Source organism: Biomphalaria glabrata, chromosome 2, assembly GCF_947242115.1.
Source record: "Biomphalaria glabrata chromosome 2, xgBioGlab47.1, whole genome shotgun sequence".
NCBI lineage: Eukaryota > Metazoa > Mollusca > Gastropoda > Planorbidae > Biomphalaria > Biomphalaria glabrata.
In genome coordinates, this window is record NC_074712.1 from 25,218,679 (window position 1) to 25,481,954 (window position 263,276).

At 37.6% G+C, this 263,276-nt stretch overlaps 4 protein-coding genes and 1 long non-coding RNA gene across 22 annotated transcripts; 3 read left to right on the forward strand and 2 right to left on the reverse strand.

Moving 5' to 3' along the window:
• Nucleotides 1-2,982: 2,982 nt before the first annotated feature.
• On the reverse strand, nucleotides 2,983-37,736 carry LOC106072836 (uncharacterized). 8 transcript variants are annotated; one of them, XM_056022077.1, is made up of 7 exons: nucleotides 32,001-32,117; nucleotides 10,678-10,847; nucleotides 10,387-10,505; nucleotides 6,748-7,021; nucleotides 6,573-6,634; nucleotides 5,742-5,867; nucleotides 2,983-5,564 (listed from the first exon to the last, which is right to left on the reverse strand). In XM_056022077.1, the coding sequence occupies exons 4-7, from the start codon at nucleotides 6,998-7,000 to the stop codon at nucleotides 4,305-4,307; spliced, it is 1,701 nt and encodes a 566-aa protein (XP_055878052.1). In that variant the 5' UTR covers nucleotides 7,001-7,021; nucleotides 10,387-10,505; nucleotides 10,678-10,847; nucleotides 32,001-32,117; the 3' UTR covers nucleotides 2,983-4,304. The 8 variants fall into 8 exon arrangements, with proteins under 8 accessions (XP_055878052.1, XP_055878054.1, XP_055878053.1 ...); XM_056022079.1 differs by lacking the exon at nucleotides 32,001-32,117 and adding an exon at nucleotides 28,834-29,266 and having other exon boundaries at nucleotides 10,678-10,842; XM_056022078.1 differs by lacking the exon at nucleotides 10,387-10,505.
• A 30,867-nt stretch (nucleotides 37,737-68,603) lies between these two features.
• Nucleotides 68,604-185,142, forward strand: LOC106072285 (RYamide receptor-like). 3 transcript variants are annotated; one of them, XM_056022093.1, is made up of 7 exons: nucleotides 68,604-72,520; nucleotides 72,851-72,912; nucleotides 73,182-73,307; nucleotides 89,415-90,115; nucleotides 135,523-135,770; nucleotides 151,383-151,530; nucleotides 173,736-185,142. In XM_056022093.1, the coding sequence occupies exons 4-7, from the start codon at nucleotides 89,681-89,683 to the stop codon at nucleotides 174,201-174,203; spliced, it is 1,299 nt and encodes a 432-aa protein (XP_055878068.1). In that variant the 5' UTR covers nucleotides 68,604-72,520; nucleotides 72,851-72,912; nucleotides 73,182-73,307; nucleotides 89,415-89,680; the 3' UTR covers nucleotides 174,204-185,142. The 3 variants fall into 3 exon arrangements, with proteins under 3 accessions (XP_055878068.1, XP_055878067.1, XP_055878069.1); XM_056022092.1 differs by lacking the exon at nucleotides 73,182-73,307; XM_056022094.1 differs by lacking the exons at nucleotides 68,604-72,520; nucleotides 73,182-73,307 and having other exon boundaries at nucleotides 72,554-72,912; nucleotides 173,736-174,116; nucleotides 184,019-185,142.
• LOC129924813 (uncharacterized) lies at nucleotides 157,172-159,608 on the forward strand. Of its 2 annotated transcripts, XR_008776750.1 has the most exons (5): nucleotides 157,172-157,598; nucleotides 158,415-158,558; nucleotides 158,799-158,942; nucleotides 159,039-159,182; nucleotides 159,423-159,608. It is a non-coding gene; the product is annotated as an uncharacterized LOC129924813 (long non-coding RNA). The 2 variants fall into 2 exon arrangements; XR_008776749.1 differs by lacking the exon at nucleotides 157,172-157,598 and having other exon boundaries at nucleotides 158,376-158,558.
• A 2,497-nt stretch (nucleotides 185,143-187,639) lies between the features above and the next one.
• On the forward strand, nucleotides 187,640-191,199 carry LOC129924660 (craniofacial development protein 2-like). The gene is made up of 3 exons (XM_056021131.1): nucleotides 187,640-187,716; nucleotides 189,216-189,298; nucleotides 190,415-191,199. Exons 1-3 carry the CDS (start codon nucleotides 187,640-187,642, stop codon nucleotides 191,197-191,199), a joined length of 945 nt encoding a protein of 314 aa, XP_055877106.1.
• A 4,530-nt stretch (nucleotides 191,200-195,729) lies between these two features.
• Nucleotides 195,730-259,236, reverse strand: LOC106078121 (myosin heavy chain, striated muscle-like). Of its 8 annotated transcripts, none has more exons than XM_056022075.1 (20): nucleotides 259,157-259,236; nucleotides 236,696-236,842; nucleotides 219,713-219,980; nucleotides 218,973-219,187; nucleotides 217,727-217,919; nucleotides 217,519-217,601; nucleotides 216,903-216,998; nucleotides 213,486-213,711; nucleotides 213,100-213,216; nucleotides 212,852-212,976; nucleotides 212,595-212,721; nucleotides 212,141-212,281; nucleotides 210,298-210,324; nucleotides 208,436-208,453; nucleotides 208,186-208,305; nucleotides 207,803-207,879; nucleotides 207,389-207,479; nucleotides 207,131-207,217; nucleotides 202,479-202,621; nucleotides 195,730-195,903 (listed from the first exon to the last, which is right to left on the reverse strand). In XM_056022075.1, the coding sequence occupies exons 2-20, from the start codon at nucleotides 236,770-236,772 to the stop codon at nucleotides 195,855-195,857; spliced, it is 2,280 nt and encodes a 759-aa protein (XP_055878050.1). In that variant the 5' UTR covers nucleotides 236,773-236,842; nucleotides 259,157-259,236; the 3' UTR covers nucleotides 195,730-195,854. The 8 variants fall into 8 exon arrangements, with proteins under 8 accessions (XP_055878050.1, XP_055878043.1, XP_055878044.1 ...); XM_056022068.1 differs by lacking the exon at nucleotides 195,730-195,903 and adding an exon at nucleotides 205,554-206,107 and having other exon boundaries at nucleotides 202,484-202,621; XM_056022069.1 differs by lacking the exons at nucleotides 195,730-195,903; nucleotides 208,436-208,453 and adding an exon at nucleotides 205,554-206,107 and having other exon boundaries at nucleotides 202,484-202,621.
• Between the last annotated feature and the right edge of the window lie 4,040 nt (nucleotides 259,237-263,276).

Here is a 263,276-nt window from a genome sequence, read left to right on the forward strand (position 1 = left end):
ATTTAACAAGTAAAAAAACATTATTCAAAAGGTTCCTGTAAATTAACATTTTAATATGTATCCGCCTAACCAATACTACCCAATTTGCGCACGTTAAAACGTTCAAATACCGCATTGGAAGAGCGTTTAAACATTGTTCTGTTAACTTCTTAAGCTGACCAAAACATGCCTATTACAAGAAGTCTCGTCTAACATGCAGATAATCTTAGGATGACCACGCCAAATAAAGACATAATTACGTCACTCACACTTCAGTATCGCCCGTGCCCCCACCTTACTTTAACTTAAATTGACATGCCTAGTTTTAGTTGGAAGAAGAATGCGTTTGTGCATAATGCAAGTAAACGGTTGGCGTAGGGTACGCCGCTCCCCCAGATCGCCAAGCTGACAAAAAGGATGGACTTAAGCTGTATTTTTAATATTGACCCCTTTTGTTGTTGTGTGTCTTGTATATACTTTTATACACAGGGTTGGGATAGGGTTTACTGGGGTAAGGGTTTAGGAAAAAATCGCCCTCTCCCCCACTCAAAAGTTCTGGATCCGCTACTCATAGAAACCAGTTGGAGGAAGTTAACTTGGTTAGATCTAGACACAATATTCAAAGTAACCTGCGCGAAGTGTTGGCATGTCTGATACACATTAAAATTAAAATTTGCTTTATCTAGAAACATGATTATAGGTAATCTCATTTATCATAATTACAAGATATGATACCAAAAACATGGCGGGACAACGCGTCATATGTCATGGCCAAGAATATGATTGGTGTACTAGGTAATGGATAATCAGACAATCCAAATGTTTAATACCTTGATAAACCCACAGTTTCATTTCAAACTACCCAATTCCCCTGTAGTAGGCCTAAGAGAGAAGACTATGAAAACTATTTGGCCTCAGCCAGAGAGATGTCCGTCAAGGTCTATGAACTATTTCTTTCTTTCTGGAAACGGTTTAGTATCTCGATAATTTGTACAACTACTGGTAGTTAACATTTTGGATGTACAAAGAACATTAACTCTTTCTGATCAATATGAGCTCTCGCCAACAAGAAGGAGGTTAGTGTCGTGCGCACGAGAAGTTTTCTTTTTGTATTTAATATTTGTGTTTTAGTGTATAGGAAGTAGTTTGCATTAGGTGGATTTTGTTGTCTAGACTACTGTGTATGTTTACGTCATCCTTAGTTTCCGCAGTGGAGAGAGCTTCTTTGGTTAGCTGGTTTTCTATTTCCCCGTTTTAACGGTACGTAAGTACATAGTTTTAGTAAGTAGGCTAATCTTTCGGTACGGGTATCGTTAATGAAAAGTTCTTTATTGTGCGGCATCGCTAGATCTAGGTTTTATTTCGTTTAACGGGTGTTAGGCTTGGGGCTATGGGAAAAAGTGTCGCCTTTCCGCCCTTGGAGCCGTATCGTTAACTATCGTTGTTGGAGGTGTACGAAGTTAATGTTCTGTAGGGCGCCGAGATGAAGTGTGCGTGTGAAAGGTGTGTTATTGCTATTTGAATATTTTTTAATGGAATGCTAACCACAGTGATTATTGATATACATGTAAATAGATTTTTAATTTGCAATTAAGTATTATTAAATATTGTTCACGTTGACAATTGTTATTTAATCAGTAACAGGTTCGGTTGGATAATGTTTATTCGTTTTTCAATTTAGTTTGTGGTTCAAATGCTAGTATTCTTTGTTCTCGGTTCACACTGTTCAGGAGCGGAAGACCGGGCCAGTATATCATACCCTAGATGAACCCGGAAAAAAGCCCATTCCTGACAGAAATAACTGATATTCGACGCAACACAAAAAAATAGGAAAGTATCTCAGTTCTCACATCAATGGCTTGAAGGAAAGATTTAAAAAACAAGATTACAAAGACAGTTTGTGTGGAAACACAAACTCAAAATCGGCCCCCGAAGTGGTACACCCACGCAGGCTTCGGACGGACAGACATTTCGCACAAAACTAATAGCGTCTTTTCCCCTTTCGGGGGCCGCTAAAAAAGAACTAATAAGCTAATAAGCAAAAGAACAACAATCTAAACATATATATAGGACCTATATTTATATATTTAAAACTTGTTATATCACAATCATTTGTAAAAAAAATATACAAGTATATAAATGGGAAAGTATCTCAGTTCTCACATCAATGGCTTGATGGAAAGATTTAAAAAACAAGATTGCAAAGACAGTTTGTGTGGAAACACAAACTCAAAATCGGCCCCCGAAGTGGTCCACCCACGCAGGCTTCAATATTTTCAGAAAGAACATCCAAATGAAGTTATATCAAAGACAAATGAGAGATAAGAATGGAGAAAGAAGGTTGACAGATCTTGTGTAGTGCCCCATTTGTTTTTGTAGCCTACGGTTAACGAGGTTGTCATGTAGCCAGCACAACGACCAACTGACTTTACTTTTCCCCAACTAATATCAGGTACCCATTGAAGCTGGGTGGACTCAGAGGCGCCTAAGGATTCCGAAGTTGAAAATCCCAGTCTTCAACCCCGGTTCGGAAGCCAAGCGCTTTATCGCTCAGCTACTGCGCCTCTCCTGGCCTAACTGAAGTCTTATAATTGATATAATTGTTTTGAAAAGGCTCAATCTCTTATTCGAATGCTCCAAAAAAAAAATTAAAAAATTTCGCAATAAAAAAAGTGCACGAAAATGACGTTTACAAGATTACTATTAGTGTTAGTTTAGGTCTAACTTATAATGCATACTAATTAGCTTTTTCTCTTTAAAAAACTGCTTGCATAACTGATTTTAAAAGTTAGATTTTTCGCTTTCAGAAAAAAAAAGTAGCCGTTGCATCAGAACTTTGAATGGTCTAAAATATTGTGATGTCGGATTTTCAATATCTTTTCTAGTTTACGAGATCTAAACGGGACGGACGGACAGACATTTCGCACAAAACTAATAGCGTCTTTTCCCCTTTCGCGGGCCGCTAAAAAAGAGCTAATAAGCAAAAGAACAACAATCTAAACATATATATAGGACCTATATTTATATATTTAAAACTTGTTATATAACAATCATTTGTAAAAAAAAGGAAAATATACAAGTATATAATTATACAAACAGTATTATTATACATTTTCTTTGCATAAAAATGGGTGCTATTAGGCAACATATGCATGACATTTCATGTTTTATATACAAAGCTCCCAGTTAGGAATATATACTACTTCATTTGTGGCCGCAAATTCAGTGGATTTTTTTTTATACAAGGTGAATAATCAATGAAATGTCAAACACATAATCGCGTTATAAGTTGGGTGCCACATTTGTGAACGAAACTGCAGGAAACAATCAAAATAAAATAAAAATATTTAAAAAGAAGGCTTATATTAAGTGTATCAATTAGTTTAGATCATTCATGTAATTAAATTTGTACTAGATCTAGAGTCTAGACTAACAATAATAGATCTCAGCCTTTAGAATTATTTTTTATCAAATGTTTTTGTTTAGTGCAATATTAACTCTTTTATTTTTCTCAATTCGATTTGATCCTATCACGTGTCTGGATCAGTAGGAAAAAATGGGGGGGGGGGGAGATAGAAGGGGGTATCTGGTTGATTGCATTTTAAATGCATTTATATAAAAAAAGTGAGCGACCTGAATTCGAACTCGAGTGCTAAGGCCTTTTCAGCTTCTCAAGCAGATACAGTAAACTCTGTGCCAGGAAGCTGCTAATGAAAATAGGTTTTATTTATAGTTTCTTTATAGTTATTTACAAACTTTCTACAAATCATAAAGGAGAATAGTTCAACTTAGACCATCTTCTCAGTCAAGTAAAATTTCTTTCCCTTGTTCAATATACCAAACAAAATAATTAATTAGTTAATTAACTAATGTTTTAAAAATTGCTTCTTGTGTTGGCATGTAAAATAAATAATTGTGCAAAATGTCAGCTTGAACAAATATTTTTACCTGACAGACAGACAAACAGAGAGAGTTGTAAAAAACAACAAAAAAACAACAATTTAAAAAATACTATTTTTGAACAGTTAAATTTTGTAACAACTGACAATCATACAAAGTTAGACTCATTTCTAAAGTACAAAAGTTGACTCCAAAACACAACAGATAATCAATCATACATATCATATGTGCTTTTTTGTAGCATTGACAATATGGGGTCGGAAGTCACATTGTTGTCCTTTTTTGTTTCTGCAATGATGACTAAAATGAGTACGGAAAGTGTTTGCGTGAAAGTGGGGGGTAAAGAGGGGTTGGCAGTAGGCAAGCAAGGAATTCTTTCCAGCCCATAGATTAGAAAATACAAGAATATCATCATGATAAAATGGTCATATATTATGTTTATCTACATAATCAATAGAAATATATTCTAAAAGTTTATCTACCCAATCTCTCTTCCGTTGATGCCATCCTGTTCTACCGCCAAGTAAATTATTGTCAAAATGCACTTTTTCAATATCAGCACTTCTATAGGCATTTGAAATGGTTTTCAGTATGTTTTTCTCTATGACTGTGTGCAACTGTTTTGGGGTATACCCATCTCTTACTGATCTGCATAATGTAATTATATCAGGTTTCCTAAAGACAGAAGATAGAATCCTTCTTAAAGTGACATTCTGAGAAAATATTTCTGTTGTTGATGGGTAATGAAAAGAAACTTCTGATCTCTCTGGTGTATTTTCACCATGGCAAACATGTAAATTCCCATTGTTTTCAAAATACACTGAAGATGGTGACACTTGAAAGCAGATACCAATGTCAGATAAAATTTGAAGCTCTTTTATAGAAAAGTTAAAGAGCAGCTGCACCATACTTTGCAAAGACAGTCCTTGAAGCTTTGGTTCTTCATGACAGAGTAGATGCCCTTCACCTTGATCACTAAGGAAACCAATTAACATGGGAATACTCTCAATTAGAAAATTGTTGATCTCAATGTTTTTTTTACAAGGTTTGCCCAATTTGTTCGTGTGTGCAGTACTTAAGTCACAGCTCTGAGATTTTAAAACAATCACCAAGTTAACTAAAGATGTGTAGAACTTGTCAGCTGTTTGTTCATCAATAACAGACTCAGCACAGAGCACATCAGCTACCAACTCTGAGAGAAGATCAATACTTTTTTGTAGTGTTCCAAGTTTTTGAAAAGCAAACATATCACTCCAACAACCAAAAAAATCTTCATCAATATCCAATATGACACCAGCAGACACAAAAGCTGGATACATTTTTAGCAGCTGAGTTGATGCTTTAGTTTCACTCATGACTTCAAAGACTGCAGTAGCCTGAATCATGCATTCATTATAACTTATCATAGGCCCATCCTGTGCTTCAATTTCCGTAAAGTTTCTTCTGTGACATGACCATGTTTCCTTTTTTGATGTGTCCATCCTAGTTTTTAGAGAATCATTTAGAACTTTCCAACATGCACACAAGTCATTCTTATAAATGTCTATTCCTGGGTCACCTTTAACTTTTAAGTAACCAAATTGAATATCAAATATAATATGACTCCAGTCTGATTCATGATTAGTAGCATCCCATCCAGGCCAGACCCAAACTACATGATCTACTAACCCTGTCAAAGTTGCAGCCTGCAAAAGAAAAATGGCCATCAATAAATACATTAAGACTATTGTATACAATTTTATCACATAATAACTTTCAGTTAAAAAAAATTAATTAGAATTGAATAAAAATGTTTTTCTTTAATAAACTAAATTTTAAAAAAGTTAAAAAAGGTACTAGTCTAAAAGTTGACATGTACTAACCACAATAAACATATCATTTCTCTGCATCATATTATGGACTTCCTTTCTATTGACAGGGAAACGAAACCATGGAATATGTTCAGTGTCATATGGGATGGCTCCATCAACATGACTATCTATGTGAATCTATGTTGACAAATTAAATAATTGATTTTTATTATGGACAAACCTAATAAAAAAATCTTGTAAAGCTTTTCTGATATATGGGTAAAGTTTGACATTATTGTTTTTCCTTCAGCTATTTTGAAAAATGGTTATTATTATTACATTAATAGACATAGGATAAAGAGGACAGTATGTTGTGGCATAGATAATATATTAAAAAAAAAAACATTTTGAATTAAGGTGTTTTAATACTACCCATATTTACATTTTCTACTGCCTCCCATAAAAATAATAAATAAAACTTGTGCAGATACAACGAATGATGTATACATATTGCATGCAGAATGAAAGCACTAGGTTTACAAACCAACATACCCTCTGGTTCATCAACTAACAAAACACACTAACACTGATTAATCGATAGTGCTGGCGTGTTCCAGAGTTATCATGTCAGTGATTTGTGCTCTGGCATTATTTTGCTATATTTAATTTACCATTTTCTCAAATAAACAATATTGTATCTAGTGCTGCCATTACAATGTGTAATATATAAATATTATTTCTGCACTTTGCTTAACATTTGTATGGTACAACTTATTTCATCCTTGGTCCACTTGTTAAGTATTTAGCTGAATGATTATTCGTGGATTTAGAAATCCAACCAAAGATGCATTTTATAGATTACAGTAAATAAGACTGAATATGTTATTTGTTTACAATACCTACCAGTATATTTCTTGATTTCGAAATCAAGCCAATTTCTGCAGCCTGAAACCAGTACTTCAAAACTTAAAAAAAAAATAATTATTACTTGAAGATTATATTGACAAAAGTTCAACTGTAACATTCTAACCATTACAAATTAATACAACAGGATTCTAAATCTAAAATTTAAGCTCACCTTCATAATGTTCCTCTACTACAACAATAGGTAACACATCTGACTTAGATTTCATGATATTAGGTAGCCATTCAAAATCCGCATTATTCAGACTCCAGTGATCAAGATCTACTTTATCATTTTGACTGTAACTGTTATAACTATTACCAGAAGCTATCTTTAAAAAATGCTGGACAATGTGCCAAAGAAGGAAAATTGTTATGAGAAACAGTAGCCATTTAACGAAGAGTTGCCATTTTTTTATGAAAATCATTTTCTTTTCTTCATGATAATGCTGAAAGCACACAAAAATGAAAAATCATGATGCAATCCAACAATATGATACAATCTATTTATTTGATAAAAGAATCTAAGTGATACTATTTATATGTATTAATATTATACTTTATAAATATATATCTCTATATGATAATGTTTATATGTAAATATATGATACTGGCAAAAAAAATATTATGAATGTTATAGATGTTCAGTAAATATTCATCTAAGTATTCACAATGCATTCATCATCATCATCATCAAACTCCATTAGAGTGAGGGCTTGAGAGGCTCAAATCCTCTCTTGCAAAAGCCCTGGACAGAAAGCCTGCTGTCTTGCGTAGTGCATAAATGTCGCCATACAGGTCGAGAATTTTTGGTTTCCCAGACATGTCCAGACGGAGATCAGCAAGTCTGAGGCAGTCAAACAGAATATGAGGCATGGTTTCCTCTTCTTCCCCGCAGTGGGGGCACCGTGAATCAAAATTTGGCCATGGCCGTGAGAAATATGAGCCAACAGGACAGTGGCCTGTCCTGCACTGCGCTATAATAGCTTGCTCAGGCCTGGACAGCCTCCATCACGGGAAGTGCGTTCAGGGCGCCTCATGCGCTCCCAGACTCCACGGGCTTTTTGGGACTTGTTCCAGCACTCAAACTACTTTTCCATTTCTGTTTTTTGTATTATAGCCAGGGCTTGATGAAAGCTTGCAGCCTGTTCAGTGGGTGGAATTAGCCCTCCCTGGGGGGCCAAAGAGTCTGCAGTTGTGTTGCTAGTCACACCTATGTGACTCGGTACCCACTGCATTATTACAGGGGTGCCATAGCGTTGTTTAATGTTATGTGAAGCCATGATGACAGTGTTGATATTGGGGGGGGGGGCATGGTCCGGGGCTTTGCAAAGCCTGTAGTACAGATTTTGAGTCAGTGACCACAACAATCTGTGTTGCCCTCAAATGTCCCTCACCGAGTTGAGAGTCAATGACTTTTAAGGCTTCACAGACTGCCATGGTCTCCGCATCAAAACTGCAAACACTACCACATGGTCCAAAGATTTTTACTGAGTAAGAGCCAAGAAAGTCGATGTAGGCTCCATAGCCTGCTCTTCCAGAATCTATTGATGCCGACCCATCAGTGTATGCAAAAATAGCACTGGGCTTGAAGGTATTAATGGTCTCCAAAGCTAGGATTTGAAGGTCGTTAGATGAACGACTTTGCTTAGTGGCTTTAGGGTCTACTAATTTCAAGCGTATGTCTGGGGTCGCAAATTTGCATAGGTAGGCTGTAGTCTATCTGTGATCGGACTGCTCCTAAATACAGTGATCGGAGCATGTTTGCTCGGGCTCCCCACTTCGTGGATGCCAGCTTCCGCACAATGCAAAGTTTCCCTGAGGCCTTTCTACAAAATACTGGATGTGCTCACACATTTTTAGTTTGCGATCTAAAGTTACACCAAGGTACTTGGGTAGCTTTTCCATGCTGAGAGCCATTCCGTTGAGGGAGAGCTGGAAAGGTTGCCCGAGAATGCCAGTCCCGAGCGTGAACAGAGAATAGACCGTCTTGGAAGTGTTTATTTCTAGCCTCCATTTTTGTGTGTATGAGCAGAGCGTATGGAGATCTTCTTATAACACTTTTTATATACAGGTTGCGCTCCTTCCGGATTTTCAAAGGACAATATCATCAGCATATAGCAGCTTTTTGGCATTTTAGCTGAGCCGGTAGGTCATTTATAAAGGCCGTGAAAAGGGCGCATGACAGGAAAAAGCCCTGGGGGAGGCCGTGCTCGAGGGTCATTTCCCCTGAGACTTCTCCGTACATCCTTGTTCTTATTGTACGCTCTTGTAGGAAGTCTCTAATCCAGTAATATATCCGTCCCCGCACCCCAAGGCTCTTATCTTATGAAGCAAACCAGGCCGCCATACTTTATCATATGCCTGTTTTAAGTCAATAAAGACTGCGTATGTACTTTCGGTCCTTTGGAATCCATCTGCTAAGCTCTGCACAAAGATGTTGACTTGGTCTATAGCGGACATTCCAGCCCTAAAACCAGCCTGTTCTGGAGCTATAAGACGGGCACTCTCAAGGTACCAAACCAGACGCTCATTTACCATTTTTTTAGCCATCTTTCCCACACAAGATGTGAGTGAGATGGGCCTGTAGCCCTCATCAGTGGAAGTATCTTTTCCCTTTTTTGGTATAGGAATAATGGTGGCACGTTTCCAGGCCCTTGGCAGATGACCATCTGCCCAGGTTCTATTTACAAATGCCAAGAGCACGGCCCTTCCTTTTCCCCCTACATGCTTAAGCATTTCGGGGGTGATACCATCCGGCCCGGGAGCCTTTTTAAGCTGGCATTTCCTTATGGCAGCATTAAGCTCGCCTATCGAGAAGGTGGAGTTCATCGTTCCCTCAGCACTTTCGGTCTGTGGTTCCTTTCGGTCTTTTTTTTTTATCAGCTTTGCGAGCTTTATCAATGGCTTTGGACAATGGGGACTTCTTGGCAGCCTTGTTGATCTTAGCAAAATATTTGTTCAAAGTGGCTATTTTCTTCTTCGATGAAATGGTTACCCCACTGGGTGAAGATAATGGGGTTGCTGTTTTCGTACACCCAGCATTTTCGAGATTTCTCAGAAGACTCTAAGCCTTAGAGCTATCCCTTAGGTTTAACCTTGCACAGGTGTTGGTCCAACGTTCTCGTTTTTCCCTGTTAACAGACGTTTTGACTAGTAGGCTGAGTCTGTTGTATTTCTGCCTGAGTGTTGGATTGTTTGGGTTCTTTTGGATCTTTTTGTATGTGAGCAGGTCAGGCAGGAACGAGTGGGAGACCTTTTCTTACTGCTCAACATTAAAATTTACCTAACAGTAGGCAGATGTAAGCGCTACTGGGTGGGCTCAATCTGTGACACCTCAGTCTACTAACTAAGAAGAAGCAATAACGAAACTTTACTTCAAATTAAATAAAACAAAAAGATACTTTATTTACATAAAAATAAATCAATAGTAAAATATAATATATACACTACAATGAAAACAACTAATACTAACCCTCTAAATCTACGACACTACAAACACCAACAAACTAACCAAACCAACTATCTAACACAAACTGATCAAACCAACTATCTAACTAAATCACTACAAGTACTACACTAGACCTAGATCTACACAAACACACTACAATAAACTAGTCTAGATCTACAATATTCTACCACTATAACCAACCCATAACTAAAACCAAAACAAGAATACCTTAGCGTTAGTACCTTACTATTAGTATTCACTAAGAACAGAAACAGACTATAAATATATAACTATCTTCCTAAGCCACTAAGGCAACACTACACTACACTACAGAAACAAAATAAATCTACATCTACAGCAGACCAGAGTAATAGCAGTTATAGCACAGCAGAGTAATAGCAGCGTGTATTTCAGCAGTAACACAGCAGCTAGATCTATATCCGGCAGTTACATTCACCAGTTAAAACAGCAGTAATAATAGCCTGCAATACATAAATGCAAAACTATATTATATTCTATTAGGACTGATGGACGCCGCCATCTTTAATAGAGCATGTTGCCAACTATTATCACAAATAGTCCAAGTAGAAAATAAAATAACTACCATACACATAGTGTGACATAGATCTAGTAAAAAAAATATAAAATACTTACAAACTTACAGGCCGTCCCAGGTACAGAATAATAAAATAATTAGACGACAGACCACAAAGATCTTCAGCTGTCACATAGACAGAGATATGGTACTGACCACTGGTCAAATGTACACTCAACTGTTTTAAGAAAGCATGTAGTACATCACTTTTATACTATCCCGCACTAACCTATATAAATATGCGGAAGTACAATTATAAAATCTGACACTAACCTATAAACATAAAATATATAAAAATAGCTCTAACCTATACAACAAAAATACATTGAAAAATAGCTAAAATTGCATATAAAACTAGCTCTGGTTTAATTTGATTTTAGGCACATCGGCACAATTTGGGCCATGTCGTGCCTGCTTGATTTGATTTGATTTGATTTGTTGATTTGAGGCACATCGGCACAATTTAGGCCATGTCGTGCCTGCAGTCCCTTAAGGACTACTCTCTCTCTAAACAACAAGGGCCAGATTCTATACAGTAATATAATTAAAATTAAGGTCTATTCACAGTTAAAATAGTAAAGGTAGTAAAAATTTAAATATTTGGTAAAAATCTAATGTAAATAGTGCATGTTCACAAATTCATAAATCAGATCTACGTAGATAGCCCCACTTCCCGAATAAAGCCCAGTACCTTCCCAGGGTCGACATTATCAAATAGTGTTTTTAAATTAGTGGCTCTAAAATTTTCTCCCTGACATCCTGGTATCTGGGGCAATCAATGAGGATATGTTCCACGGTGAGGCGAGAGTCACAGTACTCACAAAGTGGGGGCTCCTCTCTCTTCAGCACAAAAGAGTGCGTGATGTAGGTGTGGCCAATCCTAAGTCTGGACATGGTCGTGCTACCACGCCTTGTCAGACCCTTAGATGTGGGCCGCCACCTGACATCCGCCACAATCTGCCTGAGTTTACTGTGAGTCTCAGCCTCCAATCGGTTCTGCCACTCTCGATAGGTGGCAGAGGCAATACTTTGTCTTAGGTCCGAGCAGAGAATTTGGGTTCCTGACACCGCATGATTTAGGGCTCTCTTTGCTTCTCTGTCTGCGGCTTCGTTTCTCTCAATGCCAACATGGGAGGGGACCCAGATGAAAATGACATCACTACGGTCGGCTGTTATTTGGTCCAACAGCTTCAGGCTCTTATGTACCAATGGGATGTCAGTCTTCATCCGCCCCAAAGCTTGCAATGCAGATTTGGAGTCGGAGCAGATTATAAATTTCCTCCTTTCTGATGCTTTAACGGCCATAAGTGCAAGCGATATGGCATGCAATTCGGCCGTAAAGATGGAGCAGCCATCGGGGAGTCTACGGGAGATTGTTTTGTTCCGAAAGGAGCAGGCACACGCGACCATTCCCTCCTGGGTCAGAGCTGTCTCTTCCCGGTTTAGGTATCGGTATAACTATGGCTTTCCTCCAGCTGTTTGGGAAAGCGCCTGTTTGCCACACACAGTTATAGACCCCTAGCAGGACTGCCAATGAGGGTTCGGGAAGGTGATTGAGGAACTGGTAATGGATTTCATCTTCTCCAGGCGCTGTGTCATGTGACTTGTCCAGCGATTCCCTCAGTTCCTCAAGCGAGAACGGTTTGTTGTAGTCTTCATTGTTCTCTGACCTGAAATCAATAGGGTGTCTTTCCTCCCTGGTTTTGACTTTTTGGAACTCTGTAGTGTGCAGTGGATGACTTTTCTGCTATTGAGGTTGCAAGGCAGTCAGCTATTTCTCTGGGGGACGTGACAGTTCGCCCTTTGGTTTTTCAGATGCCCTATTGCATTTGATTCTTTCCCTTTGATTCGCCTTACTGCCTTCCAAACCGCTCTAGCAGAAGTTTTGGCATCCAGACTGCCGACAAAACTTCTCCAGGAATTCCTTTTGGCTGACCGTATGGTTTGTCAAGCCTTTGCTCTAGCTATCCTGAATAGCTTTAGGTTTTCCTGGGAAGGATTCTTTATAAATGCAGCCAGTCGTTTTTTCCTATCGCCAATAGCACTTTTGCAAGCTGTATCAAACCATCGTTTGCTAGGCCGTTTTGGATTTGCGGATGTTAGGGGTACAACTTTCCTGGCTATACTTAGTAGCTTGCTAGCAAAGGTATCAGCTGGGTTCTGCTCATCGAGGATATTTTCTGTGATATACTCGGAGCATCTTTTTTGGAATTGTTCCCAATCGGCATTATTCAGTTTCCACCGCTGAGGTCGTCCCAATGAGGGGAGATTGTTAGTAATGATGATTGGGAAGTGATCACTTCCCCGTAGATCATTGCTAACTGACCATTTAAAGTCGTCCAGAAGTCCGGGGACGCATACGGTGAGGTCAATGCATGTGAATGATCCAGTTCCTGGGTGCAAGTAGGTCGGTGATTCATCATTAACTATGCATAAATCATGTTGGAGGAAATATCCTCCAGCATACGACCTCTTGTGTCGGTATTGTTGGATCCCCACATGGTGTTATGGGCATTGAAATTCCCAAGGATTAAATAAGGCCGGGGGAGTTGTTTCAATAGGTCCTCCGTGTCTGTTGGGTTGAATGGAGCGCCTGGTGGTAGATACAGGCTGCAGCAAGTGATAACTTTGTGAAGGGTTATCCTAGCTGCTACGGCCTAAAGTGTGGTCTGTAGTTCTACCTTCTCATGGGGGATGCTATCCTTCACAAGGATACAGACTCCACCTGATGCTCTCTCTGCATCCTCAACATTCTTGCTGTAAGCACTGTAGCTTCGGAAGCTGATGCTATCTTTCAGAAATGTTTCCTGTAAGCAGACAGCTACAGGAGTCTCAGAGTCCATCAGTAGCTGCATTTCCTCATAATTGGCCTTGAGGCCTCTACAATTCCACTGTACAATTCTGGAATCCATGGCTTATTCTAGATGACCTACTTGGAGCTATTTGGCCTTAGGAGGCCCCCGGAGGGGTTTCCCTTTATTCCAGTGACCTTGGTATTTTTATTCTTGGGTTTGGATGGAGAGGAGGACAACCCCCTTTTGGGGGAAATCTTTCTCTCTGGAGAGGGGAGATCCCTCTGGTTAGAGCGGAGGTTATTTCCTCCTCTAGGGAGTTGGTCAACCTCTAATTCGGTAGAGGTTGGGGTGTCTGGCTGGGTTCTCTGAGGAGAACCTGTGTCAGACATGATGTCTCCGGGTTCTCCCGGAGTGATTGTTTTGACATGCTGCTCAGTCTCCATGCTCTCATCAGCGAGCAAAGAGAACCTGTTCTTTAGCATGACAACAGGGCTTTCCTTTTTCTTCGGAGGTGTGTTCTTTGGCGGTGTTTTTTTCTGAGTTGGAGGAGGAGGAGGGGGTGGTGGGGTCAATATGTCCGTCTGTGTGGCTATGGATCTTCCTATCTTAGCAACAGCCTGGGCGTAGGTCTTTGTCAAGCCGAATTGGCCCTTGGGTAGGGCCAATACAGCCGATTTCGCCTGGCTGAAGGTACATCCATTTCTTGCCTTGTACTCCTGTACGGCAACCTTCTGTTTCCACACAGGGCAGTCCTTGGAGTAGGCTGAGTGGCCAGCGTGACAGTTTGGGCATTTGAACTTGGCTGTGCAGCCCTTGTCCTCATGACCCTTCCAGCACATCTGGCACACACAGTGTTCCTCTTGCAGACTGCCGCGCCGTGTCCATAAACCTGGCACTTGAAGGACATCATGGGGTTAGGTATGTAGCGCCGGGCATGGGTGACTCCTTCAATGCCCTCCACCATTTACTTTTCGGAACATTCAAGTAGGTCCCTAGAGCTGATTACACCTCTGCTGGTGTTCAGACTCTTGTGTGGCATGACTTCCACTTGGAGATCACAGAGTTGATTGTTGTTGTTGATTTGAGGCACATCGGCACAATTTAGGCCATGTCGTGCCTGCAGTCCCTCAAGGACCACTCTCTCTCTAAACAACAAGGGCCAGATTCTATACAGTCATATAATTAAAATCAAGGTCTATTCACAGTTAAAATAGTAAAGGTAGTAAAAATTTAAATATTTGGTAAAAATCTAATGTAAATAGTGCATGTTCACAAATTCAGAAATCAGATCTTCGTAGATAGCCCCACTTCCTGAATAAAGCCCAGTACCTTCCCAGGGTCGACATTATTAAATAGTGTTTTTAGATTAGTGGCTCTAAAATATTTCGCCCTGACATCCTGGTATCTGGGGCAATCAACGAGGATATGTTCCACGGTGAGGCGAGAGTCACAGTACTCGCAAAGTGGGGGCTCCTCTCTCTTCAGTACAAAAGAGTGCGTGATGTAGGTGTGGCCAATCCTAAGTCTGGACATGGTTGTGCTACCACGCCTTGTCAGACCCTTAGATGTGGGCCGCCACCTGACATCCGCCACAATCTGCCTGAGTTTACTGTGAGTCTCAGCCTCCCATCGGTTCTGCCACTCTCGATAGGTGGCAGAGGCAATACTTTGTCTCAGGTCCGAGTAGGGAATTTGGGTTCCTGACACCGCATGATTTAGGGCTCTCTTTGCTTCTCTGTCTGCGGCTTCGTTTCCCTCAATGCCAACATGGGAGGGGACCCAGATGAAGGTGACATCCCTACGGTCGGCTGTTATTAGGTCCAACAGCTTCAGGCTCTTATGTACCAATGGGATGTCAGTCTTCATCCGCCCCAAAGCTTGCAATGCAGATTTGGAGTCGGAGCAGATTATAAATTTACTCCTTTCTGATGCTTTTACGGCCATAAGTGCAAGCAATATTGCGTGCAATTCGGCCGTAAAGATGGAGCAGCCATCGGGGAGTCTACGGGAGATTGTTTTGTTCCGAAAGGAGCAGGCACACGCGACCTTTCCCTCCATTTTGGATCCGTCTGTGTAGATGGTGCCACAATCTCCGTAGCTCTCCTGCAGTTCCCTAAAGTGGACTTGTAGTATGCTTGGGTCTGTATTTTCTTTTTTGAAATTAAGGAGGGATGGAGATCACAGAGTCTTCTGCATCTTGCCTTCTACTTCTACAAGAAGTTCCATTGATTTGTGTAGCTTAGACACACTCTTGGGCTCTCATACTACTGACTTGAGTCCCTTATAGATAAGGAAAGGGCTCAGCTTTGTCAGGCTTTTCCCCTTCTCTGTGCACCTGACCACAAAAATTATGGCCAGGTAGTACAGTTTTTTGTGGCCTCCTCCTTTTTTGCCTCAATACGGCGTCTCTTGCCCAGACTTAAATCTGGGGCAAGTAGTTTATTGGGGTTTTTTTTAATCCATATATATTTTCTTGTTAGTTCGGCACCTGTGCTCCCCACCCGCCATGGAGTCCAACAAGGGGACGGGCCATTCGGATGTCCAGAATGAGCCCGCCAGGGCTACACAGGTGCTATACTCAGTCCGATACAGCAGCTCCATGATTGACCCTCCAGCCACCGTCGACGACCTATGCTGGTAGCTCGGCATGACCAGCCGGTTGGCCCAGAGCGGGCCATCTGGGCCTCGGGGAACTTGGAGCCGAAGTATTGTGTTGTTGTGGTTTATCCTCAGATAGCCACCACTCAAACACCAGGATCTCTTTATCCCCCCTTACCCGTCGCAGTCCACGGCAAACGGACTGGTCTAGGACGTAGTGAGAATTTAAAGTTAAGGAGACAGTGTGATGATCAATGAAGGAAGACTTAGGAAAAGAGGAGGCAGACACAATGATAGAAAAGAAGTAGGGCACTTTTGAGCTCCAAAAGTGCTAAGGAAAGAGGAGCGCAGTTTAACGTCATGTCTCGGGACGCAAAACTAGCTCTGGGAGCGCAAAATCACATGTATGCCCTTCTCCGATCCATAACAAGTTTGTTGATTTCAGCCTTAGATGTGGGCCGCATGATTTAGGGCTCTCTTTGCTTCTCTGTCTGCGGCTTCGTTTCCATCAATGCCAACATGGGAGGGGACCCAGATGAAGGTGACATCCCTATGGTCGGCTGTTATTTGGTCCAACAGCTTCAGGCTCTTATGTACCAATGGGATGTCAGTCTTCATCCGCCCCAAAGCTTGCAATGCAGATTTGGAGTCGGAGCAGATTATAAATTTCCTCCTTTCTGATGCTTTAACGGCCATAAGTGCAAGCGATATGGCATGCAATTCGGCCGTAAAGATGGAGCAGCCATCGGGGAGTCTACGGGAGATTGTTTTGTTCCGAAAGGAGCAGGCACACGCGACCTTTCCCTCCATTTTGGATCCGTCTGTGTAGATGGTGCCACAATCTCCGTAGCTCTCCTGCAGTTCCCTAAAGTGGACTTGTAGTATGCTTGGGTCTGTATTTTCTTTTTTGAAATTAAGGAGGGATGGAGATCACAGAGTCTTCTGCATCTTGCCTTCTACTTCTACAAGAAGTTCCATTGATTTGTGTAGCTTAGACACACTCTTGGGCTCTCATACTACTGACTTGAGTCCCTTATAGATAAGGAAAGGGCTCAGCTTTGTCAGGCTTTTCCCCTTCTCTGTGCACCTGACCACAAAAATTATGGCCAGGTAGTACAGTTTTTTGTGGCCTCCTCCTTTTTTGCCTCAATACGGCGTCTCTTGCCCAGACTTAAATCTGGGGCAAGTAGTTTATTGGGGTTTTTTTTAATCCATATATATTTTCTTGTTAGTTCGGCACCTGTGCTCCCCACCCGCCATGGAGTCCAACAAGGGGACGGGCCATTCGGATGTCCAGAATGAGCCCGCCAGGGCTACACAGGTGCTATACTCAGTCCGATACAGCAGCTCCATGATTGACCCTCCAGCCACCGTCGACGACCTATGCTGGTAGCTCGGCATGACCAGCCGGTTGGCCCAGAGCGGGCCATCTGGGCCTCGGGGAACTTGGAGCCGAAGTATTGTGTTGTTGTGGTTTATCCTCAGATAGCCACCACTCAAACACCAGGATCTCTTTATCCCCCCTTACCCGTCGCAGTCCACGGCAAACGGACTGGTCTAGGACGTAGTGAGAATTTAAAGTTAAGGAGACAGTGTGATGATCAATGAAGGAAGACTTAGGAAAAGAGGAGGCAGACACAATGATAGAAAAGAAGTAGGGCACTTTTGAGCTCCAAAAGTGCTAAGGAAAGAGGAGCGCAGTTTAACGTCATGTCTCGGGACGCAAAACTAGCTCTGGGAGCGCAAAATCACATGTATGCCCTTCTCCGATCCATAACAAGTTTGTTGATTTCAGCCTTAGATGTGGGCCGCATGATTTAGGGCTCTCTTTGCTTCTCTGTCTGCGGCTTCGTTTCCATCAATGCCAACATGGGAGGGGACCCAGATGAAGGTGACATCCCTATGGTCGGCTGTTATTTGGTCCAACAGCTTCAGGCTCTTATGTACCAATGGGATGTCAGTCTTCATCCGCCCCAAAGCTTGCAATGCAGATTTGGAGTCGGAGCAGATTATAAATTTCCTCCTTTCTGATGCTTTAACGGCCATAAGTGCAAGCGATATGGCATGCAATTCGGCCGTAAAGATGGAGCAGCCATCGGGGAGTCTACGGGAGAAGATCTGGTCGTGATAGTGAACCATTGCTAGCATGCAGAAGAGTAGGAGGAGAGTGTTTATTTTGCAAAACAAAAAGGTTCGTAGAATTGCACAGGTCATGAACTTTTTTACCAGATTGATCAGTGTCATCATAGCCCCAGGAAGGTGAATGGGCATTTAGATCTCCAGTGTCTACAGTTATTGTCTCTCTGACATCTAAAGCCAGTTCTTGTTTTGGTGGATTATAAACATTGATACACTTGAAGCGTCTATTATTTTTCCAAATTTCTAATACCAAAGTGTCCGTCCTCCCCTGAATCAAGTCTGTGGACACTTTCTTGGCGACTAGAGCATTAGCCACCAATGTAACCAGGCCTCGGCAATCCCCACAGGAGCAGCGGAAAACAGAGTACCCGGGTATTGAGACACTTCTTTTTTCACCTGTCAGACATTCTTGTAGTAAGGCAACATCCACACACTTTTTGTGGAGCAGGTTAGTTATTTCAAGTATCTTTGGAATAAGTCCTCGGACGTTACATTGAAGGACTTTGAAAGTTTTAGTATCAGATTTGGAAATTTGTTTCCACCTAAATTAGTGTGAGGGATACTTACTTTCCCAGTATGAGGTGTTGGTGTTGGGTTACTTTTTTCTGAGACTTGGTTTTTTAATTATGTTTGTTTGGGGGGAAAGGGATGTTATCAGGTTTTGTGTGTTGGGAAGAATGGTAGCTCTTTTTTCACAACGTGGCCAGTTCTCCCTATGTACCAACGTTGCGAGGCAATTAGTAGCAAATTTTTCGATGCCAGGCCTAATGCCCTTTACCTGGCCAGCGGAGCCTGTTAGGGTCTGCTCAGACCCGCTTTTCTTTGTAATTTTACTCGACATTGGTATGGGTTCCTCCAGGGGGAGGAGATTTGGGTTGCCCCTTAGAGCGAGCAGTGAAAAACAGTCCAGACAGGAACATTGGACTATGAATCGATCGAAAGATCAGTTAATTCAACCACTCGCTCGTATGGGCAGGGTTTAATCCACGAAAGTGGAGTGAGGCAGGAGACCTTTTTTTAAAGCCACCAGTTTAGGGCCCGCAAATTTTGATGGCTTGACCCTCCACTAGTCTCCAGGGCGGCGGCTGGTCAGTTCAGCATTAGCTAAAGCCCCGACAGACACAAATCCCTACACCAGACGTGCGTGCAGGGGTTATTTCGATCAGAGCTTAGCATTACCCAGACCTCACCAGCAGAACTCTTCACCAGGAGAGCATGAGTTGGGGCTCCCACAACGTTAGCCTTTTTCAGAGCACCCTGAGAGCAAGGGTGGACTTACTCCAGTTACCAGGGGACACCACGAGTAGGTCGGCGGGCACTGTCCCCATCACAATGCATTAAATCCCAGTGTTGTATTGAAGTCTTGGAATGGCCAGGTATATAAACCACATGAAAAATTGAATCACTATTAGGTTAAGTTTTTTTATTGATTTATGTGTTGTCATCAATAATAAATAATTGTGCAAAGTTTCAAGAGAATGGGAATTGGGAGAAAAAAATCAACAATTATGACAAGAATGACAGAATGACTTGATATAATCTTGGTAAAAATTAATATATAACTTCGTTGACAGTTTTTTTTTTTTATATTTAAATTGCTTAAATTGCTCAAAGATGTACACAAATTTCAACAGTGATATTAATTTGTTTCCATGAGCTTAATCAATGGCCTTAGTATGATCATGCAAATTAAGTTATTTTACTTAAGATACTAGCAAACGAGATTAGGTCATATTAGATGTAGTTTAAATTATAATCTTAACTTCATTTGGTTTTTAAAAGAAAAGAGATTAGGCACTCAAGAGTAGATAAATTACATTTAACTTTCTAAATCATTTCTTTCAGAAAAAGACATTAACCAAACACACTGGAACTGTATTAATAACAAATTAAAGAAACTTTGCAAACAGAATGAAACCTTTTTAATAATAATAATAATAATACAAGCAGAGAGTAAATAAATTTCTCAACACAAAACCTTTTGACAGTAACCTCATCACGGCAATAAATAGCTGGGCCGTCCCAGTGCTCCTTTAAAATCCAAAAATAATCAAATGGACAGATACCGACCTACATGACATTGACAGACTCACGAGGAAATTATTAACCAAATTCCGATGTTTACACCCCAAGTCCTCCACCATAAGGCTATACCTGCCCCGGAAGGAGGGAGGCGTGGATTGCAGAACATCTTCAAACTGTGTAAGACGCAAGTTTCCAAAATACGATCAAAACTGCACGCCTCCAGCAATGAACTAGTTTCCTTCCTACGCTAATACGACTATGATGCAACCCCTCTGAACCTAAACAATGTTGATGTTAATGTCGGTTTGGACGACGTCGGGCATGAGATTCGCCAATGGGAAGAAAAAACACTCCACGGAAAATTCCCGGCTTTATTACATGGGGACAACATTGACAAGGCTGCTTCCTTAGCATGGCTAAAAGCAGGTCATCTCTACCCTGAAACGGAAGGCTTTGTCACAGCAATACAGGACAGAGTAATTAGAACAAAAAATTACGAGAAACATATCCTAAAACTCAATATTGTTGACAAATGCCGAAAATGTGGAAATGTGGGTGAGTCAATTGAAAACATAATGGGATGTTCAGCCCTATCGGAATCTGCCTACCTAGGTCGCCATAACTAAGTTGCAAAGCTAATACACCAACACTTGGCTTTGACACACAATTTGATCGGTAAGGATACTCCTCCATACTACAAATACTCACCACAAGAGGTTCTCGAGTCTACGGATCATCTACTGTACTGGGATAGGCCTATTTTGACTGACAAAACGGTAGATTTTAATCGCCCTGATTTGCTGCTCATCGATAAAAAAGAAAAGGCCGCTACCATTATTGACATCGCCGTACCACTATCTCATAATTTAAAAAAAAAACTGAGCTGGAAAAACAACGGAAATATGGGAGCCTTGGCTTGGAGATTAAGCGTTTATGGAAATTATCTAAAATAACAATATACCCCATTGTCGTATCAACCGAGGGAATAATAACAACTGACCTCACAGATACCTTCAAGGCCCTTGTCATTCCTAGGAACATTCTCGTTGCCTGTCAGAGGGCGGTACTTCTGCAGACCTGCCACATCACCAGAAAATTCCTCGGTGGAAACTGATAAAGGGACTACGATGAATTTTGTTTCCCTTTAACGAAACTCGACCCTGGCTTCGCCAGAGAATGAATACTCGCTCTTTTATAATAATAATAATAATAATAATCCAAACTAAAAACAACCTAATACCAGAAATGCCTGATGACGATTTCACAGCCGAAGAAGTCTCAGAAAGCTATATCAAAAACTCACAACTGGACTGCTCCTGGGCCGGACAATATACACAACTTTTGGCTGAAAAAACATGTACCACTAACATCATGTTTTAACGAGTTAATATCAGAACCGTCTTCAATGCTGTTAGAACTCACTGAAGGGAGAACATCTCTCCTCTCCAAAAAAAGGCGATCCGAATCAACCATCAAACTATGGCCATATCATTGTCTGTCAGTTGTGTATAAACTATTAACCTCACTTTTAAAAAATAAATTTTGCTATGGCCATAAGCTACGGTACTAGCAGTGGAACAACAAGGTTGCATTGAAGAGTCGATGGGCTGTAAATTACAGCTAACTATAGATGGTATTATATTGCACCAAGCTAATAGAAATTTACACATGTGTTACATCGACTACAAAAAAGCTTTCGATTCAGTTCCGCGTGATTGGCTATTAAAAACCCTGGATATTTATAGAATCAACCCAAGAATAAAACAACTATTGAAAGTCTGTATGAATAATTGGAAGATAAATCTGCACCTTAATCGTGATAAACTAGGTTCTGTGCACATAAGAAGAGGTATATACCAGGGTGACTCACTATCTCCACTCAGGTTCTGCCTAGCGATTAATCCTCTATCTACATTACTCCAAGACTCTACAAATGGTTTTAGGGTTGACACTAAATGTACAAAATGTGTGTCCCACTTATTATACATGGATGATCTAAAGCTCTATGCAGAAACCGAACAAAAGTTACACACCTTAATCAAAATGGTAAAATGCTTTAGTGACGATATCTGTATGTCTTTTGGCCTGGATAAGTGTGGCATCATAAGCATTAAAAAGGGCAAGGCAACGAACACCAACATTACATTTGAAGGTATCGAGGAATTGAACTCTGCCTCTCTTTATAAATATCTTGGAATAAACCAGAATGCCAAGATAAACCATAAGAAATTAAAAGAGGACTTTCTTAGTAAATATTAGCAAAGAGTTAATAAAATCCTCAACACCAAACTGTCTGGCAGTAATCTCATCACTGCAATAAACAGCTGGGCCGTCCCAGTGCTTCTTTACACGTTCGGTGTGATCAAATGGACTGACAGACTCACTAGAAAATTACTAACCAAATTTCGATGCCTACACCCAAGTCCTCCACCATAAGGTTATACCTGCCCAGGAAGGATGGGGGTCGTGGATTGCAGAACATCTTCAAATTGTGTAACATGCAAGTTTGAAAAATACGATAAAAACTGCTCACCTCCAGCAATCAATTAGTTTCTTTTCTACGCAAATATGACTCCGAAGCAACCCCTCTGAACCTACACAATGCTGATGTCAATGCACTGGCGGAACCGCGGGGGGGGGGGGGGGGGGGTAGGGGCGATCGACCCCCCCCCCGGGGGCGGACGAATTTTAATATAGAATTCACACAATTTGTATACGAATGTATTACTTATGTTAATAATATATACTAATTATTTATATTTCAACCTATTTTTAGATTATTTCGCCCCCCCCCCTCAAGTATGGTGACCGATTCGGTTGGGTCGGGAGGGGGTGATGGTATTAATCCCCCCCCCCATACACTTTCGGGTGGGGGGGACGGTCCAATTTATTTGTACAAATCAATGCTTGCTAACAGAATATATTAAATATCTATATGATTAAAACTTGTTATTTATATTTTAACCAATCTTTATATTATGTCGTTCCCTGTTTGCCGATTGGGGGGGGGGCGAATACCTCTACTGCCCTTCCCAAATAAGCCCTTTGAGTGGGGGTGGGGCGGTCCTATTTTTATGGAGAATCATAGTTTGTGAACAAAATTAGTTGAATATCTATATAATGTAAACTACGTATTGATATGTGAACCCATTGTATATTATATCGTACCACACCCTAATCTCAAATTTTATCATTAATAAATTTAAATGAAAAAGGGTTGTACCAGGTGGGAGAAGCGATACATGCAATCGCATTTCCCCCATCGGACAAACCAATACTTTTTCTTTTTGTATTAAAGTTAAGAAATTACAAAATTTAAAAAAATCTGTCAATAATATAATTTATATATACTATAAATTAAATTCTTATATCGAGTCGCCCCACCCCTATTCTTTAATGCCAATTGCAATCTTTAGCAGAAATTATTAAAGGAGCGAGGATTAATCGTTTTCATTCTACCGCCCCTACCATTTCCAGACAGAGTTTATGTAATTTCACATGAATTTATCATAATTATTTTAAGAAAGTTAGAATTCAAACCAATTTTTTCAGTATAAGAGTCATGATTGAGATGAGTTCTAAACTCAAATATCATCTACAGTCGCCTTTTCCCAACCTTTACTAAATCTGAACTTTTTGTAGTAAAATAAATTTGGGACTATAACTCAAAATTTGTACACATATGTCATTGAATATTATTTATCGAATAATTTTTTTTTCGGCGGCGATCCTCAAAGCCAAAATCTAAATATGTGGGGTATCTTATCTTTTCAAGGAACAAATCGGTTTTATTTGCAATGTATTAAGGGCCTATAAATTCATATTGGAATATTTTTCAAGTACATTATTCAAAAGGTCCTTTTTTAATAGTATGAATAATGAGCTTTAGGTCAGGAGAAGGCGTTTCTGCAGTGAAGAATGCAAGCAAACACTTTTGGCGTCGGGGCTTCGCCCCGAACTCCATTGATGAATAATGAGCTGTAGATGTCAGGAGAATGCGTTTCTGCTGTGAAAAAAGCAAGAAAACGCGTTTGGCGTCGGGGCCTTACCCCGAACTCCACTAAGGAACCTTATAGCGCTGCCCCAGTCGTTTTGTTTTTCGCTGAAGATTGAGAAATGCTGCTTTTTTTTAAATTCTCATATATATATATATATATATATATATATATATCATGGGCGTAGCCAGGATTTTTTTTCGGGGGGGGGGGGGTTTGGGGGAGTGAATTTTTTTCTCCCCCCCCCGACCCCCCCCCCCCCCCCGCGAAAAAAAAATTATATGTATTTATGTATGTGTGTGTGTGTACATAATCTTTATTAGATTCTGACCCTTCATTCTTTCGGAAGACGTTTATTGTGCCCTAGATTAGGTTCTTCCATGAGTTAGTGAAAAAATTGTAGATTCCCCGACATTACTAGCCCCGCCGCCAAGCACTATTTCTGATATTGAAAACCAACAAAATGCATATTCTGAGGTATCTACAGTGCATTTTCCTGCTATTAAAAAGTTCTATTTCAAAAACCTAATGTGCTATTCTTACTGACTTAGACCCTCCCTCGTCGTTCGGCGCATTTGCCATCAAGCTGTTTCCATAAAATTGTGGACTCCCCGCCATTAATATCAAGGGGGTCTGGGGGAGCGCCAGGAGCTCCCCAGCGCGGGGCGAAGCCCCGCCGCCAAGCACTATTTCTGGTATTGAAAGCCAACAAAATGCATATTCTGAGGTATCTACAGTCCATTTTAATGCTATTAAAAAGTTGTATTTCAAAAACCTAATGTGCTATTCTTACTGACTTAGACCCTCCCACGCCGTTGGGAGCATTTGCCATCAAGCAGTTTCCATAAAAATCTGTCACTGGTAATGTCTGAAGCCTCTTCCCACCTACCATGAGGACCTCCATGAATGAGTGGCGTCAAGTTGTACTAGGATATCATTGCAACTCTTCTTATGCGTAATTCATTTTGTCGGAGAACATGTCCCGCAAACCTTATGCGTCGTTCTCTCACAATCTTACTAAGGGGTCGACTCCCAGTTCGGCATAGGATTTCCTTGATTTAGATCCGATCTCTATAACTGACTCCTAAAATCTGTCTTAGCCATCTTTGTTGAGCTACATTTAGTGTTTTTCGATTTCGGCAGATGACTATTCACTGCAGTTTATTAATGGAGCCCTGCCACTGGTAAAAATGTGTAACCTCTCTTGAATACGCTCTTGGAATTAAGTGACTAGTTTGCTTTAGATTTTATATCGAAAAGAGAAGTTTTATCGTCAAAATCTTCTGTTGGGGGTTTTCCACCTCAAAATGCTCTGTAGGGGGATTTTAGACTCAAAACCATCTGGAGGGGTTTTAAACTTCAAAAAAAAAAGCCATCTGTAGAAGAAACTCAAAACCCCCGATTGGCTTGGCTACGCTCAAATAATTTTAGTGTGTAATTTGCTTTTTTTTTATATTGAAGATGTATTTTTAGCACCATACCCCTCTGAATGGGGGTTTAAACTCAAAACCCCTTTCGGCAACGCTCATAGCATTTTGAGTGCATAATTTGCTTTTTTCTTACACTGAAGATGGCGGGGGGTTTAAACCCAAAACCCCTTTGACTACGCTCATAGATTTTAGAGTGAGTAATTTTCTTTTATTTATATTGAAGAGGTACTTTTTAGCTTCAAACTCCACTGGAGGGGAGTTTAAACTCAAAACCCCATAGACTACACTTATAACATTTTTAGTGTATAATTTGCTTTTTTTTTTTTATTATTAAAGAGGTATTTTTTACCTTCAAACCTTTTACCTTTAAACTCAATACTGAGTCAAAACCCATTTAGCTACGCTCATAACATTTTGAGTGCGTAATTAGCTATTTTTTTATATTAAAGAGGGGGGTTTATCGTAAATTTTAGACGGGGTTTTAAAATCAAAATCTTCCTTAACTGTGATCTTGGAATTAGGGGATTTTCGTTTGTATTTTTTTTGTTTTGTTATATAAAAGAGGGGGAGATAACTGCAAAAACCCCAGGTAGGGGGTTTAAAACTCAAAACCCCTGGTAGGGGGTTTAAAACTCAAAAACCCTAGAAGGGGTTTTTAAACTCGAACCGCTCTGGTAGGGGTTTTAAACTCGAACCCCCCTGGTAGGGGTTTTTAAACTCGAACCCCCCTGGTAGGGTGTTTTAAACTCGAACCCCCCTGGTAGGAGTTTTTAAAATCAAAACCCCTTTGGTTGTGCTAGGGTAAGTGATGGTTTAGTATTAAAATCTCACCTAAAATAAACAAAATCAAAGCAAAAAATCAGTCACTAAATTCCGACTCCCCCCCCCCCCAAGGGGGAAGATTTCATTTCGGGGGGGGGGGGGTTTGAACCCCAAGAACCACCCCCCTGGCTACGCCCATGATATATATATATATATATATATGTGTGTGTATATGTGTGTGCTGTAAGCACGTTTATGCATAGGGTTAGGGTTTGGTAAAAAATCGCCCCCCCCCCCACTCCAAAGTTCTGGATCCGCTAGTGTGTCAATGTCGGTTTGGACGAAGTAGGGCATGAGATTCGCCAATGGGAAGAAAAAAACCTCCACGGAAAATTCCCGGCCTTATTACATGGGGACAACATCGACAAGGCTGCTTCCTTAACATGGCTCAAAGCAGGTCATCTTTACCCTGAAACAGAAGGCTTTGTTACAGCAATACAGGACAGAGTAATCAGGACAAAAAATTACGAGAAGCATATACTGTAACTCAATGTTATCGACAAATGTGGAAATGTGGGCGAGTCGATTGAACACATTATGGCAGGATGCCCAGCCCTATCAGAATCAGCCTACCTAGGTCGCCATAAACAAGTTGCAAAGTTAATACACCAACACGCACAATTTGATCGGTAAGGACACTCCTCTTTATTATAAATACTCGCCACAAGAGGTTCTCGAGTTTACTGAACATCTGCTGTAGGGATAGGCCTATTCCGACCGACAAAACGGTAGATTTCAATCGCCCGGATCTTCTGTTCGTTGATAAAAAAGAAAAAACCGCTACCACTGTCTCATAACTTAAGAAAAACTGAGATAGAAAAACAAAGAAAATATGGGAACCTAGGCTTGGAGATTAAGCGTATATGGAAATTGTCCAAAATAACAATATACCCCATTGTTATATCAACCGAGGGGATAATAACAACTGACCTCACAGACACCTTCAAGACCCTTAGCATTCCTATGAACATCCTCGTTGCTTGTCAGAGGGCGGTACAGCTGCAGACCTGCCACATCACCAGAAAATTCCTCAGTGGAAACTGTTAAAGGGACTACCGGTACGATGAATTTGTTTCTCTTTAGCGAAACTCGACCCTGGCAGCGCCAGAGAATGACTACTCGTTCATTTCTAACATAATAATAATCTTTATTGTCCGTATGGAAATATGTCTTACATTTGCGCATTACACCAAACAAAAAAACATTATAACTATAAGAAACCAAAATATACATTCACACCAGACTCACTCATAATTTACATGTGATAAAGTTTATATCAGATTGTTCCTATTTAATGATTTGATTACCATGAATACAAGAGTTTTTGTGTCAGTTTGTCTTTGCTATCGGTGTCTTGTATCTCTTTTGTGATGGTAAAATCACAAATTCCTGACACAAAAGGTGATTCTTTATTTCTAGGATCTTGTAAGCTTTTTTTTATAGATGTTTGTCTCAAACAGCTGCCCAAATGGGGTTTGTTTTTTGCCAATGATTTTACCAGCAGCATTTAGGATTCTATAAAGACAGTTTTCTTAGTAATCGTAATCTTTGTTGCCCTTTTTTGCTGATATAATCAGTATTTGCAGCAATATTTAGTTTATTGCCTAGGATAGTACCTAAGAATTTAAAAGTTTGCACAATTACTTTGTGTAAAAAAAAAGTAAAAAAAAATTTTGGGTGTTTTTTTTACTGTGAATAGTTGTAAAAATGGTGTATTTTTTATGAAAAAACTGCTTGCATAGTTGATTTTAAAAATTAAATTTTCGCTTTCCGAAAAGAAAAAAGTAGCCGTTGCATCAGCACTTTGAAAGGCTTTTAAATGATGTCGCATTATCAATATCTTTTCTAGTTTACAAGATCTAAACGGGGATGGAAAGACAGACCACACAAAACTAATAGAGTCTATTCCCCTTTCGGGGGTGCGCTAAAAATGGAAACAGCAGGAGTTATAGTATCTCCATTAAAAAGTGAAGATAACTTAACACATAATGATAACAAAATTAAAGCTTAAAATAGATACTTTGCATCTGCATTTACAGCCCAATTAGACAAAGACATATTGCTTATTTTAAACAAAGTTGAAAACTTGATTTATTTATAAAACTTAATAAAACTTATATTTATTTTATTTTTTTTATATTATTTTATTGTTTCTGGAAAACAAGGGCTGTCAATAAGGTACTGGACACCAGTTATGCTCCTTTGGCTGGGACCACTTGCAGAGGTGAGAAATGATTCAAAATAAAGCATTATTCAAACTCCAGTGATTAGGATTTGCTTTATCATATTGACTGCAATATCTAATACCAGAATACCCCTATAAAGATTTCAGTGCCAAAGAAAAAATTAATTTGATCAATGTTCAAAAGAATGTGATCCTTCATATATATATGATATTATATCACCTTCACCTAACCTTTAGTCCCTTGAACTGCTAAAGATCTATCAACCATCTTTCTCCATTCCTTTCTGTCCTTTGCCTTGGATAGACTTTCTTCAATGACAGGAATGTCCATTCTTTTACGTTGTCTTCCCATCGCTTCCACTGTCTTCCTCTTCTTCTTTTTCCTGGTACTGTTCCCTAAAGGAAGGTCTTTGTGAGCCCAGAGGACCTAGTGATATGGCCAAAGAGTTTGATTTTACATTTTTTTGACAGTGGTTAGCAGGTCATCATGGGGGTCCAATAGCTGTATAAATCTTGTTTCTAATATCTTCATTCGTGATGCAGTCTTTGTAAGTGATCTTTCTGTAGCATCTTAGCCAATAAAACCTTCTCAGCCCCAAAGATCACAGTAAATGGACAGCCCTTTAAAAAAAATAGTTTTTTTTCAAAGAATTATTTAAAAACATTACAAATGGTTACTTTTCCATTTTTTTAAAATAAGAAACATTCTTAGAGATGCCTTATACATGATGTATATTCTCTGTAATGGAAATGTACATTTTGAGTTCCTATGTGTATCCTATAGATACTAGAGTCATGGTGTGCATTTGAGGTAATGTTTTATTCTTCTATTAGTTAACTTAAATCCTTTTCATAAACAGAGCCAGTAATATATCGGGCAATATTGGCCTATTTGAATGTTTAGTTGACATTTGCTTACTAAAAAATGGCTTTTGGATTTGGGGGGGGGGGGGGTGTGAATCAACTGTCTGTGAGCCAGTTGTTGGTGGGCAATATGTCTGGTGAATGAATTGTTGGGGGAATGAATTGTTATGAACCATTTGTCATGGCACCTAAGCATCTAGGCAAAAGTGCGGAATAAAAAAACGACCGATAATTTAGATATCGCTTTTTTTAAATGTTTTTTCACATAGGCTTCACTTGGAATTTATTATTCTTTTTAATGAAATGTGAGAGGTTTTAAAGAAGTGTTATCAACTACCTAAAACAATGGCCTATTTAATGCTTAATTAGGAGTTTTTTTTACAGTTAATTATAATTTTTAAATTTATTATGAAAAATACCTCTTTTTTATTTTTACCATTACAGGGTCCAGGAAAATAATCAAACATTATTGTTTTTTCATGGTATCATGTCTGGCTATAATTCTACCAAGTTTTATCACGCTATCTTATACACATCATATCGCGAGTTGAAAATATGATTAGCATTGTACCCTATGGGATTTACCATTTCTGATAAAGAAATTTCTTAAAAAACATAAAAACCAATTCAGGCCGTGTAATCTGCATATATTCAAATAGTTTTTGTCTACTAAAAATAGGCGCATGAGTTTAAAAGTGCATTTGAAAAAAAATTGTTTTAGACTATTTTGATTACAATTTTTTAAATATTTTGTTATTTTCTGCCATCACTACGCTGCCATTTTTCACACACCACTCTGACATTTCTTGTAGCACAAGACCTCATAATCTATTATTTCTTTCAATATTTAGGTACATTCTAAACAAGTCAGGTTCATAACTTTATAAATGAAATAAGCTTTGTGAGCTAGAAATTTACTACTAAAACTAGATCTCTACTATTAAATTTCTTATTTAATAAGTAGATTATCGTCTACGAAACTCAACTTCAACTTTTGACCTGGGGGTGTGTCTCGCCGTGACCTCCGTGACCCCAGGCCGTAAGGCTGGTTTGTGACGTAGTAGGTCAGCGACCATTGTTTCTGATCGTAACCAGGGCCTGGCTGTGTGTTAGCGTTTAGGCGAAGTGTTGTAAACTGTAACACAGCCAACTTGTAGTTATCCTGTTGACTATACACAGTCGTATTATTTAACTAGACTAATCACTGGATCTAGACTTTATGTATTTACTTAATATACACACTAAGTGATTGTGTTAGCATTAGCGCTTAGGCGAAGTGTTGTAAAATGTAACACAACCAACATGTAGTTGTTGTCCTCATAACTATAAACAGACGTATTATTAAAGTAGACAAATTACTAGGTCTAGACTTAGATGCTCATAACTATAAACAGACGTATTATTAAAGTAGACAAATTACTAGGTCTAGACTTAGATTTAGATGCTCATAACTATAAACAGACGTATTAAAGTAGACAAATTACTAGGTCTAGACTTAGATTCTCATAACTATAAACAGACGTATTATTAAACTAGACAAATTACTAGGTCTAGACTTAGATGCTCATAACTATAAACAGACGTATTATTAAAGTAGACAAATTACTAGATCTAGACTTAGATTCTCATAACTATAAACAGACGTATTATTAAACTAGACAAATTACTAGGTCTAGACTTAGATTCTCATAATTATAAACAGACGTATTATTAAACTAGACAAATTACTAGGTCTAGAATTAGATCCTCATAACTATAAACAGACGTATTAAAGTAGATTAAGTACTAGATCAGACTTAGATCCTCATAACTATAAACAGACGTATTATTAAAGTAGACTAATTACTAGGTCTAGACTTTATGTATTTACTTAATATACACACTAAGTGATTGAAGACTGCTTTGTGTGTGTTGTAAACTTAACTGTAGCACACCTGGCTGAATGTTTGCATTAGTGCTTAGGCTAAGTGATATAGTCTGTAACTCATTAACGTGTAGTCATGTATGTTATGACTTTTCTATAAACAGTATTACACCTACATATGTTAATAGAATATAAAATTGATCAGTTGCTTTACAACTTAATGTACACACTAATGATAACAAGCATCACAACAGAAATAACATGTCGAAGGCGCTGGTCTCGCCCAGCCAAGCCCGGCTTAGCCAGCGACAAGCTCTCTTCTAATAACTTGCTCCATTGTTAGATCAAAATGCCAAAAAAAAAAAAAAATTCGTTACATTGATACATACACCATTTGGAAAGTTCTGTTTATTTTATTTTAATGATGTACTAAAAATTTTTTTTTTGTTTTTTCAAAGATTATTTTTTTTAATTCACCTCCCAATAATGTAGATCTATCAACTAATGAACTATCATCTGTAGACTTACTTAGTTACTCTTAGTACTATCTAGTCAATAGTCTAGAATCAGTATATTATATCTAATTCTAATCTTAGTTATAAATCTAGTCATTCTAGTAGATCTATTCTAAATCTAGATCTATAATCTATATTAGTGTCACGTACGCTTTGTATATATTTAGCTCAAGGTTTGTCGGCAAGATTTCAGCTAGCTCGGGGATATCCAAGTAGACAGAAACCTTTTATTAGAATAAATGTGATTGGTTAGAAATATTAATTATTGTACGTTAATCTGTATTTTATTAGTCAATTGTTTAACCAAGCGATAAAGAGATATTAGTCACGTGGTAACGCCTGATGATCTGGAAGCTTGGAGATATTACCGCCAGTGTCGAGCGGAATGTGTTAGAGATAAGATGTAATAAAGTTTCGTGTTGGAACTCAAAGGAAGATGACATAATTATTATATAGTGTAGATCATTTAATTTAGTAGAAATATATATTGTATGTTTTATTCAATTACAGTTAACCATTGTAATTATTGTGAATAGCTTTTCCAAGTTTTGAATTAAAGTATTTGTATTTGACGAGGAGAAGTTTCTTCATTGAAAATAATAATAATATACTTAGATCGCCTTATCGACTAGCAACTTCTAGATGATCCTCTTATCAACTAGCAACTTCTAGATGATCATCTCATCAACTAGCAACTTCCAAAAGGATCATTATATCACCTTAGATTTCCTAGACTCTCGACATATCAGTCATATGAACGGACATTCTGAACCACCGACATTCGATAAAGATCATCAAAAAGATCATCAAATTTTTGTTTTCAAGATCTAAGGAAAAAATTTCAAAACTTGGTCAATTAGAACTTCGATTTTTTTCAACTTGAGAATAGTTCTACTGTGTTCAAAGGTCAGTTTGGTTATCGATATCTTATCTTATTATAGATCTACGATCGAGTTTTCACTTTAACTCTGGAGATCTAATTATCATTTTATATTGGCAAAGGCAATAAGACCAATATCATTTAACTGGCACGATACATAAGCCCAGTACTACTTAACTGGCATAACAGATAAGCCCAGTATTATTTAACTGACACAGTAGAAAGCCCAGTATCATTTAACTGGAATTATTATTATAGATAAGCCCAGTAGCAATTACCTGGCACTATAATTTATCAAGTAGACATTTTTCTACTATAGTATACATCACATATCAAGTCAATCGTACAAAATGACGACGTTACTACAATTTCTACTAGATCTACAATCTCAAGTGAGAAAAAGTCCATAGCCTAGTACGGCTCAGCAATATTTTATATTTCATTAACCTGATACGGTTCAATAAATCTACACTTCCCTCGACGACTCCAGTAGTAGATATAATCCTACTGTCCAAAGATTATTAGTAATACTAGCCAGTGACGGCATAAATAACATTGTTATATTCAACCCGTACTATATTTCTACATTCCAAGTTAGTATATATTTTTCAACATGTGGTCAAAAGCACTTAAACTGTCAAAACTACTTGAGGCAGCAAAAGTGTTGGAATTACCTCAACATGAACAACAAACATGGGCAGAACAGCAACTAGAACTAGACGAAAGATTGAATATGACAGAAAGAAACAAAAATACCTAAAAGAGGAATTACTGGAATGGAATGATACTGAATTCAAAGCTGAACAAAGCTATGATACTACAATAGAAAGAATGTACCAGAAGGCTCAATCTGATAACATTCCAGAAAACTTAGCATATATCGAAGATGGATTTCTCAAGAAGATTACTTTTCGTAAGGACAAAGCAATTGAACAAATATATGTACCAGAGAAGTACAGAAAGCAAATAATTAAAGTCAAGCATGTGTTTTATCTCAAAATACATCTGAGTGTAACAAGTACTAAGAAGAGAATAGCTAAAGAATATTATTGGCCAAGAAATACATTAATAATTGTTTACATTGTCAATGGGATCATAGTAGAAAGAAACACACTCAAAAGAAAAGCAACATAATTAAAACAAAGAATAAACCAGACTACAAAGTCAGAACCGACAGCAATGAATCTATGCATCATGACTCAAGCAAATCTACAGGGACATCACTGCCTACTACATGTCCATCCCTACCCACTACATGTCCATCCCTACCTTACACTACAAGCCCACCCCTACCAGGTACATGCCCATCCCTAACCACTGATGATGACTTCATACATCAAGACTTGAACAAGACTGCATCTGCATCAATATTTACCAATACTATGGTATGTATTGAAAATTCCTGCCTCAATCAAGACAAGTTTCATGAACAAGAACCAGAAGCAAATACCAAAGAAACTTATCTTCAATCAACGTTAGATATACCAGTCAAAAGGAAAACTATTCAATCTGACTCTATCACTTATACAAGTATTACTCTTTTGAAAGAATGTGAGTCATCTAAAGAAGCCATTACTACCATGAACATTGAAAGTCAAAGAATATTACATGAACACATGAAATCAAGATATTTTGCTCAAGGAGATCAAGTCAAATTACTGTTACCAGACTTGAGCAACAAGTTGTTCTACCAATGGCAAGGTCCATTTACCATCACCAGAAAGATTTCAAACTTGCTTTATGAAATCAATGTCAACAAAGTTACCAAAGTATTTCATGTTCATATGTTTGAAAATTACCATAATCAGATAATGAAGACATCAAAGCAGAAGTTGAACATTTTACAAGCTCAGCAACTATCACTGAAGAAGAAGAAGAAACGTCATCAACACCCATTCCTGAGATAGATGTTTCATTACCAGCATCAAATCAAATTGACACTCCAAAGGTCATCACTCTGGATGACATAGCACTACAGAAAGTGAGGAACATTGATGCTTTCAAGGACCATGCTGAATTCTTTACTAGTGTTTCTGAATCATTTCCAATCCTGCACTTTGAAAGCAACTCAGAAAGCAACAACATTGACAACACAAAGTTTCATCCTCCATCCATTCAAAGGACAAATTTTTTTCAGAAAGGAACAAATGAACTTCAACATTGCTTTATAGACCAATTGAACTCAGATCTGTTCAGTCATTGCTCTATTGAACATTCTAATGCAAGACATTCTGCTACCATTGTTCTACAGCGTCAATGTTCATCAAACAGAAAATTGAGTTTTGGTATCAGACAGTTCTTATTTTCACCATACTGAAACGTGGTTAAATCAGGCATTATTTGTAAGATCAATATGACATGAAGACAACAGCTTCGTAAACTGGAAGACCTTTTCTTCAAGTTTAGAAAACGCACACGCACATCCATGAAGGCAACTCAGAAGGGTTCCGAACTTTACACTTCCATTATACATATGTACTATAGCATATTTAGTATCACTTGATCCACTATCATTCATACTCGTCAAGGAAGAACAATATCCAGTTATATCTAATCAATTACTTAGTTTTGTTTTTTCATTTTTTCCACAGGTGTTCTATATTATATCAGATTATGTTACATTTGTTTTTAGCACCAAGCAACCCACCGAGAAAGGTCACTCATCCAAGATATATTTAATCGATTACTTTGTTTATTATGTTTCAGCATCATTGCATATGACATGCATTAGTCATCTTAATTTTTATATCATGTGCATTTTATTTCAGGTCTAATATTATTACATATATTTTTTATCCTATTATAATAGTACAGATACACGACTTACAATTGTAATTTTTCATTGCTTCACACATATTGAAATTTGTATTACATTTAGTATCATTATTCAGAAGATTGTCATGTACTATCAATCATTTTTCTATGTCAATTTTTCATATGTAATATATATTTGTTCATGTACACATTTTCACATGAGTATTATTACCCAAATGAGTTTCAGATGTAATTAACATTTATCTTGTATTATTGAATACACATTTATATTACCATACAAATGCTTAATAAAACGGGGGGGGGGGGGGGGGGGTAATATGTCACTTATGCTTTGTATATATTTAGTTCAAGGTTTGTCTGCAAGATTTCAACTAGCTCGGGGATATCCAAGTAGACAGAAACCTTTTATTAGAATAAATGTGATTGGTTAGAAATATTAATTATTGTACGTTAATCTGTATTTTATTGGTCAAATGTTTAACCAAGCGACAGATATTAGTCACGTGGTAACGCCTGATGATCTGGAAGCTTGGAGATATTACCGCCAGTGTCGAGCGGAATGTGTCAGAGATAAGATGTACTAAAGTCTCGTGTTGGAACTCAAAGGAAGAGATGACATAATTATTATATAGTGTAGATCATTTAATTTAGTAGAAATATATATTATATGTTTTATTCAATTACAGTTAACCATTGTAATTATTATGAATAGCTTTTCCAAGTTTTGAATTAAAGTATTTGTATTTGACGAGGAGAAGTTTCCTCATTGAATATAATAATAATATAATTAGATCATCTTATCAACTAGCAACGTCTAGATGATCCTCTGATCAACTAGTAACTTTTAGATGATCATCTTATCAACTAGCAACTTCTAAATGATCATCTTATCACCTGACGATTTCTAGATCCTCAGCAATCACGATCATTGATGATCACGACAATTAGTATATATTATATCTAATATATAATTTATAAATATTACTCTATAATTCTATACATAATATCTGGTTAATTAAGTCATTTAAGTCTTATGAACTGAATTAATTAATAAAAAAGTTAATTAGATTAGACTTTAGACTAGCTAGAGTCTAGAATATTATACATCTAGATTATAAATTTATTCTAGATCTATTTAATAATATTTAGAATTTAGATCTAATATGATCTATATTGATAATATGATAGGGACTAGGCTATACTTATACTATATCATAGACATTAAATAGAAGATAGATTCATAGATAGATCTAGATGGATCTAGAAATACTAGAATCTAGATCTATAGTGACTATAGTCTACTAGATTATCTAGACCTAGATTAGCCTAGATGATACTCATACTAGATCAAAAGTAGATCCAGATCTAGATCTATATCAAATTAAGTTTAATTTACAATATCAAGATGATATAATTTATAAATATAGATCTACTAGTAGATCTAGAATTATAAAATAAATAATACAATAAAATGAACAATACTAATAACTAATATTTAATAATCTAATAGTTAGTTAAGTTAGTATTATTTAAAATTATTATTAAAATTAAGTATAGCCTCAGGCATAGGGCCTAGGACTAGTGACTAGGGCATATATTGCTGATAAATATATTATATATGATATATACTTATATTAAATTATATAAATTATATCTAGATCTACTGATCTAGTTATATACACTTTATTTTTATATTAATTTATATAGATCTAGTATTTTATAGTATAATAATAATATACAGATACATTATAGATAGTCTGATAGTATAGTAATATATTTATTATAATAATTATATAGTCTAGTATAATATATAAATATACTATAAATATTTACTATATATATACATCTGGTTACAGTATATATATTATTATATTAGTTATTTAGATCTAGTATAATTTATATAAATTATACTTATATTATAATTATCATGTAGTGTAGTAAAGTGTAGTAGGTAACTAGGTAGGCTTAAAAAAATATATGCTACATCAATGATGATCAAGATTATTCAAGATCTAACAAATCATAATAATGTATAGATCTAGGGATAATAATTGTTTCATTATATGGATCTAGATTTAGAATCTAAGAATTAGATCCAGATTCATTGTATATATATAGATCTAGATGTAGATATTATAGTATTAGATCTCTAGATTTAATGATTACCGATTTAAAGATTTGTTTTGTTTACATTTTTTACAAATAATTAATTAGCGCATGCGCAGTACATTTCAGAAAAAAACTTCCTGTGTTTGTTTTAATAAGCCCATTGATTTATTCTCAGTATCAATGGCGTCACTATGGGGGTGCGGGCCTTCCCCAAACATTTAATCTGATTAGTTGAGTGGCGAACGTAACATTTGTTTAGGGCTGCAAGTTCTCTCCACAGAAATCAGTCTTTGGCAACTTTTACAACAACTTTCCTTCTAAAAAGGTCACATTTTAAGGTGTGACGGCCATGTTTTTGCGTTCCTCTTTTCGGCTTTCATGTTAGGCTGAATCTAATGATATGTTGTCTTACAAATGTCAATCGACGTTCAGTCGCCACTTTCTTTAGACGGTATATGCATGTGTGGGAGAAGATGTCTCTATTGGTAACATTATCTCGGTACATTATTCGTAGGATACTTCTCAGCCATTATTGCTCAGCCTCTTTTCAACCTTACACGTCTCGAAGCGTAGGTGGCCTTTGGGACTATGATTGTATTTGTTAATTATGATCTAGGTTCACAGTCAGCAATAAACAAACAACAACCATTAGTGTCATGGCGGAGAATGATACTTTATTATATTGAACGCGTTCACCTTTTCTTTAAAAAAAAAAAAAAACATTTCGGGGAGTATCATAGAAAAAAAAAACAAAAAAAAAAAAACACAACATAAACAACTAAACATAACATACATGTATACGCTTCAATCAATATGAAACATATCACATTTAAAAATCAGCATTCAATAGTTCATTAAGACACATAGTCATTGAATCTTGGCGGTTTCTTCAACTGATCCCTTGGTCGCAGGGAATGATGAGTTGATGAGTGGCGAACGTGTTGATCCTGAGTTCTATTGTCCTGTATGTTGTTATCAGTATCGGGAAATATATCTTCTTCTGTTTCTCTGTTCGGGTTAATATGCACTCTGTTTCTTTGGTACACTGCACCATTGTCACCTCGAATAATGTAAGCTCTCTGATTGACTTGAGACTGGATTCTTCCACGTCTCCATGTAGGGTCATTAGGAGATTGGAAATAGACCATCTGTCCAGTTTTCAGCTGACTTAAATTTCTTGACCTCTTATCATAAGATGTTTTTACACTCATCTGACGTTTTTCTTTCCTTCTCATAATGTTCTCTTGACATGTAGAAATCTTAATGTTACTCCTTTTGTTTGGTATCAGTGTTCGAGTCATCCGACCAAAAAACATCTGAACTGGGCTTAGATTTGTGTCTTGCCTTGGAGTATTTCTAAATTCCAGAAAGAGCTTCATAAGCATCTGAGTTTGATTCTCTAGATTTCTTCATTATGTTCTTCAAAATTTTAACTGCTGACTCAGCATTTCCATTGGATTGATGGTGTCCTGGAGAAGATTTCAAATGAGTCACTCCCCATTCCATCATAAATTTGGAAAAATATTCCGATGTGAACTGAGGTCCGCTATCAGATATACAAACTTTGGGCACCCCATATCTTGCAAATAAAACTTTCAGTTTCTTTATAATTGCGTGTGTTGTTGTCAACTGCATGTTTTCTACCTCTATGAAATTTGAATAATAGTCCACTATGGCTAGATATTGTTGGTCACACATTTGAAATAAATCAATTCCAATCTTGTCCCACGGATTAGAACCTATTTCGTGCTGTATTAATTCTTCTCTCTGATTTGCTGGTTTATTTTTCTGACAAATGTAGCATGAGTTGGCTATTTCCTGTATTCGAGCTGATAATCCAGGCCAGAAAACTGTTTCTTTTGCTCTTCTTTTCATTGAGTCTACTCCCAGATGTGCTGCATGGAGTTTTTCTTCTATTTCCTTGCGAAGTGATATCGGTATGATTATTTGTTCTCCTTTCAACAAGAGTCCGTCTTCGTATGTTAACATGTCTCTTAGTGAAAAATATTGTTTGAGTTCAGGTAAACTATTATGTTTGTCTGGCCATCCATTTAGGATATACTGAATAAGTGTTTGCATTGTTCTATCTTTCTCTGTCTCGATTCTGACTTTCTCCAGCATTGCATCTGGTATTGCCAGTCCCACTGTATTGACACAAACATCAGGGATATCACTCTTTTCCTCTGATGGGTCTCTACTCAAAGTATCAGCTATGAAAAAATTTTCGCCTTTGACATATTGAAACTGGATATCGTAACGATAAAGGAACATCATTAGATTTTGTAGCCTTCTCGGAGCAGAACTGAGTGGTTTTTGAAGGATGTTTTCCAGTGGTTTATGGTCATTCTGAACTATAACTGTCCTGCCATACGTATACTGGTCAAAACGTTCCAAACCAACAACCACTGCTAACAATTCTTTTTCAATCTGTGCCCATCTTTTCTGAGTATCAGTTAATGATCTAGAAGCATATGCTATTGGACTGCCATCTTGTAATAACGCTGCTCCTAACCCATTTTGGCTACTATCTGCTTGTAATGTAAGCTCTCGATATTTTCTGTTTTATCTTGTTGAAAGTTCGTGTGCATTGATCAGACCAAACAAATGGTGTGTTCTTTCTGATCAACTCTGTTATGGGCTGTAAATCTGTCGACAAGTCTGGAACAAATCTTGCAAGATATTGAACCATGCCACAGAATCTTCGGACTGATGAAATATCTTTTGGAGCATTCAAACTCAAAATCGCAGATACTTTGTTCGGGTCTGGTTTTATTCTTGCTTCTGTAATAATATGACCCAAAAAATTAATCTCAGCTGTTCTAAAAACAGACTTTTCGTGGTTCAGTTTAATCTTCTTTTCTTGACATCTCTTCATCAGCTCTCTTAGGTTAATATCATGATTTCTGAGTGCTTCTTCTTTCGTTCTTCCTCTTCCTACCACTATAATATCATCAACGTAATTGAAACAGCCTTTCTGTCCTTCTAGTGCTAGATTTAATCGTCTCTGAAAAATTTCTGAACTCACTTTCAGTCCAAATGGTAATCGTTTCCATTTGTATCTACCAAAAGGGGTTATCATTGCTGTCAAATTAGATGACGCTGTGTCTAGTCTGACATGCCAGAAAGCTTCTTGCACATCCAATTTGCTGAATATTTTGGCATCGTTCAAATCTGCCAATATGTCATCTAAAGTAGCAAGATTATAGAATTCCCTTAGTAAAACTTTATTCAGGGCTTGTGGATCTATGCAGATCCTAATTTTTCCATTAGCTTTTTCCACAATTGCCATCTGACTCACCCACTCTGTAGGCTCTATCACTGGTTCTATGATTCCTCTCTGCACTAGGGTCTTTAACTCCTCCTCAACTCTTTCCTGTAAAGCAATAGGGATCTTTCTACACGGCAGAACCTTGGGCTTAATGCTGCTATCAATCTTTAAAGACACTTCTCCTAAGTCACCCAAATCACCAGTATACTTTGGACTACAGTCTTCTTCTTGGTTATTCACTACTGATGCTATGAACCTATCTTTATTGACTTTGATTAACTTCATTCTTGTTAAAGTTTCATGACCTAGAAGGCATGCTAGATTATTTGGTACAACTATATATTCCACCTCAAATGTTTCGTTAGTTTTCTCATTTCTCGTCGTTAGAGTGGCTTTCCCTATGGGTCTCATTTCAGTCTTATTCCACATTAGTAATCTTTGCGTTGCCTTTTCTATCTGATTCTTATTTATGTATTTTTCCTGGATGGTATTTACATCAGCTCCACTATTCATTTAAAACCTTACACGGTGACCATTTACTGTCATAACTGCTGTCATCCTTTTCGTTTTGTGGTTCTCCAAAGACATCACCCATTCATTTTTTACAATCATGACATCATCTCTTGTGTCCGACTGTAGCTGTCTTTCATCGTTAGACATATCATCTGACACCTGCTGAATTTTCTTTTTGCACATCACAGCAAAATGATGTCTCCCCTTGCATGCTAGGCACATTTTACCCCATGCAGGGCACTTTTCCTTAATGTATTCGTGAATCCTTCCACAATACCTTCATTTACCTTTCTGAATGTTTGTTCTTGAAGGTGTTGATACTTTCTCAATGATTGGAGGGTCGGCTTGTATTTGTCTCAACTGTTTGTTGGCGGTCTCGTATGCTCTGCAAATATCTCTGCACCTTTCCAATGTGAGACTGCTATCTTGTAGCAATTTCATTTTGAGGCATTCATGTCTAATACCAAGAACTACTCTGTCTCTAATCAAGCTATCTTCCAGGCGTTCGAAACTACACGTTTTTGCTAGTCTTCTCAGATTTGTTATGTACTTTTCAATGTCCTCGCCTTCTTGCTGTTCACGCGTATTGAACACATAGCGCTCATAAGTTTCATTCGTTTTTCCAATGCAAAAACTTTCAAATTTGTTCACTATTTCTTCCATCTTTCTTTCTTTTCCCTTCTCAATTTCAAGACCTTCATATATGTCCATCGCTTTTGTTCCTATAATTGTTAGAAAGGTGGCCACTCTGACCTCCTCTGATTCTTCCGACAATTTAATGGCTAACTCATAGTTTCGCCAGCTCCGGTGAAACTTTTGCCAATTAGCGGCCATGTTTCCTTCTACCTCGAGCGGCTCGGGTACAGGAAGGAGATTTCTAGCTGCCATTGCACGGCGTAGCCTTGAATTGTTGCCTATTTATTATTGCAAACAATAAACCTTTATATACTGATTAATGATTACCTCTGATCATTAATATACCGCTGCCACCATTTTAATTATGATCTAGGTTCACAGTCAGCAATAAACAAACAACAACCATTAGTGTCATGGCGGAGAATGATACTTTATTATATTGAACGCGTGCACCTTTGCGCACCATATCAACAGTATTGATTTGGTGGATTTTAATCTCAGGCTAATTGATTTGTTTGATCAGATAGGCCGTTCTTTTTGATAGACGTTCCTGCTTTCCAATCCAACATGCAACACCATGATAACACTGCTTGTAATAACACTGCCTAAATAGGATAACATTTCTATTTGTTCTAGATCTGTATGACCAGTGTTGATGGGGGTTTTGGGTAACCTGGACCCAATATGCATAACTTTAAAATATCAATAACTAGTATATATTATTAACACAAGGAAAGAATTTGTATACAAATTGACTGACTTCTCTACTAAAATTCAGAGGGGGGGGGGGGAGAGAGATCCGGACGATCTCGGGATCCGCCAGTGAGCTTACATAGCCTCTTAAAACAACTTCCTTTATTGAATGTCGTAATGATCTTACTTTCATACTGCAGTGTTAAACAGAGCATAAAAAGTATGAGACAGACTTTTCAAGCCCAACCTGCCAATGATACCCTTATGTTAAACACAGTAACTTATCCAATTGAACATATTTTTAGATATGACTCCATTTGGGAATAGGCCCTCTAATTTTTTACTGATAGATCAAACACTAGACTGATAGGTTTTCTTAAAACAGACTGTATGTTACAAGATTAACACTTAAATAACAGACGCGACGTAGACAAGTCATGCATAAAACACACATATATTTTAATATGTTTAAATTGATATATAATCTATTTTATTTATATTAAACCATTTCCAATAAGCAGATTAATTGCTATATTTTACTTATTACTATCTACGTTTATACATTCTTTATACATTACTAAATCGTTATATTTAATATTACATTGTTTTGTTTTGGTGTATCTATATATACTTCTCTTCATGGCTCAAGAGTTTGGATGGTTTGGACAAGAATTAAAGGAAAGATCACTTTTTTTTTCTGCAAGTCAGACTAGAGTTACCATTAGAAAAAAAAAAGGGGGGGGGGGAGAATAAGTAGTATTCACCCGTAACTAAAAAGCAGGGCCGGACTTAACCGTTGTGACCAAGAAGTCATGGAAAGATCACTCTTTTTTTTTCATTTCTACTCCACGTTTTAGCGGCGTAAAAAAGAAGGAGGGGGGAGAGGAGAACAAGTAATCTACTCTGTATTCACCCGTCACTAAATAGCAGGGCCGGACTCAACCGTTGTGGGGCTCTATGCGAAACGGATTTCGCGGGGCCAAGTTTGGTTAGGGACACATATTATAAGTGAAAATATTTAGTTTATATTAGAAAAAAAACAACTCTTCTTTGCTTTTTATTCATTCTTTACTACGTACAGAATTACTTTACGATCCTTGCTTGTAGTGAAGTCATAAAGCATATCATACAATTTTATTTCCTACACAGATCACGCATGTTTTAATCTGTCTACGAGAATTGTTGACCTCAATTAATTCTTCATTAGTTTGAGGCGCGAGAAGCTTCTTCCGAAAATTAAGGATATCGCGCTTAGGATTGTTGTTTTCCGTATTGAATGACACCCCAAAATGACAATTTTTTGTCTTTATATTTCCCGAGATTTGTATGAGTTTTCAAAAGATTTTAATAATTTCCTGATATTTCCAGGACTTTTTCGTATATTTTGCAATTTCAGGACATTTGCAGGAGCTCCTGGTAAATCGTCAGGAGGCGTGGGAAATCTGTTATAAGTAATAAAATGGTTTAATTTAATAATTTAGCGCGGGTCCTATGAAAGTGCGGCGCCCACTAAGGTCGCATAGGTTGCAGTGGCCTGACGCCGGTCCTGCAAAATAGCTGCGTATGCTACGCCATCGATCGACTAGTAGGTTATATTTTACTATAATGCTTTTGTTTTACTGACTGCTAATAAATTCCAATGCAGCGCAGCCCAGAGGGTTTTCAGTTTAAAACCCCCTACCAGGGGGTCTTGCAGTTAAATCCCACTCTTCTATAAAACAAAACAAAAAGAAAATTGCAAACGAAAATCCCCAAATTCCAAAAACACTGGTAAGGAAGTGTGACAGGTGGGGAAATGTGATGTGTGTTTGGCACGTTTTTTGTCTAGGGGATGATTATTTTTAAGGCTATCACACACCAACCTATCAGCATATGAATCGGGAGCAGACACGCAACGAGACAAAGCAATGAAAGATAGATACAAAAGTTAAAATAAAGGATATTTATTTACATAAATATACATATAATAATAAAAAGGGGGAGGGTTTGCATCTATCTCTAGTATATTCTATGTTTAATCATCACTCTTGCACATAATAAGAGAGTATGTCACTTTGTCCTCTGACTTAGCTGGTTGTCCTGTTGATGTCGCAGCTGGCTGTGTCCTGGCTTGAGGTTCTGCAGCTGGAGGTGGCGCTCTAGCGGATAGAGGGACGCCGGTGATATAGTTCTTGTGGAGTCTCAATCCCCAAAATCTAATATCTGTAGTGGGCACAGTAGGGCGGGTGGCCGGCTACCGTGGGCACAAGGTTACTGCGGGCAGAGCTGATCTGCCGTGTGCAGCGTAGTTGACAGGATATGTCCAGTGAGTTGCAGATGGTTGGCGTAGATATGACGTCTCACACAGCTCTGGTCTATAGGGACGTCGCACCTAATAGCTTGACAGGTGGGCTGTCGAATAGGCGGGCAATGCCGATAGCGCCAAGTGGTAGAGTTGAGTAGATCTCAGTAGGCAATTGCAGTGCTGAATAGCACTAAGCACAGATGCAGGTAAATAGATCGTTGATCCAATGGATAAATAGGCAGGTAAATAGATCGTTGATCCAATAACTAGGCAATAGTTGATTGGCGTCGAGTAGACACTGAACAGCAAATAGCAAATAAATAGGCAGGTAACTCTTGATAGCAAATAGGTGATTAATCCAATAGATAAAAGGGCAGACACCTGAGGGAGGCTGCGGATAAATAAAGACAAGTTAGGACATGTCTCTCATGCATCTTATCGATGCCCTCGACTGAGGTGCATTCGTCAGATTGGTAAAATTGCTATAGAGCATAAAGGGGAGATGATGACAAATGGGATTTGGAAAATAGATGGCAGATAGTGGCAATATAGACATGTACATAAAAGGGGAAATAATAATATAAGAATGTACATAGAAGGGGAAATAATAGTCTCAAATAAACAACACAGGTGGATAGAGAAAGAAGGGGGGGGGTTGAATTGGGCGGTGGTCAGCGATCCTGACGGTATGTTTACATATGACCGTCGATCGAGAACAATGGAACGCACTTGAATGGAGAGGGCGCAACTCTCGTGAGAGTGGAATGACTACAGGGGAGACAAATCCTTACACACAAAGGGGGGGGGGATAATTCATATCTCTTCACTAGACGCAGTATCAGTGCGCTATTAAAATTATCAAGGCGACCAGCCGAGATAAAGGAAATAAAATAAGATGTACAAATATATACATGGTTGCATCAACGATCAATTGAGCAACGTAGCATTAATAGATTAATGCAATACATAAATAAATACATAGGGCACGTTTATGTTTTCTACTTACGCCAGTGAGAAATACACAATGCACTAATTAAATATAAATGAAATAATAAAATACACATGATAAAATCCAATGGAAATATACACATAGTAATTAAGATGGAACTTGTGATTAAGTTCGGCTTACCACCAGGTGTTCCTCTAGGAGAGAGAATAAGTGATATAGTCCAGACTCGATAGCTCAGCTCGAATGAGAAATGAAAGAGAGTCTGATTTGAGTTGGTTTACTTTATATATGCCTGGGAAGTGCGGGCGGACACAGGAAATGCCCTAGGCTAAGATTTGTCTTACACGTGGGTGGATTTGACTCGAGGTGGGAGCCGCACCTTGGAATATCACGCGGTGTGTTGACCAGGGTAATCTCTAAGATCAAAGAGAGATGTGAGAGAAGGGGGGGGAGAAGGATTAGCTTGCATTCAAACCAAGGTGGTGTCAACCGCGACCGTCAGTCAGACATCCGGCGGATAAGACAAAGGAGATAGTGTGATTATCTTTCCCCGATCAAGGGCAGATAAATGAAAGGACTGGCCTAGTTTTCTCCAAGGTGGTGGACTAAGTCTAGCCTGGTATAGAGGAAAAGGTGGGGCGGGTGGAGAATTTGGGGGTAGGATGGGGAAATAATTAAAATAAAATAAATAAATAAGGAAAAATAATAATTAATGCTGTGATAATTTAGAGTGACTCTGACAGCGAGTTTTTGACTTGTCACATACGCCGCCGCCAAGATGGATCTATCGCAGAAAGATCCATAAAGTGCGAGCAGACTGATGTCACTCTAACTTTAAGATCAGTTGTTATCACAGCATTAGAAAAAAAAAATCTGGAAAAATAAAGGGATAGCCATGCCAGGAGGAGAGTCGGTCCAAGTCTGTCCGTGGTCTACTTCCCGTCCCTGAGTACGGAATCACCTGGGTGAAACCTTTGGGGTTGCTTGGGAGAGTAGATTGGGCGATTGGGTGAGTAATCAGTCCTTCCTGGGGCGGATTGGGGAGTGTGATTGGGGCTTAGGCGGGGTGCCCAAGGCACGTGTTCTCGTTGGGGCTTACCTCCGAAGCCGCTGTGAGGCGCTTCTTCACGAGAGTAAGTGGTCAGCTTACCTCGGTATCGTCTGACACGATCAATGTCAGAGAAGAGTGGCCTGATAAAGAATGTGGAGTTCTGCCTGAGAACGTCCCCACGAGTGCGATAATCTGGCTTACATCGTGGCTTCCTGACACGGTCAATGCCAGGGGAAGGTTGATATTGGGTGGTGGCTGAGGAGCCATAGGGAGATGTGTTTCCACGAGCGCGGGGGTTCGCCTTACCTCGTGACTTCCTGACACTATGAATGCCAGGGGGAGCTTGATTCGGAATGGTGGCTGAGGAGCCATGAAGAGGAGTGAGTCCGCGAGAGCAAGGGTTCATCTTACCTCGGGGCATTCTGACACTGTCAATGTCAGAGGAATGTCGTTTTATTTTGGCTGAGTAGCCTGGGTCAGGTTGACCCTCACGAGCGCGGGTATACGACTTAACTCGTGACTTCCTGGCAGTGTCAATGCCAAGGCGGAGGAGTTTGAGATTCGCTGATGAGTCGGGACTATGCGTGTTAGCGTGGCGACCAGGGCTTCCAACCTGCTGGTTGCTGCCACGTTTCTGCTTTGTCGATCTACCGACGGGCAGAGAGAAGTATGGCTTGTTGACTACTCCAAGAGGGACATATTTGGAGCCTAGAATAAAGTCATACACTGGCGTGTCCATGACGGCGGCGTCAATGGTGCCATGTACGTATCTGCACTCCACGTGTACCCTCGCGACAGGTAGAACCTGCGGAGGAGTGCCACGGTCTATGGACTGGATTGTCACTGTTCCACCAGTGAGATCCGATGGGTCAATCAGCGTTCTATTTATAACCGCGCCGAACGAACAGCCTGAGTCGTAAAGGCCCAAGACTTCAACACCGTTGGCCAGAATGTTCTCTACTCCCGGAGGAGAAGAGGTGGGGTGAGGTGGCACGGGTGGGAGTTCTGGTTGGCCGAGTTCAGTGGCAGTGGGTTGAGGAGCCACGGCCATCGTGGAGACGAAGTATGTGTCCTCCTCCGGTTGGTCAGAAAGATCGATCGCGGAGGGTTGAGAGACTGGCGTCACCGTAGATAGGGTCCGTGGGGTCTGCTGCTGCCGTTGTGGAGTGGGTCTACTGTCACGCGCGCTATGACGTGAGTCACGCTGAGAGTAGTTAGCCTGGTTATAGCGAGACAGGTGGTTGGGGCGGTTACTGTGGTTATTAGGGGCTGATTGCCGGCCTGGTGCCTGGTTGTGCTGGGGAGTTTTAGGAGCAAGGTTTGACGGAGCAGGAGAAGTTGGTTGGTCTGTTTGCTGGTCTGTCGCGGTTGCTTTACCTTTTAAGTCCTTTCGGGCGTTCAAGTACCGGTCAGCGGAGGAAGCTATGTCAGCGGGTGCAGTTGCTTGTTGCTCCTTGACATAAACTCTGACCTCTGGGGACATGCATTCTAACAGCTGCTCAGAGAGTACGAGGCACGCTAGGCCATCAAAAGTCTCTGGCAATTGGCTGAGAGCGTGCCACCTGATAAGGTACTTGTCCAGCCTTTCGCAGAGGTTACCGTAGGTCTCTCTGCGTTCGAGGCGGGACCCTCTGAACTTTTTGTGGTAGGCCTCGGCGGTCAGCTCGAACTGGACGAGTAGCGCCTGTTTGAGGGCTGGGTAGTCCTCTCGCCGGCCGGAGGGAAGTTTGGAGTAAACCTCGTAGGCTTTGCCTCGGAGGCATTGGGATAGCCGGAAGCACCATTTCTCCTCTGGCAGGCCGTAAAAGCGCGCAACTTCCTCAAAACGGACAAGATAAACTTCGATGTTCTCTCTCTTGTCGTCGAAGTGCTCCATTGGCATGTGGGGTAGACCGTTCAAGGAACTCTGAAAGGATGCTAAGCTAGCCGGGCGGGACTCGGAAGAAGCCTGGCGGGCGGCCTCGTTCTCTTTGTCCGCGGCTATCTTCTCTCTCGCTGTTATTTCTTTCTCCTTCTCCCTCAGAGTTATTTCCTTTTCCCGCTCGGTGACTTCTCTTTCTTTAGCAATAGCTATTTCAGCTTCCTTTCTTTCTCTTTCTTTAGCTATTTCATTATCCTTTTCCTTCATCGCTAGTTCATGCTCCCTTGCTAATCTTCTTTCTTCCTTTTCGTCTTCCTTTCTTTCATGCTCCCTTGCTAATCTCCTTTCTTCCTTTTCGTCTTCCTGTCTTCTCAAAGCCTCAAATTGTGCTTTCACATATTCTTTCCGTTCTGCCTCATCGTCAAATATGGTGGCTGCGAAGTCCTTCAATTCAGCTAGTTTCTGCCTCATGTCAGAGTCCGCTTTCGAGCGTGTGCCGCTGGCCATAATGATGAGGGGTGGGTAATGAGGGGAATAAAGCAGAATATAGAGTAAGAGGTGGAGACGAGGAAGGAGCTGCTGAAAGCAATTACTTAGAAGTTATAGGGAAGAGTGCAAAAGGAATGAGGTGTCTGCCTACGTTAATCACAAAGTTCCTGCAAGAAAATATTACACATGAAATGCAATAATAATAATAAATAAAATATGACAGAAGTGACACTCTTGATAATGCGAAGTGATGATACTTATAAATATTTTTAGAAAAAATATTGATAGGAAATTTAGTTATTGCTGCCTGTTCGTGCCTGGTTAAATCCAGGACGGGCTCGCCAAAATGTGACAGGTGGGGAAATGTGATGTGTGTTTGGCACGTTTTTTGTCTAGGGGATGATTATTTTTAAGGCTATCACACACCAACCTATCAGCATATGAATCGGGAGCAGACACGCAACGAGACAAAGCAATGAAAGATAGATACAAAAGTTAAAATAAAGGATATTTATTTACATAAATATACATATAATAATAAAAAGGGGGAGGGTTTGCATCTATCTCTAGTATATTCTATGTTTAATCATCACTCTTGCACATAATAAGAGAGTATGTCACTTTGTCCTCTGACTTAGCTGGTTGTCCTGTTGATGTCGCAGCTGGCTGTGTCCTGGCTTGAGGTTCTGCAGCTGGAGGTGGCGCTCTAGCGGATAGAGGGACGCCAGTGATATAGTTCTTGTGGAGTCTCAATCCCCAAAATCTAATATCTGTAGTGGGCACAGTAGGGCGGGTGGCCGGCTACCGTGGGCACAAGGTTACTGCGGGCAGAGCTGATCTGCCGTGTGCAGCGTAGTTGACAGGATATGTCCAGTGAGTTGCAGATGGTTGGCGTAGATATGACGTCTCACACAGCTCTGGTCTATAGGGACGTCGCACCTAATAGCTTGACAGGTGGGCTGTCGAATAGGCGGGCAATGCCGATAGCGCCAAGTGGTAGAGTTGAGTAGATCTCAGTAGGCAATTGCAGTGCTGAATAGCACTAAGCACAGATGCAGGTAAATAGATCGTTGATCCAATGGATAAATAGGCAGGTAAATAGATCGTTGATCCAATAACTAGGCAATAGTTGATTGGCGTCGAGTAGACACTGAACAGCAAATAGCAAATAAATAGGCAGGTAACTCTTGATAGCAAATAGGTGATTAATCCAATAGATAAAAGGGCAGACACCTGAGGGAGGCTGCGGATAAATAAAGACAAGTTAGGACATGTCTCTCATGCATCTTATCGATGCCCTCGACTGAGGTGCATTCGTCAGATTGGTAAAATTGCTATAGAGCATAAAGGGGAGATGATGACAAATGGGATTTGGAAAATAGATGGCAGATAGTGGCAATATAGACATGTACATAAAAGGGGAAATAATAATATAAGAATGTACATAGAAGGGGAAATAATAGTCTCAAATAAACAACACAGGTGGATAGAGAAAGAAGGGGGGGGGGTGAATTGGGCGGTGGTCAGCGATCCTGACGGTATGTTTACATATGACCGTCGATCGAGAACAATGGAACGCACTTGAATGGAGAGGGCGCAACTCTCGTGAGAGTAGAATGACTACAGGGGAGACAAATCCTTACACACAAAGGGGGGGGGGGATAATTCATATCTCTTCACTAGACGCAGTATCAGTGCGCTATTAAAATTATCAAGGCGACCAGCCGAGATAAAGGAAATAAAATAAGATGTACAAATATATACATGGTTGCATCAACGATCAATTGAGCAACGTAGCATTAATAGATTAATGCAATACATAAATAAATACATAGGGCACGTTTATGTTTTCTACTTACGCCAGTGAGAAATACACAATGCACTAATTAAATATAAATGAAATAATAAAATACACATGATAAAATCCAATGGAAATATACACATAGTAATTAAGATGGAACTTGTGATTAAGTTCGGCTTACCACCAGGTGTTCCTCTAGGAGAGAGAATAAGTGATATAGTCCAGACTCGATAGCTCAGCTCGAATGAGAAATGAAAGAGAGTCTGATTTGAGTTGGTTTACTTTATATATGCCTGGGAAGTGCGGGCGGACACAGGAAATGCCCTAGGCTAAGATTTGTCTTACACGTGGGTGGATTTGACTCGAGGTGGGAGCCGCACCTTGGAATATCACGCGGTGTGTTGACCAGGGTAATCTCTAAGATCAAAGAGAGATGTGAGAGAAGGGGGGGGGAGAAGGATTAGCTTGCATTCAAACCAAGGTGGTGTCAACCGCGACCGTCAGTCAGACATCCGGCGGATAAGACAAAGGAGATAGTGTGATTATCTTTCCCCGATCAAGGGCAGATAAATGAAAGGACTGGCCTAGTTTTCTCCAAGGTGGTGGACTAAGTCTAGCCTGGTATAGAGGAAAAGGTGGGGCGGGTGGAGAATTTGGGGGTAGGATGGGGAAATAATTAAAATAAAATAAATAAATAAGGAAAATAATAATTAATGCTGTGATAATTTAGAGTGACTCTGACAGCGAGTTTTTGACTTGTCACATACGCCGCCGCCAAGATGGATCTATCGCAGAAAGATCCATAAAGTGCGAGCAGACTGATGTCACTCTAACTTTAAGATCAGTTGTTATCACAGCATTAGAAAAAAAAAATCTGGAAAAATAAAGGGATAGCCATGCCAGGAGGAGAGTCGGTCCAAGTCTGTCCGTGGTCTACTTCCCGTCCCTGAGTACGGAATCACCTGGGTGAAACCTTTGGGGTTGCTTGGGAGAGTAGATTGGGCGATTGGGTGAGTAATCAGTCCTTCCTGGGGCGGATTGGGGAGTGTGATTGGGGCTTAGGCGGGGTGCCCAAGGCACGTGTTCTCGTTGGGGCTTACCTCCGAAGCCGCTGTGAGGCGCTTCTTCACGAGAGTAAGTGGTCAGCTTACCTCGGTATCGTCTGACACGATCAATGTCAGAGAAGAGTGGCCTGATAAAGAATGTGGAGTTCTGCCTGAGAACGTCCCCACGAGTGCGATAATCTGGCTTACATCGTGGCTTCCTGACACGGTCAATGCCAGGGGAAGGTTGATATTGGGTGGTGGCTGAGGAGCCATAGGGAGATGTGTTTCCACGAGCGCGGGGGTTCGCCTTACCTCGTGACTTCCTGACACTATGAATGCCAGGGGGAGCTTGATTCGGAATGGTGGCTGAGGAGCCATGAAGAGGAGTGAGTCCGCGAGAGCAAGGGTTCATCTTACCTCGGGGCATTCTGACACTGTCAATGTCAGAGGAATGTCGTTTTATTTTGGCTGAGTAGCCTGGGTCAGGTTGACCCTCACGAGCGCGGGTATACGACTTAACTCGTGACTTCCTGGCAGTGTCAATGCCAAGGCGGAGGAGTTTGAGATTCGCTGATGAGTCGGGACTATGCGTGTTAGCGTGGCGACCAGGGCTTCCAACCTGCTGGTTGCTGCCACGTTTCTGCTTTGTCGATCTACCGACGGGCAGAGAGAAGTATGGCTTGTTGACTACTCCAAGAGGGACATATTTGGAGCCTAGAATAAAGTCATACACTGGCGTGTCCATGACGGCGGCGTCAATGGTGCCATGTACGTATCTGCACTCCACGTGTACCCTCGCGACAGGTAGAACCTGCGGAGGAGTGCCACGGTCTATGGACTGGATTGTCACTGTTCCACCAGTGAGATCCGATGGGTCAATCAGCGTTCTATTTATAACCGCGCCGAACGAACAGCCTGAGTCGTAAAGGCCCAAGACTTCAACACCGTTGGCCAGAATGTTCTCTACTCCCGGAGGAGAAGAGGTGGGGTGAGGTGGCACGGGTGGGAGTTCTGGTTGGCCGAGTTCAGTGGCAGTGGGTTGAGGAGCCACGGCCATCGTGGAGACGAAGTATGTGTCCTCCTCCGGTTGGTCAGAAAGATCGATCGCGGAGGGTTGAGAGACTGGCGTCACCGTAGATAGGGTCCGTGGGGCCTGCTGCTGCCGTTGTGGAGTGGGTCTACTGTCACGCGCGCTATGACGTGAGTCACGCTGAGAGTAGTTAGCCTGGTTATAGCGAGACAGGTGGTTGGGGCGGTTACTGTGGTTATTAGGGGCTGATTGCCGGCCTGGTGCCTGGTTGTGCTGGGGAGTTTTAGGAGCAAGGTTTGACGGAGCAGGAGAAGTTGGTTGGTCTGTTTGCTGGTCTGTCGCGGTTGCTTTACCTTTTAAGTCCTTTCGGGCGTTCAAGTACCGGTCAGCGGAGGAAGCTATGTCAGCGGGTGCAGTTGCTTGTTGCTCCTTGACATAAACTCTGACCTCTGGGGACATGCATTCTAACAGCTGCTCAGAGAGTACGAGGCACGCTAGGCCATCAAAAGTCTCTGGCAATTGGCTGAGAGCGTGCCACCTGATAAGGTACTTGTCCAGCCTTTCGCAGAGGTTACCGTAGGTCTCTCTGCGTTCGAGGCGGGACCCTCTGAACTTTTTGTGGTAGGCCTCGGCGGTCAGCTCGAACTGGACGAGTAGCGCCTGTTTGAGGGCTGGGTAGTCCTCTCGCCGGCCGGAGGGAAGTTTGGAGTAAACCTCGTAGGCTTTGCCTCGGAGGCATTGGGATAGCCGGAAGCACCATTTCTCCTCTGGCAGGCCGTAAAAGCGCGCAACTTCCTCAAAACGGACAAGATAAACTTCGATGTTCTCTGTCTTGTCGTCGAAGTGCTCCATTGGCATGTGGGGTAGACCGTTCAAGGAACTCTGAAAGGATGCTGGGCTAGCCGGGCGGGACTCGGAAGAAGCCTGGCGGGCGGCCTCGTTCTCTTTGTCCGCGGCTATCTTCTCTCTCGCTGTTATTTCTTTCTCCTTCTCCCTCAGAGTTATTTCCTTTTCCCGCTCGGTGACTTCTCTTTCTTTAGCAATAGCTATTTCAGCTTCCTTTCTTTCTCTTTCTTTAGCTATTTCATTATCCTTTTCCTTCATCGCTAGTTCATGCTCCCTTGCTAATCTTCTTTCTTCCTTTTCGTCTTCCTTTCTTTCATGCTCCCTTGCTAATCTCCTTTCTTCCTTTTCGTCTTCCTGTCTTCTCAAAGCCTCAAATTGTGCTTTCACATATTCTTTCCGTTCTGCCTCATCGTCAAATATGGTGGCTGCGAAGTCCTTCAATTCAGATAGTTTCTGCCTCATGTCAGAGTCCGCTTTCGAGCGTGTGCCGCTGGCCATAATGATGAGGGGTGGGTAATGAGGGGGATAAAGCAGAATATAGAGTAAGAGGTGGAGACGAGGAAGGAGCTGCTGAAAGCAATTACTTAGAAGTTATAGGGAAGAGTGCAAAAGGAATGAGGTGTCTGCCTACGTTAATCACAAAGTTCCTGCAAGAAAATATTACACATGAAATGCAATAATAATAATAAATAAAATATGACAGAAGTGACACTCTTGATAATGCGAAGTGATGATACTTATAAATATTTTTAGAAAAAATATTGATAGGAAATTTAGTTATTGCTGCCTGTTCGTGCCTGCTGTACTATGGGTTAAATCCAGGACGGGCTCGCCAAAATGTGACAGGTGGGGAAATGTGATGTGTGTTTGGCACGTTTTTTGTCTAGGGGATGATTATTTTTAAGGCTATCACACACCAACCTATCAGCATATGAATCGGGAGCAGACACGCAACGAGACAAAGCAATGAAAGATAGATACAAAAGTTAAAATAAAGGATATTTATTTACATAAATATACATAAAATAATAAAAAGGGGGAGGGTTTGCATCTATCTCTAGTATATTCTATGTTTAATCATCACTCTTGCGTCCTCTGACTTAGCTGGTTGTCCTGTTGATGTCGCAGCTGGCTGTGTCCTGGCTTGAGGTTCTGCAGCTGGAGGTGGCGCTCTAGCGGATAGAGGGACGCCGGTGATATAGTTCTTGTGGAGTCTCAATCCCCAAAATCTAATATCTGTAGTGGGCACAGTAGGGCGGGTGGCCGGCTACCGTGGGCACAAGGTTACTGCGGGCAGAGCTGATCTGCCGTGTGCAGCGTAGTTGACAGGATATGTCCAGTGAGTTGCAGATGGTTGGCGTAGCTATGACGTCTCACACAGCTCTGGTCTATAGGGACGTCGCACCTAATAGCTTGACAGGTGGGCTGTCGAATAGGCGGGCAATGCCGATAGCGCCAAGTGGTAGAGTTGAGTAGATCTCAGTAGGCAATTGCAGTGCTGAATAGCACTAAGCACAGATGCAGGTAAATAGATCGTTGATCCAATGGATAAATAGGCAGGTAAATAGATCGTTGATCCAATAACTAGGCAATAGTTGATTGGCGTCGAGTAGACACTGAACAGCAAATAGCAAATAAATAGGCAGGTAACTCTTGATAGCAAATAGGTGATTAATCCAATAGATAAAAGGGCAGACACCTGAGGGAGGCTGCGGATAAATAAAGACAAGTTAGGACATGTCTCTCATGCATCTTATCGATGCCCTCGACTGAGGTGCATTCGTCAGATTGGTAAAATTGCTATAGAGCATAAAGGGGAGATGATGACAAATGGGATTTGGAAAATAGATGGCAGATAGTGGCAATATAGACATGTACATAAAAGGGGAAATAATAATATAAGAATGTACATAGAAGGGGAAATAATAGTCTCAAATAAACAACACAGGTGGATAGAGAAAGAAGGGGGGGGTTGAATTGGGCGGTGGTCAGCGATCCTGACGGTATGTTTACATATGACCGTCGATCGAGAACAATGGAACGCACTTGAATGGAGAGGGCGCAACTCTCGTGAGAGTGGAATGACTACAGGGGAGACAAATCCTTACACACAAAGGGGGGGGGATAATTCATATCTCTTCACTAGACGCAGTATCAGTGCGCTATTAAAATTATCAAGGCGACCAGCCGAGATAAAGGAAATAAAATAAGATGTACAAATATATACATGGTTGCATCAACGATCAATTGAGCAACGTAGCATTAATAGATTAATGCAATACATAAATAAATACATAGGGCACGTTTATGTTTTCTACTTACGCCAGTGAGAAATACACAATGCACTAATTAAATATAAATGAAATAATAAAATACACATGATAAAATCCAATGGAAATATACACATAGTAATTAAGATGGAACTTGTGATTAAGTTCGGCTTACCACCAGGTGTTCCTCTAGGAGAGAGAATAAGTGATATAGTCCAGACTCGATAGCTCAGCTCGAATGAGAAATGAAAGAGAGTCTGATTTGAGTTGGTTTACTTTATATATGCCTGGGAAGTGCGGGCGGACACAGGAAATGCCCTAGGCTAAGATTTGTCTTACACGTGGGTGGATTTGACTCGAGGTGGGAGCCGCACCTTGGAATATCACGCGGTGTGTTGACCAGGGTAATCTCTAAGATCAAAGAGAGATGTGAGAGAAGGGGGGGGGAGAAGGATTAGCTTGCATTCAAACCAAGGTGGTGTCAACCGCGACCGTCAGTCAGACATCCGGCGGATAAGACAAAGGAGATAGTGTGATTATCTTTCCCCGATCAAGGGCAGATAAATGAAAGGACTGGCCTAGTTTTCTCCAAGGTGGTGGACTAAGTCTAGCCTGGTATAGAGGAAAAGGTGGGGCGGGTGGAGAATTTGGGGGTAGGATGGGGAAATAATTAAAATAAAATAAATAAATAAGGAAAAATAATAATTAATGCTGTGATAATTTAGAGTGACTCTGACAGCGAGTTTTTGACTTGTCACAGGAAGATTTTGATTTTAAAACCCCCTCCAAAATTTTCGATAAACCCCCTCTTCAATATAAAAAAAAGCAAATTACACACTCAAAATTCTATGAGCGTAGCCAAAGGGGGGTTGAGTTTAACCCCCCCCCCCCTTCAGCGTGTTTGAAGCTAAAAAATACATTTTCAATATAAAAGTAGGTTACAAAGACAGTTTGTGTGGACACACAAACTTAAAATCGACCCCCAAAGTGGTCCACCTAGAGACAGACGGACAGATCTAGACATTGACAGAGGATAGAACATATTAGGCTTTAAAAAAATATACTAAAAAAAATAATTAAACAAGATTACAAAGAGAGTTTGTGTTGCCACACAAACTCAGAGGCGGCCCCCGTGGGATACGGATCCCTGTTGGATCCGCATATTCGCTGGTCGACTGTGGATGGCATCGAGCAGGGTATGAAACCGAGACCGTAGAGATAATCAGTTCTGCGCGCTAACCGCACGACCAGGCATTGCTCTTAATCTAATGACAAACTGGTTACAAACTAATAGCCTACTATTGATAATATACCTACACATAACGAATGGAATGACAACTACCGGATATGTACAATATGTCAGAAGAGCGATTTTAGATAATCTTTTGGTATTGAGCATTTTCATTTAGGCCTAAATGGAACTAGAATAAGGATGTAGATCTACCTAAATTAAATTAAATATATATTTGGGATAATGTACATGTAATTTAGATAAGATTTATATAAAAAGAACACTAGATAATTAATTAATAGACTAATTGCAATATGAAATATTAAAAATAGTAGATTAGTTTTAGTATTTTATAACACTCCAATATTGACATATTGTCAATCTAGACTTTAGAAATAAAAATCTACACTTTAAGCCTAGAAATAAAAATTATAGATCTTGATGTAGTCTAAATCATGGCTGTCTGGTAGTGCGGTTTGCGCGCTGGACTTTCGTTTAAAATTCATCGATGGTCCCAGGTTCAAACCCTGCCCGCTCCCATCTCCCGTCGTCCTACGGGAGGTTTGGACTACAACTCTGAAGGAACATCCGAAACATATAAAACAGTAAACATTCTAAACTAGACCAAGAAATTCTAAATCTAGATTCTATAATGATATTAATTAGAACTTTAATCTAAATCTAGTTTTAAAAATCTAGCTCTAGTGTAAGAAAAAAAATCTAGATCTAGTGTAAAAAATCTAGCTCAAGTATAAACAAAAATCTAGATCTAGTGTAAAAAATCTAGATTAGATCTAAATCTAGCTATTATGTCTTCTTAAAATGCGAGTCACATTACGAGGTTTAATAAACATTACTATACCGAGTTGTTTTAGCATTTAAAGAATTTATTCCATATGACGTCAAAGGGAAAAAAAATTCCATTACGTCACACGGCCTACTTAGACTAAAATATGGCTCATCAATACGAGCAGGATATCGAGGGTTCATAGACATTTATTTCACCGAGTGATTTTTTTAGCATTTCATTTAAAGAATTAACTCCATATGACGTCAAAGGAAAAAAAATCCATTACGTCACACGTTCTAGTTAGACTAAAAAATGTCTTCTATACGAGCAGCTTCTCGAGGGTTCATAGACATTGGTGCACCGAGTGAGTTCTTTTAGCATTTCATTTAAAGAATTAACTCCATATAACGTCAAAGGAAAAAAAATTCCATTACGTCACACGTCCTAGTTAGACTAAAAAATGTCATCTTTACGAGCGATCATAGACCTTGGTGCACCGAGTTTGTTCTTTTAGCATTTCATTTGATGGGCTAGTTAGACTTAATATATATATATATATATATATATATATATATATATATATATATATATATATATATATATATATAAGGATTAAAGACGCTTTTTTTTGTTTTGTCTGTCAGTCTGTCTGTCCGTTATGTTAATAGCGAGAAAAAAAAAGACTAAAATCTATTGAAAATCTGATTAAAATTTAATTTCCCTTCCTAAACATTGCATTAGTTTTATGTTTCTATAGTAGATTGTTCCGGATGTTTATATATTCATAGTGAGAGAAAATAAGAATTCCAGATTAATCAAATGCCGTTAATTAAATTTGTCGGATGGTCTGTTATGAAAATTAGATGTACCATAGCCTTTTGGAGATTTTTTCAAACCATACTTTGGTGTTAGGAAGTTGTTTTCCTTAAAATTCGGAGCATAATATTAACGATAATTAGATTTTCTAATGTTTTAGCTAGAAAGTTAAATATAGTGTAAGAGAGAAGTGCGATTTTACAAAAAATAGAGTTAAACTATTTTTCATAAAAAATCCGGAACAACCAATTTTCGTAAATGAGAAAATTATTTTTTTTATTTATTAGAAGAGGGATTTCAAACATTTATTAGCGTTATTAGATTTTTCGTTATTAGATTTTTCATATAAAATTGGGATCATTTTTGGTAACGATTTGTAAGAAAATTAAGGTAATGTAGGTCGAATTCTTTTTCGAAACAAAATCCGGAACATTATTTACCGATTAAACAACTTTTATTATGTTTCGGCAAGAAAATTAACTGTAAAATAAGTCTAAAAAGTGATTTTCAATAATCGTTTCTAGTAAATTACTTTCTTATTTTAAAATCCTGAATAACCTATTGTCGATATTTTTGAAAAAAATAAAATTATTTGTCATACATTTGTTTTAAATTAAAAATTCGGAACAATTGATATTGATAAATAAACTATAGTGACGTAGTTTCAAAGAATATAAGTTTAATATTAGTCAATTATGCGATTTCAAACAATCATTTGACATAATTTATTTTTTTATAAAACAATATCCGGAACAACTTTATAGTTAATGAAATATAAATCAGTATAGATATTTTTATTTAGCATTTATATGCTATTTACATTAAAAAACCGGAACAATATATTAAAGATCATGTGTTTCTTGCAACGTTTAAGCATGGAAATAAAATCTAATATAAGTTAGAAGAAAAAAAAAATATTCATTGGCATTGATTTGTTTTTCACAAAACATCCGGAACAATCTATTATAGACACTTAAAACTATTGCAATATTTCTGAATAAAAAATTAAAGGTTAAATGAGAATTACAATAGCCTCTAGTGTTATTTGTTAATCTAATCGTGACAGACAGACCGACCAACAGACAAAACGCACAAAAATAATCTTCTTTTATTCGGTTGGGGGCACTAAACAAAAAATAAATAAAATCTGATTTTTTAAAAAAGTTAAGGAATTGGTTTAGCACCAGCACATGTTGCGACGTTACGCTACTGCACGAAATTCGCTGCATAAAAAGTCCATTTTCAAAAATGTGCGTGATATTTACATAAAAAGTGCATTAATAGCCTTTATAAACAAACAGAAATGTTTTCTTTTAATTTTAGCAGCTAGTTCACCAGAAAAAAACATCTTTAACTATTATTTATATTTGTTGTAAATATTTCCTGTACATTTTATAAATATATTTGACTTAGTGATACTGAAAATACACAAAAATTGTCCATCTTTGTTAGCATATTGTAACATTGCCTCCCTTACATTTACGTAATTGTTTTAGAATTGGTGTATTTTTATGAAAAAATCGCTTGCATAATTAATTTAAAAATTAAACGGTTTGCTTTTAGAAAACCAAAAGTAGCCGTTGCACCTAAACTTTTAAAGCCGCATTTAATGATGAAATAATATTTTTCATATCTCTTCTAGTTTTCGAGATCTGAGTGTGACAGACGGACAGAAAGACAGACGGACAGACGGACATTTTGCACAAACCTAATAGCGGCTTTTTCCCCTTACGGGGCAGCTAAAAATGCACATTTATTTTACATGATGTGACTCATTAAAAAATGTAGAAATATTTATTAGCTAAAGATAAAAAAAAAAGTTTAAACTGGGTTTTCGAACCCATGCTTCTGCATATTAGAGAGATGTGATAACCACTACACTACGCAAACCAGTGGCGTAGCTAGAGTATATGGTGCCTGGTGCGGTACCTCATCTTGATGCCCCCCCGCCCAAAAAAAAAAACAACAACTAATCAATAACATTGCAAAACCTTACTTTTTTGGACAAAATAATATGTATTCATTAATCAAATATTGTTAATTCAAAAAAAAATCGCTTTTACATAAACATACTACAAATGAATTTTAAGCGCTTTCTTGCTGGCAAAAGTATCAATAATTTTATCAATTTTTTCCACCAGCTCTTGTTTAATGGACAAAATGGACAAATTAGTGAGTCGTAAATTTGTCATCGTTGATCGCAAGTAATTCTTGATCAGTTTAAGTTTGGAAAAACTTCTCACGCATGTAGCGACGTTTACCGCAATAGTAAAAAATATGCGAATCATGATGACGATATTCGGGACTGAATCATCTAGCTGATCTTTTTTATAAAATTCAAGAGCTCAACAGGTTCTTGTTTTGGAAGTTCGGAGGCTTCTGGTGAAACAGACAAACCGTTGAAGCCTCTTTCGCTCCAGCAGAAATTCGTTTTTATCAATGTCGCTAGGAGTACTATCGAGATTGATTTCGACCTGAGGATTTAATAGCTGGGAAGGCGACAAAAATTCATATCTATCTACTACATCATAAAGTTGCTCGAATCGGGTGATTATTTCTTGAACAATTCTGTCCAAGGTAGAATAAATTTCCGTTCGTAGCTCTTCTTTGTGTGTAAGTACAGAGTCGTCACTTTTCTCACCAGGCATCTTTTTCTTATGGCCAATACGTTCTTGAGGTTCTGTACTGATTCTCAGATCTGAACACACGCTTTCGGCAAAGGTAATGCTGGCTTCAGCGATATCCTCTCGATTACTACTTAAAAATGTCTCTAATGTTTTTAGTTTATTGTGAGCAGTCTTGAATAGACAATCCTTCATTTTTGAAGGTAGACTTGCGCATCATTAACTTCCGTTAATACAGGAGCCCAAAATCCAAAATAGGTGAGAAAACTAAAGACTGAATAGCAACCAATAATCCACCTGCTTCAGATGTAGTCGAGGAATTTTCATCTCTGCTAGTTAATGTCTCCAGAGTTTCTATAATTTTAGAAAATGTATCCCTAACCATCTTGACGGCTTCTCATCTGGCGCTCCAGCGGGTCTCAACTAAACGTTTAAGGCTAGTTCCGGTTATTTTGATGAGGATATCCCAGCGGTGTATTGAAGTTGAGAAAAAGGCGTGTAAACGGTCCAGTGTACCAAAAAATGTTACCGAATTGACTTCAGCTTCGGCAGCTCGAATTTCTGCTAAATTAAGAGAATGGTTTGAGCAGGCAATGAATAGTGACTTCTGGAATACAATTTTGGACACCGTAGTTTTGACCTTTCATGACCGCAGCATTATCATAGCCTTGACCCCTGCAGTCCATTATGTCTAAGCCACCCGAACGGTGTTTCTCTAGAATCATCTCAGTGATTCCAGCAGCATGCTTGTCCTTTGTGTCGATGAAGTCAACAAAAGACTCACAAACCTGCACCCCGTCATTATCCATGACAGCGTACCGTAAAATTTGGGAAGTTTGATCCAGTTTTCAGATGTCAGGTGTACTGTCAAAAATAATAGAGAAATATTTGGCTTGTTTTACTTGCTGTATGATTTGTTTTTTAGCGTGATCCCCCAATATTGTAATAAATTCATTTTTTATTTGTAGAGACATGTATGTATTCGATCTGGAACAAAGCTTAGTTCGAAGCACATGCTCCCTCAAGAGTGGATCGTACTTTGATAGTAATTTTACTAACTCTCCAGGTTTTCGTCTCTTGTATAATCAAATCTTGGGCCTTGTTGTCAATATTGTTCCCTACTCTCAGGCGAACTTCAAGTTCCCTCCAAGCAAGCGATGACTGAATGTGAGCTCTACTGGTCTCATGTTTTTCTATTTTCGGGGATACCCTCCACCACTCATTGAATCCATCTTTTTAAATGAAGATTTGGTACTTGATCTTGTTGAGAAAAGTATGCAGGGGAAGCAAAATAAGGATTCTTTTTTTTTTTGGCGAATAACACATCCACTTTCTAAGAACTTTCTCGCCGTTTGACATTTGCTGGAAAAAACAAGCCTTTGAAAGCTTTCTAGCCTTTCCTTTTTCTGATTCTTGATGTCTATACGCCTCTCTGAATTGACTGTCCACACGCTGAACTGTTTCAGATCCTTGAATGACAAGGTGTATGCGAATATTATCTGTGATGACATCAGGCCAATCTCCAATGTCGTTCAGTCTAGAGTTTATTATCCTGCTTTCTGTATTGTTTACACTGTCTGATGGTTCAGCTTCTTCAGTATGAATTTTTGAGGAGTGTGCTAAAGACATGCTTGTGTGCTGTCCTTTACTTTCTAGAACCTGCGGTATTGAAGTATTTTCTTCTTTTTCACCATTCAGGATGTCGGCCTCATCATTTTTTTCTGGATTCAATGATAACCGTCTCATCTTGCTTTGTTGCTTTTAATTGTTCAGTGAATTCATACCCAATAACAGCTCGCCTATAGTCGGTGGACTCTGGCAATGATGTGACTTGAAATTGTCTCGATGCTTCTTTAGACTTTATAGTCTACCCAGACCGGACAGAACCAGAGATGCCGATTTCTCCGTCTGAGTTTAAAATGGTTTTGAGGCGCCAGCCTGACTAGTCGGCCTTGAGCACTGTTCATCATTTTTTTTTTACGTTACAGTATTAACTAGTTAGTTTAAAAAAATGCGTAGAAAGCAAAGGTTAGCTTATTTTAAAATATTGACATTACAATAGAATTATTTCCAAAATTAAACTATAAAGAATCATAAAGAAATGAATATACTAATACAATTGTTTAAAGCTAGAGTTTAGAAATATATTTGTAAACTCAATATCTAGATTAAACCAGTGGACTAAACAATGAAGTAAAAAAAGTTTGGCCTATCTTCTTCTTCTTCTTTATATTACAGAGCTGTTCTATAGCTTACATTGTATTGAAGAAATAGTCAAGGAGATGAAACAAAATAGCGACATGACTAGTTTATAAATCGTTAGTTCATTTTTAAAATACAGTAGTTTATGTTTGTTCATGTCCATACAATTAGTCATTTTTACTGAAAAGCTCAGGGAAATAGGAAATTAATACACACTGGGGGGGGGGGGAGTTTTGGTCACTTTTGTTGCCCCTCTCTACTTGGTGCCCTGTGCGGCCCGCACCACCCGCACATTGGTAGCTACGCCACTGACGCAAACACAAATAAATTTACAATATATTTGAAATCTTTCAGTTTGATACAAACTAGACATTGATCTAGCTAGATCTAGACCTAGTTTTAGATCTAAATCTAGATTCAAGATCTGTCTAAGCCTAGATCTAGAAATAGATCTAGCTAGATCTAGACCTAGTTTATGATCTAAATCTAGATTCAAAATCTATGTCTAAGCCTAGATCTAAAAATAGATCTAAGTCTCTAAGTCTAAGTCTATATCTAGAAATAGATCTCAGTCTCTAAGTCTAAGTCTAAAGTCTAGATCTAGAGTTAGATTTAAGTCATTCTAAGTCTAAGTTTGTCAATATCTATTTTAAGTCTAGATCTAGAATTAGATCTAAGACTCTAAGTCTAGATCTAGATCTATAATCTTGATACAGAATCTACTAAATCTAGACTAGAACTCGTATTTAGATCTAGAATCTAGATTTATGTAGATGAAGTTTGATTTATTAATGAAGAAGCTTGTGAACTTTTTAATAAGACTTACTTCCCCTGAAGTTTTTCATTCAAAAGTGGTGTCATTTTTTGAAAAATCTGCGTACATATATAATTTTAAAAATTAGATGATTCACTTTCGGAAAAGAAAATTGCATCAGAACTTTGAATGATCTAAAATATCATGATGTCCGATTTTCATTTTCTGAGATCTAAACAAGACGGACGGACAGATGAACAGACGGACAGACAGGCCTTACAAAACTAATAGGGGGCCGCTAAAAAAAAAGCAAATTACGCACTCAAAATGCTATGAGCATAGCCAAATGGGTTTTGAGTTTAAACCCCCTTTAGAGGGGTTGGAAGCTAAAGAATAGCTCTTCAATATAAAAAAAAAAACAAATTACGCACACAAAATGCAATAAGGGTAGCAAAATGGGTTTTTAGTTTAAACCCACCTTCAGCGGGGTTTGAAACTAAAAAATACCTCATTGATAAAAAAAAAAAAAATCAAATTATACACTCAAAATTCTATGAGTGTAGCCAAAGGGGTTTTTGAGTTTAAACCCCCATTAGGGGTTTGATGCAAATAAATACCTCTTCAATATAAAAACAAAATTAAATTATACACACTAAAATTCTTTGAGCATAGCCAAGCCAATGGGGGGTTTCGAGTTTAAATCCTCTTTCTCCAGATGGCATTTTTTAAAAGTTTAAAGCCCCTCAAGATGGTTTTGAGTTTAAAATCCCCTTTCAGAGAGTTTTTAGGTTGAAAACCTCTCTTTTCAATATTATTCTAAAGCAAACTACAGTCACAAAATTCTATTCTATTAGGTAAGTGGGGTTTTGAATTAAAACAAACAACTCTAGAGATTTTTTTAGTTTAAAACTTTCCTTTTCGATAAAAAAATTAAAAGCAAACTACAGTCACCTAATTCCAAGAGCGTAGTCAAGAGAGGTTACACATTTCTACCAGTGGCTAGGCTCCATAAAAAAGGTGCAGTGAAAAGTCATCTGCCGAAATCGAAAAACACAAAATGTAGCTCAGACAGATTTTTAAGAGTCAGTTATAGAGATTGGGTCTAAATCAAAGAAATCCTATGCCGAACTGGGAGTCGACCCCATAGTAAGGTTGTGAAAGAGCGTCGCAAGAGGTTTGCGGGACATGTTCTCCGACAAAATGAATTACGCATAATATGAGCATGCCTACTGAGCGATGACATCCTTGTACAACTTGGCGCCACACATTCATGGAGGTTCTGAGAGCAGGTGGGAAGAGGCTTCAGACATTGCCAGTGACAGAACGGCGAGGGTCTAAGTCAGTAAGAATAGCACATTAGGTTTTTGAAATAGAACTTTTTAACAGCAGGATAATGCACTGTAGATACCTCAGAATATGCATTTTGTTGGCTTTCAATACCGGAAATAGTGCTTGGCTGGCAAGGGTGAGGAGTCTACAATTTTTCCACTAACTCCAGGAAGAACATATTCTAGGGCACAATAAACGTCTTCCGAAAGAAGGAAGGGTAAGAATGTAATAAAAATTAATTATGTAAACACTCACACACACACACATACTTACATACATTCCCCCCCCCCCCGAAAAAAAATTCTGGCTACGCCCATGGCCTGAAATATTGCACGACTATCCCAGATCACAAGTGTAGTTCTTTGCTTGTCATGGTTCAGGACACTCGATAACAGTCGTCAACCTGGTGTACTTATGTCCTTAGGTAAATCTCATGAAATGAAATGTTCTATCTAGTCAATAGTTACACTTTCTTGTACAGGCTGGTATCAAACTATAGGAAATAGGATCTTACTCTAATCTTTTTAATAGTTCAAACTTTCTGGCTTATTTTAGATCTATTATCGAATATCTTTAAGTTGTATTTTGTTACTTAAAAAAGAATGCTATATACGTGATATAATTCTTTCCTCTGAGACGCAGTGGTTGAGCGGTAAAGCCCTTGGCTTCCAAACCGGGTTCGAAACCTGTAGAAGACTTTGATTTTTTACTTTCGGGATCTCTAGGCGCCTCTGAGACCACCCAGCTCTAATGGGTACCTGACATTGGGTGGGAAAAAGTTAAGGCGGTTGGTCGTTGTGCTAACCACATGACACCCTCGTTAACCGTAGGCCACATAAACAGATGACCTTTACATCATCTGACCTATAGACCACAAGGTCTGAAAGGGGAACTTTACCTTAGTTTTGTAATTACTTCGTCTAAAAATTTATTATGATAATGTTTGTTTATTAAAGTATGTAAGTATTTCTAGTATCATTATGGCGATTTGCTAAAACGCGTGATAAAGCTTATAAGCTTTTGTCTTCCACATATATCTAGTGGCCTATAGTTCATTCTTTTTCTCGACTGCTTTTAAATAATTATGAAAAATTTTAACTCTATCCTCTTAAAATAGTACAAGAATAAAAAGAAACAAGGTTACAAAGACAGTTTGTGTGGAAAGAAAAACTTAAAATCGGCCCCCGAAGTGGTCCACCCAGGTAGGTAAAAAGGTAGGTTTCAATATTTCCAGAAAGAACATCAGAATGAAATTCTATCAAAGACAAATGACAGAGAAGAATGGAAAAAGAAGGTTGACAGATCTTGTGTGGTGCCCCAGCTGTCCAGCAGACTAAAGGTTAGGTGAAAGTAAATGTAAAGTTAGATGTGAACCTGGCCTAGCTGATGTCTTGTAATATATATCTAACTGATCTAATTGTTTTGTAAAGGGTCAATCTCTTATTCAAATCCTCAAAAAAAAAAAAAAAAATTCGTAAAAAAAAAAAGTTCTGTGTGCTATTATTGTAATCGGACGTAGCAGTTTACGGATAATATGAAAACTACTTATTAATTGTTGTTTTAAATTATGTCCAACTTATATGCATACTATATAGATTTTTCTTTTTAAAAAAAACAACTTTTTTGTGTAAATGTAGTATTTAATATGACAGAACTTAGCAATACAAATGTGATTAAAAAAGTTTTTGACAAAAAATCTAAAACCATTTGCATAAATATGTTAAAAATATGGTGAGTGACTGTCACTCTTTCTAAAGAGCCTCGCGTGTTTGTTACTATTAATAGTGAATAGTTGTAAAAGTGGTGCATTTTTATGAAAAAAACTGCTTGCATAAGTGATTTAAAAAATTAGATTTTTCGCTTTCAGAAAAGAAAAAGTAGCCGTTTCATTAGAACTTTGAATGTTCTAAAATATTATGGTGTCAGATTTTTACTATCTTTTCTAGTTTACGAGATCTAAACGGGACAGACTGACAGAAGAACAGACGTTCCCCACAAAACTCATAATGTCTTTTCCCCTTTCAGGGAATAATAAGCTTAGAAAATTAGTATGTAGTTATTTCAATTTGGCCCGAGTAAATAAATGTATAATATTTGCCTTATCCACCTGCTGCGCCCGTTGATTTGTTCACATGATGTATATTGTTTTGTTTCACCATGGAACCCTCCCTTTTTTTCTTACTTCTAACTATAAATAGAAAGACCTAAACGTTCCCTCATACATTCTCTTTACTTTGGAATTCTAGTATCTATTTCTTTGAACAGGACCGGCTCTCGAGTATCAGAGTATTCTGATGTGTAGCAGCAAAGGGCAACTATCCAGGCGCGAGATAGCTAAGCTGGAACATTCAATCATTTAATGCAATCCTAAAATGTTTGTCAAATTAATTTACATATGAGCATGCCTACTGAGCAATTATATATGCAGGGCCGCCGCTAGGGTTGTGGCCGTCTGCAAGCGAAATTTAAAATGCCCCCCCCCCTTTTTTTTTTCTACAAAAAGAAATGTATAACGACTGATCGGGACACTGTAACAAAAGCGCAAGCATTATATTTTTGTAGATCATTCTTATTTCCAATTTTAACATTGCATTTTCTTCTATCGCATAGTTACAAATTGCTTCTCCAGTTGTATCAGTAATTGGGCAAAACCCCAGAAAATATACATGTATTGCAACATGATGTGTATAAGAAACAGAAGCAATAATAGTAGCGATTAGTTCGGTATGAGACCTTTCTGGTGTAGAATCTAATGTTTTGTGAACGTATTTGTGTGCTTAGGCCTATATCTACATTTTCAAGGATTTTATTTTCTATTTCACTCAAATTTTGAGTTGCCTGTATTAATTGATACAAATATCCTTTTTGTGTGTGTAAAGATATTTGTGAATCTTTTAAAAGCGAGACCTTGCCAATAATTCGTTCTATCAAGGATTGCCAAGAGTGCTTTTCAAAATCATGCATTCTTTAATGCGTTGCATCTATTGTTGTTTTCTTTTAAACATTTTCTTTCGTGTTGTTTCAGAACTAATAGGACCCGAATCATTGAGTCATTCTTGTACCTGTAATGTATGATTTATTTTATTATTCCTAAAACAACCGATATATATAATTAAATGCAGAATAAAGTGAAGATGAAGTGACCGGGGATGAAATGACCGGTCACCAATTTAGAGAGCATATTAGTTTGTACAAAAATATTGTGCATTGTATTTAAAACGGACAGACCAATGTCGTTGCAGAATAGAAGTACACAAGAAGATAATAAGTTTGGACTAGGAGCAAGAAACATGGTATAATAAACTGATAGGAAAAAACTATGGATTTAGAGACATGACCATCAGAGAAAGAAAAGGACTAAAAATTGTATTGGTGGGGAGCGTTGTAATGATGGCCGTTCACTTTAAGGATGAAAAAATGTTCCGGAAATACTGAAGTGTAGCAGGGTATTAGTTAATAATATTGTCTTTCTTTCGGTGCACGTGAATTAAAAGATTAAACATTTACAGACTTAACTCAAGAATTAATAGATAATATTAGAGTGGTATGGTATGCGCTCTGAACTGTCCTTTCGATGAACTTTGGTTCGAACCTTACCCGCCACCATACACCATTCCTGTAGGAGGTTTTGGCTAGGATTTAATAATCTGACGGAACATTTGCAACATGTAAAACAAATAAACAATAATTAAAACTGGAAAGCTAACTTGTATATCAATATTGAAAATGTGCATTCATTTTATTCTATTAGCAAAATATATTTAAGGTTGATTTCATAAAATTAAGTAATTTGACTGAAAATATAGATATAGATAGATATTAAAATAGATGCTAGAAAATGATTGACCGAAACTGAAACATTACTACATACTATAATTATTAAATTCATTTAATACTATACTGATGATATTGTATTTTATTGTATGTCATTAGCCCATTGTCATTTAGAACACAGCTTTGTATATTTAGTATATTTCAATCACTTGAAGAAAATAGAATATTAGTTAGCTAATTGTGTCTAGCTGGGTGTGTCTGAAGAATTAATATTAACTGGATTTTTAATTAGAGATGGCCCAGATACAGAGGTTTCTAATAGTGAACAATAGACATCGAAGGAATGGAATATAGACACAATGGTGACTTACAATAATGGAAGGGGGAATAACTTTGGTTTCAGATAAGTACAAGATTTAATAAATAATAACAAGTTAAAATAATATAGATGAAGTAATTCTTTCTACAACTGCTGCTTATAGTTACACTAAGTGTGACCATATTGACTCTTTCACTTATCCCGATGTTCAGTTCACTTTCTAAGCTGTTGGTTTCTTCTAGAAAGAAATGCCGCGGTAGGCTTGTCAAGAATGTTAGAGTGAATTCAGATGTAGATCTAGAAGTGCTTTCCTCCCGTCACGGATTTGGGAATGGTTTCTTCCAAATGTAAGTTTAAGGAATCAGGCTAGAACTCATGTTAGGAACCTAGAAACCAGGAATCCAGAAATCCACTCTAGTTAAAACCAAGAGTGGTAACAAGGAACTAGGAAGATGAAATATCCCAGTTATACATCCGTATACCGTAAAGTGGACGACCAGCGACAGGTCCTACCTTATGTAGATCACCATACAAAATGTCTTGTGGAAGTCGACCTTCTGGCATTCTATGAACGTAGCCAAGCCAGCAAAAGCCCTGCTGCTGATATCACAGCGGATGTCCTGGCACCCTGATCTTTGTAGCACTTTCTCACTGGTTATTATGTCTTGCCACATTATTTTAGACATCCTAAGTGGAAGATATTTAGCTTTTTTTCCTGCCATGAGTAGGTTGATCATGTTTCACTACAGTATATCAAAGTGCTCATAAAACAGATCCGGTAGACTAAGGCTTTGGTATTGTTCGCAAGATACGTAAAATAAAGTAAACTCTCTCGTATCGAAAAAAAAACAACTAGGTTACAAAAGACAGTTTGTGTGGAAACACAAACTCAAAATCGGCCCCCGAAGTGGTCCACCCAGGCAGGCTTCAATATTTTCAGAAATAACATCCAAATGAAATTATTTCAAAGACAAATGAGAAATAAGAATGGAGAAAGAAGGTTAACAGATCTTGTGTAGTGCCCCAACGGTCCCGCGGATCAAAGAATAGGTGAAAGTGAATGTAAATTTAGATGTGAACCTGGCCTAACTAGTTCCCCTTTTAGACCTTGTGGCAGATGATGTAAAGTTCATCTGTTTTTGTGGCCTACGGTTAACGAGGGTGTCATGTAGCCAGCAAAACGACCAACTGCCTTTACTTTTGCATCAGAACTTTGAATGGTCTAAAATATTGTGATGTCAGATTTTCAATATCCTTTCTAGTTTACGAGATCTGATTGGGACGGACAGACGGACAGACATTTCGCACAAAACTAATAGCGTCTTTTCCCCTTTCCCCTTTCGGGGGCCGCTAAAAAGACTTTTTGAGTGAGTCTTACTAAGCTGAGTGACGTTGTAGAAAGTTTTTTCCTTTTACGTTCCTTGGAATGATTTTATTAAATGAAATGCTAGAACTCGTAAGCCAATGTCTATTAACCTTCGTTAACTCTCTCGTATTTAAAAAGGCATTATTTAGTCTAACTAGTTTAAGAAGCCGTGAAACGTAGTGTAAAATTTTTTGTTTGCTTTAATTGCATATAGAATAAACTCTTTCAACGAAATGCAAAAAACTAGGTGAGCCAATGTCTAGTAACCATCGTCACCTCTCTCGTTTTGAAAAAGACATTTTAGTCTAATTAGGTCGTGTTACGTAGACGAATTTTTTTTCTTTCTGTTAATATCATTCGGAATGAAATCTTTAAATGAAATACTCTAAGAACTCGGTTTACGGGTGTACCAATGTCTAGTAAACCTCGTCAATTCTTACGTAGTGAACAAACAAGAAAAAAAAAGACAATGTTCCACTCTAACTTGGCCATGTAGCCTAACATTGTGGATTTTTTCCTTTAACTTCATTTAGAATAATTTTATTCAATGAAATAATTCTCGTGCCTTAATGTCTAGTAACCCTCGTCAACGTTTTCGTATTAAAAAAGTTGGAGCCGACTCTATTATATATTTATATTATATATTATACTATTATATTTCTATATTTATATTTTTGTATTTTTTTAGATCTATTTTCACTTTAAATATGAGTCTGTTCGTAGTTATTATTTGATTTTAAACTATAGATTGAAATGGGAAGAAATACGATATTACATCAAAACTAAGAAATCAACAAATTCTCCTTGTTCCTGGCACAGTTCCCTCTCTCCCCATGACATTGCTGAACACAAGGCACGCGTGAGCGTGCACGACAGTCTTCAAAATGTGGCTCTCATACTGAGCGCTCCTCTACTTTCCCAATTAGTTCTATGGTGTTTTTCTGAGATGAACACAACTACTAAGGTAACTTTATTTCTAGTAATGAATGTTCCAAAAGACGGTGCAACAAACAAGTAATTAGAACAAAATTGTTCACTGACAAAATCACTCAGGTAGAACCAAAGCAAGACAATACATACAGAAGTTTCGCTTGACTGGATTAAATCTAGGACACTACGAAGCTTAAGAACTAGTGACACTTGAATAGAAAATCTTTAAATGAATATTCCAAGGGCTCTAGATTTTTCAAAAGAAAATTATTAAATTAAATTTATTTTATACATTAAACATCAGAAAAACAATTAATACCTTGAGGGATTATATTATTTTTAAAAAAGATCATTTGAATTTCAGTGTCAAGCCTATTCTACAGATGCATTTCCATGGAAGGAAATGATTATATTCTATTTAATAGGGTAAGCTTATTTGTATTTTCAAGATACATTTCTTATATTATTAAAAACAAGATCTATATATGTTAGAGTAGTTTAATTGCATAGTGGGTACTATACCCGTTGTTATGTATACAAATTCATACTGTGTTAAAAAAAAGTGTAATTGAATTTGTATTATGTTTGTGAATGATGACTGGTCATAAGAAGCTTTTAGATTCACAATTTTGATATTTCTTACAATAGTTTGCGAAAAGATTTAACTCGTTTTTTATCATTTATTTTTTAAAAAGGAAATTCAAATTAAGGCTACAGGGACCAAATGTCAATCACTATTTAAAGGTTGACTGGACAAAAGGACAAACGTACTCATTTTTAAAGAATTGCAACATCAAGCGGGACTCGAACTTAGACCCTAGGTGGGACAGCAATTTGCTTTACCATTTGTCTCTTTCCTTTGCGATGAAATAAATCAGTACATACATCTTTTTTCTCTTCCATAAAATAGTGTCTGGGAGTTTATGTAGCTGGTCGCATTGCCTAACCAATAGCTAGAGAAGGTCTAAACACTGACCTGCGACGTCGCAAACTGCGCGCAGATTAAACCAATAGTTCGTTGCCGTGTCACAAAGACAGCATCAATCAATCAATCTATCTATCTATCTATCTATCTATCTATCTATCTATCTATCTATCTATCTATCTATCTATCTATCTATCTATCTATCTATCTATCTATCTATCTATCTATCTATCTGTCTGTCTCTTTTGTCCGTCTAACTGTATTTCTAAGTATTCACTTGAAACAAATGTGATAGTAACTTAAAATGTATATTATCTCTTATGTTACATGACCAACGTATTGGCTAGATTGTTTTAATGCCCTTACCTACGCAATAGATCTATGTCGTGCTAGATTTCATTCCTGAAACATGTGCACTGAAATAGTCTTACCGTGACGGATAGCTCAAGGTTAAAATGTAAAACACCTGATCTGCATTCTCTTTGAATCACTTTATTACGGTGAAGTGTAGACTTGCAGAGGTTCTAAAAAAAAGCAAAGTAATTTTCAAATTCTAATCGCTCAAGATTTGATTTCACCTACTTACTAGTCACTCAAAGAGCAAAACTTTGAATAACTTTGTTTAATCTCCCGTTTATTCTTTTGCTCTGCCTGCCGGTCGATATTTAAGTAACATTACATGGTGATCAATACACAAGAAGGAAGAGTTGAATAAAAAGAACATGTTTGTCAAGACAGGGAACTAGGCATATATTAAACTGAACGCCTTTAGTGTAGATGTTAAATAGATTTTTGTTTAGACATGACTATTCTACTGCACTAGCGGACGCAAAGCGCTTTTTTTGCATTCTTCACTGCCAGAAACGCATTCTCCTGAAATCTACAGCTCATTATTCATCCTATTAAAAAGCAGGTCAAATTTAGTAAAATAAAGTAACTTCGGGACAATGGCCGATACTGAAGTGTTAGTGACAATGTCTAATTTTTAAGAACCTTTTGCATAATGTTTTAATTTTTAAAAATAGTAATGTAAATTTATAGGCCTTAAGTACATTGCAAATACAACTGATTTGTTCCTTGAAAAGAAAAGATACTCTACAGATTTTGATTAAGGCTTTGAGGGTCGCCACCGAAAAAAAAATGTCTTTGAAAAATAATATTTTAAAGAAAAGCTCATTTATAAGTTATTAATTTTGTTCAATACGCCTTTTTGTAACTTCGTTTTTGTACTAAAATCCAAAGCTCTGAACAAACAAAAATCAGAAGACGGAGGAGAAATTAGATTCTACTATTTTTAGGATTCAAGTATAAATTGTTAATTATAGGGGCCCAAAATCTATACAACAAAAAATCTCAGGTTGGACACGCTAGGATTTCGTTTTAAAAATTGGATCCGCCCCCTTCTCTAGAGTGGGAAAGGTAGTAATGTCATCGTCCTTCCCCCATCCACCATCACAGAAACGGCCAAGATATCAGAAGATGAAAAACATAAAGATCGGTTCGAATATGTATCAATAAGTAGCTTTTATCATATAGATATGTAGCTAATTATGTTAACAAACTATGATTTCTACAATAATATTGATCCGCCCCCACTCGAAAGTTAAGGCTCGAGGATAGGGGCGGGATTTTGCAATCGTTCCCCCACCCCACCAAATCGGCCAACATACCAGAAGTGGGGTGGGGGGGGGCGACATAATAAAAAAAAATAGGTTAAACTATAAATAATTAATATATATTATTGTGAGCAGGTCAGGAGGCTCTGAGTGGAGACCTATTCTCTGCTCAGCATTAAATTCTATGACAGTAGGCAGATGTTAGCGCTACTGGGTGGGCTTAGTCTGTGACACCTCAGTCTACGACCATGGGGCTAGAGTCACATAAGTAACCAGATGTGAGCTTGCGCTCCCAGAGCTAGTTTTATATGCAATTTTAGCTATTTTTTAAATGTATTTTTGTTGTATAGGCTAGAGCTATTTTTATATATTTTATTTTTATAGGTTAGTGTCAGATTTTATAATTGTACTTCCGCATATTTATATAGGTTAGTGCGGGATAGTATAAAAGTAACGTACTACATGCTGTCTTAAAACAGTTGAGTGTACATTTGACCAGTGGTCAGTACCATATCTGTCTGTGTGACAGATGAAGATCTTTGTGGTATATTTTTATTCCTGTACCTGGGACGGCCTGCTATTGTTACTGCTTTTAGCTGCTGCAATTACTCTGCTGAAATAGCTGTTGCTTATAACTGCTGTTGTAGATCTATTTTAATTCTAGGGAATCTAGATCTAGTGTTATTTTGTTTCTGCTATTGATAGTTTTGTTATTGTTTCTGTAGATCTATTCTAGATCTAATTCTAGGGAAGCTAGTATTATTTGGTTTTTGTAGTGTAGATCTAGGTCTAGGGTAGTAGTTTTAGTGACTTAGCTAGATAGTTGGTTTTATCAGTTTGTGTTAGATAGTTGGTTTGGTTAGTTTGTTGGTGTTTGTAGTGTCGTAGATTTATAGGGTTTTAGTTAGTTGATGGGTACAGTTGTAGTGTTTAGTGTATATATTGTTGTAACTCTATTTCCGCACTGAGATACATGGTGCGCACTAGGCACTGTTCCACACGAGCGTGGAACAAGGGAGAGTAGGAAATGGAGACATGATAGTAGATGCCGGCTTATTTCGTTGAATCGTACTAGATCTAGAACAAATTGACATCCTGTGGTTTGTGTGTGTTCTTTATTTAATTATTAAATCTTTATATTATCATTAACCTGTTGAGTGTTTTCCTGGAAATTTATAGCAATATTATATTTTATTATTGATTTATTTTTGTATGTAAATAAAGTTTCTTTTTGTTTTATTTATCGTAACTAAAGTTTGTTATCTTGTTTTCATTTAGTTAAGTCAGTATAGTTAATTGTCTGGTTACTTAGGTGACTCTAGCCTCTTGGTCACCATACCGAGGTGCACAGATTGAGCCCACCCAGTAGCGCAAACATCTGCCTATTGTTGGTAAATTTAAATGTTGAGCAGCAGAGAATAGGTCCTCTCCCACTCGCGCCTGCCTGACCTGCTCACACAGACATACTAACCTAAACTAAATTAAAGCAAGATAACGAAACTTTAGGATAAATAAACAAAACGAAACTTTATTTACATATACAAAAAATAAATCAATAATAAAATATAATATATACACTAACCACTACAACTGACTAAAACCCTCTAAATCTATGCCACTACAAACACCAACAAACTAACCAAACCGACTAACACAAACTGATAAAACCAACTATCTAACTAAATCACTACAACTACTACACTAGACCTAGATCTACACAAACACACTACAATAAACTAGTCTAGATCTACAATATTCTACTACTACAACCAACCCATAACTAAAACTAAAAAAGAACACCTTAGTTAGTACCTTACTATTAGTATTACTTCACTAAGAACAGACTAAGCTACTACGTGACCAAGACACAAGCCGACTAAGGCAACACTACAGAAACAAAATAACAAATAACACTAGTCTAGTCTAAGCTACAGCAGCAATTATTTATAGCAGGGCAGCAATATTAGATACAGCAGCATGTAATAGCAGTTATAGCAGCATGTATTTCAGCAGCTATATCTATATTCACCAGTTAAAACAGCAGTAATAATAGCCTGCAATACATAAATGCAAAACTATAAATACAAAATCATATATTCTATTTGATCTAGAACACTCATAGCGGGACTAATTGACGCCGCCATCTTTAATACAGCATGTTGACAACTATTATGACAAAATAGTCCAAGTAGAAAACAAAACTAAATTAAAATATATCTAGCATATTTACACACAGTGTGACATAGATCTAGTAGAAGAAAATATAAAATATTTCTACACTTACAGGCCGTCCCAGGTACAGAAATATAGCAATGATTAAATAATCATACGCCAGATCACTAAGATCATCAACTGTCACACAGACAGCGATATACTTTACTGACCGCTGGTCAACTGTACAGGATGTAGCCTGGATTTAACTATTTATACTACCCGCCCTAACCCATATAACAAAAAGCGGAAGTACAAATATTAATAGCCTATAAAAAATAGAATACATAAAAATAGCTCTAACCTATACAAGTAGAAAAATAAAATAACATATAAAAATAGCTCTGGGAGCGCAAGCTCACATTATTAACATAAGTAAATAATTCATATAAAAATTGTGTGATTTCTTTACTGAAATTCGCCCTTACCACCCTCCTCTGGATCCGCCCTGTGTGAAAAGAAAGATAATTGAATACTAAATCTCCAATCGATTTGGTAAGCAATACTGGCAAAAAGGCAGGTTTAGATATTTTTAGCACGAATATCAGAAGCTATGAACTAACAGCAACCACAATTCTTTCTCTTGTGGACCAGTTGGTGGGGTGGGGTGGGGTTTGGAAGAAGGTTTCCGTGCTGCCCATGATGCAAGAACTTATAAAAATAGGTTTATAATCTGATCAATTCTATAGTTTAAAATGTTTAGCGAACGACCCAATTTTCTAAACAAGGCTTATTTCCCCTATGCTTAGGTTTATCTCCCCTATGCTTAGTACACTTTCTCTAGAAAACAAAGTTAATTAATTACGACTACTTGTTTTGTTTTTTTAAATTGATTCATGTTTTTTTTTATCGACAATAAATAATTGCGCCAAGTTTCTACTTGATCTGGGAAAGGGAAGTGGGAGAAATAACGTGTACAACATTTCACCCAGACAAAGTGAATTGATATAAGCTTTGGAAACAACAGTCAAATAGTCTTGAAAATTAGTTAGTTGGATAAAAATTATAAATTAACAATAGAGTCCTAAGACCAAAGAAGAGGGATGCGTGGCTGATAGGCTAGAAGTGATTCATTCATAAAGGAGGGCTCGAGTTCGAGTTTTTTTGTTTTTTTTTTTATTTTTTTTTGTAAAAGTAGAACGGAAACCTTCTCTCCCTCCCCCCCCTCCCACTGGTCCACAAGAAACTATGGACCATAAAGCATAAAAGTTACGCTAGACAAAAACAAGTTTTAAAAATATTGTTTTCAAAATTGTACAACTAGATCTAATAGAAGCAAAGATGTGTTTTTTTTCTATAAATGCCAAACTGTATGACCTAGTGGCTCGTGCAATGGCTTGCCTTGCGTGTACATAGGAGTTTCTGTTAGGTTTACAGAAGTCTCATCATTTTTCTACGCCCCTCCCCCATACGATGATAAGTCGCTATTAGTTTTGTGTCGTCTGTCTCAGAAATCTAATTATTGATAATATATTGTTACGTTTCTCTCTCTCCTAATCAGGCCTTCTGTAAACACTGCTAAACACAACACAACACATCAAGAACTTGACAACAAGAGCTCAACAATAATCTGGTACTTTAATAATGAGTGATTAAGTAGATAACAGCCAATATTAGACAATTGGCATCAAACACATCAACAACTAAAATGTCACTCTGTACATCACCGTACAAAACTCTACTGTCTCTCTTTCTGGACTTGTACATCAACACCTGAGGACTCAACCAGGACCGACTTCATGGCCGACTAATAGTCCCGGTCTCGACGCTCTCCGGTTTTGAACTGCCGCTTTCCTACACACTGTGTCCTCGTACACGCAGGCTTTCGATCACATGACCATAACATTGGTCATATTTGCGTGTAATCGTGTAATCGTAGTACTGTCCCTTGTCCATGGCCCCGAGGACCTGAGTGATTCACGTGTGTGTCAGCTGAGCCTATAGTTAACCCTTTTGCGCCGCCAATAGGGTCATAACACTGCCCCCTTCTCAGATTTGTCCGTCCCGGACAAAATCTAGCACACGACATAGGCAGTGGAGGTGAATCGATGCAGGAGGAGGTCTATCGGTGGGGGCGACAATGGGTTTATAGTGCCATCTCGATGGAGCCATCTGCGTTGTATACTGCGTATGTCTCTTTCTCCTTCTGCTCCAGTTGACCTTCACCTGGTTGCACAGACGTCGTGGTTGCATCGCCATCCACTTTGGATTCAGCAACCATCGCCTTCTTCGGTCGCTCACTACTGAAGGCAGCCAGCCAGCACATGGGGAGGGATAAGATGTCAGGACTGGGGTCACCAAGATCGTTGGCCTATCAGGTTGTTTCATAGGCCCTTTCAAGAGATGGGTTTTGGGTATGGGTATCAGGTCCACAGGAGGGGAAATAGTGGCACACATCGTCTTCAGGCTTGTCTGGAGGGCAAACTATTGGAGCAAGTTGACAGCACTCCACTTGTGAAGGTCCCTCATCTTCAGCATCAGGCTCCAGTTCACTTACTTGACCATCATCAGGGCTTCTCACTATGGTCTCGTCAGCAGGAAAAACGTCTGTTGGGTGCAGACCTTGCCGATGGGTTCCTTGGAGTTGGCGTTCTCCCTGCAAAGCTCGACACACAAAGTTCCTGCCAAACATCTGGGTGCATCCATCAGGATTCGAGTTCCTCTCATCAGCACTGACAGATTGACAGATGTCTTTAATGTCCTCAGCTACAGGCTTGGGGTAAGACACAACGTTGTCTTCTTCTGTCTGGCTGACGGAGGCACTCATTTCTGCAGCAAAACCATTGGTTGAGCTATTGGTCTCGGTCTCTTCTCTGGTTTCTTCATCTGTCTCTTTCTGCGAGTCACCATTGATCACATTCTGAAAGCCAGCCAACATCTGCTCTTGAAAGGTGATCAAGAGCTCTACAACATCGGGTTTGAGTTCAAAGAGGTACGTGTTCGGATCTTCCTCTTCATCCACCAGGGCTTGCCGGAGACGTTCTTTAAGAGTTTCGTTGCTCCTTTCGTAGTACTTCAGTCCTCGCCATTTCAGCTCTTGTTTCAGTTCTTTCAGATTCAGTTCATCAAGCAGTTTTACAGAAGCCATAGGAAATCCCACTTCAAGACACCAGTGTTACGTTTCTCTCTCTCCTAATCAGGCCTTCTGTAAACACTGCTAAACACAACACAACACATCAACACATCAAGAACTTGACAACAAGAGCTCAACAATAATCTGGTACTTTAATAATGAGTGATTAAGTAGATAACAGCCAATACTAGACAATTGGCATCAAACACATCAACAACTAAAATGTCACTCTGTACATCACCGTACAAAACTCTACTGTCTCTCTTTCTGGACTTGTACATCAACACCTGAGGACTCAACCAGGACCGACTTCATAGCCGACTAACAGTCCCGGTCTCGACGCTCTCCGGTTTTGAACTGCCACTTTCCTACACACTGTGTCCTCGTACACGCAGGCTTTCGATCACATGACCATAACATTGGTCATATTTGCGTGTAATCGTGTAATCGTAGTACTGTCCCTTGTCCATGGCCCCGCTGACCTGAGTGATTCACGTGTGTGTCAGCTGAGCCTATAGTTAACCCTTTTGCGCCGCCAATAGGGTCATAACAATATTGTTCCGTTTGTTGTCATGTACAAAACAATGTCAAATGATTATCTGAAATCGCTCTTCTGATTCTTTATTACTTTAGACAATCAATGTAAGACCATTGCTTGAATAGTCCTTGCCCAAAGGAGAAATCTGGTGGTGGCCGCCTCTTAGTTTTTTGTGATAACACAAACTCTCTCTATAATCTTTTGAAAAACACCATTTAATATCGCTGCAGAGGCCATCAACCTTATAGATACTTAAATGAAGGGAAAGGCTTCTTCCAAATGCCAAGAGAGATTGGTCGTTCACCAATTCCTTGCCCGAAATTCAACCATACATTTTATGATGACGTCCATTAAAGCCAGGCTTGCAATGAACCATATCGCCATAACAATCAGTTTATTGAAAACTTTGGCTAATCAACAATGTAATACTAATAAAAATAAAGTTGCAGGCCTGACAATACAACCACTTAGGCAACACTTTAACCCGTCTATGGAAAGAGGGAGGATAAGGCTCTTCATTTTTTGTTTATTTGTTTTTTTTACTTCATAGCTGCTATTATACATGCTAACAATTTTGAAACATTTTTACCTGCATTGCATACAAAAACGAATTTTGGTGGAATCTTTTTCCATACGTTATAACTTGCACAAAATTGGCAAGAGGAAATTGTGATCATGTTCTAAATTTTTGTAATAAAATACAATCGAAGAAATGAATGCAAATAAAACAAGTAACATAATTTTTAAAAAATCAATTCCTCAATCAATTGTTTGTGTAGAAATTCAAACTCAGAATCGAAAGAGTTGCCACTAGCGGGTGCTTAAGACATGATATTACCACAGAGTACGGAGATTTGTTATTATTTATTAATGTTATAAAATATTCATATGTATTCAATGAACCGATTTTTTATGAAGATATAGCTCAATGTAATCATTGTCTAACTGAAGTTATTAAATGGTTATTTAATTGATGGATTTGTAGATGGCCAAAGAAAAAAACAACTTTTCCCTTTGGTTAAATGTCTAACATTTTTCAAATATTGCACTTCACATGTATAATATGAAACACTGCTTATTAATTGTTGTTTTCAATCTTATTAGCCTTATATACATACTAAAGCCATTGCTTTTTTGTAATCAAAAGTAAACATTTTATTTTTTTAAAAAAAGTAATTTGAATATCAGAAAACAGATTACTTCGTAATACAAATATTGTTTGGAACATTATTTTAGAAAATAACAAGATTGCAAAGACAGTTTGTGTGGAAACGCAAACTCAAAATCGGCCCCCTAAGTGGTCCGCACAGGCATGTAAAAAGGCAGGTTTCAATATTTTCAGAAAGAATATCAGAAACTCTGAACTACAAGCTATCAACAACATTTTTTGACAAAGAAATTAAAAACGTTAGCATAAATGTGTAATAAATATAGTTAATTGCGATCTTCCTTATTAAATAGTCTCACGTGTTGTTGTTGTTTTTTACTATTAATAGTTTTTAAAAATGGTATATTTTCAAGAAAAAAATGCTTGCGTAGTTCATTTTAAAATTAAATATTTCGCATTCCGAAAAAGTAGCCTTTGTATCAAAACTTTGAAAGGTCTAAAATATCATGATGTTGGATTTTCAATATCTTTTCTAGTTTACGAGATCTAAACGGGATGGACGGACTGACGGACAGACAGACCACACAAAATTAATAGTAGCTATTCCCCTTCGGGGACCGCTAAAAACACACCCATTTATATAAACGTTTTAAAAATATACAGAACAATATTCCTGTCTATCCTCGGCAGCAGATTTTCTTTTGGTCTCAAATGTGTATCCCGCGGCCTTCGTGAGTGACCTCCAGCTGTCTCGTTCTGAGGCCGCATGCAACCAGGTGCTCTCTTCTATGTTAGCCAAGGAAAGTTGACGCCTAAGCTGGTCTTTGAAGCGTTTCCGTGGGGCGCCTCTGTTATGTCGACCACCTTTTAGCTCACCAAAAAAGACTGCCTTTGGCATACGTTCGTCTCCCATATGGGATACGTGCCCTACCCAGTGCAACTGTCGGTTGTTGTTCTAGATCTATTACAAATTTAATTACATGACTGATGAAAACTAACTGATACAATTACACCTCGTATAAGCTTTGTTTTTTTTTAAAGGTTATATCGGCTTAAGATGAAACTTTGCACAATTGTTTCTTTTTCCTGACAATACAGAATCAATTTAAAACAAATTAACCAATTAGTAAATTAACAATTTGTAATTAATAATTTTATATGGTATCTTTAACAAGGGAAAGAGATAGTACTTGACATATGTGGTAATATAAATTGAATTAGTCCACTTGATGACTCCTGAGCCCATAGTGAACATTTTTTTTATGCATTAAAAAAACGATCATGTAAACATTCACAAGATACCTCCATCTTCCCTCCCCTTTTACAACTGGTCTAGACAATTGATAGGATCTTAGCGCATTGAGAAAGATAAAAGCTAAATAAAAGCAATTGGTAATAATATTTCTATCACATAGATTTATTAAGTCTAGGTCGATCGTGCATTTTATTACATGATTGATCCAAACTAATTGATACCATTACACTTAATATAAGCTTTGTATTTTTGAAAGTATTTTTTTAATATGTTTGTCTTGTTATAGATATGAACTATGTATGTTTTTCTGGTTTGTTTTTTCTTTTTACTATTAATAGTGAATAGTTGTACAAATGGTGTATTTTATTAAAAAAAAAACAACTGCTTGCATAGTTAATTTAAAAAAATTAACTTTTCGCTTTCGGAAAAGAAAAAAAAAGTGGCCGTTACACAAAACTTTGATCGGATTTTCAATATCTTTTGTAGTTTCTGAGATCTAAACGAGACGACGGACCACACAAAACTAATAGCGGCTATTCCTCTTTTAAGGGTCTATAAAAATGTTGGTCTTTAATTTCTTATTCTGCTCATTTCTTGTAATGCTTCAATGTTGCTGTCTTTCCAGTGAGCTCTGCACAATCAGTTTCTCTAGTCTAGCTCATGACTTCTACACTTAACCTACATGGAAGTCTTTTTTATTGAATGCAAAGAAACATTCGAGTCAAGTACGGTAATTTCGTCTGAAAGCGTGTTGGAAATAAAAGATGAAAGCCAAATTTATTTTTAAGATTATTTTTTTTTTTAAATTATAACGGTTAAACCACAGTTTTCACTGTACAATTAGTTTTTTTTTCACACTAAGATATACATAAACTTTCAATTTCGTTAGAGCGTTTTCGAACTACTCGTCCAGTGGTCAATTTTTTGAACCCATGAAGAGTTTGCAAACTAATAGGAGGAATAGTAGCAAACGGAGTCTCTAAGTTGACATTCAATTTGGCAATGCCAAGAGAACTAAAAAAAAAAAGCTGAAATATTGTTTGCATGTTGTCTGTTTGACATTTCCCTCTCTGCCTTCACTTCCTGTCTCTTCTCATGAATAATGTCAGTGATCGATTCTCTAAAGATATTCAAAATGTTTCAAGTCCAGAGATGGTGTGAAGAAAGTCAAAGAACAAATCAAGTTACATTTTTGTTTTTGGTTTCTTACTCATTGCATTGATTTCCAAATACACTGCAGTTCTGTGAATAAGGCCATCCGTTTATGCGGACTGAAAGTATCAAAACATTTTTGTACATAATGAAGAATTGGGACGAAACTGCGAATAAAAACTCGTTTTGGGGAAAATTAAGCGCTTCTGTTTCGATCGTGACAGGTGCTTATTTGTTCTAGGCAAATTGGGTTAAATTTTCCTATTTATAAATCCAGCCCAAGTTGGAGAATGAATGATGAGTAAAGTTGAATGAATCAGCTAGGGCTTTGGCGCATATAGATTCATTTAGATGTAGGCTATACAGTTTTTTTCTTCACGTATTTAGTCTGTGCTATTTCATTTCTATAAATAGGTTGTTGGTAGTGTAATGAGTATTTGCAATAAGGACTATAGACATGACCTAAACTCTAAGGAAAGAGATCATGTTTACTTACACAGTTTACTTAATTTCAAATAAAAGGTTGTTGGGTTGTTGTTTTTTTTTGGCGCTCTAACCTGTTAGGTCATTGAAAGGAATGCTAGTCTTCCTCTCTCACTCTCTAGGAAGTGAACAGACTAGAATTGAAGACATGAATCTCTGTCTTAAAGAATGAAATAGTCTTAATGTAACAGTTCTAATATTCAGACAAATGACGCGAGAAGCTCTGGCGATAATTGAATAAAACATTGTATAATTAACATTTTTTTGTTTATACTAGTGTGTGTGTGTGCACAGGATGACATCCTTCCGTTTTAATGAAACAGTTAGTCGTGGACCATCATTGTTTCATTTTGTTTTGTGCACACAATTCTAACCTAAACACACATTTTTGTCCTAACGATCAAAATCTGATAAAACACTAGTAAAATACTTTTAAACAAAATGATTTTATAAAGTGTAATTGTATAATTAGTTTGAATCAGGCATATAATTAATCTGTAATAGATCTAGACTTACAATAATAAACCTGTGCGAGTGGAAATATTTGTACAAAACCTATATCAACTCACTTTGTCTTTCTGTCTGGTAAAAGTTTGATCACGTTATTTCTCCCACACCCATTCTAGGATCAAGTTGAAACTTTACATAATTATTCATACGAGTAGACAATACATGAATCAATAAAAAAAAAACTAGGTTACAAAGACAGTTTGTGTAGAAACACAAACTCAAAATCGGCCCCCGAAGTGGTCCAGCCAGTCAGGTATATTATAAATATATCTAGATCTGGGCTCTATTTAGTCTTATTTAGAATGTGTAGGGCCCTATAACGATGAAATTTCAAAACAGCGCGCCATAAAAGCTGTGTATTATTTTTTAAACTTATAACTACAACTAAGTTCGTATTAAAATTCTCTTTTAAAAACAACATTTGAATCAGTATTCTATTCAACGAGTTAGTTAATAAATGGAAAATATATTTTATAATGATCCATTGACACTTTTACCATTGTGACCTTAGATGAAATTTTTTTTTGTACCAATGCGCTAATCTATGAATGAAGCTTGAGTTATTAATGAAGAAGTCCATGATCTTTAAAAAAAGAGTTACCTCCCCTGAAGTTTTAATAATTATTAAGGCAATAACTTATCTTCTGACAGCTTAGGGGTGCAGATATATTTATTATGTAAACAACAGTATCACATTAAGAAATGAATCGGATACGAACAGCATAGTACACCATTACCCGGTTACAAAAGGCCTGCTATTTATGATCACAACATTGACTTAGGACTAGTGATGAGTAGATTGAACATTTAAATTCATACGAGTTCTAATCTAGATATAGGCTAGTAGATTCTATATGAAGATTCTATATTTAGTTCTAGATCTAGATATAGACTTAGATCTAATTCTAGACCTAGACTTAGATCTTAAATCTAGATTTAGATCTAAAACTAGGTCTAGATCTAGCTAGATCTATGTCTAGTTTGTATGACAAATGACAATGGAGATATTAATTTTTATTTGCGAGGGTAAAGTCTTAAGTCATTTGTACACAATTGTAGCCATAGGCATAAAAATACATTATGTCTATGATTGTAGCTTAAAGTAGGTCAAGAATTTTTTTTTTTCGTGTTGACAATTGATCTATTTTTGTTAGAAGAATAAATCTTTTTTAGTTGCTCTTTATTACATGTAACATGTTATTAATTTAAATGTATGGATAAGGTTGATAATTATTATTTAAAAAAATATAAGTGTGTGCTAAATGAATATATGGAGATGCTGTGGCTGAAGGGTAAAGCACTTGGAACCGGAAGTCCCGTGTTTAAATCCTGGTGAAGACTCTAGACTCTAGATGGACCACTTCGGGGGCGGATTTTGAGTTTGTGTTTCCACACAAACTGTCTTTGTAACCTTGTTTTTTTTTAATTGATTTTGTATATTTTTCTTGTTACCAATTGTTTTTGTTCAGCGCAATTTCATGCATTAGCATACTAAATGCGCAATGGTTCAATCACTTTCTTGGACCAATTTGAGGGGGGGGGGAATGAGGTATTTGGGAGAAGTTTTCTGTGGCGGCTTTTTAAGAACAATTAAAATTAAATTAAAAAGAAGAAAATGTTTGACTTGACTTCGAGCTGAAGGTCTCAAGCTTCCTGAAGCTAAAACATTAGCACCGAGCTCGCCAAGTGCTTCTGAAATGAGATGGTTTTATAGAGTTAGCTAGAGTTACTTTCACATCTTTAGGCGACGACCTTATTCTCTACACAAGACATATCTTCCTTTACTGTCTCTATATAAAAAGAAATTAATTAATTATGGCTAATTGATAAAATATATGGTCAATTTTTCGAATGATTTATGTTTTTTTAAGGGGCAATGAAAAATTGTGCAAAGTGTCAACTGGATCCAAGAATGGGACGTGGGAGAACGAATACAACCAGGCAAACAGAGCGAGTTGATGTGAGCTTTGTGATAAAACTAAATAGTGCTCTTTACACAGAAAACACGTTTGAACACTATCTCATATACAAAACATAGATATGCATCATTATTTTTAAAGACATAATAACAGGAGCATGTGAAATCAGTTGTATCAATAACAGATTAAAATTTATAGTAATGGACCCGACTCCAAACATTTTCTAGCATTTTTCTCTGCAGAAACGCATTCTCCTGAAATCTAAACACATTATTTGTCAAATTAAGTGAAATAAGGTAACGTGGGGGCGAGAGCCGAGAATGAAGTGTGACTGACAATTGAGACTCTAGTACTGTAAGTGTCTCTAAGTATATCTTTATCAGCCTTATTTGTATCTTCATCTCGATTAAGCGAGACCTCTTCGTGTTCAGCAAGACCTATTTTGGTCAGAATAAGACGCCAACTTAACGCTCTTTGGATATTCGACCGTTTCGATGCGCGTAAAATGTCAATTATATGAAATTTTTTAATAATGTTTTTTTTTTTAATTCTTGTATGAATGTATAGGCCCTACCTACATTACAAATACAACCAATTTGTTCATTGAAAAGAAAAGATGCTCCAAATATTTAGATTAGGGATTGAGGGTCGCCGCCGAAAAAAGGCTTCGAAAAATAATATTGAAAAAAATCATTTATAAGTCATTTATTTTATTCAGTACACATGTTTTGTTAGAGAACTATAACTCAAAGCTCTGAACAAAAACAATTCGGAAGACAAATTAAGTAAGCCAATTAGATTCTCCTCTAAATTTTTTTAATTTTCAGGATTTAATTATAAATGTGAGTTATAGTCACAAAGTTATTTATACAATTGAAAAATCTCAGATTGAGCAAGGGTTGGAAAAAGGCGACTAAGGAAAAATTATTTGGGTTCAAATCTCATCTCTTATACTTAAAAAAAATTCTAATGAATTGTACATTTTTTTTAATGTCTTACATATAATTATGAAAAATTCATGCGCAATTATATTTGACTACTTTCGTCGGAAAAGGGTAGTGAGCTGTATCGTAAAAACGATTAATCATGTATGAGTCCTCTCTCCTTTTTAAAATTACATGAACTTTTCAGGATTTCAAACTTGAAAACTTATAAAAAAAAACTTAAAGTCAATATCTTTTGCAATATTGTTTTCAATGGACAGAGTTGCCCGATTTGAAATTCATGTCTCAAAAGTTCTTAATTAAAATTTTGGCAAGAAGTTGTTGAAGACTTAATCAAAGGGCTGGTAAAAGTTCCTTAAGTCTCATCGGTATTACATTTGAATTGTAAAATTCCCAGTTTTGGCTTCTTCAAAATTCATTTTTGCTTCCTGTAGATGTATTCTAGTTTCGGTATTTCTGTTAAAATATATTGTCGTCTGGCTCAATGCTAAAGGAATAAAAACACTCCAGCATTAACCTATGATTAATTAAAACACCCCATCGAATAATAAAAGCGACGAAGAAAGAAAACATTTTTAAGAGTACATAAAATATCATGCAGGAAGTATTATCTGAATTTTGACCACATAGTTTTAATGAACAATGTACACATCCATTAAAATTGCTTTCTGTTTTTTTTTTTTTTTAGTATTGCCTGCACTTCTTCATGAATTACAGATAGTGTAGCTGCATTATCATATCCATGAGCTCAACACATCAATAAGTCAGGCCCATCCCTTTCCATTCTTAACATGTTCACTTATTATCAAAACCACAGAAGTGATAAAACTTATTGCTTTTTAATTTTTACCCATCATGCATAATTTTATATTTAAAAAAATCGAATTGTTTTGAATCTTTTTGCTAAAATTTCTTGTCTTTTTTTTTCAAAAGTGCATTTTTACCACTTGGGTGTCACCCGGTGCAGCCTCACCCTCCTAGTGACGCCACTGATTATATGATCATCATATTATAATCAAATGATTCGCGTACAATTAACATCCATATCGTAGATCTATAAGTTTGATGGTTTCAACCAAACAAAATGAAAGCTTTTCGTCTTCTTCATTGCGACGGACTCAATAAATAGTTGAACCTCTATCAGAGGAATAGTAAAAGTGGGATCATGTTCTAATATAAACTTTTGTTTTTCAGATACTAACATGTCATACACTGCACTAGACTTGATTTAAAATAGGCAGCATAACAAACTGTGTGCCATCTTGTCAAAAATATGCGATTTAAGATGTGTAAAATAATACATCTGACAATCGAGTATTGGAACTATGGAGACATACACGCTTATATCGGCCAGGGATGTGCCATAAAATGGATACCTTCAACTGAAAACATCCTTAGCCAATGAGTTTTCTATCCTAAGTGACTCTCTGATTCAGGGGCAAATACTACTAGTGTTTCTAATGGTTCAACGTGACTGCATGGATTCCTTATTGATTGTAACCCACGCCACAAATGATAATGTGCACAATCTTGGTGCGAACAGGTTGAACACAAGTTGGCCATCCCATGACCTGACAACTTTCACTCACATTATGAACAACAGCAATAAAAGCCAGGCAGGCGTGTCCAACGAACAACCCGTCTACGCACAAGTCATTATTGTTCTTATGTATGTCCTGATTATTTTAGTTGCGGTAGGAGGGAATCTTCTCTTCTCGTACATTATTGTCATGAATCCAAAGATGAGGTCTCTAACCAACTTGTTTCTACTCAATATTGCTATCAGTGATATAGTGAAAGCTGTGATATGTAACCCGTTTACTTTCATCGCCAATTTAATCCTTCTTTACTGGCCCTATGGAGAATTTATGTGCCAAGTGGTGACCTATATTCAGGTAAGACAAGGTCAGCGAAGACTTTCTTCTGTAATCTCTAGTGTTTCATTCTTTTTTGTATTCAACTTTTTTGTTGAATAACTTTTAAATTTAAACTCAATTGCTCACAATCTTTCTTCTTTAATCTCTAAAAGAAAGATTAGTTGTTTTTTTTTATTTTAGTCACATACAGTATGCAGTATACCAAAAAAATGTTTACAAAGACTATAAAAGTATTCATCATCATAAAAAAAAAATTGTAACATAAATTCCTTCCTTCTTTATATCTATATCCATGGGCGTAGCCTGATTTTTTTCCTGAGGAGGGTTGGGGGGATTTATTTCGTATTATGTCTGTGTGTATACTTTATTAGTCTCTATTACATTCCAACCTTTCATTCTTTAGGAAGACTTTTATTGTACCCTAGAAAAAGGTTCGTCCTTGAGTTAGTAGAAAATCTGTAGACACCCCGCCTTTGCCATCGAGTGGGGCTGGGGCCCCTGCGCCAAGCACTTTTTCTGGTATTTAAAACAAAAAAACAAAAAAAACTTTGAGGTATCTACAGTGCATAATATTGCTATAAAAAAAAATTAGCTAAAAAAACAATTATGCTATTTACTGCACTTTATTAATGGAGCCCAGAGACTTGTAGAAATGTATAATCCCAATTGGCTACGTTCATGGAGTTTAGTGACTATTATTTGCTTTAGATTTTATATCGAAAAGGGACGTTTTATCGTCAAAACCATCTTTTTTTTGGGGGGGGGGGGGTAAATAAAAAAATCTTTTTTTTTAAACAAAATCAAAACCCCTTAGCTACGCTCATAGAATTTGGTGACTGTAGTTTGCTTTAATTTTGTATTGAAGAGGTGGCTTTTAGCTTCAAATCTCGCTAGAGGGGGTTTTAAACTCAAAACCCTCTGGATGGGTTTTAAATTAGAGCCCTCTGGAGGGGGTTTTAAACTCAAAACCTCTCTTAGCTACGCTCATAGAAACTAGTGACTGTTGTATGCTTTAGCTTTATATTGAAAAGGGTTTTATCCAAATACAATTTCGGAGGGTGTTTTAAACTCAGTATCCCCGTTGGCTACGCTCATGGAATTTGGTGACTGTCATTTGCATTTTTTTTTTATTTTACAGAAGAGGGGGATTTTAACCACAAACACCCTGAAGGGAGATTTCAAACTCAAAACCCACTTGGCTACCCTGAAGCAAGTGATGGTTTAACATTAAAATCTGCCTTAAATAATAAAAAAAATCCCCCCCCCGGCTACGCTCATGTCTCTCTCTCCCACTCTCTCTATATGTGTGTTTGTATATATATATATATATATATATATATATATATATATATATATATATCATGGGCGTAGCCAGGATTGTTTTTCGGAGGGGATTTTGGGGGGATTTTTTAAAAATATTTTTATATATCTGAGTCTTTCATCAGTTATTTTGACCCGCAACTAGGTTTTGATTAGCCACACTGTGCTCACTGGCGGATCCATGGGAGGGGGTGGTAGAGGCAATCGCCCCCCCCCCCCTCGGAAAAAAAAATATATATTGTACTAATATATATATATTGTTACGATTTTATCAAGCTCTTTGCCAACACTGCATTACACGAAACAAGAAACTCAAGAACTTGACAACACGGACTCCAAATAGCATGATACTTTCGTGAATGTAATAAATAGCAGCCTAATACTGTATTATTGGCGTCACAATACATCTAACTGTAATCATTGTTCTCTACTTGTACTGGACTTTCTGTTTCGACTTGAACTCGGCTAAACTCCTGTCCCGGACTGGCTTCCCTCTGGAATCTCTAGACCAGACTGACTTCCCTGTGAAATCTCTAGACCAGACTGACTTCCCTGTGAAATCTCTAGACGGGACTGACTTCCCTATGGTATCTCTAGACGGGAATGACTTCCTTCTGGAATCTCTATACCACACTGACTTACCTATGGAATCTCTAGACGGGAATGACTTACCTCAGGAATCTCTATACCACTGACTTCCTTCTGGAATCTCTATACCGTACTGACTTAACTGTGCCGGATTTATCGCCTTGACCCTGATACACTCTGGGAAAAACAGAAATGTCGGGTTTTTTTTTTACGCGATCTGACGACCATATCACGTGGAGAGTTCATACCAGCACTGTCCCCCGTCCTTTGACACTGCACGTTGACTTGTGATGCGTCCTACCCTATGAACGCTTATCATGAACAATTCTGAGTCTTTCATCAGTTATTTTGACCCGCAACTAGGTTTTGATTTGCCACACTGTGCTCACTGGCGGATCCATGGGAGGGGGCGTTAGAGGCAATCGCCCCCCCCCTCGGCGAACCCCCCCCCTCGGCGGACCCCCCCCCCCGGCGGACGAGTTTTAATAAAGAAATCACACAATTTGTATACAAATTGGGGGGGGGGCGGTCCAATTTATTTGTAGAAATCACAGCTTGTTAACAGAATCAATTAAATATCTATATAATTAAAACTTGTTATTGGTATTTTAACCGATCTTTATATTATGTTGTTCCCCTGTTAGCCGATTGGGTGGATTGGGGGGGGGGGGAAATACATCTACTGCCCTTCCCACATAAACCTTTTAATTGGGGGGGGGGCGGTCCTACTTTTTTTTAGAAATCATAGTTTGTAAACAAAATTAGTTGAATTAAGATATAATTTTTATATTATATCGCTACACTTCTGGTATCTTGGCCGATTCGGTGAGGTTGGGGGGGGCAATTGCTTCTACTGCCCTCCCCACTCTAGCCCTCTGAGTGTGTGTGGGGGGGATGGCGGTCCTATTTTTATGGAGAAATCATAGTTTGGAACAAAATTAGTTGAATATCTATATAATATGAGGTGCATATTGATGTTTTAACCCATTTGTATATTATGTCGCACACAGACTCTGATCTCAAATTTTATCATTATTAACTAAAGAATGTAAAAGGGTTGTACAAGGTGAGAGGGGCGATACATGCAATCGCCTTCCACCCATCGGACAAACCAATACTTTTTTATTTTGTATTTTAGTTAAGAAATTACACAATTTAAAAAAAATGTCACTAATATAATGTATATATGCTATAAATTAAATTCTTATATCGACTCGCCCCACTCCTTATACTTTAATGCCAAATGCAATCACTAGCAGAAATTATAAAAAGGAGCGAGGATTTTGTTTAGAGCTTTGAATTATGGTTCTGTCAAAAATAAAATAAGTTACAAACATGCCTATTTAACAAAATGTATCACTTACAAATGAAATTTTTAAAAATATTATTTTTCGAATAAATATTTTTTTTGGCGGCGATCCTCAAAGTCTTAATCTAAACATGTGGGGTATCTTATTTTTTCAAGGAACAAATCGGTTGTATTTGTATTTGCAATGTAGAAATTCATGTTTTCATGTTTCATATTTTTCAAGTAAAACATTTTCAAAAGGTCCTTTTTGAATATGATGAATAATGAGCTGTAGATGTCAGGAAAATGAGTGTCTGCAGTGAAGAATGCACGAAAACGCTTTTTGCGTCGGGGCTTAGCCCCGGACCCTACTGGGGAAGATTACAGTGCTCCCCAGACCCCCTAGCTCTCAACAGAAAGGCCTCAACATGGCTGGGTTTTTTATTTGCCTAAAGTTAAGAAACACTGCATTTAAAAAAAAAAATTATATATATATATATATATATATATATATATATATATATGCTGTACGCGCGTTTATACTTAGTGTTAGGGTTTACTGGGCGGTTAGGGTTTGAAAAAATAATTCGCCCCCCCACTCCAAAGTTCTGGATCCGCTAGTGACTGGCAATGTTTGGTATTCCTTTTTTATACTAATTTTTTTTAATTGGTTTAAAATGTAGATTATCCGAGAGAGAGAGAGAAAGAAAGAGAGAGAGAGAGAGAGACGAAGCAATACTATCTGTTCTTACTTGACACTATGATCACTACATCAACTTGATCTTTTCTGAAAGTAAATGAAACTGGTGCCAGTCTAGTTCTTGACTATTCACAGGAGGGACAGAAATACTTCCTCTTTTTATTTCTAACAGTGCAATGTTTTGGTTGCCAAACTTGAAGCTCGATTTTTTGTTTAATATACAGCCTTATATTGCCGGGCTAATAGCTATTACAGTATCGTATTTAGCTTCCTAAGTCTTGATTCTTCTTATCGCCCATTGCAGTCAGTGAGATAATAGAGACAACATTGTAAACTAGGTTCAGTACACACATGATACTCCAATGTCAAACAAACTACTTAGAAAGAAGTAGAAATGGAATCGCAGTGGAAATTTAAGACTTACGGCTGAAGTCAATTTCAAACAATTTAATGGCGAAAGAATAATCTATAAAACTTTACATGTTAGGTTGTTTTTTTTTGTGTAGCCTAAATGATAGTTAACATTTCAAAAGTAATGCATTTATAAGTGAATATTGGCTTAATAAGAAATAACTAATCACTAAAATAGTAACACTACAAAAATAAACTTTAAAAAAAAAGTAGATAGGGGTACAACTGAAAATGAAACATTAACTAAATACTAGTGGCACAATATACAGTTGTACCCCTAACGTAAACGAAACTATCTTAGTGGTAAACAAAGACATCTAAGTGGTACTCAAATATACGCGTAGGACTTCAGTAAGACGTAATTAGTTGCTTTTATAAAGAACGTCTATAATCTATACGCAAGTCATTCACTGACTCAGTACTATTTCTCCCACTTGCCGTGGACAAAACAAAAATAAAAAAAATAAAAATAAAAAAAATAGGACAATTCAACCTGTTATCACTTACCTTGGATCTAGGACATCTAATTGATTTTCATGATCAAAACCGCAGCGGTTAAATTACCAGAAAGATTTTTTATTTGTAATTTCTACTCAATATTTTTTGTTTTAAAGCCGACATATCGATGAGTACAAATTTAAAATTTACATTTCTTCTTGGCCTGAAACTTACTTTTGTAGACATTGCATAAAATAATCTTTTTTTTTGGGTCCTACGAAGCCGACAATGACTAAATACGTGTTTTTGTGTGTCAACATTGATAAGAAATGTAGGTATAGCTATTTATTGGTGTATGTGTTGAAGGTGAAGGCAAACAAAAAAAAAAAGATATAAGAATTCTTGGGTGAGAAGACGACGCCAGAGTGATAACAAAAAAATGGGTCTGACCAAAATCAACTTTCGAATATGAAATACTTTTAATATTGAATTACAAAGCCGAAGAAAAGTTAGTGATTGTATGTAGAATTGTTTTGTTAGATTGATGACGCGGAAAGTTAGAAAAGTGAAACTAGAATTCTAGGCCAAAATTTTATGTGAGCGTTCGATGCGCAGGATGCAAAAAGAAAAAAGGACTCCGTCGAAAAGCATCAGAGAGCCTTCCAAATATTTCACTTTAGAGCTGAAATGTTGATGAATACTATACTCTGAGATTGTATGAAGAACTATTTTCTAAGGCTTATGGTGGGGATAAAATACGTGATACTGGTCATCGAATTCACGGGTGTAGGAGGTGTAGCGCAATAAAGCGGGCTGTGCCAATTAGATTTAACACATACTAAAAATTATTTTTCTTAAAAAGGGGGGGGGGGGCAAAACGGGGCGAAAAGGGTAGGTAGTGAAAATTGTTATAGAATTCACAGCCGGAAATGAGTGTGTTTGGGATGGCGTTTTAAAGCGGACCGTTCAAGTTAAACATATAGTAGAATAAACTATTCAAAGGGGGAGTGATGAAAGTGAAAACAAAAAAAACAAGGAAGAAATACGGCCTAAGTATTATGTGAGCATTACGATTGGCAGAATATTATAAGAAAAAGGACCCAGGCCAAACACCAGGGCCTGTCCTAGCAATTGCGGGGCCCTATGCGAAACGGATTGCGCGGGGCCTATTCTGGGTATGGATCAGGATAATAAGTGAAAATTAAGATTTTGTATTAAAAAATAAATTCGTCTTTGCATTTTATACATTCTTAACTAAGTACAAAATCACGATCAAATAAACTTTACTTTACGAGCCTTGTGTGTAGCGAAGTCATACAGTAGATCATCTAAATTCTGTTTCCTACATAGATCACGCTCAATAGCAAGAATTGCCACATTGTTCAAACTCTCTTCGTGAATTGTTGACCTTGAGTAATTCTTGATTAGTTTAAGACGCGAGAAACTTCTTTCACAAGATGTTACAGTTCAAATCTCAGCTGCTAGGAGTAAATTGCAGTGGTCACAATTCTGCTGAAGCATTTTATCCTGTAGCCATTTTCAGCTTTTCGATGTGTGAAGTTTTCCACAGATTTATCATACTGCCTTTTTCTTTGACTTTTGGCTGGAAAGATTCCAACAACATCCATGTTTCCAGCCAACTTCTTTTTGCTGTCACAAGAAGAAACAACAGGAAGAAACTTAAAACGTTCACACACAACCACAAGCTCTTTCACATTAACCCTTACCTGAGAGATACCGATAACATCTGCTCGTTGTGACTTATGTCTGGAGTACAATCCAATATCACTGCATTCTTGATGTCTCGAAGGATAGAATTCACCACAGCATCAGCTACTACAGTAATAAGTTCGTTTTGAATCTTCTTTCTCAGGTAACGATCATGAATTTCTGCATTGGTAACACGTCGAAGTTGTTCCCCCATTACTGGATCAAACTTTGCGAGTAATTCTATTAGACCAGGAAATTCCATTACTTGGCTCTTTAAGTCTTTCAATGGTCCCTCTGAAAGCTAAATTGCGCTCCGCTAGAAATAGTACAATAGCAACTAGTCCAACGTTTAGTTTCAGAATAAAGCATCTCCTGGTGAACTTTGCCATGCCTGTTTTTTTTTTACTTAGTCTTGCTCCAGCTTCACAGCAACTGGTCATGGCGTCTTTTTTCATTCTCTGCTCACCTTGGGGTACAGCTTTGCCACTGGTCAAATCCTCCAGTTAAAAAGGAACTTTTTTGTTTTCCAGTAGACGACAGTAGAAACAATAGATCTTGTATGCTGACACAGAATATATCAGCCAAGGACGCAAAACACTTTCACCATTACTCAGGTTTGGTTTGCAATGCACTTAAGAGAAATGTCTACCATCCTTATTTTTCGGAAAATTCTCCAAAGTAATCTCAGGTTTGACCTTTTTGTGATAAATAGTCAATATATGATCTTTCCATTTTTTCTAGACACATGGCAGGATAATCCAGATTTCTCAATGAATCGACCACATTTAGCTCATTATCTATAACTACATGTTGATCAGTTATTACATTATTGCCTTCATTTCTTACGACATGTTGATCAGTCGTTAGTGTTACATCATTTTCTTCTTCTATTACGACATTACATTCACCACTGCAGTTTTTTGCATTCTTCATAGAATCTGTTTTAGCTGTCTCACTAGAAGTGATTATGTTCTCATTTTCGGGTTTTGATCGTTTTAAAAAAACGTATTCTAGTTCTATTGGAACCTCATTTTCAGTTAAAATTCGCACTGTTATTATATTTTTATTTAAATATGAAAGCTGACAATGCTTTTTTTTATTCGCGTAAGATTTGTGTTTTCCATATAACAATTTTGTCTAACTTTCAGGAGATTTTAAAAATAATTACCACTACTTTTTCGTATATTTTGCATCATTATGCAATTACAGATATACTTAGCGCAGGGCCTATGAAAGCGCGGGGCCCACTGCGGCCGCATAGGTTGCAGTGGCTTAAGACGGCCCTGCCAAACACATATAGAGATAATCAAATATCTCGAATAAGAACTGAAAAGAAATAGTCAGATAGTTCAGATATATGTTAAGGCGGAGAGTTGGAAGAGGAATGAGAGAAGTGATATGTGAATTTATAGGCCGGTCCAATTCAACGTCATAGAGACTAGAATTCGCTAGCCAAGGGAATGTATGGGGGACCGTTTATTTTATTATTATTCTTGTTATAAGTCAAAAGAAAGGAGGGGGGTCTTTGGGAAAAAAAAAACAATTTATAACCTGGGAAATAATCAACGGGCGTAGCCGGTGGGTAATGCTAGTTGATAAGCTAACAAGAAATAGGGTTTGTCCGAGTTGGCATTGCTAAGCAAAGAGAAGTTGCTGTTGGAAAACATTACTTTTGATGATGTCATCGACAACTTAGGGAGAACTTATCACGAAAAGTACTTCAGTATATAATTGCGAGTGTCCTTACATTTCATTCTTTGTTCACTTCATTAACAGTAGATGTAAGTTTTGTATTGCTTACTGCGGACTGCATATATGAATCATATACTCCAACGCGTCTCCCATGTAGATGTGTTATACCTCTTGATGGGCATCATGCGCTCGGATTATTTTGAACGGACAAATGGAACGTATTTTCACTATACATCTAAATGAATGTTTGAATATTAACCAAGGCAAACATTATTAACTTATCAATAGTTAAATTATTTCATGAAATAGTTTAAGAAAGAGATGTAATTTCAGCGTTTAGGAAGAATTGTTAGAGAGGCGTCTACAACAATATAGAGGAAAAACCTTTTGAATAAGCTTTTCAAAACATCCCCGCTAACGTGACTTTCTTGTGTCTGAACATCCTAATTCCTCCTGACTGTCGTAGATGATTAGTTTGAAGAAGTCAGCAACAATACACCTTCCTTATAAGGAAGGTGCGACAATCACGCCCATTACAGAAGTACGTGCGCATTATATCGAATGTTACTAGCATAATAACATTGGACAGTGAGGCCTCCTTTATTAGACATATTTTAACTTTGTTTTTCTAGGATGAAGAGTGCTCTCTAGACTGCAAGAAGAATGCTTTGCATTTCTCGTCTCTAACTGCAAGAAAACAGTTCAACATCTATGGTCGCATTTACCTTTTTTTAATGACACAAGAAAAATATTTAAAAACAAGATTACAAAGAGAGTTTGTGTTACACAAACTCAGAGGCGGCCCCCGTCGAAGTCGGATCCCTGTCGGATCTGCATATTCGCAAATAATATTCAAGAGGTGATTTAATTTTGATGTAAAATGTTTTACACGTTTCGGATGTTCCTTCAGAGTTGAAGATAATTACTTCCTAGTCCAAACCTCCCGCAGGACGACGGGGGATGGGAGCGGGCAGGGTTTGAACCCTGGGCCATCCATAAATCTGAACGACAGTCCAGCGCGCAAACCGCACGACCAGGCAGCCATCCGATGGTCAAAAGTAATAATGTTTCAAAGATTCATTTGCCGTAAATTTAAATTTAAATTTAATAAAAAAAAATAGTAGATTAGTTTTAATATATTAAAACATTACAATATTGATCAAAACGTTTGGAAATGAAAATCTACACTTTTTTTTTACACTTTAAGTTTAGAAATTGAAATTCAACATCTTAATCTAGTCTATTTTAGTCTAAACTACATCTAGAAATTCTAGATCTAGACTCTAAAATAATTTTAATTAGAATATAAATCCAGATCTAGATATACTGTAATAAAAATCTAGATCTAGTTTAAAAAATCTAGATTAGATCTAAATCAAGATATCATTCCTTTTTTAAACGCGAGTCACATAACGAGGCTTAATAAACATTACTATACCGAGTTCTTTTTTCATTTCATTTGAAGAATTAATTCCATATAACGTCAGAGGGAAAAAAAAAACACTACGTCACACGGCCTAGCTAGACTAAAAATCGCCTTCATCTATAAGAGCCATTTATCGAGTGTTCATATACTTTGGTGCACCGAGTGCGTTCTTTAAGCATTTCATTTAAAGAATTCATTCCATATGACGTCAAAGGAAAAAAAAACACTACGTCACACGGCCTAGCTAGAATAAAAATCGCCTTCATCATTACGAGCCTTTTATCGAGTGTTCATAGACATTGGTGCACCGAGTGCGTTCTTTAAGCATTTCATTTAAAGAATTCATTCCATATGACGTCAAAGGAAAAAAAAACAATACGTCACACGGCCTAGCTAGACTAAAAATCACCTTTATCAACACGAGCCATTTCTCGAGTGTTCATAGACATTGGTGCACCGAGTGCGTTCTTTTAGCATTTCATTTAAAGAATTCATTCCATGTGACGTCAAAGGAAAAAAAAACACTACGTCACACGGCTTAGTTAGACTAAAATATGTTTTCATTAATACAAGCAATTTTTTCGAGGGTTAATAGACATTGGTGCACCGAGTGCGTTCTTTTAACATTACATTTAAAAAGTCCATTCATATGACGTCAAAGAAAAAAAATTCCATTACCTCACAATAGGCTAGTACCGGTACCATAAAAAAAATGTCTTTATTTACACGAGATATTTAACGAGGGTTCATAGACATTGGTGCACTGAGTTCTAATAGATATTATTTAAAAAAGGATCAAAGCCACATTGTTTTTGCGTTTTGTCTGTCAGTCGGTCTGTCCGTTATCTTGATATAAAAAAAACAACTAAAAGTTATTAAAAATTGATTAACCTTTATTTTACGTTTCAAAACATCGCAATAATTTTTAGGTATAAACACAATTGAAAAGTTTATATAATAGATTGTTCCGGATGTTTGTATAAATAGTAAAAGAAAAAGAGAATTTCAGATAAATGTAATACCGTTAATTTAATTTTTTGGATGGTCTCGTATAAAAATTAGATGTACTACAGCCACGTGGAGAGATTTTCATACCTTACTTTGGTGTTTGGATTCTGTTTTCCTTAAAAATCGGAACATAATATTAACGATAATTAGATTTTTTAATGTTTTAGGTAGAAAGTTAAATGTACTGTAAGAGAGTAGTGAGTTAAAATATTTTTCATAAAAATCCGTAAAAACATTATTTCGTAAATGAGAAGATTATTTGTTTATTAATTAGAAGAGGGAGTTCAAACAATTATTTGGCGTTAGTAGATTTTTAAATAAATTCGGAAATTTCTGGGGACGATTTGTAAGAAACAAAATCCGTAACTTTCTTTATCGATTACAAAACTTCTATGTTATGTTTTACAAGAAATTAAATGTATAAAAAGTAATTTTCAGTAATCAATTCTAGTAAATTACTTTTTTTAAAAGCCTTATGCGATTTCAAACAATCATTAGGCATAATTCATGTTTTATAAAACAATATCCGGAACATTTTTACACTTAATGAAATATAAGTCAGTATAGAGATTATGATTTAGCATTAATATGCTATTTACATAAAAAACGGAACAACATATTATTGATAATGTGTTTTTGCAACGTTTAAGCATGGAAATTGAATGTAATATAAGTTAGAAGAGCAAACAAACATTTGTTGGCATTGATTAGTTTTGCACAAAAAAATCCGGAACAATCAATTTTAGATACTTAAAACTATTGAGATGTTATCGGAGGAACATTAAAGGTTAAATCAGATTTTCAATAGCTTTTAGAGTTCTAGTTTTTTAAATCTAATCGTAACGGACAGACCGACCAACAGACAAAACGCACAAAAATAAGCTTCTTTTATTCGGATGGGGGCACTAAACAAAAAATAAATAAAATCTGATTTTTAAAAAAAGTTTAAGGAATTGGTTTAGCACCTGATCATGTTGCGACGTTACGCTACTGCACGAAAATCGCTGCATAAAAAGTCCATTTAAAAAAATGTGCGTGATATTTACATACAAAGTGCATTATTAGCCTTTATAAACAAACAGAAATGTTTTCTTTTAATTTTAGCAGCTAGTTGACCAGAAAAAACGTCTTTAACTATTATTTGTATTTGTTGTAAACATTTCCTGTACATTTTAAAAATATATTTGACTTAGTGATACTGAAAATACACAAAAATTGTCCATCTTTGTTAGCATATTGTAACATTGCCTCCCTTACATTTACGTAATTGTTTTAGAATTGGTGTATTTTTATGAAAAAATCGCTTGCATAATTAATTTTATAAATTAAACGGTTTGCTTTTAGAAAACCAAAAGTAGCCGTTGCACCTAAACTTTTCAAGCTGGATTTAATGATGAAATAATATTTTTCATATCTCTTCTAGTTTTCGAGATCTGAGTGTGACAGACGGACAGACGGACAGACGGACATTTTGCACAAACCTAATAGCGGCTTTTTCCCCTTACGGGGGCCGCTAAAAATACTTTTATAACAAGAAATCACTTCTTTATTAAGCTAATGACTGTTTTGTAAGAGCGAATATCAGGCTCTTAATAACTAATGAATGATACATTTAAACAAATTAAGCGTATGTATAAATATATTATATTTTATAAAATTCTAATAATATCCCCATAAATCTAGAGTTAGGGGACGTTGCGCAAAATGAATAGGGCCTATATGCGGAAATACACGACAAATTATAACGGTTAAACTAGAGCAATGGTTCCCAAACTTTTTTGTCTCGTTTTCTGGTTTTTGGTAGACCCCCTGCTTAACTAGAATTGCATTTTTTGCAAATTCATCAACATATTTTTTAACAAATTTCTAACTGTAGTGAGTTAAAGAGTGAAAAAGTAATTCAAAGCTATACATTAAGTAATAGAGATATCTATCTTTTTTATTGATAAAATTCAAATTTAAACCAATTAAAAAGACACTGGAAATGGTGTTTTTTTTTTTCACTTCTATTATCCGTTGCTGCGGATATTAGGTTTCATGAGGAATTTGTTGTTCTATGAAGTAGTCTTCAAACATTAAATATTAATTAATCAATTAATTAATTTGCCTTATGTATCATTGTAAAGGTTTTATGTTTAGTAGATAAACAAAGTTATGAATCAGCTAATTATACAATCTCATTTATAAACATGAAAAGAAAGACAGAATTTCAAAACCAAATATCACTTTACCCAGTTAGTGGATTAGCCTGAGGCTGAGAACAATTTTCTTTTCTCCTTACATCTTGCTCAAGCTTTCTGGAAGGATTAAAATAGAATAAGATGCTAAAGACTGTATTAAGTAGTTGGTGATGTCACAAATTTAATGTGTTAGCTTAATTATAGCTCCTGGCCAAACTGTAGTCAGCGAATTTCGACAATGGTAGCCATAGCTTCCTGAGAAAATCTTTGAAAATGCCACAAATTTCGGTACAAAGTTTTTATGTATTTGTGTCAAACTACTGACTCGACGAATAACCGAAACCAGAGTGTAAGGGGCCATAACTAAAAGGAAATAAAAACAGAAGAAAAACATAAAGAGAAAGAGAGAGAGAAAGAGAGACAGGGGAAACAAGAATGAGAGAGACAGGGGAAACAAGAAAGAGAGAGACAGGGGAAACAAGAAAGAGAGAGACAGGGGAAACAAGAAAGAGAGAGACAGGGGAAACAAGAAAGAGAGAGACAGGGGAAACAAGAAAGGGAGAGAGACAGGGGAAACAAGAAAGAGAGAGACAGGGGAAACAAGAAAGAGAGAGACAGGGGAAACAAGAAAGAGAGAGACAGGGGAAACAAGAAAGAGAGAGACAGGGGAAACAAGAAAGAGAGAGACAGGGGAAACAAGAAAGGGAGAGAGACAGGGGAAACAAGAAAGAGAGAGACAGGGGAAACAAGAAAGAGAGAGACAGGGGAAACAAGAAAGGGAGAGAGACAGGGGAAACAAGAAAGAGAGAGACAGAGGAAATAAGAATGAGAGAGACAGGGAAAACAAGAAAGAGAGAGACAGGGGAAACAAGAAAGGGAGAGAGACAGGGGAAACAAGAAAGAGAGAGACAGGGAAAACAAGAAAGAGAGAGACAGGGGAAATAAGAAAGAGAGAGACAGGGGAAACAAGAAAGAGAGAGACAGGGGAAATAAGAAAGAGAGAGACAGGGAAAACAAGAAAGAGAGAGACAGGGGAAATAAGAATGAGAGAGACAGGGAAAACAAGAAAGAGAGAGACAGGGGAAATAAGAATGAGAGAGACAGGGAAAACAAGAAAGAGAGAGACAGAGGAAATAAGAATGAGAGAGACAGGGAAAACAAGAAAGAGAGAGACAGGGGAAACAAGAAAGAGAGAGACAGGGAAAACAAGAAAGAGAGAGACAGGGGAAATAAGAAAGAGAGAGACAGGGGAAATAAGAAAGAGAGAGACAGGGGAAACAAGAAAGAGAGAAACAGAGAGAGAGAGAGAGACAGAGACAACAAAAAAGAAGTCATTAGGGAGCCCACTTCAACATAACTTACAAATATAGTTTAAACTATTTTTATTCGAGAATTATTAATCTTGTAATTCTACTGTGATTGCTTACATATGTCACGAGATTATATTTAGTCATATCTATTGTACTGTTCGTGTACCATTAGAATGGTTTTGCTGAATAGCACTTGATCCAAAGAGTTCATAGGTCACTTTGTCATAACACGAGAAACACAAATCTGTCTTCATTTTTCTGTTTGAAGTCTTGTACTGAAATATATTTGTGCATCTTTAGCGACCCCGGAAGGAAAAAGCCAGTATTACCTTAACTTAGTCTATCGATTTTTTTTATCTATTTAGATCTCTAAATTGAAAAACAAACACAAAAAAACAACACAATGCTTACATTAAAATGCACTAAAATGTAAAAAAGATAATGAATTTGATTAACGTTTGGTGTATTATGAGATAAAGTAAAATGCTCACCCAACGCTTTTTCTATTATTTTTTACTTTTTAGTGCGTTTTAATATAAGCGTTTATTTTAGCAGCCACCGTAAGAAAAAAAAGCCGCTATTAGGCTTGTGCAAAATGTTTGTCTGTCACAGTCAGATCTCAAAAACTAGAAGAGAAATGAAAATAATTATTTCACCGTTTGATGTGGCTTGCAAAGTTTATGTGCAATGGCTACTTTTGTTTTCTAAAAGCAACTCATTTACAGTTTGACAGTTCCACCTCTAGACTCTGTAATCCATCTTGTGAATGAGATATGAGTGCCGCATCAAGTGCCTCCATCAAGAGTGGCGTAAAACAAAGAAGTTTTCTGGCTCAAACGCCTGTTTGCCGATGATGTGGCACTCATCACTCATATTACAAGATGGATTACAGAGGCTTGCGAATGCTCTTGCAGCTGCTTGTCAAGATTGTAGCCTACCCTTACAACAAGCCTCTCCAAGACCGAAATCCTGGCACAAGACATCGCAGAAATACCAGCGATTCATATTGAAAATCACACACTTACGGTGGTGTAGGAATTCAGCTACTTGGAAATAATAGCCAGAAACCTAGATTTAGACACTGAGCTGACAAAAAAGAATAGGAAAGACTTCTGCAGCAATGGTAAAAACTCTCAACTCTCCAAGCGTGTCTGGGAAAATACCTAATTCACTAGGGCAACCAAAATCCTAGTCTACATTTTTTAGTTTTAGAGTGTGACAGATAGACGGACGGACGGATAGACCGACAACACTAAACTGATAGCGTTTTTAGCCTTTTCCGGAGCAGATAAAAATAATAGGGTCTACTTTTTAAACAAGTATAATGTTTTTAAAAACACTTAAAAAAAGACATTTCCTCTTTTATGAAACTGACTACTGTTTCTTAAGAGTGACTATTTTAGTCTTAATACATAATGGCTGATAGATTTGTGAGCAGGTCAGGCAGGCGCGAGTGGGAGGACCTATTCTCTTCTGCTCAACATTAAAATTTACCAACAGTAGGCAGATTTTTGCGCTACTGGGTGGGCTCAATCTGTGCACCTCGGTATGGTGACCAAGGGGCTAGAGTCACCTAAGTAACCAGACAACTAACTATACTAGCTTAACTAAATGAAAAACAAGATAACAAACTTTAGTTTACGATAAATAAAACAAAAAGAAACTTTATTTACATACAAAAATAAATCAATAATAAAATATAATATATACACTAACTTGACTAATCACTACTACTAACCCTCTAAATCTACACCACTACAAACACTAACAAACTAACCAAACCAACTATCTAACTAAATCACTACAACTACTACCCTAGATCTAGATCGACAAACAAACTACAATAAACTAGTCTAGATCTACAATATCCTACTACTACAACCATAACACTAACACTAAAACAAGAACACCTTAGTCTTAGTACCTTACTAACTAGACCAAACTAATCACTAACCAGCTAAAGCAAGAAACAGACTATAACTAAGCCACTTAGGCAACACTACATTAGTCACTACAGAAACAAAATAACACTAGCTTTCCTAAAATTAGAATAGATCTACAGAAACAATAACAAAACTTTAAAACTAGATCTATCAATAGCAGAAACAAAATAACACTAGATTCCCTAGAATTAGAATAGATCTACAACAGCAGTTATAAACAGCAGCTATTTCAGCAGAGTAATTGCAGCAGCTAAAAGCAGTAATATTCAGCAGCTAAAAGCAGCTAATAGCAGTAACAATAGCCTGCAATACATAAATGCAAAACTATATTACATTCTATTAGGACTGATGGACGCCGCCATCTTCAATACAGCTTGTTGCCAACTATTATGACAAATAGTCCAAGTAGAAAATAAAATAACTACCTTACACATAGTATAGATCTAGTAAAAAATATAAAATATTTCTACACTTACAGGCCGTCCCAAGTACAGAAATAAAAATATAATTAGACGACAGACCACAAAGATCTTCAGCTGTCACACAGACATATATGGTACTGACCACTGGTCAAATGTTCACTCAACTGTTTTAAGACAGCATGTAGTACATTACTTTTATACTATCCCGCACTAACCTATATAAATATGCGGAAGTACAACTATAAAATCTGACACTAACCTATAAAAATAAAAAATATAAAAATAGATCTAACCTATACATCAAAAATACATATAAAACTAGCTCTGGGAGCGCAAGCTCACAGATTAAAAAAAAAACAACACTTTCGACTCATCTTTATATATATATATATCTCAACGCTTGGTTGAGGAAAATAATTAAACAATTAAAATAGGCGTAAACACAGCCCTTTGATAATAATCAATGTGTTGAAGATAAAATAAAAGGCTACATACATAGACTTATACATACTATATCTAGACTCAGGGGCGGACTGGCTATATGGGATAACGGGCAAATGCCCGGTGGGCCAGTACCAATGCAGACAACGTTTAAAAAAATGTGACAGCAGCAATACACAGATACCCGAACACATTTTTTTTTTAAATTATTATTGCACTTAATTTTTGTTTGAAATTCAACAAGAATATCAACAAATTTACACTATACACTGTAGCCTACGTATTATCATAAGCAAATTGTTACACGTACTTTTTGCTATGCACGAGGGGCATGAACTTCAACAATGCTTTGATGTCTTCGAGGCTGTGTTTGGTCTAATCATTTAGCTGGTCGGCACTGACGTTTGATGGCACTCCCTTTTATTTTTCCTCCTTCCCTCCCCCGTCTTTTGATGGTTCCATTGTCAGTTAACGAAAAAGAGGGATGAGAGGTTAAGTTAGAAAACATTGATATAACGCAGAACTATTCTGACACGATCAACATCTAATCTTACGACTTAAGACCGGACACAATAGAATAAGACAACATGTCCTTCAAAACTCTTCTCTTTTTCCATGAGGCCCGTAAAAGACACTGGCCTCAAAACACCCCAATAGAAAGAAAACTATATGAAGAGCTCTCTGATTTGGAAACCATTTCGCAGTTCATCGCATATATTGGTCTAGTCATCTGAACGCTCCAACATAAAAATGAGAACGAGGAAGAAGAAGCTCTTTAACAATACTTAATTGCAAACCACACAACTTATTCACAACTCAATATGGGTATAGAGTTTTTCTTTCTGAAAAGTAAGTATTCTGTTTTGTTTATTTTTAATAACATAGATCTAAAAATTACTACACTTAAAGCTTAAAAAAAACAACAAATTGTTTAATTAAGAAAAAACAACCTAGATTTAAATCATTTTTTTACTATTATAATTAAAGGCAAACTTATGCTTTTATGAAGCCATTAATGATGGAAATTCTTATAATAATTATAGTAATTTATAGGCCTATAGCGCTGTCACATCCAATAGTTAATGAAGGGAGATTTTTATTTTAAATAATGGGTCCTAATAATCTAATAATATAAAATTTGCCTTTTTGAGAATGCACTTGTAAGTGCCCCTCTAACCGTTCTGCAATCTTTTATCTTTTAATGCAAAGGGTTGCCTGAGTCAGCCAGGAAAACCAATGACTTTGCATATTTTAAGTCACAGATCAACATGCATGACTAGATTGACACATGAAATGCGCAGGACGTGACTATCTTATTTTTTATGAAACGTCTGTAATATATAAGATAAGAAGATAAGTAATACCAAAAAGTTTCAAACTCTTCAAGGCTGCTATTGCTATTGTATTGTTTATATTTTCAGACTAAATACTTGTATAAATAAAATACATTATGTAATCTCACGCAAACATACATCCAGTTTTCGATGCGTTATCACAGCCACATGAGAAAGTGTTCGAGATGAACTACAGTCGTTCTACGACTGAAGAAGGCCAACAAAAAAATCAAACTATATATATTTTGAAGAGAATTAGGCTTACATCTATAATATGACACATGGGCGTAGTCGGGGGGAGGGGGTTCAAATCATCACTTACCTCAGACCTCATTGTCTGAAAAGGAAACTTTACTTAATGCCCCAGTGCAGCCAACTTAAGCAAACTACAGTCACCGAATTTCCTAAGCTTAGCTAAAAGGGGATATGTGGTTATCCCCCCCCCCTCCAATACAAAAACTAAAGCAAAACTATAGTTACCATTTTCTACCGGTCGCTGGACTCCATTAATTAAGTGCAGTGAATAGTAGATTTGGTTTTCGAATTTTTTAGCGAAGAGTAGCAAGCTAATTGCACTGTAGATACCTCAGAACATGCATTTTTAAAGCTTAAAAAAACGGAAATAATACTTGGATCCGGGGCTTGACCTGTCCTTGGTGGTGAGTACTGTCTTTCCACTAATTAAAAGAAGAACATATTCTAGGCTAAAAAAAAACGTCCGAAAGAATGAAAGGTCAGAATGTAAAGAAGATTTATTACATATATATACATTGCATAGAGGGGTAGAATTAAAAAAAATCCCCCCCACCGAAAAAATCCTGGCTACGCCCATGATACGACATGCCATTCATTTGTGGGCCGGTTTATATGGTAATGCCCGGGCCGATTTTGATACCCAGTCCGCCCCTGTCTAGACTGGACATGGAGATTTTTTAACACTACAAAAAATGTCTTGAAAATTTTGTAGAAAGTTGGATCAAGGCGTTGTTTTGTAAAGTAGTGAAAATAAGTCAAGTTGTTTTTTTTTTCCAACCCTAAGCTATAATTTAATTTTTAGATCTAGATACAGGCTACAGCTTTGATTGACTTAAAGAACCCCTTTTAGATACTAATAGCCATATCAATCAATTGATAAACAAATTTTAAATACATTTTATATGTTTACGTTGCCAATGTAAATTACTATTTTACTTTTTAAAATAGATTAAAAATCATGCCTTGTGACATACTTTACGAACAACTTATGAAATACATAGACATAAATAAATATAGACTGGAAAAAGGAAGTAGCTTCATGTAACTTGAAAACATGTATATCTATTGTATTCGGATTTCCGAATTATGAAAAATTGCATGATCTTCACGCTGAGAGATTAAAAAAAAACACTAGTGAAAATATTGTAATACTTATATAGGTTACGGCTGAAATAGATATGAATACTTAACTTTTATACTGCTCATAAATGCTGTATAATAAAGTACACAAAATTGCAATTCACAAATTTTCGTTTCATAAAACTCTTTAATCGGCCAGTCTATATTTATTTATGTCTATGATGAAATATAATTCTCATAGGTTGGATTAATAATTTTATTGACCAATTATTCAACTAATGAACACACCAAAATTCCTGAATATATATATCAGTGTTGTTTTTTTTTGAAGGAGAAAGCGCGATGAAACGAGTTTGTCATTGATTTGTTCTGTTCTCTGTCCTCGAACGACAAGAAGCCTACTGCTAATCAAGTCACATTCCTTGAGGGTAGAGATTAATTTAATGTCCAGCTATCTTCTAACAAGGAATTGATTTCGTATTTAGTAGAGCGTCCAGCGCTATTGGGATAATGGATTCAGCCATAGAGGTGCCTACAGCAGTCGTCATAGGATAGAGTGTGACGACTTTTAAGTATCCTTCACTGTCAATAACGTATTTAGTTGGCTGTCGCGAAATGCAAAAGATAATTACTGTTGCGAATTTAGGTATAACGGATTTACGAAGGGAATTCAGGTCATGAAAATGTTCATTTACCAGATCATCTTAGAGACAATACGAATCTTTCAAATAGTAACCACTTTAACTAATTGTTCTTAATAGACTTAACTAGCATTTAGTTCATTTTATAATACTATGTTATCCTAAATGACTAGTGTCTCAAATATCATTCTAGAATAAAGTCCAGCTTCTTGCCTGTTCGTTGAGCTAAGCCAGGTGAAAATACTCTGACATGTGAATGGCAGGGAGCAGTGTGAGCTGGTCAGATTTGAAAGATAATGTATCTAGAAAAAACGACGATTTCAAGATAGCTCTTTATGTCCTTATTGTCCTTATAGTATAAAATTTAAAACTAAAAAACTAATTATTTCAAAACAATTATTAATTAACTTTTTAAAAGCCTAAAACTCTTAAATAGTTAGAGACCTTACTAATGTTCATCAAATGGGCTTTGTTGCTGCAAGTAAATATTAAACAAGTCAGTCGCATTTAGCTCAATTTTTTTTGCAAAAGAATTTACGAAATTTAATTTGCTATAAAAAGGTTGCAGTATTTCCTGTGGATACGCAGCCCCAGCAGTGACCAGCGCAAGCATAACCATTGTCCACCGGTGTTTGATTTAGATTTTCTTTTCGCCGTCTACATCTGTCATCGGCAGTAGATTTTCTTTTGGTCTCAAATGTGTATCCGGCGGGCTTTGTAAGTGACCTCCAACTGTTTCGTTCTAAATAAACTATCATTTTGAGTCATAGCCTGTTGTAGCGAAGTCAGATGCGGAGACCGACTAGGGATTACTTCTTATTCCCACAATGTATTGCAACAAAACACGAGAAAGCCTTCATAACAGCATACGACTCCCGTAAGTAACGGCGGGGCAGATTTATCAAGGGTTAGCAAGCTTTTGTTTACTACTTGCCATGTACTAAATGCTTTGGAAGCAAATGTAGCTAATGATTCTTTTTTTTTTTTTGCACGGACATTTTTTTAATTATGGATGTTTCCCTAATGAGTGCCACGGTGAGGGGGTGAAAATACTACATAATTCAAATGTTGCCAGCTCTTTGTCTCAAACTCGAATACATGTACATTGGTTACATTTATTATGTAAATACAATTTTCTATGAAAGGTGTAACATGTTGTTTGTTGAAATTTTGTAACTTCCTACATTTTTTGCTGAAAATATCGAAGCCTACCTTTTTATATTCATTTCGTAACAAATAGAGGAAGTGAATAGACCCATAGTGTGCCTTGTCTAAATATGTGCTAAAACAAACTTTCTTTGTAATCTTGCAAGTTGGACTTTCAAACAGATTACAAAAAAATACATAGGCATTATTTTTCCTGCATAATTCTAGAAGAGTGGAAAAGATTATCATGTAAAAGGCCTGTCTCCTTATAATAATTATTACTAATGATTGCATTTGGACTTGAAGAATAAGGGATGGGGCGACTCGATATAAGAATGTAATTTATAGCATACACAACTTATATTAGTGACAGATTTTTTTTTTTAATTTTAATTTTTAAAACTATAATACACAAGAAAAAGTATTGGTCCGCCCGGAGGTGGGAGAGCGATTGCATCTATGGCCCCTACCACCTGCTACAACCCTTTTTCCTTTTATATTTACTAATGATTTAATTTGAGATTACAGTATGGTGCGACATAATATACAAATTTGTTCAAATATCAATAAGTGGCTTATTCAACTAATTTTGTTCACGTGTTCACACACTACGATTTCTGCTATAAATTGGACCCCCCCCCCCACTTCTCCACTTTTCAAAAGTCTAGATTGGGAAGGGCAGTAGATTTAGCCCCCCCCCCCACTTCTCCACTTTTCAAAAGTCTAGATTGGGAAGGGCAGTAGATTTAGCCCCCCCCCCCACTTCTCCACTTTTCAAAAGTCTAGATTGGGAAGGTCAGTAGATTTAGCCCCCCACCCCACTTCTCCACTTTTCAAAAGTCTAGATTGGGAAGGGCAGTAGATTTAGCCCCCTCCCACCTTCACAGAAGCGACCACGATACCAGAAGGGAAACGATATAATATAAAGATTATTTAAAATATATATCAATCAGTAGCTTATATCATAAAGATATATAAATAATTATATCAACAAACTGTGATTTCTACAAACAATTGGACCGCCCTCTCCAAGCTAAAATTAAAGGTTGGAGGTGCGGGATTAAAGTCATCTCCCCTCCCGTACCCACTCCACCAAATCGGCCAAAATACCAGAAGGGGAAAGACATAATATAAAGATTAGTTAAATTATCAAATAGTAGCTTTTATCAGATATATATATATATATATGTATATATATATTGTTACGAATCTCACTATCCAGGCTCTCTGCAAACTGCACCTTACACCACCAACTTAAAGAACTTGACAACTCAGGGCTCCAAAGTAACGTAACACTTTAATAGTTGAATAAATAATAGACAATACTGTACAATTGGCAACACGTACACTGTACAAATATCTCTCCGATAACACCGTTCCGCCGTATCAACTCTTGCACTGGCCTCTCCGTCTCGTTCCGGGCTTGCACTGGGTTCAACAGTTCAGGACTGACTTCACACACTAGGTTCGTTGTGTCGGACTCGATCGCAGACCAAGATCAAGACGCCAGTCGTCTCAACTGTACTTGACAGTACTCCGCACTGAACCGTCGTAATGCTCCGTACAGGACCACACCGTTGAACTGTGCTGTAGTCGACCGTGTTCTGAACTCCTGTCGTGAACCCGCTTTCTGAACCGTCTTGACTGCGTCTCCTCCGCTCTTATATAGGGTCCCTACTGGCCTTCTCGAACCGGACAGAACGCCGCTCGACGTTTCTAGGTGGTCAGATGACTACAACTCTCGTGACGCTCCTGAGCTCTTGTTCACGACGGCGATCTTTCCCGAACTGTCCTGTTGACACTCGACTCGGCTGACCGTCGTAGCTCGTCACGGTTGACCGCTCGTCTAGCGCTGGCCTGGGGCGATTTGCGTCGGCTGACTACACACACACCACTACCCCTCTCTGTGCCACCACCAGGTTTATAACAATATATATATATATATATATATATATATATATATATATATATATATATATATATATATTGTTACGTATTTCTGAATCTTCTGGCTAAATGTACTAGTAGACACACAAATAAAAACACTGTAAAGAACTTGACGACTAAACTTTCAGCTTCATATGACTTTATTGACTATTAACTCTAACAATTTGTTACTGTAACATGTAGCGTAGAAGACTGTACAATATCTGTCAGTTTACAGTTAGCTATACTTCGTTGCAATTCATCTCTTCACTTCGTTGCAATTCATCTCTTCTCAACTTGCATCGAGCCGTATTCCACAGAACAGACCAACGACACACTTCCCAGTGTCGCTCCAGGTCTCCCAAAGCTGAACCAAGTCGTACTCAAGTCTACCGAATCAGAGCCGCACACGTCTTACATCGACTGTATCGACTGAACGGCTCAAGTCCACTGTAGTTCGCTGTATAGACTTTAACGACAGTAGTCCACTCCAGTTAACTCTACCCTAGTTAACTTGCATCGAGTCGTACACATCTCTCTTCTACTGTCTCGCACAGTAGACAACAGTACCGACGACTCACTCACGACTGACTTTCACATTAACTCTCTGGCTTATATAGAGTCCCTAATCGCTTGTCCAAAGTTGCACAAACACGGCTAGTATCCTCTGGAATAACACGTGAGGAAACGTCACATCCTGTCTTTGTTTATACATGTAGATTCCAGAAAACATCGGCTGCAGTGTCATCTTGCCGGGGTCACAAGTTATGACCTCTATCTGTCACTGGACATTGCTAGTACCTTCTGGAATAACACGTAAGGACACGTCACATCCTGTCTTTGTTGATACATGTACATTCCAGAGAACACCCGCTGCTGTGTTATCTCGCCGGGGTCATACGTTGACCTCTACCTATCACTGTCATTTGTAACAATATATATATGACTTATAATGTTAAGAAACTGTCATATGTGCAAAACACTTTGGACACTGTTACAATGTAACATTTTTGTTTCCTCCCACTTCTCATTCTCGGATCAAGTTGAAAATTTGGAAAATTATTCACAGTCGATAACAATACACGAATCAATCCAAAAAATTAATCAGTTAATTAATCATTTATTACTAATTAATTAATTTTGTTTTATATAGCAGAAAGGAAGCTAAATCCTGTAATTTTAGGTAAATGGCAGTAATTAGCGATTATTTTCCATTAGATAGGCTTTGTTTTAAAAAGTTTTCTTTTTTTTTATTTCTTATTTTGTGCTGATTTTTTGTCTCTATCAGTTACACTTATATTCACAGCCTAATAATGACTGATTCATTGAAAAAGAGAACTGAAATCATGCAAAAGAGTTCTAAGGAAAAAATAGGCCCCTACTTAGATTTAGTGTTGAACAAGGAAACGAAAAGTGTGTAGCACTTTCAATGCTCGTCTTCTTAGACTATTTGTCATGATTCCTTCCTATTGATCAACAATGACAAACCATTTTGAAGTCGACGACAATGTAGAATAAAAAAAACTTATGTAAAAAGTATAAATTACAATGTATGATAATTTAATTTATTTTGACCGTATTAAGAAACAAACACATTTTCGGCGGCAGTTCTATGTACACATGTCTACTTCTACGTAGATCAAATGAAGTCGTTTCCGGCATCAATCTAACATCTGTGACGTCAGTGATTTAATTTCTCTGGACCCGGTACTTTTTCTCTTTTGTCTTTTCTTTCGAGAGAAAATTCAATTTGATCCAAGTTTTGTTACAGTAATGGTATTTTATGAGCAGCCTCCTTTTTCTAAGCCTCAGTCTTATGGCCTTATAACGTTCCTAGTATTCTGCCACTCAACAATTAGATACTTTATTTTAGGATAAAAGAACAAACAACTTATTTTTTAATTCAACAATCTCTCTCTCTCTATCTCTCTCTCCACAACGCAACCTGTTCAATAAACATCTCCTTAGATTGATATGTTAGCCACGTTCAAAATAAACCTGTAGCATCGAGAAAGAGGAAGTTTGTGATTTTTCGTCATTTTTGTTTAATGTCACACATTTAATAAGACACATTTAAAAAGACACATTTAATATCACATATTTAAAAAGATACTTTAATAAGACACATTTAAAAAGACACTTTAATAAGACACATTGAAAAAGACACATTTAATAAGACAATTTAAAAATACACATTTAATAAGACACTTTAATAAGACACATTTCACCAAGAATATCTACTCTAAAGCTCAAGTAAGAAGACAGCAATGTCCTCGTGTACGCCTATTCTAACATCTACAAATAGTATCTTTTAGAAGTTAACAGTGTTTGTACAGGCCTAAGAATTTTGTTAAATGTAGCATGGTTGTTTGTACAGGCCTAAGAAGTATGTAATAGATAGTCCAACTGTTTGTACAGGCCCAAACACTATGTTATACATAGTCAAACTGTTTGTAATGGTCTAAGAAGTATGTAATACATAGTCCAGTTGTTGTTTGTACCGGCCTAAGAAGTATGTAATACATGGGTGTAGCTAGGATTTTTTTTCAAGGGGGGTGGGGTGGGGGGGGGATTCACCCCCCCCCTCGCCATATATATATATTGTAGTAACTCTAGTGGCGGACCGAAATGGTTAATGTGTGTGCGGCCTACTGATACAGACGACTCAGGCCAATCACACAGGTCAACGGGTCAACGGCTGTTGAACAAGGGGAATACTGATAGAACACGCAAATATGACCAGTATTCTGGTCATGTGACCGAAAGCCTTCACGGTCGAGAGACAGTGTGTAAGAAAGGACAGTAGAGTCCAAGACAGCAAAGCAGTAAGGACTGTGTCATGTGAGTCCTTGAAAATGTAGCTGTACGAGCTAGAGAGACTTGTAGTAATTAGTTAGTCAGTTCTGTTGTGTAGCAAAGCATTTGAAATTAGTGTAGCCAATTGTGTTTGTTGGCTGTTATTGATGTATATGTAATTAAACCACCACATTGTTTATTGAAACTCTTGTTGTCAAGTTCTTGTATTAGATGTGCTGTGTTGTTGAGCAGTGTTTACAGAAGGCCTGATAGAGAAGATCGTAACAATATATATACATATGTATAATATATGTTTGTGTGTGTATAATTAATCTTTATTACATCCTGACTCTTCATTCTTTCGGAAGACGTTTATTGTACTCTAGAATAGGTTCTTGCCGGAGTTAGTGGAAAAATTGTAGACTCCCGTTAAAAGCAATGCATTATTCTGCTATTAAAAAGTTTTATTTCAAAACCTAATGTACTATTCTTACTGACTTAGATCCTCCCACGCCGTTCGGCTCATTGGGCGGCAATGCAATGTCTGAATTCCCACCTGCTCTGAGGACCTCTATGAAAGTGTGGCGTGAAGTTGTACTAGGATGTTCCTGTTTGCGATTTCCTCGTTATGGCATTGTCACAAGTCAAAAGCTTACTGACAGAGTCACTCAATTTTATCACAGCATTAATTATTATTATTATTATTTATTTATTTTATTACAATTATTTTCCCCTCTTGTCCCCATTTTCATCACGAACCCCACCTTTTCCTCTTCTCGCTAGACTGAGTCCACCACCTTGTCGTCCGTCCAAAGACATGACGTTAAACTGCGCTCCTCTTTCCTTAGCACTTTTGGAGTTCAAAAGTGCCCTACTTCTTTTCTATCATTGTGCCTGCCTCCTCTTTTCCTAAGTTTGTCTTCATTGATCATCACACTGTCTCCTTAACTTTAAATTCTCACTACGTCCTAGACCAGTCCGTTTGCCGTGGACTGCGACGGGTAAGGGGGGATAAAGAGATCCTTGTGTTTGAGTGGTGGATATCTGAGAATAAACTACAACAACACAATACTTTGGCTCCAAGTTCCCCTAGACCTGAGGCCCAGATGACCCGCTCTGGGTCAACCGGCTGGTCATGCCGAGCTAAAGGGCGGTGGCTGGAGGGTCAATCAGGGAGCTGCTGTATCGGACACATGTCCGATGCAGCAGCTGACTGAGTATAGCACCTGTGTAGCCCTGGCGGGCTCATTCTGGACATCCGAATGGCCCGTCCCCTTGTTGGACTCGATGGCGGGTGGAAAGCACAGGTGCCGAACTAACAAGAAAATATATATTTGGTGGTCAGGTGCACAGAGGAGGGGATAAGCCTGACAAAGATGAGCCCTTTCTTTATCTATATGGGACTCAAGTCAGTAGTGGGAGAGCCCAAGAGTGTGTCTAAGCTACACAAATCAATGGAACTTCTTGTAGAAGTAGATGGCAAGACCCAATCTGATGGGCTTTTAAGATGCAGAAGACTCTGTGATCTCCAAGTGGAAGTCATGCCACACAAGAGTTCCAGTGAGGCCCTACATACCTAACCCCATGAGGTGCTTCAAGTGCCAGGGTTATGGACACGGCGCGGCAGTCTGCAAGAGGAACACTGTGTGTGCCAGATGTGCAGGAGAGGGTCTTGAGGACAAGGGCTGCACAGCCCAGTTCAAATGCCGAAACTGTCACGCTGGCCACTCAGCCTACTCCAAGGACGGCCCTGTGTGGAAACTGGAGATTGCCGTGCAGAAGTACAAGGCAAGAAATGGATGTACCTTCAGCCAGGCGAAATCGGCTGTATTGGCCCTACCCAAGGGCCAATTCGGCTTGACAAAGACCTACGCCCAGGCTGTTGCTAAGATAGGAAGATCCATAGCCACACAGACGGACACATTGACCCCACCACCCCCTCCTCCTCCTCCAACTCAGAAGAAAACACCGCCAAAGAACACACCTCCGAAGAAAAAGGAAAGCCCTATTGTCATGCTAAAGAACAGGTTCTCTGTACTCGCTGATGAGAGCATAGAGACTGAGCAGCATGTCAAAACCAACACTCCGGGAGAACCCGGAGACATCATGTCTGACACAGGTTCTCCTCAGAGAACCCAGCCAGACACCCCAACCTCTACCGAATTAGAGGTTGACCAACTGCCTAAGGGGAGAAATCAAAGCGGAGAGGATGCCCGATTTGAGAGAGGAGGAAATAACCTCCGCTCTAACCAGAGGGATCTCCCCTCTCCAGAGAGAAAGACTTCCCCCAAAAGGGGGTTGTCCTCCTCTCCATCCAAACCCAAGAATAAAAAATACCAAGGTCACTGGAATAAAGGGAAACCCTGGGGGCCTACCAAGGCCAAATAGCTCCAAGTAGGTCATCTAGAATAAGTCATGGATTCCAGAATTGTACAGTGGAATAGTAGAGGCCTCAAGGCTAATTATGAGGAAATGCAGCTACTGATGGACTCCGAGACTCCTGTAGCTGTCTGCTTACAGGAAACATTTCTGAAAGATAGCATCAGCTTACGAAGCTACAGTGCTTACAGCAAGAATGTTGAGTATGCAGATAGAGCATCAGGTGGAGTCTGTATCCTTGTGAAGGATAGCATCCCCCATGAGAGGGTAGAACTACAGACCACACTACAGGCCGTAGAAGCTAGGATAACCCTTTACAAGGTTATCACTTGCTGCAGCCTGTATCTACCACCAGGCGCTCCATTAAACCCAACAGACATGGAGGACCTATTGAAACAACTCCCCCGGCCTTATTTAATCCTTGGGAATTTCAATGCCCATAGCACCATGTGGGGATCCAACAATACCGACACAAGAGGTCGTATGCTGGAGGATATCTTACTACAACATGATTTATGCATACTTAATGATGCATCACCGACCTACTTGCACCCAGGAACTGGATCATTCACATGCATTGACCTCACCGTATGCGTCCCCGGACTTCTGGACAACTTTAAATGGTCAGTTAGCAATGATCTACGGGGAAGTGATCACTTCCCAATCATCATTACTAACAATCTCCCCTCATTGGGACGACCTCAGTGGTGGAAACTGAATAATGCCGATTGGGAACAATTCCAAAAAAGATGCTCCGAGGATATCACAGAAAATATCCTCGATGAACAGAACCCAGCTGATACCTTTGCTAGCAAGCTACTAAGTATAGCCAGGAAAGTTGTACCCCTAACCTCCGCAAATCCAAAACGGCCTAGCAAACGATGGTTTGATACAGCTTGCAAAAGTGCTATTGGCGATAGGACAAAACGACTGGCTGCATTTATAAAGAATCCTTCCCAGGAAAACCTAAAGCTATTCAGGATAGCTAGAGCAAAGGCTAGACAAACAATACGGTCAGCAAAAAGGAATTCCTGGAGAAGTTTTATCGGCAGTCTGGATGCCAAAACTTCTGCTAGAGCGGTTTGGAAGGCAGTAAGGCGAATCAAAGGGAAAGAATCAAATGCAATAGGGCATCCGAAAAACCAAGGACGAACTGTCACGTCCCCCCAGAGAAATAGCTGACTGCTTTGAACCTCAATTGCAGAAAAGTCATCCACTGCACACTACACGTCAGAGTTCCAAAAAGTCAAAACCAGGGAGGAAAGACACCCAATTGATTTCAGGTCAGAGAACAATGAAGACTACAACAAACCGTTCTTGCTTGAGGAACTGAGGGAATCGCTGGACAAGTCACATGACACAGCGCCTGGAGAAGATGAAATCCATTACCAGTTACTCAAGCACCTTCCCGAACCCTCATTGGCAGTCCTGCTAGGGGTCTATAACTGTGTGTGGCAAACAGGCGCTTTCCAAACAGCTGGAGGAAAGCCACAGTTATACCGATACCTAAACCGGGAAGAGATGGCTCTGACCCAGGACACTATCGACCAATAGCACTAACAAGCTGCATCTGCAAAACCATGGAAAGAATGATTAACAGAAGGCTGGTATGGTACCTGCAGAGGAATAAAGTGATCTCCAACTACCAGTGTGGATTCCGGCAGGGGCGGACAACAACTTACCACCTGGTAAGGCTGGAAGCTTATATTAGAAAAGCATTACTCATTACTCATTACATCTAGTAGCTGTATTCTTCGATATCGAAAAGGCCTATGACACAAACTGGAAACATGGCATTCTACGTGACCTGGAGCTTATGGGGCTTAAGGGACACCTCCCCCGTTTTGTGGGGGAATTCCTGAAAGACCGAAAATTTCAGGTTCGAGTGGGCAACTCCGCTTCTGACACTCATGACCAGGAAATGGGTGTACCCCAGGGCAGCATTCTGTCAGTCACCCTGTTCAACATTAAAATAAATAGCATCATAAATGCGCTGTCCCCTGGCATAGACTGCTCTTTGTATGTTGATGACTTTGTCATTTTTACTTATGGGAAAAACATGAACACCTCAGAAAGAAAATTACAGTTATGTTTAAACAAAATTCAGGGTTGGGCAAACGATAATGGTTTTAAATTTTCAGACTCCAAAACAGTTAGTATGCATTTTTTGTAACCTAAGGGGACTCCACCCAGACCCTGAACTATTTATACACAAAAAGAAGATCCCTGTCGTGAAAACTACAAAATAAATTTTTAGGCCTCACCTTAGATTCCAAATTTAATTTTCTCCCCCACATTGAGGAACTTAAGAAGAAATGCCAAAAGTCATTAAACATACTTAGAGTACTCAGCCATACGGACTGGTGAGCTGACAGAGATACCTTGCTTCTGCTTTACCGGAGTCTAATTCGATCCAAGCTAGACTACGGATCCATAATATATGGAGCAGCAAGGAAGTCGTACCTAAAAATACTGGAACCAATACAAAATGCTGCCCTGCGTCTCTGTCTCGGCGCGTTTCGTACATCACCTATCCCAAGTCTCCATGTGGAGGCTGGAGAACTCCCCATGGATATAAGAATGAAAAAGCTTGCAATGCAGTATATAGTCAAGCCAAAATCCAACCCCCACGAACCCTGCTTTCGACTCCATATTTAACCCCACAGAGGTAGAATTATACAATCGAAGGCCTAACGTCATACAGCCGTTGGGCCTTCAAATGAGAGAACCCATCCAAAATTTAACCCCACCCATTGACCAGATCTCTAAAATAGAAACCCCTCAGAATCCTCCTTGGCTAATGAATAAACCCAAATTACATTTATCCCTGCTTAATTTCAAAAAAGAAAATACAGACCCAAGCATACTACAAGTTCACTTTAGGGAACTGCAGGAGAGCTACGGAGATTGTGGCACCATCTACACAGACGGATCCAAAATAAATGAAAAGGTCGCGTGTGCTTGCTTTTTTCGGAAAAAAACAATCTCCCGTAGACTCCCCGATGGCTGCTCCATCTTTACGGCCGAATTGCATGCAATATCGCTTGCACTTATGGCCGTTAAAGCATCAGCAAGGAGGAAATTTATAATCTGCTCCGACTCCAAATCTGGATTGCAAGCTTTGGGGCGGATGAAGACTGACATTCCATTGGTACATAAGAGCCTGAAGCTGTTGGACCAAATAACAACCGAGATTGGTACATAAGAGCCTGAAGCTGTTGGACCAAATAACAACCGAGACGTCATAGCTTCGCCAAATCTCCGCAACTCACTGGACTCATCCAGCTAACAACGCTGCCCACGGCAGATCAGCTTTGCCCGCAGCCCACTTGTGCCCACGGTAGCCGGCTACCCGCCCTACTGTGCCCACTACAGATATTACAATTTGGACTAAGACTCCACTAGAAATGTATTACCGGCAACCCTCTACCCGCTAGAGCGCCACCTCCAGCTGCAAGACCTCCAGCCCCCTCCCCTGCCAGCTGCTACACCAGCAGGACAACCAGCTAAGTGCAGAGGACGAAAACGACATACTCTCTAATTAAGTGCTTAGTATGATGCAATATTGCTAATGAGTGTGACAAGTCAAAAACTCGCTGTCAGAGTCACTCTATATTATCACAGCATTAATTATTATTTTTCATTATTTATTTATTTTATTTTAATTATTTCCCCATCCAACCCCTAAATCATTCACCCGCCACACCTTTTCCTCTCTACCAGGCTAGACTTAGTCCACCACCTTGGAGAAAATTAGGCCAGTCCTTTCATTTATCTTCCCTTGACCGGGGCAAAGATACGCTTAGACCTTGATCTTATCGACAGGATGTCTGACAGCCGCGGTTGACACCACCTTGGTTTGAATGCAAGCTAATCCTCCCCCCCCCCTTTCCTCACGTCTCTCTTTGATCTAAGAGATTACCCTGGTCAACACACCGCGTGATACTCCAAGGTGCGGCTCTTGTCGGATTTCACCCACGTGTAAGATAATTCTTAGCCTAGGACATTTCCGGTGTCCGCCCACACTTTTCAGGCATATATATATAGTAAACCAACTCAAATCACCCTCTCTTTCTCATTCGAGCTGAGCTATCGAGTCTGGACTATATCACTCATTCTTTCTCCTAGAGGAATACCTGGTGGTAAGCCGAACTTAATCACAAGTTCCATCTCAATTACTCTGTGTATATTTCCATTGGATTTTATCATGTGTATTTTGCTTAGTTCATTTATATTTAATTAGTGCATTGTGTATTTCTCACTGGCGTAAGTAGAAAACATAAACATGTTCTATGTATTTATTTGTATACTGCATTACCCTGTTAATGCTACGTTGCTCAATTGATAGTTGATGCAACCATGTATATATTTGTACATCTTATTTTATTTCATTTATCTCGGTTGGCCGCCTTGATAATCTTACTAGCGCACTGATACTGCGTCTAGAAGAGAGATACGAGTTATCTCCCCTGTAACGAATTATCTCCCCTTTACTCATGTTACTCTAATGAGAGTTGCGACGCTTGAAGGGACATTCAAGCACGCTCCATTGTTCTCGACCCACGGTCATATGTAAACAAACCATCTGGATCACTGACCACCGCCCAACTCACCCCCCCCCCTTTTCTTTCTTTACCCACCTGTGTTGTTTATTTGAGATTATTATTTCCCCTTCTATGTACATTTTTATATTATTACGTTCTCCTTCCTGTACATTTTTATATTGCTACTATCTGCCATCTATTTTCCCAAATCCCATTTGTCAACATCTCCTCATTGTGCTCTAAAGCAATTTCACCAGTCTGACGAATGTACCTCAGTCGAGGGCATCGATAAGATGCATGAGAGACATGTCCTAACTTGTCTTTATTTATCCGCAGCCTCCCTCAGGTGTCTGCCTATTTATCGGATTACTTACCTGCCTATTTAGGTGCTTAGTGCTATTCAGCACTGTATTTGCTATCAAGAATCACCTACTATCTATGTGCTTAGTGCTATTCAGCACTGCACTTGCCTACTGAGATCTACTCAACTCTACCACTTGGCGCTATCGGCATTGCCCGCCTATTCGACAGCCCACCTGTCAAGCTATTAGGTGCGACGTCCCTATAGACCAGATCTGTGTGAGACGTCATAGCTACGCCAACCCTCTGCAACTCACTGGACATATCCTGTCAACCACGCTGCCTACGGCAGATCAGCTCTGCCTGCAGTAACCTTGTGCCCACGGCATCCGGCCACCCGCCATACTGTGCCCACTACAGATACTAGAACTTGGGACTGAGACTCCACAAGAACTATATCGCCGGCGTCCCTCTATCCGCTAGAGCGCCACCTCCAGCTGCAGAACCTCAAGCCAGGACACAGCCAGCTGCGACATCAACAGGACAACCAGCTAAGTCAGAGGACAAAGTGACATATTCTCTTATTATGTGCAAGAGTGATGATTAAACATAGAATATACTAGAGATAGATGCAAACCCTCCCCCTTTTTATCCTTATATGTATATTTATGTAAATAAATATTCTTTATTTTAACTTTTGTATCTATCTTTCATTGCTTCGTCTCGTTGCGTGTCTGCTCCCGATTCATATGCTGATAAGTGGGGGTGTGATAGCCTTAAAAATAATCATCCCCTAGACATAAAACGTGCCAAACACACGTCACATTTCCCCACCTGTCACAATGAGATAGATGCAAATCCCCTCCCCTATTTTATACTACTTTGTATATTTATGTAAATAAATATTCTTTAATTTTTCAACATTTGTATCTTTCTCCATTGTTTGTCTCGTTGCGTGTCTGCTCCCGATTTATCTCTGATGGACCAGTGTGTGACAACTCAAAAATAATCATCCCCTAGACATCTAACAAGCCACTCACACACGTCACACATGAGGTCCGTCACAGGCATCCATGTCATTGCAACTCTTATTATGCGTAATTCATTTTGTCGGAATACATGTCCAAGAAACCTCATGAGACTCTCTGTCACAACCTTACCAAGGGGTCGACTCCCAGTTTGGCTTAGGATTTCTTTGATTTAGACCCGATCTCTATAACTGACTCCTAAAATCAGTCTTAGCCATCTCAGTTGAGCCACATTTAGTCTTTTTCAATTTCGGCAGACGACTATTCACTGCACTTTATTAATGGAGTCCAACCACTGGTACAAATTTAAATTTTGTAACCTTGGCTACGCTCTTGGAATTAGGTGACTGTAGTTTGCTTTATATTTTATATCGAAATGGGAAGTTTTACCGTCAAAATCATCTATTGTGGGGATTAAGACTAAAAAATCTCCGAGTTGTTTTTTTTTAAGAAATTCAAAACCCCATTTAGCTACGCTCATAGAATTAGGTGACTTTAGTTTGCTTTAGAATAAAATTGAAAAAGGGATTTTCAACCTCAAAACTCTCTGTAGGGGATTTTAAACTCAAAACCATCTGGAGTGCTTTTAAACTAAAAAAAAAAGCCATCTGGAGGATGGGGGTTTAAATTCAAAACCCCCCTTTGGCTTGGCTAAGCTCAAAGAATTTAGTGTGTAATTTACATTTTTTTTTATATTGAAGATGTATTTTTTAGCATCAAAGCCCAATGAAGGGGGGTTTAAACTCAAAACCCTCTTTAGCTACGATCATAGCATTTTGAGTGTGTAATTTGCTTTTTTTATTTGTTTTTAGCTTCAAACCCCGCTGAAATGGGGTTTAAACTTAAAATCCATTTGGTTACGCTAATAGAATTTGGAGTGTGTAATTTGCTTTTTTTTTATATTAAAGAGGTATTTTTTTAGCTTTACGTTACGCTTATAGCATTTTCAGTGTGTAATTTGCTTTTTATTTTGAAGAGTGGGTTTTATAGTAAATTTGGGAGGGGGTTTTAAACTCGAAATCTTCATAAGTATCCTCTTGGAATTTGAGAATTGTCGTTTGCATTATTATTATTTTTTGTTTTATAGAAGAGGGGAATTTAACTGCAACCCCCCCCCCCCCCTGGAAGGTGTTTTAAACTCAAAACCCCCTTGGCTGCGCTCGGGCAAGTGATGGTTTAGTATAAAAATCTCACCTAAAATAAACAAAATCAAAGAAAACAAGATTACAAAGAGAGTTTGTGTTACACAAACTCAGAGGCGGCCCCCGTCGAAGTCGGATCCCTGTCGGATCTGCATATTCGCAAATAATATTCAAGAAGTGATTTAATTTTGATGTAAAATGTTTTACATGTTTCGGATGTTCCTTCAGAGTTGAAGATAATTACTTCCTAGTCCAAACCTCCCGCAGAACGACGGGGGATGGGAGCGGGCAGGGTTTGAACCCTGGACCATCCATAAATCTGAACGACAGTCTAGCGCGAAAACCGCACGACCAGGCAGCCATCCGATGGTCAAAAGTAATAATGTTTCAAAGATTCATTTGCCGTAAATTTAAATTTAAATTAAATAAAAAAAATAGATTAGTTTTAGTATATTAAAACATTACAATATTGATCAAAACGTTTGGAAATGAAAATCTACACTTTTTTTTTACACTTTAAGTTTAGAAATTGAAATTCAACATCTTAATCTAGTCTATTTTAGTCTAAACTAGATCTACAAATTCTAGATATAGACTCTAAAATAATTTTAATTAGAATATAAATCCAGATCTAGATATACTGTAATAAAAATCTAGATCTAGTTTAAAAAATCTAGATTAGATCTAAATCAAGATATCATTCCTTTTTTAAACGCGAGTCACATAACGAGGCTTAATAAACATTACTATACCGAGTTCTTTTTTCATTTCATTTGAAGAATTAATTCCATATAACGTCAGAGGAAAAAAAACCACACTACGTCACACGGCCTAGCTAGACTAAAAATCGCCTTCATCGATACGAGCCATTTATCCGAGTGTTCATTGACTTTGGTGCACCGAGTGCGTTCTTTAAGCATTTCATTTAAAGAATTCATTCCATATGACGTCAAAGGAAAAAAAAACACTACGTCACACGGCCTAGCTAGACTAAAAATCGCCTTCATCGATACGAGCCATTTATACGAGTGTTCATTGACTTTGGTGCACCGAGTGCGTTCTTTAAGCATTTCATTTAAAGAATTCATTCCATATGACGTCAAAGGAAAAAAAAACACTACGTCACACGGCCTAGCTAGAATAAAAATCGCCTTCATCATTACGAGCCATTTATTGAGTGTTCATAGACATTGGTGCACCGAGTGCGTTCTTTTAGCATTTCTTTTAAAGAATTCATTCCATATGACGTCAAAGGAAAAAAAAACACTACGTCACACGGCTTAGTTAGACTAAAATATGTTTTTATTAATACAAGCAATTTTTCGAGGGTTAATAGACAATGGTGCACCGAGTGCGTTCTTTTAACATTACATTTAAAGAGTCCATTCATATGACGTCAAAGAAAAAAAATTCCATTACCTCACAATAGGCTAGTACCGGTATTATAAAAAAATGTCTTTATTTACACGAGATATTTAACGAGGGTTCATAGACATTGGTGCACTGAGTTCTAATAGAATTTATTTAAAAAGGATCAAAGCCGCATTGTTTTTTGCGTTTTGTCTGTCAGTCGGTCTGTCCGTCATCTTGATATAAAAAAACAACAACTAAAAGTTATTAAAAATTGATTAACCTTTATTCTACGTTTCCAAACATCGCAATAATTTTTAGGTATGAACACAATTGAAAAGTTTATATAATAGATTGTTCCGGATGTTTGTATAAGTAGTAAATGAAAAAGAGAATTTCAGATAAATGAAATACCGTTAATTAAATTTTTTGAATGGTCTCGTATAAAAATTAGATGTACTACAGCCATGTGGAGAGATTTTCATACCTTACTTTGGTGTTTGGATTCTGTTTTCCTTAAAAATCGGAACATAATATTAACGATAATTAGATTTTTTAATGTTTTAGGTAGAAAGTTAAATGTACTGTAAGAGAGTAGTGAGTTAAAATATTTTTCATAAAAATCCGTAAAAACATTATTTCGTAAATGAGAAGATTATTTGTTTATTAATTAGAAGAGGGAGTTCAAACAATTATTTGGCGTTAGTAGATTTTAAAATAAATTCGGAAATTTCTGGCGTCGATTTATAAGAAACAAAATCCGGAACTTTCTTTATCGATTACAAAACTTCTATGTTATGTTTTAGGAAAAAAATTAAATGTCTAAAAAGTAATTTTCAGTAATCAATTCTAGTAAATTACTTTTTTTTAAAGCCCTGAACAACCTATTGTCGATATTTTTAAAATTTGTTTAAAGCTGAAAATACGGAACAATTTGATATTGATAACCAAATTATAGTGACGCATTGTCAAATAATATAAGTATAATATTAGTAAATTATGCGATTTCAAACAATCATTAGGCATAATTCATGTTTTATAAAACAATTTCCGGAACATTTTTACACTTAATGAAATATAAGTCAGTATAGAGATTTTGATTTAGCATTAATATGATATTTACATAAAAAACGGAACAACATATTATTGATAATGTGTTTTTGCAACGTTTAAGCATGGAAATTGAATGTAATATAAATTAGAAGAGCAAACAAACATTTGTTGGGGTTGATTAGTTTTGCACAAAAAAATCCGGAACAATCAATTTTTAGATACTTAAAACTATTGAGATGTTACGGGAGGAACATTAAAGTGTAAATCAGATTTTCAATAGCTTTTAGAGTTCTAGTTTTTTTTTAATCTAATCGTGACGGACAGACCGACCAACAGACAAAACGCACAAAAATAATCTTCTTTTATTCGGATGGGGGCACTAAAGAAAAAATAAATAAAATCTGATTTTTTAAAAAAGTTTAAGGAATTGGTTTAGCACCTGGTCATGTAGCGACGTTACGCTACTGCACGAAAATCGCTGCATAAAAAGTCCATTAAAATAAATGTGCGTGATATTTACATACAAAATGCATTATTAGCCTTTATAAACAAACAGATATGTTTTCTTTTAATTTTAGCAGCTAGTTGACCAGAAAAAACATCTTTAACTATTATTTATATTTGTTGTAAACCTTTCCTGTACATTTTAAAAATATATTTGACTTAGTGATACTGAAAATACACACAAATTGTCTAACTTTGTTAGCATATTGTAACATTGCCTCCCTTACATTTACGTAATTGTTTTAGAATTGGTGTATTTTTATGAAAAAATCGCTTGCATAATTAATTTTATAAATTAAACGGTTCGCTTTTAGAAAACCAAAAGAAGCCGTTGCACCTAAACTTTTCAAGCCGCATTTAATGATGAAATAATATTTTTCATATTTCTTCTAGTTTTCGAGATCTGAGTGTGACAGACGGACAGACGGACATTTTGCACAAACCTAATAGCGGCTTTTTCCCCTTACGGGGGCCGCTAAAAATCAGTCACTAAAGTCTGTCTCGCCCTCTGCGGGGGGGATTTCATTTGGGGGGTGGGGTCTGAACCCCCCCCCCCCCGCCTACGCCCATGATGTAATACATTGCGAAGTATGTAATACATAGCCCAGCTGTTTAATGTTAACATCTGCCAGTCTGAGGGAAAACAAATAGAAATGACAAAATGCGTGTTACAAAGGCCAATAACTCATGGGAAACGATTGCTTCTTTTCTACAGGGAAAAAATGTATTTGTCCCTACACTGTGTTGCTTGAAAAGAAATGGTGACAAACATAGAGTCGTAACAGAAACATAATTCAGACTAGAACAATGCATCTAAAAGGCATGGTGGTTAATGGATAAAGCGTTTGACTTCCTTACAGAGTGTGTCTCGTGTTCGAATCCCGCTAAGATTTAGAACTTCTGGATTGTCAGGACGCTCCAAAGTACACCTTTCTCTAATGGGTACCTGACATACGTTGGTCACGTAAAGCAGGTTGGTCGTTGTGCTGGCCACACGACACCCGTGTTAAACATCAGCCATAGAAACGGATGAGCATCTGTCGCTATTGATCGCAAGGGATGTGTAAGTCTTTATTTTCACGAGTGTTGTTCTTTGTATTACGTTGATACCTCTTCTGGTAGGAGGGTGTTCTTTGTATTACGTTGATACCTCTTCTGGTAGGAGGGTGTTCTTTGTATTACGTTGATACCTCTTCTGGTAGGAGGGTGTTCTTTGTATTATGTTGATACCTCTTCTGGTAGGAGGGTGTTCTTTGTATTATGTTGATACCTCTTCTGGTAGGAGGGTGTTCTTTGTATTATGTTGATACCTCTTCTGGTATGAGGATGTTCTTTGTATTATGTTGATACCTCTTCTGGTATGAGGGTGTTCTTTGTATTATGTTGATACCTCTTCTGGTATGAGGGCGTTCTTTGTGTATTAATTAAATATCTTTATTCACGCCAAATTTGTTGTTGCACATGTCTATCATAGTTACTGAGTAATATCACCACAACATATAGACTCAAATAAACTACACACTAGGTAGCAGACGATAGTTTAATTATGATAAAAAAACGGTTCACAATATATTGGCAACATCAGCCATCAATAAATTGAATACATCACATGGAATTAAGTTCACAGAAATAAATTATAATCACAGGAAAATATCAAATACATAATTAGTAAAGCTTTATATTCTACAGACCTAACACTTCTGTCTTCTGTAATACTCAAGGCGTCGACTGATTCTTGACCATGTGGTCAGCTCTCAAAAACGAGAATTTCTTTTTTCCCACACTACAACTGTGGCCCCTTAATTCCCCCGTGCAACATCATACTCTCCATAAACAAGCATATCTTGTGCTCTAACCATTACATGCTAATAACTATCAAACAATGATGTGACAGGCTGGTAGGGATACATTGATTTCTACACAATCACATACACACACATATAGATATATTTATATACATACATAAACATTTACATATTGTTGTAAACCTGGTGGTGACACAGATGGGGGTAGTGCAGGTGTTTTTAGCCTACCCAAATCGCCACAGTCCAGCGCAGGACGAGCGGTCAACCGAGACCAGTGACAGTACACGCCAGTTCGGCAAGGACCAGTGTAGTAAATATTACGCACGCAATTCACGGGCGAAAGTGATCAACTGGAGTGGTCAAGAAGGTTCGAGTAGGCCAGTAGAGACACTATATAAGAGCGAGTGTGTCATAAAGACGAGACTTCACGTGACCTCGCAATGTGACCAGTAGGAGGCGAGAACCAGCACGGTGTGTGAAGTCAGGCGGAGCATGACTAGGTTTTTGTAAAGACAGTGTTAATGTTGTTGCCAATTGCGATGTATTTGAAATTAAACTGACTGATACTTTGGAGCCCTGAGTTGTGAGGTTCTTTAAGTTCGTTGTGTCGTGTGGTGCAGTTTGAAGAGAGCTTGGATAGTAGGAGAGATCGTAACAATATATATATATTTTTTTATCTTCCAACCCGCTGGCGTGGGGTTTAAACTCAAAACCACTTTTCTTCGCTCATAGAATGTAGTGTGTAATTTGTTGTTTTTTTTTTAATTGAAGATGTAATTTTTAGTTTAAACTTAAAACTGAGTCAAAACGCTAAGCTAATAACATTTTGAGTGCATAATTTGCTTTTTTTTTATATTGAAGAGGGAATTTATCGTAAATTTTTGAGGGTGTTTTAAAATCAAAATCTTCCTTAACTATTGGAATTTGGGGATTGTCGCTTGCATTTATTTGTTTTGTTTTATAGAAGAGAGGGGATTTAACTACAAAAACCCCTGGAAGGGGTTTTGAAGGGTTTGGTAGGGGGGTTTAAACTCAAAACCCCCTGGTAGGGGTTTTTAAACTCACCCCCCGTAGGCGTTTTTAAACTCAAAACCCCCTGGTAGGGGTTTTAAACTCAAAACCCTCTTGGCTGCGCTGGGGCAAGTGATGGTTTAGTATTAAAATCTCACCTAAAATAAACAAAATCAAAGCAAAAAATCAGTCACTGAACCCCGACCCCCCCTGGCTACGCCCATGCTCCAGATATATTTTAGTTTAAAACCCCCCAACAGATGATTTTGACGATAAAACTTCCCTTTTCGATATAACATCTAAAGCAAAATAGTCACCTAATTACAAAATCGTAGTCAAGAGAAGTTACACATGTCTACCAGTGGCTGGGGCCCATTAATAAAGTGCAATGAAATTTAAAAGCACTAAATGTGGCTCTACAAAGATGGCTAAGACGGATTTTAGAGATCGGGTCTAACTTAAGGAAATCCTATGCCGAATTGGGAGTTGACCCCTTAGTAATGTTGTAACAGAGCGTCGCATGAGGTTTGCGGGACATGTTCTCCGACAAAATGAATTACGCATAATAAGAGTTGCGATGACATCCTAGTACAATTTGGCGCCACACTTTCATGGAGGTGTTCAGAGCAGGTGGGAAGAGGCTTCGGACATTGCCAGTGACAGATTTTTGTGGAAACAGCTTGCCAGCAAATGCGCCGAACGGCGCGGGAGGGTCTTAGTCAGTAAAATAGCAAATTAGGTTTTTGAAATAAGACTTTTTAATAGCAAAATAATGCACTGTTGGTACCTCAGAATATGCATTTAGTTAGCTTTTAATACCAGAAATAGTGCTTGGCTCCACCCCGCGTTAGGGGCGCTCTCAGCGCTCCCCTAGACCCATTGCTGGCAAGGGCGAGGAGTCTACAATTTTTCCACTAACTCCAGGAAGATCCTATTCTAGGGCACAATAAACGTCTTCCGAAAGAATGAAGGGTCAGAATGTAATAATTAATAATTATGTTTACACACACATCCATCCATAGAAACAATTTTTTATCGGGGGGGGGGGGAGGCGGGGCGGGGGGGGGGGGGAGAATAAATCCCCCCAAACCCCCCCTTAAAAAAATCCTGGCTACGCCCATGATATATATACATCTTGTTAGACGATCTTTTCCTTGTTGATTTGTGATTTAAATAAGTGATTTTATCATATTGGTCTAACTTCATTCATTTGACCTCATTGATTTGACTTCATCAATATCAACTCATTGATTTGTTATTTCTATAAAAAAAAATATCATCCTATGACGTTAAAACAAAATGATGTACAAGTGAGATTTTCATTGAGCCAAGTGAGAATATTACATTGAAAACCATGTCAACTTCTAAAAAAGGCATTAAAATCATAAACACGTAACTAATACAAACATTTTCTTGCAGTCCGAAGGTCTAGATGTAGTATGTCAGTAAGCAGACTTATCTAGAGTTTGTTAAAGACGATCTTTTCTAGGGGATCGATTTTCGCTCTGACATCTGTCTTCAAGCTCTTTTGTCATAATTGAGATTCTCGATCAGGGGTACCCAAACAAAAGCGCGTATCAAAATTACATGTGGCATACCATATCCACCAAGAAAAACAAAGCATGTTTGCTCGCAAAAAAAATCATAATAACCAATTTCTAGAAAAAGTACAACAGGAATTTAACTCACGACGCCAATTAACAATTATACTAGAACATGCATAACTCATGCAGCAGTCTGATTATTCAATAATTCTTTTATTCAAGGAGTAAACAAGTAAAGTATTTTAAAAAAAAATACATTCTAAAAAAGTCATAATAAAAAGTGCTCTGATCAACCAGAGCACTTTTTATTATTTTGCTCCTTATAACTAGAGAATGATAAATTTAAACAAATGAATATTTGTTTACCCCGCCCAGATTCCCCCAACCAAACGAAAAAAAGAATCCTGGTGAAGCGAATGTAGATTCTTATATTAGGCACACCGTATTCGGGAACTAGGTCAAATTTTTATTTTATTTTTTTATTTGGTGACGGTTTAACTTACAAAAAAACTGAAAGCAGATTCTTATTCTGCAACTAAAGGACTATAAAATAGCTGTGATTCTTTGAATTACCACTCATTGTCAAGATTTTATTTTCAAACAAATCAGGTCACTTCATGCTCCTATAATAAACGCAGTTTTTGTGCTTTCTCCTTTAGCGCACGTCGAGCACCGTTAAGAAACACCACTATGTTATTGCTAATAAATTATATGTGTTAATTAAAAATTATATAGATTGTATTAAAAGAAGTAGATTCACTTCTGCAATATGTATTTATAGTATATTCTCTCTCTCTCTCTCTCTCTCTCTCTCTCTCTATATATATATATATATATATATATATATATATATATATATATATATATATATATCGTTTATAGTTTATTTATTTATATATGCCTACCTATATAATCTATGTGTAGAAACAGACAGAAATAAATCTATATAAATTATAGATCTATAAATTAATTATTATAATTAAACAAACATGATATTTTCAACTAGGCTACATGTATTCTCTGTCTCTTTCTTTTAATTCCCATCCAAGGACCCTCTTCTTTTCATATTTAGGATGTTCGTTTTGTTACACCTTAACATCCCCTCCCTCCCATAGATGCTTATAATTCTTTTCATGACTCTCTCCCCCTTCCCTCCACTGCCTGTATGATAGGTTGTGACACTACACGCTTAGTGTATACCTCTCCTCACCACCAGCGCTCGCCTGGCGTGATCACCTGCAGTGGGCATGGTCTCTGGCTTCAAATTAGCAGCCCGCACTTTTTCTTTCATTCATAAATTATATATTCTAGATATCTCGATCTAGGTCACTTTAATTCATTGAAAAAATCATAGATTTATTAATCCCAATAATATTTCTTAATACGATTTTGCCTTGTGCACTATAGAAGAATGTGTTAAATTCATTATTATTGTTGAAACACCTCCTTTTTTAATTTTTTTAAACAGCTAACAGTATGAATGTGATTGGAATGTCTTTCTAAAGATGTTTGAAAGCTTATTTTGATATATTCACCAGCCTACAATTAAACATACTAATAATATAGCCTTCATCCCTTATATGGGTATGAATTGCCGGGGGAGGTTAAAACAATAGCTTTACATACTTGGTAACCGAGAATCTAAAAAACTGCCAGCTGCTTTGGAAAAGCGGAACAAAAATACAGGAACTTATCTAAAATTGGACATGCACTGTCCCAAAACGTTGTTTTTAGCTCCAAACATAAAAACAAATTAATAATACACAAAAATGCGACGTGTTTCTTAAATGAGAATTCGATGAGCTGTGCCTAATATAAGAAGCTACTAGATAGTCCTATAGATCTATACTATGAAGACAGTGCGCAAAATGTTCTAGTCATTTATTGAACATAAAAACAAATTAATAATACACAAAAATGCGACGTGTTTCTTAAATGAGAATTCGATGAGCTGTGCCTAATATAAGAAGCTAATAGATAGTCCTATAGATCTATACTATGAAGACAGTGCGCAAAATGTTCTAGTCATTTATTGAACTAGTACTAAGCGACCGAGCCTCGCTTGGCTGAATGATTTGTTAAGGAAAGCTATTTATCCAACTTATTTTAGAAACAATTTTTAATGACGTAATTGAACGATCGGGAAACGACTACCAATCTACAACATTATAATCATCTACTGTTAGTTCTAAAAGGCAGTGTACATGTAAAATGCGCACTTTTCACGGACACAAAAACATTGAGTTAGTTTTCTAAAGAAGGTTTCATCAATTCTTTTTTTGTTTTAAAAACGTCGCATCAGTAAAGTCTAAAGATAAATTTAAAATTTCTTTTAAAGTTTCGATATATAACTACAGAAGATTTAACACACTAGAGAAGATTGTATATTTTGTTTGTTTTGATTTAGAGCGGCGACCTTATAAATGGGATTAATTCAGCTTATACCACCATTTCAGTCAAGTACAATTTCTTTTCCTTGTTAGAGATACCAAACAAAATAATTATCAATATTTGGTTATTTTTTTTATTGATTATTATATTGTCACGTAAAAGGAATAATTGTGCAATATTTCAGCTTGATATGAGATTGTGTTTACTAACTTTTTACCAGACAGACCTACAGACAGAGTGAGTTTGTATTTTGTAAGTTTTGTAAAAATGAACATTTGTGTATGTATATAAAGGCTCTCTCTATGTGTGTGTGTTTCAGGTTGTTGCTGTGTTTCTGAGTTCTTTCACACTTGTAGCAATGAGTGTTGACAGGTATGTGGCTATTGTAAAACCGATGAGACCCAGGTTGTCCAAGCGTGCTTTTGTGGTAACAATGATCATCATCTGGCTACTGTCTCTTTCCGCTCCGTTACCTACAGCCATTCTATCAAAAATTATAGTTCAGCCATCTGGATTAGGATTATGTCTAGAAGATTTTGAAAATAATCACAACAAATATATCTACAGGTAAGGCATAAAACGTATCAAATATAATTTTCAGATGATTGGTATCTCTTGTCCAGAAAAGAGTTTCATTTTCATTTAGACCCTCATTTATTTGAATTTAAACGCCAGCCTTTTGTTTCTTTATTGCTTTGACAAGTTAAAATGTATATTTCAAGTAGCTTTGCCAAACGGATACATTTGTTGCTTTGTTCCCCGATTTAACAAATCATGTTCTGCTAAAGGTGAAGGAAAAAAGGTTTGGCTTAATGGAAGCGTGTTTTATAACGATTTCCCACTGTCAGGTTTAGGATTCTTTAGGTTGTTCAATAGCTGAACAAAATTAAGGTCCCTAGGTTCAGCCTGACAAGAACATCGTTCCCACCCAGTCGTACATAGAGTAACCAACTAGGTGGATGAAGTTAAGTGACACAATTATGACTTTAATTGTATGATACTGATATATGTATATGTGCAATTAGAATGACAGAATGATGAATAGATAATAAATATAATATATATATATAGATAGATATGTATTCAATAATTACACATAAACACCTTGCTACTGCTACCAAATTGTCACCATGGTTTCATAGAAAACCAGACGCTGACCGATTGACGTCACAATACTGTCAACATCGGCAATGATAGAGTGAGGCCTCAACTGATCCCCAACGGGCACCAACTGCTGTGTAACGGCCACTGACACTCAACGCCGTCAATAATCGCCAATCTGACAAAGACACTCAAGACTGTAATAGATACTTCCGAGAAGATAAACGACGCCGACACTGGCAAAGAATCGAGCTCAGTAAATACAACTCCAACACGGGCACCCTATAAACGAAATAAACACAAAACTCAACTTCTACTTCAAAACTAAAAATAGTGACAACCTCCATATAATAAGAAACATCACAAACGAAGTAATTCACCCTTAACAGGGGTCCAAAAATCCTACAAAATAATAAGTCCAAGGAAATAATACTTGTTTACACAGACTAATGATCTTTTTACGACCCAACACACCGTCCTTTTCAACCAAATTCTGAGGCTGAACTGCCTCATGACAAAAAATGACCAATAAATGTCACCAGACTTTGTAACGTAGCAAACAATTCAAAACAACAATACAAGGCACTCTAGCCCCGTACAAGGATTAGGCCTACGAGTAGCGGAAAAAAAAACTTAACAGAGTTGGAAGAAAGCAAAACACACATGTCTAAACTACGCGACATCCACACATACTCTTTGCCCTTAATTCTAGTAGTCCTCATTTTCATGCCTCGCAGAGTTGAATAACAGGCTGAAGGCTAAATGTTTGGAGGTCAAAACTCTTCTTTTCTTTCTACAACCTGGACAACATAACTCTCCCCTACATACAGTTTTAGTTAATGAATTATAGTATCCATTACAAGTACACGCAATAACTCAGAAAAAAAACAAGTTTACAAATAGAGTTATGATATAACATAAACTCAGAGGGTTACTAGACATTGTCGCTGCGAGTTCTTATAGCATTTCATTCAAAAAAATCAGTCTGAATGATGTTAAGGAAAAAACTTTCCACTACGTCCTGGATTTTAAATACATATATATATATATATATATATATATATATATATATATATATATATATATATATATATATATATATATATATATATGTCGCTATTACATTAAAGGCTTTAGGAACTCGAGTGCAATGATAAGTCACCGTCGTCAACACGCTCGTGTCCAACAAAGACTATTTAATCTTACTAAGCTGAGGGACGTAGTGGAAAGTTTTTTTTCTTAACTAAAACTGTATGTAGGGGAGAGTTATGTTGTCCAGGTTTTAGAAAAAAAAGAAGAGTTTTGACACCTCCAAAAATATAGCCTATCATGGGCGTAGCCAGAATGTTTTTCGGGGGGGGGGGGAACCGCCATATATATATATATATATATATATATATATATATATATATATATATATATATATATATATATATATATATATATATATTATATATATATATATATATAAGTGTGTGTGTGTGTACATAGTTAATCTTTAGTGCATTCTGACCCTTCATCCTTTCGTTTATTGTACCCTAGAATAGGTTCTTCCTGGAGTTAGTGGAAAAATTGTAGATTCACCGCACTTACCAGTAAGGGGATCTGGGGGAGACACCATGTCCGGTATTGAAAGCCAACAAAATGCATATTCTGAGGTATCTACAGTGAATTATCCTGCAAATAAAAAGTTTTATTTCAAAAACCTAATCTACTATTCTTACTTACTTAGATCTTCAGGTGCCGTTCGGCGCATTGGGCGGCAAGCTGAATCTGTCATTGGCAATGTCTAAAGCCTCTTCCCACCTGCTCTGAGGTCTTCCATGAAAGTGTGGCGACAAGTTATACTAGAATTTCCCTGTTTGCGCTTTCCTAGTAATAACCTCTATGTCATCGCAACTCTTATTATGCGTAATTTATTTTGTCGGAGAACATGTCCCGCAAACCTCATGCGACGCTCTGTCACGACCTTACTAAGGGGTCGACTCCCAGTTCGGCATAGGATTTCTTTGATTGAGACCCGATCTCTATAACTGACTCCTAAAATCCGTCTTAGCCATCTTTGTTGAGCCGAATTGAGTCTTTTTTAATTTCGTCAGATGACTATTCACTGCACTTTATTAATGGAGTTCAGTCACTGGTAGAAATTTGTAACCTCTCTTGGCTACGCTTTGAAATTAGGTGACTAAGACTAAGACTAAGACTGTTTTATTGATCCTTACGGAAATTTATTGTGATTACAAGGACTCTTTTGTCATATAAAGACAACACAACAGAAAAATATACATAAATACAACAGACACAACAGAAAGAGTTCATTCAGCGACTACACACAGGTATCTTTGTGCATTTCACGTTCCCTGATGAATGAGTGGTGTTGATATAGTCTGACCGAGTGAGGTACGAACGAGTTTTTGTACCGATCCGTTCTTGTTTTGATTGACAGCAGTCGCCCACTTCGCGACGACCTGACGTAGTTCTGATGGAGCGGGTGGCCGTTGTCTTCCAAGATTTTTTCGATTTTTCTTAGGCACTTTTGTTCCTTTAAATGTGGTAATGTTGTGAGTGTAATTTTTGATGCTTTTTTATGATGTTTTCTAGACATCGCAACAGTTTAGATGAGGCGTTGCCTTGCCAACAAGTTATTCCGTATATTAGTAGATTTTGTATAGTCGCGCCGTAAAAAGTCTCAAGGATCTTCTTGTTTAGTTTAAAGCTATTGAGTTTGTATAGAAAAAAAAAGTTTGCTTTAGATTTTATATCGAAAAGGGAAGTTTTATCGTCAAAATCATCTTTTGGGGGGTTTTAAACTAAAAAATCTCTGTAATTTTTTTTAACAAATTTAAACCCTCCTTAGCTACGCTCATATAATTTGGTGAATTAAGTTTGCTTTAGAATAATATTGAAGAGACAGGTTTTCAGCCTCAAAACTCTCTGTAGGGGGATTTAAAACTCAAAACCATCTGAAGGGGTTTTAAACTTTAAAAAAAAGCCCTCTGGAGGAAAGGATTTTAAACTCAAACCTCCCCCCCCCCCTTTGCTTGGCTTCGCTCATAGAATTTTGAGTGAGTAATTTGTTTGTTTTTTTGGTTTTAAAGAGCTTTTTTTAGCTTCAAACCCCGCTGAAGGGGGATTTAAACACAAAACGCCCTTTGACTACTCTCAGAATTTTATGTGTGTAATTTTTTTTTTTTATATTGAAGAGGTATTTTTTTTAGCTTCAAACCCCGCTGGAGGAGGGGGGTTTAAAGTCAAAACCCTCTTTGGCTACACTCATATAATTTTGACTTTTATTTGCTCTTTTTAGCGGCCCCCGTAAGGGAAAAAACCGCTATTAGGTTTGTGCAAAATGTCCGCCTGTCTGTCTGTCTGTCCGTCTGTCTGTCTGTCTGTCCGTCTGTCACACTCAGATCTCGAAAACTAGAAGAGATATGAAAAATATTATTTCACCATTAAATGCGGCTTGAAAAGTTTAGGTGCAACGGCTACTTTTGGTTTTCTAAAAGCAAACCCTTTAATTTATAAAATTAATTATGCAAGCGATTTTTTCATAAAAATACACCAATTCTAAAACAATTACGTAAATGTAAGGGAGGCAATGTTACAATATGCTAACAAAGATCGACTATTTGTGTGTATTTTCAGTATCACTAAATCAAATATTTTTATAAAATGTATAAGAAATGTTTACAACAAATATAAATAATAGTTAAAGGTGTTTTTTCTGGTCAACTAGCTGCTAACATTAATAGAAAACATTTCTGTTTGTTTATAAAGGCTAATAATGCACTTTGTATGTAAATGTCACGCACATTTTTTAAATAGACTTTTTATGCAGCGACTTTCGTGCAGTAGCGTAACGTCGCAACACCCACAAGTGGCGTACAAATTCCTTAAACTTTTTTAAAAACTCAGATTTTATTTATTTTTATTTTAGTGCCCCTCATCCGAATAAAAGAAGCTTATTTTTGTGCGTTTTGTCTGTTGGTCGGTGTGTCCGTCACGATTAGATTAACAAATAACACTAAAGTAAGGCTATTGCAAATCTGATTTAACCATTAATTTTTCATTCAGGAATATTGCAATATTTTAAAGTATCTTTAATAGATTGTTCCGGATGTTTTGTGAAAAACAAATCAATGCCAGCGAATATTTTTTTTGCTCTTCTAACTTATATTAGATTTCATTTCCATGCTTAAACGTTGCAATAAACACATGATCTTTAATACATTGTTCCGGTTTTTTTAAATGTAAATAGCATATAAATGCTAAATAAAATATCTATACCGATTTATATTTCAATAATTATAAAGTTGTTCCGGATATTGTTTTATAAAAAATAAATTATGTTAAATGATTGTTTTAAATCGCATAATTGACTAATATATTACACTTATATTCTTTGACACTATGTCACTGTAGTTTATTTATCCATATCAACTGTTCCGAATTTTCAACTTAAAATAAATTTACGTCAAATGACTATTTTTTTCAAAAATATCGACAATAGGTTGTTCAGGATTTTAAAATAAGAAAGTAATTTACTAGAAACGATTATTGAAAATCACTTTTTATTTTATTTTACAGTTAATTTTCTTGCCGAAACATAATAAAAGTTGTTTAATCGGTAAGGAATGTTCCGGATTTTGTTTCGAAATGTTTGAAATCCCTCTTCTAATAAATAAAGAAATAAATTTCTCTTTTACGAAAATTGGTTGTTCCGGATTATGAAAAATATTGTAACTCTATTTATGTAAAATCGCACTTCTCTCTGACACTACATTTAACTTTCTAGCTAAAACGTTAGAACATCTTATTATCGTTAATATTATGTTCCGATTTTTAAGGAAAACAACTTCCTAACACCAAAGTATGGTTTGAAAATCTCTCCATAAGGCTATGGTACATCTAATTTTTATAACAGACCATCCCACAAATTTAATTAACGGTATCTCACTATAAATACATAAACATCCGGAACAATCTATTATAGAAACTTAAAACTAATGCAATGTTTCGGAAGGGAAATTAAATGTTCATCAGATTTTCATTAACTTTTAGTCTTTTTTTTCTCGCTATTAACATGACGGACAGACAGACTGACAGACAAAACAAAAAAAGCGTCTTTAATCCCTTTATATATATGTTATATACATATTTAGTTTAACTAACCATCAAATGAAATTCTAAAAGAAATCACTCGGTGCACCAATGTCTATGAGCACTCGACAAGCTTCTCGTATAAATGACATTTTTTTGTCTAACTAGGACGTGTGACGTAATGGAATTTTTTTCCTTTGACGTCATATGGAGTTAATTCTTTAAAATGAAATGCTAAAAGAAATCACTCGGTGCACCAATGTCTATGAACCCTCAACAAGCTGCTCGTATAGATGATATTTTTTAGTCTAACTAGGCCGTGTGACGTATAGGATTTTTTTCCTCTGACGTCATTTGGAATAAATTCTTTAAATGAAATGCTAAAACAACTCGGTATAGTAATGTTTATTAAACCTCGTAATGTGACTCGCATTTTAAAAATACAATAGCTAGATTTAGATCTAATCTAGATTTGTTATACTAGATCTAGATTTTTTACACTAGATCTATTTTTTTTTTACACTAGAGCTAGATTTTTTTAAAACTAGATTTAGATTTAAGTTCTAATTAAAATCATTGTAGAATCTAGATCTAGAATTTCTTGGTCTAGTTTAGAATGTTTGTTGTTTTACATGTTTCGGATGTTCCTTCAGAGTTGTAGTCCAAACCTCCCTCAGGACGCCGGGGATGGGAGCGGGTAGGGTTTGAACCTGGGACCATCGATGAATCCAAACGACAGTCCAGCGCGCAAACCCTACCCGACAGCCATGATTTAGACTAAAAAAAATTTTTACAACGTCAAATGAATCTTTGAAACATTATTACTTTTAACAATCAAAACAAAATCACGTCTTGGATATTTCTTGCGAATATGCGGATCCGACAGGGATCTGTCTCCCAGGGGGGCCGCCTCCGAGTTTGTGTGTCAACACAAACTCTCTTTGTAATCTTTTTTTATATTAAAGTTATTTTTTTAAACTTCAAGCCCGCTTAATGGGGGATTTAAAATAAAAACAAACCCTTTGTCTACTCTCATTAAATTTTGAGTTTGTAATTTGCTTTTTTATATTGAAGAGGTGGTTTTTAGCTGCAAACCCCGCTGGAGGGGGGTTTTAAACATAATACAACTCTTGACTACGCTCATAGATTCTGGTGACTGATGTATGGACAGTCTTATATAGAATTAAAAGAAGGGGTTTTATCGTAAATTAGTTATGCTCTTAAAATTTAGAAATTGTCGTTTACATTTTTTTTTGTTTTATAGCTAAGGGGGATTTAACTGCAAAGCCCCCTGGTAGGGTGTTTTAAACTCAAAATCCCCTTGGCTGCGCTGGGGCAAGTGATGGGTTAGTATTAAAATCTCTCCTAAAATAAAGAAAATTAGCAAAAAATTTCGTTTGAACCCCAAACCCTCCTGGCTATATATATCATGGGCGTAGCCAGGGGGGGGTTTATGGTTCAACCCCCCCCCCCCGAAATGAAATTCCCCCCCGAAGGGGGGGGGGATCGGAATTTAGTGACTGATTTTTTGCTTTGATTTTGTTTATTTCAGGTGAGATTTTAATACTAAACCATCACTTGCCCCAGCACAACCAAAGAGTTTTGAGTTTAAAACCCCCTACCAGGGGGTTTTGAATTTAAAACCCCCTACCAGGGGGGTTTGAGTTTAAAAACTCCTACCAGGGGGGTTCGAGTTTAAAACCCCTACCAGAGGGGTTCGAGTTTAAAAAACCCTACCAGGGGTTTGAGTTTAAAACCCCCTATCAGTTTTTTTTTTCAGTTAACTCCCCCTCTTCTATAAAACAAAACAAAAAAAAATGCAAACGAAAATCCCCTAATTCCAAGAGCACAGTTAAGGAAGATTTTGATTTTAAAACCCCCTATAAAATTTACGATAAACCCCCTCTTCAACATAAAAAAAGCTAATTACGCACTCAAAATGTTATGAGCGTAGCTAAATGGGTTTTGACTCAGTTTTGAGTTTAAATCCCACTTCAGCGGGGTTTGAAGGTAAAAAATACCTCTTAAATAATAAAAACAAAGCAAATTATACACTCAAAATGTTATGAGTGTAGTCAAAGAGGTTTTGAGTTTAAACTCCCCTCCAGTGGAGTTTGAAGCTAAAAAGTACCTCTTTAATATAAATAAAAGCAAATTACTCACTCTAACATTTATGAGCGTAGCCTAAAGGGTTTTGAGTTTAAACCCCCCGCCAGGTAGCCAAAGGGGTTTTGAGATTAAACCCCCCCCCCAGGAGGGTTTGAGGCTAACAAATACATCTTCAGTGTAAGAAAAAAAGCAAATTACGCACTCAAAATGCTATGAACGTTGCTAAAAGGGGTTTTAAGTTTAAACCCCCATTCAGAGTGGTTTGATGCTAAAAATACCTCTTCAATATAAAAAAAAGCAAATTACTCACTAAAATTATTTGAGAGTAGCCAATCCAATCGGGGGTTTTGAGTTTAAACCCCTCTTCTGCAGATGGCTTTTTTTAAAGTTTAAAACCCCTCCAGATGGTTTTGAGTTTAAGATTCCCCTACAGAGCATTTTGAGGTGGAAAACCCCCAACAGATTATTTTGACGATAAAACTTCTCTTTTCGATATAAAATCTAAAGTAAACTACTGTCACTTAATTCCAAGAGCGTATTCAAGAGAGGTTACACATTTTTACCAGTGGCAGGGCTCCATTAATAAACTGCAGTGAACAGTCATCTGCCGAAATTGAAAAACACTAAATGTGGCTCAACAAAGATGGCTAAGACAGATTTTAGGAGTCAGTCATAGAGATCGGGTCTAAATCAAGGAAATCCTATGCCGAACTGGGAGTCGATCCCTTAGTAAGATTGTGTGAGAGCGACGCATGAGGTTTGCGGGACATGTTCTCCGACCAAATGAATTATGCATAAGAACAGTTGCAATGATATCCTAGTACAACTTGACGACACTCATTCCTGGAGGTCCTCATGGCAGGTGGGAAGAGGCTTCAGACATTACCAGTGACAGATTTTTATGGAAACAGCTTGACTGCAAATGCGCCGAACGGCGCGAGAGGGTCTAAGTCAGTAAGAATAGCAAATTAGGTTTTTGAAATAAAAAAATTTAATAGCAGGAAAATGCAGTGTAGATACCTCAGAATATGCATTTTGTTGGCTTTCAATGCCAGAAATAGTGCTTGGCGACGAGGCTCCGCCCCGCGCTGGAGGAGCTCCTAGCGCTCCCAAGTAATCTAGTAATGTCGGGGAGTCTACAATTTTATGGAAACAGCTTGAAGGCAAATGCGCCGAACGGCGCAGGAGGATCTAAGTCAGTAAGAATAGCACATTAGGTTTTTGAAATAGAACTTTTTAATAGCAGGAAAATGCACTGTAGATACACCAGAATATGTATTTTGTTTGCTTTCAATATCAGAAATAATGCTTGGCGGCGGGGCTGAGCCCCGCGATGGGGGAGCTCCTAGCGCTCCCCCAGACCCCATTGCTAATAATGGTGGGGAATCTACAATTTTTCCACTAACTCATGGAAGAACCTATTCTAGGGCACAATAAACGTCTTCCGAAAGAATGAAGGGTCAGAATGTAATAAAGATTATGTACACACACACACATAAATACATATAAAAAAAATTCGCGGGGGGGGGGGGGGGTCGTGGGGGGGAGAAAAAAATCCACCCCCCCAAACCCCCCCCCGAAAAGAAATCCTGGCTACGCCCATGATATATATATATATATATATGTATATATATTAGAAGAGCGATCTCAAACAGTCTTTTGGCGTCAGTAGAATTTTTATTGTTTAATTGGGTACAATCTTTTTTTGTTCATTTAATTTTAGCGACGATAGCAAAGAAATTAAAGGGATATAATCATATATGTATATCAATTTACTTATCGAAACAAATTATGGAACATTCTTTAACCGATAAAAAGTATTTTGTAATGAAAATTAAATGCAAAATAAGTCAACAGAGTAATTTTTATGACAAACGATTGTAGTAAATGACTTTCTGCTTTTAAAATCCAGAATGACCCATTGTTGATATTTTTGAAAATAAGTAATTTGGCATACATTTATTTTACGTTGAAAATCGGAAACAATTTTATATTGATAATTGAGCAAAATGTTCCTGAACTCTTTAATGAATAAGACCTACATGTCAAGAGATTGTGTAGTCCTCTAGCCTAATTTGAATATTTTTTTTACTTTAAAAATTTGTAACGGTCAAACTAGATTAGCAAAATAGCTAGTAATTTTCATAAGGATATACATTTCAAATTTCTAGGAATATTGTTGGAGTCGTTTTTTTTTTTTTGAACCATATTCAACTGGATTTTGAGCCCATGAACCCAGGTACTTAAGTTCTCATATTTGTGTCCTAAAGCAAGCGGAGATCAATAACTTCTGAGTGATGGGGCGATTTTTTAACAAATTCTAGCTCTAGCCGTAGTAAAACCAAAGCCACCCATGAAAAATAAATTCGCGTCCCTCTCGCAAAGCTGTGAATTCTCTTAGCAGAGTCTGGGGGCCAAGACTTTCTTGCTACGTTTAAGCAAGAAAATTTAAAAAGGCAGGTATCAATATTTTCAGAAAGAACATCAGAATGAAATTCTATCTAAGACAAATGACAGAGAAGAATGAAGAAAGAAGGTTGACAGATCTTGTGTGGTGCCCCAGCGATCCAGCAGACTAAAGGATAGGTGAAAGAGAATGTGAAGTCAGATGTGAGCCTGGCCTAACTGATGTCTTATAATGAATATCTCATCTATCTTATTGTTTTATAAAGGGTCTCTTTTTCAAATCCTCAAGAAAAAAAAAACTTCTCCAACCAATGGCAAACAAATGGCTAGACAATGTGCTAACAACTTTTGCAGGGATATCTGCAACAGAATCCAAGACAGTCTCTACTCAGGAAGTAGTAAAGCTCTGTTTGATGGCATTAAAGCGGACCTGGGTCCAATAGTGTCTAAGCCTGCCCCCCTTCTATCAAAATCTGGAGAAAAAAATACAGATCGAACCAAGCAGCTAGAACGATGTACAGAACACTACCTTGATGTCTATTCCACACAGAATACAGTAGGCGATGTCACCCTGGCTTCTCTACCAGATCTTCCAGTATTGAAATACCTAGATGAGCTTCCGAGCCTTAGTGATCTCAAAAAAGCAATTAACTGCATGAAAAATAGAAAATCTCCAGGGAGTGATGGTATCCCAGCGGAAGTAGTTAAAGTCAATAAATCACTCCCGCTCCCTAAACTCTATGTTCTCCTCTGCCGCTGCTGGGAAGCAGGTCATGTCCCACAACTATAGTCACAATATACAAGAACAAAGGGGATCGGAGTGACTGCAACAATTACAGAGGTATCTCTCTCCTCAGTAAAGTTGGCAAAATCTTTGCTAGAGTGGCACTATCCAGGCTGCAATTGATAGCTTCTAAGAGTCTCAGTGTGGATTCAGGAGTGGTAGATCCGCTATAGACATGATATTCTCTCTACGACTACTGCAGGAGAAATTCAGAGAGAGAGAGACAGACCCCTTTACATCGTTTTTGTTGATCTTACTAAAGCCTTCGACATGGCCAGCAGAAGTGGCCTTTTCAATAAGGAAAATAGGTTGCCCTCCCAAACTACTGAAGTTCATTGAGTGCTTTCAGGAGGAAACGAAATGTACTATCAAATGCAATGGAGCCCAATCAGCACCTTTTGAGGTTAGCAGTGGTGTCAAGCTGGGATGTGTGCTCGCACCTACTCTGTTTGGCATATTCTTCTCCTGTCTACTGCATCATGCGTACAACGACATAAACGAAGGTGTGTTTCTCCATACAAGATCCTCTGGAAAACTATTTAATGTATCAAGGCTGCGGGCAAAAACCAAGGTTAGGAAGATACTTATCAGGAAACTCCTGTATGCTGATGATGCAGCTATTGTGGCTGATTCTGATATTCAGCTACAGTTCCTGGTTGACAAACTATCTGCTGCTTGCCAGACGTTCGGCTTAAACATTAGTCAAAGCAAGACTAAGATACTAGTCCAGAACAATACTGCACCTCAAGTAAACATTAATGGCTAACCACTAAAAATTGTGGATCACTTTTGCTATCTCGGCTCCATCACTCCCAACAATACTCTACTGGATAATGACATTAACAACAGGATAGCCAAAAGCAATGGCCACCATGTCACGGTTTCAGAAAAGAGTGTGGGACAACATATTGCTGACTAACAATACTTAAGCCCTAGTCTACCGGACCTGTGTGTTGAGCACCTTGCTATATGGAAGTGAAACTTGGTCAACTAACTCATGGCAGGAAAAAAAGCTGAATGTCTTCCACCTCCGATGCCTAAGGCGGATCTTCCAAATAAGGTGGCAAGATAGGATAACCAATGAGGAAATGCTACGAAGAGCAGGATGCCAGGACATCCGCTCTGTTATCAGCAGCAGACGCCTTGGCTGGCTTGGCCACGTTCGTAGAATGACAGTAGGTCGACTTCCACAAGACATTCTGTATGGCGATCTAGTCGAAGGCAGCTGTGTATCAAGGATTGGCCTCTTTAGTTACACAAGAAGTTGCAAAGGGAAAAAATCGTCTTTCGAGACGTAAAATGTCACAGAGAGAGACTTCCTACAAAAGCGTACAATAAGAACAAGAATGTACGGAGAAGTCTCATGGGAAATAACCCTCGAGCAAGGCCTCCCCCAGGGCTCCGTCCTGTCATGCGCCCTTTTCACGGCCTTCATAAATGACCTACCGGCTCAGCTAAAATGCCGAAAGCTGCTAATGATCATGATATTGTCCTTTGGAAATCCGGAAGGAGCGCAACCTCTATACAAAAAGTGTTGTAAGAAGAACTCCATACGCTCTGCTCATACACACAACAAATGGAGGCTAGAAATAAACATCTCCAAGACGGTCTATTCTCTGTTCACGCTCGGGACTGGCATTCTTGGGCAACCTTTCCGGCTCTCCCTCAACGGAGTGTCTCTCAGCATGGAAAAGCAACCCAAGTACCTTTAACTTTAGATCGCAAACTAAAAATATGTGAGCACATCCAGGATGTTGCAAGAAAGGCCTCAGGGAAACTTTGCATTGTGCGGAAGCTGGCATCCACGAAGTGGGGAGCCCGAGCAGACATGCTCCGATCACTGTATTTAGGAGCAGTCCGATCACAGATAGACTACAGCCTACCTGTGCAAATTTATGGCTCTAGGACTGCTCTTGAACAGCTTGATAAAATATAGTCCCAAGCACTAAGATTTGTCAGTGGAATCTTTAGGGCAAGTCAAATAAATGCGGCTGAAATAATGGCTAATGTAGGTCCATTAAACCTTAGGAGGGAAAGGTCAGTACTGACCTGCTTTGAGCGGTATAAAAGGCTGGATGAAAACCTCCCAGCTAGAAAACTATTTCATGGTTGGAAATGCAGAAGACGTATTCAGATGCAGTCTTTTATGCATCATGCCACTAGACTATCTGATAAAGCTGGCCTCTCCACCAACCGACAAAACATTCAACATTTTCATCCCCTTCCTTCTTGGTGTCGCCCAACGACCCCAGACATACGCTTGAAACTAGTAGACCCTAATGCCACTAAGCTAAGTCGTTCATCTAACGACCTTCAAATTCTATCATTGGAGACCATTAATACCTTCAAGCCCAGTGCTATTTTTGCATAGACTGATGGGTCGGCATCGATAGATTCTGGAAGAGCAGGCTATGGAGCCTACGTCGACTTTCTTGGCTCTCACTCAGTCAAAATCTTTGGACCATGTGGTAGTGTTTGCAGTTTCGATGCGGAGACCATGGCAGTCTGTGAAGCCTTAAAAGTAATTGACTCTCAACTCGGCGAGGGACATTTGAGGGCAACACAGATTGTTGTGGTCAATGACTCAAAATCTGTACTACATGCTTTGCGACATTTATGCACTACGCAAGACAGTAGGGTTTCTGTCCAGGGTTTCGCAAGAGAGGATTTTAGCCTCTCAAGCGCTCACTCAAATGGAGTTTGATGATGATGATTATGATGGTATTAACGTAAAATCATTATTTGAAATCGCTCTTTCGACTTATAATACATTTATTTTTGTTGCTCAGACTTACACTTTAATAATTGCATATGGAATACTCGCTGAAGTATGTGTATTCAAGATGTTGATTGCCTATACCTCCAGACCAAATTTAATTTTAAACATAATTATATTTATAAAAATCATAACGGTAAAACCAGAGTTTTCTCTGTCGAGATTGTATTATTTCAGTTAGCTAGTAATTCCTTTAGAAAAAAACAAAAATAAAATACAGAGTTTAATAGAAAGCTTGAAATGTTTCGCGAATTTCTGCACCCAAACCAATTCTTTTATTAGCGAACACCTAGAAGGTAGAGGGAAATTTTAAAAACATTTACACGAATCCGTTGGACAGTTCCACAGATCTCTTGATAGATGAATCAGTGGTATTTCGCTAACATATATATTTTGATTCGCCTATAATGCCATATTTGATGTAGACTCTATGTTTTCTTTTTGCTGTCTGCGCCTGTTAGATAGAAGGACTTTTTTTTGTGGTGGGTCTCAAATGTGTGTACCGCAACATTGAAGAGAACTATCCAGCACTCTATTTTAAAGGCTATCTGCTGCTAGCTGCTTTCCTCTATGACAGTGAGGGCAAAATGGCGCCTGAGTTGATCTTTAAAGTGATCATCCCCATTGCGGGTAAGGTGTCTGATCTAACGCAGCTGTCGAAGGGTAAGTTGTGCCTCTACACTGTCTACATTGGCCTCCAGCAGAATAGAGTTATTATTAAGGAATCATGCCAGCGTATGCCCATTGTGCAGTGCAGGTGTAAGTGTTCGAGTAGCCTTACAGACCTTATGTAAAGAGCTCTGGTCTCAGTGCCTTACTTCTTCTTCTTGAAACTGTCAGGTAGAGTTGAGCCTTCGGCTCTTGGAACTCTAGGCCAGCAAAAGTGAACAAGAGCTCTCTTTCACCGGCCTGAATGAGAACAATGTACACAGTTCTGTCTGGCGGGTGGGTCAGACTCGTGGCAGGAGGCCGCGTACAAACTTACAAAGGTGTGGTGAAAAGCTTTATAGACATTCATTTCGTTAGTAGACGGTGAGACCTATTCTTCCATGTTTTTTAAATAGGTGCAACAGATACTTTTATTCTTCGTTTCTATACGCAATTACTATGTTTTAAATTCGTACGTACTTATATTGTCGCTTAATTTTCAATTGTATTAAGGTAAAAACGGAAATATTAAAACTGTTTGATATTTCATTTATATTATAAGCGCAAAATACCACTCACTGACCGTTTATGTATCAAGATACCTCATCAACTACCAAACGGATTCCTAATAGCACAAACAAAGATTGATCTAGAGTCTAGTTCTTTTTTTTTTCCAGAGAGCAAGGAATGATACCTTGTATCACTGTCATTTGTCTACATTTAAAAGGAATCAAATAAACGATTACAATTAATGATTTTGTAGGGGTTACAATCGAAAAGCAACATAGGGTCTATTAAACATTATAATTGAGAAACCGAAGAAAAGTCCACAGATTTTATGTAGGACTAGCTTTTTTATGTAGAGCGGGAAGGGGGGGGGGGGGGCCAAAGGCATATGTATGTGTGTGTCAGGCGTGGAATTATTTCATCAAGTGAAAAGTCTATGTCGGAGACATTATGAGGCGCAGGTTAAAAAATGAACAGAAATGAGTGTTCCGGAAAGAGAGACAGAGAGAGAGAGAGAAAAGCGGGCCGATACAATAATTCACAGGCTAAAGTTAAAATGTCGTTCATTGATTGAAAAATTGAAAAAAAAAAAAAAACGATTAAGGACGAGATGTTACATTCTCTCTCTGTGCCTGCGTGCGTGCGTTCGTGTGTGTGTGTGTGTGTGTGTGTTGGCATGAGGCTACTTTCTATGTAACATTTTGTTCTCATAATAATTGCAGCACATATTTTAATTTCTTATCCTCAGTATTGCCATCATGATCTTGCAATACTTCGCTCCTTTGGCTGTTATTACTGTCACGAATTCTCACATTGGTTACATTGTCTGGATTAAAAGAACCCCAGGTGAAGCTGAACAAGATAGAGATCGAAGAATGGCTGCTGCTAAGAGAAGGGTAGATATCTTTTATAATTCGTTTAGAACATGTCAGTATACAGTGACATACAGAATCATGCAGACATTTAGGAAGCACCACATGCGATTGTAATATTTTCTAAGTGTTTGCAATATCATCTTGGTATTCCAAGTACCATATAGGCTAGTAGTTTTATTTTCATATTCGTTGTTCTGTGTCGATATTAGTAATTCAATGTGATGTCATAGTTCTGTGTTGATGTTGGTAATTCTATGTAGATGTTTAATTAACATGTAAGTGTTTTTATTGAAGTCCGAGGTCTATTACGAAAACTGTTACATAAAATGCCCACTCGTAATGTTCACTTTATCAATAAAAGAACCATGGCGGCCGTTAAGCTGGGTTATATTGTTACGAATCTTACTATCCAGGCTCTCTGCAAACTGCACCAAACACCACCAACTTAAAGAACTTGACAACTCAGGGCTCCAAAGTAACGTAACACTTTAATAGTTGAATAAATAACAGCCAATACTGTACATTTGGCAACACGTACACTGTACAAATATCTCTCCGATAACACCGTTCCGCAGTATCAACTCTTGCACTGGCCTCTCCGTCTCGCTCCGGGCTTGCACTGGGTTCAACAGTTCAGGACTAACTTCACACACTAGGCTCGTTGTGTCGGACTCGATCGCAGACCAAGATCAAGACGCCAGCCGTCTCAACTGTACTTGACAGTACTCCGCACTGAACCGTCGTAATGCTCCGTACAGAACCACACCGCTGAACTGTGCTGTAGTCGACCGTGTTCTGAACTCCTGTCGTAAACCTCCTTTCTGAACCGTCTTGACTGCGACACCTCCGCTGGCCTTCTAGAACCGGACAGAACGTCGCTCGACCATTCTGGGTGGTCAGATGACTACATCCCTCGTGACGCTCCTGAGCTCAGTTCACGACGTCGAGCCTTCCCGAACCATCATGTTGACACTCGTCTAATCCGACCGGCGTAACTCGTCACGGTTGACCGCTCGTCTAGCGCTGGCCTGGGGTGATTTGCGTCGGCTAACTACACACACACCACTATCCCCATCTGTGCCACCACCAGGTTTATAACAATATGAGTTTGGAGGATGTTAAGAAACTTTTTATTTAGTCGGAGGAAAGGTAAATTCGATTTCATATAGAGAGAAACTTAGGAAATGCTGTCAATACCTAAGGGATAAGATCTTTTAGAGCACCAATTTTTAGCCACCGAAATCGGAAATTGTTATTAGTTCGTCTGTCTGTCCGTTGTTGATGCTTTGATCTAAAAAAAACACATGAACTATTAAAAACCAATTTTAAAATATAAATTGTGAATACTTGTGAAAATAATGTTGAAAAATCAATAGACTCATATAATTAATGCGTTTAGTATTGTATCAGTGTGGCAAGTGATGTTTTGAATAGTATCAGTGTAAATGGTGTTTTGGAATAGTTATAGTTGTTTCACAATCTTTAGGGTATTATTGTTGTTGTTCCCTTTTATACAAAAATAACAATAAAAAGACTTGTGTTCAAGTCCGAAGATAATGAGGAATGCATTATTTCACGTGGCTACGCAGCCCCAGCTGCCACATCCAGGGCAAGCATAATCTTTGTCCGCCGGTGTTCGATTAAGATTTTCTTTTCGCCGTCTGCGTCTGTCCTCGGCAGCGGATTTTCTTTTGGTCTCAAATGTGTATCTCACGGATTTTGTGTGTGACCTCCAGCTGTATCGTTCTGGCCGCATGCAACAAGGTGCTCTCTTCTATGTCAGCTAAGGCTGAATATGATAAAAAAAATCTAATTCACAGATCCTAATGTTATTTTGCATCCCAAATTGCATTGGACTAGTGAGCTAGTGAGCTAGTGAATGTTACTATGATTTTTGCTCCCTTACCTTACCTGGGCATGCTACCCTGCCTCATAGTGGCGTCCGGGTGGAAACGATCGTAGGAGGAAACGATTAGGCTAAAGGGTAGCAAAACAAGACTCCCGTGGAGGTGCGTAAGGGGGTGCGAGAGCATCCTCATTGCACTGTGCGGAGTTGTAAAAAAGCTCCCACAACCGTGTCACAATCAAGGCGCCGTTCCTCAAGAGGCCGTTACATGAATGGCCTGTCCTGCACGGTTAGCCTGGTATAGAAAAGGAAAATGGCAGGGGTCCCTGTGCACGCGGTCTCTGACCGCGAGTCTGACACCCCGCCAGACAGAACCCTAGGCTCAACTCTACCTGACAGTTTCAAGAAGAAGAAGCTCCCTTACCTTATTGAGAGGTAGTTGGCAGGTGAAAACTTGAAGGTGAATTGATGGATTATTAGCGTGACGTTCACTGGTCTGGCTCTCAACTGGTATATAGAGTATGAGTATGCCTGATAAGTAACAGGATTCGTAGCAGGCAGATACCTTTGAGACATACAGGCTCTCAACTCTAAATAGAATTATGTAAAGAAATCATTGAGAAAACATGTACTTTTGTTCACTTCAAAAGCCTAGGGGAAAAAACGGCTGATAGTTCAAGGTAAATCATTCAGGGTAACTCATTCAAGATAACAGCCACTGGAATGGGAAAGGGAAAAAACTTCTTCAAATAAGTTGTCGAAATATGACGTAGAAGGCAGTGGGTGGAGGTAATAGAAGTGTATAGACCTATCTGATTTAGAAGGCAGTGGGTGGAGGTAATAGAAGTGTATAGACCTATCTGATTTAGGAGGCAGTGGGTGGAGGTAATAGAAGTGTATAGACCTATCTGATTTAGGAGGCAGTGGGTGGAGGTAATAGAAGTGTATAGACCTATCTGATTTAGGAGGCAGTGGGTGGAGGTAATAGAAGTGTATAGACCTATCTAATTTAGGAGGCAGTGGGTGTAGGTAATAGAAGTGTATAGACCTATCTGATTTAGGAGGCAGTGGGTGAAGACAATAGAAGTGTATAGACCTATCTGATTTGGAAGGCAGTGGGTGGAGGTAATAGAAGTGTATAGACCTATCTGATTTGGAAGGCAGTGGGTGGAGGTAATAGAAGTGTATAGACCTATCTGATTTGGAAGGCAGTGGGTGGAGGTAATAGAGTGTATAGACCTATCTGATTTAGGAGGCAGTGGGTGGAGGTAATAGAAGTGTATAGACCTATCTGATTTAGGAGGCAGTGGGTGGAGGTAATAGAAGTGTATAGACCTATCTGATTTGGAAGGCAGTGGGTGGAGGTAATAGAAGTGTATAGACCTATCTGATTTAGGAGGCAGTGGGTGTAGGTAATAGAAGTGTATAGACCTATCTAATTTGGAAGGCAGTGGGTGGAGGTAATAGAAGTGTATAGACCTATCTGATTTAGGAGGCAGTGGGTGTAGGTAATAGAAGTGTATAGACCTATCTGATTTAGGAGGCAGTGGGTGGAGGTAATAGAAGTGTATAGACCTATCTGATTTAGGAGGCAGTGGGTGGAGGTAATAGAAGTGTATAGACCTATCTAATTTAGGAGGCAGTGGGTGGAGGTAATAGAAGTGTATAGACCTATCTGATTTAGGAGGCAGTGGGTGTAGGTAATAGAAATGTATAGACCTATCTGATTTAGGAGGCAGTGGGTGTAGGTAATAGAAGTGTATAGACCTATCTGATTTAGGAGGCAGTGGGTGGAGGTAATAGAAGTGTATAGACCTATCTGATTTAGGAGGCAGTGGGTGGAGGTAATAGAAGTGTATAGACCTATCTGATTTGGAAGGCAGTGGGTGGAGGTAATAGAAGTGTATAGACCTATCTGATTTAGGAGGCAGTGGGTGTAGGTAATAGAAGTGTATAAACCTATCTGATTTGGAAGGCAGTGGGTGGAGGTAATAGAAGTGTATAGACCTATCTGATTTAGGAGGCAGTGGGTGTAGGTAATAGAAGTGTATAGACCTATCTGATTTAGGAGGCAGTGGGTGGAGGTAATAGAAGTGTATAGACCTATCTGATTTAGGAGGCAGTGGGTGGAGGTAATAGAAGTGTATAGACCTATCTGATTTAGGAGGCAGTGGGTGGAGGTAATAGAAGTGTATAGACCTATCTGATTTAGGAGGCAGTGGGTGTAGGTAATAGAAGTGTATAGACCTATCTGATTTAGGAGGCAGTGGGTGTAGGTAATAGAAGTGTATAGACCTATCTGATTTAGGAGGCAGTGGGTGTAGGTAATAGAAGTGTATAGACCTATCTGATTTAGGAGGCAGTGGGTGTAGGTAATAGAAGTGTATAGACCTATCTGATTTAGGAGGCAGTGGGTGTAGGTAATAGAAGTGTATAGACCTATCTGATTTAGGAGGCAGTGGGTGTAGGTAATAGAAGTGTATAGACCTATCTGATTTAGGAGGCAGTGGGTGTAGGTAATAGAAGTGTATAGACCTATCTGATTTAGGAGGCAGTGGGTGTTGGTAATAGAAGTGTATAGACCTATCTGATTTAGGAGGCAGTGGGTGTAGGTAATAGAAGTGTATAGACCAATCTGATTTAGGAGGCAGTGGGTGGAGGTAATAGAAGTGTATAGACCTATCTGATTTAGGAGGCAGTGGGTGGAGGTAATAGAAGTGTATAGACCTATCTGATTTAGGAGGCAGTGGGTGGAGGTAATAGAAGTGTATAGACCTATCTGATTTAGGAGGCAGTGGGTTGAGGTAATAGAAGTGTATAGACCTATCTGATTTAGGAGGCAGTGGGTGTAGGTAATAGAAGTGTATAGACCTATCTGATTTAGGAGGCAGTGGGTGGAGGTAATAGAAGTGTATAGACCAATCTGATTTAGGAGGCAGTGGGTGGAGGTAATAGAAGTGTATAGACCTATCTGATTTAGGAGGCAGTGGGTGTAGGTAATAGAAGTGTATAGACCTATCTGATTTGGAAGGCAGTGGGTGGAAGTAATAGAAGTGTATAGACCTATCTGATTTAGGAGGCAGTGGGTGAAGGTAATAGAAGTGTATAGACCTATCTGATTTGGAAGGCAGTGGGTGGAGGTAATAGAAGTGTATAGACCTATCTGATTTAGGAGGCAGTGGGTGAAGGTAATAGAAGTGTATAGACCTATCTGATTTAGGATGCAGTGGGTGGAGGTAATAGAAGTGTATAGACCTATCTGATTTAGGAGGCAGTGGGTGGAGGTAATAGAAGTGTATAGACCTATCTGATTTAGGAGGCAGTGGGTGTAGGTAATAGAAGTGTATAGACCTATCTGATTTAGGAGGCAGTGGGTGAAGGTAATAGAAGTGTATAGACCTATCTGATTTAGGAGGCAGTGGGTGTAGGTAATAGAAGTGTATAGACCTATCTGATTTAGGAGGCAGTGGGTGGAGGTAATAGAAGTGTATAGACCTATCTGATTTGGAAGGCAGTGGGTGGAGGTAATAGAAGTGTATAGACCTATCTGATTTAGGAGGCAGTGGGTGGAGGTAATAGAAGTGTATAGACCTATCTGATTTAGGAGGCAGTGGGTGGAGGTAATAGAAGTGTATAGACCTATCTGATTTAGGAGGCAGTGGGTGGAGGTAATAGAAGTGTATAGACCAATCTGATTTAGGAGGCAGTGGGTGGATAAATAGAAGTGTATAGACCTATCTGATTTAGGAGGCAGTGGGTGGAGGTAATAGAAGTGTATAGACCTATCTGATTTGGAAGGCAGTGGGTGAAGGTAATAGAAGTGTATAGACCTATCTGATTTGGAAGGCAGTGGGTGGAGGTAATAGAAGTGTATAGACCTATCTGATTTAGGAGGCAGTGGGTGGAGGTAATAGAAGTGTATAGACCTATCTGATTTAGGAGGCAGTGGGTGGAGGTAATAGAAGTGTATAGACCTATCTGATTTGGAAGGCAGTGGGTGGAGGTAATAGAAGTGTATAGACCTATCTGATTTAGGAGGCAGTGGGTGGAGGTAATAGAAGTGTATAGACCTATCTGATTTAGGAGGCAGTGGGTGAAGGTAATAGAAGTGTATAGACCTATCTGATTTGGAAGGCAGTGGGTGGAGGTAATAGAAGTGTATAGACCTATCTGATTTAGGAGGCAGTGGGTGGAGGTAATAGAAGTGTATAGACCTATCTGATTTGGAAGGCAGTGGGTGGAGGTAATAGAAGTGTATAGACCTATCTGATTTAGGAGGCAGTGGGTGAAGGTAATAGAAGTGTATAGACCTATCTGATTTAGGAGGCAGTGGGTGGAGGTAATAGAAGTGTATAGACCTATCTGATTTAGGAGGCAGTGGGTGTAGGTAATAGAAGTGTATAGACCTATCTGATTTAGGAGGCAGTGGGTGGAGGTAATAGAAGTGTATAGACCAATCTGATTTAGGAGGCAGTGGGTGAAGGTAATAGAAGTGTATCGACCTATCTGATTTAGGAGGCAGTGGGTGGAGGTAATAGAAGTGTATAGACCTATCTGATTTAGGAGGCAGTGGGTGGAGGTAATAGAAGTGTATAGACCTATCTGATTTGGATGGCAGTGGGTGGAGGTAATAGAAGTGTATAGACCTATCTGATTTAGGAGGCAGTGGGTGTAGGTAATAGAAGTGTATAGACCTATCTGATTTAGGAGGCAGTGGGTGTAGGTAATAGAAGTGTATAGACCTATCTGATTTAGGAGGCAGTGGGTGTAGGTAATAGAAGTGTATAGACCTATCTGATTTAGGAGGCAGTGGGTGAAGGTAATAGAAGTGTATAGACCTATCTGATTTAGGAGGCAGTGGGTGAAGGTAATAGAAGTGTATAGACCTATCTGATTTAGGAGGCAGTTGGTGGAGGTAATAGAAGTGTATAGACCTATCTGATTTAGGAGGCAGTGGGTGGAGGTAATAGAAGTGTATAGACCTATCTGATTTAGGAGGCAGTGGGTGGAGGCGATAGAAGTGTATAGACCTATCTGATTTAGGAGGCAGTGGGTGGAGGTAATAGAAGTGTATAGACCTATCTGATTTAGAAGGCAGTGGGTGGAGGTAATAGAAGTGTATAGACCTATCTGATTTACGAGGCAGTGGGTGGAGGTAATAGAAGTGTATAGACCTATCTGATTTGGAAGGCAGTGGGTGGAGGTAATAGAAGTGTATAGACCTGTCTGATTTAGGAGGCAGTGGGTGGAGGTAATAGAAGTGTATAGACCTATCTGATTTAGGAGGCAGTGGGTGTAGGTAATAGAAGTGTATAGACCTATCTGATTTAGGAGGCAGTGGGTGAAGGTAATAGAAGTGTATAGACCTATCTGATTTAGGAGACAGTGGGTGGAGCTAATGGAAGTGTATAGACCTATCTGATTTAGGAGGCAGTGGGTGGAGGTAATAGAAGTGTATAGACCTATCTGATTTAGAAGGCAGTGGGTGGAGGTAATAGAAGTGTATAGAACTATCTGATTTAGGAGGCAGTGGGTGGAGGTAATAGAAGTGTATAGACCTATCTGATTTGGAAGGCAGTGGGTGGAGGTAATAGAAGTGTATAGACCTGTCTGATTTAGGAGGCAGTGGGTGGAGGCGATAGAAGTGTATAGACCTATCTGATTTAGGAGGCAGTGGGTGGAGGTAATAGAAGTGTATAGACCTATCTGATTTAGAAGGCAGTGGGTGGAGGTAATAGAAGTGTATAGACCTATCTGATTTACGAGGCAGTGGGTGGAGGTAATAGAAGTGTATAGACCTATCTGATTTGGAAGGCAGTGGGTGGAGGTAATAGAAGTGTATAGACCTGTCTGATTTAGGAGGCAGTGGGTGGAGGTAATAGAAGTGTATAGACCTATCTGATTTAGGAGGCAGTGGGTGTAGGTAATAGAAGTGTATAGACCTATCTGATTTAGGAGGCAGTGGGTGAAGGTAATAGAAGTGTATAGACCTATCTGATTTAGGAGACAGTGGGTGGAGCTAATGGAAGTGTATAGACCTATCTGATTTAGGAGGCAGTGGGTGGAGGTAATAGAAGTGTATAGACCTATCTGATTTAGAAGGCAGTGGGTGGAGGTAATAGAAGTGTATAGACCTATCTGATTTAGGAGGCAGTGGGTGGAGGTAATAGAAGTGTATAGACCTATCTGATTTGGAAGGCAGTGGGTGGAGGTAATAGAAGTGTATAGACCTGTCTGATTTAGGAGGCAGTGGGTGTAGGTAATAGAAGTGTATAGACCTATCTGATTTAGGAGGCAGTGGGTGGAGGTAATAGAAGTGTATAGACCTATCTGATGTAGGAGGCAGTGGGTGTAGGTAATAGAAGTGTATAGACCTATCTGATTTAGGAGGCAGTGGGTGGAGGTAATAGAAGTGTATAGACCTATCTGATTTAGGAGGCAGTGGGTGTAGGTAATAGAAGTGTATAGACCTATCTGATTTAGGAGGCAGTGGGTGGAGGTAATAGAAGTGTATAGACTTATCTGATTTAGGAGACAGTGGGTGGAGGTAATAGAAGTGTATAGACCTATCTGATTTAGGAGGCAGTGGGTGGAGGTAATAGAAGTGTATAGACCTATCTGATTTGGAAGGCAGTGGGTGGAGGTAATAGAAGTGTATAGACCTGTCAGATTTAGGAGGCAGTGGGTGGAGGTAATAGAAGTGTATAGACCTATCTGATTTAGGAGGCAGTGGGTGTAGGTAATAGAAGTGTATAGACCTATCTGATTTAGGAGGCAGTGGGTGAAGGTAATAGAAGTGTATAGACCTATCTGATTTAGGAGACAGTGGGTGGAGGTAATAGAAGTGTATAGACCTATCTGATTTAGGAGGCAGTGGGTGGAGGTAATAGAAGTGTATAGACCTATCTGATTTAGAAGGCAGTGGGTGGAGGTAATAGAAGTGTATAGACCTATCTGATTTAGGAGGCAGTGGGTGGAGGTAATAGAAGTGTATAGACCTATCTGATTTGGAAGGCAGTGGGTGGAGGTAATAGAAGTGTATAGACCTGTCTGATTTAGGAGGCAGTGGGTGTAGGTAATAGAAGTGTATAGACCTATCTGATTTAGGAGGCAGTGGGTGGAGGTAATAGAAGTGTATAGACCTATCTGATTTAGGAGGCAGTGGGTGGAGGTAATAGAAGTGTATAGACCTATCTGATTTAGGAGGCAGTGGGTGTAGGTAATAGAAGTGTATAGACCTATCTGATTTAGGAGGCAGTGGGTGGAGGTAATAGAAGTGTATAGACCTATCTGATTTAGGAGGCAGTGGGTGGAGGTAATAGAAGTGTATAGACCTATCTGATTTAGGAGACAGTGGGTGGAGGTAATAGAAGTGTATAGACCTATCTGATTTAGGAGGCAGTGGGTGTAGGTAATAGAAGTGTATAGACCTATCTGATTTATGAGGCAGTGGGTGGAGGTAATAGAAGTGTATAGACCTATCTGATTTAGGAGGCAGTGGGTGTAGGTAATAGAAGTGTATAGACCTATCTGATTTAGGAGACAGTGGGTGTAGGTAATAGAAGTGTATAGACCTATCTAATTTAGGAGACAATGGATGGAGGTAATAGAAGTGTATAGACCTATGTGAGGGGTAAAGGTGGAGAGTGGAGTGAGGGATAAGAAGCCCCCAAAATTTCTCTTTGATCAACGAAAAATTCATCTATATATTGTTGTAAACCTGGTGGTGACACAAATGGGGTAGTGCTGTGTGTTTTTAGCCTACCCAAATCGCCACAGTCCAGCGTAGGACGAGCGAATAACCGTTACCGGTGACAGTATACGCCAGTTCGGCAAGGACCAGTGTCGTAAATATTACGCTTGCAAATCACGGCGAAAGTGATCAACTGGAGTGGTCAAGAAGGTTCGAGTAGGCCAGTAGAGACACTATATAAGAGGGAGTGTGTCAGAATCACTTCAATTCACGTTACCTCGCAATGCGACCAGTAGGAGGCGAGAACCAGCACGGTGTGTGAAGTCAGTGCGGAGCAGAGACTAGGTTTTTGTAAAGACAGTGTTAATGTTTTTGTCAATTGCGATGTATTTTAAATTAAACTGACTGATACTTTGGAGCCATGAGTTGTGAGGTTCTTTAAGATTGTTGTGTCGTGTGGTGCAGTTTGAAGAGAGCCTGGATAGTAGGAGAGACGTTACAATATTATTTTAATATAATATTATTATTCATAGCTGTTGCCCTGCCTCCCCTTTTCAACTTTTTCATTCATTAAATCTTGTTTCAATTAAAAACTGAAGTAATTCTTCTCTGCATTAGTGTATGACAAACCTTAGGTGTACGCTATTCCAAGTGTTTTTTGTTGTAGTGTTAGAACCCCTTATCTTATCTTATCTTATATAATACAGACGTTACTTCAAAAAAGAAGATGATTACGTCCTACGCGTCATGCATTTAGTCATGCATATTAACCAATGACTTAAATTCTGCCAAGTCACTGGTTTTCCTGGCTAGCTCAGGCAACCCATTCCATGCTCTAATAGCACTAGGGAAGAAGGAGTATTTGTACAAATTTGTCCTAGCATATGGGACGAGGAATGTGCCTTTATCTTTGTGTCTTTCAGAGTATTTTATTAAATTTTGTTTTTGTATTTGAAGATTATGGTTCAGTGTTTTATGTATGATTGCTACTTTACTTTTGAGCCTTCTGTCCTGAAGGCTTTCTAAATTTAGTGATTTTACTAAAGGTGTTACTCTAGTCAAATGTGAATATTCGTTTGTTATGAATCTCACTGCTCTATTTTGTGTCTGTTCCAGTTTCTTAATGTTTTCTTGAGTTGAGGGGTCCCAAACGGAGGATGCATATTCTATTATTGGCCTAACCAAGGTTAAGTAACATTTTAGTTTTATGTTCTTATTTGATTTATAGAAATTTCTTTTAATAAATCCTAATGCTTTGTTTGATTTTTTTGTAGTTTCATCAATATGTGGATTCCATGATAGTTTTTCATTTATTATAACACCTAGGTATTTTGCGTTTTTAGTGTGTGATACTGGTTTGCCATGAATAAGATAAGTGGAATTAATTTGTTTTAGTTTTTTTGTTACTCTTAACAACTGACATTTTTCTGGGTGGAAAGACATGCTCCAATTTGATTCCCATTTCTGTAATTCATCTAATTCTCTTTGTAAAATATCTGTGTCTTGTGTTGTTTTTATTGTTCTATATATTATGCAATCGTCTGCAAATAATCTGACTTTTGTTCCTGAACTAATGCAATTTGGTAAATCATTTATGTAAATTAAAAATAGTAGTGGACCCAAGACTGTACCTTGAGGTACACCTGAGTTTACTGTTATCGGTGTTGATTTAGAGCCATTTATTATTACAGTTTGTTCTCTCCCTATCAGAAAGTCTTTAATCCACTGATGCAGTGGACCATTAATGCCGAAATATTTTAATTTTTTAAGCAAACTATGGCAAACCCTTAGACATAACTGGGTCAAGTAATTAATTATTATTTTCTAAAAAGTCATTTGGTTTATTAAAACATTTGGCTGATGTGTACGTCACTCATCTCTACACCGGAGACACCAACAACTTTCTAGTCAAGGATTCGCCTTCATGTATGAACATCTCCATTACTCATTTTCCCCATTATGTGTGAAGGAAGACATACCGAATCACTTCCCTTACAATGTGCTGGATAGGTTCTTATCATAGACTTATATATATATAGACTGGACATGGAGATTTTTTAGCACTACAAAAAATGTCTTGAAAATTTTGTAGAAAGTTGGATCAAGGCGTTGTTTTGTAAAGTAGTGAAAAGAAGTCAAGTTGTTGTTTTCTCAACCCTAACCTATGTAACATTTAATTTAATTTTTAGATCTAGATCTAGTAATTGAACATCAAAAATAAGAGTACACTCGTCTCATAATTATTATTTTGCAATTTTTAGATACGTAATCTAGCAAAATCTTGGTAATCAATCTATTTAGATGTACATAAGATGATTTAAATCAACATGAATTATTTCGATCAAGGATTTTTTAAACATTATCTCAATGGAAACAAACAGGAAATTGCTTTGTTTCATATATTGGCGTGAATATCCGATAAATGATTTTGCATTATTTCTAACCTTTGAAAACTAAAGATCCTTACTTTTCTAAGACAGAAAAGATTGATTGGGGCGACTTCCCTTAAAGCTTGAAAAAAAGAGTTTACGTACATAAAAATCTATATCTGGTGTCAGAAGTGGGATTGGATCGGAATAGGATTGGATCGGATCTACTATGGCTCGTCTGAAACTGCTGTACGAACTTGAATTCAGAGAACTGAAGCAAGAACTCCGTGAACGAAGGCTGAAGGCATGTGGAAACAAGGAAACGTTACAAGCACGCCTCCGAGATGACATTTTGGAAGAAAAAGAAGATCCGGACACATATCTTTTTGAAGTCGAACCGGACTTGCTGGAACAGATCAATTCCAAGATAGATGCCATGAACACCAAGATAGCCGCCATGAACCAACGCATACCTGCTGTGGAGGAGAGAATCATCAACTCAGACGTTCGTTCAGATGCTAAAACCAGAGAGAGGAGCCTTGGTGGTGATCATGAGGACCCATTGAAACCTGACGAAGCCGTTGAGAGACATATGCAAGTCGAGAGATACCAGCCAGGTCCGAACCTAACAGACGTTGGTCCAGCTGCCAAGACTAGAGAGGAAAGTCCTGGTGGTGGTAAAGAGAATCCAAGGCAGTCTGGCGTTGACGTTGATGGACATTTGAAAGACGAAAGTCATCGACAAGGTCTGAAACCAACAAGCGATTGGCCCGATACTGAGACGAGAGAGAGAGATCCTGATGGTGGTGAAGAAAGCCGAATGGAGTCTGAAGCCGAAGACGAGGGACCTTTGCACGAGGAGTGTTACCAACCTGCCCCACGAGCATGCCCTCCAGACAAGGCTGAAGATGATGACCTGTCCCATAATTCCCTGCCCTTTGGATTTGAAGCCCATCCCAGTCCTTCTTCGCAAAGCCCTATGAAACCACCTCTTGTGCCAACGATCTTGGTATCCCAAGCCCTTACATCCTATACCTCTCCATGTGTCAAGTGGCTGTCCTCAGTACCAAACGGCAAGAGAGCGATGCGACCACAAAATCACTGCAGCCACATGAAGACCAACTGGTGGAGAAGAAGAAGAAGGCGACTTTTGTTGAGTGCAACATGGATGACGATGCGACCAAGACATCGATGCAACAAGGTCAAGGCCAACTGGAAGAAGAGAAAGAAGCGACCATTGCTGACTGCCACATGGATGACTCCTACAGCTCAAGAGGCGAGCCAACCGCCACCGATCGACCCCCACCTACAGCGATGAAACTTCACAGTCAATGTCATGAGGTTGATTCTGTCCGGGACGGACAGATCTAAGGAGGGGGCAGTGTTATAAACCTGGTGGTGGCACAGATGGGGGTAGTGGTACGTGTGTAGTCAACCGACGCAAATCGCCCCAGGCCAGCGCTAGACGAGCGGTCAACCGTGACGAGTTACCACGGTCAGCCGAGACGAGTGTCAACATGAAGGTTCGAGTAGGATCGTCGTCGTGACAGAGCTCAGGAGCGTCACGAGAGTTGTAGTCATCTGACCACCTAGAAACGTCGAGCGGCGTTCTGTCCGGTTCTAGAAGGCCAGTAGGGACCCTATATAAAGAGCGGAGGTGTCGCAGTCAAGACGGTTCAGAGCCCGGTTCACTACAGTCCGGTCGACTACAGCACAGTTCAGCGGTGTGGTTCTGTACGGAGCATTACGACGGTTCAGTGCGGAGTACTGTCAAGTACAGTTGAGACGGCTGGCGTCTTGATCTTGGTCTGCGATCGAGTCCGACACAACGAGCCTAGTGTGTGAAGTCAGTCCTGAACTATTGAACCCAGTGCAAGCCCGGAACGAGACGGAGAGGCCAGTGCAAGAGTTGATACGGCGGTACGGTTGATACGGAGAGATATTTGTACAGACTGTGTTACGTGTTGCCAATTGTACAGTATTGGCTGTTATTTATTGACATTAAACTATTACGTTATTTTGGAGCCCTGAGTTGTCAAGTTCTTTAAGTTGGTGTCGTGTGGTGCAGTTTGCAGAGAGCCTGGATAGTGAGATTCGTAACAATATGTATAAGTCTGTGAATCGATCAGTCGCGGATAAGAATTTATTTCCGGTTTCCAGTCTAGATATAATATATAAGTCTATGGTTCTTATATTCTCGTGATTTCGAAAAACGAAAGGCACCATTGTTTGTCTTGATACAAAATATGAAAACCTTCCTTTTGACCTTCAGCCTTCATTGTTTACCAAACAGCAGACTTACTGGGGCTGCATAGACCAGGCCTTTCTAACACATAGTCGGTTTGCCGTACACTACAAAAAAAGTTTTATTTTCATGCTTTTTTTAAATGTAAAGTTTAGGTTCTATAACATGATTGAAGACAAGGTTACAAAGAAAGTTTTTGTGGAAACACAAAACTTAAAATCAACCCGGAAGTGGTCTGCTCGGGAAGGTAAAAAGCAGGGTTCAATATTTTCAGAAAGAATTTCAAAAACTATGAATTACAAACTATCAACAATTATAACCGTGCTCGTGTCGAAAGTGTTGCCAATACTGTTGTATTCTTAGTTCACATAGATTATAAATTTCATCCTGTAGGCTTAGTGTCAAGTACACTATGACCATATATGGTAACAGTTTCGGGTTGTTTGCCGACATAGCTTGACATAGCTGGGAAAAAAACCAAGCATGTAATTAAATGAACTCCATTGGTTCCGAAAGTTAATTGTTGTACTGCAATGATTGGTTGGTCTGGGAGCGGTAAGTTGTTGATCACGTGATTACGAGCTGAAACCCGGCGAAGATGCAAAATAGCCTCAGTCTTGTCTCGGAAGTTGTAGTATTAACATCTAACTTGTATGTAACGAGAAATTGAGAATATATATTTTATTTGTATCAAGACTCAGATATACTATTGTGTAGAGTCAATTCAAGTACAATTTTAACCATTGTAACTATTTGTGAATAGTTTTTTCAAGTTATTAATTAAAGTAATTGTTTTTGGACGAAGAGAAGTTTCTTCATTGAATTTAGAACGTACTTAGATCATATCTGTCAAGTAGTAACTCCTAGACATCATATCTGTCAAGTAGTAACTCCTAGACCTAGATGATCCTCTTATCAATTGGCAACATTCTGTATGATCGTATTATCAACATAGATCTGTCTACTTCTATACGATCATCTTATCGAAAGATCATTTCAAGATCCTCGGCAATCACGATCATTGATGGTGCAATATAGTTCAAGTCTGATTGTGACAGTGGCACCATCTTAGATAGTGACATCAACACCATTGATGATCGTGACACTTAGCAAGGGAGATTAACCGCTTAAATTTAAATTATGTATTAACAGCTACTGATGCCAACCTTCAGAATTCTAAATATGCTTAAGTGTTAATTAACTATAGTCTACCAAGTGTAAATGAACTATAGTCTACCAAGTGTAAATGAACTATAGTCTACTAAGTATAAATGAACTAGTCTACTAAGTGTAATAAACTATAGTCTACCAAGTGTAAATGAAATATAGTCTACCAAGTGTAAATGGTGGGAAGCGTGGTCGAGAGGCCAAGTGCGCTTGAACTTGGCTAGGCTTGGCTACCTAGAAGGGGTCTCGAGGTTCGACACCCGACTCGGGCAGAGTTGTGTTCACTGAGCGCCTAAAAGCAGCTCGGAAAACCAACTCCTACATACCCCCTCCCCCCACCGGTCCACAAATGAGATTGGACCAAAAGCGCTCTGAGCATGCTATAAGCATGAAAGTAGCGCTATATAAAAGCTATAAAAAATGAACTAGTCTACTAAGTGTAAATGAACTATACTCTTCTAAGTGTAAATGAACTATAGTCTACCAAGTGTAAATGAACTATAGTCTACTAAGTGTAAATGAACTATAGTCTACTAAAGGGTAAATAAACTATAGTCTACTAAGTGTAAATAAACTAGTCTACCAAAGTGTAAATAAACTATAGTCTACCAAAGTGTAAATAAACTATAGTCTACTAAGTGTAAATAAACTATAGCATACTAAGTGTAATTGAACTAGTCTACCAAAGTGTAAATGAACTATAGTCTACCAAGTGTAAATGAACTATAGTCCACTAAGTGTAAATGAACTATAGTCTACCAAGTGTAAATGAACTATAGTCTACTAAGTGTAAATGAACTATAGTCTACCAAGTGTAAATAAACTATAGTCTACTAAGTGTAAATAAATTATAGTCTACTAAGTGTAAATGAACTAGTCTACCAAAGTGTAAATAAACTATAGTCTACTAAGTGTAAGTGAACTATAGTCTACTAAGTGTAAATGAACTATAGTCTACCAAGTGTAAATAAACTATAGCATACTAATTGTAAATAAACTATAGTCTACTAAGTGTAAATAAACTATAGCATACTAAGTGTAAATGAACTATAGTCTACCAAGTGTAAATACACTATAGTCTACTAAGTGTAAATAAACTATAGTCTACCAAGAGTAAATAAACTATAGTCTACCAAGTGTAAATAAACTAGTCTACCAAAGTGTAAATAAACTATAGTCTACTAAGTGTAAATAAACTATAGTCTACCAAGTGTAAATAAACTTTTGTCTACTAAGTGTAAATGAACTATAGTCTACTAAGTGTAAATGAACTATAGTCTACCAAGTGTAAATACACTATAGTCTACTAAGTGTAAATAAACTATAGTCTACCAAAGTGTAAATAAACTATAGTCTACTAAGTGTAAATAAACTATAGCATACTAAGTGTAATTGAACTAGTCTACCAAAGTGTAAATGAACTATAGTCTACCAAGTGTAAATGAACTATAGTCCACTAAGTGTAAATGAACTATAGTCTACCAAGTGTAAATGAACTATAGTCTACTAAGTGTAAATGAACTATAGTCTACCAAGTGTAAATAAACTATAGTCTACCAAGTGTAAATAAACTATAGTCTACTAAGTGTAAATAAATTATAGTCTACTAAGTGTAAATGAACTAGTCTACCAAAGTGTAAATAAACTATAGTCTACTAAGTGTAAGTGAACTATAGTCTACTAAGTGTAAATGAACTATAGTCTACCAAGTGTAAATAAACTATAGCATACTAATTGTAAATAAACTATAGTCTACTAAGTGTAAATAAACTATAGCATACTAAGTGTAAATGAACTATAGTCTACCAAGTGTAAATACACTATAGTCTACTAAGTGTAAATAAACTATAGTCTACCAAGAGTAAATAAACTATAGTCTACCAAGTGTAAATAAACTAGTCTACCAAAGTGTAAATAAACTATAGTCTACTAAGTGTAAATAAACTATAGTCTACCAAGAGTAAATAAACTATAGTCTACCAAGTGTAAATAAACTAGTCTACCAAAGTGTAAATAAACTATAGTCTACTAAGTGTAAATAAACTAGTCTACCAAAGTGTAAATAAACTATAGTCTACTAAGTGTAAATAAACTATAGCATACTAAGTGTAAATAAACTATAGTCTACTAAGTGTAAATGAACTAGTCTACTAAGTGTAAATGAACTATAGTCTACCAAGTGTAAATACACTATAGTCTACTAAGTGTAAATAAACTATCGTCTACCAAAGTGTAAATAAACTATAGTCTACTAAGTGTAAATAAACTATAGTCTACTAAGCGTAAATAAACTAGTCTACCAAAGTGTAAATAAACTATAGTCTACTAATTGTAAATAAACTATGGTCTGCCAATGTGTAAATAAACTATAGTCTACTAAGTGTAAATAAACTATAGTCTACTAAGTGTAAATAAACTAGTCTACCAAAGTGTAAATAAACTATAGTCTACTAATTGTAAATAAACTATCGTCTACCAAAGTGTAAATAAACTATAGTCTACTAAGTGTAAATAAACTATAGTCTACTAAGTGTAAATAAACTAGTCTACCAAATTGTAAATAAACTATAGTCTACCAAAGTGTAAATAAACTATAGCATACTAAGTGTAAATGAACTATAGTCTACCAAGTGTAAATAAACTATAGCATACTAAGTGTAAATAAACTATCGTCTACTAAGTGTAAATGAACTAGTCTACTAAGTGTAAATGAAATATAGTCTACCAAGTGTAAATCAACTATAGTCTACTAAGTGTAAATAAACTATAGTATACTAAGTGTAAATGAACTAGTCTACTAAGTGTAAATGAACTATATTCTACTAAGTGTAAACGAACTATAGTCTACCAAGTGTAAATAAACTATAGTCTACAAAGTGTAAATAAACTATAGTCTACCAAGTGTAAATAAACTATAGTCTACCAAGTGTAAATAAACTTTTGTCTACTAAGTGTAAATGAACTATAGTCTACTAAGTGTAAATGAACTATAGTCTACCAAGTGTAAATACACTATAGTCTACTAAGTGTAAATAAACTATAGTCTACCAAGAGTAAATAAACTATAGTCTACCAAGTGTAAATAAACAAGTCTACCAAAGTGTAAATAAACTATAGTCTACTAAGTGTAAATAAACTATAGCGTACTAAGTGTAAATAAACTATAGCGTACTAAGTGTAAATAAACTAGTCTACCAAAGTGTAAATAAACTATAGTCTACCAAAGTGTAAATAAACTATAGTCTACTAAGTGTAAATAAACTAGTTTACCAAATTGTAAATAAACTATAGTCTACTAAGTGTAAATAAACTATAGCATACTAAGTGTAAATAAACTATAGTCTACTAAGTGTAAATGAACTAGTCTACTAAGTGTAAATGAACTACAGTCTACCAAGTGTAAATACACTATAGTCTACTAAGTGTAAATAAACTATCGTCTACCAAAGTGTAAATAAACTATAGTCTACTAAGTGTAAATAAACTATAGTCTACTAAGTGTAAATAAACTATAGTCTACTAATTGTAAATAAACTATAGTCTACTAAGTGTAAATAAACTATAGTCTACCAAGTGTAAATAAACTATAGTCTACTAAACGTAAATGAACTAGTCTACTAAGTGTAAATGAACTAGTCTACTAAGTGTAAATGAACTAGTCTACCAAGTGTAAATAAACTATAGTCTACTAAGTGTAAATAAACTATAGTCTACTAAGTGTAAATAAACTATAGCATACTAAGTGTAAATAAACTATAGTCTACTAAGTGTAAATGAACTAGTCTACTAAGTGTAAATGAACTACAGTCTACCAAGTGTAAATACACTATAGTCTACTAAGTGTAAATAAACTATCGTCTACCAAAGTGTAAATAAACTATAGTCTACTAAGTGTAAATAAACTATAGTCTACTAAGTGTAAATAAACTATAGTCTACTAATTGTAAATAAACTATAGTCTACTAAGTGTAAATAAACTATAGTCTACCAAGTGTAAATAAACTATAGTCTACTAAACGTAAATGAACTAGTCTATTAAGTGTAAATGAGCTAGTCTACTAAGTGTAAATGAACTATAGTCTACCAAGTGTAAATAAACTATAGTCTACTAAGTGTAAATAAACTATAGTCTACTAAGTGTAAATATACTATAGTTTACTAAGTGTAAATGAGCTAGTCTACCAAGTGTAAATGAACTATAGTCTACCAAGTGTAAATAAACTATAGTCTACTAAGTGTAAATAAACTATAGTCTACTAAGTGTAAATATATTATAGTCTACTAAGTGTAAATAAACTATAGCATACTAAGTGTAAATGAACTATAGTCTACCAAGTGTAAATACACTATAGTCTACTAAGTGTAAATAAACTATAGTCTACCAAGTGTAAATAAACTAGTCTACCAAAGTGTAAATAAACTATAGTCTACTAAGTGTAAATAAACTATAGTCTACCAAGAGTAAATAAACTATAGTCTACCAAGTGTAAATAAACTAGTCTACCAAAGTGTAAATAAACTATAGTCTACTAAGTGTAAATAAACTAGTCTACCAAAGTGTAAATAAACTATAGTCTACTAAGTGTAAATAAACTATAGCATACTAAGTGTAAATAAACTATAGTCTACTAAGTGTAAATGAACTAGTCTACTAAGTGTAAATGAACTATAGTCTACCAAGTGTAAATACACTATAGTCTACTAAGTGTAAATAAACTATCGTCTACCAAAGTGTAAATAAACTAGTCTACCAAAGTGTAAATAAACTATAGTCTACTAATTGTAAATAAACTATGGTCTGCCAATGTGTAAATAAACTATAGTCTACTAAGTGTAAATAAACTATAGTCTACTAAGTGTAAATAAACTAGTCTACCAAAGTGTAAATAAACTATAGTCTACTAATTGTAAATAAACTATCGTCTACCAAAGTGTAAATAAACTATAGTCTACTAAGTGTAAATAAACTATAGTCTACTAAGTGTAAATAAACTAGTCTACCAAATTGTAAATAAACTATAGTCTACCAAAGTGTAAATAAACTATAGCATACTAAGTGTAAATGAACTATAGTCTACCAAGTGTAAATAAACTATAGCATACTAAGTGTAAATAAACTATCGTCTACTAAGTGTAAATGAACTAGTCTACTAAGTGTAAATGAAATATAGTCTACCAAGTGTAAATCAACTATAGTCTACTAAGTGTAAATAAACTATAGTATACTAAGTGTAAATGAACTAGTCTACTAAGTGTAAATGAACTATATTCTACTAAGTGTAAACGAACTATAGTCTACCAAGTGTAAATAAACTATAGTCTACAAAGTGTAAATAAACTATAGTCTACCAAGTGTAAATAAACTATAGTCTACCAAGTGTAAATAAACTTTTGTCTACTAAGTGTAAATGAACTATAGTCTACTAAGTGTAAATGAACTATAGTCTACCAAGTGTAAATACACTATAGTCTACTAAGTGTAAATAAACTATAGTCTACCAAGAGTAAATAAACTATAGTCTACCAAGTGTAAATAAACAAGTCTACCAAAGTGTAAATAAACTATAGTCTACTAAGTGTAAATAAACTATAGCGTACTAAGTGTAAATAAACTATAGCGTACTAAGTGTAAATAAACTAGTCTACCAAAGTGTAAATAAACTATAGTCTACCAAAGTGTAAATAAACTATAGTCTACTAAGTGTAAATAAACTAGTCTACCAAATTGTAAATAAACTATAGTCTACTAAGTGTAAATAAACTATAGCATACTAAGTGTAAATAAACTATAGTCTACTAAGTGTAAATGAACTAGTCTACTAAGTGTAAATGAACTACAGTCTACCAAGTGTAAATACACTATAGTCTACTAAGTGTAAATAAACTATCGTCTACCAAAGTGTAAATAAACTATAGTCTACTAAGTGTAAATAAACTATAGTCTACTAAGTGTAAATAAACTATAGTCTACTAATTGTAAATAAACTATAGTCTACTAAGTGTAAATAAACTATAGTCTACCAAGTGTAAATAAACTATAGTCTACTAAACGTAAATGAACTAGTCTACTAAGTGTAAATGAACTAGTCTACTAAGTGTAAATGAACTAGTCTACCAAGTGTAAATAAACTATAGTCTACTAAGTGTAAATAAACTATAGTCTACTAAGTGTAAATGAACTAGTCTACTAAGTGTGAATGAACTAGTCTATTAAGTGTAAATGAGCTAGTCTACTAAGTGTAAATGAGCTAGTCTACCAAGTGTAAATGAACTATAGTCTACTAAGTGTAAATAAACTATAGTCTACTAAGTGTAAATATACTATAGTCTACTAAGTGTAAATGAACTAGTCTACTAAGTGTAAATGAACTAGTCTACTTAGTGTAAATAAACTATAGTCTACTAAGTGTAAATAAACTATAGTCTACTAAGTGTAAATGAACTAGTCTACTAAGTGTGAATGAACTAGTCTATTAAGTGTAAATGAGCTAGTCTACTAAGTGTAAATGAACTATAGTCTACCAAGTGTAAATAAACTATAGTCTACTAAGTGTAAATAAACTATAGTCTACTAAGTGTAAATATACTATAGTTTACTAAGTGTAAATGAGCTAGTCTACCAAGTGTAAATGAACTATAGTCTACCAAGTGTAAATAAACTATAGTCTACTAAGTGTAAATAAACTATAGTCTACTAAGTGTAAATATATTATAGTCTACTAAGTGTAAATGAGCTAGTCTACTAACTGTAAATGAACTAGTCTACCAAGTGTAAATGAACTATAGTTTACCAAGTGTAAATGAACTATATTTTACCAAGTGTAAATGAACTATAGTCTACCAAGTGTAAATAAACTATTGTCTACCAAGTGTAAATAAACTATAGTCTACCTTTTCTCTCCACAGTTGGTGAAAATGATTATTATTGTTGTATCTATCTACGCTGTCTGCTGGCTACCTTTGCATGTGATTACTTTAGTTGGAGATAGCAATCCAACCATCTATAACAACCCTCACATGGAGCTGGTTTGGCTTTGTGCTCACTGGTTGGCCATGTCTCACTCCTGTTACAACCCTATTGTGTATTTCTCCTTGAACGCAACATTTCGAAAGAGTCTCAAACATTTGACCACCATGTGCCGGCATAAACAAAAGCGGCTACAACAACGGTTCTCATTGAGGACTAACAAGAGTGACGTATGGGACAGAGACACAGACATGTATGGTAGCGTTGAGTCTCTTCAAACTAAATCCACAGTTGGAGTAGTACATGCGTTACATCGAAATGTAAGTCGGGCTGATTCTTGTGATGAATGGAAATCGCTGAAGAAAGGAACTAAACTAAAAGGTTTAACAAATGACATGTATCTATAAATTTACTTCTAGTGGTTGTGTTTTTTTTAAGGATGTTTTTATTTGTGGTGTTGATGCAGTGCGCATATTATATTTGCAAAGGATGTCAAAGATGTGATCTCATTGTGTTAGAATGTGACTGGTCTGATGAATGTGAAGGCACTCTTAAAAGTCTCTACCATCTCTTTTTACAATGTTATTGTTAGGGTTATGTAATAAGAAATAAAGGAACACTGAAGATTAACCTAAAACAAGGCTTTATTAAACTAGAACGACACATGAACTGACGAAAGAGACTTGGACAGTAGCACACTAGATCAATGTTGTGAACACATTCTCACGACGTTACACAAACATAAACAAATAGTAACTATTTCACCACATTCACCCCGCCTAGAATTAAAATAGCAAGTATAATAATATAGTAGGCCAATAGCATAAATGAAGAGAGAATGCCAGTGCCTGTAATACAATAGATTATCAATAGATCAATAAATAGTGTCGAAATATTAATTTCTCTAGTAAACAATAGTGAATGGTGATGCAAAGAAACCTAAAAACCAGTATCTGTTGTATGACTTATAAACAATTAATAGTTTCTGTTTTAAGTATTAACAAATAGTGTAGTAAGTAAACATGTACGTAAGTAAGTGAAAAGTAAACTCTAGTATCAGTAGCAAGAGATAAACAATGCCAGTTTATGTAGAACATAAGTAGTGCAATAGAGGAACAACTCTAGACTCTATAGTTCGGTCTGGTTCTTCTCTCTCTTAAGTTGTAACGGGGTTGACTATCCTGTTCTACAGTTTGGAAGTCACTAGCGAGTTCCTGAGCGTCAATTGGGGTATTTTCAAGAGGAAGCGCTCGGAGGTCCTCAGAGCCTACCAGGGGTTCTTTCCTTTCTTGTATCACCGTAGGGGTGTTTACTGGTACTTCCGTGTTTTGAGTTTCTGGAGGATATTCATTATCCTCACCCTGAGGGAAGAACGAAGGTTCACTTGTTGTTGTGGATGGGGAGGGGGTGGGAGCCAAGCGTCTTAGAGAGACCGTCTCCTCTTTACCGCTGGGCAACCGTACGACGGCATATTGGGGGTTACACATCAGCAGGTCGACTTCCTCCGTGAGAGGATCATACTTTGAAGATCGGTTCTCTCTTCTCAGCAACACTCGACCTGGGCTAGATAGCCAAGTGGGGATAGATATCCCGAAGGAGGATTTCCGGTTGAACCGGAAAACTCTCTCGTGTGGAGTTTCGTTTGTTGCCGTAGATAGTAATGATCTAATCGAGTATAGGGCCTGGTTTAAGACAAGCTCCCATCTCGAGTTCGGGAGATTCAGGTCTTTCAGTGCTAAAGTAACAGCGTTCCATAGAGTTTTGTTTAGTCGTTCAATTTGTCCGTTGCATGAAGGATTAAAAGCGGTTGTTCTACTTGTAGCTATTCCCCTCTCGTGCAGAAAGGATTGCACCTCCCTCGACATAAAGGCCGTACCTCTGTCAGAATGGACGTACTCTGGCATCCCAACTAAGGAAAACAGCTGATTTAAACACTTTATGACAGTAGATGAGGACATATCGGGACATGGGTAGGCAAATGGGAAGCGTGAGTACTCATCCAACATTGTTAATAAGTATTTGTTGTGAGTAGCAGATGGGAGTGGCCCCTTAAAATCGATGCTTACTCTCTGAAATGGTTGGGTAGCCTTGATGAGGGTGCCTGAAAACTGTTTGAAGAATCTAGGCTTCAGTTCAGCGCAAGTTTTACATTGGTTTACCACTTTGCGGACGTCCTCGCAGGAAAAAGGTAAGTTCTTAGTCCGAACGAAATGGAGGAGTCTCGTGACCCCTGGGTGACAGAGGTTGTTGTGTAACAGTTTGAGGTCTTCTCCAGTCATTGCTGACGCAAAGTGGTTTCTTGAAAAGGTATCCGCCGCAGCGTTTTGTTTCCCGGGTCGATATACGACGTCATATTGGAAACAACTAAGCTCCAGTCGCCATCTTTGTATCTTTTCGTTTTTGATCTTGCCCATGTTCTGCTGGTCAAACATAAAAGACACTGAGCGTTGATCTGTAACCAATGTGAAGGGTCTACTGATAAGGTAATGTTGCCATTTTCTCAGGGCTTCTACGATAGCGTATGCTTCCTTTTCTACTGCTGAGTGTCTGCGTTCACTATTCGTGAGTGTTCTTGAAAAGAAGGCGACAGGACGGCCTTCTTGATTAAGAGTGGCGGCAATCGCGATGTCAGAGGCATCTGTTTCGACTGTTAGAGGTCGATTGTAATCTATCGTCGACACAGCAGCGTTTTCAAGTTCGTGTTTTAGCTGTTTAAAAGCTTCTTGAACTTGTTCAGGGGGAGGAAAGGCTTTGTTGTTTACCAATAAATGGATCTTGTTGGAGAAATTTGGGATCCATTGAGAATAATAGGACAGTAGTCCAATCACCCGCTTTGTAATTTCATGTCTTGTGGTGGAGGTAGGTTTCTCAATGCTTGAAATCTTTCGGGGTCTGGTCTTAATTGCCCTTGTGAGATTTCGTAGCCTAGGAGGCATACTTTATTAGTCGCAATAGCACTTTTATCATTGTTGAAGGTGATACCGTACTTTTTAGCGGCATTGAGAAATCTCTGTAGATTCTGGCTACTGGGGTCAAGTCCGCAGATGGTAACGTTATCCACGTAAGCGAACGTGTCCTGTAGCCCTGCCTCCTCAATTATTGTGTTGATCGTCCTTTGAAATGCAGCGACTCCGTTTGTCACTCCAAAAGGAATGCGGCAAAACTGATAAAGCTTTCCGCCAGCCTCGAACGCCGTGTACTGCTTTTCATCATCCCTGATAGGTATCTGGTGGTAAGCGCTTTTGAGGTCAAATGTACTGTACATTGATTATTTAGATATTTCCTGCACCAGTTCATCAACTTTTGGCACGGGGTACGCGTCGAGGTAAGTGAATCGATTGATGGTTTGGCTATAGTCGATAACCATTCTCTTTTTGTGCCTTTCATTAGTTGTTACAATTATCTGGGCTCGCCACGGGGACGTGGAAGGCTCAATAATTTTGTCAGATAGGAGTCTCTTGATTTCATTTTGAATGAATTTGGAGTCAGGCATAGAATATTTTCTAGATTTAGTGGCTATGGGGTGGCAGTTAGGAGCAAGATTAGCGAAGAGGCGAGGGGCTTCAACTCGTGCAGCTTTCAGCGTACAGACCTGGAGAGTGCTCCGTTTTCCCTCAAATGGGATCATCAGTTTTTCATGCTGGCTGATGAAATCTAGCCCTAAGATTACATCAGATACTAGTCCATCTAGTAGTGAGAGCTTAACACTTTCGTATTGTTCATCTTTGTACTTTATTTTTGCGAAAATATGGCCGTGAGTAGTGCGAGAAAGATGTGTAGAGGCCATGTAGATTCTGTTTCTGGACGTTTCTAATTTCCATCTGTACCTTTTAGCAATTGAAGAAGATATATAGCTTTCACTGCTCCCCGTATCTACGAGAGCCTTCAATGGTACTCCATTGACGAGTATTGAAATAGTAGATTTAGTAAGACCGGACGCTGGTGTCGATGCCCAGGAAGATCCAACGGTTGTAGTCCGAGACGTCTCATCATCTGCTTTCACTATGGCTGAGGTTATAGATTTGAGTGTCTGTCTGGTCGATCTACAGACTTTCTGGAAATGGCCCCTCTTACCACACAAGTTGCATGTAGCGTCGCGGACCGGACATCTAAAGCGTTGATGTGGGCTGTTTCCACAAAAGAAACATCTTTTACTAGTCGCCGCACTCACCTCGTGTTCTACTTTTGTCGTTGGAGAAAGGCTCTCCTCGTCGGCGCTAGCTCCACAGGGAGTTTCAGAGCAGATGTTATACGCCATGGCATGGTTATGGGCATATTCAAGTTGTCTTGCCTCTTCATAGGCGCACTGTAGAGTTAAAGTAGATTTCTCTAAGAGTCGCAGCCTTATGCTGTTTGAAGCCAGTCCAGTAATGAAGGCGTCTCTTACGAAGATATCTCTGTGTTCTTCAGCGGTGACAGCTTTGAAGTCACAGTCTTTGGCCATACTTTTAAGCTTAAGTAGGAAGGAGTCAACGGTTTGTCCGTTCTCTTGTCGACAAAGAGTTATCATGTGCCGTGCAAAAATTTCGCTTTTAGGCTTCACGTAGACATTTTGTAGAACTTTGATTGATTCTTCGAACGTGGTACACTCACTTATGTACTGAAATACGCTCGAAGAAACGTAGTTTTCCAGTAATTTCTTTTTGTCAATCTCACAGTGAGAGACTGAGGAGATGAAATTCTCAAATGTTCTGAGCCAGTGCAGCCACTTCTCGGCAGCCGATGGCGAGCTAGGCTCTATGTCTAGCTCTTTTGGCCTAAATAGCCGTTCCATTTGTATAATTACTTTTACTTACAGACTGAGAATAGTGTTGAACGAAAATCCAAAAAAGATACGTGAGGCACATAGATCCATAGAATTGAAAATTTCTAGTTTAATAAATTGTAATAAGAAATAAAGGAACCCTGAAGAGTAACCTAAAACAAGGCTTTATTAAACTAGAACGACACATGAACTGACGAAAGAGACTTGGACAGTAGCACACTAGATCAATGTTGTGAACACATTCTCACGACGTTACACAAACATAAACAAATAGTAACTATTTCACCACAGTTATTTTTAGAAACATTTTTCCTTTTCTAATTGAAGAAATCAGCAGAAATTTTTAAAAAAATCTCTAATCTATATTTTGACTAGCTATACACACCGGATACGCCCGTTGATTGGTTCCCTCGCTTTAGAGTCAATATTGTTAATTATGGCCGAAACATCCAATCTGTTTTCTTTAACTGGACACGCTTTAACGATCTCCTAACATACGTGAATTATTGTATCTTTTACTATAATATTTCAGAATTGGCTTACTCTTGTTGCTATTCCTCTATTAGGAATGTGAAAAAAATTAAAAGGGGATGTATAATACTGTATAAATATGAATAAAAAGACATTATACACAGTTAGCTAGTGTATTTTTTTAATTTATATATATATTGTGTATTGAAGATAGCCAATAAAAACTTTTTTCGTTTACTTTGAAACTTTTATAATGAGACAGTTTCAACAACTTATAGAGATATTTATAGTTATATTTAATAGATTTCAATTTTTATATTATATACTGTGAGAACTCCTGAATTCTGTTGGTCCGCGGGCCGCGTAAAACACTCCGGCGGGCCGCATGTAGCCCTCGGGCCGTAATTTGCCCACCCCTGATCTAGAGTCTTTTTCCGTTTTTTTTTCGAGAGAGAGAAAGAGAGAAAGAAAGAGAGAGCGTCCATTGAATTATTGTAACACTGTCAAAAAAACAAAAATTCTTAATTTCATTGAAAATCTAGATTCTAAATATTTTGTCATTTTACTACATTCAATAAACGATTACAGTTAATAAAACCAAATTGATATTTCTTTTTTATTTAGAGAACAAAATACCAAGAGAGAAATATAGAAAGGGGAACGGGGACACTGGCGGATCCAGAACTTTGGAGTGGGGGGGGCGATTTTTTTCCAAACCCTAACCCTAACGCCCAGTAAACCCTAACCCTATGCATAAACGTGCGAACAGCATATATATATATATATATATATATATATATATTCAATATATGAGAATAAAATAAGACTGTTTCTCAATGTTCGGTGAAAAAAAAAAAAAACAGTCATGTTGAGGCCTTTCTCTTGCAAACTTGGAGGTCTGGGAGAGCGCTTTAAGCTTACTCAGTGGGGTTCGGGGCGAAGCCCCGACACCCAAAAGCGTTTTCTTGCATTTTTCACGGCTGAAACGCATTCTCCTGACATCTACAGCTCATTTGTTATCAGTGGAGTTCGGGGCGAAGCCCCGACGCCTAAAGCGTTTTCTTGCATTTTTCACGGCTGCAACGCATTCTCCTGACATATACAGCTCATACTTATTAGTGGGGTTTCTTGCATTTTTCACGGCTGAAACGCATTCTCCTGACATCTACAGCTCATTTGTTATCAGTGGAGTTCGGGGCGAAGCCCCGACGCCTAAAGCGTTTTCTTGAATTTTTCACGTCTGAAACGCATTCTGCTGACATCTACAGCTTATTATTCATTCTATTATAAAGGACCTTTTTAATAATGTGGAAAAATATTCTAATATGAATTAATAGTCCTTTAATACATTGCAAATACAACCGATTTGTTCTTTGAAAAGATAAGATACCCCACATATTTAGATTAAGGCTTTGAGGATCGCCGCCGAAAAAAGAAATATTCAATTAATAATATTCAATAAAATTCGAACATAAATTGTGAGTTATAGTCCTAAATTTATTTAACTAGAAAAATATGAGATAGAGTAAAGGTTGGAAAAAGTCGACTAGGAAAAGGTTATTTGGCTTTTGAACTAATCTCAACCGTGACTGTTATATTGAAAAATTTCGTTTGAATTATAACTTTTCCAAAGCAAAGTCTTTCTTAAAATAGTTATGATAAATTCATGTGAAATTACACAAACTCTCTCTGGAAAGGGGAATGGCGGTAAAATGAAAACGATTAATCCTCGCTCCTTTTTATAATTTCTGCTAATGATTGCATTTTGCATTTAAGAATAGGGGTTGGGCGACTCGATATAAGAATTTACTTTATAGCATATATAAATTATATTAGTAATTAATTATTTTAATTTTGTAATTTCTTACTATAATACAAAAAGAAAAAGTATTGGTTTGTCCGAAGGTGATTGCATGTATCGCACTTCCATCTGTTTATATTATATAGATATTCGACTAATTTTGTTCAAATACTATGATTTCTCCATAAAAGTAGGACCGCCCCCCCCCCCACTCAAAGGGTTTAGATGGGAAGGGCAGTGGAGGTATTCGCTCCTCCCCTTCCAATCGGCCAACAGGTGAACGACATAATATAAAGACCGGTTAAAATACCAATAACAAGTTTTAATCATATAGATATATATTTAATTGATTCTGTTAGCAATATGTGATTTCTACGAATAAATAGGACCGCCCCCCCCACTCGAAAGTTTATGGTGGGGTGGGGGGCGGATTGATGCCATCGCCCCCTCCCGACCCTACCAAATCGGCCAAAATACTAGAAAAGGGGGGGGGGCGAAATAATCTAAAAATAGGTTGAAATATAAATAATTAGTATATATTATTAATATAAGTAATAAATTCGTATACAAATTGTGTGTATTCTATACCAAAAATTCGTCCGCCCCTCCCCCCCTGGATCCGCCAGTGAACGGGGATGTGTACAGGGCCGGTCTTAGGGCACTGCAACCTATGCGGCCGCCGTGGGCCCCGCACTTTCATAGGCCCCGTGCTAACTCTAGTTGTAAATTATTAAATTAAACCATTTTAACTTATAACAGGGTTTCCGCGTCCTCCTAATTTTCCAGGAGCTCCTGGAAATCTCCTAAAATTCCAAAGTATACGAAAAAAAAAGTCATGAAAATCTCCTGAAATTATTAAAATATCCTGAAAACTCATAAAAACGTTATAAAAAAAGACAAATGGTCATTTTGGGGTGTCACTCAGTATGGACAACTCCAATCCTACTCGCAATTAAAAATATGGCATTGTCAGCGTTCCTTTAATAAATATAATAAGGCGAATTTTAACCAAAACGAGAAGTTCCAATAATTAATTTCATGTAATAGTCACTGACATATAAATATAGATCTAAATCTATTTCGATCTCGATATTTTGCTAGTTGAGACTCGATGATAAGTCTAAAAGACAATTCTGAATGTTTATCGGCTTTTTGTTGGAAAATTACCTTCTATCGTTCGTCAAAATAATTTTATCGTGATTTTGTACATAGTAAAATAAAATGCATAGACGTATTTATTTTCTAACAAAAAAAACAACTTGATTTTCACTTATTATCCTTATCCCTACCAAAACTAGGCCCCGCGCAAATTCGTTTCGCATAGGGCCCCTCAATCCGTGAATTTGTACGAATGACATTTTGTATTTGGTGGTGGATGTTAGTAAAAGTGCTACTAAAATCAACGTGCCCATTAGAGCTTGTATGTGTCGGGCGCGCAGTATGAAGCGGGTTTTTCCAAATCAAGTCCATGTGGGAGAAATTACTGTGTGCTAAAAATGTATGTTAGGTTGATCGTTAAACTGTGGCCCGTTAATTAGAATAAAAAAAAAGAAAAGGATGTTTAAAAAACAATAAAAAACAATATAAAGCCTAGGAACAAATCGACGAGCGTAGCCCGGTGCGTACTGCTGGTATAATCATAGACATCAATAAATATAGACTGGAAAAAGGAAATAACTTCATGTAACTTGAAAACATGTATATCTATTGTATTCGGATTTCCGAATTCTTAAAAATTGAAAAATTGCACGATTAAACAAAACTCCTAGACATAAATAAAGTACACAGAAATGCAAGTCACAAATTTTCGTTTCATAAAACTCTATTATCGGCCAGTCTATATTTATTTATGTCTATGGGTATAATATACATTAATACAATCTAGACATTAAAAAATATAATTTAAAAGTAGATCCCAATTTATAAATAGATTGAATTGAACATTTGATTCGGCAAAAATGTGTTAACTAAAATAGATTAAAATCCTAACTCTATAGAAAATGATTAAATAGTTCGGTCTGTATTCGAAACATTTATAAAGAGAACACACCTTGAGCCTGGGGATGAAGAAGCTCAGATAATTGTTTGCAGATGTGGAAAGGAAAAAAAGATTGCATTATTTTTTTTAGGTCTCACTATCTTGGATGAAGAAAGTAAGACAATTAGTTTCGTTTATAGTTTGGCGCAATCAAATTATATTTAGAACTATTTTGAGGTTAGAATGTACTTGAATGATTTTTTTAAGGGGATGTGTGTGTCTCGTTCAATTTTTAAAAAAGTGATGTTCATGTATTTTGTGACAAAGATTTACTGTTGCAGTGTTGAATGGCTGTATAGGAAATACAATAAACCAAATAAAAATGATTAGAACTTAGGCCACGAGACCTTCATCAGCTTCCATGTTTATTATGTCTATTGCCTGTAACTTGCCAGAGGTTGTCAAAGTTGTTCATTCTTACATACAGGAGATTGTCACTTACAACTTACACGAGTTAACTATTGGCCTATTTTCTGTTAATTGTTTTTCTTTTTACAACTCACTCTGTCTGTCTGTCTGGCCAAAAGTTTGTAAAGGTTATTTCTTCGACACCCAATCTCGAATCAAGCTGAAATTCAGCACAATTATTTCTTTTACCTGACAACACAAGAATCAATAAAACAATTAATCAATTAGTTAATTAACTATTGGTAAAGAATTACCTTGTTTGATATCGCAAACAAGGGAAAGAAATAGTACTTGACTGAAGTGGGGGTATAAGCTGAATATAAGCTTTGTCGTCTGAGGCTTAGTGAACACAAACATGAAATAGAAACAATAGATAACTGTACTATCTTCACTAGTAAGGTGGTTACCGCGTTGGCTTGAGAAGCCTGAGAGGCTTTAACCCGCAAGTTCGAATTCACGTATTCCTTTTTTTTTAAATACATTTCAAAAGCGATCACACAGATACCCCGTTCTTTATCCCCTTTCCAACTGGACCAGACAAGTGATATGATAATAGCGTATTGAAAACGCTAAAAGCATGAGATTGCGCTAAACAAAAAAAATTTAAAGATATTTCTAATCACAGATTTTTTTTTATTGTTAGTCTCGATCTAATACAAATTTAATGACATGACTGATCCAAAATATAAGCTTTGTTTTAAAAAGTATTTTTTTATATATTTTGCTTGTTTTGTTGTAGCTGATGAAGGCCTCATTGCCCAAACCTCTTCTGTTTTTATTTAGTCTGGCAGAGTGAACTCTATGTAAGTTTATTGTATGATGTATTCCATGTACTCGTGTGTCTCGTTCATCTTAAAGGATTTCTCTGAAGTAAAGAAATACGAAGGACTTCTGTTATAACCCTGGTGCTTATTTATTAGCTTGTTTAAAGCGTTGTTTTATAAAATGATTTGACCAACTTACCATTTTGGGTTGCGACACTCTATATCTTCAGCTCACTGTGATGTTATTTCTATAGAGTAATACTATTTATGTCATTACATGAGAGTCACATACATCATGCCTTCTTATACATAAAGGTTTCTACATTCTACTGACAAGAGATTGCTACGGGTTACTCTCAATAGGTTTGAACACTGCTTTGGTCTACGTTTTTTTCACACGATTAATAGCTGTTACTTACTTACAACGGTTGTCACTTACCACTTACAAGGTTGTTAATTTATTACTTACAGGGGTTGTCACTTTCCAAGTTATTAATTTGTTACTTACAAGGGGTTGTCACTAACCAAGTTATTAATTTGTTACTTACAAGGGGGTGTCACTTACCACTTACAAGGTTGTTACTATTACTAACAAGGAGTTAACTTACGAATTTGTACTTACAATAACTCTGGTAAGAAAACAAATGTAAGCAAAATGTCTTCATCAACTCCATTCTTATTTTTTTTATTAACTGGAGACGTTAACTTTACAAAATTGTTTTACTTCTAGAAAGAAAAAAAAAAGTGTTGGGAGGAACATTGTTTACAGATTGCGTTTATTTGAGTTCCACAGACAGTAGAGATTAGTATTTGGATATGTTTTAATCTAAAGCGAACTTTCACTTATCTGTTGTTTACCTTGAATTGTTTACTTTTCTCATTTGATGCTCAGAAAAAAAAAAGATCTGACTCTAAATAGTAATGAATAAAGAACTACATTTACACGTAGACTGTATGTGGATGTTTTTGATAGCGTTGTAGGAATGAAAACGGTTCATATTCCTCATTCTTCAAAGACTGCACTTGAAGAGTATGTTGGCTTTACAATAAGATTTACCAAACAATATATAGTTATAGTCTAAGTATTCTGTAGTATGCCACATGTACACAAACATATATATATATATATATATATATATATATATATATATATATATATATATATATATGTATAATCAAAGTATTCTGTATTTTCTAGAACTACACAAAGCTTATATACTCCTAAAAAAAAATTGAACGTAAAAAAAATGACGCTGTCACTTTCTCGGGCATTGTCAGTTTCACTGTGCCTGGAAACATCTGGTCTGTCTTAACCCTTCACTTTAGAGTATTAAGATATCTTCTTGGTGTATTAAGAGTTTGAAGCCCATTACAGATAATAAAATCACGCAGATTTAAACATTTCAATGATACGCTGTTATATATATATATATATATATATATATATATATATATATATATATATATATATATATATATATATATATATATATATATATAAATGTTTGTGTACATATGACATGCAAATGTATGCAGGTTTTTTAGACCTATGTTTCTTAGTCCTATATTCTTTTTATATTAAAAGTATATAACAATGAACAGTAAGCAATGTAAATATGTATTCAAAATTGTTCAATCATGACATTATGTATTTGAAGAGTTCAAAGGTCAACTATTTGACTCTCACGTGTTCACTACTTCTTAACTCTTGACAACATTGCTTCAATGTCCAAGCACTAGAAGATCGGCACTTTAATACCCCAAGTGTCAGATACCTAGAGACTATCCAAATTTAATGTGAATTAGACTGAACTTCTTAAGCCATAGGTCTCCTATCAGTGGCATAGCTAGGGATTTTGGGGGCCGGGGCGCTTGACCTCTTCAGGGGCCCCTGCATTTTCATTTTCGACATCATGACATGAGATGTAAATATTTAATGTAAAATAAATTTCGGACACTCATTTGGGGCTCTCATCAAGTGAGGGCTCGGGGGGGAGGATTTTCAAATTTGGACCCCCTCCACCACCCTAGCTACGCCACTGTCTTTTATTTTAATTAATGAGCTTTTAGAAAATACAAAATTAGTTTTAATTCGTTTTATAAAATATTAATATAATATTTCCCAATCCGTAAACAATTTTTAGAAATTACGATTGTTTGTTAAAAAAAGATATTTTAAATATTTTGCTGGTTTAAATTAAAATCTATTGTTAATGCTATTTTTTTTTGAATTGCTGTACCATGTCTTTCTAAAACACATATAGATTACAATGCCAAACTATTTTACTGTTAGTTTGACAGAAATGGAGGCCGCATGCTAAGCTATTGTACTGTTTATAGCAATGCGCACCTCTAAAATAGACTTTTAATGTAGGATTATGCTATAATTGTCTTGTATGAAAAACATATTTCTGTAGGTATTCAATGCTTGATAAGTTGAAAAGCTTTTTTATTAAACATTTTATACTGTTATTACAAATTATTTATTCTGTTACTTTTTGCAAAACTCTATTTCTTAAAAAAATTTCTTTTATCGGAAAGAGTAAATCTCGTACACCTTTTGTTATTGTGTTACTATTGCTAAAAATAAGCATTGAACGAAACCACCAACTTCTAATATTCTAAAAGAATTAGGGATTAAAAAAGCGTCTACTTCAGTAGAAGCCTCAGCCTCACATAATGTTCAAAACACATTTCTGTGTTGTATGATAAGTGCTTGACTGTAACTCACTCGGGAAAAACAGGATCAAAAAGGAGGTTGGTGTTTTCACACAAAGCCCTTGTTATATATTTAGATAAGAAAATAACAATAAATGAAAATAATATGTATATTTAGATAAGAAAATAACAACAAATGAAAGTAGGCCTAATATGTATATTTAGATAAGAAAATAACAACAAATGAAAATAATATGTATATTTAGATAAGAAAATAAATCCTCGCTCGGCTGCTGTCGATAGTAAAGAGATGGGTTGTGATCAATTAGCACAAGTGTTCCAGAGCCAGTTGTTGCTCTCTCAGAGTTGGTTCCTTATGGCGTAGATGCTGTAGACTTGTCCAGCCAGTTAACGTAAGTCCAAGTGTAAGGTGCAGTCAGCGCTGGTGACAGTCTCCAACTTGTGACTTTGCTTGATGAGACGAAGAAGATTAGTCCTGTTAGTAGATCGTCCTACACTGCCTTATGGAGCAGGGGAAGCAACGGTAGCGGGGATTTTATCACCTGGGAACAGGACGATGTTGTGGCAAGGGTTTGATGCACTTGAAGGATGTTGAGGCGGCAAGGGTTTGATGCACTTAAAGGATGTTATGGCAATGGTCTGATGCACTTTAAGGATGTTGTGGCAAGGGTCTGATGCACTTAAAGGATGTTGTGGCGGCAAGGGTTTGATGCACTTGAAGGATGTTGTGGCAAGGGTCTGATGCACTTGAAGGATGTTATGGCAAGGGTCTGATGCACTTGAAGGATGTTATGGCAAGGGTCTGATGCACTTGAAGGATGCTATGGCGGCAAGGGTTTGATGCACTTGAAGGATGTTGTGGCAAGGGTTTGATGCACTTGAAGGATGTCGTGGCAAGGGTTTGATGCACTTGAAGGATGTTGTGGCAAGGGTTTGTTGCACTTGAAGGATGCTGTGGCGGCAAGGGTCTGATGAAACTGAAGGATGCTGTAGGGTACATCTGGAACTTTAGGGCTTAGGCGATGCATGCAAATTTTGGGGTGCCTTCCTCCAGTTACTGAGTTGAGAAGGTGTTCTTCCAGGATCTAACGATCGGACTAGGATTCGATGTTACCCTTGCGCCTAGCAGTTAATCAAACTTAATAGCACAGAGAAATGCATAAAATACAAGCAATTAGATTTAATGATAGTAAATTGATTTGACAATAAATAAAGGGAAGTAATAATGTTTGTGAATAGCTGACTATGTCAGAAATAGATGGATGAGCCTCTCAGTTCCCTTTGAATAATAACAACCATAGAAGCTGAACCGAAATGAAGCAGAACTATGATAGAAACACTGGTAGCTTCATACATTGCATTCGTTACATTTTAATATCATAAAATCCAATTCTAGATTTCTGTATATTCTTACAGTCAATTTTTTGTTTTATTTTTTGTCCCGTTCCTCAAAAAGTTTGCCTATCACTGATTTAGGCCTTTGTAAAAAGCTTTTTACCCTTGAGGCCTGAAACTGATGGTGTTAATAAAAGTGTGTGGTGTCTACTATGGTAATACCGTACATTGATTGCCTTATAATTGAAGAATGCAAGGACAAAAGATAAAAGTAACTAAGGTACATATCTAGAATTCCACTTCACCTTTACCTATCCCTACGACTGTTTGACCGTTGGGGCACCACACACGATTTGTTGATTGTTTTTCTCCATTCCTGTCTTTTGCCTTTGAAAGAATCTCTTTCAATGGTTCCATTCTTTTATGTTGTCTTCCCATCGCTTTTTTCTGTCTGCCTCTTTTTCTTTTTCCTGGTACTGTCTCTTGAAGGAAAGTCTTTGCGAGCCCTGAGGACCTTTGATATGGCCATAGATTTAAAAGTTGCCTTTTTATAGTAGTTAGTAGGTCATCGTGGGGCCCAACTTCTGTATTAATCCTGCTTCTTATATCTACATTTGTGATGCGGATATTGTGATACCTAAGATTTTTCTGTATGTCTCAATTCTATTGCTAATATTCTCCATCTAGTTCTGCAGTTAGCTTCCAGGTATAAAGCAGGTTGTTCCAATTCAAGTCAAAAGTCTATGTCAGAGAACATAACGATGCGAAGGGTGAAAAAAATAAATAAAAAGGAGACGGAGAGAGAGAGAGAGAGAGAGAGAGAGAGAGAGATAAAGAGAAAAGGAAAGAGAAATAGAGTGAGCCGTACCAATACTTGTTACAGCTACAACAATTTGTAGGTTAACAAGTATGTTAGGGGGTTGTTAAACTGAAGCCCGCTTGATGAAAAAATTAAAGAAAGTATTAAATGTCCCGACCAAAATATACAATCTATAATAAATATATAATAAATAATATATAACAAATCAAGCAGTACACACCCTTTGATTTTTTCCCACGTTAAATATTGTTAACTTTGGATAGAACATCCACTTCTTTTATTAACTTCTAATAAACGGGCAACTTTTTAATGATTTCTTTAACATATTTTTGTAACAGTCTCGTTGGGACCTCATTGAGACGTGTTATGGCTTTTGAGTCACCTACCAAAATCGTGCTTAATGCAGGAGAAGGACCTCTCGGTGAGAGAGTGAAAACGCGATACCCAAAACAGTGTACTTTTAGTCCTGGCAATGAGAGGACCCCTATTTCTAGTGGACTATTTCTGTATTTAGTTGTATTCATATTGAAGTTACATAATATTTCTGTGGGATTGATAATGTTATACAACTGATGAAATGTATTCCATGTACCCAGTATCTGAAACTGGAGAAGCACACTAGTTCGTTATTTATTTAATTCTAATAAAACTTCTTTTCTGCTCCATTGGACTTCATAGATTGATTACTAGCTATTTTGTCATTAAAGTTTTTTATGGACTAAATGTAGCCCCATGCTTTAACCTACACGACATTTCGTTATCTGTTAGCTAATTGTGTTACAGGAACCCTCCTTTTCTTTTCACCCTGCGCATTTTTCCTGAAACGATCCCTTTATAACGCCCCCCCCCCCGACATACACACATATATATGTTTGGCCCGTGAATAAGCAGCTCTGTGTCAGTGGGGAACGACCATATGGCCTGAGCCGCCTGTGTGCAGGGTTGCAGCTACGGCTTCCAGTGTGCCCACACCTACCGCTTCACTGCTTGCCTGTCGCCACAGGACTTTGGTTTGGTTGTGTTGGTGGGGGGGGGATGACAAGTGACTTGCGCTGGAATTTGGATTAAAGTGAGGAGGATTCGCGCAACACGTCGACCTCACTCTCTCGCCCTAAAGCCCGTCCTTTTCCGGAAGCAAGATTTGGTCAAGACGTCCGGGGACAAGTTTGGGTGCAGTGGATGACCAGAGACTTTCTGTGTGTCTTGTCCTGCTCTTGAGTACTCCACAGCACTGTGCTGGTACTTGCCATTCTGTCCGATTAGTCTAGTTTTGTGACGTTACGCACAGGCCGCTAAGTCCAGACTTCACATGCTAGGTTTGACAGAACCCCATACACCCCGGCAGCCCCCTGAGTGGCTGAGCAGCCCTATTTAGGAGTGCACTTCTCACCTCCATAGCATGAGGACAGGGCTAGAAAAGGTGCCCCAAAAATTGCCTGCTCAAAACTACCCTAGCCAGCCTACCGCAGTTGGCGGGAACCTTATTCAAGCGGTCGATATTCAAAGAAAAAGACGAGGATAGTTCCTCTTACCATAGGCGCATGGAATGTGCGCACACTACTTGACAACGACACATCTGATAGACCACAAAGACGAACTGCACTAGTAGCCAGGGAGCTCCACAGATACAACATAGACATAGCAGCACTAAGTGAAACTCGGCTTGCAGATGAAGGTGAACTCTGCGAAAGAGGAGCTGGATATACTTTCTTCTGGAGCGGTAGAAGCACTGAAGTACGACGTGAATCTGGAGTCGGCTTTGCCATAAAAACATCAATAGTATCCAAACTATTCGGGCCTCCCAAAGGAATTAGGGATAGGCTCATGACCCTAAAGCTGCCTTTACAAAACGGAAAGAAACATATTTCCATTGTTAGCTGCTACGCACTCACCATGACCAACCCAGATGATGTCATAGCAAAGTTCTACGAAGAACTAAACTCCACCTTACTTGATATTCCAAAAACAGAAAAGCTACTCATTCTCGGTGACTTCAACGCAAGAGTCGGCTCTGACCATCACATCTGGAAAGGAGTCTTAGGCAAATGTGGGATAGGTCAATACAACAGCAACGGTTTATTACTACTCCAGACCTGTGCTGAACACAAGCTGCTCATATCGAACACAATATTCAGTCTTCCAATGAGAAAGCGAACTTCCTGGATGCATCCCCGCTCAAGACACTGGCACCTCATAGATTACGTCATCACCAGACAATCTGACCGTCAGGACATTCGTGTCACCAAATCTTGCTGTGGTGCAGAGTGTGGAACAGACCACCGCCTCATCATTACAAAACTAAACATTCGTATCCAACCATAGAGACGTCCGCAAAAATCAAAACCCCTAAAAAGGCTAAACACGGCCAGTTTAGCAGATGACAAAACTGAAAAGTCGCTTGCAGATGCAATAGAGAACTGCCTCAAGTCCACCGTTCTAACTGAATCAAATGTAGATAAAAGCTGGGAATGCTTCAAAGAAGCTATCTATAGCACATCATTAAACATACTCGGTCCTATGGAGAGAAAGCATCAGGACTGGTTTGATGAAAACAGTACTGAGATCAGAAAACTATTAGACGAAAAGCACAAGCTCCACAAATTGTGTCTGAACAACCCAAACTCCCAGTCCACTAAAGATGCATTCACTAACATTCGCAAAAATGTGCAAAAACAGCTACGCCAAACGCAAGATACCTGGCTTAGCAAGAAAGTGGAAACAATACAGAAATTTGCTGACAAGCACGATATGAAGAACTTCTACCATGCCATAAACGAAATCTATGGACCCACAAAGTCAGGCTCATCCCCTCTATTAAATGCTGATGGGACAATCCTATTGACAGATAAGGAAGAAATCCTAAAACGCTGGGCAGAGCACTTCGAAAAGGTTCTCAATACACCTTCCATCATAAATGAAGCGGCCATAGACAGGCTACAGCAAGTAACAATAAATGAAAAAATGGATGACCCCCCTACGCTAAAGGAAACCGATCTTGCCATTCAACAGCTCGCAAGCGGAAAAGCCCCAGGAGCTGAGTCCATTCCCGCAGAGGTCCACAAAAAAGGTGGATTAGCCCTGATTGAAAGACTTCATAAGCTCTTCTTAATTATGTGGGGAAAAGAGTCAATACCACAAGACTTTTAAGATGCCACAATTGTTCATTTATACAAGCGAAAAGGAAACCGCCAGATCTGCGACAACCACAGAGGAATATCTCTTCTCTCTATTGCTGGGAAAATCCTTGCACGCATCCTACTAAATCGGCTCATGCAACACATAGAATATGGTCTACTACCAGAAAGCCAGTGCGGCTTCAGAAAAGAGCGTGGAACCATTGACATGATCTTTGCAGCAAGGCAGCTCCAGGAAAAATGCCAAGAACAAAATGCTGACCTGTTCTCAATATATGTCGACTTAACAAAGGCATTCGACACTGTTAGCAGAGAAGGACTCTAGAAGATCATGTCAAAGTATGGCTGTCCACAAAAATTCATAACCATGGTGAGACTATTTCATGATGGCATGAAGGCTCGTGTCCAAGAAAGTGGAGAACCATCAGAGCCCTTCGAAGTATCAAACGGGGTAAAACAAGGCTGTGTCCTAGCACCTACACTGTTCAGTATTATGTTCTCCGCTATGCTGACAGATGCATTCACAAATAGAGAAAAAAACGGGATAAATATATCATACAGATTTGATGGTGGCCTATTCAACCCGAGGCGGCTTAAAGCAAAATAAAAAACAAATGCAGCAGTAATCAGAGACTTGCTATTTGCTGGCGGCTGTGCCCTAAATGCCTGCTCTGAAAACGATCAGCAGAGCATCGTCAGTGACTTCTCAAGAGCATGCTCAGACTTTGGCCTTACCATCAATACGAACAAGACTGAAGTCTTATATCTACCTGCTCCTGGGAAAGCCAACTCGGATCCAAGCATTACTATAAATGGACAGGATATAAACGCAGTGGACAAATTCACATATCTTGGCAGCACACTCTCCAGAAATGGAAAAATTGATAGTGAAATCGACCTGCGTATCGCCAAGGCCAGTGCATCCTATGGCAGACTGTCTACAAATGTCTGGAACAGACGTGGTATCACCACAAACACCAAGCTAGGGGTCTATAGAGCCGTCATCCTCCCTACATTGCTCTATGCCTCAGAAACATGGACAGTGTACAGTAAACATGCAAAGAAACTAAACCACTTCCACAAGACATGTCTGAGAAAAATACTAAATGTCAAATGGCAAGACAAAATACCAGATACAGAAGTCCTTCGAAGAGCGTGTCTGCAAAGCATCCACACAATCCTGATGCAGTCCCAGCTGCGATGGGCAGGTCACGTCTACAGAATGGAAGACCACCGCATCCCTAAACGACTCTTATATGGCCAACTAAGTGAAGGAAAGCGCTCGCGAGGTGGGCAAAGAAAGCGCTTCAGGGACACCCTCAAAGCTTCTCTGAAGGCGTTCAGCATTGACCCTGGCACCTGGGAGACAGAGGCACATGACATAGCATCATGGCGTTGCGCTGTGAAAACTGGCGCACAGGTTGCTGAGGAGAAAAGAACAACGCTGGCAGAAGAAAAACGCCAGAAAAGAAAAGCAAGACAAACGACACTAGCTCCAGCTGGAATAACCTGCCCAGTGTGCGGCCGAACATTCCGGGCTCACATAGGTCTCACCAGCCACATGAGGAGGCATAAAACCCCAGTGCAAAGCCCTCAGCCCCCTGGATGACAAAGTGGTCATCATCGAACCACTATGGACGAACTATATATATATATGTTTGGCCCGTGAATAGTAATATCACCCTTTGACATACCGTACATCAATGGAAAATATACTGACGCACCTGTGTTTCAGTCAGCTGTGCTATTATGTTAGAGATTGAGGGTGTTTGAAACATGTCTCTACAGCAGTAACTGGTCATATGTGTTTTGGACGTATCATCCGCGTTTAGTCATATTTGAGTATGTGTGATTGTGCGTTGATACATATACATGGTATACTGTACATTGTTATAATAAGTCTGAATAATAGACATTATTAGACATTCATCACTCATTAATTTAATTATTTATTAAATGTTTATATGTTAACAGTGCGTTGAGAATTTATTTGAAGTTAAAAATTTTTAAATTTACTTTGTGTTGCTGTCATTTAGTCTGTCGAGGTGGGAACCTGGTTAATTAAAGTCTAGCTAAACCTGTGACACCTTCAATCTCTGTTCTTCGGTTTGTTATCGAAATATTTCATATACTCTTATGTTGCTTTTTTGGCCAGACCCCCCCCCTCCCATCCAGCGTTCACACTTTATTGGATCAACAAAGCACCAAGGCTAGACATGGTGTCAGCAGAAAGGCTAAAACACAAAGAACAGTGCATTGTTAACAGAATGACTGATCTCTTAAATCTTTGTTGGCGAACTTCTTAAGTCCCCGAGGACTGGCAAAAAAGGAGTCATTGTAAAGCTTCCTAAAAAGGGCAACTTGGTATATTGCAACAACTGGAGGGGCATGATGGCTCTGTAGACTTTAAAAAAGGGTTTGATTGTGTACTTCGAGAATCACTATGGAAAATAATTAGAGAATATGGCATCCCAGATTCGTACAGATCCTACGACACCTATACAGGCAATCTAGCTGCTGCATTAAAACAGAAGGAACAACAAGAGTTCACAAGCACGCTATTCAAGTTATATCACGCTTTATACGTTAAGATATAATTCGCTATTAGCGCTTTCTTTACCGGCAGTTTGATGCATCAAGTGAACAACCATCAACATCACCATTCCACTAAATTCACCAACATACCAATAGGGGGGGGGGTCAACAAAATATAAAAATTTGGATAAAATATGAATAATTAGTATATATTTTTAAGATAAGTCAACAATATGTGTGATGACAAATATTCGCCAGTCCTCACCAACCTAAGACCAGTGTGGACAAGTGCAAACAGATGGACAGATATATTGAAAAGTATTCTGAGCTCTGCTCATCAAATATCTGCCTCAGTCTTGGACGCTTTCAAAGAAGTATGCTTGAACTACTTGGAGAAGCTAGTCTAGAAATACTTAATAAAGTCATAGACAAGTTGGCTACTGCTCAAATACTTAATAAAGTCATAGACAAGTTGGCTACTGCTCAAATCCCTAGACATAAAGGTATTTTCCACAGATCTTTTCAAGCAATACAAAACTACCTTAAACTATGAATGAACTGTTCTGGTTGCAAGAGGATTAGTGCCACAGATTTACGAAATACGAATATGGTAACCATGTAGCCTACATCACAACATCACAAAGGTGACAGAAGGGACTGCAATAACTAACGGGAAATGGCCCTAGGGGTCAAGGTCTCTCGTGTTGTCGCAGCTACAGAAATGTGGAGATAGTGTCCTAGAGCCTCAATGTGATTTCTACTCTTAGAGATAAATTTTAACTTCAAATAAATTCTCAACGCACTGTTAACATATAAACATTTAATAAATAATTAAATTAATGAGTGATGAATGTCTAATAATGTCTATTATTCAGACTTATTATAACAATGTACAGTATACCATGTATATGTATCAACGCACAATCACACATACTCAAATATGACTAAACGCTGATGATACGTCCAAAACACATATGACCAGTTACTGCTGTAGAGACATGTCTCAAACACCCTCAATCTCTAACATAATAGCACAGCTGACTGAAACACAGGTGCGTCAGTATATTTTCCATTGTTATGTTCTCCTCAACAGCTACACGTAGAGAACAAAGAATACATCGCTATCAATGATTTGACCTTTGAGATGAGCTCTCAACTTTGTGTGTGTGTGCACAATTTTCAATTTATGAGTTGTTGTTTTTTTATTAGCATTACAATAAACATGTAACACATGGCGCAACCTTGACTTCATGAAGTAGTTGTGTAATTAGTCACTTTGACTAGTAGTTGTGTAATCAGTTACTTTGACTAGTAGTTGTACCCTCCACCTACTCTCTTTGGTTTGCTTCCTTTTGATCTGGAAAACAAAGAACGCTGACATTGAGTATAGCAAATGTGTTGTAATGCTAGCCTAACAACTAAAAGTAAAAGTAGTTAGACCTTGCGGTCTATAATAATAATAATAATAATAATAATCTTTATTATCCGTAAGGAAATTTGTCTTACAATTTGTGCATTACACCAAACAAAAAACATTATAACTATAAGAAACGGTGCTATAGGGCAGATAATGTCATCTGTTTCTGTGGCCTATAACACACGAGGAGAATGAACGCTATTACATTTTTTTTGTCAAATATAAAATTGAACACGAGCGGTCGAAACTTTCTTTTTTAGAACTGCATGCCGAAAACACAAGTTTTTTAGAATTAATTTGTGCCGGTAGACAATGTGATGACCTACACTTATTAAATGCTACTAAATACCATTGAAATCTTCTTGTGATTTTGTTTTAAAATCGTGATAGGCATATAAAAAAACAACATGTTTGCATATTCAATTTCAGACAAAAATGCGTCCCTTTCTAAAGACTAAAAGTAGCCATTGCACCTATTTTTATCATGTGATGAAATCGGATTTTCAATATTGGTTTTATTTATTGATATTAAAATTGTAAAATTTACAGAGAGATTCAAAGAACTAATAGTTTTTTCCCCTGTCACTCCAACTAAAAACTGATTTAATATGTCTAATAATGTCTCAATAGATAAAAAAAAATATGCAAGTAATTGGATCAACAGCGTTTAGCGTATAATTATATGAGTTGTTGTTAGCCTACTTCAGTTGTAGAACGATTATGGTATGTTTAATACAACACATTTTATGTGACTGTAGAGTCATACTCTCGAGAGGTATTCCTGTCCACATATTACTCTGATTAAGGCGACATTCGCTTTGGCGGTATAGGAGCGAACTAGTTTTCGTTTGGCACGCGTTTCTTCCAGAGCTGAGGCCGATGCATTTCCCCTGTCTATACCTTCCTTAGTCACCATCTCTCTCCGCATAGTGCGATCTAGGGCTATGTCTTTCTAGTAGTAAACATCAATGTCCACTGCTTGGAGGTCCCGTTTGATTACATCCACATATCGGAAGTGGGGGCAACCTGGGTTTTTTTTTTGAGCCTGACTTTCTGGATACGATTGCCCCTCATTCAGTGAACATGACCAAGTCAGTGCAAGCGGCGTTATCTGAGGATTGTAAAGATGCTAGGAAGTGAATTTAATTTTCTCTCTTGCTTTGACTCATTGTCGTCCAATAGCGTGCTCATAACAAGCCTTGTAGACCTCCATTTTGGTCACTGTAGCTTCCGGCTTTTCCAAACTATTGGTCTGAGTCTAGCGAAGGTAGGCGCAGCCTTTCCTGTGAGTTTTTTTTATCTCCTCTTCTAGGAGCATGTCATCTTGAAGTGTGGATCCCAGGTAGCATATGTTATGTACGACTTCAATCTTGTTTTCATCAATGAAGATGGAGGATGGGGATGTAGCAGGAGGTTATATAGTTAGCCCATTCATTTTGATAATAGTTACCCCAAACTCATTACAGGCCTTAGAGAAGCGGGACATTAGTAACTTCCGTTTATGTGCCACTACTGCAGCATCATCCGCCAATAGCAAAGGATGATTAAATTTCGAATGAAGATAGATACCTTCAGTGGATTATTCCAATGCGTGAAAAGAGTGTTCCAAAGACGGTTGGGTTCAGGACATAACCTTGTTTAACTTCGCTGTTTATGTTAAATCTTTCGGAGCAGGCGCCGTTGGACTTCACAGTGCACATCATATTTTGGTTACATTTAGTAGCTTGGCTGGACAGCCTATTTTCTATAAAAATTTTAAGAGACCATCTCTGCTGACTATATCGAAGGTCGAAGTCAGATCAATGAACGCAATCTACAAAAGCATTTTTTGTTCTCTGCAGCTGACGGAGAGAGCATATCATATCAATCGTGGGTCTCCCTGAGCGAAAGCCACATTGGGATTCTGGGTAGAACCGATCAGCGAGTTTTTTGTTGCCTAATTAGTATCACTTGGGAAAACATTGCTTACAATACTTAGGTGGGATATTCCCCTATTGTTATTTAAATCGCTTCTGTCGCTTTTTTTTTTTAATAAAGAGTGAAAATCTTAGCTGTCCTGTGGCAAATCACCTTCTAGCCAACATTTGCAGAGCAGTTCATGTAGAGGTTGGCTTAATGTCGTTTTGCACTGTTTTAGAAGATCTGGAGGATACCATTACTGCGAAGGGGTTAGTATAGCTGATTTAGGGTCGTACCAATCATTCCGCTTTGTAAAATAAAGTCTTTTGTATGGACAAGGTGTTCTCAATTTTTCTGTTGCTGTGTTTCAAGGAGATTTTTGTAGTCGCGTTCAAAAGATTCCGCAAACTGCTTCTCGCAATCAGAGTGGCACATCGGATTGAGGGACTCCATTCTGATTAACATGGTGTATTTCTTAACCAAAATGAATTATCTGTGTCGCATTTGAGATCATCAAGAACGTTTAGTGTTCAGTATTTGGGATTTCATTGAGAAGAGATGAAAGGTTGTTATAGAACATGTCCTTGACTTCTGGTGCATAATAACGTACAAACATAGTCACGTGTCCAATAGATGTGTTATGTGACAGCAGTCTTTCTAAACCATTACACTTTAGCTCTGCTGTGTTCGGTAGTGTTTTTTTAACTGTGAAACCAACGACGTATTAGTCAAGTGATCCTTCATGTTCTACTTTGCATTGCTAGAAGAAGGTATAGTCTTTTTCTTTCATTGAATCAGCTAAGCGAGTTTCTTGGAGAGTTCATCGTTTATTAATGTAGATTTTCTAGCATCTCTTTCGTCCATAAAGTTATAATTGAGGCCGGTTTGTAAGGTCCGTACATTCCAGGTGCCCAGTTTAAGAGTTGAGTTCCTCTTTTTTTTCTTCATGTCATTTGTTTTGTGCCTGCTTTTCAGATTTTGTCCTATCCTCGTGTACTAAATGAGGAATGCGGGCATGACGGGACAACAACTTAATGACTGGGGGCTGTTCAATGGGAGCCTAGAATCACTCCCACCAACGGAAGTGACCCCTAGTCCTCTGCTCTATATCGAGTAGTGTAGCTTATAACCGGTAACTGCCACTTCCCGTGTTTCGTCGACACCAAAGGTGAAGCTGGAATGTCCTCTCTAGCTTTTATGGTGCTTTGGAGATTTGCATTATTTATGATCAGAACGATGTAGTCCACACAGCAGCCCCCCCCCCTCCAAGCATATGATGTGTCCAAAGGAACGTCAAATATCCGATGAAGTTTAGGATCTGTACCGTCTCCGGTTTTGCCAGGGTGTAGCACTGTGTGTCACAAGTTGCCTAATGGTCACCAGCTCCTGATTTTTCGTCATAATTGGTTCCGTAGGGTTGATATCACCGGAAGAGGTAATGGTTTTAAGAGCACCATTTCCTATAAAATACTTCCAATGGCATGCGTTTCAAAAAGCCTCAGACAATTACTCCAATCCTGGTCTTCACGTGCGGATTGAGTCCGGTGGAACTAACAGAAGAGGCAAAGGTGAGCAACAGGAGCCTTGACCAGTAAGCTTCTGGCAGGATGGGCTCGTTAGTGAGAACAAGGAGTAGGTAGACTAAATCCAAACCTCCGCTGCCTTGCTGATGTACCTAACATGGGAAAGGCTTCGAGAGACAACCCCTGAACATTGAATGATATATTTTAAAAATTAATTTAGAGGGTAGATACAAAGGTTCTTATATCCTGTGTCTTTTGAATCTTATGAGAATTATGTTAGAACAGAGAAAATTGACTATTGATACCTAGTATCTTATTAGAGACATTATTTCAATAACTGTTTAAATAATTATTTCACGGTCTTAAATTTATTTCTCTAACATAATGATTCAAATTTATTTCTATCTTACCTAAACAATGGGAGTCAATATTAATTTAAAAATCTTCCAAGGATTCATAAAACTTGGAGCCATAGACGCATCCTTTCTGTACCATACAATCCATGTTAAGAGACATTTATGCACAGTTTATTTCTTGACAATAAATCTCCTTTTTTTGATGCACATATGCCATTTACAGTTAAAAATAATATTTGTAATGCGGTCCTTCGTCTGCCTACACAGATTCTTGTTCTCAAGAGAGTGATACTGCATGCAGACCTGCCATGTCATAATGCAATTCCTCTGTGGAGACTTAAGGTGACATCAATGTATTTCTTCTTAACCAAGCTCGATCATGGCAGTGTCAGAAAATAACTTTTACTTTATGATATTTAAATACTAATAAAACATTGTTTTTGATTTCATGGCCATGTTATACTTATGAAGTTCCTCTAGTGCATAATTCTTTGATTATCGAAGATATTTTAATCTTTTCCTTATTCTAAAAGTGACAGAAATAGCGTAAAGGTTTATTGCATTCAATGATCTATACAAATTACAAGTGAAAAATGCTGAAATTCAACAAATAATATGTTTCCATTGTAAGATTTTGGGGTTCAGTATATAATACAATTATTTTAGCCAAAAAAGTAGCACAAAATATTTAATAGGAAAGAATACATTAATTGTTTAGCAACATTCTCTGCATGAGAGATGAACAGTACAACATGAACAGACCTACCATATGAAGCAACTAAAACAACAAGTAAAAGCAACAGGAAATAGAACAAATTTTAAAAAAGTATTTAAAAATGTATATTTATTTGATTTGGAAAATAAATAAAATATAGGAAAACATTTATAAAACAATCTGATATATTTTTATTAGAATCTTAAGAAAACATTAACTTTTTTTTTCTTATAGATTAAAAAAAAATCTTTCGGGATGATTTTCTTATACATTGATAAAAACAAAAATGTATAACACTATAACTGTAACATGTATAGTGTGCACAAGGAAAGGTTGTATACAATAATGTAATAGAGACAAAGCATTTTTTTTTATATATTATACATATAAAGCCTTTTCTAACTTTAAACTAGTTTTAAAGAGATATTTGATTGTAGTTTTTAAATTCTTGCATAAGTAGAAATTCAATAACATAATTTATGCATGTAAAATGAAATCTTTCCAAAAACACTATTTCAAGAAAATATAATGAATATGTTTTTTCTTCAGTGTTGGAGAATGGTATGCACTTATTGGCCTATATTTAATAAAAAAAACAAATAAAGGTTTTTTAAAGAAACTTTTAGGGTCATTCAAATAGAAAATAGAAACTCTATATACCAGTAAAATTTACAAGAACTAATTAATTTATTTACAGAAAAATTTCTGGCATAACTATGTACAGTTATTCCTTTGCTTTTCGTGGGTGGGGAGTGGGGTGTGCAGTGCCAAGACCAACTGCGAAAAATGAATTTCCACAAAGTAGATAAAAAATAAATTTTTATGTATTTAATGATTTTTTGGACTTCAACGAACCCTCCCTGTACTGTCCAGAACCCACCCTTTGCATAAAACTGTTTTTCTATAATGTTTTCAACTGAAACTACATGTGATACCAAACCAGTTTCTTGAAAAGAGTAATTCTTAAATTATGATTTAGATGTGGACATAACACATGTACTGCATGCAAGAAATACTTGTCAAAGAGAGATTTTGTCACCTACAGTCCTAGTCTAATACATATAAATATTTTGATAAAAATACTTTTAATTTATACATAATAAGAAAATGATATTGTTAGGCACCTAGTCTAATTTATACTTTACAGTACCTACTCTAATACCAACAGGATGTACAAGTTACTAACATATAGAATAATAATTGAACTCAAAGGAAGATGGAAAGGATTTAAAAATAAAATCTTAAACATTTGTGAACTTTTCTTTGCAAATAATTGCAAAAATATAGAATTGAATGAAATTTAAATGGATTTAATTATTTTGGCTATTTATATTTCATGGTTTGCTTAGATTTTCCTTAAATATCTGCAATATAGTGGAGATAAGCAGTATTGAAAAATTAAAATAAGCGAATCTGGGAAAAATAAACCAGGAAGTAGCCAGGGAATTACTGTCTGATATTAAAAAATGTTTAAAATTTGTAGATGCTTTTTTTTCATTTGCATTACTAAAAAAATTTTAATAAAGTTTTAAAAATGTTAAATAAAAAACATCAAACTTAATTAATAGTTAGACAAGGTACCAAATACAAATTGACTTTCTTTCTCTTTATGGTTCAAATGGTTCATGAAGTGATGAAGTGGGAGTAAGGTGTATTAATTAGGGGGCAATAGAGGATATTCACACTTTTGAAACTCCATCCACTCAACATGGTTGCTCCTTCCATTCACAGTATTCATCAAGATTGACTTTATAAAAGAAAACTCATATTAAGGCAAATATAGTTCCTATGTTTATATTGAAATATTTTTAATCAAGCTACAATAAAAATATTATAGTTAAGTAAAGAAAAATATGAAATGGGACATAAATAAATGGAATTAAAAAAAAACAACATTCTATTATTTCTAAATCTTTATAGTCACAAGGAAGATCAAGGGAGGTAACAACTGGAGACATGGTAAAGAACCTGAAGCTTTTCAACTGCTTTACAACAATCAAGGGATGGTTTTTTGGTCATTACCTTCGGTCATCGTCTACATTGTTTCTGTCATTATCTCTACCTCTATTTCTGTCTCCTCTATTAGATTGATCTGAATTAGATGTTTCAACTTTTCTTTCGAGTTTGATAAGCTGATCCTGTAACTTTTCTATATCTTCTTGTCTCTGAGAGAAGTGTAACAATATAACTTGTAAGGATAAGAATTATCAAAAACTAAAAAACTAAAATGAAAGGGAATTGTGTAAGACTATATCATGTTCAGTGTCATTATAGGATGAGCATGCGTAATTAAAACATAATGGTAAATGAATATTATTTTAAAATAAACAAAAATACAATTAACTTTCAATTTTAAAAGGTATTAGATTGAACTAAATGATTATGCAGAAGAAAACATTATTATTATGGCATTGATTATACAAGAAACATGGCAACCCCAAGAAGCATAGTATTGCTGTTAGCAAAGCCTTAAGTAAATGATTATTAGAGTAGGAACCAGAACCACTTATTTGCATCTCACATCAATACATTAATTTTCTTAATGAATTAATGTTAAAAACGACTATTTTCATTAAAACGCTCTGCTTCTATGTATAGCTTGGTTAATGACAATATCAGAGCTTGCTATTAAGTGTAGACCACTGGGATTAAAAAAACAACAACTTTATTATCGGTACTTCACTTTGTTAGAAAACAAAACAACAACTTTATTATCGGTACTTCACTTTGTTAAAAAAACAACAACTTTATTATCGGTACTTCACTTTGTTAAAAAAACAACAACTTTATTATCGGTACTTCACTTTGTTAAAAAAACAACAACTTTATTATCGGTACTTCACTTTGTTAAAAAAACAACAACTTTATTATCGGTACTTCATTTTGTTAGAAAACAAAACAACAACTTTATTATCGGTACTTCACTTTGTTAGAAAACAAAACAACAACTTTATTATCGGTACTTCACTTTGTTAAAAAAACAACAACTTTATTATCGGTACTTCACTTTGTTAAAAAAACAACAACTTTATTATCGGTACTTCACTTTGTTAGAAAACAAAACAACAACTTTATTATCGGTACTTCACTTTGTTAGAAAACAAAACAACAAAAAAACGAGCGTGCACTAGACTGTTGAACTATTTCAACAAGAACTACAGGATGGCCCTATTATCTGGATCATAAGCAATCATGTACAGCTGGAACAGGATTTTGTCTACTTTTCTAAACAAAAAAAAATCTTTCAATCAAATTATATTACCCTATACCCTAAATGCCAAGCCTAAAAAACATTTGGAGAAGTTGAGACTGCAATAGTGAAAGTTAGCAGCGCTTTTTTTGCCGCTTTCAAACGACAATGTGGCCAATAGATCGCTTTTTCAGTCAAGAAAGATTCAAGTCTAAAAAGCAATGATTCTCACAATCTGTAACTTGGGTGCTGTAAAGAAAGCAATGATGACGCAAGAAAGAACAATATTTCTGAGTACAGATGTGGACAGAGGCACTCCTTACTGTTTGAGATTTGGCAGGGCACCTATCCCATATTTGGGATTCTGAGTACAGATGTGGATAGAGACACTCCTTACTGTTTGATTTAAGATTTGGCAGGGTACCTATCCCATATTGGGGATTCTGAGTACAGATGTGGACAGAGGCACTCCTTAAGAGGGCACCTATCCCATATTAGGGATTCTGAGTACAGATGTGGATAGAGGCACTCTTTACTGTTTGATTTTGAGATTTGGCAGGGTACCTATCCCATATTAGGGATTCTGAGTACAGATGTGGATAGAGGCACTCCTTACTGTTTGAGATTTGGCAGGGTACCTATCCCATATTAGGGATTCTGAGTACAGATGTGGATAGAGGCACTCATTACTGTTTGAGATTTGGCAGGGTACCTATCCCATATTAGGGATTCTGAGTACAGATGTGGATAGAGGCACTCATTACTGTTTGAGATTTGTCAGGGCACCTATCCCATATTGGGGATTCTGAGTACAGATGTGGACAGAGGCACTCCTTACTGTTTAAGATTTGGCAGGGTACCAATCCCGTATTGGGGATTCTGAGTACGGATGTGGATAGAGGCACTCCTTACTGTTTGAGATTTGGCAGGGTACATATCCCGTATTGGGGATGAAAGTAAGTTAAAGACAATCATTTATGAAGAGCTTAAAGGAGGACCGCGTTAAGCTTTAAAGGGACATCACCTGCCAGCAGAGACACTCGAGAACTCTTAGAAATGTCTTTATTTAGTGATATTGTTCTCCAGCAGTAGAGACATGTTATTAGAGCTCTAGAATGAATTATTCAAGCGCCAATACCTTGTTAGATGTATACAGCAGAGTAGAAACACACAGTCTTATGAAAGCAATAAAGTAATTATCAAAATTTTTGTATGATTGTTGTAGTGGTTATGCTAATATTGCATAGAAGTACTGTATCTAAGTGTATACTGTACCTAAGTGTATACTGTACCTTTTTTTAAATGCATATTTTTATTTATTCATTTGAGATTCAATAATTGTTTTGGATCATTTCCGAAAATATATCATGAAAAAAATTAATGGGGTCATTTCATCTATTTGTAATTAATACAATGTTGAAATATAATATAAGCTATCCCTACAAGACCAACGTCTAATCTTTCGACTCAGGACCGGACACAACAGAATGCGACAATACATGTACCGGAAGCTCAAAACTGGAACCAGTGAAATCTGCCCATGTGGAGTGTCACCAGAGAATGCCAACCACGTCCTCCAAAACTGCTCTCTTTACCAAGAGGCCCGTATAAGACACTGGCCCCAAAACACCCCAATAGAAAGAAAACTATATGGAGAGCTCCCTGATTTGGAAACCACTGCGCAGTTCATCTCATGTATTGGTCTAGTCATCGGAACACTCCAACATAACGATGAGAACGAAGAAGAAGAAAAAGGAATATAATATATACTATAATACCATGCAATATATTGCATTCTATTTTTTCCTCTAGTTAGGATGTTGCAGGATAACACTAAGATGCTTGAAGTTTTAATTATTATGGTTAGAAGCAGGCACTCAAGCAAAATAGTTACTCTCTTCACTAACCTCAATGCAATACTTTCTAAAGAGGACATTTAGGATTAGAGCGGAGAAAGTTTGCTATTGTTATTTTGATCTTGCTCTGATAATTGTTGAGACATTGGGCGAGGGTTGTCTTCAGTTTTCAGTGTCAATTCTCTTGTATAATCAGCATTTCGCTTTTCTTGGTTAACATATTCCTCTTTATTCACGTCATCTTCTTTTGTTTTGTTTTCTTGTATCTTACTTTTGTTAGGGAAATCATATGATTTCTGAATTCTGGACGTGTCATTAATTTTATCTTCATCAAGAGAAAAAGCAATAGAACTAAGTAAATTCCAATCAGCTTCCTCTGTTTCATTTTCTTGTCTTCCACTTTGCCTTTGTTTGGATACATTTTCCTCTTTATTCTGTTTTAGTTTCCATTTTAATGGAATATCTTCTGTAACATCATGCCTCCAATTATATTCAAGTTTTTCTTTATTGAACTTTGAATATTCGTCATCACCTTGCTGGACATTTCTTAATTTATTCTCAAGCTTATTGATTTGTAGTTGAAGAGTTTCATGGCCTAATAAATACTGAAAATAGTTTTGGCTATTATGAAACATTGTGTTATTATTGTCCGTCTAAAGTTTCAACACAATTTCTTTTATTATTGCAAACTTTCAAGGCTATTCTTTTACTATGGCTCAATTCTAAACCAAGATTTTTGAAAATGTATTAAAAAAAAATGTTTTTTTCCGATTTTCAGCCAGCAATTAACTTCAGATTTAGTTAGTAGAAAGGATGCTATTCTAATAATAACATACTATGTATTCCTATTTTAGCAATGTTAAAACAATATCAATATGCTTCCTTTCTGAACTTGTGATGTATGGGGACAGATAGTGCAAAGCTCATCTGTTTCTGTGGCTGATCATTAATGATGGTGTCATGTAGTCAGCACAATGACCAACCGCCTTTACTTCCCCAATATATGTCAAGTACCCATAAGAGTTGGAAAATATCAGAGGCAGTTTAAAAATCCAGAAGTTCAAACTCAAGACTTCTTGGTTTGGAGGCCAAGTGCTCTACCACTCAGCCACAAATGGCCTTTAATCAATATGGATGAATTAAACTTATAACTTGAAACTTATGAGTCAGTAGCAGTAAGTGATTAAAATCACTATGTGTATATTATGATAAAAAGCAATTGAATTCAAATTATAAAAATTAGAAACAATTATTTAAATGTGTAGATGCAAAATATATTTGCATCTAACTATCCAAAATTATGTTAACACTCTAACATTCAGTATTTTCTGTACAGAAAAAAAAAAGTTTCAGTATTAGTCAAAATAAAAATGCCCAAAGCATAAAACCATTTTTAATGTCAATAAATTTATAATGCTATGCTTTTATCTCAACAAGTTCAAAATTCCGACCTAAATACTACAAAAGCAATTCTATAACTATAAAAAGAGGATTTATAAAATTATCATTACTAATAATTAATAAAGTTCGCAACAAAATATTTTCATATAACAGACAAATTGACCTAAAACAAATGCAAGATAAAGAAGTGTTTTAAAAAAAAAAGTAGCAGTAAAAGTAGAACTTACAGTTTTTTGTTCAGATTGTAGTTTCATTCCAATCACAGTTTTGACAGTTTGCACAGATTCAGCTAGTTTTCTAATAGACAACTGAATCTATAAAAAAAAAATAATTATAAAGCTTTGAAGATATACTATGACAAAGAATCAATTGTATAATTATATTTTAGATGATAATGACTTTTATATTCTGTCCCTCCATGTTATTAATGCATAAAACTGTTTACTAAACAATAAAATAAAATAAGAAAAAACCTCTAATTTTACCTCTTGGATGTCATCAGCAGTAACTACTGGAGGTTGTTTCTTTGTTTTAAGTAAATTTATTTCATGCTTCAAGACTTCTATTTCACTCATTCTAACAGACAAAATGAAGAATCTTAGAGTCAGATTTCTGTCACAAATGGTTATAGATGTTTGCATTAAATTATCTCCTTACATTAAATTGTACTGATGAGTGAATAAGAAACTATTGTATACCTAAGTTAACATTGAGGTTTAAACTGAAAGGACTCCTTCCATTGAACTTTAGCCAACAATTTTTCTGGTTATGTAATGCCACATAAGATGTTATACAGATTACGTGACATTACTATCTGAGCAATGTGCTTGACATTTTATCATTTAGTTAGTTAAGGAACTAGTTTACATTACTTTGTTTAAAAAAAAGTACTTATTTACCTTGCATTTGTTTCAGATAGCATCTTTGTTTCTATCTCTGACTTAAAGTCTCTTTGTTTATTCTCAACAGCATATATCTAAGTACAAAATGAACAGCAGCATTTATGTAGATACTGAATGAACAACTTTAGATATCTTACCTACTGAATATATCTATGAATAGAAAAGAAAAACTATAACTGGGAAACTACACTACTCAAGAATTACATCTATGTATTTATAACACAATAATAATAATTATACTTAAAACAGTCTAATTTAAAGATAAATTAAAAAAAAAACAATACTGTCATTGAAAAAAACAACATGAAATATGTATAGTTTAATTCTAGACACAAATCATAAACAAAAATTCTTTTACAAAAAGCAGAAATACTTCTCACTTCATTAGGTAGTCCTTGGATACTTTGGTTCAGTTCTCTGATGGTCTGGCTTGTCACCTCTTGCCATAGTGAGATGGATTCAACCTTTTCTCTCAAGTTTTGTGCCAGGATTGCTGTAGCCTAATGAAAGTAAGTCAGATAGTAAGCTATTAAACTGTTACCAATGCATCATTTAGTGTATTGTGAAGATCTGAAATGTAAGTTGTAGTTTTTAAATTAATTAATCACCTTTTTGAAAACAATATTTTACCTCATTTAATTCCAAAGTCTTATGCAGCATGAGAGGAAATAAAAACACTTGTAAAATTTAAGAGAAAATCTTCAAGTGTCAAACAAAAAAAAATTTAAACTACTAATGTACTTGTAGATGTACACTTTCTTATGTGTTGAATAAAAAAAAGTCAAGCGAAAAAAATTTGCTGTTAAGTGTGCAATATATAGAAATTAAATATGATCAGTTTTATAGTTTGTTTTATATAGAGAACATAAAAACTATTTGATTAAAAGTTGCTTTGATTTACAAAATATTGAATTTATCTAATTTTGTTTTCTAAATATAGGTTTAAGCTTTTTTCTAAATATAGGTTAAAACTTTTACTTCTATTCTCTAATATAGCATTTAAATATCAAATGATATGAATCAATTTACCTAGAGGAATTCAGAAATTTTACATCTGAAAACATTCATGAATAGCTTTTTTTAAATAAAAAAAAAGAAAAGAAATTCATAACAGAGTTGATCACTGAATTCATTTTTATAGAAATTTTTTGAATATATACATTGAGCAAAACTTGCATTAAAATTTAATAAAAATGAACTGAATATTCATTGTTATCTTCACTTGTAACTTGCTTTCATAGATGTTAAGTAAGACTATAATGATGCATGTGCATCTTTTAGGGATATTTAACAAAAAATTATTTGTTAATATTACTTAGGTACTGAAATAATATTATGGCATTGTATTTAAATATGCATGTAGACAAAAATAGACTATAGCAACTGATATTATCCTCTTCATTATATATGTTATTATTATAAACTTTACTATTTACAAAAACATCAGATGTGTCTCTCTCTTCTGTGTACTAATGTGCCTCTCTTTATTTACAAAATACACTAATCATTGTATTATTAACAAATTAATAGTAATAAAAGTATTAAAACTCTTTAGTTTTTTTTTTTTTTTTTTATTTATAAAATTAACCTGTTTTTTTTGTAGCTAATGAGGGATAGCCTAAACAAAAGTATTAGGATAATTTTTTTTATATTTTGATAGTAATAATAGTAATCAATGCAAACATTACAATATATAAGTAATTAAAACCAAATTAGAGATTATAACAAATATAGAACTTTAATGATACTAAAAATAAAGACAAAGAGCTAACAAATTAATTTAATGACATTAAAAATGGTGTAATAAATATAAATGCTGAACAAACAAAAAAAAAGCATTAAAAACAATGGTATATATAACAGTGATGCTCAAATTGAAACCCACCATCCAGATGCGAGTCTATAGGACCCACAAAAACTTCTGTCCACAGTTCAGTAAATCAAAATGTAAAAAAAAAAAAAAAAAAAAAGTATCACTAGGGCATCCCCAGATAGATTTCTCTCTGTGATATCCTAATATTCATATAATAGATTCATATTAACTTAGACAACTATTTATAGTTTCAGTTTTTTATATTTATGCTGGCCATGTCCTTGTCATGTGATTGACACAAGGCACCTTTTCAGGATTTTAGATATCTTCTTCTTTTTTCAGTAGCAATGAAACAATGCACAAGTAGGCCTATGGTTGCATCTTTGGTTCAGGCTATATAGAGAAGATTTCTATGGTAATTGAAAGAAATGTAGGATGAAGAAAATATTTACCAAGAAAAGAAAAAAAAAATGAGGCAGCAAAAACGGAACAAATGTCATGACATTTTACTTGGCCTGGGGAATGAAGAAGGTTGGGCATCACCTTAGCCTAAAACTCTGGTGTTTATCTCAATACAACTAAAACAACGAAAACAAAAAAATAATGTACAGGTAATACCTACATCAACCATAAAAAATATATATTTTAAAATGAACAAGAATTTTTGGCAATGTTATACCTCTGGACAAGTGACAATGGCAAGAGCCTGTTAAAATCAAAATGTCATTAAGTACTAAAATTTCATCATGCAGTTAGTTTGACTTAAAAAAATGGGAATTGGATGATATACATATATTTCTAAACAATTTTCTCTACATAAATATATCCATTCATCTATGTTAGGTATGATCAACTTTTAGGTTAATACACATAATGATTAATGTTTAATAAAACAATTATAGTTAAGATTAATGTGTAACTAACAAATAAATAGCATTACATAATTACCATGTTATACTTGTTAGCATAATGAAACTTTTGCAAAAAGTAAGAATATTCACATATTTATTTTTTTATATGAAATAAAAGTTTGTGCTTAAGTAAGAACTAAGTTTTTTTTAACTAGAAGAAAAATATTTGTTCTATTACATTTTTTAATAATGAGATTCCAGATATGGTCACTGAAACCATTTTTACAAAGCTTATATCAACTCATTCTGTCTGTATGTCTGGTAAAAAGTTTGTACACATTATTTCTTCCACACCCAGTCTTGGATCAGGCGGAAATTTGCACAATTACTTCTTTTACCTGATAAAAAAATAACCAATAAAAAAATTTACCAATTAGTTAATTAACTTTCGGTAATTAATTATTTTGTTTGATTTCTCAAACAAGGGAAATAAATTTTACTTTGACTGATAAGGTGGGAAGTGTGGTCAAGAGGCTAAGTATGCTTGAACTTGGCTTGTCTTAGCTACCTATGTGGGGGGCTCGAGGTTCGACACCTGACTCGAGCAGAGTTGTATTTTCTGAGCACCTAAAGGCAGCACAGAAAACCTTCTCTGGTCCACAAATGAGATTGTACCATAGTGCTCTGAGCATGCTATAAGCATGAAAGTAGTGCTATATAAAAGCTATTATTATTATTATAAGGTGGTATAAGTTGTATACTTTGTAGAGAGAAAGGTTTGAAACTAACTATAGATAACTATAACACCTTCTATTTTCATAAGCACTTCCCTGACACAGAGGTTAGAGTATTTGCTTGAGGAGGCTTTAGCCCTCGTGTCTGAATTCAGGTTGTTCACTTTTTTTTTTTAGTAAATGCATTTAAAAATCGATCACCCAGTTACCCCTTGCTTTCTCCCCCTACCTCTTTTCAATTGGTAAAGACAAATGATGGAAAATAGCATAGTAAAAAAGCTAAAAGCATGAAATTGCACTGAAAAAAAACAAACAGGTAAAAATATTTCTAATCGCACAGATTTATTATTGTTAGTCTAGATCTATTACAAATTTAATTACATGACTGATCCTAACTGATTGGTACAACTATACTTAATATATTCTTGGATGGCTGCCTGGTTGTGCGGTTTTCGCGCTGGACTGTCGTTCGGACTTATCGATGGTCCCGGGTTCAAACCCTGCCCGCTCCCATCCCCCGTCGTCCTGCGGGAGGTTTGGACTAGGAAGTAATTATCTTCAACTCTGAAGGAACATCCGAAATAAGTAAAACATTTTACAAACAAACAAACATTTTAAACTTTTGATTTTTTATGCTTTTTATGTTTTTCTTGTTTTTTCTTATTAACAACAAACTTTTTTTTTAAAGGATATGAATTAAAGTATCTATTTTAAAAAGATGGATTTTAAAAAATTTTATCCAATATCCCCTCTGTAAAAAAAAAAATAGGCCTACTTTAGACATATGCATGTATTAAAATAAGTACCATTAGAAGTCATGTTATTTATTTCAAACAGCAACAATAACCAAGAATACATATTATGGTATTTCTACAACAAGTATTTCTAGCTGATGTGATAAATCATAATTGTAAATGTTATTTAGTGGTTTACATACCTCTGATATTTGCACCTCTAGTTGTTGTTCCAGTGCACTAATTCTTTGCTTGACACTTTGAACTCTAGCATCAAGTTCTGTTACTGCTCTGGCATTTGATTGTTCTGATGCTGCCAATAGTGATTTTAGCTCAGCTCTTAACTATATGTGTAAGATATAAATTTGTAAATAGATAAGATAGCAATTTAAGATAATTATTTAAAAGGTCTTAGTATAGTTTAATCAAATGTATAGATCATGGCACCTTGGCCTCTATTTAAGACATGTCAATCTTGTTACAAATTTATGCTAAAATAATGATTTCAATATGATGATATAAAGTGTACAGATATACAAAAATGTCTCTGTTCTTAATGTAATCATCAGCATTAGGATCTAAGTCTAAGATGTACGTCTATTGAACATAACAAATAAGTGGATGATGTTTATGCCTAATTTAGTTCAAACTAGTTGCCTTGTCAGTGTGAAAAGCAAAGTTTCCGTTGACTCCTCCAATAGCTGTTTGTAATGAGCTTGCAGCCAATGAAAGTTTTTCATTAAGTTGTTCTAGCTTTTCTGTTGTACTTCGTTCATGTAATTTCCTGAAACAAAAAATGTTTTGTTATTTTGTCAACATTTCTAATGAAACAGCTTATAATTATTTCACTTTATTATTTATCTTAAAAAGCTGTCTACAAGAAAGCTTTGTTTATAATGAAATTGACTTATTACCTAGAATGTATTTCAGCAGCTACAACTTTATCTGTTTGTTTCTTCTGTTCACTCAGCTGTTTTCCTATTAAACTTATAGATTCATCCAGCTTCTGAAAAGCCTCTTTATTTTTCAGCCTCTCTGACTAAAAATGTTAAAATAAAAAGATATCAACAAAATATATAGGATATATATAGGTATAGGTAAGAAATAAATGATAACAGGTCAATATGACTAGTCATTTCAATTTTGACTAAAATAAAAATACTTGTAAAGTTTCTTTGAAAGCAGCAATTTCATCCTCTCGAAACTTTCGAATACCTTGCCACCTTCTATCATCTTCATCTTCATACTTCTGTCGCAAGTGCTGCTCTTGGTGAATCAGCTAAATAAATTTTTTTTTGTTATTTCTCAGAAATAAAAACTGTATTATAAAATAATAACATAAATGGCTTTAAGTACATTTGTTATGAAATTATATCTTTGCACATTTTGTTGTAATTTAAATAAATATGTCTTACTAGAAATCATCAATTTAATTTATTTATATTTTCTTCATATTCTTAATTTATTTATATTTTCTTCATATTCTTGGTAAGGCTCAACAGTATTTCAACTCTATTATTAAGTCTTGTTTAAAACAAATGTTCTCACCCTCTCTAACTGCTGATATTTTTCTTGTAGCTCTTCTCTTAACTTGATCTCTTTATTTAGAAGTTTTTTGTTGACTTCCTCCACAGTCTCTGAAAGTTTACCTTGAATTTTATACTTTTCATTTTCAGACAAGCGTTCTTTTTCTCTTTGCATCATGTCCATAGAGTGCAAGGCTTCTTCTCTTTTACGGTTTTGTTCAGACAGATAACTCTGTAGTTCACTTATTCTAGAATAAATGTGTTTGTTTACATTTTTACAATATCTCTCTTGAATGCTTATTTTCTTATCTTATAATTTACAGACTCGATGTGGTAAATTTATATTTTTTTTAAAATATTGTTCTAGTTATATTTATCTTCTCTTGAATTCAGGGATGCATAGGATGCATATTCTTGTAATGGTTCAATAAAAATTAAATAGCATTCAAATTTAATGCTCTAATTAGATTTGTACAAATGTGTTTTTAAACCCTAAACATTTGTTTTAGTTATTAATTACTTCCTTTATACAGTAATCCCATGACAGCTTTTCAATTACAATATAATATTTATTCATCTGAAGAACTAATTTAGCATGAATAAAATGCAAATAGGCATAAATAGTTTTGATTAATTTTGTTTTTTATTCTAAATATTATTCACTTGACTAGTAGAAATACATGCTCTAATTTGATTCCCATTTTCGTAAATGATTTTTTTTTAATTTAAGTATCTTGTATTGTTCTTATTGTTCTGTTTACATTTCACAGTATTAATTCAAACCCATTATTGTTAATATTCAGCTTTTTTTTTCTAGAATCTATTGATGTAGTGAACCATCCATGAAGTCCAGTAGGGAATTGGCACATTTGATTCATTATCCAGATGACCATAGGAATGGTTAAGTCTGGTCTGAAGGTTCCACAAAAGCAACATCCACTACTACAGTTGGATTGTGCCATAAATGTAGTGCCAGCTCCAAAAAGGATCTGCTCACTATAAGCGACCAAAAGCCACACCAACTCCAGGAATTTCTTCCTATTCCTATTCTGTAACCACCATAAAGCCGTTTAAAGACTCCCACTTCTATTGCCCCCTTCTTGGACTGGGTTGTCAGGTCTCTGTTCCATTCTAACCAGAGGAGATTAAAAAAGAAACGGCTTAACTAGGGTAGCCCGATAAAGGCAATGTTTACTACCTGTCAGTGGCCTATCTGGTTTCACTACCACTAATGAGGCGCCATGTTGAGGCTATGGGAGATGGAATCTTTGGGATGTAATGAACCAGATACACCGAAGTAATTTATATTTAATAAAAAACTAATTTATAAACATAATATGTTTATGTGCATTCTATACCCAAACATAAAAAAACTATTTTCTTTAACAATTCTCTGAAAAAATAAAACTTAAGATATCCTAAAATTTCAGAATTATGTCAAAGGGAAAAAAATCTTTCCGCTTACATCACACAGCTTAGTTGGAATAAAACATCTCTTTGTAAACACATGTTTTAATGAATCATGAAGGCTAAAAAACATTTGAGCATTTCTTATTTATTTGCAGCAATGTTTTCAAAAGCAACTTATGAAAATATCACCTCTCATGCATCTCAAACAAATCATTTAACCCAGCAAGAAATAGATAATTAGACTTCTTTGCAAGAAAATCAACTGTAATATTTTTCAGAAGAGAGATTTTAATGAATCTTTTGGTGTTAATTTGTTTTCAGCTTTTAAAAAAAAAAATGTTTTTTTTTTATAAAAAGCAAAATTGGTACAACCTATTATCGATAATGTTATATTTGCAATGTTTTAGTAACAACCCCCCCTTCCAATGAAATCCCTCATGGGGGGGGGGGGGGGGGTCGTAGTTTAGTGACTGATCTTTTGCTTTAATTTGGTTTATTTTAGGTGAAATTTTAATACTAAACCATCACTTGCCCTAGCACAGTCATGGGGTTTTGAGTTTAAAACCCCCTACCAGGGGGTTTTGAAGGGTTTTGAGTTTGAAACCTTATACCAGGGTGTTTTGAGTTTAAAACTCCCTTCCAGGGGTTTTGAGTTTGAAAACCCCTACCAGGGGGTTTTAAGTTTTAAGTTTAAAACCCCATACCAGGGGGTTTTGAGTTGGAAACCCCCTACCAGGGGGGTTTTGAGTTTGAAACCCACTACCAAGGGGTTTTGAGTTTAAAACTCCTACCAGGGGGTTTTGCATTTAAATCCCCCTTTTCTATAAAACAAAAAAAAATGCAAACACAAACAACAATCCCCAAATTCTAAGAGCACATCTAAGGAAGATTTTTTATTTTAAACCCCTCTCCAAAATTTACGATGAACCCCTCTTCAATATAAATAAGCAAATTACACCCCTCAAGATAGTTTTGAGTTTAAAATCCCCCTACAGAGCATTTTAAGGTTGAAAGCCTTTCTCTTCAATGTTATTTCTAAAGCAAACTAGTCACCTAATTCTATGACCGTAGCTAAATGTGGTTTTGAATTAAAAAAAAACAACCACTCCAGATATATTTTAGTTTAAAACCCCCCAACGGATGATTTTGACGTTAAAACTTCCCTTTTCGATACAACATCTAAAGCAAAATAGTCACCTAATTACAAAATCGTAGTCAAGAGAGGTTACACATGTCTACCAGTGGCAGGGCTCCATTAATAAAGTCCAATGAAATTGAAAAGCACTAAATGTGTCTCTACAAAGATGGCTAAGACGGATTTTAGGAGTCAGTTATAGAGATTGGGTCTAAATCAAGGAAATCCTATGCCGAAGTGGGAGTCGACCCCTTAGTTAGGTTGTGAATGGGCGACGCATGAGGTTTGCGGGACATTCTCTGACAAAATGAATTTTGAATAATAAGAGTTGCGATGACATCCTATTACAACTTGGCGCCACACTTTCATGGAGGTCCTCAGAGCAGGTGGGAAGAGGCTTCAGACATTACCAGTGACAGATTTTTGTGGAAACAGCTTGTCAGCAAATGCGCCGAACGGCGCAGGAGGGTCTAAGTCAGTAAGAATAGCACATTAGGTTTTTGAAATAAAAACATTTTGATAGCAAAATAATGCACTGTAGGTACCTCAGAATATGCATTTTGTTGGCTTTCAATACCAGAAATAGTGCTTGGCAGCGGGACTCGGCCCCACCCTGGGGGAGTGATGAGAGCTCCCCCAGACCCCTTGCTGGCAAGGGCGAGAAGTCTACAATTTTTTCACTAAACTCCAGGAAGAAACTATTCTGGGGCACAATAAACGACTTCCAAAAGAATAAAGGGTCAGAATGTAATAGAGATTAATTATATACACACACACACGCACATCCATCCATCCAAACATTTTTTTTTGGGGAAGCCCCCGAAAAAAAATCCTGGCTACGCCCATGCAGCCAGACCATACAAATTAATAGTGGTTTTTCCTAAAAAAACAGACCTCTGTTGCAGTTGTTGCTCAAGCATTCTTCTATCATTGACTTCCTGTTCCTGTTTAGTTCTTAACTCCATGATTACATCTCGCAGCTCTGATAATCTGTTAAGACAGTTTTTTAAAAATGATCTTTCTTTGCAAATAAATAATTGAAATAGTTTAATTTCTAAGTTTTAGACTTTCCTTCAGAAAGACTATTATTTCCTAACAAAACCTCCATCAGAATGGGAGGAGAGGATAGCAATCAAACTGAAAACCATCCGATATCTCAGAGATATAAAGACTTTCTCTTGAAACCAGCTTTTCTGTTTTGTTTTAAAAGCTGTGTCCTGTGGTCTTCATAAGTATTTTCCTGTTGTCCTTGTTGGGGTTGGGAGATTCAAAACATAAGATAACAAACAAACTAAAGTTCTGAAACAGTTATTTCTTTAGTTTTAGCATGAGACAACAAGAGCTGTAATGAAGTCTGACATAAATTCATGCAGATGTTTTTTCATTTGATAAGCATCTCCTCAAAGAAAATAATACAGTGTATAGCAAAGCAGGAATGTACTTTTGCCTGAACTCTAATATTTACAAACATATTCAGTAATATAGTTCAGAGACAATAAACATATCAAACCTTGATTCAACTTGTCCCCGTAAATGTGTTGTACTAGTTTCTGAGGTACTATATAAATCTCCATGTTTTCTTAATGCTTCCATCTAATCATAAGAAGAATAACAAATATTTTATTACTTTTTTAATGTCAGTATAAAAAAATTTAAAACTTAATAATGTCAAGGAACTTTTTTTTAAATTTTTATATTATCAAAAATAATTATTGTACCTGAATTTTATTTTCATCTTCCAGCCGTCTTGACCGCAATTTTAGCTCATTAATTGTACTAGTAAACTCAACACTTTGACTGTCTACTTTTAGTTTTAATGCCCTGAGTTCTTCTGTTAAGTTAAATGTAACTTTTTCTAGTTGGTCTCGTTGTCTTTGTATTTCTGTAAGCTGTAGATTCAATTCTTGTATTCTAAAAATTGGAATTTAATGCACATAAATCATTTTTATAAATGCAGAAAAAAAAATGTAGTGTTTTGTCACAAATTCTTATATGGCCTCTGTGGGTTCACTTTTTGCAATGTAGGTAAAGATAATACACTGCTTTAGTTTTTGAAAGATGAATATGTTAATAGTGGCCTTTCATAGTAGTTTTGTTAATATAAAGAACTAAGCATCACTTTAATTAAAAAGTCATAGAAAACCTTGCTCTGTGTAGATTAAAAACTATGAATTATAAACTACCACTACTTACAATGCTGTCCTCCTCCATACAAAATGCATATTTTAAACACAATTGTGTATGATTGCAATCCCAATTAAATAGGAATACCAAATGTATTTAAACTACAATTAAATCTAGTTACAAAAATGTTAATAAATATAATAGGGTTATCCTTGATTATTTCTAATGAAAGCAATTGTTTTTTTGGCAAACAATAAATAAATAAGCAACAAGTATATTAGAAAACACATAAATTATATATTTATTTATTTATTCTGACAAATAACAAAACTTAATAAATAATGTTCTTCAAAAAAAAAATTATTATTTCCTTTTCTGTTTGTAGTTACTATTTTTAAGACATATAAGTCTTTCAAAAAATGGTATATTTGTATGCAATAATGATTTTTTTTCAGAGTCCTAAATATGCCTTTTTACCGTTTTAAACACGCTATAAATTATGGTGAGATCAGATTTTTAGTAGCAATTTTAGATTTGGAATCCAAATGTGACATACAGATGGACAAATAAACCACACAAATCCCATATGCCTATCCTTTCAAGGGCTGCTAAATAGATAAATAATTATGATTAATGTGTGTGTGTAAAATCTTTTTTACCAAACATTATCAATTAAGTAAATTTTCTAATGACTCAAAGGTGCTGGACCAAAAAAATGCACTACTAGTGAACAATTTGTAATGATAACGCAATAAAGAACTGAATAATTATGTTGATGGATTTCTTTTTTATTTAGGTTAATGCTGAGCTGAAAAATAAGATTTAAAACTCTATATTTACTTAGTTGTTTCAGAATTCTTCTTTGCTGTGATGGTCTGCTGTCCAGCTATTACAGCTTGTTCAACACCTTTGGTATGAGATATCAATGAAGTCAATGCAGATCTTTCTTCAATAATTTTATCTTCAGCAGATTTGATTCTAATAGAGAGTTTTGTAATGAGATCATTCACTATGTGCAGAGAGCTTTCAATCTGTTGTCTAGAAAGCTGTTCATCCTGAAACAATTATTTTTAAAAAACATCATTTAACATATAAAGACGTATCTGAAATATTTTGTTTAAACAAATGACTTTTTTTTACTATAATTATTCTTATGCAGGATGACTAGTGAGGAGGATGTGCACATTTCATAATTTCAGTATCAAAAGTATTATGACCAGATTTTTGGGCAGCTTGAAAAGTGAACTAAGTGTAATTTTGTTGCTGTTGTGGTTGGATGGAAAAGAAGTTGACAAAATAGAAACAAAGCAAAAATTAGTATTTTAAGTTGGTCTATTAACAAAATAAAGCATCATATTAGGTTATGAAATTAATGCTTTTTCTAAGGGCTTTTATTATAGGCTTATGTATTACAAAACACTGTTTTTACAATTTTGTAAGATAAAATATATATAGTTTTTGTGTTTCTCATAAACTGAATGCTATATTGCATAAAATATTTAGTTCTACATATCAAGTACTCAATACACACACAAACTAATGAAATAAAAAAAAACAGAAAAATATTATTTGAACCTTACCTTAATATTTTCTTCATTTCGTCTAATCATTAGGCGAAGATCATTTTGCATTCTAATAACCTCTTCCAATAAAGTTCTGTTTGACTTTTCTGAGACTCCAAGTTTAGTTTCCAGGAGTTTTACTCTGTCATCACCATCTAGAATTTCTGTGGCCACTTTCAGAGCTCCCATATTGTCCTTTTGTGTTATGACTGGAAACAGACGACTTTCAACGCCCTGTGAGGGCGTTGCTGTTGCAATAAGGGGCAGTTTTGATGTTCCTTGAGACCTACAAACAATGACCATTTAAGAATAAATATTTTATGAAGATCTTATTCAAAAACACACAGAGCTAAATATCAATGTATATGTTTTAGATGTTATAGAATTATTTGGTAAACTAATTAGCCCTGTCTTATTCTAGAGATGTTTAGATGGTTTCCATAGAAATAGAACTCATAGTTATCATTAACTATGAGCAAGCAACAACTTCATATTGAAACAATAAACAGGAGATGATCTGACAATTAAAGAAAATAATGACATGATCTGACAATTAAAGAAAATGATGACAATTACAAAAAAAAAACTTACCTATACTGTACTAACTAATAGACTAATAGACAAAAACACAGTTTCAATTTTTAATTTTTTTTATTATCTTAAACCAAATAGCAACAGTAAGCTGATGTTTGTGGAAATTATAAATAAAAAAACCCAGAGGAACAAGAAATCTATGAAATACAATTTTTTTTAAAGAAATGCAAGCTTTATGTAAAATATTTCATCCAATATATACGTTACATTAGAACAGCTTCTTTAGTATGCCTCAAATTCTGATTAAAATGAATAGCAAATTTACAGGAGAAAGGTGTTTTTATGTGACTCGAAGACTGATTCATAATCACACACAAGTCTCTTAAACGACTTTTTCTCTTAAAAGACTTTTTCTGGTGTCTATCCATGCAACATACAAAGTTCAATCAATAAAAGAACAAATAGAGAATCCTTCAAATTATTCATATTTCTTACTACACGTCAACTACGACATAAAAAGACAGTGAGCGATGTAGCCTGTAAACGTATAAATAATACATTCATTGAACCTATGTCTTTGCATGCATCAAATATTGACAAGTAAACATAAAATTCATAAGGCTTGATCCGCCTAAACACAAGAAGGCTGACCTCACGCATCAAATAAAGTAAAATAGTATTGCTGAGACACTAGTTGAGTACATGTGACTCTATTATAATGTGCAGGTAGTTCAGTGTTGTAACACACTAAAGCACACTTTCATCCACTATTCCCGGCACTTGTTCTTCAATAGTCAACAACTGTTTATAACAAAGCTCGCTCACTCACCTTCAATACTCACCTTGGGACCTATTTATCAAACAGATAGCCTGACAACCACAATACAATGCTATTGATTATCAGCGCAGATCAATAAATGCCATTGGTGTTCGATTTTTTACAGGCTTGTGGAGAGAGAGTGTGGAAGAAGTGGAATATTTTTAGAAAGTAAATATTTGAAAAGCAGGGGAAGTCACGCACGTTTCTGAAACACATTGTACACCACCAAATAGATACGGGGATAATTTAATTGAAACATTTCTATTGGAATAAGTGATGTGTACGAGCGGAGAGACAAAGCCATAAGCAGAGGCGTAGTTAGGGTGGTGAAGTGAGGGTGTCCTAATTTGAAAATCCACCCGGGGGTCCCCAAATGACGGTACGAATTTTTAAAAATATTAAGCCACTGCCAAGTAATCTTGATATCTCATTTTTTTGAACAAGTTAGTAACCCTGTTGCATGTCTCCCACACAGGTGAACTCTTTCAGTGCGGGGTTACTCTCACGTCGTAACTTCCATAGCACTGACTTGTGCGGTGTCACGGTGTCACTTCTTTCTTTTTAGATAGATCCAGCAATTGTCATCTTTTTTTTTTTGAACTGCACATGAGTTGTTCAACTTTTTTCCAGTGCACCACAAAGATTGGCAAAACTGAAAGAAGCTGGAGACTGGAGTTTTTAAAAAGGAGAGAAACTTTCTGATCGAACAATCGAAAGAATGGAAGCAGAGCGCAGACTCTTTTTCAAGCAGTGGAAAATATGAATTTTTGGCTTGTCTGAAATTCTGGTCAAATCTCTTGCGCCCAATCAATACAGTTCAGAAGAAACAACAAAAGTTTGGACTGCTCATACCGGAAGCTGCTGAAGAAATTAAAACCCTTTCAAGCTTACTGCAAAATGATGAGAAACAGAAGAAACTGATCACCCAATCCATCGAAAGAGCAAAAGAAGGCTTTGGATTTCCTATAAGCAAAACAACCAGAAGAAAGAAAAAAACTTGATGAGGAGTTCTGGTGTAGAACTGTCAATAGAACTGCAATTCAAACGTGTTGCAACAGAAGTGCTGGACAGACTTCATATGGAGATGAGGGATAGGGTGGAAAAAACATGTAGATACCTTTGGGTTTCTTCTGAATCAAGACACTTGCTGGAGTCTATGGATGATGACATGCTGATGAAAAACTGAGTTACTTTTCCTGTTTGTATAATGAAATCCAGGCGAATCGCTTGTTCAATGATTTCACTGATGCATGAGCACTTTTCATCAACAAACCAGTTATACAATCACCAAGTGACATATTAAGGAAGCTGGCTTCATATGGTAAAGATGTGTACTCAGACCTTGCAACCTCCATCTAACTCAGGCCAATAGCATCATGTGAGAGATCATACTCAAAACTGAAGCTAATCAAAAACTATCTCAGAACAATGACGCAAGAAAGACTTAGCAGCGTGTCAGTGGAGTTAAAAATACTAGACAGCATTGAACTAGATGTCTTTGCTGCACAGAAAGTACGACTTGAGGCGATATGAATTGAGAATTGTCACTTTTGCATTATCTCGCCAATAAACAACGGTATTATTCATTAAGTCTTAGTGATTTTTTTTAATTGTATTGTACCAATTGGAATTTAGACAGATATTTATTAAGTATATTATCTCATGTCATGATTTCGAATGTCAAAATACAGGGGCCCCCTAAAGAAGTCAAGCCCCCCCCCCCAATCCCTAGCTACACCACTGGTCATAAGGGGGCAAAGAGAGAAAGACATAAGAGATAAAGAGAAATTCTAAAATAAAATCAAAATAAATAAAATGTATAAAAGAAGAGAGAATGCTAAAAAAATAACCGATTTCTTTCGAATGGCAAAGTAAAACCCTCATGTAAAAACAATTGAATATAAAAGTAGATGGGCGCCCGCAGGGGGTGCAAGGTGGTGTACATGCACCCACTGGATTCTGAGAAGCCATATTCTAGGCATTTTTTGCGCCAACAATTCAATTAAATTCTTTGTAGCAACTGAACAAGTAGTGCTTCCACTGGTACTGAAGTACAGTTGTAAAGATAAGTTAATGTTGTAAGAGCCTAGCCTAGACTTATCAGGAACTGATGGCCAGCTATGTACGTGCACCCTCTGAATTCTGAGTAGCCAAATTTTAGTACATTTTTTTACATCTTCAAGTCAATTAACTTCTAAATAGCAACTAAACAGGAAGCGTGGTCAATCAGGGAACTGCTGTATCGGACACATGTCGTATGCAGTAGCTGACTGAGTATAACACCTGTGTAGCCCTGGCGGGCTCATTCTGGACTTCCGAATGGTCCGTCCCCTTGTTGGACTCGAAGGCGGGTGGGGAGCACAGGTGCCGAATTACTACTTACGTTCATACACAAAAAAGACACACAAAACTACTTGCCCCAGATTTGTGTCTGCGCAGGTGCACAGAGGAGGGGAAAAGTCTGACAAAGATGAGCCCTTTTCTCATTTACAAGGGACTTAAGTCAGTAGTGAGAGAGCCCAATAGTGTATCAAAGCTGCATAAGTCATCAGAACTTCTTGTAGAAGTCGATAGTAAGATACACTCTGATGGGCTTCTAAGATGCAGAAGAATCTGTGATCTCCAAGTGGAAGTCATGCCACACAAGAGTCTGAACACCAGCAGAGGTGTAATCAGCTCTAGAGACCTGCTGGAAGGTTCCGAGAATGAAATAGTGGAGGGCATTGAAGGAGTCACCCATGCCCGTCGCATTACCAGGCGCAGGGATGGTGAGGAGGTCAAAACCGCCACTATTATCCTCACATTTGGAACTAGGACACCGCCAGAGTAAACCGCCACTATTATCCTCACATTTGGAACTAGGACACCGCCAGAGTATGTGAAGGCAGGATACCTACGAGTTCCAGTGAGGCCCTACATACCTAACCCCACGAGGTGCTTCAAGTGCCAGGGTTATGGACACGGCGCGGCAGTCTGCAAGAGGAACACTGTGTGTGCCAGATGTGCAGGAGAGGGTCATGAGGACAAGGGCTGCACAGCCCAGTGCAAATGCCCAAACTGTCACGCTGGCCACTCAGCCTACTCCAAGGACTGCCCTGTGTGGAAACAGGAGGTAGCCGTGCAGGAGTACAAGACAAGAAATGGATGTACCTTCAGCCAGGCGAAATCGGCTGTATTGGCCCTACCCAAGGGCCAATTTGGCTTGACAAAGACCTACGCCCAGGCTGTTGCTAAGATAGGAAGATCCATAGCCACACAGACGGACACATTGACCCCACCACCCCCTCCTCCTCCTCCAACTCAGAAGAAAACACCGCCAAAGAACACACCTCCGAAGAGACAAGAAAGCCCTGTTGTCATGCTAAAGAGCAGGTTCTCTGTGCTCGCTGATGAAAGCATGGAGACTGAGCAGCATATCAAAACCAACATTCCGGGAGAACCCGGAGACATCATGTCTGACACAGGTTCTCCTCAGAGAACCCAGCCAGACACCCCAACCTCTACTGAATTAGAGGTTGACCAACTCCCTAAGGAGAGAAATCAAAGCGGAGAGGATGCCCGAGGTGAGGGAGGAGGAAATAACCTCCGCTCTAACCAGAGGGATCTCCATTCTCCAGAGAGAAAGACTTCCCCCAAAAGGGTCTGTCCTCCTCTCCATCCAAACCCAAGAATAAAAATACCAAGGTCACTGGAATAAAGGGAAACCCCTCCGAGGGGCCTCCCAAGGCCTAATAGCTCCAAGTAGGTCATTTAGAACAAGTCATGGATTCCAGAATTGTACAGTGGAATTGTAGAGGCCTCAAGGCCAATTACGAGGAAATGCAGCTACTGATTGACTCTGAGAGTCCTGTAGCTGTCTGCTTACAGGAAACATTTCTGAAAGATTGCATCAGCTTCCGAAGCTACCGTGCTTACAGCAAGAATGTTGAGGATGCAGAGAGAGCATCAGGTGGAAACTGTATCCTTGTGAAGGACAGCGTCCCCCATGAGAGGGTAGAACTACAGACCACACTACAGGCCGTAGCAGCTAGGATAACCCTACACAAGGTTATCATTTGCTGCAGCCTGTATCTACCACCAGGCGCTCCATTAAACCCAACAGACATAAAGGACTGTTACGGTCGTAGCGCAGCACGGTGTGCATGAATAATTGTGCGAATTAGTGTAATGAATGGAAGGGATGTTTAAAAGGGGAAGCCTGGAGAAATTGAGAGGAAGAGAAATGAAATGTTCATATTTACATAATTTGTTGTAATATTAAAGTATTTATAGAGTAATAACCTGAGAGTTTATTATTATTTCGTAGAGACTTGTGTCGTAACAAGTGGCGCCCAACGGAAAAGGCAAGACCTGCGTTATATCGGTATCTAATTCCTGTCTACTGAGGTATTACTAGTACTACAAAGTGTAACAAAATCTCTAGATCTATTAAGATTGAGAGAGTTAGCGTCATCTTAATCTCTAAAGCTATGTACTAGACTCACTGGTAAACATAAACCTTTAGTTGAAACTTAACTAAAAACATTATTGCTGAATTAATCAATTGGATTAACATTTAAATTTAGATTTATATCATTATAATTATTATGACGGCCCATTCTCTACATTCACCAATGTGAAAACGTCAGGGATTATCCACTGTATTTGGATGTGCTATGAATTTATTGAAAAAAAAAAATCAAAAAAAAAAAAATCATGTCAGTGGCTACTGAAGTACATGTTCATTATTCTGGCTGGTCATAATTCTCAACAATAACCTTTAACATTCAATATTGATGGAAATTGGTACGATAATTAGCACTGCTGTGGGCAACACTAGTGAATTTTGACTACGGTGGAGAACAGTGCCCATTTAGGACCAACGGATATACACTGACCACGGCATATAGACAAACAACGAAAGATTCATATCACCGGCGGAGAATATACACTAGCATTGGAAGTTATACCAGCAGGAAGAAGAGTATTCCGGGAAGTAGATACATATTTGTATCCAAATAACATTAAACGTTTGTTTCATTACATTACATTTAGATACGAACATTGTTGAATCCAGGCATTAAGTATATGAGAATCAAATATATTTAATTGATATGGTCAGATAACTCTATAAAGAAAAATTACAAATGGCAGATAAAGCTGAGATAGTTGCTTTGAAAGAAGAAGGGAGACTATTGGAATTAGAAGGAGCAGAGCTGAGAAAATATGTACAAGAAAGATTAATAGAAAGAGAGAAACTAGTCAAGGAAAAGGAAATAGAGAAAGAGAAGTTAGCCATGAAAAAGGAAATAGAGAAAGAGAAGTTAGCTATGGAAAAAGAAAGAGAGAAAGAGAAGTTAACTATTGATAAAGATAAATTAGCAATAATAATAATAATAATAATAATAATAATATTTATTATCCGTAAGGAAATTTGTCTTACAATTACAATTACACCAAACAAAAAACATTATAACAACAAGAAACCAAAGTGTACATTCACACACATGTATAACAAACAGGAAAGAGAGACATGTATAACAAACAGGAAAGAGAGGCATGTATAATAAACAGGAAAAAAAGGCATGTATAACAAACAGGAAAGAGAGACATGTATAACAAACAGGAAAGAGAGGCATGTATAACAAACAGGAAAAAAAGGCATGTATAACAAACAGGAAAGAGAGGCATGTATAACAAACAGGAAAGAGAGGCATGTATAACAAACAGGAAAGAGTGAAATGTATAACAAACAGGAAAGAAAGGCATGTATAACAAACAGGAAAGAGAGACATGGATAACAAACAAGAAAGAGAGACATGTATAACAAAGAGGAAATAGAGACATATATAACAAACAGGAAAGAGAGACATAGAGAAAGAAAAGTTGGAAATAAAAAAAGGAAAAGCTAAAGATGAAGGTACTGGAAAGAAAAATGACGTGTCTGGAAATAAATTGGCAAAATATAAAGGTACAATGTTTGATGAGAATAAAATAGACAGATATTTTCTTTAAAAAGTTTGAAATTGAAATGAAAGAATTGGCTTTTCCTGAAGATAAATGGACATTTTTGTTATCGAAGTCATTTGCAGCGGAGGTACCGTCAAAGATTTGCATGAATCAGAATAATTACCAAATAGTAAAGGAGCAATTACTACGAACATTTGGAAAAACTGAGGCGTTTTATCGTCAACAATATGTTAATTGCACCATTGAAACCAACGAGGATCTCCAAACATTTTTAGACAAGATGAATAGTTACTTTGACAATTGGACAGAGTCATCAAAAATAGAAAGAACGTTTGATGGACTAAAGGTATTTCTTATGCTGGATAAAGTCATTTATGAGAGTCAGGACGAACTAAAAATATTCCTGTTGGAGAGAAAGCCAAAATCTGTAGATGAGATTGTAAAATTAATAAGGGCTTACAAAGTGGCACATCCTGAAAAAAAGTTAAACAGAGGTAGCGATATTGAAGAAATAGTAGCATTTAATAGAGCTAGAGAAACACAAGACAGTTATAGCAACAATAGAAGATTTAGATATGAAGGACAGAATAGGTTTAGAGGACAAGGAAGGAGCCAAATAGATAGTAGACAAGGCCAGTATAATAGCTACAGAGGGAGATATCAAGGAAACAGACAGGGAAGATATGACGGCAGAAGAAATGGAAGAGATCAAAGTTTGTCGTTATTGTCGAGTTCAGGAAGTCTGGATTGTTTTCAAACACTTGTAGGAAATAAGGCTGCAAGAACGATAAGGGACACTGGGAGCACTATTGTTGGAATAAACCGAAAATTGGTTGAGGATCATGAATATACTGGAAAAACCAAAGCATGTATTATGTTTGATGGTAAAACAGTTCGATTCCCCGTGGCCCGAGTGAAGATTAAAACACCGTATTATACAGGGATCGTAGAGGCATGTGTTATAGATCATGATCAAATTGATTTGATTATTGGCAATATACCAAACATAAAGAAGTGCACGGAAAATGAGATAGAAGTTTGGAAAAATTGTTGTGGAATGGCCACTACTAGATCCTGTAGTAAAGATGTAGAGGAAGGAGATTTGGCAAAGTTGTTCGAGTTATCAACTAAGGAAAAAGAGCAAGATGAAGAACAACAGGAAAACACAGAAACAATTGAAATCAAAGACATAGGATTTAACAAAGAAAAATTTATCACAAAATAAAAAAAATGATCCAGAGTTACGCCAACTAGCAAAGATAGGAGGTAGAGGAGGAAGATTCTATGTAGAAAGAGGAACCCTTGTTAGAGAGATTGAATGGCATGGAACAAAAGAAATCCAGTTTGTTGTACCCAGAGAATTCGGGCAGCTTGTAATGGAAAATGGACACGATATAGCACACACAGAACATCTGGGATTACACAAAACGAAACAAAGAATATTTCGGAATTTTTATTGGCCATCAATTAATAAGGACATAAAAAGTTATGTGACTTCGTGCCAACTATGTTCTAGAAAAGGAGCAAGAAACATAAAAGCACCATTACAAAAGGTGGATGTACCAGATAGAACATTGTGACAGGTTGGGGAGTGTGATGTGTGTTTGGCGCGTTTAATGTCTAGGGGATGATTATTTTTAAAACTATCACACACCAACCCGTCAGCATATAAATCGGGAGCAGGCACGCAACGAGACAAGCAATGAAAGAAAGATTCAAAGTTAAAAATGAAGAATATTTATTTACATAAATATTTACATATAAGGATAAAAAGGGGGAGGGTTTGCATCTATCTCTAATTAATAAAATATTTAATCATCACTCTTGCACTTAATAAGAGAGTATGTCACTTTGTCTTCTGAACTTAGCTGGTTGTCCTGTCTGTATCGCAGCTGGCTGTGTCCTGGCTTGAGGTTCTGCAGCTGGAGGTGGCGCTCTAGCGGGTAGAGGGACGCCGGTGATACAGTTCTTGTGGAGTCTTGTGTAGTGGGCACAGTAGGGCGGGTGGCCGGCTACCGTGGGCACAAGGTTACTGCGGGCAGAGCGGATCTGCCGTGGGCAGCGTAGTGAACAGGATAAGTCCAGTGAGTTGCAGAGGGTTTGGCGTAGCTATGACGTCTCGCACAGATCTGAGTCTATATGGACGTCGCACCTAATAGGGTGGGCTGTCGAATAGGTGGGCAAGGCCGATAGCGCCAAGTAGTAGAGTTGAGTAGATCCACGTAGGCAGTAGAGGATACCCAATAGCAAGTGGGCAAGTGATCCGATAAATAGGCAAGTGCAGTGCTGAATAGCACTAATACAAAGGCAATAGGTGATTCTCGATAGCAAATAGGCAAGTGCAGTGCTGAAGAGCACTAAGCACAAAGGCAGGTAAGTAGGCAGACACCTGAGGGAGGCTGCGGATAAATAAAGACAACTTAGGACATGTCTCTCATGCATCTTATCGATGCCCTCGACTGAGGTGCATTCGTCAGATTGGTAAAATTGCTTTAGAGCGCAATGGAGAGATGACAAATGGGATTTGGAAAATAGACGACTGATAGTAGCAATATAAAACTGTACATAGAAAGGGAAATAATAATATAAAAATGTACATATAAGGGGAAATAATTTGATTTGATTTGATTTGTTTGATTTGAGGCACATCGGCACAATTTAGGCCATGTCGTGCCTGCAGTCCCTTAAGGACTACTCTCTCTCTGAACAACAGGGCCAGATTCTATACAGTCATATCATTAAAAGCAAGGTCTATTCACAGTTAAAATAGTCAAGGTAGTTGTTGATTTGTTGATTTGAGGCACATCGGCACAATTTAGGCCATGTCGTGCCTGCAGTCCCTCAAGGACCACTCTCTCTCTAAACAACAAGGGCCAGATTCTATACAGTCATATAATTAAAATCAAGGTCTATTCACAGTTAAAATAGTAAAGGTAGTAAAAATTTAAATATTTGGTAAAAATCTAATGTAAATAGTGCATGTTCACAAATTCAGAAATCAGATCTTCGTAGATAGCCCCACTTCCCGAATAAAGCCCAGTACCTTCCCAGGGTCGACATTATTAAATAGTGTTTTTAGATTAGTGGCTCTAAAATATTTCGCCCTGACATCCTGGTATCTGGGGCAATCAACGAGGATATGTTCCACGGTGAGGCGAGAGTCACAGTACTCGCAAAGTGGGGGCTCCTCTCTCTTCAGTACAAAAGAGTGCGTGATGTAGGTGTGGCCAATCCTAAGTCTGGACATGGTTGTGCTACCACGCCTTGTCAGACCCTTAGATGTGGGCCGCCACCTGACATCCGCCACAATCTGCCTGAGTTTACTGTGAGTCTCAGCCTCCCATCGGTTCTGCCACTCTCGATAGGTGGCAGAGGCAATACTTTGTCTCAGGTCCGAGTAGGGAATTTGGGTTCCTGACACCGCATGATTTAGGGCTCTCTTTGCTTCTCTGTCTGCGGCTTCGTTTCCCTCAATGCCAACATGGGAGGGGACCCAGATGAAGGTGACATCCCTACGGTCGGTTGTTATTAGGTCCAACAGCTTCAGGCTCTTATGTACCAATGGGATGTCAGTCTTCATCCGCCCCAAAGCTTGCAATGCAGATTTGGAGTCGGAGCAGATTATAAATTTACTCCTTTCTGATGCTTTTACGGCCATAAGTGCAAGCAATATTGCGTGCAATTCGGCCGTAAAGATGGAGCAGCCATCGGGGAGTCTACGGGAGATTGTTTTGTTCCGAAAGGAGCAGGCACACGCGACCTTTCCCTCCATTTTGGATCCGTCTGTGTAGATGGTGCCACAATCTCCGTAGCTCTCCTGCAGTTCCCTAAAGTGGACTTGTAGTATGCTTGGGTCTGTATTTTCTTTTTTGAAATTAAGGAGGGATAAATTTAATTTAGGTTTATTCATTAGCCAAGGAGGATTCTGAGGGGTTTCTATTTTAGAGATTTGGTCAATGCGTGGGGTTAAATTTTGGATGGGTTCTCTCATTCGAAGGCCCAACGGCTGTATGACGTTAGGCCTTCGATTGTATAATTCTACCTCTGTGGGGTTAAATATGGAGTCAAAAGCAGGGTTCGTGGGGTTGGATTTTAGCTTGACTATATACTGCATTGCAAGCTTTTTCATTCTTATATCCATGGGGAGTTCTCCAGCCTCCACATGGAGACTTGGGATAGGTGATGTACGAAACGCGCCGAGACAGAGACGCAGGGCAGCATTTTGTATTGGTTCCAGTATTTTTAGGTACGACTTCCTTGCTGCTCCATATATTATGGATCCGTAGTCTAGCTTGGATCGAATTAGACTCCGATAGAGCAGCAGCAAGGTATCTCTGTCAGCTCCCCAGTCCGTATGGCTGAGTACTCTTAGTATGTTTAATGACTTTTGGCATTTCTTAAGTTCCTTAATGTGGGGGAGAAAATTAAATTTGGAATCTAAGGTGAGGCCTAAAAATTTTGTAGTTTTCACGACAGGGATCTTCTTTTTGTGTATAAATAGTTCAGGGTCTGGGTGGAGCCCCCTTAGATTACAAAAATGCATACTAACTGTTTTGGAGTCTGAGAATTTGAAACCATTATAGTTTGCCCAACCCTGAATTTTGTTTAAACATAACTGTAATTTTCTTTCTAAGGTGTTCATGTTTTTCCCATAAGTAAAAATGACAAAGTCATCAACATACAAAGAGCACTCTATGCCAGGGGACAGCGCATTTATGATGCTATTTATTTTAATGTTGAACAGGGTGACTGACAGAATGCTGCCCTGGGGTACACCCATTTCCTAGTCATGAGTGTCAGAAGCGGAGTTGCCCACTCGAACCTGAAATTTTCGATCTTTCAGGAATTTCTCCACAAAACGGGGGAGGTGTCCCTTAAGCACCATAAGCGCCAGGTCACGTAGAATGCCATGTTTCCAGGTTGTGTCATAGGCCTTTTCTATATCGAAGAATACAGCTACTAGATGTTCTCTTCTGAGTAATGCATTTCTAATATAAGCTTCCAGCCTTACCAGGTGGTCAGTTGTTGTCCGCCCCTGCTGGAATCCGCACTGGTAGTTGGAGATCACTTTATTCCTTTCCAGGTACCAGACCAGCCTACTGTTAATCATTCTTTCCATGGTTTTGCAGATGCAGCTTGTTAGTGCTATTGGTCGATAGTTAGCTGGGTCAGAGCCGTCTCTTCCCGATTTAGGTATCGGTATAACTGTGGCTTTCCTCCAGCTGTTTGGGAAAGCGTCTGTTTGCCACACACAGTTATAGACCCCTAGTAGGACTGGCAATGAGGGTTCGGGAAGGTGCTTGAGGAACTGGTAATGGATTTCGTCTTCTCCAGGCGCTGTGTCATGTGACTTGTCCAGCGATTCCCTCAGTTCCTCAAGCGAGAACGGTTTGTTGTGGTCTTCATTGTTCTCTGACCTGAAATCAATGGGGTGTCTTTCCTCCCTGGTTTTGACTTTTTGAAACTCTGGCGTGTAGTGTGCAGTGGATGATTTTTCTGCTATTGAGGATGCAAGGCAGTCAGCTATTTCTCTGGGGGACGTGACAGTTCGTCCTTGGTTTTTCAAATGTCCTATTGCATTTGATTCTTTCCCTTTGATTCGCCTTACTGCCTTCCAAAGCGCTCTAGCAGAAGTTTTGGCATCCAGACTGCCGACAAAACTTCTCCAGGAATTCCTTTTGGCTGACCGTATGGTTTGTCTAGCCTTTGCTCTAGCTATCCTGAATAGCTTTAGGTTTTCCTGGGAAGGATTCTTTATAAATGCAGCCAGTCGTTTTTTCCTATCACCAATAGCACTTTTGCAAGCTGTATCAAACCATGGTTTGCTAGGCCGTTTTGGATTTGCAGAGGTTAGGGGTACAACTTTCCTGGCTATACTTAGTAGCTTGCTAGCAAAGGTATCAGCTGGGTTCTGTTCATGGAGGATATTTTCTGTGATATCCTCAGAGCATCTTTTTTGGAATTGTTCCCAATCGGCCTTATTCAGTTTCCACCGCTGAGGTCGTCCCAATGAAGGGAGATTGTTAGTAATGATGATTGGGAAGTGATCACTTCCCAGTAGATCATTGCTAACTGACCATTTAAAATCGTCCAGAAGTCCGGGGACGCATACGGTGAGGTCAATGCATGTGAATGATCCAGTTCCTGGGTGCAAGTAGGTCGGTGATGCATCATTAAGTATGCATAAATCATGTTGGAGGAAGATATCCTCCAGCATACGACCTCTTGTGTCGGTATTGTTGGATCCCCACATGGTGTTATGGGCATTGTAATCCCCAAGGATTAAATAAGGCCGGGGGAGTTGTTTCAATAGGTCCTCCATGTCTGTTCGGTTTAATGGAGCGCCTGGTGGTAGATACAGGCTGCAGCAAGTGATAACCTTGTGAAGGGTTATCCTAGCTGCTACGGCCTGTAGTGTGGTCTGTAGTTCTACCCTCTCATGGGGGATGCTATCCTTCACAAGGATACAGACTCCACCTGATGCTCTCTCTGCATCCTCAACATTCTTGGTGTAAGCACGGTAGCTTCGGAAGCTGATGCAATCTTTTAGAAATGTTTCCTGTAAGCAGACAGCTACAGGAGTCTCAGAGTCCATCAGTAGCTGCATTTCCTCGTAATTGGCCTTGAGGCCTCTACAATTCCACTGTACAATTCTGGAATCCATGGCTTATTCTAGATGACCTACTTGGAGCTATTTGGCCTTGGGAGGCCCCCGGAGGGGTTTCCCTTTATTCCAGTGACCTTGGTATTTTTATTCTTGGGTTTGGATGGAGAGGAGGACAACCCCCTTTTGGGGGAAGTCTTTCTCTCTGGAGAGGGGAGATCCCTCTGGTTAGAGCGGAGGTTATTTCCTCCTCTCTCACCTCGGGCATCCTCTCCGCTTTGATTTCTCCCCTTAGGGAGTTGGTCAACCTCTAACTCGGTAGAGGTTGGGGTGTCTGGCTGGGTTCTCTGAGGAGAACCTGTGTCAGACATGATGTCTCCGGGTTCTCCCGGAGTATTGGTTTTGACATGCTGCTCAGTCTCCATGCTCTCATCAGCGAGCACAGAGAACCTGTTCTTTAGCATGACAACAGGGCTTTCTTGTTTCTTCAGAGGTGTGTTCTTTGGCGGTGTTTTCTTCTGAGTTGGGGGAGGAGGAGGGGGTGGTGGGGTCAATGTGTCCGTCTGTGTGGCTATGGATCTTCCTTTCTTAGCAACAGCCTGGGCGTAGGTCTTTGTCAAGCCGAATTGGCCCTTGGGTAGGGCCAGTACAGCCGATTTCGCCTGGCTAAAGGTACATCCGTTTCTTGCCTTGTACTCCTGCACGGCAACCTCCTGTTTCCACACAGGGCAGTCCTTGGAGTAGGCTGAGTGGCCAGCTTGACAGTTTGGGCATTTGAACTGGGCTGTGCAGCCCTTGTCCTCATGACCCTCTCCAGCACATCTGGCACACACAGTGTTCCTCTTGCAGACTGCCGCGCCGTGTCCATAACCCTGGCACTTGAAGCACCTCATGGGGTTAGGTATGTAGGGCCTCACTGGAACTCGTAGGTATCCTGCCTTCACATACTCTGGCGGTGTCCTAGTTCCGAATGTGAGGATAGTAGTGGCGGTTTTGACCTCCTCACCCTCCCTGCGCCTGGTAATGCGCCGGGCATGGGTGACTCCTTCAATGCCCTCCACTATTTCCTTCTCGGAACATTCCAGTAGGTCCCTAGAGCTGATTACACCTCTGCTGGTGTTCAGACTCTTGTGTGGCATGACTTCCACTTGGAGATCACAGAGTCTTCTGCATCTTAAAAGCCCATCAGAGTGTGTCTTGCTGTCTACTTCTACAAGGAGTTCCATTGTTTTGTGTAGCTTAGACACACTCTTGGGCTCTCCCACTACTGACTTGAGTCCCTTATAGATAATAAAAGGGCTTAACTTTGTAAGGCTTTTTCCCTCCTCTGTGCATCTTACCACCAGAAATGATGGCCAGGTAGCACAGCTTTTTGGGACCTCCTCTTTTTTATCGTCAATTCGTCGTTTCTTGCCCAGACATAGGTCTGGGGCAAGTAGTTTTGTGTGTGTTTTTTTGTCCATATATATTTTGGTTCATTCGGCACCTGTGCTCCCCACCCGCCATCGAGTCCAACAAGGGGACGGGCCATTCGGATGACCAGAATGAGCCCGCCAGGGCTACACAGGTGCTATACTCAGTCAGCTGCTACATCGGGCATGTGTCCGATACAGCAGCTCCCTGATTGACCCTCCAGCCACCGCCCTCCAGCATAGGTCGACGACCTATGCTGGTAGCTCGGCATGACCAGCCGGTTGACCCAGAGCGGGCCATCTGGGTCTCAGGTCTAGGGGAACTTGGAGCCAAAGTATTGTGTTGTTGTGGTTTATCCTCAGATAGCCACCACTCAAACACCAGGATCTCTTTATCCCCCCTTACCCGTCGCAGTCCACGGCAAACGGACTGGTCTAGGACGTAGTGAGAATTTAAAGTTAAGGAGACAGTGTGATGATCAATGAAGGCAGACTTAGGAAAAGAGGAGGCAGACACAATGATAGAAAAGAAGTAGGGCACTTTTGAGCTCCAAAAGTGCTAAGGAAAGAGGAGCGCAGTTTAACGTCATGTCTCGGGACGAGCAGACTTAGGATTGGCCACACCTACATCTCGCACTCTTTTGTGCTGAAGAAAGAGGAGCTCCCACTTTGTGAGTATTGTGACTCTCGCCTCGCCGTGGAACATATCCTCATTGACTGCCCCAGATACTAGGATCTCAGGGAGAAATATTTTAGAGCCACTAACTTAAAAACACTATTCGACAATGTCGACTCTGGGAAGGTACTGGGGTTTATCCGGGAAGTAGGGTTGTCTACGAAGATCTGATTTATGAATTAGTGAACATGTACTATTTACATTAGATTTTTACCAAATTATTAAATTTTTACTACCTTGACTATTTTAATTGTGAATAGACCTTGATTTGATTTTAATGATTTAACTGTATATAATTTAGCCCTTGTTATGTAAAGAGAGAGAGAGAGTAGTCCTTAAGGCATGACCAGCCGGTTGACCCAGAGCGGGCTATCTGGGCCTCAGGTCTAAGGGAACTTGGAGCCAAAGTATTGTGTTGTGGTGGTTTATCCTCAGATAGCTACCACTCAAACACCAGGATCTCTTTATCCCCCCTTACCCGTCGCAGTCCACGGCAAACGGACTGGTCTAGGACGTAGTGAGATTTTAAAGATAAGGAGACAGTGCGATGATCAATGAAGGCAGACTGAGGAAAAGAGGAGGCAGGCACAATGATAGAAAAGAAGTAGGGCACTTTTGAGCTCCAAAAGTGCTAAGGAAAGAGGAGCGCAGTTTAACGTCATGTCTCGGGACTCTTGGGGTCGTTGGTCAGTAATTAGTTTAGTCATGGACGTATTCATTGTGCTTAACATTGAGTATTTGTCGGTGAAGCTATTCTACCACTCAAATCATATCTACAATTGATTTATGTTTTACGTGAACTTTTGTTACTAGTTATTTTATTGAGTTCGACGCTATTAAATTCAGGGAAAACTGTCATCAACACTGTGTTTCCCAGTGTGCTACTAGGGAGGCACCTCCGAACCTGTAGATGTTAAGTAAGTTTGATAGCTGAAAACTGGATTGATAGAACAACACAACTCTCAAATAAATTTGTGACAATATATAACTATAACTAATGACTTACTTGGATGCGGTGTTGTTATCAATTTTACCTAACTCGTAATGTGTAGCAAATGGGTAATAGATATGACTCTTTCGCATCTCAAGTATGGTACTTTTACTTTTCACATAATCAGAAGGTGGATGACATTCCTTTTCTTATTCTAGGTCTCTAAATTAAATTGCATCATAAAAAGTTTGATTAATACAACTAAATGAAATGGATGTTCACTAGAAACATATGTACATATAGAAAAGACGTTCAATACAAACATTAATCACCAACATACATTTCTGTATACAATCATGTTAAAAACAATTTAATATTGTTATTACTCTGGTGGTGGTGCGGGTAGGGGTGTGTGTCGTGAGCCGACACGAATCGACCCAGGCCAGCGCTAGACGAGCGATCAACCGTGACGAGATGCGACGGTCAGCCGCGACGAATGTCAACACAACGGTTCGGGAAGAATCTGTGTTGTGAAAAGTACTCAGGCCAGTCACGTCAGCTACGGTCATGTGATCAACTAGAAAAAAAATAGTGACGTTACTGTGACAAGTCAAAAGCTTGCTGTCAGAGTCACTCAAATTTATCACAGCATTAATAATTATTTACTATTATTTAGTTATTTTATTTTAATTATTTCTCCGCCCTATCCCCACTTTCTTCACCCGCCCCACCTTTACCTCTTCGAGCTAGACTTGGTCCGCCACCTTGGCGTCCTTTCATTTATCTTCCCTTGACCGGGGTAAAGATAAACACAGTCTCTTTTATCTTACCCGCCGGATGTCTGACGGCCGCAGTTGACACCACCTTGGGTGGAATGCAAGTCAATCTTTCTTCCCCCCCCCTTCCCACATCTCTCTTTGATCAAAGAGATTACTCAAGTCAACACGCCTCTCGGCGCTCCAAGGTGCGACTCCCATCTCAAGTCTAATTCACCCACGTGTAAGATAATTCTTAGCCTAGGACATTTCCTGTTTCCACCCACATTTTCCAGGCCTATATATAGGATAGATTAAATCAAGCCAGACCCTCTCATTTTCTCATTCGAGCTGAGCTATCGAGTCTGGACTGCTTCATTTATTCTTTCTCTTAGAGGAATACCTGGTGGTAAGCCGAACTTAATCACAAGTTCAATCTTAAATTTACTTTTGTGTATATTTCTCACGGGATACTATTATGTGTATTTTATTATTTCATGTACATTTAATTAGTGCATTGTGTATTTCTCACTGTCGTAAGTAGAAAACATAAACATGGCATATGTATATATTTATGTATTGCATTAATCTATTTATGCTACGTTGCTCAATTGATCGTTGATGCAATGATGTATATATTTGTACATCTTATTTTATTTCCTTTATCTCGGCTGACCGCCTTGATAATCTTACTAGCGCACTAATACTGCGCTTAGAAAAGAGATATGAATCATCTCCCCATTGTGCTCTAAAGCAATTTTACCAATCTGACGAATGCACCTTAGTCGAGGGCATCGATAAGATGCATGAGAGACATGTCCTAACTTGTCTTTATTTATCCGCAGCCTCCCTCAGGTGTCTGCCTATGTGCTTAGTGCTATTCAGCACTGCACTTGCCTACTGAGATCTACCCAACTATTTGTTTGGATCACCTGCCTATTTACCCGCCTATTTATTTGGCGTTATCTGCCTAGTCAACTGCCTATTTGCTATTGAGTATCATCTACTGCCTACGTGGATCTACTCAACTCTACTACTTGGCGCTATCGGCTCTACTTGCCTGCCTATTCGACAGCCCACCTGTCAACTTATTAGGTACGACGTCCCTACAGACCCAGATCTGTGCGAGACGTCATAGCTCCGCCTGAACGTCGTAACTCACTGGACTAATGCTGTTAACTACGCTGCCCACGGTAGATCCGCTCTGCCCGCAGTACACTTGTGCCCACGGTAACCGGCCACCCGCCCTACTGTGCCCACTACAGATATCAGAACTTTGGATTGAGACTCCACAAGAACTGTATCACCGGCGTTCCTCTACCCGCTAGAGCGCCACCTCCAGCTGCAGAACCTCAAGCCAGGACACAGCCAGCTGCGACCCAAACAGGACAACCAGCTAAGTTCAGAAGACAAAGTGACATACTCTCTTATTAAGTGCAAGAGTGATGATTAGATATATTATTGATTAGAGATAGATGCAAACCCTCCCCTTTTTTATTCTTTTATGTAAATATTTATGTAAATAAATATTCTTCATATTTTTTACTTTGTATCTCTCTTTCATTGCTTGTCTCGTTGCGTGCCTGCTCCCAATTTATATGCTGACGGGTTGGTGTGTGATAGTTTTCAAAAATTATCATCCCCTAGACATTAAACGCGCCAAACAAACGTCACATTCCCCAACCTGTCACAGTTACATAGGATTCTTGAAGGCCTTTAGGGACCCTATATTAAGAGCGCGGGTGTCACAGTCAAGAAGATTCACTACAGACGACTTGGTTCAGCGGTGTTGCACTGTACGGCGCATTACGACGGTCGCGAGTACGAGACGATGTCTTGATCTTGATCTGCAATAAAGTCCGACACAACGAGCCCAGTGTGTGAAGTCAGCCCTGAACAGTTAAACCCAGTGCAAGTCCGGGACGAGGCGGAGAGACCAGTGCAAAATTTGATACGGCACTACGGTTATTAACAGAGAAATATTTGTACTGTCAGTGTTACATGTAGCCTATTGTACATTATTGGCTGTGATTTATTGGGCACTAAAGTGTTAGGTTATTTTGGAGCCTTGAGTTGTCAAATTCTTTGAGTTGGTAGTATCGTGTGGAGCAGTTTGCAGAGAGCCTTGACAGTGAGAATCGTTACAATATAATAAACATATCAAAATTATTTTTTTAAAAGATATGTGGAAAACCTATTATTCAAACAAGGTGACCGAGCCTGGCTCGGAGGAACAATTTATTAAGGAAAAATATTTACCCGAACTTATTGTTAGAAGCGTTTTTTTAATGACGAAAATGGGCGATAGGGTAAAGTGTTTCTTCTGTGTTGTTTTAGTTCTAAATGACATTGTACATGCCATACATGGATAGAAAGTTCCCAGCAGTCTAGAAAAACAAAGCTGACATTGAATCTTTTGCGTTAAACTATTGGCCTATTATTGGCTTGGTAGAAAGTCTTTGCAGTGTAACTTCTCAAATGGTTACGTTCAGACATTTAATATTGCAATTAGTATATTTATTATGCTTTTAGTACGAAATATCAAGTAAGACATACACTTTGTAACAAACTAAAATGGCGCATTTTTCCATAAGAGACTTAAAAGCATTGCGTTAGTATTGTAAAGAAGCGTTTCCCTTCGAGCACCTCTGTTATGCCGAACACCTTTAAGTTCACTAAAAAGCCTTTGGCAGATGTTAGAGCCCCATACATGATATGTGCCCTGCACAGCGTGACTGTCGGACTATAAAAAGTTCATGCCGGCGTTTGCTAGAACATCGCTGTTTGTAGTGCGGTCTTGACACCGTGTGTCCATGATGGTGTGCAAACATCTTTGGTGCTTTGTAGACACCGATTTTGTAGGCAGACGGAACGATTTATTTCTCCACCCTCTTGCTTGGAGGCGTTCAAAAGTACTATAGGCCCTGATCAGACGCTTATCAACCTCCCTTAAAAGCAATGAGTCAATTGATATTATGCTTTCCAGATTTGTTTAGTTGTTTACTAAGTGTGTCCATTTACGATGATCTTTGGGGCTGAGTTGATTTTTTTTTTTGGTGAATTCCGGAACATGACTTCCGTTTTTCCGAGGTTATGGTTAAACCAAAAGTGGCGGCAACGTACGCTTATTCGTTGACCGCGAGCTGGAGATCATGTCAGTGTGAGCAAGTAAGGCGTAGAGAGACTGTGTTATGACCATTTCCTTTGTTTTAGTACAGGACAGTAGACTTCGAAGATTGAACACATTCTAATAATTAACCAGCAAAAAAATATTAACCTGCATAGTAGGACTATGCTAATTATTCTAACAAATTCTAAGCTATCTAAACTGTCAATATTTAGCCATTTGCTTTGAAAAAAATATCTAACAATGACATCTTTTTTATTTACTAGGTAAATTGTTTACACTTTAATTGCGGAGAGCCTTGTAGGTGACTTTTACTTTGTTGACAAGGCTAATAGAACTTACAATAAGATGGTGCGCAAATGTTTAATTAGGTCTACTGATTCCTTAAAACTTGTTTATGTTTGCGGAGAACTGTTTTAGTGTACTGCAATAAGCCAGTGATGTAAGCATGTCAAGTTTTTTTTTCTTTGAAATTTTAAAGAAAATCGTTAAAGCCGTTTTCGAAATAAAATTGATATATATATGAATATCATGGGCGTAGCCAAGGGGGGGGGGGGTTGGGGATCGTATTTAGTGACTGATTATTTGCTTTGATTCTGTTTATTTTAGGTGAGATTTTAATACAAAACCATCACTTGCCCCAGCGCAGCCAAGGGGGTTTTGAGTTTAAAACCCAATACCAGGGGGGTTTTGCAGTCAAATCCCCCTTTTATATAAAACTACCCCCCCCCCCCAAAAAAAAAAAAAGAATGCAAACGACTATTCCCAAATTCCAAGAGCATAGCTAAGGAAGATTTTGATTTTAAACCCCCCCCCCTCCGAAATTTACGATAAACCCCCCTTTTCAATATAAGACTATCCATTATCAGTCACCAGATTCTATGAGCGTTGCCAAGAGGGGTTTTGTGTTTAAAAGCCTCCTCAAGCGGGGTTTAGAGCTAAAAACCACCTCTTCAATATAAAAAAGGAAATTACACACTCAAAAAACTATGAGCGTAGCCAAAGGGGTTTGAGTTTAAACCCCTCTTCAGCGGGATTTGAATCTAAAAAAAAATACCTCTTCAATATAAAAAAAAAGCAAATTACACACTCTAAATTCTATGAGCGTAGCCAGGCCAAGGGTTTTTTAAGGTTAAACCCTCCTGCTCCAGAAGGCTTTTTTAAAAAGTTTAAAACCCCTCAAAAAATGATTTTGACGATAAAACTTCCCTTTTCGATATAAAATCTAAAGTAAACTACAGTCACGTAATTCCAAGAGCGTAGCAAAGTGAGGTAACACATTTCTACAAGTCATTGGGCTACATTAATCAAATGCAGTGAATAGCATGGAAGTCACCTGCCGAAATTGAAAAAGACTAAATGTGGCTCAACAAAGACGGCTGAGACGGATTTTACGAGTCAGTAATAGAGACCGGGTCTCAATCAAGGAAATCCTATGCCGAACTGGGAGTCGACCCCTTAGAAAGGTTGTGACAGAGTGCCGCATGAGGTTTGAGGGACATGTTCTCCGACAAAATGAATTACGCATAATAAGAGTTGCGATGACATGGAGGCCATTACGAGGAAAGCGAAAACAGGGACATTCTAGTACAACTTGGTACCACATTTTCATGGAGGTCCTCAGAGAAGAAAGTTTTTTTAAATAAAACTTTTTAATAGCAGGATAATGCACTGTAGATACCTCAGAATATGCATATGCATTTCGTTGACTTTCAATACCGGAAATAGTGCTTGGCGGCGGGACTCCGCCCCGAGCTGGGAGAGCGCTGACCCTCTTGCTGGCAATGGCGGGAAGTCTACAATTTTTTCACTAACTCAAGGAAGAACCTATTCTTGGGTACAATAAACGTCTCCCAAAAGAATGAAGGGTCAGAATCCTATACTCTTAAGCGAGCAATTCTTGTATGTATTGTTATAACTCTGCCATGCGCACCACAATCCAGGCTAGTGCAGAAAGAAGGTTCGCACTATTAGTGACAAGACTAAGTCGGATGTTGACAGGAGAGAGAACGATTTCCGCCCAAGTGACAGCTGATGTAAAGATGCTGTGCTCAAGACATGTTGTTCTACATGTTTTTGTGATGCCATGTAAATAAACATATATGTGCCCCGTTGAGTTGCCTCACTTAAAATATTACAATGGTGTCAGAAGTGGGATTATAGGCAACTCAACGAGAGGAGGTAGGCTTTGATTACAGTGACATATTTGAAACTATTACATCAGCTCTCAATTAAAGAGCTAAGACAAGAGCTTCGGGACCAAGGTTTAAAATCCGTCGGTAGCAGGGAAACGCTGCGGCAAGCCCTGATCAATGAAGAAAAAGATTCGGATATCTATCTATCTGAAATTGAACCGGAGATTTATGAGCTTATTGGCAAGATACATGAAGGTATTGATGCAATTTGTGAACAAATTAACAGTATGGGGAACAAGGTAGATGAAATTATGTCTCAAGCGAAAGAAGGAGTAGACTCGTTGGTAAAGGAGCAGTAGCTTGTGGACTCGTTGGTAAAGAAGTTGAGTGGTCAAGACTGTGGCTGCACAAACAGTGGTGACGGAGACGTTGGGGATTAGAGCGCCGTCTGTGTCTGTGTTGTGGGCAAGTCTTGTGGTTGTAACTTTCAAGACGAGAAACGTGACAACGATTGCTGTGACGATCTCAACGGGATGTACCGAATCAAATGGAAAGAGACAAATGAAGAAACTGTCTGTTATGTGCCTGGAGCGTTTGTTCCTGTTGCACCTGATACCTGTATCTCAATGAGCTGGACAGATCAAGACAACGTTGCGTCTGCGTCTAAGCCTGTTGCTGTAGACCTTTAGGACCTCTGCCTATTTGCCGGTGCTCACGAGGTAAATTCGAAGCTCGAGAATTGCATCCAGAAGTTAAGCATGAACTGTACGTGCGGCGCATCACACAGAGAATTTAGATGCCAAGAAAACCACCAACAAAATATGTGTACTGCCATCATCATCGACATTGGCGTAGAAGAATGTCAATCAATCCATGTTAAATCTGAGCTGGCAAGAGGAAGACATCTTCAACCTGAACTTGAAGAGACCTATCTTCTGGACGTGAGACTGTTAGCTGCGGGTGAATTTCGTTTGCAACTTGGCTGCATGTGAACCTGAAACTTTCTTGAGAGGCGTATGTCGGGAGAGTCTGCTGAAACAGCGTGTCCGATCAGCGGCTGTGCTGAAGAAAACAGTGCTCGACACTATCTCGTTGTGTGTCAAACGGCCACGTCATCGTCTCAACAACAGCCTGGTCAACTGGCGGAAGAGAAAGCGACACCAGAGGAAAACAGTGCGGATTACTTCGTGGGGAAAACGCTCCTTGCCGCCTGTGCCTCCCACCGATCGATCTCCAGCTGAACTGTCTAACCTCCACTGCACTGTTTCTTTTCGGGACGAAAATCTCTAAGAAGGGGGCAATGTTATAACTCTGCCATGCGCATCACAATCCAGGCTAGTGCAGAAAGAAGGTTAGCACTATTAGTAACAAGACTAAGTCGGATGTTGACATGAGAGAGAGAACGATTTCCGCCCAAGTGAGAGCTGATGTAAAGATGTTGTGCTCAAGACATGTTGTTCTACATGTATTGTGATGTCCTGTAAATAAACATCGGTGTGCCTCGTTGAGTTGCCTCACTTCAGTTATTACAGTATGTATGTATGTATATATCTATACTATAAAGCAGAATGTTGGGCGTATGTATGTATGTATGTATGTCCCCGTATAGAAATAAAAACCGCTTGACCAATGTAGCGTATGTATTGTGGCCCTAAAACAAACTTAAAAACTTAACAAACATTTTAAGACCCTCAAAAAAAAAAAAGACCAACTCTATAACAGCTATAGTATTTTATGGATCTAGGCTACATGAGAAAAGATCGAAAGGATTTAGATCTAGATCTAATATTAAAGAAATACACTTTGCGCAGATAGTTTTTTACTTTGACACATGAAAATACAAAAGAAGGTCCATTGATTTCATTATATAATAAAATTAACCTTCAAATTTGTGTTTCAAAACCATTTTTACATACGTTAGTTCCTTTTATCTGTGAATACAGATTTCCTGACGAACATTCTTTCATTAGACATTACCAAATGGTTACACATTAACACATCTCTCTACTGAGTCTATTCCTAGGCCTAGGTCTAAAACTCTTATTGAACTCTAAGATGATAAAACTTCTTTTCGCAAAGATAGTTTTATGCTTTAACACATGAACATAGGCCTACTAATTATATAGTCCATTCATTTCATATTTTAATCAAATTAACATTCAAATTTGTTTTTCTAAAGCATTTTTAATACATTCGTTCGCTGTTCGCTAAAGCTGCTTAGCCGTGTTGAGATAGGCCATATATTCATTCATGAAAAAAAAAGGTAACGCACGCGTAGAGCAAAGCCTTCACGCAGCACAGAATGAACTCTATAAAAGCCAAATTTTAACTCTAGATTAGTCTAGACCTAGATCTATGTCTACCTCAAGATCTACTTTATACTTTAACACATGAACATACAAAATTAAGTCTATTCATTTCAAATTTTAATCAAATATATGTAGGCCTACAAGCAAATGGAATTAAGTAGATTAGCTATTTTGATTTGATAGCTTCATTCATACTATTTTTACATTTACACATTCGCTTTATTTATTACATTTATATTTCCTTTAAATGTTTTAAAAACACTCTCAGTGACTATATCGACAGTAATACGCAAATAGAGACCCGCGAGTCACGGGTAAAATATGTCTAGTATATATATATTTAAATTTTATTTCAAAAACGGCTCTAACGATTTTCTTTAAAATTTCAATGTATGTGCATATTAATGAAAAAAAAATTCTCAACTCATTGGCCACATCGGGAAAAATCGAGGTCGACCGTTATATCGGTTTGAAAATGTCTCATAATCGAAAAATTAATTTTGGCTAGAATGTTTTATGAAAGAAAATTTTCCATGACGTAAATGGGAAAAACGCTGCCTACGTCACTAGGCTTACCGCAGTACACTAAAATATTTCTTTGCAAACAAGAACGAGTTTTAAAGAATCAATAGACCTAATTAAACATTTGCGCACCATCTTACTGTAGATTAATTTATTATAGAACAATGAAAAAAAAGTAATGATATTAAATGTGCCGATGTATGATTAGTTAATTGTGTTTTAAGTGCGTAATAAATTGTTTACACTTTAATTGTGTAGAGCGGTGTAGATACCTTTTGCTTTGTTGTTTATTTTGCTGGTGACCTCCAGCTATCTCGTTCTGAGGCCGCATGCAACCTTGTGCTATCTTCTATGTCAGCCAAGGCAAGTTGGCGCCTAAGCTGGTCTTTTAAGCGTTTCGGTGTTACGTCGACCACTTTTTAGCTCACCAAAAAAGACTGCCTTTGGCATGCGTTCGTTTGAGATTCGTCTCCCATACAGGATACTGCTCTGTCCAGCGTAACTGTCGGACTTAAAGAATTCCCTCTATACAAAGGCCGCGGATACATATTTGAGACCAAAAGAAAATCTGCTGCCGAGGACAGACGCAGACGCTAAAAGAAAATCTTAATCGAGCACCGCGGACAATGGTTATGCTTGCCCTGAAGTGGCAAAATATTTAGATCACAGCTGGGGCTTCGTAGCCACGGGAAATACTGCAAGCCTTATTATTATTATTATTTTGCTGGTGAATTATTACCATGTGTTCATGCTTCGGTGTCTACTGTCCTGTACCAAAACAAAGGAAATGGTCAAAACACTGCTTCTCTACGCCTTACTTGCTCACACTAAACATGATATCTAGCGGTCAACGAGTTTGTGTATGCTGAAGCCTCTTTTGATTTAACTATAAACCTCGGTAAAAAGCTTGGAGTTAGGGCCTTGAAGACGGTAGGCCCAGGAGAGATCTGAATGGAGGAATCTGTAAAAGTAGGTCATATCCATCCACGGGCTGTAGCACCACTGGGATGGATGGATGGCAAAAGCCGGTATGAACTTCTTATAGTCCGACAGTCAGGCTGGGCAGGACACGTATCCCGTATGGGGGACGAACATATTGCTCGACGTAACAGAGGTGCCCCACGGAAACGTTTCTTTAGAAAACTTAACAAAAAATGCGCCAGTTTACTTTGTCACAAAGTGCCTGTTTTACCCTATAACGTAGAGATTTGCGTCACTTGATGTTTCGTACTAAAGCCATAATGAATATACTAATTCCATAATTAAAGGTCTGAACGTAACCATCTAAGAAGTTACACTGCAAAGGCTTTCTTCCAAGCCAATAATAGTAGGCCTACAATAGTTTTAGACAAAAAAATGGAATTGCAAAACTATAAGACGGACGTGAGCTGTGGTTTGTCTAGACTGTAGGAGGACTTAAGAGACTTTATATTTAATCGCCATGTACAATTACATTTAGAACTAAGATTAAATATAAAGTCTCTTAAGTCCTCCTACAGTCTAGACAAACCACAGCTGTGATTTCTACAAATATATTGGACCGCCCCCCCCCCTCGAATAGGTTGAAATATAAAATATACTAACATTCGTCCGAGTGGGGGGGGGGAGCGATCGACCCTACCGCCCCCCCCCCTGGATCCGCCAGATATATATATATATATATATATATATATATATATATATATATATATATATATATATATATATATATATATATAAAGAGAGAGAGACAGACAGACAGAGAGAGAGAAACAGATGATCTTAGCATCATCTGCCCCATAGATCGTAAGGTCTGAAAGGGAAACTTTACTTACTCACAGCTTGCTAACAGAAACAATTAAAACCAATTAAATATCTATATGATTAAAACTTGTTATTGATATTTTAACCGATCTTTATATTAAGTCGTTCCCCTGTTGGCTGATGGGTGTGTGTGTGTGTGGGGAGGGGAAACCTTTACAGCCCTTCTCACATAAACCCTTTGAGTGTTGGGGGGGGGCGGTCCTACTTTTATGGAGAAATCATAGTTTGTGACAAAATTAGTTGAATTAATATATACATTTTATCTTATGTCGCTGCCCTTCTGGTATATTGGCCGATTTGGTGGGGTAAAGGGAGGACGATTGCATGTACTGCCCTCCCCACTCTAGCCCTCTGAGTTGGGAGGGGGGCGGCGGTCCTATTTTATGAAGAAATCATTGTTTGTGAATAAAATTAGTTGAATATCTATATAATATAAACTACGTATTGATATGTGAACCCATTTGTATATTATGTCACACCACACTCTAATCTCAAATTTTATGATTAGTAAATATAAAAAAAAGGGTTGTACCAGGTGGGAGGGGCGATACATGCAATCGCCTTCCCCCCATGGACAACCCAATACTTTTTCTATTGTATTATAGTTAAGAAATTACAAAAAAATAAAATAAATCTGTCACTAATATAATTTATCTATGCTATACATTAAACTCTTTTATCGAATCGCCCCACCTTAATTCTTGAATGCCAAATGCAATCACTAGCAGAAATTATAAAAAGGAGCGAGAATTAATCATTTTCATTCTACCGCCCCTCCCCTTTCCAGACAAAGTTTATGTGATTTCACATGAATTTATCATAATTATTTTAAGAAAGACGTTGCTTTGGAAAAGTTAGAATTCAAACGAAATTTTTTCAGTATAAGAGTCACGATTGAGATGCGTTCTAAACCCAGATAATAATTTCCTTGTCGCCTTTTTCCAACCTTTACTCAATCTGATATTTTTCTAGTTAAAAAATTTGGGACTATAACTTACATATTATGGTTGAATTTTATTATTTATTGAATTTCTTTTTTGCGGTGGCGATCCTCAAAGCCTTAATCTGAATATGTGGGGTATCTTATCTTTTCAAGGAACAAATCGTTTTATTTGCAATGTATTAAGGGCCTTTAAATTCATATTAGAATATTTTTCAACATTATTCAAAAGGTCTTTTTTTTTAATAGGATGAATAATGAGCTTTAGGTCAGGAGAATGCATTTCTTCTGTGAAGTATTCAGGAAAACGCTTTTGGCGTCGGGGCTTCGCCCCGAACCCCACTGATGAATAATAATGAGCTGTAGATGTCATGAGAATGCGTTTCCCCACTAGTAAAGCTTAAGGCGCTCCCCCAGAACCCCAAGCTTGCAAGAGGAAGGCCTCAACATGACTGTTTTTTTTTCTCGCCGAAGGTTGAGAAACACTGCTTTTTATTCTCATATATAGGCCTATATATATATATATATATTCCAGTCCGAAGATGAGGAATAAAAGTATTTCCCGTGGGTGTGCAGCCCCAGCTGTGACCTGCATATTTTGCCACATCCAGGTCAAGCATAACCATTGTCCGCAGGTGGTCAATTAAGATTTTCTTTTCGTCGTCTGCGTTTGTCCTCGACAGCAGATTTTCTTTTGGTCTCAAATGTGTATCCCGCGGCCTTCGTGAGTGACCTCCAGCTGTCTTGTTCCGACGCCGCATGCAGCCAGGTGCTCTCTTCTATGTCAGCCAAGGAAAGTTGACGCCTAAGCTGGTCTTTGAAGCGTTTCTGAGGGGCGCCTCTGTTACGTCGACCACCTTTTAGCTCACCAAAAAGACTGCCTTTGGCATACGTTCGTCTCGCATATGGGATACGTGCCCTACCCAGCGTAGCTATCGGACCATAAGAAGTCCCTCTATACTGTCCATACCAGCGTTCGCAAGGACATCGCTGTTTGTAGTGCGGTCCTGCCACCGTATGTCCATGATGAAGCGCAAGCATCTTTGGTGAAAGCGCTCAAGAGGTCAGTTGTTTTTTATATAGTGTCCATGTCACAGAGCCATATAGAAGGGTTGAGAGAGCCACCGCTTGGTAGACATTGATTTTTGTAGGCAGGCGGAGCGATTTGTTCTTCCAGACTCTCGCCTGAAGGCGTCCAAAAGCGCTACTAGCCCTGGCCAGACGGTTATCAACTTCCTTTGAAAGTGAGGCGTCATTTGACACTATACTACCTAGATATGTGAGGTGGTCTACCACGTTAAGGGGCTGTCCGTTTACTGTGATCCTTGGGGCTGAGTATGTTTTATTGGGTGACTTCTGTTTTTCCGAGGTTTATAGATAGACCGAAAGAGGCGGCAGCGTACGTTAATTCGTTTACCGCGTTCTGGAGGTCATGTTCATTGTGAGCTAGCAGGGCGCAAATCATCGGCATAGAGAAGCTCCGTTATGACCATCTCATTTGTTCTTGTATGGGATAGTAGACGCCGGAGATTGAACACATTGCCGTCAGAACGAAACCGGATGTAGATGCCTTCATGCAATCGCTGCCTCATTTGACCTAGCATTACGCTAAAGAAGATAGCGAATAGAGTAGGGGCAAGTACACAGCCTACAGGTTTAGGTTCTGCTCTTTGCATTTTTCTTGTAGTTGTCGCAGAACAAATATCATGTCAGATGTACCTCTACTGGCTCTGAAACCACATTGGCTTTCAGATAAGACCTCGTCCACTAAAGACTGGTTTAGTCGGTCGTGCAACACTCGAGCAAAGATCTTTCCTGTTACTGACAGAAGCGTAATGCCGCGATAGTTGGATTTCAGCGCGAAGTCCATCAGAGCCAGGTGCCTTGTGTTTTTTTTTAGTTTAGATACATCTAGCCGAGCCAGCTCTAATGACGCCAGTGCAGACTTCCGTTGAGGTTATTCATTTTTGTTGCTGTCTTGCAGTGTGCGGACAATCCAGCAGGCGACTTTGAGAGGTATCCTTTTATCGACTCGTTTGGGACAAGTCATTTGTGGGCTAATTACTGCATTGCCTCCAGCCTGCGCAGAGTTTTTTATAGTGATAATTGGCTCGCGCAGACCAATGCCACTCTTTAAGCTAAATGCAGTTCACAGTAGCACAGAAGTCTGAGACGGCTGTGAACAACAGATAGCCGTAGGTGTTATTTCGGAGTGTCCGTCTCCTAGACTGGCTGCCGACCAAAGCTATAGAGCCCAGTCTGCCCAATGGCCGAATAGCCGACTTGTTTCTACATCACATATACTATATAGATCTAACTATATATATATATATATATATATATATATATATATATATATATATATATATATATATATATATATATATATATATATATATATATATATATATATATATATATATGTGTGTGTGTGTGGGAAGCGTGGTCGAGAGGCTAAGTGCGCTTGAATTTGGCTTGTCTTGGCTACCTAGAACCTAGAAGGGGGCTCGAGGTCCGACACCCGACTGTTTACTGAGCGCCTAAAGGCAGCACGGAAAACCAACTCCTAGATACCCCCTCCCCCCCTCCCCCCAATGGTCCACAAATGAGATTGGACCAAAGCGCTCTGAGCATGCTATAAGCATGAAAGTAGCGCTATATAAAAGCTATAATAATAATATATCTATATATCTATCTTAGTAAGTAGTATCTACTCCCCTTATTTCGAAATCAAACAAAATAATTAATCACCAACAATGAAATAATTGATTGATTCATGGCTTATATGGTTCAATGAATAATTGTGCAAAGCTTTAGCTTGATTCGAGAATGGGAGAAAAAACATGTTCAAACTTTTTACCATATACACAGACAGACCAAGTGAGTTGATATAAGATTTGTAAAAAAAACAACTTGAAATTGACAAATAAAAAGGCCCATTTAAATCAACTGAATTATGCGATTCTATTTTATCTTGATCTTATCTTATAATTTGCAGACGTTCGTTAAAAAAACAAAGATTATACGTCCAAGAAATATCCATGTGATTATCTTTGTGCTTCGGTAATTTCAGATTTGAATAACTGAAACGAGCTAAAACGACACTACAGCACGTGACAAAGTTATTGCAGTAAAACCAATAGAGACTGGTTTCATAAATGAGAACAATGCGGACAAGCGAGAGCTTTTAAATCAAAAATGTTACTGCTGTTGCTCTGTTCTTGCAAACCCTAATAACACTGCAGCTTTATCCCTCGTGTCACATTCTGCACACAAAGGTCCGTGAATAAAAAAAAAGGTGGCTATCCATAAACATGCAAGGATACGTGACAATGGAGACTGGATTTCCTAAATCGCTGGACAGCCTGTTATTTAGTAACAAAAGGTGTGTAACTGAGGAATCCATGGCAAATATTCCTCAGAAAAGTATAAAAACGGAATTAGATGATTCGTCGAAATATAAAGACGCTGAAATGTATACATTAATATACTCAAACTACAATAAAGCACCTGGCTCTGAAGGCCTTCCTGCAGAAGTCTTTAAAATTGGAGGTACCTCCTTTGCAGAAAGGCTAGAAGACCTGGCCTTCGAGATTACTTTATTAAATCCCTATATAAAAAGGTAACAATTCAACTACTCAAATTAACTAAGCATTACTTTGGCGCAATGCTGGCTGAAATGGGGCAGCGACTGTATCTATTCCGAGATGAGATGGTCGTCACAGAGTTTGTCTATGTCGATAATTGCACCCTACTTGCCTTGCTGAAACTGAGCTCCAACACACCGTTGACGAATTTGCGTACGCTGTCGTCAGCCACTAGCATCTCTTCTGCCCTAAGATCACAGTGACTGGAGTCAACGTGGCAGACCGCTTTACATATCTGGGAAGCAATGACATGTTACTTTCAAGAGAAGTTGATAACCATCTTGCTAAGGAATGTATCCGAGACATGGATACTATACAGAAAGCTACTAGATTTCTGGAATGCTTTTACAATAGATGCCTGTGCTCCATTATGGGCATAAAATGGCAAGACCACATTTCAAATAACGATTCTTTCGCCAATGCCAGTATGTACAGTGTAGAGGGACTGACCACAACTCCACAAGTTCCTTCCGTCAGCCTGTTTGAACAAATGTTCTGTCTGGGAGACATCCAAGCAGATGAAAATAAATCACATCTCTCATGTCCAGTGGCTCAAATCTCAAGGCTCTCTGGACTGAAGGAGAGGCTGAAGGCTGAGCACACCACGGAAACTCCTCCATATTCATTAATGTAGAAAAGCTGCAGTGCGAGTGTCCAGCATAGGACTGTTAATAACAAAAACAATAACAAAAAGTTATTAGGCCTCCTAACGGGAATCTTGTTTTGCTATCCTATTGGCCTAGTCATCCACCCCCACCGATTGTTTCCACACATAAACCTCTCAGGGTTAACAATGCAACATCAATTACACATATAATTAACACATGTGTTTTTTCTTGCCCTGTTCTCAGAGAGCTCAGGCGTAAATTATTATTTTAGAGAAATAAAAAATTAGAAAAATACTAAAAGGATATTTTAAAATATTAAATGTAAAAAAACAACAACAAAAAAAATGATAATCCTTTTTTAGGGAAAAGAAGGAAAATGACATCGTTTTTGTAGCTGGAGACAACATTGAAATAGTGCAAACTTTTCATACCTTGGTACTGCGTTAGACAATAAATTAAATTTCACTGCAAATAATGATTATATTAGCGAAAAAAAAAGCAACTAAGATTATGATTACTAAGAAAAATGACCTCCTTTAATGTTAGCAAAATGGCCTTTATAATGTTTTACCATGCTCACATTTGCAGTATTTTAAGTTTAAATATCTAGTGTAGGCTGGGTGTTTTCTCAGTCTTTTTTTTTTATATGTATACATATAGTGACTCTGACTCTGTTGAGGAAGTTTCATTAGAAATGTAGGATGTTTGCTAATGTTTGGTATTTTTTCCATTGACCACAGATTTTGATATTATCCTTGGTTTTTATGGATGTTTTTTTTTTTAATTCTCGGTAAAGAATCTTAAACCAAAATATAAATCTTGATTGCCACAATGCAAGAAGTTTGAAATTACTTTTGCATTGGTTTCATATATAATTGATGTAAAGGTAATACTTGTCTGTATGTAGTATGCAGTTGTATGAGATCTGGGAAGCGTGGTCGAGAGGCCAAGTGCGCTTGAACTTGGCTTGGCTTGGCTACCTAGAATGGGGCTCGAGGTTCGACAACCGACTCGGGCAGAGTTGTGTTTACTGAGCGCCTAAAGGTAGCACGGAAAGCCAACTCCTAGATACCCCCTCCCCCCACTGGTCCACAAATGAGATTGGACCAAAAGCGCTCTGAGCATGCTATAAGCATGAAAGTAGCGCTATATAAAAGGCACTATATAATAGGGCATGAGATTCGCCAATGGGAAGAAAAAACACTCCACGGAAAATTTCCGGCTTCATTACATGGGGACAACATCGACAAGGCTGCTTCCTTAACAAGGCTCAAAGCAGGTCATCTTTACCCTGAAACAGAAGGCTTTGTTACAGCAATACAGGACAGAGTAATCAGGACAAAAAATTACGAGAAGCATATCCTGAAACTCAATGTTGTCGACAAATGCCGAAAATGTGGAAATGTGGGCGAGTCGATTGAACACATTATGGCAGGATGCCCAGCCCTATCAGAATCAGCCTACCTAGGTCGCCATAACTAAGTTGCAAAGTTAATACACCAACACCTGGCTTTGACGTACAAATTGATCGGTAAGGACACTCCCCCTTATTATAAATACTCTCCGCAAGAGGTTCTCGAGTCTACTGAACATCTGCTGTACTGGGATAGGCCTATTCTGACCGACAAAACGGTAGATTTCAATCGCCCGGATCTGCTGTTCATCGATAAAAAAGAAAAAAACAATACTATTATCGATATCGCCGTACCACTGTCTCATAATTTAAGAAAAACTGAGATAGAAAAACAAAGAAAATATGGGAACCTAGGCTTGGAGATTAAGCGTCTATGGAAATTGTCCAAAATAACAATATACCCCATTGTAATATCAACCGAGGGGATAATAACAACTGACCTCACACACACCTTCAAGGCCCTTAACATTCCTAGGAACATCTTCGTTGCCTGTCAGAGGGCGGTACTGCTGCAGACCTGCCACATCACCAGAAAATTCCTCAGTGGAAACTGTTAAAGGGACTACGATGAATTTTGTTTCTCTTTAGCGAAACTCGACCCTGGCAGCGCCAGAGAATGACTACTCGTTCATTTCTAACATAATAATAATAATAATAATAGTAATAATAATAACATGGGGACAACATCGACAAGGCTGCTTCCTTAACATGGCTCAAAGCAGGTCATCTCTACCCTGAAACAGAAGGCTTTGTTACAGCAATACAGGACAGAGTAATCAGGACAAAAAATTACGAGAAGCATATCCTGAAACTCAATGTTGTCGACAAATGCCGAAAATGTGGAAATGTGGGCGAGTCGATTGAACACATTATGGCAGGATGTCCAGCCCTATCAGAATCAGCCTACCTAGGTCGCCATAACCAAGTTGCAAAGTTAATACACCAACACCTGGCTTTGACGTACAAATTGATCGGTAAGGACACTCCCCCTTATTATAAATACTCTCCGCAAGAGGTTCTCGAGTCTACTGAACATCTGCTGTACTGGGATAGGCCTATTCTGACCGACAAAACGGTAGATTTCAATCGCCCGGATCTGCTGTTTATCGATAAAAAAGAAAAAAACGGTACCATTATCGATATCGCCGTACCACTGTCTCATAATTTAAGAAAAACTGAGATAGAAAAACAAAGAAAATATGGGAACCTAGGCTTGGAGATTAAGCGTCTATGGAAATTGTCCAAAATAACAATATACCCCATTGTTATATCAACCGAGGGGATAATAACAACTGACCTCACAGACACCTTCAAGGCCCTTAACATTCCTAGGAACATCTTCGTTGCCTGTCAGAGGGCGGTACTGCTGCAGACCTGCCACATCACCAGAAAATTCCTCAGTGGAAACTGTTAAAGGGACTACGATGAATTTTGTTTCTCTTTAGCGAAACTCGACCCTGGCAGCGCCAGAGAATGACTATTCGTTCATTTCTAACATAATAATAATAATAATATATAATATTATCCCCGCATTTTAAGGAATTTTTTGGTCTTGGCAACTTGCTCCAATACTGAATTAAAAGAGCATCTGGGTCTGAAACTGTAACTGGAATATCCATGGGACAAGGTGGGGTTGGCCAATGGTCCATTCTCCGCCATCCACAGAGCTCTCCAAATGTAACTATTTAGCAGTAGGCCTAGTAATCTTTAGCCACAGCAACAAAATAGCAAAAAGAAACTACATCCTAAAAATAGACTCACAGCCAATAAATAAAGAAGAAAATGCAACATATCTTGGTGTAAAATTAGACCAAAGATTATCTCGAAAACACTTTATGGCAGATTTAAATGAGAAGGCATCACAAAGATTAAACATAATAAAACACCTAGCAGGAACATCCTGGGGAGCTGAAAAGAAAACCTTATGACAGTTATACGTCAGATCTGTCATGGATAACTGTCTCTCCATACAAGTAGCCGCCAACAAAACCTATCAATCATCTTTAGACACAATCCAAAACCAAGCCTTGCGTCTAATCAGTGGAGGTATGAGAACTACTGCCACAGCAGCCTGTGAAATAGACTCCAATATTGAGCCTCTTAAGTTAAGGCGCATTAGAAGCTATTGAGAGATACAAAAGGTTAGAGGACGACCATCCAAATAAACTACTAACACAGAGAAATAAGAAAAACAAGCAAAAAAAGCAAAGAACTCCGATACAACTGTCACCACCTCAAAGTTGGTGCCATAGTGTAGAAACCATATTTCAATATTGTGAATGTTATTTCTATATTGTGAATGTTGCCCTAAGGTGAACACTTTTGACCTTAAGTGAACCAGGGTTAAGAGCAATCAGTCAATATAGGGAGTTGGTAGCAAGCACTTGATAGAGTCACTTGATATAGTCAGTTGAGTTAGTTGTTAATAGAAGTTGGTTATAGATTAGTTACTAAGTTGTCATTATATTCGCCATATTTCTATAGAGGATTAATGCTGACCATTCCTGAATTGAATTGTGTACATATTCAATATGTGGTGTTATTACTTAAATTAAACTTATTTGTGTCTGCTACATCAAGTGTCACTTCCTTATTCTGTGCATTATAATATAAACCCAATGTCACCACCACGCCTACATAAATAAACCGACAATAATATCACTGCATCAAAACATAACCACAATGACATTTATGATACAGTGGTGACAACAACTTACTGACGAACTAGCCCTAAAACATCATCTACCCAATAACACACAAAATTACCAGATTCTAAAACAACTCCTGGACTTAACTACAAACAACCAACCATTAAAACACATTTAATAAACAACACTCTAACAAAATAATCAAATCCACTGGAGCTCAAAGTAGGCACGCTTGAAACTATTGAAAACTATCCAAAAAACAGCCATCCATATATACACAGATGGATCAGCCTTCAAAGCCACCATCAATGCTGGTCTTGGTGCCTTCCTGGTCTTCCCCAAAAATAAACACTTTGAAATAAGTGTACCTTGTGGCGACTACTGCTCAAACTTCCAAGCCGTAATTGAGGCAATTACCATAGCTTTGCAGACAGTCAAAAACAAATTATATGAAGGGATATAATCACCACCAGGTATTGTTGTCTTTACAGACTCCCAATCCACTCTTCAAGTAGGCTACTTAAAAGCAGCACCTCAAAAAGCCCAAGAAAGTTGACAACACTAATAGTGATAATACACCAGATGATGACAAAATTAAACATCAATATCACATTACAGTGGATCCCTGGACACATTGGCATCATGGGAAATGAAAGGGCAGATAAGCTTTCAAAGCCAGGATTATCTATGGAACAACCAGATAGTCCTGTTAATTACCTCACCCCAAGGTCAATGTTAATCAACAACCAATGGGCCACAGGAAACACAGGCAGAGCTATGTACAAAGAAATGAACATGCCAACAAACTGGAAAGTATTAACTTCCTCCCCCACAAAGAGCAATCTACAATCTTCAAACTAATGACAGGACACACACCTCTGTTAAATTACCATCTCAATAAAATAAATCCCACACAACTCCCCCTTTGTAGACACTGCACCCACCCTTATGAAATCGTAAACCATATCCTTTTTGAATGCCCCTTCCTAATCTACCTTAGGCAGACCCTACTACCACTCTAGTCCAACATAACCAACACCCTATATGGCAGTGCTGAACAACTGAAGAAAACAACACACTGTTTTTCCTTGGCACAGTCTGCAAAAGAGCTGATAGCTCAGCAGCAAAAAACTGGCTAGAAGAAGAAGAAAAGAAGAAGTTTCAATATCACTACTGGTTCATCAATATGAACATTAAAAATAAACAAAACTTCATAAAATCCTAAATGCTGCTAGTAAGGTCATTGGTAACAAACAAACCCCACTTCGACAACTGTTCGAGAGAAACATTTGAAAGCTAAAAAGATTTTTAAAATAAAAAACAACTTCTGTGTCAGGATTTTGAGATTTTATCATCACAATGATGATAGAAGACAACAATTACAAAAATAAAAAGACATAAAAACTCCTTTGTTTCCCTGACAATAAAATCATTCAATACAATTCAAATATCTGCTATAAACATTACACATGTAATATTTGTGAAACAGATGTGAATTTATTATTTCTTTTCTATAGTTATAATGTTTTGTTTGTTGTAATGCACAAATTGTAAGACAAATTTCCAAATGGATAATATAGATTATTACTATAAATCATATTACGACACGTGATAAGGCAGAATGGTGAATAAAACCAAGAGCTTTAATTTTTTACCAATTAAAATGTCTTTAATTTATTGAATTGTTTGTTACTTATTCTGATTAAATTAATGGATTTATAAATTAAAGAAGTGATATATGTAAAATATTAGTATTAATTCACATTTGCACACTAGCATGACAGTGCAACACTGCTGGAGTTATTTAATAAATCCAAATTTGTACTATTTTACACAAATATAATAAATAAATAGGCTACTTTGTATTAGCATTTTAAGCTCCAGGAAACAATTTTCATATTGCACTTTATGATTTATTTGATCACTGTAAATTGCATTTATCTTTTTTACACTGTTTGTTAATCAGCAAAAATACACAGAATTAAAAAAAAAAAAAAAAAAAATTGGTCATTTCACTGTTACTTATGTGTCTGCAATGCCTCAGAACAAGACACATGGAGGTCAATCACGAAGGCCGCGGGATACACATTTGAGACCAAAAGAAAATCTGTCAATTATAGCTTAGGCTAGGATATCACTTGATTATATTGTTTATTACTAGATCTAGTATTATTATAGCAATGAACTAGTAATAATTTTACATGATTAAATCCAACCAATTGCACAGGCCAACACATTCACATAGAGTTTAGAGCTCTTACAGCACATGCAGAAAAATGACTGAAATGGCAATTGATTCACTGAATCATCAGTGAATGATTATGATGATAATTTTGTTATATGATTATAATTATTTTTATATGTAGGCCTAGTAAATAGATCTATGTCAAGTCTATGTTACCCTATGTATTTTTAATTTTAGTAATTTATTTAGTATATCAGTACAATGAGTATTGAGTATATCATTTAGAATAGGATGAACACGAGACACAACGCAGTGTTAAACATAAAAAAAATAGTTAGAGTTTGCAAAGGAAAATATCACAACATCAAACGTTGCTATCTCGGTATTCTGTAATTTAAAACCATATTTTTAAAAAGATTTAGAATTTAGATCTATGTATTTACCTTTGAAGTTTCATAGTTTCCATCGCCATGTTGTTTACAGGTAACGACGGAAAATGCTAAATTTTGATTGGCTGAAAAGTCCAGGGTATATTGAAACCACTACGTGCTTTTTTATTTATTCTAAATAGATATATTCTAGATGTAGGTAACTAAAAAAAAAAATGTTAACCTTTATTTTGAGCAATCTTTGTTAACTTATAAATTTAGGTGTTTGGATTATAAATAAAATTAAAAAGAAAAGATCATACATAGATCTAGATCTATTTGCTAAATATAAAACAAACTTTTAAAAAATATTTAAAAAGCACCATAAGAATAGCAAAATTTAAAAAAATGTCAAACTAGAAGATCTAGATAATTGCAGTCTTCAAGATATAATATAATATAATATAATATATATATATATATATATATATATATATATATATATATATATGTATATATATATATGTTTGTATTGATGGATGTGTTTGTGTGTATGTACATAGTAATCCTCTAGTACATTCTGACCCTTCATTCTTTTGGATGACGTTTATTGTGCCCTAGAATAGGTTCTTCCTTGAGTTAGTGAAAAACTTGTAGACGCTTCGCCCTTGCCTGCAAGGGGTCTGGGGGAGCGCTGAGAGCTCCCCCAGCGCGGGGCGAAGCCCCGCCGCCAAGAACTATTTCTGGTTTTCAAAGCCAACAAAATGATATTCAGATGTATCTACAGTGCATTATCCTGCTATTAAAAAGTTTTATTTCAAAAACCTTATGTGCTTACTGACTTAGACCCTCCCGCGCCGTTCGGCGCATTTACTGGCAAGCTGTTTCCACAAAAATCTGTCACTGGCAATGTATGGAATCAGATAGGGCCCCGCGCTAACTCTAGTTGTAAACTATTAAATTAAACCATTTTAACTTATATTAACAGGGTTTCCGCGGTCTCCTGATTTTCCAGGAGCTCCTGCAAATCTCCTGAAATTGCAAAGTATACGAAAAAAAAGTCATGAAAGTCTCCTGAAATTATTAAAATATCCTGAAAACTCAAAACATGTTCTGAAAAATAGGCAAAATTGTAATTTTTGGTGTCATTCAATATGAAAAAGGCCAATCCTACTCGCGATTTAAAAAAAAAAGGCATTGTCAGCTTTCATTTAATAAAAATAATAGTGCGAATTTTAACCAAAACAGTACGTTCCAATACTTAATTTAGGCTTCTGTAATAGTCAATGCATGGGCGTAGCCAGGATTTTTTTCGGGGGGGGGGGGGGGGGGTTGGGGGAGTGGATTTTTTTCTCCCGACCCCCCCCCCCCGCGAAAATTTTTTAAAATATGTATTTATGTGTGTGTGTGTGTATACATAATCTTTATTGCATTCTGACCCTTCATTCTTTCGGAAGACGTTTATTGTGCCCTAGAATAGGTTCTTCCATGAGTTAGTGAAAAAATTGTAGATTCCCCGCCATTACTAGCAAGGTTGTCTGGAGTTCCCCTAGCGCGGGGCGAAGCACCGCCGCCAAGCACTATTTCTTATATTGAAAGCCAACAAAATGCATATTCTGAGGTATCTACAGTGCATTTTCCTGCTATTAAAAAGTTTTATTTCAAAAACCTAATGTGCTATTCTTACTGACTTAGACCCTCCCGCGCCGTTCGGAGCATTTGACGTCAAGCTGTTTCCTTAAAAATCTGTCACTGGTAATGTCTGAAGCCTCTTCCCACCACCTGCCATGAGTGGCGTCAAGTTGCAACTCTTCTTATGCGTGATTCATTTTGTCGGAGAACATGTCCCGCAAACCTCATGCGTCGCTCGCTCACAATCTTACTAAAGGGTCGACTCCCAGTTCGGCATAGGATTTCCTTGATTTAGACCCGATCTCTATAACTGACTCCTTAAATCTGTCTTAGCCATCTTTGTTGAGCCACATTTAGTGTTTTTCAATTTCGGCAGATGACTATTCACTGCAGTTTTTTAAGGGAGCCCTGCCACTGGTAAAAATGTGTAACCTCTCTTGAATACGCTCTTGGAATTAAGTGACTGTAGTTTGCTTTAGATTTTATATCGAAAAGAGAAGTTGTATCGTCAAAATCATCTGTTGGGGGTTTTCCACCTCAAAATGCTCTGTAAGGGGGATTTTAAACTCAAAACCATCTGGAGGGGTTTTAAACTTTTAAAAAACGCCATCTGTAGAAGAGGGGTTTAAACTCAAAACCTCCGATTGGATTGGCTACACTCAAATAATTTTAGTGTGTAATTTGCTTTTTTTTTATATTGAAGAGGTATTTTTTAGCATCAAATCCATCTGAATGTGGGTTTAAACTAAAACCCCTTTTGGCAACGCTCATAGCATTTTGAGTGCGTAATTTGCTTTTTTTTTCTTCAACTGAAGATGTATTTTTTAGCCTCAAACCCCCCTGGCGGGGGGTTTAAATTCAAAACCCCTTTGGCTACGCTTATAGATTTTAGAGTGAGTAATTTGCTTTTATTTATATTGAAGAGGTACTTTTTAGCTTCAAACTCCACTGGAGGTGAGTTTAAACTCAAAACCCCTTTGACTACACTCATAACATTTTGAGTGTATAATTTGCTTTGTTTTTATTAGTAAAGAGGTATTTTTTACCTTCAAACCCCGCTGAAGTGGGGTTTAAACTCAAAACTAAGTCAAAACCCATTTAGCTACGCTCATAACATTTTGAGTGCGCAATTAGCTTTTTTTTTTATATTGAAGAGGGAGTTTATCGTAAATTTTGGAGGGGGGTTTAAAATCAAAATCTCCCTTAACTGTGCTCTTGGAATTAGGGGATTTTCGTTTGCATTTTTTTGTTTTGTTTTATAGAAGACGGGGAGTTAACTGCAAAAAACCCAAGTAAGGGGTTTAAAACTCAAAACCCCTGGTAGGGGGTTTGAAACTCAAAATCCCTGGTAGGGGGTACTAAACTCAAAACCCCATTGGTTGTGCTGGGGCAAGTGATGGTTTAGTATTAAAATCTCACCTAAAATAAACAAAATCAAAGCAAAAAATCATTCACTAAATTCCGATCCCCCCCCCCCGGGTAGATTTCATTTCGGGGGACCCCCCCCCCTGGCTACGCTCATGAGTCAATGGCATTTAAATAAAGATCTAAATCTATCTCGATGTCTAAAAAAAAATAAAAAGCGATATTTTGCTAGTCGATAGTAAAAATCTAAAAGGCAGATGGCAGTAGGATATGTACACACACACACACACATCCATCCATCCAAAAAAAATTTTTCGGGGGGGGGGAGAGAAAAAATCCCCCCCAAACCCCCCTCCCCCGAGAAAAAAATCCTGGCTACGCCCATGATATATATATATATATATATATATATATGTAGGCCCTATATGTGTGCTGTGTGTGTGTGTGTGTGTGTGTGTGTGTAATTGTAATATGTCTAATTGATAACACGAATACCTAGTCTCTATATTAGGTTTTTATCTAAAGTTTTCTTTAGCGGGTACCAAATAAATTAATTACTTATTACAATACCTCTGTTTAATTCGCAGCTTAGTGGAGACTTCAAAAACTTGGGTGGGTGAATATAAGGGATCTCAAAAACGGCTGTAACGATTTTCCTAGAAATTTTACTGTTGATGTAGGCATTATATATGGCTTAGAATATATATATATGTAATTACTTTGCTACTCTGGGAAAACTCTATAGTTTGGCCATTATAATTGTTCAAAATAAAAACAAAATTAATTAGGCTAGCAGCGAGAAATTGTAATATCTATCGTGAACGGACTATATACTTCTTCGGGTATTACGCATACATCGATGAGCCTTATAAATTTATGGTCAGGAAAATTTTGCGCATCGTGTTGTAATTGTAGATCTAAAGGCCTATCATTGGAAAATTATGAAGTGTAGTAGATCGGGTGGGGGGGGGGGAGGATAAAAGTATTCCATTGTTTTTTAATCTAACATTCATTAAGGCAATTAATTTCTACAATTCCGAAGACTATAATTTAAGGATGAGTGCTCCATTATTAAGAGAAAAAACAAAGTCCCTATTAGCTGTTTAAAAATTTGGAGGTATTGTCTTCATGGACCTTGGACCCTTCTGGGTGGGTGCACTGGACACGGATCTCGAAAACGGCTTAGATTTAACGATAT

Bases quoted from the DNA above. Each gene is read 5' to 3' on its own strand.
- LOC106072836 (XM_056022084.1), bottom strand. From the start codon at position 7,000: ATGATTTTCATAAAAAAATGGCAACTCTTCGTTAAATGGCTACTGTTT. The intron at 6,635-6,747 runs GTGAGCTTAAAT...TTTTTTTTTAAG, and splicing joins AGTAGAGGAACATTATGAAG to TTTTGAAGTACTGGTTTCAG. The intron at 5,868-6,572 runs GTAGGTATTGTA...TTGTCAACATAG, and splicing joins CGAAATCAAGAAATATACTG to ATTCACATAGATAGTCATGT.
- LOC106072285 (XM_056022093.1), top strand. From the start codon at position 89,681: ATGGTTCAACGTGACTGCATGGATTCCTTATTGATTGTAACCCACGCC. The intron at 135,771-151,382 runs GTAAGGCATAAA...TCTTATCCTCAG, and splicing joins CACAACAAATATATCTACAG to TATTGCCATCATGATCTTGC. The intron at 151,531-173,735 runs GTAGATATCTTT...TTCTCTCCACAG, and splicing joins TGGCTGCTGCTAAGAGAAGG to TTGGTGAAAATGATTATTAT.
- LOC129924660 (XM_056021131.1), top strand. From the start codon at position 187,640: ATGTTGTGGCAAGGGTTTGTTGCACTTGAAGGATGCTGTGGCGGCAAG. The intron at 187,717-189,215 runs GTACATCTGGAA...TTTTTGTAACAG, and splicing joins AAACTGAAGGATGCTGTAGG to TCTCGTTGGGACCTCATTGA. The intron at 189,299-190,414 runs GTGAGAGAGTGA...CTCTTACCATAG, and splicing joins TGCAGGAGAAGGACCTCTCG to GCGCATGGAATGTGCGCACA.
- LOC106078121 (XM_056022068.1), bottom strand. From the start codon at position 236,772: ATGCGAAAGAGTCATATCTATTACCCATTTGCTACACATTACGAGTTA. The intron at 219,981-236,695 runs GTAAGTCATTAG...CATTGTTTGTAG, and splicing joins GATAACAACACCGCATCCAA to GTCTCAAGGAACATCAAAAC. The intron at 216,999-217,518 runs GTTTGATATGTT...CTGTCTTAACAG, and splicing joins CGGGGACAAGTTGAATCAAG to ATTATCAGAGCTGCGAGATG.